This window comes from Diplotaxodon limnothrissa, linkage group LG15 (genome assembly GCF_057381915.1).
Source record: "Diplotaxodon limnothrissa isolate DT_005_m linkage group LG15, D_limnothrissa_male_GT1.1, whole genome shotgun sequence".
In the NCBI taxonomy this organism is placed as follows: domain Eukaryota; kingdom Metazoa; phylum Chordata; class Actinopteri; order Cichliformes; family Cichlidae; genus Diplotaxodon; species Diplotaxodon limnothrissa.
The window spans coordinates 29,673,575-29,934,346 of NC_140610.1; the positions used below are offsets into that span (position 1 = coordinate 29,673,575).

At 41.7% G+C, this 260,772-nt stretch overlaps 1 protein-coding gene across 1 annotated transcript; it reads right to left on the reverse strand.

Moving 5' to 3' along the window:
* Positions 1 to 38,339: 38,339 nt before the first annotated feature.
* On the reverse strand, positions 38,340 to 166,119 carry tnfrsf21 (tumor necrosis factor receptor superfamily, member 21). The gene is made up of 6 exons (XM_085372812.1): positions 166,111 to 166,119; positions 164,890 to 165,580; positions 155,884 to 156,450; positions 113,203 to 113,468; positions 57,404 to 57,656; positions 38,340 to 38,569 (listed from the first exon to the last, which is right to left on the reverse strand). Exons 1-6 carry the CDS (start codon positions 166,117 to 166,119, stop codon positions 38,340 to 38,342), a joined length of 2,016 nt encoding a protein of 671 aa, XP_085228938.1.
* Positions 166,120 to 260,772: the final 94,653 nt, after the last annotated feature.

The window sequence follows — 260,772 nt, forward strand, 5'->3', positions numbered from 1 at the left end:
TTTTGCAGCCGTTTGAGCTAAGATTTTAAAATTATTCACATAATGAAAACCTATACTTTGTTTCAGGCGAGTTTCCCATTCAAATGCATGTAACAGTGAGAAACGCATTGTCTTGGCGAAATAAAGCGTTTTCGTACAACTTCATATAAATCGCTGTAACTTTTGATAGAAGACTCAGACAAACATGTTTATTGCTTTATCTTATAGAACTCAATATCCCCGTGCTGGGCAAACAGGTTTTGCAGCCGTTTGAGCTAAGATTTTAAAATTATTCACATAATGAAAACCTATACTTTGTTTCAGGCAAGTTTCCCATTCAAATGCATGTAACAGTGAGAAACGCATTGTCTTGGCGAAATAAAGCGTTTTCGTACAACTTCATATAAATCGCTGTAACTTTTGATAGAAGACTCAGACAAACATGTTTATGGCTTTATCTTATAGAACTCAATATCCCCGTGCTGGGCAAACAGGTATTTGCAGCCGTTTGAGCTAAGATTTTAAAATTATTCACATAATGAAAACCTATACTTTGTTTCAGGCGAGTTTCCCATTCAAATGCATGTAACAGTGAGAAACGCATTGTCTTGGCGAAATAAAGCGTTTTCGTACAACTTTATATAAATCGCTGTAACTTTTGATAGAAGACTCAGAAACACATGTTTATGGCTTTATCTGATAGAACTCAATATCCCCGTGCTGGGCAAACAGGTTTTGCAGCCGTTTGAGCTAAGATTTTAAAATTATTCACATAATGAAAACCTATACTTTGTTTCAGGCGAGTTTCCCATTCAAATGCATGTAACAGTGAGAAACGCATTGTCTTGGCGAAATAAAGCGTTTTCGTACAACTTCATATAAATCGCTGTAACTTTTGATAGAAGACTCAGAAACACATGTTTATGGCTTTATCTTATAGAACTCAATATCCCCGTGCTGGGCAAACAGGTTTTGCAGCCGTTTGAGCTAAGATTTTAAAATTATTCACATAATGAAAACCTATACTTTGTTTCAGGCGAGTTTCCCATTCAAATGCATGTAACAGTGAGAAACGCATTGTCTTGGCGAAATAAAGCGTTTTTGTACAACTTCATATAAATCGCTGTAACTTTTGATAGAAGACTCAGACAAACATGTTTATGGCTTTATCTTATAGAACTCAATATCCCCGTGCTGGGCAAACAGGTTTTGCAGCCGTTTGAGCTAAGATTTTAAAATTATTCACATAATGAAAACCTATACTTTGTTTCAGGCGAGTTTCCCATTCAAATGCATGTAATAGTGAGAAACGCATTGTCTTGGCGAAATAAAGCGCTTTTGAACAACTTTATATAAATCGCTGTAACTTTTGATAGAAGACTCAGACAAACATGTTTATGGCTTTATCTTATAGAACTCAATATCCCCGTGCTGGGAAAACAGAACAGGTTTTGCAGCCGTTTGAGCTAAGATTTTAAAATTATTCACATAATGAAAACCTATACTTTGTTTCAGGCGAGTTTCCCATTCAAATGCATGTAACAGTGAGAAACGCATTGTCTAGGCGAAAGAAAGCGTTTTCGTACAACTTCATATAAATCGCTGTAACTTTTGATAGAAGACTCAGACAAACATGTTTATGGCTTTATCTTATAGAACTCAATATCCCCGTGCTGGGCAAACAGGTTTTGCAGCCGATTGAGCTAAGATTTTAAAATTATTCACATAATGAAAACCTATACTTTGTCTCGGGTGAGTTTCCCATTCAAATGCATGTAACAGTGAGAAACACACTGTCTTGGCGAAAGAAAGCATTTTTGAACAACTTCATATAAATCGCTGTAACTTTTGATAGAAGACTCAGACAAACATGTTTATAGCTTTATCTTATAGAACTCAATATCCCCGTGCTGGGCAAACAGGTTTTGCAGCCGATTGAGCTAAGATTTTAAAATTATTCACATAATGAAAACCTATACTTTGTTTCAGGCGAGTTTCCCATTCAAATGCATGTAACAGTGAGAAACGCATTGTCTAGGCAAAAGAAAGCGTTTTTGTACAACTTCATATAAATCGCTGTAACTTTTGATAGAAGACTCAGACAAACATGTTTATGGCTTTATCTTATAGAACTCAATATCCCCGTGCTGGGCAAACAGGTTTTGCAGCCGTTTGAGCTAAGATTTTAAAATTATTCACATAATGAAAACCTATACTTTGTTTCAGGCGAGTTTCCCATTCAAATGCATGTAACAGTGAGAAACACACTGTCTTGGCAAAAGAAAGCGTTTTTGAACAACTTCATATAAATCGCTGTAACTTTTGAAAAAAGACTCAGACAAACATGTTTATGGCTTTATCTTATAGAACTCAATATCCCTGTGCTGGGCAAACAGGTTTTGCAGCCGATTGAGCTAAGATTTTAAAATTATTCACATAATGAAAACCTATACTTTGTTTCAGGCGAGTTTCCCATTCAAATGCATGTAATAGTGAGAAACGCATTGTCTTGGCGAAATAAAGCGCTTTTGAACAACTTTATATAAATCGCTGTAACTTTTGATAGAAGACTCAGACAAACATGTTTATGGCTTTATCTTATAGAACTCAATATCCCCGTGCTGGGCAAACAGGTTTTGCAGCCGTTTGAGCTAAGATTTTAAAATTATTCACATAATGAAAACCTATACTTTGTTTCAGGCGAGTTTCCCATTCAAATGCATGTAACAGTGAGAAACGCATTGTCTTGGCGAAATAAAGCGTTTTCGTACAACTTCATATAAATCGCTGTAACTTTTGATAGAAGACTCAGACAAACATGTTTATTGCTTTATCTTATAGAACTCAATATCCCCGTGCTGGGCAAACAGGTTTTGCAGCCGTTTGAGCTAAGATTTTAAAATTATTCACATAATGAAAACCTATACTTTGTTTCAGGCAAGTTTCCCATTCAAATGCATGTAACAGTGAGAAACGCATTGTCTTGGCGAAATAAAGCGTTTTCGTACAACTTCATATAAATCGCTGTAACTTTTGATAGAAGACTCAGACAAACATGTTTATGGCTTTATCTTATAGAACTCAATATCCCCGTGCTGGGCAAACAGGTATTTGCAGCCGTTTGAGCTAAGATTTTAAAATTATTCACATAATGAAAACCTATACTTTGTTTCAGGCGAGTTTCCCATTCAAATGCATGTAACAGTGAGAAACGCATTGTCTTGGCGAAATAAAGCGCTTTTGAACAACTTCATATAAATCGCTGTAACTTTTGATAGAAGACTCAGAAACACATGTTTATGGCTTTATCTTATAGAACTCAATATCCCCGTGCTGGGCAAACAGGTTTTGCAGCCGTTTGAGCTAAGATTTTAAAATTATTCACATAATGAAAACCTATACTTTGTTTCAGGCGAGTTTCCCATTCAAATGCATGTAACAGTGAGAAACGCATTGTCTTGGCGAAATAAAGCGCTTTTGAACAACTTTATATAAATCGCTGTAACTTTTGATAGAAGACTCAGACAAACATGTTTATGGCTTTATCTTATAGAACTCAATATCCCCGTGCTGGGCAAACAGGTTTTGCAGCCGTTTGAGCTAAGATTTTAAAATTATTCACATAATGAAAACCTATACTTTGTTTCAGGCGAGTTTCCCATTCAAATGCATGTAACAGTGAGAAACGCATTGTCTTGGCGAAATAAAGCGTTTTCGTACAACTTTATATAAATCGCTGTAACTTTTGATAGAAGACTCAGAAACACATGTTTATGGCTTTATCTGATAGAACTCAATATCCCCGTGCTGGGCAAACAGGTTTTGCAGCCGTTTGAGCTAAGATTTTAAAATTATTCACATAATGAAAACCTATACTTTGTTTCAGGCGAGTTTCCCATTCAAATGCATGTAACAGTGAGAAACGCATTGTCTTGGCGAAATAAAGCGTTTTTGTACAACTTCATATAAATCGCTGTAACTTTTGATAGAAGACTCAGACAAACATGTTTATGGCTTTATCTTATAGAACTCAATATCCCCGTGCTGGGCAAACAGGTTTTGCAGCCGTTTGAGCTAAGATTTTAAAATTATTCACATAATGAAAACCTATACTTTGTTTCAGGCGAGTTTCCCATTCAAATGCATGTAATAGTGAGAAACGCATTGTCTTGGCGAAATAAAGCGCTTTTGAACAACTTTATATAAATCGCTGTAACTTTTGATAGAAGACTCAGACAAACATGTTTATGGCTTTATCTTATAGAACTCAATATCCCCGTGCTGGGCAAACAGGTTTTGCAGCCGATTGAGCTAAGATTTTAAAATTATTCACATAATGAAAACCTATACTTTGTTTCAGGCAAGTTTCCCATTCAAATGCATGTAACAGTGAGAAACGCATTGTCTTGGCGAAATAAAGCGTTTTCGTACAACTTCATATAAATCGCTGTAACTTTTGATAGAAGACTCAGACAAACATGTTTATGGCTTTATCTTATAGAACTCAATATCCCCGTGCTGGGCAAACAGGTATTTGCAGCCGTTTGAGCTAAGATTTTAAAATTATTCACATAATGAAAACCTATACTTTGTTTCAGGCGAGTTTCCCATTCAAATGCATGTAACAGTGAGAAACGCATTGTCTTGGCGAAATAAAGCGCTTTTGAACAACTTCATATAAATCGCTGTAACTTTTGATAGAAGACTCAGAAACACATGTTTATGGCTTTATCTTATAGAACTCAATATCCCCGTGCTGGGCAAACAGGTTTTGCAGCCGTTTGAGCTAAGATTTTAAAATTATTCACATAATGAAAACCTATACTTTGTTTCAGGCGAGTTTCCCATTCAAATGCATGTAACAGTGAGAAACGCATTGTCTTGGCGAAATAAAGCGCTTTTGAACAACTTTATATAAATCGCTGTAACTTTTGATAGAAGACTCAGACAAACATGTTTATGGCTTTATCTTATAGAACTCAATATCCCCGTGCTGGGCAAACAGGTTTTGCAGCCGTTTGAGCTAAGATTTTAAAATTATTCACATAATGAAAACCTATACTTTGTTTCAGGCGAGTTTCCCATTCAAATGCATGTAACAGTGAGAAACGCATTGTCTTGGCGAAATAAAGCGTTTTCGTACAACTTTATATAAATCGCTGTAACTTTTGATAGAAGACTCAGAAACACATGTTTATGGCTTTATCTGATAGAACTCAATATCCCCGTGCTGGGCAAACAGGTTTTGCAGCCGTTTGAGCTAAGATTTTAAAATTATTCACATAATGAAAACCTATACTTTGTTTCAGGCGAGTTTCCCATTCAAATGCATGTAACAGTGAGAAACGCATTGTCTTGGCGAAATAAAGCGTTTTCGTACAACTTCATATAAATCGCTGTAACTTTTGATAGAAGACTCAGACAAACATGTTTATGGCTTTATCTTATAGAACTCAATATCCCCGTGCTGGGCAAACAGGTTTTGCAGCCGTTTGAGCTAAGATTTTAAAATTATTCACATAATGAAAACCTATACTTTGTTTCAGGCGAGTTTCCCATTCAAATGCATGTAACAGTGAGAAACGCATTGTCTTGGCGAAATAAAGCGTTTTTGTACAACTTCATATAAATCGCTGTAACTTTTGATAGAAGACTCAGACAAACATGTTTATGGCTTTATCTTATAGAACTCAATATCCCCGTGCTGGGCAAACAGGTTTTGCAGCCGTTTGAGCTAAGATTTTAAAATTATTCACATAATGAAAACCTATACTTTGTTTCAGGCGAGTTTCCCATTCAAATGCATGTAATAGTGAGAAACGCATTGTCTTGGCGAAATAAAGCGCTTTTGAACAACTTTATATAAATCGCTGTAACTTTTGATAGAAGACTCAGACAAACATGTTTATGGCTTTATCTTATAGAACTCAATATCCCCGTGCTGGGCAAACAGGTTTTGCAGCCGATTGAGCTAAGATTTTAAAATTATTCACATAATGAAAACCTATACTTTGTTTCAGGCGAGTTTCCCATTCAAATGCATGTAACAGTGAGAAACGCATTGTCTAGGCGAAAGAAAGCGTTTTCGTACAACTTCATATAAATCGCTGTAACTTTTGATAGAAGACTCAGACAAACATGTTTATGGCTTTATCTTATAGAACTCAATATCCCCGTGCTGGGCAAACAGGTTTTGCAGCCGATTGAGCTAAGATTTTAAAATTATTCACATAATGAAAACCTATACTTTGTCTCGGGTGAGTTTCCCATTCAAATGCATGTAACAGTGAGAAACACACTGTCTTGGCGAAAGAAAGCATTTTTGAACAACTTCATATAAATCGCTGTAACTTTTGATAGAAGACTCAGACAAACATGTTTATAGCTTTATCTTATAGAACTCAATATCCCCGTGCTGGGCAAACAGGTTTTGCAGCCGATTGAGCTAAGATTTTAAAATTATTCACATAATGAAAACCTATACTTTGTTTCAGGCGAGTTTCCCATTCAAATGCATGTAACAGTGAGAAACGCATTGTCTAGGCGAAAGAAAGCGTTTTCGTACAACTTCATATAAATCGCTGTAACTTTTGATAGAAGACTCAGACAAACATGTTTATGGCTTTATCTTATAGAACTCAATATCCCCGTGCTGGGCAAACAGGTTTTGCAGCCGTTTGAGCTAAGATTTTAAAATTATTCACATAATGAAAACCTATACTTTGTTTCAGGCGAGTTTCCCATTCAAATGCATGTAACAGTGAGAAACACACTGTCTTGGCAAAAGAAAGCGTTTTTGAACAACTTCATATAAATCGCTGTAACTTTTGAAAAAAGACTCAGACAAACATGTTTATGGCTTTATCTTATAGAACTCAATATCCCTGTGCTGGGCAAACAGGTTTTGCAGCCGATTGAGCTAAGATTTTAAAATTATTCACATAATGAAAACCTATACTTTGTTTCAGGCGAGTTTCCCATTCAAATGCATGTAACAGTGAGAAACGCATTGTCTTGGCGAAATAAAGCGTTTTTGTACAACTTCATATAAATCGCTGTAACTTTTGATAGAAGACTCAGACAAACATGTTTATGGCTTTATCTTATAGAACTCAATATCCCCGTGCTGGGCAAACAGGTTTTGCAGCCGTTTGAGCTAAGATTTTAAAATTATTCACATAATGAAAACCTATACTTTGTTTCAGGCGAGTTTCCCATTCAAATGCATGTAATAGTGAGAAACGCATTGTCTTGGCGAAATAAAGCGCTTTTGAACAACTTTATATAAATCGCTGTAACTTTTGATAGAAGACTCAGACAAACATGTTTATGGCTTTATCTTATAGAACTCAATATCCCCGTGCTGGGAAAACAGAACAGGTTTTGCAGCCGTTTGAGCTAAGATTTTAAAATTATTCACATAATGAAAACCTATACTTTGTTTCAGGCGAGTTTCCCATTCAAATGCATGTAACAGTGAGAAACGCATTGTCTAGGCGAAAGAAAGCGTTTTCGTACAACTTCATATAAATCGCTGTAACTTTTGATAGAAGACTCAGACAAACATGTTTATGGCTTTATCTTATAGAACTCAATATCCCCGTGCTGGGCAAACAGGTTTTGCAGCCGATTGAGCTAAGATTTTAAAATTATTCACATAATGAAAACCTATACTTTGTCTCGGGTGAGTTTCCCATTCAAATGCATGTAACAGTGAGAAACACACTGTCTTGGCGAAAGAAAGCATTTTTGAACAACTTCATATAAATCGCTGTAACTTTTGATAGAAGACTCAGACAAACATGTTTATAGCTTTATCTTATAGAACTCAATATCCCCGTGCTGGGCAAACAGGTTTTGCAGCCGATTGAGCTAAGATTTTAAAATTATTCACATAATGAAAACCTATACTTTGTTTCAGGCGAGTTTCCCATTCAAATGCATGTAACAGTGAGAAACGCATTGTCTAGGCGAAAGAAAGCGTTTTCGTACAACTTCATATAAATCGCTGTAACTTTTGATAGAAGACTCAGACAAACATGTTTATGGCTTTATCTTATAGAACTCAATATCCCCGTGCTGGGCAAACAGGTTTTGCAGCCGTTTGAGCTAAGATTTTAAAATTATTCACATAATGAAAACCTATACTTTGTTTCAGGCGAGTTTCCCATTCAAATGCATGTAACAGTGAGAAACACACTGTCTTGGCAAAAGAAAGCGTTTTTGAACAACTTCATATAAATCGCTGTAACTTTTGAAAAAAGACTCAGACAAACATGTTTATGGCTTTATCTTATAGAACTCAATATCCCTGTGCTGGGCAAACAGGTTTTGCAGCCGATTGAGCTAAGATTTTAAAATTATTCACATAATGAAAACCTATACTTTGTTTCAGGCGAGTTTCCCATTCAAATGCATGTAACAGTGAGAAACGCATTGTCTAGGCGAAAGAAAGCGTTTTCGTACAACTTCATATAAATCGCTGTAACTTTTGATAGAAGACTCAGACAAACATGTTTATGGCTTTATCTTATAGAACTCAATATCCCCGTGCTGGGCAAACAGGTTTTGCAGCCGTTTGAGCTAAGATTTTAAAATTATTCACATAATGAAAACCTATACTTTGTTTCAGGCGAGTTTCCCATTCAAATGCATGTAACAGTGAGAAACGCATTGTCTTGGCGAAATAAAGCGTTTTTGTACAACTTCATATAAATCGCTGTAACTTTTGATAGAAGACTCAGACAAACATGTTTATGGCTTTATCTTATAGAACTCAATATCCCCGTGCTGGGCAAACAGGTTTTGCAGCCGTTTGAGCTAAGATTTTAAAATTATTCACATAATGAAAACCTATACTTTGTTTCAGGCGAGTTTCCCATTCAAATGCATGTAATAGTGAGAAACGCATTGTCTTGGCGAAATAAAGCGCTTTTGAACAACTTTATATAAATCGCTGTAACTTTTGATAGAAGACTCAGACAAACATGTTTATGGCTTTATCTTATAGAACTCAATATCCCCGTGCTGGGAAAACAGAACAGGTTTTGCAGCCGTTTGAGCTAAGATTTTAAAATTATTCACATAATGAAAACCTATACTTTGTTTCAGGCGAGTTTCCCATTCAAATGCATGTAACAGTGAGAAACGCATTGTCTAGGCGAAAGAAAGCGTTTTCGTACAACTTCATATAAATCGCTGTAACTTTTGATAGAAGACTCAGACAAACATGTTTATGGCTTTATCTTATAGAACTCAATATCCCCGTGCTGGGCAAACAGGTTTTGCAGCCGATTGAGCTAAGATTTTAAAATTATTCACATAATGAAAACCTATACTTTGTCTCGGGTGAGTTTCCCATTCAAATGCATGTAACAGTGAGAAACACACTGTCTTGGCGAAAGAAAGCATTTTTGAACAACTTCATATAAATCGCTGTAACTTTTGATAGAAGACTCAGACAAACATGTTTATAGCTTTATCTTATAGAACTCAATATCCCCGTGCTGGGCAAACAGGTTTTGCAGCCGATTGAGCTAAGATTTTAAAATTATTCACATAATGAAAACCTATACTTTGTTTCAGGCGAGTTTCCCATTCAAATGCATGTAACAGTGAGAAACGCATTGTCTAGGCGAAAGAAAGCGTTTTTGTACAACTTCATATAAATCGCTGTAACTTTTGATAGAAGACTCAGACAAACATGTTTATGGCTTTATCTTATAGAACTCAATATCCCCGTGCTGGGCAAACAGGTTTTGCAGCCGTTTGAGCTAAGATTTTAAAATTATTCACATAATGAAAACCTATACTTTGTTTCAGGCGAGTTTCCCATTCAAATGCATGTAACAGTGAGAAACACACTGTCTTGGCAAAAGAAAGCGTTTTTGAACAACTTCATATAAATCGCTGTAACTTTTGAAAAAAGACTCAGACAAACATGTTTATGGCTTTATCTTATAGAACTCAATATCCCTGTGCTGGGCAAACAGGTTTTGCAGCCGTTTGAGCTAAGATTTTAAAATTATTCACATAATGAAAACCTATACTTTGTTTCAGGCGAGTTTCCCATTCAAATGCATGTAACAGTGAGAAACGCATTGTCTTGGCGAAATAAAGCGTTTTCGTACAACTTCATATAAATCGCTGTAACTTTTGATAGAAGACTCAGACAAACATGTTTATGGCTTTATCTTATAGAACTCAATATCCCCGTGCTGGGCAAACAGGTTTTGCAGCCGTTTGAGCTAAGATTTTAAAATTATTCACATAATGAAAACCTATACTTTGTTTCAGGCAAGTTTCCCATTCAAATGCATGTAACAGTGAGAAACGCATTGTCTTGGCGAAATAAAGCGTTTTCGTACAACTTCATATAAATCGCTGTAACTTTTGATAGAAGACTCAGACAAACATGTTTATGGCTTTATCTTATAGAACTCAATATCCCCGTGCTGGGCAAACAGGTATTTGCAGCCGTTTGAGCTAAGATTTTAAAATTATTCACATAATGAAAACCTATACTTTGTTTCAGGCGAGTTTCCCATTCAAATGCATGTAACAGTGAGAAACGCATTGTCTTGGCGAAATAAAGCGCTTTTGAACAACTTCATATAAATCGCTGTAACTTTTGATAGAAGACTCAGAAACACATGTTTATGGCTTTATCTTATAGAACTCAATATCCCCGTGCTGGGCAAACAGGTTTTGCAGCCGTTTGAGCTAAGATTTTAAAATTATTCACATAATGAAAACCTATACTTTGTTTCAGGCGAGTTTCCCATTCAAATGCATGTAACAGTGAGAAACGCATTGTCTTGGCGAAATAAAGCGCTTTTGAACAACTTTATATAAATCGCTGTAACTTTTGATAGAAGACTCAGACAAACATGTTTATGGCTTTATCTTATAGAACTCAATATCCCCGTGCTGGGCAAACAGGTTTTGCAGCCGTTTGAGCTAAGATTTTAAAATTATTCACATAATGAAAACCTATACTTTGTTTCAGGCGAGTTTCCCATTCAAATGCATGTAACAGTGAGAAACGCATTGTCTTGGCGAAATAAAGCGTTTTCGTACAACTTTATATAAATCGCTGTAACTTTTGATAGAAGACTCAGAAACACATGTTTATGGCTTTATCTGATAGAACTCAATATCCCCGTGCTGGGAAAACAGAACAGGTTTTGCAGCCGTTTGAGCTAAGATTTTAAAATTATTCACATAATGAAAACCTATACTTTGTTTCAGGCGAGTTTCCCATTCAAATGCATGTAACAGTGAGAAACGCATTGTCTAGGCGAAAGAAAGCGTTTTCGTACAACTTCATATAAATCGCTGTAACTTTTGATAGAAGACTCAGACAAACATGTTTATGGCTTTATCTTATAGAACTCAATATCCCCGTGCTGGGCAAACAGGTTTTGCAGCCGATTGAGCTAAGATTTTAAAATTATTCACATAATGAAAACCTATATTTTGTCTCGGGTGAGTTTCCCATTCAAATGCATGTAACAGTGAGAAACACACTGTCTTGGCGAAAGAAAGCATTTTTGAACAACTTCATATAAATCGCTGTAACTTTTGATAGAAGACTCAGACAAACATGTTTATAGCTTTATCTTATAGAACTCAATATCCCCGTGCTGGGCAAACAGGTTTTGCAGCCGATTGAGCTAAGATTTTAAAATTATTCACATAATGAAAACCTATACTTTGTTTCAGGCGAGTTTCCCATTCAAATGCATGTAACAGTGAGAAACGCATTGTCTAGGCGAAAGAAAGCGTTTTCGTACAACTTCATATAAATCGCTGTAACTTTTGATAGAAGACTCAGACAAACATGTTTATGGCTTTATCTTATAGAACTCAATATCCCCGTGCTGGGCAAACAGGTTTTGCAGCCGTTTGAGCTAAGATTTTAAAATTATTCACATAATGAAAACCTATACTTTGTTTCAGGCGAGTTTCCCATTCAAATGCATGTAACAGTGAGAAACACACTGTCTTGGCAAAAGAAAGCGTTTTTGAACAACTTCATATAAATCGCTGTAACTTTTGAAAAAAGACTCAGACAAACATGTTTATGGCTTTATCTTATAGAACTCAATATCCCTGTGCTGGGCAAACAGGTTTTGCAGCCGATTGAGCTAAGATTTTAAAATTATTCACATAATGAAAACCTATACTTTGTTTCAGGCGAGTTTCCCATTCAAATGCATGTAACAGTGAGAAACGCATTGTCTAGGCGAAAGAAAGCGTTTTCGTACAACTTCATATAAATCGCTGTAACTTTTGATAGAAGACTCAGACAAACATGTTTATGGCTTTATCTTATAGAACTCAATATCCCCGTGCTGGGCAAACAGGTTTTGCAGCCGTTTGAGCTAAGATTTTAAAATTATTCACATAATGAAAACCTATACTTTGTTTCAGGCGAGTTTCCCATTCAAATGCATGTAACAGTGAGAAACGCATTGTCTTGGCGAAATAAAGCGTTTTTGTACAACTTCATATAAATCGCTGTAACTTTTGATAGAAGACTCAGACAAACATGTTTATGGCTTTATCTTATAGAACTCAATATCCCCGTGCTGGGCAAACAGGTTTTGCAGCCGTTTGAGCTAAGATTTTAAAATTATTCACATAATGAAAACCTATACTTTGTTTCAGGCGAGTTTCCCATTCAAATGCATGTAATAGTGAGAAACGCATTGTCTTGGCGAAATAAAGCGCTTTTGAACAACTTTATATAAATCGCTGTAACTTTTGATAGAAGACTCAGACAAACATGTTTATGGCTTTATCTTATAGAACTCAATATCCCCGTGCTGGGAAAACAGAACAGGTTTTGCAGCCGTTTGAGCTAAGATTTTAAAATTATTCACATAATGAAAACCTATACTTTGTTTCAGGCGAGTTTCCCATTCAAATGCATGTAACAGTGAGAAACGCATTGTCTAGGCGAAAGAAAGCGTTTTCGTACAACTTCATATAAATCGCTGTAACTTTTGATAGAAGACTCAGACAAACATGTTTATGGCTTTATCTTATAGAACTCAATATCCCTGTGCTGGGCAAACAGGTTTTGCAGCCGTTTGAGCTAAGATTTTAAAATTATTCACATAATGAAAACCTATACTTTGTTTCAGGCGAGTTTCCCATTCAAATGCATGTAACAGTGAGAAACGCATTGTCTTGGCGAAATAAAGCGTTTTTGTACAACTTCATATAAATCGCTGTAACTTTTGATAGAAGACTCAGACAAACATGTTTATGGCTTTATCTTATAGAACTCAATATCCCCGTGCTGGGCAAACAGGTTTTGCAGCCGTTTGAGCTAAGATTTTAAAATTATTCACATAATGAAAACCTATACTTTGTTTCAGGCGAGTTTCCCATTCAAATGCATGTAATAGTGAGAAACGCATTGTCTTGGCGAAATAAAGCGCTTTTGAACAACTTTATATAAATCGCTGTAACTTTTGATAGAAGACTCAGACAAACATGTTTATGGCTTTATCTTATAGAACTCAATATCCCCGTGCTGGGAAAACAGAACAGGTTTTGCAGCCGTTTGAGCTAAGATTTTAAAATTATTCACATAATGAAAACCTATACTTTGTTTCAGGCGAGTTTCCCATTCAAATGCATGTAACAGTGAGAAACGCATTGTCTAGGCGAAAGAAAGCGTTTTCGTACAACTTCATATAAATCGCTGTAACTTTTGATAGAAGACTCAGACAAACATGTTTATGGCTTTATCTTATAGAACTCAATATCCCCGTGCTGGGCAAACAGGTTTTGCAGCCGATTGAGCTAAGATTTTAAAATTATTCACATAATGAAAACCTATACTTTGTCTCGGGTGAGTTTCCCATTCAAATGCATGTAACAGTGAGAAACACACTGTCTTGGCGAAAGAAAGCATTTTTGAACAACTTCATATAAATCGCTGTAACTTTTGATAGAAGACTCAGACAAACATGTTTATAGCTTTATCTTATAGAACTCAATATCCCCGTGCTGGGCAAACAGGTTTTGCAGCCGATTGAGCTAAGATTTTAAAATTATTCACATAATGAAAACCTATACTTTGTTTCAGGCGAGTTTCCCATTCAAATGCATGTAACAGTGAGAAACGCATTGTCTAGGCGAAAGAAAGCGTTTTTGTACAACTTCATATAAATCGCTGTAACTTTTGATAGAAGACTCAGACAAACATGTTTATGGCTTTATCTTATAGAACTCAATATCCCCGTGCTGGGCAAACAGGTTTTGCAGCCGTTTGAGCTAAGATTTTAAAATTATTCACATAATGAAAACCTATACTTTGTTTCAGGCGAGTTTCCCATTCAAATGCATGTAACAGTGAGAAACACACTGTCTTGGCAAAAGAAAGCGTTTTTGAACAACTTCATATAAATCGCTGTAACTTTTGAAAAAAGACTCAGACAAACATGTTTATGGCTTTATCTTATAGAACTCAATATCCCTGTGCTGGGCAAACAGGTTTTGCAGCCGTTTGAGCTAAGATTTTAAAATTATTCACATAATGAAAACCTATACTTTGTTTCAGGCGAGTTTCCCATTCAAATGCATGTAACAGTGAGAAACGCATTGTCTTGGCGAAATAAAGCGTTTTCGTACAACTTCATATAAATCGCTGTAACTTTTGATAGAAGACTCAGACAAACATGTTTATGGCTTTATCTTATAGAACTCAATATCCCCGTGCTGGGCAAACAGGTTTTGCAGCCGTTTGAGCTAAGATTTTAAAATTATTCACATAATGAAAACCTATACTTTGTTTCAGGCAAGTTTCCCATTCAAATGCATGTAACAGTGAGAAACGCATTGTCTTGGCGAAATAAAGCGTTTTCGTACAACTTCATATAAATCGCTGTAACTTTTGATAGAAGACTCAGACAAACATGTTTATGGCTTTATCTTATAGAACTCAATATCCCCGTGCTGGGCAAACAGGTATTTGCAGCCGTTTGAGCTAAGATTTTAAAATTATTCACATAATGAAAACCTATACTTTGTTTCAGGCGAGTTTCCCATTCAAATGCATGTAACAGTGAGAAACGCATTGTCTTGGCGAAATAAAGCGCTTTTGAACAACTTCATATAAATCGCTGTAACTTTTGATAGAAGACTCAGAAACACATGTTTATGGCTTTATCTTATAGAACTCAATATCCCCGTGCTGGGCAAACAGGTTTTGCAGCCGTTTGAGCTAAGATTTTAAAATTATTCACATAATGAAAACCTATACTTTGTTTCAGGCGAGTTTCCCATTCAAATGCATGTAACAGTGAGAAACGCATTGTCTTGGCGAAATAAAGCGCTTTTGAACAACTTTATATAAATCGCTGTAACTTTTGATAGAAGACTCAGACAAACATGTTTATGGCTTTATCTTATAGAACTCAATATCCCCGTGCTGGGCAAACAGGTTTTGCAGCCGTTTGAGCTAAGATTTTAAAATTATTCACATAATGAAAACCTATACTTTGTTTCAGGCGAGTTTCCCATTCAAATGCATGTAACAGTGAGAAACGCATTGTCTTGGCGAAATAAAGCGTTTTCGTACAACTTTATATAAATCGCTGTAACTTTTGATAGAAGACTCAGAAACACATGTTTATGGCTTTATCTGATAGAACTCAATATCCCCGTGCTGGGCAAACAGGTTTTGCAGCCGTTTGAGCTAAGATTTTAAAATTATTCACATAATGAAAACCTATACTTTGTTTCAGGCGAGTTTCCCATTCAAATGCATGTAACAGTGAGAAACGCATTGTCTTGGCGAAATAAAGCGTTTTCGTACAACTTCATATAAATCGCTGTAACTTTTGATAGAAGACTCAGACAAACATGTTTATGGCTTTATCTTATAGAACTCAATATCCCCGTGCTGGGCAAACAGGTTTTGCAGCCGTTTGAGCTAAGATTTTAAAATTATTCACATAATGAAAACCTATACTTTGTTTCAGGCGAGTTTCCCATTCAAATGCATGTAACAGTGAGAAACGCATTGTCTTGGCGAAATAAAGCGTTTTTGTACAACTTCATATAAATCGCTGTAACTTTTGATAGAAGACTCAGACAAACATGTTTATGGCTTTATCTTATAGAACTCAATATCCCCGTGCTGGGCAAACAGGTTTTGCAGCCGTTTGAGCTAAGATTTAAAAATTATTCACATAATGAAAACCTATACTTTGTTTCAGGCGAGTTTCCCATTCAAATGCATGTAATAGTGAGAAACGCATTGTCTTGGCGAAATAAAGCGCTTTTGAACAACTTTATATAAATCGCTGTAACTTTTGATAGAAGACTCAGACAAACATGTTTATGGCTTTATCTTATAGAACTCAATATCCCCGTGCTGGGAAAACAGAACAGGTTTTGCAGCCGTTTGAGCTAAGATTTTAAAATTATTCACATAATGAAAACCTATACTTTGTTTCAGGCGAGTTTCCCATTCAAATGCATGTAACAGTGAGAAACGCATTGTCTAGGCGAAAGAAAGCGTTTTCGTACAACTTCATATAAATCGCTGTAACTTTTGATAGAAGACTCAGACAAACATGTTTATGGCTTTATCTTATAGAACTCAATATCCCCGTGCTGGGCAAACAGGTTTTGCAGCCGATTGAGCTAAGATTTTAAAATTATTCACATAATGAAAACCTATACTTTGTCTCGGGTGAGTTTCCCATTCAAATGCATGTAACAGTGAGAAACACACTGTCTTGGCGAAAGAAAGCATTTTTGAACAACTTCATATAAATCGCTGTAACTTTTGATAGAAGACTCAGACAAACATGTTTATAGCTTTATCTTATAGAACTCAATATCCCCGTGCTGGGCAAACAGGTTTTGCAGCCGATTGAGCTAAGATTTTAAAATTATTCACATAATGAAAACCTATACTTTGTTTCAGGCGAGTTTCCCATTCAAATGCATGTAACAGTGAGAAACGCATTGTCTAGGCGAAAGAAAGCGTTTTCGTACAACTTCATATAAATCGCTGTAACTTTTGATAGAAGACTCAGACAAACATGTTTATGGCTTTATCTTATAGAACTCAATATCCCCGTGCTGGGCAAACAGGTTTTGCAGCCGTTTGAGCTAAGATTTTAAAATTATTCACATAATGAAAACCTATACTTTGTTTCAGGCGAGTTTCCCATTCAAATGCATGTAACAGTGAGAAACACACTGTCTTGGCAAAAGAAAGCGTTTTTGAACAACTTCATATAAATCGCTGTAACTTTTGAAAAAAGACTCAGACAAACATGTTTATGGCTTTATCTTATAGAACTCAATATCCCTGTGCTGGGCAAACAGGTTTTGCAGCCGATTGAGCTAAGATTTTAAAATTATTCACATAATGAAAACCTATACTTTGTTTCAGGCGAGTTTCCCATTCAAATGCATGTAACAGTGAGAAACGCATTGTCTAGGCGAAAGAAAGCGTTTTCGTACAACTTCATATAAATCGCTGTAACTTTTGATAGAAGACTCAGACAAACATGTTTATGGCTTTATCTTATAGAACTCAATATCCCCGTGCTGGGCAAACAGGTTTTGCAGCCGTTTGAGCTAAGATTTTAAAATTATTCACATAATGAAAACCTATACTTTGTTTCAGGCGAGTTTCCCATTCAAATGCATGTAACAGTGAGAAACGCATTGTCTTGGCGAAATAAAGCGTTTTTGTACAACTTCATATAAATCGCTGTAACTTTTGATAGAAGACTCAGACAAACATGTTTATGGCTTTATCTTATAGAACTCAATATCCCCGTGCTGGGCAAACAGGTTTTGCAGCCGTTTGAGCTAAGATTTTAAAATTATTCACATAATGAAAACCTATACTTTGTTTCAGGCGAGTTTCCCATTCAAATGCATGTAATAGTGAGAAACGCATTGTCTTGGCGAAATAAAGCGCTTTTGAACAACTTTATATAAATCGCTGTAACTTTTGATAGAAGACTCAGACAAACATGTTTATGGCTTTATCTTATAGAACTCAATATCCCCGTGCTGGGAAAACAGAACAGGTTTTGCAGCCGTTTGAGCTAAGATTTTAAAATTATTCACATAATGAAAACCTATACTTTGTTTCAGGCGAGTTTCCCATTCAAATGCATGTAACAGTGAGAAACGCATTGTCTAGGCGAAAGAAAGCGTTTTCGTACAACTTCATATAAATCGCTGTAACTTTTGATAGAAGACTCAGACAAACATGTTTATGGCTTTATCTTATAGAACTCAATATCCCCGTGCTGGGCAAACAGGTTTTGCAGCCGATTGAGCTAAGATTTTAAAATTATTCACATAATGAAAACCTATACTTTGTCTCGGGTGAGTTTCCCATTCAAATGCATGTAACAGTGAGAAACACACTGTCTTGGCGAAAGAAAGCATTTTTGAACAACTTCATATAAATCGCTGTAACTTTTGATAGAAGACTCAGACAAACATGTTTATAGCTTTATCTTATAGAACTCAATATCCCCGTGCTGGGCAAACAGGTTTTGCAGCCGATTGAGCTAAGATTTTAAAATTATTCACATAATGAAAACCTATACTTTGTTTCAGGCGAGTTTCCCATTCAAATGCATGTAACAGTGAGAAACGCATTGTCTAGGCGAAAGAAAGCGTTTTTGTACAACTTCATATAAATCGCTGTAACTTTTGATAGAAGACTCAGACAAACATGTTTATGGCTTTATCTTATAGAACTCAATATCCCCGTGCTGGGCAAACAGGTTTTGCAGCCGTTTGAGCTAAGATTTTAAAATTATTCACATAATGAAAACCTATACTTTGTTTCAGGCGAGTTTCCCATTCAAATGCATGTAACAGTGAGAAACACACTGTCTTGGCAAAAGAAAGCGTTTTTGAACAACTTCATATAAATCGCTGTAACTTTTGAAAAAAGACTCAGACAAACATGTTTATGGCTTTATCTTATAGAACTCAATATCCCCGTGCTGGGCAAACAGGTTTTGCAGCCGATTGAGCTAAGATTTTAAAATTATTCACATAATGAAAACCTATACTTTGTTTCAGGCGAGTTTCCCATTCAAATGCATGTAATAGTGAGAAACGCATTGTCTTGGCGAAATAAAGCGCTTTTGAACAACTTTATATAAATCGCTGTAACTTTTGATAGAAGACTCAGACAAACATGTTTATGGCTTTATCTTATAGAACTCAATATCCCCGTGCTGGGCAAACAGGTTTTGCAGCCGTTTGAGCTAAGATTTTAAAATTATTCACATAATGAAAACCTATACTTTGTTTCAGGCGAGTTTCCCATTCAAATGCATGTAACAGTGAGAAACGCATTGTCTTGGCGAAATAAAGCGTTTTCGTACAACTTCATATAAATCGCTGTAACTTTTGATAGAAGACTCAGACAAACATGTTTATGGCTTTATCTTATAGAACTCAATATCCCCGTGCTGGGCAAACAGGTTTTGCAGCCGTTTGAGCTAAGATTTTAAAATTATTCACATAATGAAAACCTATACTTTGTTTCAGGCGAGTTTCCCATTCAAATGCATGTAACAGTGAGAAACGCATTGTCTTGGCGAAATAAAGCGTTTTCGTACAACTTCATATAAATCGCTGTAACTTTTGATAGAAGACTCAGACAAACATGTTTATGGCTTTATCTTATAGAACTCAATATCCCCGTGCTGGGAAAACAGAACAGGTTTTGCAGCCGTTTGAGCTAAGATTTTAAAATTATTCACATAATGAAAACCTATACTTTGTTTCAGGCGAGTTTCCCATTCAAATGCATGTAACAGTGAGAAACGCATTGTCTAGGCGAAAGAAAGCGTTTTCGTACAACTTCATATAAATCGCTGTAACTTTTGATAGAAGACTCAGACAAACATGTTTATGGCTTTATCTTATAGAACTCAATATCCCCGTGCTGGGCAAACAGGTTTTGCAGCCGATTGAGCTAAGATTTTAAAATTATTCACATAATGAAAACCTATACTTTGTCTCGGGTGAGTTTCCCATTCAAATGCATGTAACAGTGAGAAACACACTGTCTTGGCGAAAGAAAGCATTTTTGAACAACTTCATATAAATCGCTGTAACTTTTGATAGAAGACTCAGACAAACATGTTTATAGCTTTATCTTATAGAACTCAATATCCCCGTGCTGGGCAAACAGGTTTTGCAGCCGATTGAGCTAAGATTTTAAAATTATTCACATAATGAAAACCTATACTTTGTTTCAGGCGAGTTTCCCATTCAAATGCATGTAACAGTGAGAAACGCATTGTCTAGGCGAAAGAAAGCGTTTTCGTACAACTTCATATAAATCGCTGTAACTTTTGATAGAAGACTCAGACAAACATGTTTATGGCTTTATCTTATAGAACTCAATATCCCTGTGCTGGGCAAACAGGTTTTGCAGCCGATTGAGCTAAGATTTTAAAATTATTCACATAATGAAAACCTATACTTTGTTTCAGGCGAGTTTCCCATTCAAATGCATGTAACAGTGAGAAACGCATTGTCTAGGCGAAAGAAAGCGTTTTCGTACAACTTCATATAAATCGCTGTAACTTTTGATAGAAGACTCAGACAAACATGTTTATGGCTTTATCTTATAGAACTCAATATCCCCGTGCTGGGCAAACAGGTCTTGCAGCCGTTTGAGCTAAGATTTTAAAATTATTCACATAATGAAAACCTATACTTTGTCTCAGTCGAGTTTCCCATTCAAATGCATGTAACAGTGAGAAACACACTGTCTTGGCGAAAGAAAGCATTTTCGTACAACTTCATATAAATCGCTGTAACTTTTGATAGAAGACTCAGACAAACATGTTTATGGCTTTATCTTATAGAACTCAATATCCCCGTGCTGGGCAAACAGGTTTTGCAGCCGTTTGAGCTAAGATTTTAAAATTATTCACATAATGAAAACCTATACTTTGTTTCAGGCGAGTTTCCCATTCAAATGCATGTAACAGTGAGAAACGCATTGTCTTGGCGAAATAAAGCGTTTTTGTACAACTTCATATAAATCGCTGTAACTTTTGATAGAAGACTCAGACAAACATGTTTATGGCTTTATCTTATAGAACTCAATATCCCCGTGCTGGGCAAACAGGTTTTGCAGCCGTTTGAGCTAAGATTTTAAAATTATTCACATAATGAAAACCTATACTTTGTTTCAGGCGAGTTTCCCATTCAAATGCATGTAACAGTGAGAAACGCATTGTCTTGGCGAAATAAAGCGTTTTCGTACAACTTCATATAAATCGCTGTAACTTTTGATAGAAGACTCAGACAAACATGTTGATGGCTTTATCTTATAGAACTCAATATCCCCGTGCTGGGCAAACAGGTTTTGCAGCCGTTTGAGCTAAGATTTTAAAATTATTCACATAATGAAAACCTATACTTTGTTTCAGGCGAGTTTCCCATTCAAATGCATGTAATAGTGAGAAACGCATTGTCTTGGCGAAATAAAGCGCTTTTGAACAACTTTATATAAATCGCTGTAACATTTGATAGAAGACTCAGAAACACATGTTTATGGCTTTATCTGATAGAACTCAATATCCCCGTGCTGGGCAAACAGGTTTTGCAGCCGTTTGAGCTAAGATTTTAAAATTATTCACATAATGAAAACCTATACTTTGTTTCAGGCGAGTTTCCCATTCAAATGCATGTAATAGTGAGAAACGCATTGTCTTGGCGAAATAAAGCGCTTTTGAACAACTTTATATAAATCGCTGTAACTTTTGATAGAAGACTCAGAAACACATGTTTATGGCTTTATCTGATAGAACTCAATATCCCCGTGCTGGGCAAACAGGTTTTGCAGCCGTTTGAGCTAAGATTTTAAAATTATTCACATAATGAAAACCTATACTTTGTTTCAGGCGAGTTTCCCATTCAAATGCATGTAACAGTGAGAAACGCATTGTCTTGGCGAAATAAAGCGTTTTCGTACAACTTCATATAAATCGCTGTAACTTTTGATAGAAGACTCAGACAAACATGTTTATGGCTTTATCTTATAGAACTCAATATCCCCGTGCTGGGCAAACAGGTTTTGCAGCCGTTTGAGCTAAGATTTTAAAATTATTCACATAATGAAAACCTATACTTTGTTTCAGGCGAGTTTCCCATTCAAATGCATGTAACAGTGAGAAACGCATTGTCTTGGCGAAATAAAGCGCTTTTGAACAACTTTATATAAATCGCTGTAACTTTTGATAGAAGACTCAGACAAACATGTTTATGGCTTTATCTTATAGAACTCAATATCCCCGTGCTGGGCAAACAGGTTTTGCAGCCGTTTGAGCTAAGATTTTAAAATTATTCACATAATGAAAACCTATACTTTGTTTCAGGCGAGTTTCCCATTCAAATGCATGTAACAGTGAGAAACGCATTGTCTTGGCGAAATAAAGCGTTTTCGTACAACTTTATATAAATCGCTGTAACTTTTGATAGAAGACTCAGAAACACATGTTTATGGCTTTATCTGATAGAACTCAATATCCCCGTGCTGGGCAAACAGGTTTTGCAGCCGTTTGAGCTAAGATTTTAAAATTATTCACATAATGAAAACCTATACTTTGTTTCAGGCGAGTTTCCCATTCAAATGCATGTAACAGTGAGAAACGCATTGTCTTGGCGAAATAAAGCGTTTTCGTACAACTTCATATAAATCGCTGTAACTTTTGATAGAAGACTCAGACAAACATGTTTATGGCTTTATCTTATAGAACTCAATATCCCCGTGCTGGGCAAACAGGTTTTGCAGCCGTTTGAGCTAAGATTTTAAAATTATTCACATAATGAAAACCTATACTTTGTTTCAGGCGAGTTTCCCATTCAAATGCATGTAACAGTGAGAAACGCATTGTCTTGGCGAAATAAAGCGTTTTTGTACAACTTCATATAAATCGCTGTAACTTTTGATAGAAGACTCAGACAAACATGTTTATGGCTTTATCTTATAGAACTCAATATCCCCGTGCTGGGCAAACAGGTTTTGCAGCCGTTTGAGCTAAGATTTAAAAATTATTCACATAATGAAAACCTATACTTTGTTTCAGGCGAGTTTCCCATTCAAATGCATGTAATAGTGAGAAACGCATTGTCTTGGCGAAATAAAGCGCTTTTGAACAACTTTATATAAATCGCTGTAACTTTTGATAGAAGACTCAGACAAACATGTTTATGGCTTTATCTTATAGAACTCAATATCCCCGTGCTGGGAAAACAGAACAGGTTTTGCAGCCGTTTGAGCTAAGATTTTAAAATTATTCACATAATGAAAACCTATACTTTGTTTCAGGCGAGTTTCCCATTCAAATGCATGTAACAGTGAGAAACGCATTGTCTAGGCGAAAGAAAGCGTTTTCGTACAACTTCATATAAATCGCTGTAACTTTTGATAGAAGACTCAGACAAACATGTTTATGGCTTTATCTTATAGAACTCAATATCCCCGTGCTGGGCAAACAGGTTTTGCAGCCGATTGAGCTAAGATTTTAAAATTATTCACATAATGAAAACCTATACTTTGTCTCGGGTGAGTTTCCCATTCAAATGCATGTAACAGTGAGAAACACACTGTCTTGGCGAAAGAAAGCATTTTTGAACAACTTCATATAAATCGCTGTAACTTTTGATAGAAGACTCAGACAAACATGTTTATAGCTTTATCTTATAGAACTCAATATCCCCGTGCTGGGCAAACAGGTTTTGCAGCCGATTGAGCTAAGATTTTAAAATTATTCACATAATGAAAACCTATACTTTGTTTCAGGCGAGTTTCCCATTCAAATGCATGTAACAGTGAGAAACGCATTGTCTAGGCGAAAGAAAGCGTTTTCGTACAACTTCATATAAATCGCTGTAACTTTTGATAGAAGACTCAGACAAACATGTTTATGGCTTTATCTTATAGAACTCAATATCCCCGTGCTGGGCAAACAGGTTTTGCAGCCGTTTGAGCTAAGATTTTAAAATTATTCACATAATGAAAACCTATACTTTGTTTCAGGCGAGTTTCCCATTCAAATGCATGTAACAGTGAGAAACACACTGTCTTGGCAAAAGAAAGCGTTTTTGAACAACTTCATATAAATCGCTGTAACTTTTGAAAAAAGACTCAGACAAACATGTTTATGGCTTTATCTTATAGAACTCAATATCCCTGTGCTGGGCAAACAGGTTTTGCAGCCGATTGAGCTAAGATTTTAAAATTATTCACATAATGAAAACCTATACTTTGTTTCAGGCGAGTTTCCCATTCAAATGCATGTAACAGTGAGAAACGCATTGTCTAGGCGAAAGAAAGCGTTTTCGTACAACTTCATATAAATCGCTGTAACTTTTGATAGAAGACTCAGACAAACATGTTTATGGCTTTATCTTATAGAACTCAATATCCCCGTGCTGGGCAAACAGGTTTTGCAGCCGTTTGAGCTAAGATTTTAAAATTATTCACATAATGAAAACCTATGCTTTGTTTCAGGCGAGTTTCCCATTCAAATGCATGTAACAGTGAGAAACGCATTGTCTTGGCGAAATAAAGCGTTTTTGTACAACTTCATATAAATCGCTGTAACTTTTGATAGAAGACTCAGACAAACATGTTTATGGCTTTATCTTATAGAACTCAATATCCCCGTGCTGGGCAAACAGGTTTTGCAGCCGTTTGAGCTAAGATTTTAAAATTATTCACATAATGAAAACCTATACTTTGTTTCAGGCGAGTTTCCCATTCAAATGCATGTAATAGTGAGAAACGCATTGTCTTGGCGAAATAAAGCGCTTTTGAACAACTTTATATAAATCGCTGTAACTTTTGATAGAAGACTCAGACAAACATGTTTATGGCTTTATCTTATAGAACTCAATATCCCCGTGCTGGGAAAACAGAACAGGTTTTGCAGCCGTTTGAGCTAAGATTTTAAAATTATTCACATAATGAAAACCTATACTTTGTTTCAGGCGAGTTTCCCATTCAAATGCATGTAACAGTGAGAAACGCATTGTCTAGGCGAAATAAAGCGTTTTCGTACAACTTCATATAAATCGCTGTAACTTTTGATAGAAGACTCAGACAAACATGTTTATGGCTTTATCTTATAGAACTCAATATCCCCGTGCTGGGCAAACAGGTTTTGCAGCCGATTGAGCTAAGATTTTAAAATTATTCACATAATGAAAACCTATACTTTGTCTCGGGTGAGTTTCCCATTCAAATGCATGTAACAGTGAGAAACACACTGTCTTGGCGAAAGAAAGCATTTTTGAACAACTTCATATAAATCGCTGTAACTTTTGATAGAAGACTCAGACAAACATGTTTATAGCTTTATCTTATAGAACTCAATATCCCCGTGCTGGGCAAACAGGTTTTGCAGCCGATTGAGCTAAGATTTTAAAATTATTCACATAATGAAAACCTATACTTTGTTTCAGGCGAGTTTCCCATTCAAATGCATGTAACAGTGAGAAACGCATTGTCTAGGCGAAAGAAAGCGTTTTTGTACAACTTCATATAAATCGCTGTAACTTTTGATAGAAGACTCAGACAAACATGTTTATGGCTTTATCTTATAGAACTCAATATCCCCGTGCTGGGCAAACAGGTTTTGCAGCCGTTTGAGCTAAGATTTTAAAATTATTCACATAATGAAAACCTATACTTTGTTTCAGGCGAGTTTCCCATTCAAATGCATGTAACAGTGAGAAACACACTGTCTTGGCAAAAGAAAGCGTTTTTGAACAACTTCATATAAATCGCTGTAACTTTTGAAAAAAGACTCAGACAAACATGTTTATGGCTTTATCTTATAGAACTCAATATCCCTGTGCTGGGCAAACAGGTTTTGCAGCCGATTGAGCTAAGATTTTAAAATTATTCACATAATGAAAACCTATACTTTGTTTCAGGCGAGTTTCCCATTCAAATGCATGTAATAGTGAGAAACGCATTGTCTTGGCGAAATAAAGCGCTTTTGAACAACTTTATATAAATCGCTGTAACTTTTGATAGAAGACTCAGACAAACATGTTTATGGCTTTATCTTATAGAACTCAATATCCCCGTGCTGGGCAAACAGGTTTTGCAGCCGTTTGAGCTAAGATTTTAAAATTATTCACATAATGAAAACCTATACTTTGTTTCAGGCGAGTTTCCCATTCAAATGCATGTAACAGTGAGAAACGCATTGTCTTGGCGAAATAAAGCGTTTTCGTACAACTTCATATAAATCGCTGTAACTTTTGATAGAAGACTCAGACAAACATGTTTATGGCTTTATCTTATAGAACTCAATATCCCCGTGCTGGGCAAACAGGTTTTGCAGCCGTTTGAGCTAAGATTTTAAAATTATTCACATAATGAAAACCTATACTTTGTTTCAGGCGAGTTTCCCATTCAAATGCATGTAACAGTGAGAAACGCATTGTCTTGGCGAAATAAAGCGTTTTCGTACAACTTCATATAAATCGCTGTAACTTTTGATAGAAGACTCAGACAAACATGTTTATGGCTTTATCTTATAGAACTCAATATCCCCGTGCTGGGAAAACAGAACAGGTTTTGCAGCCGTTTGAGCTAAGATTTTAAAATTATTCACATAATGAAAACCTATACTTTGTTTCAGGCGAGTTTCCCATTCAAATGCATGTAACAGTGAGAAACGCATTGTCTAGGCGAAAGAAAGCGTTTTCGTACAACTTCATATAAATCGCTGTAACTTTTGATAGAAGACTCAGACAAACATGTTTATGGCTTTATCTTATAGAACTCAATATCCCCGTGCTGGGCAAACAGGTTTTGCAGCCGATTGAGCTAAGATTTTAAAATTATTCACATAATGAAAACCTATACTTTGTCTCGGGTGAGTTTCCCATTCAAATGCATGTAACAGTGAGAAACACACTGTCTTGGCGAAAGAAAGCATTTTTGAACAACTTCATATAAATCGCTGTAACTTTTGATAGAAGACTCAGACAAACATGTTTATAGCTTTATCTTATAGAACTCAATATCCCCGTGCTGGGCAAACAGGTTTTGCAGCCGATTGAGCTAAGATTTTAAAATTATTCACATAATGAAAACCTATACTTTGTTTCAGGCGAGTTTCCCATTCAAATGCATGTAACAGTGAGAAACGCATTGTCTAGGCGAAAGAAAGCGTTTTCGTACAACTTCATATAAATCGCTGTAACTTTTGATAGAAGACTCAGACAAACATGTTTATGGCTTTATCTTATAGAACTCAATATCCCTGTGCTGGGCAAACAGGTTTTGCAGCCGATTGAGCTAAGATTTTAAAATTATTCACATAATGAAAACCTATACTTTGTTTCAGGCGAGTTTCCCATTCAAATGCATGTAACAGTGAGAAACGCATTGTCTAGGCGAAAGAAAGCGTTTTCGTACAACTTCATATAAATCGCTGTAACTTTTGATAGAAGACTCAGACAAACATGTTTATGGCTTTATCTTATAGAACTCAATATCCCCGTGCTGGGCAAACAGGTCTTGCAGCCGTTTGAGCTAAGATTTTAAAATTATTCACATAATGAAAACCTATACTTTGTCTCAGTCGAGTTTCCCATTCAAATGCATGTAACAGTGAGAAACACACTGTCTTGGCGAAAGAAAGCATTTTCGTACAACTTCATATAAATCGCTGTAACTTTTGATAGAAGACTCAGACAAACATGTTTATGGCTTTATCTTATAGAACTCAATATCCCCGTGCTGGGCAAACAGGTTTTGCAGCCGTTTGAGCTAAGATTTTAAAATTATTCACATAATGAAAACCTATACTTTGTTTCAGGCGAGTTTCCCATTCAAATGCATGTAACAGTGAGAAACGCATTGTCTTGGCGAAATAAAGCGTTTTTGTACAACTTCATATAAATCGCTGTAACTTTTGATAGAAGACTCAGACAAACATGTTTATGGCTTTATCTTATAGAACTCAATATCCCCGTGCTGGGCAAACAGGTTTTGCAGCCGTTTGAGCTAAGATTTTAAAATTATTCACATAATGAAAACCTATACTTTGTTTCAGGCGAGTTTCCCATTCAAATGCATGTAACAGTGAGAAACGCATTGTCTTGGCGAAATAAAGCGTTTTCGTACAACTTCATATAAATCGCTGTAACTTTTGATAGAAGACTCAGACAAACATGTTGATGGCTTTATCTTATAGAACTCAATATCCCCGTGCTGGGCAAACAGGTTTTGCAGCCGTTTGAGCTAAGATTTTAAAATTATTCACATAATGAAAACCTATACTTTGTTTCAGGCGAGTTTCCCATTCAAATGCATGTAATAGTGAGAAACGCATTGTCTTGGCGAAATAAAGCGCTTTTGAACAACTTTATATAAATCGCTGTAACATTTGATAGAAGACTCAGAAACACATGTTTATGGCTTTATCTGATAGAACTCAATATCCCCGTGCTGGGCAAACAGGTTTTGCAGCCGTTTGAGCTAAGATTTTAAAATTATTCACATAATGAAAACCTATACTTTGTTTCAGGCGAGTTTCCCATTCAAATGCATGTAATAGTGAGAAACGCATTGTCTTGGCGAAATAAAGCGCTTTTGAACAACTTTATATAAATCGCTGTAACTTTTGATAGAAGACTCAGAAACACATGTTTATGGCTTTATCTGATAGAACTCAATATCCCCGTGCTGGGCAAACAGGTTTTGCAGCCGTTTGAGCTAAGATTTTAAAATTATTCACATAATGAAAACCTATACTTTGTTTCAGGCGAGTTTCCCATTCAAATGCATGTAACAGTGAGAAACGCATTGTCTTGGCGAAATAAAGCGTTTTCGTACAACTTCATATAAATCGCTGTAACTTTTGATAGAAGACTCAGACAAACATGTTTATGGCTTTATCTTATAGAACTCAATATCCCCGTGCTGGGCAAACAGGTTTTGCAGCCGTTTGAGCTAAGATTTTAAAATTATTCACATAATGAAAACCTATACTTTGTTTCAGGCGAGTTTCCCATTCAAATGCATGTAACAGTGAGAAACGCATTGTCTTGGCGAAATAAAGCGTTTTGTACAACTTCATATAAATCGCTGTAACTTTTGATAGAAGACTCAGACAAACATGTTTATGGCTTTATCTTATAGAACTCAATATCCCCGTGCTGGGCAAACAGGTTTTGCAGCCGTTTGAGCTAAGATTTTAAAATTATTCACATAATGAAAACCTATACTTTGTTTCAGGCAAGTTTCCCATTCAAATGCATGTAATAGTGAGAAACGCATTGTCTTGGCGAAATAAAGCGCTTTTGAACAACTTTATATAAATCGCTGTAACTTTTGATAGAAGACTCAGACAAACATGTTTATGGCTTTATCTTATAGAACTCAATATCCCCGTGCTGGGAAAACAGAACAGGTTTTGCAGCCGTTTGAGCTAAGATTTTAAAATTATTCACATAATGAAAACCTATACTTTGTTTCAGGCGAGTTTCCCATTCAAATGCATGTAACAGTGAGAAACGCATTGTCTAGGCGAAAGAAAGCGTTTTCGTACAACTTCATATAAATCGCTGTAACTTTTGATAGAAGACTCAGACAAACATGTTTATGGCTTTATCTTATAGAACTCAATATCCCCGTTCTGGGCAAACAGGTCTTGCAGCCGTTTGAGCTAAGATTTTAAAATTATTCACATAATGAAAACCTATACTTTGTCTCAGTCGAGTTTCCCATTCAAATGCATGTAACAGTGAGAAACACACTGTCTTGGCGAAAGAAAGCATTTTCGAACAACTTCATATAAATCGCTGTAACTTTTGATAGAAGACTCAGACAAACATGTTTATGGCTTTATCTTATAGAACTCAATATCCCCGTGCTGGGAAAACAGAACAGGTTTTGCAGCCGTTTGAGCTAAGATTTTAAAATTATTCACATAATGAAAACCTATACTTTGTCTCGGGTGAGTTTCCCATTCAAATGCATGTAACAGTGAGAAACACACTGTCTTGGCGAAAGAAAGCATTTTTGAACAACTTCATATAAATCGCTGTAACTTTTGATAGAAGACTCAGACAAACATGTTTATAGCTTTATCTTATAGAACTCAATATCCCCGTGCTGGGCAAACAGGTTTTGCAGCCGATTGAGCTAAGATTTTAAAATTATTCACATAATGAAAACCTATACTTTGTTTCAGGCGAGTTTCCCATTCAAATGCATGTAACAGTGAGAAACGCATTGTCTAGGCGAAAGAAAGCGTTTTCGTACAACTTCATATAAATCGCTGTAACTTTTGATAGAAGACTCAGACAAACATGTTTATGGCTTTATCTTATAGAACTCAATATCCCTGTGCTGGGCAAACAGGTTTTGCAGCCGATTGAGCTAAGATTTTAAAATTATTCACATAATGAAAACCTATACTTTGTTTCAGGCGAGTTTCCCATTCAAATGCATGTAACAGTGAGAAACGCATTGTCTAGGCGAAAGAAAGCGTTTTCGTACAACTTCATATAAATCGCTGTAACTTTTGATAGAAGACTCAGACAAACATGTTTATGGCTTTATCTTATAGAACTCAATATCCCCGTGCTGGGCAAACAGGTCTTGCAGCCGTTTGAGCTAAGATTTTAAAATTATTCACATAATGAAAACCTATACTTTGTCTCAGTCGAGTTTCCCATTCAAATGCATGTAACAGTGAGAAACACACTGTCTTGGCGAAAGAAAGCATTTTCGTACAACTTCATATAAATCGCTGTAACTTTTGATAGAAGACTCAGACAAACATGTTTATGGCTTTATCTTATAGAACTCAATATCCCCGTGCTGGGCAAACAGGTTTTGCAGCCGTTTGAGCTAAGATTTTAAAATTATTCACATAATGAAAACCTATACTTTGTTTCAGGCGAGTTTCCCATTCAAATGCATGTAACAGTGAGAAACGCATTGTCTTGGCGAAATAAAGCGTTTTTGTACAACTTCATATAAATCGCTGTAACTTTTGATAGAAGACTCAGACAAACATGTTTATGGCTTTATCTTATAGAACTCAATATCCCCGTGCTGGGCAAACAGGTTTTGCAGCCGTTTGAGCTAAGATTTTAAAATTATTCACATAATGAAAACCTATACTTTGTTTCAGGCGAGTTTCCCATTCAAATGCATGTAACAGTGAGAAACGCATTGTCTTGGCGAAATAAAGCGTTTTCGTACAACTTCATATAAATCGCTGTAACTTTTGATAGAAGACTCAGACAAACATGTTTATGGCTTTATCTTATAGAACTCAATATCCCCGTGCTGGGCAAACAGGTTTTGCAGCCGTTTGAGCTAAGATTTTAAAATTATTCACATAATGAAAACCTATACTTTGTTTCAGGCGAGTTTCCCATTCAAATGCATGTAATAGTGAGAAACGCATTGTCTTGGCGAAATAAAGCGCTTTTGAACAACTTTATATAAATCGCTGTAACATTTGATAGAAGACTCAGAAACACATGTTTATGGCTTTATCTGATAGAACTCAATATCCCCGTGCTGGGCAAACAGGTTTTGCAGCCGTTTGAGCTAAGATTTTAAAATTATTCACATAATGAAAACCTATACTTTGTTTCAGGCGAGTTTCCCATTCAAATGCATGTAATAGTGAGAAACGCATTGTCTTGGCGAAATAAAGCGCTTTTGAACAACTTTATATAAATCGCTGTAACTTTTGATAGAAGACTCAGAAACACATGTTTATGGCTTTATCTGATAGAACTCAATATCCCCGTGCTGGGCAAACAGGTTTTGCAGCCGTTTGAGCTAAGATTTTAAAATTATTCACATAATGAAAACCTATACTTTGTTTCAGGCGAGTTTCCCATTCAAATGCATGTAACAGTGAGAAACGCATTGTCTTGGCGAAATAAAGCGTTTTCGTACAACTTCATATAAATCGCTGTAACTTTTGATAGAAGACTCAGACAAACATGTTTATGGCTTTATCTTATAGAACTCAATATCCCCGTGCTGGGCAAACAGGTTTTGCAGCCGTTTGAGCTAAGATTTTAAAATTATTCACATAATGAAAACCTATACTTTGTTTCAGGCGAGTTTCCCATTCAAATGCATGTAACAGTGAGAAACGCATTGTCTTGGCGAAATAAAGCGTTTTGTACAACTTCATATAAATCGCTGTAACTTTTGATAGAAGACTCAGACAAACATGTTTATGGCTTTATCTTATAGAACTCAATATCCCCGTGCTGGGCAAACAGGTTTTGCAGCCGTTTGAGCTAAGATTTTAAAATTATTCACATAATGAAAACCTATACTTTGTTTCAGGCAAGTTTCCCATTCAAATGCATGTAACAGTGAGAAACGCATTGTCTAGGCGAAAGAAAGCGTTTTCGTACAACTTCATATAAATCGCTGTAACTTTTGATAGAAGACTCAGACAAACATGTTTATGGCTTTATCTTATAGAACTCAATATCCCCGTGCTGGGCAAACAGGTCTTGCAGCCGTTTGAGCTAAGATTTTAAAATTATTCACATAATGAAAACCTATACTTTGTCTCAGTCGAGTTTCCCATTCAAATGCATGTAACAGTGAGAAACACACTGTCTTGGCGAAAGAAAGCATTTTCGTACAACTTCATATAAATCGCTGTAACTTTTGATAGAAGACTCAGACAAACATGTTTATGGCTTTATCTTATAGAACTCAATATCCCCGTGCTGGGCAAACAGGTTTTGCAGCCGATTGAGCTAAGATTTTAAAATTATTCACATAATGAAAACCTATACTTTGTTTCAGGCGAGTTTCCCATTCAAATGCATGTAACAGTGAGAAACGCATTGTCTAGGCGAAAGAAAGCGTTTTCGTACAACTTCATATAAATCGCTGTAACTTTTGATAGAAGACTCAGACAAACATGTTTATGGCTTTATCTTATAGAACTCAATATCCCCGTGCTGGGCAAACAGGTCTTGCAGCCGTTTGAGCTAAGATTTAAAAATTATTCACATAATGAAAACCTATACTTTGTCTCGGGCGAGTTTCCTATTCAAATGCATGTAACAGTGAGAAAGAAACAACTTCAACTTGGCGAAAGATGGCTTTATGGCTTTATCTTATAGAAAACCCATAAAACGCAATGAAGTTGTAGAAAAACGCTTTATTTCGCCAAGACAATGCGTTTCTCACTGTTACATGCATTTGAATTGGAAACTCGCCTGAAAAAAAGCATAGGTTTTCATTACGTGAATAATTTTAACATCTTAGCTCACACAGCTGCAAAACCTGTTTGCCCAGCACGGGGATATTGAATTCTATAAGATGAAGCCATAAACATGTGTGTTTGAGTCGTCTATCAAAAGTTACACCTATTTATATCTTATTTAAGATTTGCTGTGCAAAGTCTCCTCGTGACAATCCTTTGGAAGCCCAGTAGCACAGCTCTCTGTGCTGAAGGTGATCTCCGATCCTCCTGAAGACTCTCTCCAGGCCTCAGCTTCCATCTTGTGGACAATCCTCTGAGTCACTCCTTCTCGTCATGGCACCTCACGACAGCTACAAATTGAAAAATGACACTCCTCTCGCCACACGGCTTTCGCCATGTGTCAACTCCCCAATGAGACATGTACAAGAATGTTGCAAAGTCTCCCTAAAACAATCTCCAGGGTTTTTCCCTTGGAGCAGCTTCACTCCAAGCTGTAACCCTGTGTAAAAACATTAGTCAGCACTTAAATGTTCAGCTTGTTTAACTCCCAGCTCCTGTATCCTAGAAGACAAAGTCTTAAAGTTAAAACAACTTCACATTTGCAACCAACTGTAGATCATAAGAGTAATAAAGTATTCAGCGTCACAGAGACAAGTATCATTGCAAGTTTATTCTAAACTCATTAAACTCCTACTTTTTCCCATAATTTGTTCCAAATTATTTAACATCTCAATGTTATTCCACATTGTAATCAGTGACTTTCCTTAAGTTTGTCACTCACCATGAGCCCAATAGTTCAATTGTCACTTGTCTGTCTGTGCTGAATCCTTTACAAGCACTCTTAAAGAAAAACAAACATTAGCCAAACACACGGTTCATCCTGGTTGTCAGGTGTCGGCCATCCAGATTCCAGAGGAGCTGTGAAAAGTCATAAAGTTAACACTCGCTGTGGAAAAAGTAACAATGGTCTCATCACAGTATGTCTCAAACTGCATTAATTTCTCCCCTGTAACATTCACATTTTCTCTAACATTCTCTCAACAACACAGTGTAATTTCATCATCAACATATAGGCTGTAACTACAGTTTTCTTCATACGAAATCTCAGTAATCCTGTGGTAGAAAAACCACAGGATCCTGTGGTAGAAAAACATCATTAAGTTGTGTCCTGCTGTAAATCACATGATTAACCATCTGCTGTAAAAAGAAATGTAAATGTTAGCGCTGCGCAGGTGTATACACTCTTTCTCACAGTATTCTCTGTGAGCAACACAAGGTAGTGAATGGTACCTGGTAAATTCACAGACACAGAAAAAATTAAACTAAAAAGGTTAAATTTTCCGAGTTCACATAGTCATGTGACCCAAGTTTCCTCCTGTGGTCTCCTTCTGCTCCTGCAACAGAGACACACACAGAGATACAGCCACACCTTTGTCAGGTGGGGGTTAACTTCACACAATGGTGTTAAATCAGTCAGTCAGTTCCCCATTTATTTAAAAATTCTTACTCATTCACTCAGTGATTCCTTCTTTTGCTGATTGTGGAAATTATCGTCGCATTCAAACAAAGATCATCAAACAAAACTTTCAGTGCACCATGAAAGTAACAAAATAAAAGACAGAAAATAAAGGAAAGCAAAGGAAAGAAAGGCCTTGTTTAAGTCATGACACGTGTTCTTCATGCCAGAGGGATAAATCGTAACAACCCAATTGGCAGGCTGAACTTAGTAACAAAAGACAAATCAACAGCCACTTTAATCTCAAACATTCATCCAATCACACACAAAATACAGCATAACCCTGTTGTCTTAGCACATAATAAGTTTCTTCTCATGTTACTAAATGTGTGCCATGTTAAAACTTCTACACAGCAAAATCTCCAGTGTTAAATTAACACTGGAGTGTCTATATGGGTCCACACTTCTGAGTGTTAAATACAACACTGTTGAGTGTTAAATGAACACTTTTGACAGTGTTATATGTTTAAAAGTAACCTAGTCAGTTTTGAAGATTAACAATGGCTAACACTGAGCAGTGCTGATTTTCTAACACTGGAAAATAACTCAAAATGTTAGAAATATAATGAAAACCTATACTATAGCTCAAACAGCTGCAAAACCTATTTCCCAGACACGGGGATATTGAATTGTATAAGATAAAGCCATAAATATGTGTGTCTGAGTCTTCTATCAAAAGTTACAGCTGAAGTTGTACAAAAACGCTTAATGTCGTAAAGACAGTGTATTTCTCACTGTTACATGCATTTGAATGGGGAACTCGCCCGAAACAAAGTATAGGTTTTCATCTTCTGAATAACTTGAAAATCTTAGCTCAAACAGCTTTAAAACCTGTTTGCTAAACACGGGGATATTGAATTCTATAAGATAAAGCCATAAATATGTGTATGTTAGTCTTCTATCAAAAGTTATAGCTAGCTTCATGAAGTTGTAAAAAAACGCTTTATTTCGCCAAGACAGTTGCATTCATTTGAATGGAGTTCTGAACAAAGTATAGTTTTTCAGTTTCTGAATATCTCAATAATCTTAGCTCAAACAGCTGCAAAACCTTTTTGCACAACATGGGGATGTTTAATACTATAAGATTAAGACATCAATGTGATTTTCTGAGTTTTCTTTCAATAGTTACAGCTATCTGTATGAAGTTGTACAGAAACTGTTTACAGTAGCCCCTCGCCACGCCGTTCACCTTTGGTGGTCTCGCTGTTTCGCGACCTTTTTTTTGGTGAATTTTGCCTTCTTATTATTTTTTTTTCTTACAGAGCATTGTGTTCTGCATTCTAATTTGCTGTAGGCCATTGTCAGTCAATGTCATGCTGTGTTTCCTGTACAGTAAAAAATGCACTCAGCTTGATAAATGTATATAAATCTTTCATCAGTAGCAGAGTGACTCTCAAGTTCTGTACTGTTTCTCAAGTTTTCTCCCCGACAAACACAACAAGTAAAGTTGTGTTTGTCTCATACTGATAATGTTCCACTTTAAGCAGCAGTCCTGCAATATAATGTAAACACTGAAATTTACACAACACCTAGTCATTTAAATGGACACAATTACATGTAAATTTATGACAAATCTTTTAGCTTTAATTTGTGGATTTTAAGCAGTTACATAGTAATAAACTTACTGGTTACATGTGTGAAATTTGATGATCAGCCACTCAATCTGCATGTACATCAGAAAATAAAAAGCTCACATCGTACAGTTATCTAGGATAAGGGCAATGGGCACGTCTAGGATTTGGGTTTGATTAACATGCACCACTTACCATGTTTTACAGTACCTACTTGCAGCACATGTATGGCAAAGCTTTAAAAAATGTATTCAAATTAATTTCTAAAATAAAATCCAGTAGTTTCTGCAAATATGTCAATTTAGCATGTGAATAAAATAAAACCAAGCCATGGCCTTGCATCACCAGTGATATGGTGGATGTTCAGATGTTGAGAAAGCTCACAGAGTCCTAGAACACAACCTTAAGTCTTTTTCATTCAGTCAGTATTTTTCATCTTTACCCTGGATTCGCATATCTCTGCCCTAGTAATGCCAGCCAGTGAGAGATCAGGCGTGCACCAAATGTTGATGTGTTTTGTTGAGTGGAACGTTGAGGGAACAGAAATTGCATTTTTTTTCTGTTACATCATGTAAAAGAGCCAACTAGACAGACTTCAAGTAGATTATGGAGTATGTATACGCTACATCCTGGTGAGCACATCTGTCTGAATGCTGGTGAAAGAAAAATGGAAACATTGTGACACAAATATAATAACCAATAAAATCAAATGTTAGTTATAAAACATTAAAGACAAATAAAGTACAACATCTCTCTCTTAATGGAAAATAGGATTAGTGCATCATTATGACATTTTCTCATCAACTAAATGATACAGGTAGCAAAATACTACCGCATGAAAAAGAAAAAAAATCTGTTGTATTTTATCATTTTTACTCTAGCAGTGAAACACTCAGGCAACTCTGTCTGATTGAAAACCACACTGACATGAACTCCAGAATGTATCAAGAACACTTTATCAACACTACATTTGTTGAGGCAACTAGGGGTAGCTAGTTGAGGTCTGCATGAGTGTACTAGTCCAAGTATTTTTCCTGCCCATGAATTCAAAGGTGGCTGAACCTTTGCAGACATGGTTTCAGTTCCAGAGAAGCAGACTGCGGCCGGTCAACGCAGTTAAGCTTCCCGTTTAGTTCAGCTTTTTTTTTTTTCTCAAAAAGAGTTTTTGCAGAACCATATATCAGAACATTAGACAAAGTTTAGAAGGTCATTTTTTGAGCTATGGTTTTGGTTGCAGAAAAGCAGGACAACCATCTAAGTAATGCTGCTCCCTGCTGGTGGTTACAGTAAGAGGGAGGGAGGAACAAAGCTTTGGAAAGTTCAGGCACATGACTTACAGTTAAACCTACACCTGGGCAAAAATATTCTTTACAAGAACCCTAAAATTAAAGAATAATACCAGCATCATTTGAAGTTATAGCTTATTTACCTTTACCATGTTCATTGCTAAATGTAGCGTGTAACACTTGATCCATGTTAAAGGCATGAGAAGCCTGAACAACAGGGACAAACTACAACCCCCCCCACCACCACCACCAGACATGAAGGCATGAAGACCATTTCAGATAAAGAAAGTGCTACGTGTGATTTTCTATGGAGTCCATTTACGTCTACGCTACTTTTCAACCCAGTATTCCTCTAAATTAGGAGGCTGTTAGGCTGTTGAGCCATTCTCTCTGTTAGATTGAGTTCATCGTGGTATAGGCTGGGTTGTTTTAAAGGAATCAGAATCAGAATCAGAATACTTTATTGATCCCTGGGGGAAATTATTTTTTGTACTTGTGTGTATTAGAAGAACAAGAAAAGGAATAAAGTAAAGATTTTAAAGAGTCACTGGAGGTAGCAGACACAGACCATGTTCAAATGAAGTGGCATGATGACAGCTTTTTAGATGAAATGCCACCCAAGACTTAACTGGAACACAACATTGTATTCATCCCTCGTACTTCTTTTTATTCTTGTGCCAACTCCAGTCTGTGCTGTTTCCTGATCTTTCCTCTGCTACAAGAGGTCAGGGAGATGGCTGTACACAGAGTCCAGCAGCTTCTGGCTGGCCTCCTGACTCTTCACTCCTGCAATCTCAAAGAGCCTGTCCAGTTTGTCCTCAGCGGCTGGGATCTGTTCGATGATATGCAACTCCTCTGGGTTGAGGATGTGCAGCATGTCGTCAAAGATGGGCTGCAGGTCACATGGGTCCAGACGCACCTGTCGGAGCACTGTGTCTTTCTTCTCTGAAAGACAAAAAAGAGACAAAGATTACCCTAAGCAATGTTCCCTCTAATTTTTCATGTGTCTGAGCGAACACACAAACTCCCTGAGCGATCCCTTGGACCACTGTGAGCAACAGCAGACGTGTGCACTGTGGTCACGCCAGCATCGAATCCATCCAAGTTACATGGTTTATTAAAATACTCAAATTACAGCATTTACATTTTACATGTTAGACTACTTTTAATTAACTGATTTAGCCCACTTAAAATGAAAATTAAAAAACAATCTTGTTCATGACCCGTTTAGTATGTTAACACTATTGGAAGTAAAAATAACTTGAACTCCAATTTTGGAAACAACTGCCTTTCTTTTTTCTTTTTTAAATAAAGCTCTGACTTGTATTATGAGTATGAGTCTGTGGTCTGGCAGAGAGTCCTGTAAGTCTCTGTCTGTAAAATACAGTATATAATGACCAATGTTGGGCAATTAATTATATAGTTACTTCTTCAAAAAAGTTACTGAGTTATGCAAACAAAAAAAAAAAAAGTTTTTTGCCGATTGCCCATTATTTACCGAATAATGCAGCCAAGATGTTTTTTTAAATAAGCATTTCAAACTATTTACATAACAATCAAGTGTTCTGCATCAAATAATAATAATTTCTGTCCACTATGAGATAAAGGAGAACAACAGCCTGATACCTGTAGGCCTGACAACAGGAGATGTATCACTCCTGTAACACCTGTAACATTTAGCAGTTGCCTCATTGTTCTGACACACACAACAAAACGCTCACTATACTGTACCCCAAAGTGTAAAACATGACATTTCCTGTTCCCACTAGGTGGCGCTGTCCCTGATGTCAAATATGGCAGTTGAAATATGTTCAGGGGTGGAGCCTTATCATATGTGTTCACTTTGGTCAAGGTCAGAAAATGTATGACAAAATGAGAGGCAATAAGATTTTCATGGCGAGTCATCGAAATTCGCCATGGCGCCACGGCCTCATAGTATTGTGAAAACTCAAAAGCTCCGCAATTTAACATGGCACAAGGGTGTAGTTGACACTGACCAAATATGAAGGTTATGAAATCAAACCCCAAGGAGGAGTTCGCAAAAGTTCGAGGCATGGAAATGGCAAAATTAGAGCCAAAATGTCACCTTCTCTTCCAAATGGCGGACTTCCTGTTGGGTTTGCGTCAATGGGCCCACTGACTTTTTTGTTCGTCTTGGCATGATACACATGTGTGCCAAATTTCATACATGTAGCTCAAACGATGTGGTCGTAGGGCTGCATTTAACAAGGCATAGGTGGCGCTCTAGAGCCATTTCCCAGTGCTCATATGTAAAACCATTAAAATACAAAATTTTTCACCAGACCTGGCATGTGTGCAAAATTTCATGAGTTTTTGAGCATGTTTAGGCCCTCAAAAAGGCCCTTGTTTCGCCTGAATAATAATAATAATAATAATTAAAGCTGCAAGCAGCGTTATGAGGGCCCTCGCACCCCCGGCGCGTCGAGTCACGCCCAACACCTAAAACCAGCACCTCCGATCTGATGTCACATTGATGGAATTCATGCATTTAACCACCAGCTAACATTTCAACTCATTCATTCGTGATTAGTTAGTTCTTCCACTAGGTGGCGCTCTAACCATTATGTACAAATGGCATAACAAACACTTCCTAGCTCGAGTCTCATCACGCCTGCGACCTTTGGGAGAGTTTGGACATTTTGATTTTGAGTGATAGCAGATTACTGCTTTTTGGCGAGTGATTGAAGCTCCACGTGCCGCCATGACCACCCCGTTTCCCTGAATGTAAAAAGCTTCGCAATTTAACATCACAAAGGTGTTTAGATTCCACACACAGAAGATTGCATAAACCTGATGAAATCCCTTGGAGGAGTTCGTCAAAGAAAGGTGCTTGAAAAGAGGGGAAAATGTTGCCAAAATTACACATTAACTTTAAAATGGCTGACTTCCTGTTGGATTTGGGATATTGCTCCAAGAGACTTTTTTGTACATCTTAAGATCTTCCATAAGCTTACCAGGTTTCAGACTCATACATAAAACACAGAGCTGGGGCTGTGGTTTTGAAATTTTGTAGGGGGCGCTGTGGAGCCATTTTGGGATATTCAATGAAAATGATCACATAACAACAAAGCCTTAAGCACATTGGAGGTGTGTGCCAAATTTCAAGCCTCTATAAACTTGCCAAGACCCTCAAAAGCCACTTCATCTTTCATGTTGAACAGCGTTGCCACCAGGGTGCGCCGTTCAGTTTAAACTCACAATTTTTGCACTGAAGCATCACGAGGGACTGATGGTGATATTCACCGCTTTTGAGGTGGCCAAGATAAACCTGTGAAAATCAGTACAACAAAATTAAAGCCATGACATTTCCTGTTGCCACTAGGTGGCGCTGTCCGTATTTCCGACAATGGGCACATCAATCTGTTCAGGGCGGGTCTGACATCATGCCTGTAAAGTCTGGTACTGATCAGACTGGATTTCATTGAGTTATACTAATTTGTTTCTTCATGGCGTGACATCAAAGTTCGCCATGCTGCTGGGGTCACACCCTTTCGCGAAAACTCACAGTTTTCACTGTAACCTAAGACCAACTCCTTAAGGCTTTCCTGGAGAAATTTGAGGCTGCAGATGTCACCCATCACTATACTGTACCCCAAAGTGTAAAACATGACATTTCCTGTTCCCACTAGGTGGCGCTGTCCTTGATGTCAAATATGGCAGTTGAAATATGTTCAGGGGTGGAGCCTTATCATATGTGTGCTCTTTGGTCCAGATCGGAACATGTATGACAGAATGAGAGGCAATAAGATTTTCATGGCGAGTCATCGAAATTCGCCATGGCGCCACGGCCTCATAGTATTGTGAAAACTCAAAAGCTCCGCAATTTAACATGGCACAAGGGTGTAGTTGACACTGTCCAAATTTGAAGTTTATAGGACCAAATCCCAAGGAGGAGTTCGTTAAAGTACAAGGCATGGAAACGGTAAAATCAGACCCAAAATGTCACCTTCAATCCAAAATGGCGGACTTCCTGTTGGGTTTAGGACATTGCCATAATAGACTTTTTTGTTCGACTCTGAACGTTATATAGGTGTACCGACTTTCAAACGTGTAGGTCATACCCATACCGGGGGCTCGCGTTTTTCATTTTTCTAGGTGGCGCTACTGAGCTAATTTTCCCTGGCCATGTCTGAGAACATTAAAATACGTAAATTTTCACCAGACCTGACGCGTGTGCAAAATTTCATGAGTTTTCGAGCATGTTTAGGCCCTCAAACGGCCAATTCATTTGCCGAAATAATAATAATAATAATAATTAAAGCTGCAAGCAGCGTTATGAGGGCCCTCGCACCCCCGGCGTGTCGAGCCACGCCCAACACCTAAAACCAGCACGTCCAATGTGATGTCACATTGATGGAATTCATGCATTTAACCACCAGCTAACATTTCATCTCATTGAACCATGATTATAGTCGTCCCACTAGGTGGCGCTCTAACTATTACCGACAAATGGCATAACAAACATTTCCGAGCTCGAGTCTCATCACACCTGCGACGTTTGGGAGAGATTGGATATTGTGTTTTTGAGTGACAGCAGATTACTGCTTTTTGGCGAGTGATTGAAACTCTAAGTGCCGCCATGACCACCCCGTTTCCTTGAACGTAAAAAGCTTCGCAATTTAACATCACAAAGGTCTTTAGATTCCACAAACTGCAGATCGGTCCAATCTGATGAAATCCCTTGGAGGAGTTCGTCAAAGAACGATGCCTGAAAAGAGGGGAAAATGTTGCCAAAATTGCACATTAATTTTAAAATGGCTGACTTCCTGTTGGATTTGGGATATTGCTCCAAGAGACTTTTTTGTACATCTTGATATCTCCTATAAGCTTACCAGGTTTCAGACTCATACATAAAACACAGAGCAGGGGCTGTGATTTTGAAATTTTGTAGGGGGCGCTGTGGAGCCATTTTGGGATATTCAATGAAAATGATCACATAACAACAAAGCCTTAACCACATTGGAGGTGTGCGCCAAATTTCAAGACTTTTTAAACTTTCCAAGCCCCTCAAAAGCCACTTCATCTTTCATGGTGAACCGCGTTGCCACCAGGGTGCGGCGTTCAGTTTAAAGTCACAATTTTTGCACTGAAGCATCACAAGGGACTGATGGTGATATTCACCGCTTTTGAGGTGGCCAAGATGAACCTGTGAAAATCAGTACAACAAAATTAAAGCCATGACATTTCCTGTTGCCACTAGGTGGCGCTGTCCGTATTCCCGACAATGGGCACATCAATCTGTTCAGGGCGGGTCTGACATCATGCCTGTAAAGTCTGGTACTGATCAGACTGGATTTCATTGAGTTATACTAATTTCTTTCTTCATGGCGTGACATCAAAGTTCGCCATGCCGCTGGGGTCACACCCTTTTGCGAAAAGTCACAGTTTTCACTGTAACCCAAGACCAACTCCTTAAGGCTTTCCTGGAGAAATTTGAGGCTGCAGATGTCACCCATCACAATACTGTACCCCAAAGTGTAAAACATGACATTTCCTGTTCCCACTAGGTGGCGCTGTCCCTGATGTAAAATATGGCAGTTGTAATATGTTCAGGGGTGGAGCCTTATCATATGTGTTCACTTTGGTCAAGGTCAGAAAATCTATGACAGAATGAGAGGCAATAAGATTTTCATGGCGAGTCATCGAAATTCGCCGTGGCGCCACGGCCTCATAGTATTGTGAAAACTCAAAAGCTCCGCAATTTAACATGGCACAAGGGTGTAGTTGACACTGTCCAAATTTGAAGGTTATGAAATGAAACCCCAAGGAGGAGTTCGCAAAAGTTCGAGGCATGGAAATGGCAAAATTAGAGCCAAAATGTCACCTTCTCTTCCAAATGGCGGACTTCCTGTTGGGTTTGCGTCAATGGGCCCACAGACTTTTTTGTTCGTCTTGGCATGATACACATGTGTGCCAAATTTCATACATGTAGCTCAAACCATGTGGTCGTAGGGCTGCATTTAACAAGGCATAGGTGGCGCTGTAGAGCCATTTCCCAGTGCTCATATGTAAAACCATTAAAATACAAAATTTTTCACCAGACCTGGCATGTGTGCAAAATTTCATGAGTTTTTGAGCATGTTTAGGCCCTCAAAAAGGCCCTTGTTTGGGGTGAATAATAATAATAATAATAATAATAATTAAAGCTGCAAGCAGCGTTATGAGGGCCCTCGCACCCCCGGCGTGTCGAGCCATGCCCAACACCTGAAACCAGCACGTCCGATCTGATGTCACATTGATGGAATTCATGCATTTAACCACCAGCTAACATTTCAACTCATTCATTCATGATTAGTTAGTCGTTCCACTAGGTGGCGCTCTAACCATTATGTACAAATGGCATAACAAACATTTCCGAGCTCGAGTCTCATCACGCCTATGAGCTTTGGGAGAGATTGGACATTGTGTTTTTGAGTGACAGCAGATTACTGCTTTTTGGCGAGTGATTCAAACTCTAAGTGCCGCCATAACCACCCCGTTTCACTGAACGTAAAAAGCTTCGCAATTTAATATCACAAAGGTCTTTAGATTCCACACACTGGAGATTGGTTCAATATGATGAAATCCCTTGGAGGAGTTCGTCAAAGAACGGTGCCTGGAAAGAGGGGAAAATGTCACAAAAATTACACATTAATTTTAAAATGGCTGACTTCCTGTTGGATTTGGGATATTGCACCAAGAGACTTTTTTGTACATCTTGATATCTCCTATAAGCTTACCAGGTTTCAGAATCATACATAGAACACAGAGCAGGGGCTGTGGTTTTGAAATTTTGTAGGGGGCGCTGTGGAGCAATTTCGCGCTATTCAATGAAAATGATCACATGCCAACAAAGCCTTCATCCATTTGGAGGTGTGTGCCAAATTTCAAGCCTCTATAAACTTGCCAAGACCCTCAAAAGCCACTTCATCTTTCATGTTGAACAGCGTTGCCACCAGGGTGCGCCGTTCAGTTTAAAGTCACAATTTTTGCACTGAAGCATCACGAGGGACTGATGGTGATATTCACCGCTTTTGAGGTGGCCAAGATGAACCTGTGAAAATCAGTACAACAAAATTAAAGCCATGACATTTCCTGTTGCCACTAGGTGGCGCTGTCCGTATTTCCGACAATGGGCACATCAATCTGTTCAGGGCGGGTCTGAGATCATGCCTGTAAAGTCTGGTACTAATCAGACTGGATTTCATGGAGTTATACTAATTTGTTTCTTCATGGCGTGACATCAAAGTTCGCCACGCCGCTGGGGTCACACCCTTTTGCGAAAAGTCACAGTTTTCACTGTAACCCAAGACCAACTCCTTAAGGCTTTCCTGGAGAAATTTGAGGCTGCAGATGTCACCCATCACTATACTGTACCCCAAAGTGTAAAACATGACATTTCCTGTTCCCACTAGGTGGCGCTGTCCTTGATGTCAAATATGGCAGTTGAAATATGTTCAGGGGTGGAGCCTTATCATATGTGTGCTCTTTGGTCCAGATCGGAACATGTATGACAGAATGAGAGGCAATAAGATTTTCATGGCGAGTCATCATAATTCGCCATGGCGCCACGGCCTCATACTATTGTGAAAACTCAAAAGCTCCGCAATTTAACATGGCACAAGGGTGTAGTTGACACTGTCCAAATTTGAAGTTTATAGGACCAAATCCCAAGGAGGAGTTCGTTAAAGTACAAGGCATGGAAACGGTAAAATCAGACCCAAAATGTCACCTTCAATCCAAAATGGCGGACTTCCTGTTGGGTTTAGGACATTGCCATAATAGACTTTTTTGTTCGACTCTGAACGTTATATAGGTGTACCGACTTTCAAACATGTAGGTCATACCCATACCGGGGGCTCGCGTTTTTCATTTTTCTAGGTGGCGCTACTGAGCTAATTTTCCCTGGCCATGTCTGAGAACATTAAAATACGTAAATTTTCACCAGACCTGACGCGTGTGCAAAATTTCATGAGTTTTCGAGCATGTTTAGGCCCTCAAAAGGCCGATTCATTTGCCGGAATAATAATAATAATAATAATAATAATAATAATAATAATAAACGGAGCAATTACAATAGGGCCTTCGCACTATCAGTGCTCGGGCCCTAATAATAATAATAATAATAATAATAATAAGAAACGGAGCAGATACAATAGGGCCTTCGCACTCTCAGTGCTCGGGCCCTAATAATAATAAACAGAGCAATTACAATAGGGCCTTCGCACTGTCAGTGCTCGGGCCCTAATAATGATAATAATTAAAGCTGCAAGCAGCGTTATGAGGGCCCTCGCACCCCCGGCGCGTCGAGCCACGCCCAACACCTAAAACCAGCACCTCCGATCTGATGTCACATTGATGGAATTCATGCATTTAACCACCAGCTAACATTTCATCTCATTCAGTCATCATTATAGTCGTCCCACTAGGTGGCGCTCTAACCATTACTGACAAATGGCATAACAAACATTTCCAAGCTCGAGTCTCATCACGCCTGCGACCTTTGGGAGAATTTGGACATTTAGATTTTGAGTGACAGCAGATTACTGCTTTTTGGCGAGTGATTGAAACTCCACGTGCCGCCATGACAACCCCGTTTCCCTGAACGTAAAAACCTTCGCAATTTAACATCACAAAGGTCTTTAGATTCCACACACTGGAGATTGGTTCAATATGATGAAATCCCTTGGAGGAGTTCGTCAAAGAACGGTGCCTGGAAAGAGTGGAAAATATCACAAAAATTACACATTAATTTTAAAATGGCTGACTTCCTGTTAGATTTGGGATATTGCTCCAAGAGACTTTTTTGTACATCTTGATATCTCCTATAAGCTTACCAGGTTTCAGACTCATAGATAAAACACAGAGCTGGGGCTGATGTTTTGAAATATTGTAGGGGGCGCTGTGGAGCCATTTTGCGCTATTCAATGAAAATGATCACATAACAACAAAGCCTTAAGCACAATGGAGGTGTGCGCCAAATTTCAAGCCTCTATAAACTTTCCAAGACCCTCAAAAGCCACTTCATTTTTCACGGTGAACAGCGTTGCCACCAGGGTGCACCGTTCAGTTTAAAGTCACAATTTTTGCACTAAAGCATCATCAAGGACTGATGGTGATATTCACCGCTTTTGAGGTGGCCACGATGAACCTGTGAAAATCAGTACAACAAAATTAAAGCCATGACATTTCCTGTTGCCACTAGGTGGCGCTGTCCGTATTTCCGACAATGGGCACATCAATCTGTTCAGGGCGGGTCTGACATCATGCCTGTAAAGTCTGGTACTGATCAGACTGGATTTCATTGAGTTATACTAATTTGTTTCTTCATGGCGTGACATCAAAGTTCGCCATGCTGCTGGGGTCACACCCTTTCGCGAAAACTCACAGTTTTCACTGTAACCCAAGACCAACTCCTTAAGGCTTTCCTGGAGAAATTTGAGGCTGCAGATGTCACCCATCACTATACTGTACCCCAAAGTGTAAAACATGACATTTCCTGTTCCCACTAGGTGGCGCTGTCCTTGATGTCAAATATGGCAGTTGAAATATGTTCAGGGGTAGAGCCTTATCATATGTGTTCACTTTGGTCAAGGTCAGAAAATGTATGACAAAATGAGAGGCAATAAGATTTTCATGGCGAGTCATCGAAATTCGCCATGGCGCCACGGCCTCATAGTATTGTGAAAACTCAAACGCTCCGCAATTTAACATGGCACAAGGGTGTAGTTGACACTGTCCAAATTTGAAGTTTATAGGACCAAATCCCAAGGAGGAGTTCGTTAAAGTTCGAGGCATGGAAATGGCAAAATTAGAGCCAAAATGTCACCTTCTCTTCCAAATGGCGGACTTCCTGTTGGGTTTGCGTCAATGGGCCCACTGACTTTTTTGTTCGTCTTGGCATGATACACATGTGTGCCAAATTTCATACATGTAGCTCAAACGATGTGGTCGTAGGGCTGCATTTAACAAGGCATAGGTGGCGCTGTAGAGCCATTTCCCAGTGCTCATATGTAAAACCATTAAAATACAAAATTTTTCACCAAACCTGGCATGTGTGCAAAATTTCATGAGTTTTTGAGCATGTTTAGGCCCTCAAAAAGGCCCTTGTTTGGGGTGAATAATAATAATAATAATAATAATAATAATAATAATAATAATAAGAAACGGAGCAGATACAATAGGGCCTTCGCACTCTCGGTGCTCGGGCCCTAATAATAAACAGAGCAATTACAATAGGGCCTTCGCACTGTCAGTGCTCGGGCCCTAATTAAAGCTGCAAGCAGCGTTATGAGGGCCCTCGCACCCCCGGCGCGTCGAGCCACGCCCAACACCTAAAACCAGCACGTCCGATCTGATGTCACATTGATGGAATTCATGCATTTAACCACCAGCTAACATTTCAACTCATTCATTCATGATTTGTTAGTCGTTCCACTAGGTGGCGCTCTAACCCTTATGCACAAATGGCATAACAAACATTTCCGAGCTCGAGTCTCATCACGCCTATGAGCTTTGGGAGAGTTTGGACATTTTGATTTTGAGTGACAGCAGATTACTGCTTTTTGGCGAGTGATTGAAACTCCACGTGCCGCCATGACCACCCCGTTTCCCTGAATGTAAAAAGCTTCGCAATTTAACATCACAAAGGTCTTTAGATTCCACACACAGGAGATCGCATCAATCTGATGAAATCCCTTGGAGGAGTTCGTCAAAGAACGGTGCCTGGAAAGAGGGGAAAATGTTGCCAAAATTGCACATTAATTTTAAAATGGCTGACTTCCTGTTGGATTTTGGATATTGCTCCAAGAGACTTTTTTGTACATCTTGATATCTCCTATAAGCTTACCAGGTTTAAGACTCATACATAAAACACAGAGCAGGGGCTGATATTTTGAAATTTTGTAGGGGGCGCTGTGGAGCCATTTCGCGCTATTCAATAAAAATGATCACATGACAACAAAGCCTTAAGCACATTGGAGGTGTGGGCCAAATTTCAAGACTTTTTAAACTTTCCAAGCCCCTCAAAAGCCACTTCATTTTTCATGGTGAACAGCGTTGCTACCAGGGTGCACCGTTCAGTATAAAGTCACAATTTTCGCACTGCAGCATCATGAAGGACTGACGGTGACATTCACCGCTTTTGAGGTATCCACAATGAACCTGTGAAAATCAGTACAACAAAGTGTAAGACATGACATTTCCTGTTGCCACTAGGTGGCGCTCTTCATATTCCTGACAATGGGCACATCAATTTGTTCAGGGCGGGTCTGACATCATGCCTGTAAAGTCTGGTACTAATCAGACTGGATTTCATGGAGTTATACTAATTTGTTTCTTCATGGCGAGACATCAAAGTTCGCCATGCTGCTGAGGTCACACCCTTTCGTGAAAAGTCACAGTTTTCACTGTACCCCAAGACCAACTCCTTACGCCTTTCCTGGAGAAATTTGAGGCTGCAGATGTCACCCATCACAATACTGTACCCCAAAGTGTAAAACATGACATTTCCTGTTCCCACTAGGTGGCGCTGTCCTTGATGTCAAATATGGCAGTTGAAATATGTTTAGGGGTGGAGCCTTATCATATGTGTTCACTTTGGTCAAGGTCAGAAAATGTATGACAAAATGAGAGGCAATAAGATTTTCATGGCGAGTCATCGAAATTCGCCATGGCGCCACGGCCTCATAGTATTGTGAAAACTCAAAAGCTCCGCAATTTAACATGGCACAAGGGTGTAGTTGACACTGTCCAAATTTGAAGCTTATACGCCCAAATTCCAAGGAGGAGTTCGAAAAAGTTCGAGGCATGGAAATGGCAAAATCAGAGCCAAAATGTCACCTTCACTTCTAAATGGCGGACTTCCTGTTGGGTTTGCATCAATGGGCCCACAGACTTTTTTGTTCGACTCGGCATGATACACATGTGTGCCAAATTTCATACATGTAGCTGAAACGATGTGGTCGTAGGGCTGCATTTAGCAAGGCATAGGTGGCGCTGTAGAGCCATTTCCCAGTGCTCATATGTAAAACCATTAAAATACAAAATTTTTCACCAGACCTGGCATGTGTGCAAAATTTCATGAGTTTTTGAGCATGTTTAGGCCCTCAAAAAGGCCCTTGTTTCGCCTGAATAATAATAATAATAATAATAATAAGAAACGGAGCAGATACAATAGGGCCTTCGCACTCTCGGTGCTCGGGCCCTAATAATAATAATAATAAACAGAGCAATTACAATAGGGCCTTCGCACTGTCAGTGCTCGGGCCCTAATAAGAAACGGAGCAGATACAATAGGGCCTTCGCACTCTCGGTGCTCGGGCCCTAATAATAATAATAAGAAACGGAGCAGATACAATAGGGCCTTCGCACTCTCGGTGCTCGGGCCCTAATTAAAGCTGCAAGCAGCGTTATGAGGGCCCTCGCACCCCCGGCGCGTCGAACCACGCCCAACACCTAAAACCAGCACCTCCGATCTGATGTCACATTGATGGAATTCATGCATTTAACCACCAGTTAACATTTCATTTGGTTCAACCATGAGTATAGTCGTCCCACTAGGTGGCGCTCTAACCATTATTGACAAATAGCATAACAAACATTTCCAAGCTCGAGTCTCATCACACCTGCGACCTTTGGGAGAGATTGGACATTGTGTTTTTTAGTGACAGCAGATTACTGCTTTTTGCGAGTGATTGAAACTCTACGTGCCGCCATGACCACCCCGTTTCCCTGAACGGAAAAAGCTTCGCAATTTAACATCACAAAGGTCTTTAGATTCTACACACTGAAGAATGCTTCAATATGATGAAATCCCTTGGAGGAGTTCGTCAAAGTATGAGGCCTGAAAAGGGGGGAAAATGTCATCAAAATTACACATTAATTTTAAAATGGCTGACTTCCTGTTGGATTTGGGATATTGCTCCAAGAGACTTTGTTGTACATCTTGATATCTTACACAAGCTTACCAAGTGTCAGACTCATAGATGAAACACAGAGCAGGGGCTGATGTTTTGAAATATTGTAGGGGGCGCTGTGGAGCCATTTTGCGCTATTCAAGGAAAATGGTTACATAACAACAATGCCTTCATGCATTTGGAGGTGTGTGCCAAATTTCAAGCCTCTATAAACTTTCCAAGCCCCTCAAAAGCCACTTCATCTTTCATGATGAACCGCGTTGCCACCAGGGTGCGCCGTTCAGTTTAAAGTCACAATTTTTGCACTGAAGCATCACGAGGGACTGATGGTGATATTCACCGCTTTTGAGGTGGCCACGATCAACCTGTGAAAATCAGTACAACAAAGTTAAAGCCATGACATTTCCTGTTGCCACTAGGTGGCGCTGTCCGTATTTCCGACAATGGGCACATCAATCTGTTCAGGACGGGTCTGACATCATGCCTGTAAAGTCTGGTACTGATCAGACTGGATTTCATTGAGTTATACTAATTTGTTTCTTCATGGCGTGACATCAAAGTTCGCCATGCTGCTGGGGTCACACCCTTTCTCGAAAACTCACAGTTTTCACTGTAACCCAAGACCAACTCCTTAAGGCTTTCCTGGAGAAATTTGAGGCTGCAGATGTCACCCATCACTATACTGTACCCCAAAGTGTAAAACATGACATTTCCTGTTCCCACTAGGTGGCGCTGTCCTTGATGTCAAATATGGCAGTTGAAATATGTTCAGGGGTGGAGCCTTATCATATGTGTTCACTTTGGTCAAGGTCAGAAAATGTATGACAAAATGAGAGGCAATAAGATTTTGATGGCGAGTCATCGAAATTCGCCATGGCGCCACGGCCTCATAGTATTGTGAAAACTCAAAAGCTCCGCAATTTAACATGGCACAAGGGTGTAGTTGACACTGTCCAAATTTGAAGGTTATGAAATGAAACCCCAAGGAGGAGTTCGCAAAAGTTCGAGGCATGGAAATGGCAAAATTAGAGCCAAAATGTCACCTTCTCTTCCAAATGGCGGACTTCCTGTTGGGTTTGCGTCAATGGGCCCACAGACTTTTTTGTTCGTCTTGGCATGATACACATGTGTGCCAAATTTCATACATGTAGCTCAAACGATGTGGTCGTAGGGCTGCATTTAACAAGGCATAGGTGGCGCTCTAGAGCCATTTCCCAGTGCTCATATGTAAAACCATTAAAATACAAAATTTTTCACCAGACCTGGCATGTGTGCAAAATTTCATGAGTTTTTGAGCATGTTTAGGCCCTCAAAAAGGCCCTTGTTTGGGGTGAATAATAATAATAATAATTAAAGCTGCAAGCAGCGTTATGAGGGCCCTCGCACCCCCGGCGCGTCGAGCCACGCCCAACACCTAAAACCAGCACGTCCGATCTGATGTCACATTGATGGAATTCATGCATTTAACCACCAGCTAACATTTCAACTCATTCATTCATGATTAGTTAGTCGTTCCACTAGGTGGCGCTCTAACCATTATGTACAAATGGCATAACAAACACTTCCGAGCTCGAGTCTAATCACACCTGAGACGTTTGGGAGAGATTGGACTTTGTGTTTTTGAGTGACAGCAGATTACTGCTTTTTGGCGAGTGATTGAAACTCTAAGTGCCGCCATAACCACCCCGTTTCCCTGGACGTAAAAAGCTTCGCAATTTAACATCACAAAGGTCTTTAGATTCCACACACTGGAGAATGGTTCAATATGATGAAATCCCTTGGAGGAGTTCGTCAAAGTATGAAGCCTGAAAAGAGGGGAAAATGTCGCCAAAATTGCACATTAATTTTAAAATGGCTGACTTCCTGTTGGATTTGGGATATTGCTCCAAGAGACTTTTTTGTACATCTTGATATCTCCTATAAGCCTACCAGGTTTCAGATTCATACATAAACCACAGAGCAGGGGCTGATATTTTGAAATATTGTAGGGGGCGCTGTGGAGCCATTTTGCGCTATTCAATGAAAGTGATGACATGACAACAAAGTCTTCATCACATTGGAGGTGTGTGCCAAATTTCAAGCCTCTATAGACTTGCCAAGACCCTCAAAAGCCACTTCATCTTTCATGTTGAACAGCGTTGCCACCAGGGTGCGCCGTTCAGTTTAAACTCACAATTTTTGCACTGAAGCATCACGAGGGACTGATGGTGATATTCACCGCTTTTGAGGTGGCCACGATGAACCTGTGAAAATCAGTACAACAAAATTAAAGCCATGACATTTCCTGTTGCCACTAGGTGGCGCTGTCCGTATTTCCGACAATGGGCACATCAATCTGTTCAGGGCGGGTCTGACATCATGCCTGTAAAGTCTGGTACTGATCAGACTGGATTTCATTGAGTTATACTAATTTGTTTCTTCATGGCGTGACATCAAAGTTCGCCATGCTGCTGGGGTCACACCCTTTGGCGAAAAGTCACAGTTTTCACTGTAACCCAAGACCAACTCCTTAAGGCTTTCCTGGAGAAATTTGAGGCTGCAGATGTCACCCTTCACTATACTGTACCCCAAAGTGTAAAACATGACATTTCCTGTTCCCACTAGGTGGCGCTGTCCTTGATGTCAAATATGGCAGTTGAAATATGTTCAGGGGTGGAGCCTTATCATATGTGTGCTCTTTGGTCCAGATCGGAACATGTATGACAGAATGAGAGGCAATAAGATTTTCATGGCGAGTCATCGAAATTCGCCATGGCGCCACGGCCTCATAGTATTGTGAAAACTCAAAAGCTCCGCAATTTAACATGGCACAAGGGTGTAGTTGACACTGTCCAAATTTGAAGCTTATACGACCAAATCCCAAGGAGGAGTTCGTTAAAGTACAAGGCATGGAAACGGTAAAATCAGAGCCAAAATGTCACCTTCACGTCCAAATGGCGGACTTCCTGTTGGGTTTGCGTCAATGGGCCCACTGACTTTTTTGTTCGTCTTGGCATGATACACATGTGTGCCAAATTTCATACATGTAGCCCAAACGATGTGGTCGTAGGGCTGCATTTAACAAGGCATAGGTGGCGCTCTAGAGCCATTTCCCAGTGCTCATATGTAAAACCATTAAAAAACAAAATTTTTCACCAGACCTGGCATGTGTGCAAAATTTCATGAGTTTTTGAGCATGTTTAGGCCCTCAAAAAGGCCCTTGTTTTGCCTGAATAATAATAATAATAATAATAATAATAATAATAATAATAATAATAATAATAAGAAACGGAGCAGATACAATAGGGCCTTCGCACTCTCGGTGCTCGGGCCCTAATTAAAGCTGCAAGCAGCGTTATGAGGGCCCTCGCACCCTGGCGTGTCGAGCCACGCCCAACACCTAAAACCAGCACGTCCGATGTGATGTCACATTGATGGAATTCATGCATTTAACCACCAGCTAACATTTCATCTCATTGAACCATGAATATAGTCGTCCCACTAGGTGGCGCTCTAACTATTACCGACAAATGGCATAACAAACATTTCCGAGCTCGAGTCTCATCACACCTGCGACGTTTGGGAGAGATTGGATATTGTGTTTTTGAGTGACAGCAGATTACTGCTTTTTGGTGAGTGATTGAAACTCTAAGTGCCGCCATGACCACCCCGTTTCCCTGAACGTAAAAAGCTTCGCAATTTAACATCACAAAGGTCTTTAGATTCCACAAACTTCAGATCGGTCCAATCTGATGAAATCCCTTGGAGGAGTTCGTCAAAGTATGAAGCCTGAAAAGAGGGGAAAATGTCGCCAAAATTACACATTAATTTTAAAATGGCTGACTTCCTGTTGGATTTGGGATATTGCTCCAAGAGACTTTTTTGTACATCTTGATATCTCCTATAAGCCTACCAGGTTTCAGATTCATACATAAAACACAGAGCTGGGGCTGTGGTTTTGAAATTTTGTAGGGGGCGCTGTGGAGCCATTTTGGGATATTCAATGAAAATGATCACATGACAACAAAGCCTTCGTCACATTGGAGGTGTGTGCCAAATTTCAAGCCTCTATACACTTGCCAAGACCCTCAAAAGCCACTTCATCTTTCATGGTGAACAGCGTTGCCACCAGGGTGCGCCGTTCAGTTTAAAGTCACAATTTTTGCACTGAAGCATCGCGAGGGACTGATGGTGATATTCACCGCTTTTCAGGTGGCCACGATGAACCTGTGAAAATCAGTACAACAAAATGAAAGCCATGACATTTCCTGTTCCCACTAGGTGGCGCTGTCCGTATTTCCGACAATGGGCACATCAATCTGTTCAGGGCGGGTGTGACATCATGCCTGTAAAGTCTGGTACTAATCAGACTGGATTTCATTGAGTTATACTAATTTGTTTCTTCATGGCGTGACATCAAAGTTCGCCATGCTGCTGGGGTCACACCCTTTCGCGAAAAGTCACAGTTTTCACTGTAACCCAAGACCAACTCCTTAAGGCTTTCCTGGAGAAATTTGAGGCTGCAGATGTCACCCATCACAATACTGTACCCCAAAGTGTAAAACATGACATTTCCTGTTCCCACTAGGTGGCGCTGTCCTTGATGTCAAATATGGCAGTTGAAATATGTTCAGGGGTGGAGCCTTATCATATGTGTTCACTTTGGTCAAGGTCAGAAAATGTATGACAAAATGAGAGGCAATAAGATTTTCATGGCGAGTCATCGAAATTCGCCATGGCGCCACGGCCTCATAGTATTGTGAAAACTCAAAAGCTCCGCAATTTAACATGGCACAAGGGTGTAGTTGACACTGTCCAAATTTGAAGCTTATAGGACCAAATGCCAAGGAGGAGTTCGTTAAAGTTCGAGGCATCGAAACGGTAAAATCAGAGCCAAAATGTCACATTCAATCCAAAATGGCGGACTTCCTGTTGGGTTTGCGTCAATGGGCCCACTGACTTTTTTGTTCGTCTTGGCATGATACACATGTGTGCCAAATTTCATACATGTAGCTGAAACGATGTGGTCGTAGGGCTGCATTTAACAAGGCATAGGTGGCGCTGTAGAGCCATTTCCCAGTGCTCATATGTAAAACCATTAAAATACAAAATTTTTCACCAGACCTGGCATGTGTGCAAAATTTCATGAGTTTTTGAGCATGTTTAGGCCCTCAAAAAGGCCCTTGTTTTGCCTGAATAATAATAATAAGAAGAAACAGAGCAGATACAATAGGGCCTTCGCACAGTCAGTGCTCGGGCCCTAATAATAAACAGAGCAATTACAATAGGGCCTTCGCACTGTCAGTGCTCGGGCCCTAATAATAATAATAATAATAAACAGAGCAATTACAATAGGGCCTTCGCACTGTCAGTGCTCGGGCCCTAATAATAAACAGAGCAATTACAATAGGGCCTTCGCACTGTCAGTGCTCGGGCCCTAATAATAAACAGAGCAATTACAATAGGGCCTTCGCACTGTCAGTGCTCGGGCCCTAATAAGAAACGGAGCAGATACAATAGGGCCTTCGCACTCTCAGTGCTCGGGCCCTAATAATAATAAGAAGAAACGGAGCAGATACAATAGGGCCTTCGCACTGTCAGTGCTCGGGCCCTAATAAGAAACGGAGCAGATACAATAGGGCCTTCGCACTCTCAGTGCTCGGGCCCTAATAATAAGAAACGGAGCAGATACAATAGGGCCTTCACACTCTCGGTGCTCGGGCCCTAATAATAATAAGAAACGGAGCAGATACAATAGGGCCTTCGCACTCTCTGTGCTCGGGCCCTAATAATAATAATAAGAAACAGAGCAGATACAATAGGGCCTTCGCACTCTCGGTGCTCGGGCCCTAATAATAATAAGAAACGGAGCAGATACAATAGGGCCTTCGCACTCTCGGTGCTCGGGCCCTAATAATAATAAGAAACGGAGCAGATACAATAGGGCCTTCGCACTCTCAGTGCTCGGGCCCTAATAAGAAACGGAGCAGATACAATAGGGCCTTCGCACTCTCGGTGCTCGGGCCCTAATAATAATAATAAACAGAGCAATTACAATAGGGCCTTCGCACTATCAGTGCTCGGGCCCTAATAATAAACAGAGCAATTACAATAGGGCCTTCGCACTGTCAGTGCTCGGGCCCTAATAATAATAAGAAGAAGAAGAAACGGAGCAGATACAATAGGGCCTTCGCACTCTCGGTGCGCGGGCCCTAAAAACGGAGCAGATACAAAAGGGCCTTCGCACTCTCAGTGCTCGGGCCCTGATAGCTCGTGGTGTCTACAAATGGTATAGATTCTAGAAGTGTGATGGTTTGCCCATTTTTGCCGATCCCAGCAAGTTCTGCCCACAATCAGATTTCTCATAAAACCTCATAATTCCATTCTGGGATCCCATATCAGCTCAAACCGGATGGAAGGCATACTAGACAAAAATTTGATACTTATTGGCAAAACTACATTTTTTCAGTGAGGATCTGCTTGTTTACTGATGGAGGGGTCGAAGCTGAACTGATCAAGTGAAGTTTTTGACCATGCAAGATGACAGCAGACAGGTTCAGTAGGCAAAATACAACCCGAGATTTGTTTTGGTGAGACTGTTGTGGTCTGTGGGTGGTTTTCCTTTTTGTGATTACACACTGTCACATTACAAAGCGCCGGCAGGTCATGTGGGACCATCTGTCCTTCTAGTTTAGTTGAATATGAGGTGCAAGTGGATACTTCTGGAGGATGCACCAGCAAATGCACCGAGAAGTGCCACTAACCAAGGGAAGCTGGGAACTGCAAAGGCGTTCCTAGACCACCAAGAACCGCAAAAGCACCAAATGAATTGAACCATCCTTGGGACTTAATTGGAATAGATCTGTTTGTGGTCATGTCTCACCTTTGGTAATAAAGGAGCCATTCCTACTCAGGGCGGAGTCTTTGCTGGAGGTAGAGTCGCAGCGAAGCAGGGGCTCCGATTCATCAGGGAAGAAGCCTTTGGTGCGGTCCACTGGTGACTGCTCCAAACCCATGCCACTGACCCGGCCCATGCTACTGTTGCTGGCAATGCTAATAGGAGACTCTGTGGGCTTCTGGATTGGACTGTGTCTATTGCTTACATTCCCTGAGGTCATCAGCTGGTTGATGTCAAACTGCAAATATGAAGGAGGAGTGGAAAGTGAGGAAAAGAAGAGGAAGATGATGAGAAGGGGAATTGACAAGAGGAAAAAAACATTTTAGGAGATTGGTGGAAATGGCTCTTAATGACAATATGATTGATGATATATGGCACAAAGGTCCAGAAGATAATGACCTTTAGTTGAATCGCTGAAAGTGCAGAGACATATTATATTTATGTAAAGTAGATGTTAAGTTTGACATGCAGGCTTTTACAAAGAAACTTTGAATGCACTTGCCGGAGAAACTCACGGTAAGATGCAATGTGATAACACCAAAAAGTTCCTGGCTACGACTGACTCCCATTAACAAGATCTGAACATTTGGGTAATACTAGTGAGCTCTCTCTCTCTCTCTCTCTCTCTCTCTCTCTCTCTCTCTCTCTCTCTCTCTCTCCCCTCCCCCCCCCATGACACATGATGTTAACGAAACAAATGAAGCATCAAGGTAAAAGGAATATATACTGGCCTGAAGTTTCTCACTAAATTTTCTGAAAAATTAAAACACAACTGCATAGGTCCCTGGCCAGCCAATCACCCGTGAGTCCTGGAACGCTTTGATTTCGACAGAGGAAGGCAGGGCCACATGAGGCCGGGGGCCGTAACATCCCTCCCCTTAAATTACCAACTATGTTGGGCAAAAGCAGATATTAGGAACTGTAACAAAAACAAAGAACAAACACCACAAAACATGTTTACAACCAAAACAGACCATCAGCCAAAACATTTTCAGACCCCTTTTTGTGGTGAATACTTAAGTTGTATTCCTGCAGCAACAGAGCCCAGCGCATAAGGCGCTGCTTATGATTAAACATGCGAGCAAAGGACACAAGTGGGTTGTGGTCAGTGTACATAACAAGAGGTAACATGCTAGACCCCAGGTATACGTGAAAGTGCTGAAGAGCCAACAACAAAGTCAGGGTCTCCTTTTCAATGGTGGAGTAGTTTAACTGATTTTTATTAAACTTGCGGGAAAAGTAACAAACGGAGTGGTCCAAACCCTGCAAGTCTTCTTGCAACAGCACTGCCCCAGCCCCGACAGCCATGGCATCAACCTGAAGTTTGAATGGTCGCGTCAAATCAGGTGCAGCTCACACAGGAGTGTGGCAGAGGAGGGCTTTTGCACTTTCAAAAGCATCTTGACACTCACTTGACCATAGAAACTGAACCTTTAGACTGAGTAGGTCAGTCAGTGGCTTGACTACAGAGGAGAAATTTTTACAAAAGTTTCTGTAGTAGCCCACCATCCCTAGAAACCTACACAACTCACGGCTGGTGCTAGGTGTGGGGAACTCTTTAATCACTGCCACTTTTGGTAAATGGCCTGGTAAATGGTAAATGGCCTGTATTTATATAGCGCTTTACTAGTCCCTAAGGACCCCAAAGCGCTTTACATATCCAGTCATCCACCCATTCACACACACATTCACACACTGGTGATGGCAAGCTACATTGTAGCCACAGCCACCCTGGGGCGCACTGACAGAGGCGAGGCTGCCGGACAGTGGCGCCACCGGGCCCTCTGACCACCACCAGTAGGCAATGGGTGAAGTGTCTTGCCCAAGGACACAACGACCGAGACTGTCCAAGCCGGGGCTCGAACCGGCAACCTTCCGATAACAAGGCGACCTCCCAACTCTTGAGCCACGATCGCCCCACTTTTGCATCAATGGGCCGGACCTGTCCACGTCCCACCTCCCTGCCCAAGTACGTCACTGTAGCTTTGGTAAACTCACACTTAGCTAAGTTGAGAGTTAGAGTAGCTTGAGCCAAATGGTGAAATACCTGGCGTAGAGTTTCCAAATGATCTTTCCATGTTTCAGTATAAATTACTAGATCATCTAGGTAGGCACTGCAGTTGGACAGGCCACGGAGGACTTTATTTACCAGCCTCTGGAAGGTGGCAGGAGCGTTACACATGCCGAATGCCATAGGTACATACAGTGGGGCAAAAAAGTATTTAGTCAGCCACCGATTGTGCAAATTCCCTCACCTAAAATGATGACAGAGGTCAGTAATTTGCACCAGAGGTACACTTCAACTGTGAGAGACAGAATGTGAAAAAAAAATCCATGAATCCACATGGTAGGATTTGTAAAGAATTTATTCGTAAATCAGGGTGGAAAATAAGTATTTGGTCAATAACAAAAATACAACTCAATACTTTGTAACATAACCTTTGTTGGCAATAACAGAGGTCAAACGTTTACTATAGGTCTTTACCAGGTTTGCACACACAGTAGCTGGTATTTTGGCCCATTCCTCCATGCAGATCTTCTCGAGAGCAGTGATGTTTTGGGGCTGTCGCCGAGCAACACGGACTTTCAACTCCCGCCACAGATTTTCTATGGGGTTGAGGTCTGGAGACTGGCTAGGCCACTCCAGGACTTTCAAATGCTTCTTACGGAGCCACTCCTTTGTTGCCCGGGTGGTGTGTTTTGGATCATTGTCATGTTGGAAGACCCAGCCTGGTTTCATCTTCAAAGTTCTCACTGATGGAAGGAGGTTTTGGCTCAAAATCTCACAATACATGGCCCCATTCATTCTGTCCTTAACACGGATCAGTCGTCCTGTCCCCTTGGCAGAAAAACAGCCCCATAGCATGATGTTTCCACCCCCATGCTTCACAGTAGGTATGGTGTTCTTGGGATGCAAGAAGTATTCTTCTTCCTCCAAACACCACGAGTTGAGTTTATACCAAAAAGTTCTACTTTGGTTTCATCTGACCACATGACATTCTCCCAATCCTCTGCTGTATCATCCATGTGCTCTCTGGCAAACTTCAGACGGGCCTGGACATGCACTGGCTTCAGCAGCGGAACACGTCTGGCACTGCGGGATTTGATTCCCTGCCGTTGTAGTATGTTACTGATGGTGACCTTTGTTACTTTGGTCCCAGCTCTCTGCAGGTCATTCACCAGGTCCCCCCGTGTGGTTCTGGGATCTTTGCTCACCGTTCTCATGATCATTTTGACCCCACGGGATGAGATCTTGCGTGGAGCCCCAGATCGAGGGAGATTATCAGTGGTGTTGTATGTCTTCCATTTTCTGATGATTGCTCCCACAGTTGATTTTTTTCACACCAAGCTGCTTGCCTATTGTAGATTCACTCTTCCCAGTCTGGTGCAGGTCTACAATACTTTTCCTGGTGTCCTTCGAAAGCTCTTTGGTCTTGGCCATGGCGGAGTTTGGAGTCTGACTGTTTGAGGCTGTGGACAGGTGTCTTTTATACAGATGATGAGTTCAAACAGGTGCCATTCATACAGGTAACGAGTGGGGGACAGAAAAGCTTCTTACAGAAGATGTTAGAGGTCTGTGAGAGCCAGAGATTTTCCTTGTTTGAGGTGACCAAATACTTATTTTCCACCCTAATTTACGAATAAATTCTTTACAAATCCTACCATGTGGATTCATGGATTTTTTTTTTCCACATTCTGTCTCTCACAGTTGAAGTGTACCTCTGGTGCAAATTACTGACCTCTGTCATCATTTTAAGTGGGGGAACTTGCACAATCGGTGGCTGACTAAATACTTTTTTGCCCCACTGTAGGTACATAGGTACTGTAGAAAATCATCAGGTGTTACAAAGGCAGAGATGTTAGAGGCATGCTCAGTTAAAGGGACCTGCCAGTAACCTTTAAGAAGATCTAATTTAGTGCCATACTGAGCAGTCCCAATACTGTCCACACAATCCTCAATTCTTTGGAGAGGATGTGAGTCAGTCACAGAATTCACCTTCCATAAGTCTGTAATGAAATGGGGCGAGCCATCTGGCTTAGACTCCACTATACAAGGTGAGCTCCAGGGGCTTTGACTGCAACATGGCTTCGCTAAGCCATGTTGCAGCAGATAGTCAGCGTCCTGTTTCATGAGCTTATGGGGGCTGGCTCGACAAGGATGCTGCTTAATAGGTTTAGCTCCCTGGACATCGATATCATGCTCTAGCACTGTAGTGTGAGTTGGCACACTACACAATAAACAGGTGTATTCACTAATCAAGACAGTTATGTCATCTTGCTGCTCAGAAGACAGATGTTCGAGCAAGCTCGGTAATGCTTTCAGCATTTCTGAGTTAGACAGACGGGGTCTAGAACAGGTGGGATAACTTAGTTTTAAACCATCAACCTCGTCCACCCCTCCTTCCTCTAGGTGGCTTGAGGCTACAACAAGCACAGGCGATAGCCGGCCCTGGTGTCGATCGAGGATGGTATAATTTCAACATGCTTATGTGGCAGACGCGTGTTTTGCACCTGTGGTCGGGAGTGCAAATTACATAATCAGTCTCCCCTCTCTTTTCACAGACTTCAAAGGGGCTGCTATACCTAGCAGACAAGGCTGAGCCCAGAACAGGCAACAGCACAAGAACCTGGTCACCCACCTGAAAGGTTCTTTTAACAGAAGCCTTATCGTAATGGCGTTTCATTTTCCCCTGTGAAACAGCAAGGTGCTGTTTAGCCAGAGCATTGGCTTGGTTCAAACGCTCACGGAAGTGTTTTACATACCTCCTTACATTTACCTTGGAAACCCTGTGTGGGCTCAAAAATAACTCTTTCAGAGCTTTGAGGGATCCGCGTGGCCTATGGCCAAATACCAGCTCAGAAGGACTAAAACCAAGTGACTCCTAAATAGCGTCACGGGCAGCAAATAACACAAATGGAACTCCCTCATCTCAGCTCTTTTCAGACCGTAAGCAGTATTTGCGCAGCATCGCCTTTAAGGTCTGATGCCACCGCTCTAATGCACCTTGCGATTCAGGATGATAAGCAGAGGACACAACATGTTTGACACCTAGAGTGCTAGCCACTTGTTTGAATAACTTAGATTGAAAGTTTGAGCCCTGGTCAGTCTGTATGACCTTTGGCAGGCCAAACACTGAAAAGAATGTTGTCAACGCCTTAACAACTGATTTCGCTGTAACCTTATGTAACGGGACAGCCTCTGGGAAACAGGTAGCTACACACATGATCGTGAGAAGGTATTGCTTTCCTGATTTTGTTCTAGGTAGTGGACCCACACAATCGACTATGACATGGTCAAATGGCTGATCCACTACAGGAATGGGACACAACGGAGCTGGGGGTATTACTTGATTAGGTTTACATGCAATCTGACACATATGACAACTGCGGCAAAATTTAGAAACATCACGCTTCATACCAGGCCAAAAGAAATGCTTTAATAGTAGCTGGTATGTTTTTGTGATGCCCAAGTGTCCTGACCACTGGCATTCATGGGCAAGAGCCTGGATTTTCTGCCGGTACACAGCGAGCACGACAACCTGCTTAACATTACTCCATTCTGCACCTTCTGCACCTGGTGGAGACCACTGACGCATTAGAACATCATGTTCTACAAAATAGGCTTGTTGCTCTTTATTGACTTGCTCAGCACTTACCGTATGTTTGAAACAGCTCTGCAGCGTTTTATCAGCTAATTGAGCTGCTGACAGCTGGTCTTTGGTCAAGGGCAGCGAAGAGATCTTTGGAAATGGATCGGGCTCCTCAGGTTTCACTGAGTCTGGCGGTGACAGAAGATTGTTTCTTTTAGTTTGTACATCATTCTCCTCGGAAAATGAGGACATCAACACCGAATCAGAGAGAGCAACATCAGTATCTTTACGAGCTTGTGCTCGAGTAATTGCACAGGCTGGATACAGCCCAGGGTGCATGGAAACATCAGAGGTTTTCTGATTTAGGGGGTTGTCTAAAACCTCAAGACGAGGGAGCATTAACCCTCCTGCAATATCATTGCCCAACAACATGGCCACACCCTCTATTGGCAAGGATGGGCAAACAGCAACAGGGAAAAATCCTGTAACAAGTTTTGATTTTATAAAAACTCTGTGAACTGGTCTTGGGAGCGTAACCCATCTCTATCCCCAGTAGAACAGAATTAAAACCACATTCACTTTCAGCAGAAAAAGGTAAAACACAATCCTCTAACAAAACTAACTCTCGCAGAGCATCATGGTCACTCACTTTTGAAGCAACGCACCATTTATCAAAGAGAATACCCTTTTCTCTAGCAAACTCTACATAAGTTTGGGTCAGCAATTTCTTCTGCTGGCGAAACCTCTGGCTTCGGGGACTAACTCATATGCCTGCGAAACAGCTGTTTTAACTCACGCATAGTCTAAACTGTCCTTTAAAGAAAGCGAAGCCACCACCTCTTGGGCTTTTCCAGACAGTTTGCACTGTAACAAAAGAGGCCAAATATCACTAGGCCACTGCAACGCACCAGCGATATGCTCAAATGCTGCAATGTGTCAACCTCAGTTTCTCTAAAAGTGGGCACTAAAGAAATGCACTTACTGATATCAAAAGCAGAAGCAGACGAGGAGGTGGAACCGGAATTGTCAGCAGAGGTAGACGAGGCTTGTGGCTGAGACTCCAGCTCAATCTTTGTCTGCCTCTATCTCCAGCCTTCGTATTTCAAGCTCTAGCTGAGCCTGCCTGTTCTGGGCCTTCTCCTCAGCCTCCAATTGGAGACGTGCCAGCCGCACTTTCAGCCAAGCTCCTTCTCTGCCTTCTGAACTCCCAGAGGAGAGTGGATCATAGCGAGGAAGTGTGCGTGGCGTTTTCCCCCGCTCATTCCCCTCGCCATCCCCACAAGAACCATTCTTGTGTGTGTGAATGGGTGGATGACTGGATATGTAAAGCGCTTTGGGGTCCTTAAGGACTAGTAAAGCGCTATATAAATACAGGCCATTTACCATTCTTGTGGCCCTCCTCAACTATGGTAGCTTGGTGTGGCACACCAGGGACCACAGGCACGCATGTGCTTTACCTCCATGCGTGAGATCAGTATGTGCAGCAGCTTAAGCTGTACAATATTTCAGGAAATAGTTTATTTCACCTTTTGACATTGTTAGTTCCACACGAGGTAGATGTTTACTACTGCAGACTAAACTTACATTTCTGTCACCTACAAGACACTTGCCTTTAATGTTACTATTACTCTCACAACCATACATAACCATAAAGTGGTGTACAATTCTGAATTTGTCAACCCTTTTTGCCAAAAATAGAAGAGGGCACTTCTCACGAGTAGCACGTGGGGAAGAAGTGTAAGCTGAGGGATGACTTAACAGATGTGCCACTCGTTGAGAGAAAGGTTTGGTTTGTTGATGATTTGAGTTTTACGACAGCAGAGGGACAGACTAAAACAGGTTTTACTGTAGCAGACAGTGAGAGAGAGTTATCTATGCAGGACAACTAACATGTTTCATATTTGCTTAAGCAGCAGAGATTCTAGCTTTAACGGAAGCGTGTGAAGCTGCAGAGAGACAATATACCCTGATAGGCAGTATGCATTTGCTACATTACATTTCTTTGTAGTGCAGTGAGTGAGACGAGGTGTGACAACCTCTACAGGGAAACCTGTAGCCAAGCCAAACTCTTGCAAAATCTGCTGGAGGCAGTGTTATTGTCCAGTAGACTTGCCGTTTGTAAATGTGCAGCACATATGTGAGGGAAAGATCCAGTTGCATTAGGGAAAGTTTTTGCAGCTTTAGGAGAACATGGTGTTAATATTTTAGCAGTACAACATTGGCAGACATGCAGGCCCACTCACCTACAGCAGGAAAACAGTTGTGATTTACAGAAGGAGCGAGCTTGCAGGTTGGTGTTTATTATCTGTGTGATAAACCAATACTGCCTTAGAATTTGTATAAGACTGCTGCTATTTTGAGCCATGGGCTATACCATGTCTCAACAGGAGGGAGATGAGCAGTAGTTTATACTCACTCTAGGATTATTAAATACTTTTTAAAAAATTGCAGGTAGAGAGAACTAATAGAACAGTAAAGTTAAGACTTAGGAAGACGGGCAGGACATGGTTAGACTGTATAGAATTCGTTAAGATGTACATGAGGATTACTCCAACAGAGAACGGTCTGACTCTTTGAGATTACATATGTTAGAGCATTTAGAGTTCTAGTCTTCTGTAGTGATGATAGAAAAGCAGAAGAGAGAGCATATTAGCAGATTAGATGCTTGAAATGTTTAAAAGTAAAGAAGTCATGAGAACAAATGATCTGCCAGATGATTCTGTTTCTCTGCAGGAGCAGAGTCTGAAGTCTGGAGATTGGATGTTGATAAGGCCATGGAGAGGAAGTGCTGATCCAGTCTGTGATGGAAAGGTCCCTATTAGGTGCTGCTGATGACGACTACAGCAGTGAAGATTGCTGGAAGAAACACTTGGATATATCAAGCACACTGCAAGAAGGTGACACACATCCAGGCCAGCTCGGAGTAAGTGGCAGGAAGACCGGGTACAAAGGGGCGGGGAAAGCCTCCACGGCCCTTCGTCTCAATCTGGTGATGAAACCAACTGAGCCACAGGTACTCATCAGAATGGCTGGGAATGTGCTGTGCATCTTCTTGAGCCTGTGGGCCCAGAGGGGGATGAGTGGTAAGACAGACCTGCTAGTCTGTCTCAAAGTATCTGACTTGCTGCAGGACATTGAACAGCTAAACGAACTGGAAACAGGCCAATTGCCTATGTGTATGAAGGACAATGGATTAGTCCAAGTTGGAGATTTACCATGGAACATGGTAACATCACCTATTCTTTTGTCTTCTGCAAGAAGGATGTAAACAGAGAAACCTTTTGTCTACATTTACATCATGAACACTTGAGGTTTTGAGCCAAGAAGATCAAAACAGCTTGATCCAATTTCCTTTACAAATCGTTTTCTGTGGTGACAACAGGACAGGAGAAGAGTTGTAAATGCAGATAATTCACCAGTTGACTCTAACCCCCACAGGATGCCTACAGTGAGAAGATTTGGGGGGGGGGGGGGGGGGGGGGGGTGATAGGAGTCAATAAAGAAGGGTGTTGACCAGGCTACAGCTTTGAAGTTAGCTGAGAGCCACATGGACAAACAATAAAGTCAACTGATGCGTTTGAATGCCTATGTCTGTATACAGTTGGATTGTAGTGACATATGATTTTTGAGAATGATGATTCTTCTTCTTTGACTTTTGACATTCAGTTGTTTACTTGCAGAAATACATAATGAATCGCACGACAGGAGTAGATGCACCACAAGGCTGGATAGCTTGGTTAATGTCTGGTCCTTGGTGGCATCTTCTTTTGAAAATATTAATTCCTGTTTTTGGACTGTTGATATTGATTTGCTTATGTATAGGATGCATTTTACCGTGTATAAGATCAATGCTAACTAAAATGATTCCAATACATTTGTTAATTATGTACTTTTATAACAACATGACATGACTGAAATTACTGACATGACAGAAGCGTGTGTATAAATGACGCCAGCGCTGAAAATGTCAAGCATGAGGTGCATGGCTTAGAATATACTACATAGGAATAATTTGAAGCATAAAAATAACATAACAGGAGGGAATGTTAGAGTGAATTGTTAAATGTTTGTCATTTTTATGTTTACCATTTGTACATTGTTTTAAGGAATTCTTTCTGTCCTTCCCTCCCCAGATTCTTAAGATTCTGGGAGGGGGGCGGTAGTGTTTTTTATCACAGGAACATCCTTGTGAAGGTCTGTTTGATGTTGGTAAACTTCCTCCCCTTTGTATGGCTTCACTGTGTTATCAACCACAAAACCAGGTACTTTTAGTACATTCATGCTACATGCTCGCACTACGTGCTTTGCTCGCCTTTTTACCGCTCTGTTGAGCCCGTCACACTCAGCAGGTCGAGCTCGAGCTAAGACAGCCGAGTCAGATGAAGACACCAACAATCACGTTACTCATTGACAGACAGAAATCAGGCTGTTTCTGCGGTTTTCGGCCGCGGGGCCGGCCCTGCTGCTGGGCTACTGACGATTAGCTGTGGCGTTCGTGGGTGCGTGTGGGAGACAGCGAGGAGGCCGCGCACGGAATCAAGGATCAGAGGATGGCCCTCTGCTCGGACGAGACTTTTCAGGAACTATTACAAAGAATCCACGACATGGAAATGAAAATCAGACGCCTTGAGGAGAACGCCAAAAGCGAAAGCAATAAAACTCTGCCTGTGGCTTACGGCAAGCAACAACCGGGCGGACCAATACCATCAACACAGAGTGGGACCCCTCCGAGTGGAGGACGTTTGTCGGGAGGGACTCCCCATTCATCAGACCTTCTTAGACGGGAGACTCCCAGGAAGAAGATAAAGGAACATCGAAAGACACTCCAACAAGAAACAACTTCGATTATTCCTCTAAAAAATAGATTTGCGCCTCTCAGCTCATTACCGTCCAGCCCGCAAAGACTGTCAGCTGCAGAGCGAGGTCACCGGAATGTAAATAAAGATAAAACAACCCGCACGAAATGGGCAAAGAGAACAGAGAACAGCAAGCGAGGGAGAGCACTTGCTATTATTCATGACGGATCAATCAAAGGAATTGAACAGCTATGCATCAATACTAGTGTCTTTAATTGTCCACAAATGACAGTAAAAGAAATTTCTGAGAGGATTCCATCAATTATTGAGAATAACCCAGAGCTAGAAAAAGTTGTTGTTCATGCTGGAGCTGCTGACATCCTTTTGAAAAAATCCGAAATTTTAAAGAAAGACTTTTTGGATTTACTTCAGAACTTTGACAACCACAAGGTGCAACTCCACGTATCTGGACCGATTCCAGCAACGCCCTACGGTGAAGAATATAGCAAGATGAAATCGTTCAGCAGGTTTGTTAAAACTGTCTGTGCTGAAAGGTCAATTCGATATCTAAATAATTTTAAGATTTTTTGTGGAAGGAAGCACCTGTTTACAAGAAATGAACGTAACATTAATAAGAAAGGTCAGAGGCTTTATCTTCTGAACTTGTCTCACGTGAACTCATTGCCCTGTTCTCAAATTGAGATAAAGACGTCAGTATCAGCTGAGACACACAGTGGACGCCAACCAGCTGTATCACACAGAGACCATGACGTACTTGCACCTTTCAGTGATAAGCCTGCCAGAGACGTATCAGCCAACCCAAAAACAACGGCACCTGACGACTCTCGAAAGAAACACAGAGTTTCAGCAACGCTGTGCAGAAACACATCAGTTGACATAGCTCAAACAGCTGAGTTACTATGCCAGCCCCCAACAACTTCACTTCCAGCAGAGATTACAGCAACTCCAGCCAAATATGCAGTTTCAACTCCGTGCAGAAACTCACCAGCTGATGCCTGTACACCTTCATCATCCTCATCCTCATCAGTGATCATATCACCATTTAAGTCGTTTCCCGAACCCCTTCAAACCCAAATAAACAGAGGGATTCATCTGACACCAAAAGTGGGACCACACCCACCTACTAATTATAAACAATGTGGCTCTCCACTCCACCTAACTGAGTCTGATATCTGATACCGACCGGATGCCGTTACCGGATTGCATCATTTCCACCAAAATGTGTCCGGTCACTCTCATTCATATATTAAAAGCAAAATACCAGTTATTATAGGCAACAGATCCTTACACATTAAAAGTACTTATAATCAAACAGTACAGAATCTGAATATAATACTGTGCAACAATAATCTCTCAATCACTAAAAGAAATATTAAAGCAGCTGCACTAAATATTAGATCTCTATCAGGGAAGTCTCTCCTAATTAATGATTACATCATTTCACATGATATACATGTTCTCTTTCTTTCAGAAACTTGGTTAGATGGAAATTCAGAACAAGCTGTATTAATAGAGACTTGCCCAACTGATTATCACTTCATTAGTGAGACCAGAAAAAAAAAAAAAAAAAGAGGTGGTGGTCTTGCTGTAATCTTTCACCAATCACTAAACTTTAAAAAGGTATCGCTAGGTGAGTTCAGCACCTTTGAATATTTAGCTACTGAAATAAATGAACCAAACAAAGTTTTATTTTTAAACATATATAGACCACCAAAATCTAATACAAACTTTTTTAATGATTTCAATGACCTTTGCTCTGCAATATGTCTAGACTATGACCAGATAGCAATTGTGGGAGATTTTAACATTCATACTGACAAGCTTCAAGATAGCGGAACAAAAGCATTAAATTATGTCCTCCATAACTTTGATCTAATCCAGCACTTTAGTGAGCCAACGCATAATCGAAGACACACTCTGGACCTACTTATTAGCGAAGATCTAAATATCTCTAACATTGCCGTTACTGATATTGCATTATCTGATCATTTCTGCATTTCATTTGATAGCAACATCTTAGCCAATATACCTAATCAGAGTAAGATCACTGTTAAAAACGCTTCTTTGGAGAAAACTCAGCTGAATATTTTAAACTGATGTACACTTCCACCTTGTTTAAATCACCAACATCCACCAACACACATTCAGTAAACAAACTGACAGATGATTTTCTATCCAAAATCTTAGACATGATGGATAAGATTGCACCATTCAAGGTTAAAACTGTCTCTAGTAAAAAGAAGTCTCTGTGGAGAAGTGATCCACTGGTATGTAATGAAAAAAGAGAGTGCTGGCATGCTGAGAGAAAATGGCAGAAAACTCGACTCCAGGTTCACTGCGAGATATATAAAGAGAGGCTGAATAAGTATCAGCTAGCTCTGAAGGATGCAAGGGAGTCATTTTTCTCTGAGATTATTCATAGAAACAACAACAATGCTAGGACATTATTTGCTACAGTCGAGAGATTAACCACTCCTCCAGTGGAAATAGCCCCTGAATTAAGCTCCACCAGGGCCTGTAATGAATTTGCCAGCTTCTTTATTGAAAAGATCTTGAAAATCAGAAGATCGATTGACACATTAGTTTCAACCCCAATACCGACGTTAAGCCCAATTACCACTTATGCAGAGAAAATGACTCACTTTCAAACAATAAATCAATCAAGCCTCGATAAAATTATTGAGAATCTAAGCTCTGCCACCTGCTGCTTGGATATATTACCGACAGGTTTTCTTAAAAAGGTCCTCCCAGCCATCAGGGAAGATCTGGTCCAAATAGTTAACGCATCCCTCAGTAGTAATATACCTATAGCTTACAGCATTTAATTTAGCTAGTTTAGGAAGATTTCACTTTTCTAATAGTTTCACAGGCTAATATTTTTTAAATAGACCACCACAAACAACATGTATCCCTTTAGAAATAAAGTGTGATACTTCTAAAAGTACATATTCACACTAGCGCTGTATATCAACCCCAATGTGGCTTTAATGCAACTAGTCTTATAGTTATCTACTAGTCTGCAACAGTTAGATTACACATAGATGATTTAACTACTTTAGGGGCATTTCACTTTTCTAAAAGTTTCACAGGCCAATAGTTTTAAATAGAGCACCGCAAACAACATGTATTCTTTTAGAAATAAACTGTGATACTTCTAAAAAACACATATTCACACCTAGTCACACTCTGTAACAGTTAGACAGAGGGGGTGCAGTTAGGCTCCCAACAGTCTGTAAAAAGGTATGAAGCAACAAAAGAGGCTCCCTTATCAAGAGCACCCCAGCCCAAAGGTGTTTCTTCACAAACAGTTAATTCCCACACTCTGTAACAGTTAGACAGAGGGGGTTGCAGTTAGGCTCCCAACAGTCTGCAAAAGAAGTCATGAAGCAAACAAAAGAGGCTCCCTTATCAAGAGTATCCCAGCACCCATCTCAACTGTAGTTCCATACATTCCACATTTTTTAATTACAAACAAACGGTTAATTCCATTATCTTATCTTATCATGTCAGAGGCCAACAGAAACCTTGTCCAACAGAGTCTCCAAAGGCTTTCCACCTTTCTTCCTTACAACGTACTCTTTTATCTCTACATCGCAGAGGTCAACTGAAAGTAGCCCCACCTATATAAAAACACCCCATCAGACACACAGTATTTTCCTCAGCACTTCACAACTGCCACAAGGTATATCGTTTTAACTTTTTATTTTTTCACCTGAATGTGCGTTGGAGCCGACTTTGCTACCCGCACAGAGCGTTTCTGACAGCCGGGCGCTGCTTATACAATAGAGAAAAGCAACAATACAGAGTGTTTCTCTGCTCCAAGAAATCTGAGGGCCTTTCACAAGGTAAGCATGTCTGTTATACCCAGGGCATAAATGTCTGTATGTCAGTGCTGATTATTCAAACCCTTTTTAAAATGTGACACATATGTTGTCCGAAAATATTTCCTCTAAATTTGCAAAGTTACTGATTTAAAAAATATATATTTTCGAACTTTTAGTTGCATGTCAAACATATTATAGACTCTTTAGCATATTTATATAGCTAAATTCACAATGGTATAACCGTGCTAAATAAAAGAGGCCCAAGCACCAATGCACTCTAATCCACTCCGCTAAACTGAATGTTGATAAGTACATGAAGCGTACCTCTACCTCTACAGCTGAAAACAGTTTGTATCCGTACTCTGAGGGTCTGCTGAATTGTTTTTAATACGGCACTTTTTGACGAACAGCAGATGATGAAATCCTCTTTATTGTAGAAACTGTCCCTAAGCTATTGTTGCTCATACTTACTGAGGTCGCTAGCTACTTCCTTACTATGTCAGTAAACTTTTTTGAAAAGGAAGCTGTTGTAGATTTAAAGAAACATCTTAATTGAAGCAAAGGCAAAAAAAACTGGAATGAATTTTATGTGACTTCATATTAAAGCCAACAACAAGTGAAAATCCAAAAACGGCTCCAATCCTTTGTATTAATGATCTCCCCCCTCTCTCTGTGTGTGTGTGTGTGTGTGTGTGTGTGTGTGTGTGTGTGTGTGTGTGTGTGTGTGTGTGTGTGTGTGTGTGTGTCCTCACAGAAGGAAGGTCACAGCAGGCGCTTTTCTCAAACGCATTACCAATCAGTTTTTTACAAGAAGTGTAGCTCATACAATGGTATAAATGTATTCTTTGCGATACTTTATAAATATGAAACTAAAGATTTTGAGTTCGTGCACATTGTGAAGCAAGAATCTAAATATTTGTGTCACAATGATTTCTATAAAAGTGTGTTGTTTATGGGGATAATGCAACAAATCTTTTGTGCGTCCTATTAATGATCAATGATAATTGAAGAGGAACCCAGGCTCAGGACATTTTCATGACAAGTGACAGCGCAGACAACTACTAATGAGAGAACATGTTTTATCATCATAAACACGGTGATATGAAGCATCGTTAAAGTGTCACTTCAGTAATGTTGACTCATGTTTTTAATAGAGATGGCACGATACCACTTTTTTATGTCCGATACGATACCGATATCATAAATTTGGATATCTGCCGATACCGATATGAATCCGATATAGTCTTTTTTAATCAACAAAACTGTTTTTTTAAATATCTTGCTGCTAGTCTCAAGTTCATACTCAAGTTTAAAACAACAACTACACTAAAGCTATTCTGTTATACCTGTATGGAAAAATTTTTTTTCATAGTTCAGCAATACTGATCAATCTAATAAATTTAAACCTACACCATCCTCCCTATTCTGGTATTTTAAAGAGTACTTAGCGTAAATATTAAGCAACCTAACTAATAGGGTTCCAACTCCCAGCAACAAAAATAAATAAATAAAAAATAGGGAACCACCCCTCACGCTCCACCTCATGATGCTTAATCGATGTAATCAACCTTAATTTGATGCAGTGTGAAAAAAAATGCACAGAAATAAATTATTTTTCAAGAAATATTAAATAGATTCAACATCTTTCTTCAACAAAATTGCAGACTGCACAGATGGTACCTTCCCAAAGGAAAAAGTACTATAGCTTACTAGGGTATATATATTAGACTTAATAGTCACTATATACAGTAATTGACTTCTATTCATTTTAGATCAAATTAAAACTTTGGGTGTCAGATAATTATTTATTAAAAGCTAGACATTTTAAATGAGAATAAGAAAGAAAAGTATGTCTTTGTGCCCCCTTTTCCCTGTTAATGCCCTATCGGCCCCCCTGGCTAAACTTTGCTAGATCCGCCCCTGCACAGTGACCAGCGTCAGCTACGTAGAAAAAGATCCTGGTGTAGAAAGTAATATTAAATAAATTCTAACAACAGCTTATCAAGCTTAAACGTGCTGCTGTTGTTCAGCCGCTGGGTTCCTCTTTCTGGTGCAAAGTGGGCCAAAAACAAACAAAAGAGACGGACTCGCAACAGAAAAGCCGATCAACTGATCATTAAGCAGTTTCATGATTGAAGTAGCAGCAAGAAGAGGCAGTCGCTTGTTAAGCTTAACGTAGGAATGCTTTACATTCAGAGATGGACTTACACACTTGCTTTACTTCTCTCGGGGATAACTTTGTCGGAGATGAAATGCCGGGTTGCTAGCGAAGCTCCACATGCTATCCAGACCACCAACAGGTCCTGCATGCCACAGCCACTCTATCACGTGATGCATACTGCTCCGACGTGCTAACGTTCTGAGGTGAGTTACGGCGTGTTGCAAGTTTTGTGAGGTGCTTTCGTGATATTTAATGGATCGGATTACATTTTTTATTTTTCTCCGATATCCGATCCAGTAATTTAGGTCAGTATCGGACCGATACCGATACGTAATATCGGATCGGTCCATCTCTAGTTTTTAATAATGACTTTAAAACACTAAACTCTAATTTCTGTGGTTTATTTTAAGTTTACAGAATATAACATGTGGTAAGACGACGAGTTTTACTTCTCACTGTCCGTGTTATGTGTATCTATTTATCATGTATGCTACTTTGCTCTGTGGACTGTAAAATGTTTCATTGTGTTCATGAAATAAACCAGACTTTCACTGTCTGCATCTTTTACTGTTTTTCTGCTTTTGTTCACTCCAAGTTTGACAAAACCTACAGATATCCAGAGTTAACTCACTAACAATGTGGAGCAGTCACAGTGTATTTAGCTGCTTTTTCCCTGAACACAACCAACCAACGCCTGTAGTCCTCACTTGGTCATTTGAACGCTGAAGGAGATTTCTTCCATAGACACCTTATACTAGTGTTTCCTGCACTACTATGTTCTATATAAATCCAGATTCCTTTTATAGTTTGCAGTGAAATTTGTTAAACCATTGCTTAATGGGACAGAAGTACAATTCACTCTTTACTAACACATTTGTAGATAAGTTTATTGCTGAACAACACAGCTAGCAGTCTCACTGTCACGGCTGGCGGAGTGAGCCGTGTGGAGTGGAGGAAAAGGAGGACCCAAAATGCAGCAAACTGATGATACGAGTGAAGTTTATTTACATGGTGGCAGTGGCAAAAGCAGGCAATGAAGCATGAGTAATGACAAACCTAAACTGGGAGAAACTAAAGAGCAAACCTGAAGTCTACAAAACGGAGAGCGGAGCAGAGAGACGCAGACTAAGGAACAGGATACCAAGAAACACAGACGAGCCGACAACGAACACAGACCGACACCCACTATATATACACACACACACACACACACACACACACACACACACACACGGTAATCGGGTAATCGCACACAGGAGGGAAGAACAGCTGATCTGAATACACATGATGACTGGAGGACACAAGCTGAACACAATGACAACAGACACAGACTTTCAGAACAAAACAGGAAATCTAGAACCCGAACCGGACACAAGGGGGGAAGACACAGAATAACTAGAACAGAGGGAAATAATCACAAAACACAAAACGCTGGGTCAACGACCCAGGACCATGACACTCACACACTCTTTAGGTTTTTCAAGTTATGTGTGTAAGGGTTTAGTCTATCAAACCTTACCCTTTTTTCCCCAGTATCACAACAGTATGACTCCCAAAGTACGGCTCAGTAAACAACCAATGATTCTAAAGCCAGAACAGAAAGATACAGTTGGAAGATGAATGATTGCGTTTTTATGATGTAAAACGACCCCCTCTTCTTCTTCTCTGTGTTGGTGTTGTTGTTGTTCGTGTGTGTGTGTGTGTGTGTGTGCGTGCGTGCGTGCGTGCGTGCGTGCGTGCGCCTTAGAAGTCAAATAATACATTAGCCATACTTAAAAAAAACATCTGAATTTCATTTAGAACTGAGATTCTAAGTTGTAAGCAGAAATCTTATGCACAGCCAGAAACATGTTTCCCCACTTTCACAATGCTGAGGTGTCAAATCCACAACCCCCAACAAATGGTTTGTTACACGCGGGTGTGAAGGGCAAGCTTTACTTACACAGCCTCACACACAGTTGATTTTTAAAGTTTTTGGGTACAGGGGTTTAGCCACAGATGCAACATCCACTTTTGATAAAGATCACTCCACCTGTTTATTTCTTAAGAAATTAAGCATCTTTATTAAGCTCTTATTTATAAATGTCTACACAATAATAGACACCATGTGCTCTGTGACATTTTAGTCTTCTACTTCCATCGGTTTGCATTTTAAACTCCCAGCCTTTCAGTTTGTTATGAACGACTTATATTTCTAACATTTTGTGATATAAAAGTGAACCATGCGACTTTTTTTATTTTCTGTTTGATGGAATGACTTAAGACACGAGTTATTTAAACAATTCTAAATGACAGTGTGATGGCCATAGTACTTTATGTGGGCCAAAAGTGTTAAGGATAATGTTTATCAATGTAAAATTGCAAAGAACTTGTGGATAGAATATAACATTTTGTAAACGGTTACCTCAGAAGCTGTACTGGTAGATCTATGTATGTAAGGTAAAACTATCCACAGTACTACCACTTAAGTAACTAAACACATAAAGTCACCCTTACCAATAATCCGCTGCTCCTTGAAAAAGTAGCACAAACAGACAACAGACTGAGCAATGATAAGTAGAGCTACCCGAGGCCGATACTCAAGCAGAAGAAAATTAAAAGTTGTTGTTTTTGTGGCTCGAAAAATTAAAGAAAGTATGTTTAATAATTCAACAAGACCCGCACCTTCAACACATGTACATTCAAATTTTGGAACAGGCTCAACATTGCTGCTGTTCAATAGTTTTTATCTATTCGAAAAAGTCATTTTACGGCTTTAATGTTTCCAGCTGATAAGGAGAATGAGTGCATTTCAAATGAGCGTCCAAAGGCTTTAAACATCTGCTTTGTCTGTAACGACAGTATCAAACTACAGAGCATTGTTTTTACTAAAATTCAACATTTCCAGATGAAAATTTGGCTGCTTTTTGTTTTTTTCACTGTAACACCCACCTCAATGCCATTTTTAGGATATTCTTGGTGATCCCACCTTTTTCATATTCATGCTTTTGGCACTGAGGGTATCTGATACGCATGTTGTCACTGTGTTTTTGTACTACCAGCTGTGAGGGCTCTGCTTTTGCTTTGAGCAGTCTGTTTTTTGATCGGGGGCGATCGTGGCTCAAGAGTTGGGAGTTCGCCTTGTAATCGGAAGGTTGCCGGTTCGAGCCCCGGCTCAGACAGTCTCGGTCGTTGTGTCCTTGGGCAAGACACTTCACCCGTTGCCTACTGGTGGTGGTCAGAGGGCCCGGTGGCGCCAGTGTCCGGCAGCCTCGCCTCTGTCAGTGCGCCCCAGGGTGGCTGTGGCTACAATGTAGCTTGCCATCACCAGTGTGTGAATGTGTGTGTGAATGGGTGGATGACTGGATATGTAAAGCGCTTTGGGGTCCTTAGGGACTAGAAAAGCGCTATATAAATACAGGCCATTTACCATTTTTATTTTGTCTCGTGACTGTGTGTTTGTTTGTTTTTCAAACGAGATCCTCGTCAGTTTGATTTTGTTACCACAAACTTTGTGTGAAGTTCACAACAGAGGTAAAGAGATTTAAACACCCCAGTTTAAGGAGGCAGGCAGGGGTTGGACCACCTGCACAGGACAGGTGAAGCAGAGAGTGTCCGGGGAGATGTGCAACAGAAGCAGAGGGAACATTTTACTAGATGATAAATGGCAGATTTAGGTGATTAAGGATTTGTTGACAAGATTAAAAGACATGTCCATCAGAGTTCAACAAGATTACAGTTTGATTAAATAAAAAGTTTTTAAACTACACAAGGGTCATTTTCTCCTCTGATAGTAAGCATATTAAACATGTCAAGAAAGAAAGAGTATAATGAAAAATAGTAAATGTGTGTCTAATTAAACTCTTCCTGTGAACCTTATATCATCCTTTAATATGTTTGGTGTTACGAACTTGAAGAAGCACAGAAAAGATCATCACACATTAATCTAATCAGTTTTCAGCCTTCATTCATATTGAAAAGTTGAAATCTTCCCTGCTAAACCCAAGTGCAGCGTTTAACACCGTTGGCCATAACATTTTATTACAGCTATTATTAAATGGAGAGTCCTCTTCACACACTGAGGTTAATTATGAAGCTCCACAGGCTTCTGTATTGTGCCCTCGTCCGCAGAACTTTCCTCCTCCTCCGCAGGGTGGCGCAGGGCCTCATTCCTTCAAACCTTTTTTTTTTTTTTAGCTCAAAAACAGAGAGAAGTATGGCCTCTACAGCCCTGCGCCACCCTGCGGAGGAGGAGGAAAGTTCTGCGGACGAGGGCACAATCACAATATTACCTGACACGCCCGGTTACTATCGCCCCTTGGAAAAGCAGCAGCAAGCGGACGAGCTTGACGGTTGGGCATCTTCTTTGTTCATCGATACCGTGAAAACCGCGGTGTATCATCTTGTCAACCTAGTAATCAACAAGTACCTCACTGACAAATGCAACAGTTGTATGTCCGATCAACCCCGCCAGAAACAGCATGAGTGTGCGCGAGTGTTGGAGGATGACTTTTACGCTGAAAATTATTACAGCATCAGAAAAAGACTCCTCACCCCTCGTTTCATTCCATCCATTCAACGGCTGCTGATTGCTCGCCACATCAAAATGGACGACGTCAAAGTCTGCATGGTGGCAGAAACGCTCTTGCACGAACTGAAATCGGAAAGGAAAGTCTTTGACGCCATCACCGAGGCATACACCAAACTGGTAGGATTGGACATGGTGAAAATCAGACAGCTACGGTTGGTCGCAGAGTGTTACAAAGGTGGCTGCTAATTTTTTCTCTGAAAGACTGATTTTTTCATTCTTAGAACGTGTAACCAGCATTTTACCAAACAATGTATTCTACATTTAGTACATTAAAAAAAAATGTACCTACGTAATCGGTGATGAATTGTGAAGTTACAATTCTTTTCTGAAAAAGCATTTTTATTTTATAAATAAATGTTGATGTTGTGCTATGGGATTGTATGTTTCAATTTTACTTATAATGTACCAAATCACTACAACAGGCGGCTCAAGACGATGCCATCCAGAGTAAGGATCTTGTTAGCCACAGTCTTTCTAAGATTTTTACACCCCGTTACAATAACCTCAGTTCTATCTGAACTTAGAAGCAGAAAATTAAAGCTCATTATAGGGAGTGCAGAATTATTAGGCAAGTTGTATTTTTGAGGAATAATTTTATTATTGAACAACAACCATGTTCTCAATGAACCCAAAAGACTCATTAATATCAAAGCTGAATGTTTTTGGAAGTAGTTTTTAGTTTGTTTTTACTTTTAGCTATTTTAGGGGGATATCTGTGTGTGCAGGTGACTATTACTGTGCATAATTATTAGGCAACTTAACAAAAAACAAATATATACCCATTTCAATTATTTATTTTTACCAGTGACACCAATATAACATCTCCACATTCACAAATATACATTTCTGACAGTCAAAAACAAAACAAAACAAAACAAAAAAAATCGGCGACCAATATAGCCACCTTTCTTTGCAAGGACACTCAAAAGCCTGCCATCCATGGATTCTGTCAGTGTTTTGATCTTTTTACCATCAACATTGCGTGCAGCAGCAACCACAGCCTCCCAGACACTGTTCAGAGAGGTGTACTGTTTTCTCTCCTTGTAAATCTCACATTTGATGATGGACCACAGGTTCTCAATGGGGTTCAGATCAGGTGAACAAGGTGGCCATGTCATTAGTTTTTCTTCTTTTATACCCTTTCTTGCCAGCCACGCTGTGGAGTACTTGGACGCGTGTGATGGAGCATTGTCCTGCATGAAAATCATATTTTTCTCTTTAAGGATGCAGACTTCTTCCTGTACCACTGCTTGAAGAAGGTGTCTTCCAGAGACTGGCAGTAGGACTGGGAGTTGAGCTTGACTCCATCCTCAACCCGAAAAGGCCCCACAAGCTCATCTTTGATGATACCAGCCCAAACCAGTACTCCACCTCCACCTTGCTGGCGTCTGAGTCGGACTGGAGCTCTCTGCCCTTTACCAATCCAGCCACGGGCCCATCCATCTGGCCCATCAAGACTCACTCTCATTTCATCAGTCCATAAAACCTTAGAAAAATCAGTCTTGAGATATTTCTTGGCCCAGTCTTGACGTTTCAGCTTGTGTGTCTTGTTCAGTGGTGGTCGTCTTTCAGCCTTTCTTACCTTGGCCATGTCTCTGAGGATTGCACACCTTGTGCTTTTGGGCACTCCAGTGATGTTGCAGCTCTGAAATATGGCCAAGCTGGTGGCAAGTGGCATCTTGGCAGCTGCACGCTTGACTTTTCTCAGTTCATGGGCAGTTATTTTGCGCCTTGGTTTTTCCACACGCTTCTTGTGACCCTGTTGACTATTTTGAATGAAACGCTTGATTGTTTGATGATCACGCTTCAGAAGCTTTGCAATTTTGAGACTGCTGCATCCCTCTGCAAGATATCTCACTATTTTTGACTTTTCTGAGCCTGTCAAGTCCTTCTTTTGACCCATTTTGCCAAAGGAAAGGACGTTGCCTAATAATTATGCACACCTGATATAGGGTGTTGATGTCATTAGACCACACCCCTTCTCATTACAGAGATGCACATCACCTAATATGCTTAATTGGTAGTAGGCTTTCGAGCCTATACAGGTTGGAGTAAGACAACATGCATGAAGAGAATGATGTGGACAAAATACTCATTTGCCTAATAATTCTGCACTCCCTGTAGATCAGTCAGGTCCTCCAGCTCTCGTTTATTGACCGTCCCTAGAACCAGAACTAAACATGGAGAAGCAGCTTTTAGTTTCTATGCTCCCCACATCTGGAACTATGGGCAGAAATCTGTGCCATCAGAAACTGAATTTGAATAAGTTAAATTTGAATTGCTCAGATTGAATCTGAATTGTAACTTGAATAAATGCTTTTGAAAACTGAATTTGAATTAGTCTAATTTGAAATTGAATTTATGGTTTGAAAATGATCATCACTAAATTGAAATTGCATTTTATATTTTGAAAATGAATTCATTTGCTTTGAAACTGCATTTTATCCTTTAAAAATTCAGCTCTCGAATAATTTCAGTTTCACTTCTCACCATTCAGTTTCAGTTCTACAATTCAATTTCAGTTCCAAAATTCAGTTTTTTGGAACTTACATCCGGTTCCGGTTCAAGCGCAGATTAATAGAACTACGTTTTACTAGCGGACCAAAAGTGTTACTGACGGGAATCTACAGCGTCTTGAGCTGAATTAAGACTTCAGAAGTCATTCGTCATGTCGAATGACCAGCGGATAAACTCTCAGGTTGGTAATAAATGTATTACATGTATAAGAACAAGCGTCATGTTAACAAATGATAGCCGTAAGGTAACTTTTATGCTTATTGTAGCTGTTAGCTAAAAACGCTAATTTAGCGTAGTTTGCCCTGAATTCAGCTTTGACAAACAAATATGATCGACTGTTTCTAGTAGAATTCCAGAGTTGTCATCTTGGACCCTCTCAGAGCACCCCCTCTGTATGCTTGCAGAGACCCCTGCAGTAGGGAAACATGCAAAACAGTGCCCAAACTTTTGTATTTTAGCTTTATTTATGTCTTACACAGCATCCCAACTCTTTAGCTAACTTAATAACTTTAGCTAAAGTGAATAGTTAGTCTAATTCATTAGTGCAGCATTACTGGATCACCTCTGTTTGAAGTGATATAATGTGATATACAACTATCACTGAAACAGCAAACTTTGTAAATAAGCAAACAACACTTCTCATTCTTTAAACGTTTGGCCACAGCTGTAGATTACACTATCAGTGCTTGTTCACTCTTGACAAGAATTACATTTCAAAATTTACTTTGTGCATTTACAGGTAAACAATATCTAATATTGAAAAGGGTGAAGAGCCTGAGGCCGGTGACAGTCCAGTTCTACTCTAAGTACATCCTTACAGTGGCTCACAGGACAAGGCCACATTCCTGTCCTGCCAGAAGAGAAGAGAAACTTCAGTCTTCATGCAGTTCAACCACACCTGTCATATTCCATACGGCAGGGGTCTCAAACTCCAGTCCTCAAGGGCCAGTGTCATGCAACTTTTCCATGCCCTCGAGGACTGGAGTTTGAGACCCCTGCCGTATGGTGTTCATGCTGTTTTCTACCACACAGTTACAGCATGTCTGACTGCCTGTTCAGCATATGCAAAAATATATGAGTTTAAGCATGTGATGACTAAGGCCTTCCATTATGGTGTTTGTCATCACATGTCACAGACATCTGGATGATCATTTGGAATAAACAAAATACTAAAAACTTGTTACTTCATCTTTTATCATTATTATTATTATTATTATTATTATTATTATTATACATTGTTAGGCATTAGGTTTATTTGTAGTAGTTCTTTCCAACGTCTTTCCCTCTTCCATGTTACTGTGGCAGCTTGTCAGCATCTATTTGGGGTTGGGAGTGGAACAGAAAGTAAGGAAATCCAAAGTGCCATTAAAACCAGGAGAGGTTCTTATATTTCAGAAGAAGGGATTAATTCAAAAGAAATGACCTCAATGCCATATTTTATTTAGGAACCCTAGAGAGCACTTTGCAAAATAACACATTCTTATAATTTCACCCTCAGATGAGCCAAGCTACGACTGTCAGGGAAGGTGATGTAGGTACAGAGCATATGAGAGTGGTTAAGTTTGTCTCTTGTCTCGATGAAGGCACAAGAGGGATCAATGGCAAGGCGTAGAGATTCAGTATCTTCAGTCTTCAGTGGACACTCCATTTCTGGCACAAAACACCTGTAAAAGATGGTCGATTTAGGAGGTGACCCGACAACTTCAGCCTGTCAAACATAGTAATGGAGCAGTATTCAAAGGAGCTTGCAAAGAAAAGCGTCTGGACTTCTTTAAGTGGAGTAGTATGTTTAAAAAAAAAAAAAAATCTAATTAAGCATGCACTCAGTACCCCAGGAATTATTATGGTAGTTAAACACAGTGATAGTTGTATATCACATTATATCACTTCAAACAGAGGTGACCCAGTAATGCTGCACTAATGAATTAGACTAACTATTCACTTTAGCTAAAGTTATTAAGTTAGCCAAAGAGTTGGGATGCTGTGTAAGACATAAATAAAGCTAAAATACAAAAGTTTGGGCACTGTTTTGCATGTTTCCCTACTGCAGGGGTCTCTGCAAGCATACAGAGGGGGTGCTCTGAGAGGGTCCAAGATGACAACTCTGGAATTCTACTAGAAACAGTCGATCATATTTGTTTGTCAAAGCTGAATTCAGGGCAAACTACGCTAAATTAGCGTTTTTAGCTAACAGCTACAATAAGCATAACAGTTACCTTACGGCTATCATTTGTTAACATGACGCTTGTTCTTATGCATGTAATACATTTAATACCAACCTGAGAGTTTATCCGCTGGTCATTCGACATGACGAATGACTTCTGAAGTCTTAATTCAGCTCAAGACGCTGTAGATTCCCGTCAGTAACACTTTCGGTCCGCTAGTAAAACGTAGTTCTATTAATCTGCGCTTGAACCGGAACCGGATGTAAGTTCCAAAAAACTGAATTTTGGAACTGAAATTGAATTGTAGAACTGAAACTGAATGGTGAGAAGTGAAACTGAAATTATTCGAGAGCTGAATTTTTAAAGGATAAAATGCAGTTTCAAAGCAAATGAATTCATTTTCAAAATATAAAATGCAATTTCAATTTAGTGATGATCATTTTCAAACCATAAATTCAATTTCAAATTAGACTAATTCAAATTCAGTTTTCAAAAGCATTTATTCAAGTTACAATTCAGATTCAATCTGAGCATTTCAAATTCAAATTTAACTTATTCAAATTCAGTTTCTGATGGCACAGATTTCTGCCCATATGGAACACATTATCGGGAGAATGCAAAGCTGCAGAGACACTGAACTCTTTTAAGTCTAAAATTAAAACTCACTTATTTAGACTTGCTTATGAGTAACTGATCCTATTATGGCTCTCTACTTGTTTGTTTTAATTTTTTCATATAAATTCTTGTTTTGATTATTGTTTTATTGTAAATGCTTTTTTGTAAATGTTTTCTTGTATTTTACTTTTATAGTGTTTTATGTTTTATTTTTTGTGTTTTATTTTAATCATGTAAAGCACCTTGAATTGCCTTGTGCTGAAAGTGTGCTATACAAATAAAATTGCCTTGCCTAGGGTGAATCATCTAGGGCAGCGGTCCCCAACCTTTTTTGTGCCACGGACCGGTTTATGCCCGACAATATTTTCATGGACCGGCCTTTAAGGTGTCGCGGATAAATACAACAAAATAAAACTAGTACCGGTACCGAAAAAAAGAAAATTTATTCATAACACACGTGAAAAGACCAAGGAAAACCAAGTAAACGATAAAAATGATAACAAAATAACGCTGAAAACCGATAAAAACCCTGAAAACTATACATTTCACACCTGAGCCTCAACTCTCGCGGCCCGGTACCAAACGACTCACGGACCGGTACCGGTCCGAGGCCCGGGGGTTGGGGACCGCTGATCTAGGGTGTGGGGGAGACTACCCTCTTTATGACCAAGGATGTTCCTTCTGCTTTTATATTATAGGACCCTTTGATCAACAACACACACACACACACACACACACACACACACACATTATTACTTAAATACAGAAGTTCACACATATACATACAATGCCTTGTCTGGGCGTGGCTTTGTTCTGACGTGTTTTGTGTGAACTGTGTCTCAATAAAAAGGGCAGCAAGGGAGATCGTCATCGAGCTCATTTTCGTGGTGGACACTGCTACACTAGCAGGGCTAGGGGCCAGGACTCTACTCTTCTGGTTTTTGGGGGATGTTGCTAACTCCAGGTCAGATAACAGGCAACCCACGCGCAGTAGATGTGCACGGTGTGAGGACTCGCAGCAAGCTATCAAATATGGCGCATTTCTCGGCTTTTAACAAAATGCTATACGTCGCCAGGTGTTTCATTAGATTCGAGGAGTTACCTCCTTTGCACAGTATCGCCTTAAAGCACTTGTTGCAGGCTGCTGAGTTTGCATCTTTTGCTGTGAAGTACAGCCAGACTTTGACCGCTTCGCTTTGGGCAATTTTAATCTGTAGCTCTGCTCTAAAAGAACGTACATACCTGGGCCCGCCTACTACGCTCGCAAAGGTAAAATGATTGGCTGGAATCCAAAGTGTATGACATCTCAGGGGGAAAAAAAGCACCGAAATAAAGCACCGAAATGTGCGCTGCTTTTTGGTCTGGTTACTATTGTTTATGTCAGAACTGGTGCCATAATGGCACCGGATACCGGTACCCATCCCTATGCGTAACACGTAATGACACAGTCGAACAATAAACACATACTGCCCATACATCAAATATACCAGGGGCAATTATGAATACACCACAGTTGTAGGGTTGAAATTGTTCTAACTGGTATATTATGAAGTGCTACATGATCACTAGCAACACAGCTATATTAGCATAACATTCAGTGGCTTGCAAAAGTATTCGGCCCCCTTGAGTCACAGATTCTCGATTGGATTTAGATCTGGACTTTGACTGGGCCATTCTAACACATGGATATGTTTTGTTTTAAACCATTCCATTGTTGCCCTGGCTTTATGTTTAGGGTCGTTGTCCTGCCGGAAAGTGAACCTCCGCCCCAGTCTCAAGTCTTTTGCAGACTCCAAGAGGTTTTCTTTCAAGACTGCCCTGTATTTGGCTCCATCCATCTTCCCATCAACTCTGACCAGCTTCCCTGTCCCTGCTGAAGAGAAGCCCCCCCCAGAGCATGATGCTGCCACCACCATATTTGAAAGTGGGGATGGTGTGTTCAGAGTAGAGATGGCACGATACCACTTTTTTATGTCCGATACCGATACCGATATCATAAATTTGGATATCTGCCGATACCGATATGAATCCGATATAGTGTTTTTTAATCAACAAAACTGTTTTTTAAAATATCTTGCTGCATTTTGCAAGTCTGCAAGTTCATACTCAAGTTTAAAACAACAACTACACTAAAGCTATTCTGTTATACCTGTATACAAAAAAAATATTTCATAGTTCAGCAATACTGATCAATCTAATAAACTTAAACCTACACCATCCTCCCTATTCTGGTATTTTAAAGAGTACTTAGCGTAAATATTAAGCAACCTAACTAATAGGGTTCCAACTCCCAGCAACAACAAAAATAAAAAAATAAAAAAATAGGGAACCACCCCTCACGCTCCACCTCATGATGCTTAATCGACGTAATCAACCTTAATTTGATGCAGTGTGAAAAAAAATGCACAGAAATCAATTATTTTTCAAGAAATATTAAATAGATTCAACATCTTTCTTCAACAAAATTGCAGACTGCACAGATGGTACCTTCCCAAAGGAAAAAGTACTATAGCTTACTAGGGTATATATATTAGACTTAATAGTCACTATATACAGTAATTGACTTCTATTCATTTTACATCAAATTAAAACTTTGTGTGTCAGATAATTATTTATTAAAAGCTAGACATTTTAAATGAGAATAAGAAAGAAAAGTATGTCTTTGTGCCCCCTTTTCCCAGTTAATGCCCTATCGGCCCCCCTGGCTAAACTTTGCTAGATCCGCCCCTGCACAGTTACCAGCGTCAGCTACGTAGAAAAAGATCCTGGTGTAGAAAGTAATATTAAATAAATTCTAACAACAGCTTATCAAGCTTAAACGTGCTGCTGTTGTTCAGCCGCTGGTTTCCTCTTTCTGGTGCAAAGTGGGCCAAAAACAAAGACGGACTCACGACAGAAAAGCCGATCAGCTGATCATTTAAGCAGTTTCACGATTGAAGTAGCAGCCGGAGAGCGAGAGGCAGTCGCTCGTTAAGCTTAACGCAGGAATGCTTTACAAACATTCAGAGATGGACTTACACACTTGCTTTACTTCTCTCGGGGATAACTTTGTCAGAGATGAAATGCCAGGTTGCTAGCGAAGCTCCAAATGCTATCCAGACCACAGGTCCCGCATGCCACAGCCGCTCTATCACGTGATGCATACTGCTCCGACATGCTAACGTTCTGAGGTGAGTTAGGGCGTGTTGCAAGTTTTGTGAGGTGCTTTCGTGATATTTAATGGATCGGATTACATTTTTTATTTTTCTCCAATATCCGATCCAGTCATTTAGGTCAGTATCGGACCGATACCGATACGTAATATCGGATCGGTCCATCTCTAGTTCAGAGTGATTTGCAGTGTTAGTTTTCTGCCACACATAGCGTTTTGCATTTTGGTCTCATCTGACCAGAGCACCTTCTTCCACATGTTTGCTGTGTTCCCCACATGGCTTGTGGCAAACTGCAAACGGGACTTCTTATGGTTTTCTGTTAACAATGGCTTTCTTCTTGCCACTCTTCCATAAAGGCCAACTTTGTGCAGTGCACAACTAATAGTTGTCCTATGGACAGATTCCCCCACCTGAACTGTAGATCTCTGCAGCTCGTCCAGAGTCACCATGGGCCTCTTGGCTGCATTTCTGATCAGCACTCTTCTTGTTCGGCCTGTGAGTTTAGGTGGACGGCCTTGTCTTGGTAGGTTTACAGTTGTGCCATACTCCTTCCATTTCTGAATGATCGCTTAAACAGTGCTCGGTGGGATGTTCAAGGCTTGGGAAATCTTTTTGTAGCCTGCTTTAGATTTCTCAATAACTTTATCCCTGACCTGTCTGGTGTGTTCTTTGGACTTCATGGTGTTGTTGCTCCCAACATTCTCTTAGACAACCTAAGAGAGCAGCTGTATTTGTACTGACATTAGATTACACACAGGTGCACTCTATTTAGTCATTAGCACTCATCAAGCAATGTCTATGGGCAACTGACTGCACTCAGATTAAAGGGGGCAGAATACTTTTCAGTTATTTTTTTGTAAAAAATGTTTGGAATCATGTATGATTTTCGTTCCACTTCTCAAGTGTTCACCACTTTGTATTGGTCTTTCACACGGAATTCCAATAAAATTGATTCATGTTTGTGGCTGTAATGTGACAAAATGTAGAAAAGTTCAAGGGGCTGAATACTTTTGCAAGCCACTGTATACTGCAACAACATGGGATTAGAGCAGCTGTGAGAGAATTCAACATTACTAAATCAATGCACCTTCTGTACCGGAAGTGGAGCAGGCAAGAAGAATGAGTTGAGTAAAGTTTGACTTATCTGACTGTTTTCTTTTGCTTAATGCGCCTTATAATCCAATGCGCATTATGTATGAAAACAGACCCGCTCATCGACAGTGTGTCTTATAATCCAGTGCACTTTATAGTCCGAAAAATATGGTAATCAAGAGTAAAGAGGATTCATGAGTCAACAAAGCTCTGAGCTGATCTGGCATCACTGGAGTAAGAGGGCAGGGAACCTACATCTAACAGACAGCAGATAGGTCAAGATGGCTCTGGATTAGGAAGGCAAGTTGTGCCCTGATTGGTCACCTGGGAAAGAGTGTCTGATGTTGCAAGCACAATCTGATGACTAGGAGTTTTTCTGGTGACTAAATTATTAGTTATTAAACCATGTAACTGTTAAATTTTTCAGATTTTGCCCAAAGGATTTGTTCCCTTTCAGTCAAAAGGCTATGAGTTCACAATACAAAATCTGAGTAAAACCAGGCTCATGCTCAGTGCTCCAATTCAGCCTAAAGGCAGTTGATGAAATGTCAGTTAAAATTAATTTGCAGGCCCATGTTTGTTGGACACAGATTTGTTAATAATACATTGAATGGTTGGTGTAATTAACTGTTACTCTTGAGCTGAATCCAGATTTGAATTTGAATCCAAGAACTGCTTTAAGCATTCTTTACCAATGGTATCGGGTTAATTTAGCCTTGTCAGAGGTATGGAGTCCCTGATTGTTATCTTACCCCTAATATCTTGTCACTGGAAATAATATTCTGATTATTACTTAGTGATGAAAGACAAATTTAGAATTAGATGGTGCATTTATTTATTTTTATTTTTTTACAAGAACAAGGCTCTGAGTGTTTAGTGCTGACCTTGGTGAGCATGGTAAAGAACACTAATTTGATACACATCACTGGGAGTTTAGAAGAGAAGGATGAAGGAAAAGGAAGAGAAAAGTAAATGGTGATGAAGGATCCGGCATGTTCTCTATGTGTCCCCATTTGACTACAGCAGGAGCTGTACAGGCTGTTCACTGAGGCTGGACACATGTGCTGTTTACTGAGATTCATCTTATTTCATGAATACCAACGAGAGATGAGAAAGAAACCCACAAGGTGACATAAAAGTTGCTCCCTATAGAATCAGTTCATAAAAATTTAATTGGACAGGCAGTTTTCAGTTCTTTCCAGCTGCCATGCGGTACTGAGCATAAAAAATTGTTAGCAATTTGTGGTCAGGTACTACTTATGAGCTGTAGTCATCAACCCTTGCTTTGAATTTGGATAACTACTGTATAGGAAATTCTTTTACTTATGTATTAATAATATTATTTTATTGTATAATGCCTTGGTGCCACTGGATTTTAACATGTCTGACACCCATACAGTAAGACAAATGGTGGGGGTGTAGTAAGGAAGTGAGAAGGGTCTGGCTGCAGCCACTGTGGAGCTCCACAATAACTGGATACACGTGACCTCCACAGTAACCGGATACACGTGACCTCCACAGTAACCGGATACACGTGACCTCCACAGTAGCCATGTTGCCACTTTTTTTGCATTACAACAACATTCCTTCTTATTTAATTTTTTTTTCATTGTGCTCCATGGCAGAGAAACGCATAGATATGCTTTTTCCTGGGCCTGGTTTAAGTAAGAGAGCTGGATTAACGGCTTCTGTGGGCGAGAAGAAGAAAAAAAAAACATATTTTGCATTAGAATATGATTTATTGTTGGCGTCAGAGATGCAAAATAACGAATACTTCAATACTGTACATAAGTAGAATTTTCTGGTATCTTTACTTTATTGCTGTACTTTTTTGTGCCTACTGTATACTTCTTTATACTTCTACTTCTCACATTTTAGCACGCGTATCTGTACTTTGTAATCCGTACATTTGTAAATCAGCCCCCGCACGCGTGCTTTGGACGCAAGATTACTTCAAAATTTTGTACATAAATTATTACTTATGTACAAAATGTATTATTTTAGACCCTGTACTTCTTACTTCCACTTGACTAAAAAGTCGAGTCAATGCTTCTACTTTTATTTGATTATTTTTAAACAGAGGTACCTAAACTGTAGTAAGGAACGTGTGTACTTGTGACACCTTAGGTTAGCGTCAACACTGTAAATTTCGTCACAAACAGATTTATATATTTATCAATACTTCTATTCGTTATTCTATTCTGTACAGCTTTTTTATTGCCCAGATTTTAGTTAGCCCCTGTTCAATTGACTTTTACATGTCAATAGAAACATATCTCACAAATTAAAGTGTCTTGTAAAATATTTGGGGGGTTTTTTCAAGAATTTTCTTCCCAAATCTATTACATGCCAACTGTAAATTGTTATTTCTGCTAAAACCTTAACTTAAATGTGTATATGGTGTTTATCTGTTTTTCTCTCTATTTTAGATGCACATATCAATGTGGAATTCGGGCTTAAAGCCAGAATTGCAGGAATGCAACACGTGTTGCAGAGGACTCTTTCACTGCCCTCTGTGCCCCACTTTCAGCCCTACTGTCAGGGCAAAGATTGAGGAGCATCTAAGTGTGCATATAAAAAATGCTTTGCATTTCAACGGTATGTTTGTATTAAATATACTTTCTAGTTATAAATATGCACTTTTTTAAGCACTTCTGCAGTATCTTTGTTGACTTAAAAGTTGCTGTTGATATTGTACAGTTCAGTGCATTCATCTGCAACAAAAATAGTGTTTTTATAAAATATATTTTTATTTACTTTTCACCACTTTTCTTGACATAACTTTTGTGATCCATACCATTTTGCTTTCATTATTGAGGTTGGCTTGGATGTTTTTGTTAACATGTACAATCTGATTATTAGATAAATTGATTGCATTCTATACAACTACATTTAAATTACATCTGTTTGTTTGTTTTCTTCTCTTACAGATAAAATGATATGCCAGTGCAGGCTGCCTTGTAAGACAACAGGACACTTTCACTGCCCTGTCTGTAAGATTACAATCATACGACGTGGGGATATGGCAAGGCATTTATTGTCTTGTCAGCATTCTTCAATGCCAAGTCAGCCATCATTATCAGGACTGCTCCCCGCTGAACTCTCCGAGGAGACCCGTATTCCTCCGGCAGTACGCTTCGAGGAGCCCCGTCTCCCCCCCAAGGTTTTGTCTTCGGTATCTGAACCATTTTCTGAATCTTTGTTAGAACATTCATATGCTCTACCCTCTGTGCTCAATAAAATTGCAGCTGATGGAAAGTCCATGAAAATGACATGCCCTCACTGTGGCCTTATTCTTCGTACCAAAAACTACAAGGCTCACATGATGAGGAAGCACTCCAACCAATCAATAGATGTTTGCCTGGCCAGTCATCTGCAGTGTTTGTGTAGATGAAACTACAGGGTTATTTGCTGTGCAGAGAACTGGCCATGGGTTTTCTGTGCCAGTTCACGTTCAGAGGAAAACATGGGGGATGTCTCACAATATCAGATGTGAGCTGGAGGAATGTCAGCAATACCAGTTGCTAGCCCAGCGGAGCGGACTAGGCTTCAGTTTATGTGAGCACCTTCGCTCACTAGATTACTGCCGAGAAACTGTAAAGGAGGTTTTTCTTCAAGAGCACATCATGATGGAAATGGTGGACCTTCAATTTTTTGGAGAGGCCAAAGCTGCTACATGCATAAAGAGACAGAAAGCTGCCCAGATGGCACATGCTCCACTTTGTGTGAGGGTGGATTTTGGTGGATCCTCAACAAAGATCTGTTTGTCTGTAATTGAGCCGGAAATACACAGTTTCTGCCGTCTTGGCAGAATATTTGTGACTTACAATGCTCTGAAGAACACCTGGCATTGTGTTTGTACAAAGCCAAGAATATCATGTCCTCATAAAAACATAGCTAAATGGCATCTCTTCCAGATACAGAGAGACATCTTCAAATCAACTGTACCACTATCATCAAGCACCCCATCACAGACGACTCAGGAGAGTTCTTCCTTTGAGGACAATGCTGCCGTCGAAAGGAGTATACGCTATATTTTTAAAGAGAAAAAAATTCCTGGATCTCTTCCAGAAAATGTCATCTCACAGAAAATGGATCATCAGAAACAGCTCTTTCCATGTGAAACGTTGTGCCAGGTGTGCCCAGAGCACCCAAAACTTGATGAGGCTGTTCTAGTTACCAATAAAGCGAGGATTGTCAGCATGATGGGAGTGATTGAGAGTAAGTTTTAATGAATAAGATTAAACATCAGTGTGAAATAATTAGTTATAATTGTTCCTATACTAATGTTTTGACATGTAAGGAAGAGGACTCCCTTACTGCATTTATTTATATTGTATTGTCTGTATAGCACTTTAGAGCACACCTTTCACTTTATTAAAAGCACCTTATCAAGCACTTTATGAGCATTGCACTTTAAGCATGGATTTGCACACAAGAAGTTTAAATATTTATTGACTATTTATTGGGAATTTTAAAATCAGTTGGTAGCCTTGTTTCAGATCCTGCACAGCTGCTCCTCATCAAGGAATGTGGTGGTTGTCTGTCAGGAGAGAAGAATGGTGATTGAGATTGTGATTAAGGTTTACCAATAAGGAAAACTAATGCAAATGTGTGTGTGAAATCTAGGGATAAAAGTGGTGCAAATAAGTGTTTGTAAGTTAATGATTACTCACCTTTCTTGCCTGTGTCCTCTTCAAGGTGTTTGGGCAAATGTTTCCCCGGGGGTCCAGACACCATTTAAAGGTTCCGGGAGAGACCATTGGTAAAGAGAGTGTGGTGAATCTTTTTGTGCTTGGGTTTCTGGGTTTTTATAATATTGGGTTTGGTGTAACATTAAAGTGTGAAGTATTTATTAATATGTAAATGTGAAAATGTATTTATGTATTTATTTATTCTTATTGATATATTGTATACTGTGGTGGAAGGTTGGGATTTAAGAATTTACCTGAGAGTGGAATAATGGTTAAGTGTGTGACAGCTGAACATACACTGAACAAAAATATAAACGCAACACTTTTGTTTTTGCTCCCATTCCCCATGGGATGGACGTAGAGACCTAAAATTCATTCCAGATACACAATATAACCATCCCTCCCAAACAGTGGTCACAAATCAGTCCAAATGTGTGGTAGTGGGCACATCTGCTATATTGAGATAATCCATCCCACCTCACAGGTGTGCCACATCAGGATGCTGATCTGACATCATGAGTAGTGCACAGGTGTACCTCAGACTGCCCACAACAAAAGGCCACCCTGGAATGTGTGCAGTTTTGTCTCAGCAAAATGCCACAGATGCCACAAGCAATGAGGGAGCGTGCAATTGGCATGCTGACAGCAGGAATGTCAACCAGATCTGTCGCCCGTGCATTGAATGTTCATTTCTCAACCATAAGCCGTCTCCACAGGCATTTCAGAGAATATGGCAGCACATCCAACCGGCCTCACAACCGCAGACCTCGTGTAACCACACCAGCCCAGGACCTCCACATCCAGCAGGTTCACCTCCAAGATCGTCTGAGACCAGCCACCCAGACAGCTGCTGGAACAATTGGTTTGCACAACCAAACAATTTCTGCACAAACTGTCAGAAACCGTCTCAGGGACGCTCAACTGCATGCCCGTCGTCCTCATCGGGGTCTTGACCTGACTCCAGCTCGTCGCCGTAACAGACTTGTGTGGGCAAATGCTCACATTCGATGGCATCTGGCACGTTGGAGAGGTGTGCGCTTCACGGATGAATCATGGTTCACATTGTTCAGGGCAGATGGCAGCTGAGAATGTCCCAGTTCTTGCATGGCCAGCATACTCACCGGACATGTCACCCATTGAGCATGTTCGGGATGTGCTTGACCGGCGTATACGACAGCGTGTACCAGTTCCCACGAATATCCAACAACCTCGCACAGCCATTGAAGTGGAGTGGACCAACATTCCACAGGCCACAATTGACAATCTGATAGACTCCATGCGACGATGTGTTGCACTGCATGAGGCAAATGGTGGTCACACCAGATACTGACCGGTTCTGGGTCCCCAGACCCCCAATAGCGCAAAAAACTGCACATTCCAGGGTGGCCTTTTGTTGTGGGCAGTCTGAGGTACACCTGTGCACTACTCATGATGTCAGATCAGCATCCTGATGTGGCACACCTGTGAGGTGGGATGGATTATCTCAATATAGCAGATGTGCCCACTACCACACATTTGGACTGATTTGTGACCACTGTTTGGGAGGGATGGTTATATTGTGTATCTGGAATGAATTTTAGGTCTCTACGTCCATCCCATGGGGAATGGGAGCAAAAACAAAAGTGTTGCGTTTATATTTTTGTTCAGTGTATTTAAGGCTGCCAGTTGTCATTAGAGGATGGATTTTTGTGCTGTGAAGAAGCTCGACAAGTTAATTGTTTTAAGGAGAGCCATATAGCAAATAAATACTTTGTTCCACTACACTTTCCTTGGTCTGTCTCACTGTGTTTCCAGCCGCTAAGGGCTGCCCTGTTACAAGTGGTGTCAGGAGTGTGTCACTCATGCCACAGTGAGAAGATGATGACAAGAGGTGGAAGAAAGCCAGGCCAAGAGGAGCAGCCTGATGAAGGAGTTGGAGCTTCATCTGAGCTAGAGGCCATGGCAGCAACAAGCCCTGAGAACAAATTGGAGGAGTTGACAGGGTTGGTGAAATCTCTTATGCGGTCTCAAGCAGCCAGAGACCAAAAGTGGGAGAAGGATTTGTCACGTCAGGAGCAAAGGTGGAAAGGCATGCAGCATCAATTTCAGCAAATCCAGCTACAAGTTAACGCTGTAACTGATAAGCCTGACCCACCAGAGGCACCAGCGCCCCCTACAACATCTGAAGAACAAGAACTTGGATTCAATGGTGAAGACATTCCAGTGGCCAGTGGGTCCAGGTCTTTAATTGAACCAAAACTTTTTCCTCTGTCACCAGAAGATGACATTGAACATTTTCTGACTACGTTTGAAAGAATGGCAAACGTGTGTCGATGGCCCAGAGATGAGTGGGCTATTCGTCTGGTTCCCCTGTTGACAGGTAGAGCCCGCACAGCCTACATTCCTATGGATTTAACAGACTCGGAGAATTATGATAAGGTGAAAGAGGCAATTCTGGTAAAATATGAGATCACTGCTGACACCTACAGATGCCGCTTCAGATCTTCGAAAGTTGAACCAGGTGAGACACCACGTGAACTTTATGTAAGATTGAAAGACCTGTTTTCAAGATGGATTAAACCTGAAAAATCAACTGTAGAAGAAATATCTGAGCAGATAATTCTGGAGCAGTTTTTGAGAATGGTTAATCCAGAGCTGGAGATTTGGATACGTGAGCATGACCCGAAGACTGCAAAGGAAGCAGCTAGCCTCGCAGAGGTTTTCACTTCAGCCAGAAAAGGAAGCAAGAGCACCTACTTCAGCCGGGAGACCCACTACGCCCAACCAAGTAAGTCCATTGGGGGTGAACAGGGTTCTGGTCAAGTTCAGGCTAGAAATCTTTCTAGTTCTAGGCAGCTCCCTTCCCATAGACCTCACAATGTGAAGAAATCCTTTAAGTCTTCAGTTCAGGATATTAAATGTTATCACTGTCATAACTTTGGCCATACACAACAATTTTGCCCTGCACTTAAGTCAAAACCATCTCTTTTATGTGCAGTTCCAAGACCAGCCACAGAGCCAGTAGGAAAGAAAGCTTGTACTGTCCCTGTTTTAATTAATGGGCGTAAAGAGGAAGCTTTGCTTGACTCTGGGTGCTTCCAAACTCTTGTACACTCTAGCATAATTTCAGGAGAAAAGCTAAGTGGGGTTGGGGCTACAATAAGTTGTGTGCATGGAGACGAACACAGGTACCCCACTGCTGAGGTTTACCTGACAGTAGGAGGTCAAACCTACTTGTTAGTGGTAGCTGTTGTTCCCAGTTTGCCATATTCAGTGATACTTGGTAATGACATCCCCACTCTTTTTGATCTAATACATCAGTCGGATTATGACCCTCAAGTGAGTGCTGAGAAAGACATTCAAGGCTTAGGTGATGAATCTGGAAGCTCACTTCCTCTAGATATGACAGTTGAGCCATTTAAATCCTGTCATGTAGTCACAAGAGCACAAAGTGCAAAGGAAATGATGCAAGAACTACCCTTTTTTGAGGAGTCTCTCGAAACGGAGCCAGGGAAGATTAGGAAGTCTAGGGCTCAGAAAAGACAAGAAAAGTTCAAAGGCTCAGGGGGAAAAGGTACAGCATTGTTCCCTAAGCCAAATAACCAACTTGAGTTTGATGTTCCCTCAGATTTAGGTGCACTCCAAAGAAGCGACCCTACTCTAAAACCCTGGTTTGAGAAGGTAACCGAGGTAGAGGGGGCTAGTCAAGGTCAGGTAAGCTGTCTTGCAGACACTGTTTACTTGATTAAAGGAGGCATCTTGTACCAGAGAAAGGGGAAGTGCGAAGCTGTGGCACTCCCACAACAGTTCAGAGACAAAGTTATGGATTTGGGTCATTCAATTCCATGGGCAGGTCATATGGCTTTTCACAAAACACTGAATAGGATCAGCAGCCGTTTTGTTTGGCCAGGGATGTATGTCCAGGTTTCTGAGTTTTGCCGTTCCTGTGAAAAATGTCAGTTGACCTCAGGTAAAGGAGTAGCACGAGCCCAGTTGCAACCGCTGCCAATTATTGAAACACCGTTTGAGAGGCTAGGCATGGATATCGTGGGCCCTTTAGAGAGGAGCTCCACAGGTCATCGCTACATATTAGTCATATGTGACTATGCAACACGGTTTCCTGAGGCCTTCCCACTCAGATCAATTAAAGCTCGTCACATTGCTAATTGTCTTCTGCAGCTTTTCTCTAGGGTAGGCATACCAAGAGAAATTCTGACGGATTGTGGAACGAACTTTCTATCAAAGTTTTTGCAGCAGGTTTATAAGCTGTTAGGGATAAAGGGACTTAAGACCACCCCGTATCACCCCCAAACGGACGGGCTAGTGGAGAGATACAACCAGACTCTCAAAAGTATGCTGCGCAAGTTTGTCTCTGACACAGGTGCTGACTGGGATCAATGGCTGCCATACCTTCTGTTCGCCTACCGGGAGGTCCCGCAGGTTTCCACTGGCTTCTCGCCTTTTGAACTTTTATACGGTTGCCAAGTGAGAGGCCCCCTGGATCTGCTTAAGGACTGCTGGGAGGAATCCAAAGCAGAGGGCGAAAACATCGCAGCCTACGTCATCACCATGAGAGAGAGGTTGGAGATAATGGCATCATTGATGCAAGACAACATGAAAGCTGCACAAAAACATCAAAAGACTTGGTATGATCAGAAGGCCAGGGATAGGGTCTTCCTTCCAGGTCAGAAAGTACTGTTATTGCTTCCCACTAGCGATAACAAGTTGCTGACAAAATGGCATGGACCATACGAGATCGTCAGACAAGTGAGTAAAGTCACTTATGAGCTGAATATGCCAGAAAGAGTTAAAAAATATCAGACATTTCACGTGAACTTGTTGAAGGAATTCCACAGCCGACAAGAGCCGGTCTATCAGTTACTGGTGCGTTCAGTTAAGGATGAGGAGGTGACTGAGAAGTTCTTTCCAACTAACATTCAAGTTTGTGCTTCAGTTGACCTTTCTCATTTGTCTCCTACTGAGCAGGCTGATATAAAACCACTCGTGGACCCACAGCTCTTTCGAGAAACACCAGGTTTCACATCACTGGTTCAGCATAAGATACGGGTGAAGGAGGATGCACCCGTTCGACAAAAGAGCTACAGAATTCCAGAACGGTTGGTGCCAGTGCTGCAGAAAGAAATAAAACTGATGTTGGACCTGGGAATCATTGAGGTGTCAAGTAGTGAGTGGTGCAGCCCGATTGTTTTGGTACCAAAGAAAGATGACACCCTGAGATTCTGTATTGATTTCAGATATTTGAATGCAGTATCCAAGTTTGATCCCTACCCAATGCCCAGGGTGGATGACCTGCTGGAGAGAGTTGGATCAGCAACGTACATTACAACACTTGATTTGTGTAAAGGATACTGGCAAGTGGCTTTGGCACCAGAAGCAAGAGAGCTGACAGCCTTCAAAACTCCGTTTGGTATGTACCAATTTAAAGTCATGCCATTTGGTCTTCAAGGTGCACCAGCGACATTCCAACGATTAATGGACCATGTACTGAGAGATGTGTCAGCATTCTCTGCAGCATATCTGGATGACGTGGTGGTGTACAGCCAGTCCTGGGAAGAGCATGTCATTCACCTACAGAAGGTGCTACACTCCATCAGAATGGCTGGACTGACTATCAATCCCAAGAAGTGCTCCATAGCCAAGAGAGAAGTGGAGTACTTGGGCTTTGTAGTTGGCTCTGGGAAGATAAAGCCGCAGGTTGGAAAGATTGAAGCAATTCAGTCCTTCCCAGTTTCGACAACTAAAAGGAAGGTGAGAGGTTTTCTGGGTCTAGTAGGCTGGTACCGGAAATTCATACATTCTTTTGCAGAGCGATCCACTGTACTTAATAACCTCACAAAAGGCTCAGCCCCTAACAAAGTGCGTTGGACGGAAGACTGTGAGCGAGCATTCAGAGACCTCAAGGAAGCAGTTTCCACACATCCAGTTCTACACAGTCCAGACTTCAACAAGCCATTCATCTTGCAAACTGATGCTTCGGGAGTTGGCCTTGGTGCTGTCCTTCAGCAAGAGGTGGATGGTGAAAGAAGGCCTGTGGTGTTTCTGAGTCGGAAACTACTCGACAGGGAGACGAGGTACTCGACGGTGGAGAAAGAGTGCTTGGCCATGAAATGGGCTATTGAGGCCTTGAGGTATTATCTTCTGGGACGTCACTTCACTCTGGAGACTGATCATCGTGCCCTCCAGTGGTTGAACCGCATGAGGGATGCCTTATGACTTTACGGTCCAGTATAGGCCGGGGAAGTCAAATGTGGTTGCTGATTGTTTATCTAGGATGACAGAGGACTGAAGCACTTCGCGCTTAAGAGAGGGAGGAGGAAATGTAAGGAAGAGGACTCCCCCGCTGAAGTTGACGGTAAGTGACGGAGGGAACGGTAAGTGACGGAAGTGATGTTGTAGGTGACGTCAGACGCCGGAGATTTTGGCGGAGAAAAAGCAAATGGTAGCATAGAGTTTAACAAAGGTTTTCCAAGCTTCAGTATTACCAAATATACTAATCAATTGTCATATAACTAACAACATCTGTTTTATCATCTCTAACACCCTGGAGGACAACGGGGAGAGTTTAGACGCTCTCCAAGATTACATCGACCGCTGTTTTCAAGATTTAGTAATGCATAAGGCCCAGAGTGCATCTTCCCCAGCCAAAATCGAGACGCCGTCATCGAAGAGAAGTCGCCCGGCAGACTCCCCCGGTACAACATCGCCTGCCGGCAAAGACATCGCAGAAATCCTGGAGTCAATCGACAAGCGATTGTCCAGTTTCGATGCGAGGCTGTCCCTGGTGGAGATTTTACACCGGGAATTTAAATCTCTGAGAGAATCCCTGGAATTCAGCCAGCAGCAGGTGGAAACGCTTGCCGCTGAAAATGCCACGCTACGGGAGTCGGTTAAATCTCTCACCGATAACGTGACCCAGCTAAACATTGAAAATAAAAAAATAAAAGAGTCCGTTATCGATCTACAAGCCCGTAGCATGAGAGATAATCTTGTGTTTTCTGGTATTCCAGAAACTGCCGGAGAGGACGCAGAGGCAACGGTGAAAAACTTCATTAAAATCCACCTGAAGCTGCCGGAGGACACCGTAAAGAACATCGACTTCGATAGAGTACATCGCTTGGGGGGCGCGCGGTCGCGGACCGGGAGACCACGGCCTATTGTGGCCAAATTCAGTCAATTCAAACAGAAGGAATAGGTGAAGAGTCGCGGCAGAGAGCTGAAAGGAACGGACTTCAGCGTGAACGACCAGTTCCCCAAAGAGATCCTGGAACGACGCAAGGTCCTGTTCCCAGTTCGACGTAGCTTCATCCAGAAAGGCTCCCGTGCTGTCATCGCCGTGGACCGGCTCTACGTGGACGGACAGCTTTACCGCGACCTCGGCACCACACCGTGGTTATATTAACTGCACTCCAGATAAGAACCCGCTACACTCTTTTCTTATTCACTCACACTTTCTCCTTTAACATGAGTTTAAGCTAGTAATATCAATATGATGTCATAGCAGATATAACACCGTCACCCTCCGTCATTGCTTTAATTGGAATGTTTCCGTTTCGTTTCTTTTTTTTTTGTTGTCGCTCACAGTTCATGTGGTTTCTTTCTTTCTCTTGTCTTTCACTGCTGTGGTCACCTACTTCCCCACTCACCTACAAACAACACCCTCAATTTCTCCATATTTTCACAACACGATCACGCAAACACATCAGCTCAACGGCAGCACATTCACAACAGCCTCACAGCACGCACAGACTTGCAGGACACATAAGCAAGCCACGCTTGTTCATATTAGTGTATATTCACACACATAGTCAGACTTATGGAGTCTCTCACCACACTTCTTTTTCTCTTTCTATTTACAAACAAGGGATGTTTCCATATTCTCTCCACCTGTCTAAACGAAACACCCAGCATACATCATTAGACATACACGCACAATTAAGGGCATGCTGAGGTTTGTCACATGGAATGTAAATGGAGCTGGCACCAGAGGAAAGAGGTTAAAAATATTTAACCAGCTTAAAAAACTACAAGCAGATATTGTTTTATTACAAGAAACTCACAAACCTGTCACAGGTTTAAATGAACTTAAAACACCTGAGTTTCCTAACGTGTTTGCAGCCGGTTATAATTCTAGACAACGGGGAGTAGCAATTTTAATACATAAAAATGTTAATTTTACAGTACTCGATACAGTTATAGATCCAGAGGGTAGATTTCTAATTATTAAACTATCAATATTGAACAAAAAACTATGTATTGTTAGTATATATGGTCCAAATGTTGATGAACCCTCATTCTTCCACGGTTTTTTTAGTGCACTCTCTGAACACCTTGATTGCACACTCATTCTTGGCGGTGACCTCAACCTTGGACTAAATGAAGAAATGGATAGGCTCAACACAACAGGAACTCAGCGTAATTGGCAGTCCACAAATATAATCAAACAGTATATGAACGACTTTGGTCTTTGCGATGCATGGCGCTCTCTTCACCCCACCAGTAAGGAATATACTTTTTTCTCGCATGTTCATCACTCTTACTCTCGTCTGGATTATTTTTTGGTCAGCAGCTCACTGCTGTGTGACATTTCAGACACTGAGATTCATCCTATAGCTGTCAGCGATCATGCTCCTGTATCTTTAACACTAATGCACAAGAATAATACTACGCCAAGTAAAAACTGGAGATTTAATATATCACTACTTAAAGATGAAGACTTTATTAAATACTTTAAAAAGGAATGGACTTCATATTTAGACTTTAATGACACTCCCGGAATATCTGCTTCTGTTCTATGGGAAGCAGGGAAAGCTGTGATGAGAGGTAAAATAATTTCTTTCTCATCACACAAAAAGAAAGAAGAAAACAAAAATATTCAGGAATTAGAAAAAAACATCAAATCACTAGAAGAAGCCTACGCGTCCCACCAAGATCAGGAAACATTGAACAAAATATGCAAAACAAAACTAGAATTAAATGAAACTATTAATAAAAAAACACAATTCCTTATACAAAGACTTCGCTTGCAGAATTTTGAACACAGTAACAAATCAGGTCGATTTCTAGCTAACCAGCTAAAAATAAATAAAGAAAAAACAACTATATGTGCTGCTAAAGATTTATCGGGGAACACAATATATGATCCTGGAAGAATAAACAACATTTTTAGGGATTTCTATGAAACTTTATACTCACCACAAATAAACCCATCTAAAAATGAAATTGATCTGTTTCTTGACAACGTAACTCTTCCAAAATTACTAGACAGTCAAGCAATGGAACTGGATTCGCCACTGACGCCAAGTGAACTCCAGGAAGCCCTGATAAGTATGCCCAATAATAAGGCTCCAGGTCCAGACGGCTTCCCTGCAGAATTCTACAAAGAATTCTGGACAATTTTGGCACCAGTATTCCACAGCATGTTGCAGGAAATCGAGGAAAAGGGCAGACTACCACCAAATATGAATTCTGCCAACATTAGTCTCCTGCTAAAACCAGGCAAAGACCCTTTATTTCCCTCAAGCTATCGTCCAATTTCTCTTTTAAATGTAGACCTTAAAATAATCTGCAAAGTTCTCTCAAAGAGATTAGAGAAAATGACCCCCCTCTTAATTCATCCTGACCAAACTGGTTTCATAAAAGGTCGGCACTCCTCAACAAACACTCGTAGATTACTTAATTTAATAGACTACTCATACGATAAAAACATCGAAACCATAATATTATCTCTAGATGCAGAAAAAGCATTTGACAGAGTTAATTGGAAATTTTTATTCGCAACTTTACACAAATTTGGTTTTGGAAACTCTTTCATAAACTGGATAAGAATATTATACAATTCCCCAACGGCTCGTATCAGAACAAATGACCAGACATCCTCCAGCTTCTGTCTCCTGAGGGGCACCAGACAGGGATGCCCACTCTCCCCTTCACTTTTTGCAATTTTTATCGAACCTCTAGCAGCAGCATTTAGACAGGCTACAACAATTAAGGGCATAAAATGTAAGAACATAGAACATAAAATCAGTCTCTATGCGGATGATGTGTTGCTTTTTCTGCAAAACACACAAACCAACCTCTCTGAGGTAATTACTTTAATAAACTGGTTTTCAAGAGTTTCAGATTATTCAATTAACTGGCCAAAATCTACAGTTCTCCCCATTAACTGCTCCTTCCATAATTCTTCCTCTGCCCCACTGCAATCCGGAAATATTAAATATTTAGGTATTAATGTCTCTCCTAAGCTTTCAGACTTAACTAAACTAAACCACATCCCACTTCTAAAGAAAGTAGAAGGCGATCTGACTAGATGGAAATCTTTACCCATATCACTCATGGGAAGGGTCGCCACTATAAAAATGATGATCTTGCCAAAAATAAATTACTTATTTTTGATGATCCCTAACAAACCATCACAAGATTGGTTCAGATCTCTGGATTCATATATTTCCAAATTCCTTTGGAAAGATAAACCCCCGCGTATTAGCTTAAAAACGCTACAAAGAACCAAGGATAGAGGAGGATTAGATCTGCCTAATTTTCACCAATACTTCTTAGCCAACAGGCTTCAGTTCATCTCAGAATGGTTAAAACATACCTTCTTAGTTGAGCCCTGGCTAGATGTTGAACAGGCACTATGCAAGGATCTAGAGATTTCAGACCTACCATTTATTAGCTCAAACATCAAAAGACATGAATGCTTTAAAAGTATCAACATCAGCTTTTCTCTAACAGCATGGTGGGAGTTTCTAAAAATAACGGAGTCTTCATTAATCCCATGCAAACGTACACCTATCTGGAATAACCCTGACATATTACAAAACAATAATATGATTAATTTCCCAGAATGGAGTTGTAAAGGAATTAAATACTTAGAACATATATTAGAGGGAACAGAATTTATTCCATTTGACAGACTAGTTGAACAATATGGGATCAACAAGACAAGGTTTTTAGAATATCAACAAATTAAATCCATAATAAAAAAGAAATTTAACCTCAGTCAAGTTGAATTACAAACACCACTAAGTGCGGCACATTTTCTTACTCTTAAATCCCCCAAATTATTATCTAAAATATACAGAACACTCTCTAAATTAGATGAATCAATATCCCTTCCTACTGCAAAGTGGGAAGCAGATTTATCAGTCAACCTAGACCAAAACTTCTGGTCTCAGATTTGCTTAAAAACTTTTAAATTAATTAAAAATCCCAGTCTGCAATTAATACAATACAAAATACTTCATAGAGTGCACTATACAGGTCATCGGATGTTCAAGATGGGCTTTACATCTTCCAACAACTGCTCACACTGTCAAGGCAATACACCAGACAATTACATCCACGCTCTTTGGTTCTGTCCACCAGTGCAAAAGTTTTGGCGCGAGATATGTGAATACTTATCAAAGTGTCTGAAATGTAACATTCCAACTTCCCCCTTAGTGTGTCTACTGGGCAGCTTAGATAATGTCACTTCAGAAAAGAATATAGCCCATATGATCTTCACTGCCCTATGCATAGCCAAGAAAACAGTCCTCATGAACTGGAAAAATAAAAATAATCTTAATTCTAACCAATACAGAAATTATCTATTAGATTACATTAGTCTTGACACAGCCTCTGCCACCACATTAGATCAATTGCTCTGGGCCCCTTTTATCAGCTCCATCACCTAGTGGGGGTGGGGGGTCATAGTTTGGTCCCGCCTTCACTGTTGTGATTGGTGAGGGGGTAGGGACAGGCTTAGGGCGTCGGGGGGTTCCCCGGAGGCATCTTCCTTGGGGGGCTCAACCCGGGGTAGCGGTCACGTCCGGTTGGGGGCTCTGTTGGCTCTCAGGTGACTGTTTCCTCGCGGCTGCGTGCAGCGGGGCTAGGGGAGGGTCTGTGCTGACGGACGTGGGTTACTGACCTGGCAACCTGGCTGCCCCTGGGTGGGTCCGGGATGGGCGTGAGGTTCTGGGGGCGCTCCGTCTCTGGGCTGGGGCCCGGGCCGGGCCTCGGGGGCTTGGGTCCTGGTTGGTGTGTTGCCGGGGTTGTGGGCGGGTGGGTGCATGGGGGCCCGGCCCTGGAGCAGGGTGCCGCCGGTGCGTCGAGCCGCCTGGGGGGCTCTTCAACTGGTGGGGGGGATGGTCACATCTTGCAGGAGCTTTCTTCTCTTCAGGAACTCTCTGCAGGAGGGGGAGATACAGGAGAGGTGGAGGAAGATCTCAGCCTGGGCGTTTACCGTCTTATGTAGTCTGGAAGATGTGTGGATGGTGGGGTGGGTGGACTGTCCAGGGCTCTGTGGAGCCGGAGGGCGCTACTGCACTGGGCCCCGGTCTGATGGGCCTGGGCCCCCCTTCCCTGGCGGGTCGCGAAGGGTGGGAGTGCCTACTGGGGTCAGCGGGGGAGCTGGCCCCAGGGAGGGGTTACCTGCCCCTCCCTTCCTTCCCTCCCCATCTCCAGCTGCCTCCCTCTTCCCGCTCCTCCACAACCACCCACACATGCAGGACCTTGGAGTGGGGGTATGTCACCAGGGTGCAGAGGAGGCTACCCCCCCCCCCCCCCTGTCCCCTTCTGGCTGCCTCTGCCTCAATTTTATCCCACAACTTAGACATTCACATTATTCACACTCTCATTACACATACATATAGGATCTTGGGGGTGGGCACAATCACGGAGTCCAAATTACCATCAGGGTGTATACCTCACCCCTGACGTCGTTGCCCACCTCTCAATTTTAAATACACTTAGTCATTGAGGGCTAGCAGGAGGGACTATGCGCTTACCTGCTGCTCCTTGGCAGGTAGCTCCATGCCCTCCTGGGTTTTAATTGCACCTTAGAACACATATGCATCAACACTACAATGAGCGGGTGGAGGGAGGTTTGGAGTCTTCTCCCACCCCCATTCTCTGCGGCCTGCTGGAGCAGGAGGGCTAGTAGGAGGAGTTGGCCGTCCGACTGCGGTCTGGGGTGTGGGGCCTCCCTGCTGCTGCGGAGTCGGGGTGGTCTGCCTCTCCCCACCGCAGGGAAAAGGGTAACACCACCTGGGTCTGGGTGCAATTCCCCCCTCCAGGGGCAAGGGTACCTAGACCCGGTTTGTAGAGTACGCTTGGGGAGTGTGATTGTGTGTACAGCGTCTCTTTATGTCTGTCTCCACGTTGGTTGAGTGTGGAGTGAGTGCATATGAGAGCATGAGGGTGGGAATGGATGTTTGTGTCTGTGTGTGCCTGTATGTCTGTGTCTATATGTCAGGTTGGGTATCAGACGCCACCTCTCTGGGGACATCTCAGGCCCTCCAAGGTTTGGAGGCCTATCTCCACCCACCACCACTTCCCCTGCCGGTGGCGGACTCCCTCAGGTGTCGGTGTGTTGGTGGTTCTTTGTGTCTGGGGGTGGGCGTCCGGGTACACACCGGCTCACTCCTTGGCGGCCGCTTGTCGGGGCCTGGGGCCTGGGGCTCGCTCGGGCCCCTTTGGAGGTGGGGTGCCCCCGGCCTCTCGGCCTGGGGCTCGGTCACTCAGGCACAGCTGGGGGCCGGCGGAGCTCACGGGCGCGTCACTGCAACTCCCCCTGACTTCTGCTCCGCGGCTGCTGGGCGAGCCCTCATCTGGGACTCTCCTCAGCTCTTACTGGAACAGTGGCGCGGCTGCCCCTCTGTTGGTCTTCCATGGTCTCTTGTGTTCTGGGGGCCTCTGGATGTCTAGAGTTTTGATCTCCTCCATACCCGCTTCACACCCTGGAGGACGGGGCTGTGGCCCCCCCACACTCCCTAGCAGATCATTACATGGAGAAACCTTTGGAATGCAAGCATGCTGATCCACACAGGTATGCACACATGGGTATTCACAGACGCGGACTAAAGCTTTCTTGGCTGCTGCCTCAAAGCACACTGTGCGCTGTCTATCTTGCGTGCTGCACAATATCGTTTATTATTTAGTAAATATTGATATCTATGACTAGCTAGTTTATTGTGATGGTGCTTTGTTTTCTCTATTATTATGTTGCTCTTTGTTGTTTGCTGTCTCCTCTGTTTGTTTTTTTTTGTTTGTTTGTTTTTTTTTTCTCTCCATACAGGTGACCCAGGAGTTCTTTTTTTTTTTTCTCTCTCTTCCCCCCTCTTCTCACCGTCTCTTCTCCCCTTTGGTTTTCTTTCTTTCTCTCCCCCTCTTTCTCTCATTCATTCCCCCTGTCCTATTTATTAAAAAATAAAATAAAAAAAATAAAATGACAAAGGATGAACTGAAGCTCTGCCATCACGTAATGTCGCATACTGCTGTTTCTGATGTCATTTAAAAAAAAAAAAAAAAAAAAAAAAGGAAGAGGACTCCCTTACTGCATTTATTTATATTGTATTGTCTGTATAGCACTTTAGAGCACACCTTTCACTTTATTAAAAGCACCTTATCAAGTACTTTATGAGCATTGCACTTTAAGCATGGATTTGCACACAAGAAGTTTAAATATTTATTGACTATTTATTGGGAATTTTAAAATCAGTTGGTAGCCTTGTTTCAGATCCTGCACAGCTGCTCCTCATCAAGGAATGTGGTGGTTGTCTGTCAGGAGAGAAGAATGGTGATTGAGATTGTGATTAAGGTTTACCAATAAGGAAAACTAATGCATGTGTGTGTGAAATCTAGGGATAAAAGTGGTGCAAATAAGTGTTTGTAAGTTAATGATTACTCACCTTTCTTGCCTGTGTCCTCTTCAAGGTGTTTGGGCAAATGTTTCCCCGGGGGTCCAGACACCATTTAAAGGTTCCGGGAGAGACCATTGGTAAAGAGAGTGTGGTGAATCTTTTTGTGCTTGGGTTTCTGGGTTTTTATAATATTGGGTTTGGTGTAACATTAAAGTGTGAAGTATTTATTAATATGTAAATGTGAAAATGTATTTATGTATTTATTTATTCTTATTGATATATTGTATACTGTGGTGGAAGGTTGGGATTTAAGAATTTACCTGAGAGTGGAATAATGGTTAAGTCTGTGACAGCTGAACATATTTAAGGCTGCCAGTTGTCATTAGAGGATGGATTTTTGTGCTGTGAAGAAGCTCGACAAGTTAATTGTTTTAAGGAGAGCCATATAGCAAATAAATACTTTGTTCCACTACACTTGCCTTGGTCTGTCTCACTGTGTTTCCAGCCGCTAAGGGCTGCCCTGTTACATGACATTAATGTGATTTGTCTTTAACAGATGTTTCAACACACCATAGATTGTGTCCTCAGTGCCAGATGGTCTACAGATACCAGGAGTGGACAGATGGGCTTCACAACTTTGACAACCACGTTGTTTTGTCTCTTGAACTCTGCCTTCTTTTGAGAGAAAATCTGCAGGTGAGGATCACAAAAATAAAATATACTCATCTGAAGATGGGAAAAATGTGTTTGTGTCATTATATGTTGGTGCCCAAATTTAAATATCTGTGTAATCATTAGGGATGGGTATCGTTTAGGTTTTATCCGATACCGGTGCCAAATCGGTACTTTTGAAACGGTGCCGGTGCTCAAACGGTGCTCAAACCGGTGCTTAAAGAATGGAGAACACAAAATTGGTCCAAAAACCTCATGTTCAGCTGGTTTTTGTAAAAAGATAACAATGTTAGCCTTTTCTGCAGCTATGGGGCATATATGGTATCACTCTTGGCTGGAAGCAGTGCTTAAACAATGGAAAAAACACAAACTTTATCCAAAAACCTCTCGTTTAACTGTTTCCCTCTTTTTCTTTGGTCATTTTAGCCTTTTTGGCCAGGGTGAAGGGAGCATCTGCCATCAAACAAGAAGACAGCCGCATGTAGCTATGATGATGATGTTTGCTAGTTCACCTTACATGCATTAATGTAATAACGTGGTTAGCCTCACGCTACTCACGCAGAGAAGAACGGTTGCTGCTGCCATCATCATCCATCATCATTTCTGCTACACTGGCAAGGCTAGGGGTCAGGACTCTCCTCTTCGTGTTTTTGGGGATGTTGCTAACTCCGCGTCTGATAACAGGCACCACACCCGCAGTAGATGCACTCTGTGTGAGGTCTCGCAGCAAGCTATCAAATACAGCGCATTTCTTGGCTTTAAAAAAAAAAAAACGCTATGCGTCGCCAGGTGTTTCATCGGATTTGAGGTGTTACCTCCTTTGACAGTATCACAGTATCAGCTTAAAGCACTTGTTGCAGGCTGCTGAGTTTGCATATTTTGCTGTGAAGTACAGCCAGACTTTTGACCGCTTCGCCTAGGGCATTTTTAATCTGTAGCTCTGCTCTAAAAGAACGTACGTACCTGGACCCGCCTACTATCCTCAGAAACGTAAAATGATTGGCTAGAAGTGTATCACAGCTCAGGACCTTCTTGCTGTGCCACCGTGCTTAGATATTATTAACATACAAATGCAGTAGTATTCTGGTATATAACCAAAGATCATTAACGCAGAGAGTGTTTGTAGCAAACCAAAGGCTTGGAAAGATTAATGATTTATTATCCATTTTCCTAACAAAATATAAAGAAATACATACTTATAGAACTTTAATAAACATAAAAAAGGCATGTCTCAAGACCTTTTCACTATCCTCTCCAAACAGCAACGGTGCAAAGGAAGATGCAACACTAGGTGCTTGGATAACATAAGATGTTCAACACATCACTGAAGAAACATTTTTCTCAAAGCCAAATGTACCCCAGATGATGTCTAAGCTACAGCACGCTAGCAGGCTATTCTTTCAAAGCTTTGTAAATACTCTGATAAATAACATCTAACATGTTTTGAATCACATAATACAGCATCCGACTTTAAATACTAAGTACTGTCATGTATTTTAGACACAGGCTACAAATGTCACCAAAAAAGAATAAATAACTGAAAAGCTCCAATGAACTGCTGCCTACTCTGTAGTTTACACAGTGTTCATCTTGCCCTCAAAGAGACTAAAATCTCATCCAAAGCTTTTTAGATGTCAACTCTATCTCTCCAAGTGAAGTAACCCAGAGGGATCAGCTTCAGAGGGACATATTGGAAAGATGTTCTCCAAAATTAGCTGTCAGTAGAAGAGACATTCAGAGAACAGAGCTGACGATGTGATGTGAACAGAGGTGGGTAGTAATGAGTTACATTTACTCCGTTACATTTACTTGAGTAAGTTTTTGAAAAACATTTATTTTTAAAGTATATCTCCAAAAGTTGATTCTGTTCATCTGGACGTAGCGTTTTGTGGGAGAAACGTTTTCTCACTCATCCCAATAACTTCTTCAGTCTCAGCTGACTGCAGTTTTCCCCAATCTTATAAACAGTACATTTGCATAATGACTGAAACAAGCCCAGAGAAGGAACAATGAGCTGGGAGGTCAGTTCCTTAATCTTAATTATGCAAATTCTCATGACCATAGAGATGGCACGATACCACTTTTTTATGTCCGATACCGATATCATAAATTTGGATATCTGCCGATACCGATATGAATCCGATATAGTGTTTTTTAATCAATAAAACTGTTTTTTAAATATCTTGCTGCATTTTGTATAAGTTCATACTCAAGTTTAAAAAACAACAACACTAAAGCTATTCTGTTATACCTGTATGCAAAAAAAAATATTTCATAGTTCAGCAATACTGATCAATCTAATAAACATAAACCTACACCATCCTCCCTATTCTGGTATTTTAAAGAGTACTTAGGTTGCTTAATATTTACGCTAACTTCCAGCAAAAAAAATAAAAAATAAAAAATAGGGAACCACTCCTCACGCGCCACCTCATGATGCTTAATCGACATAATCAACCTTAATTTGATGCAGTGTGAAAAGAAAATACACAGAAATCAATTATTTTTCAAGAAATATTAAATAGATTCAACATCTTTCTTTAACAGAACTGCAGACTGCACAGATGGTACCTTCCCAAAGGAAAAAGTACTATAGCTTACTAGGGTATATATTAGACATAATAGTTACTATATACAGTAATGGACTTCTATTCATTTTAGATCAAATTAAAACTTTGGGTGTCAGATAATTATTTAATAAAAGCTAGACTTTTTAAATGAGAATAAGAAAGAAAAGTATTTCTTTGTGCCCCCCTTTTCCCTGTTAATGCCTTACCTGCCCCCCTGGCTAAACTTTGCTAGATCCGCCCCTGCACAGTTACCAGCCGTCAGCTACGTAGAAAAGGATCCTGGTGTAGAAAGTAATATTAAATAAATTCTAACAACAGCTTAAAACAAACAAGAGAGACGGAGTCGCGACAGAAAAGCCGATCAGCTGATCATTAAGCAGTTTCATGATTGAAGTAGCAGCAGGAGAGGGAGGGACAGAGAAGACGCAGTCGCTCCATAAATCGGTTGTTAAGCTTAACGTGGGAATGCTTTACAAACATTCAGAAATGGACTTACACACTTGCTTTACTTCTCTCGGGGATAACTTTGTCGGAGATGAAATGCCGGCTCCAAATGCTGAACCAGACCACCGACAGGTCTCGCACACCACAGCCGCTCTATCACGTGATGCATACTGCTCCGACGTGCTAAGGTTATGAGGCGAGTTACGGCGTGTCGCAAGTTTTGTGAGGTGCTTTTGTGATATTTAATGGATTGGATTACATTTTTTATTTCTCTCCGATATCTGATCCAGTAATTTAGGTCAGTATCGGACCGATACCGATACGTAATATCGGATTGGTCCATCTCTACCATTGATCAACAACCACTGACCAAAACCCACTGATCAAAGACCACTGATCAATGGCCATGAGTACCATTCACAGAGAGTTGAGGAATGGCTGCAATCACAGCATTGTAAGATGGCGAAAGATGTACCCTTAGGCCCCCTCCTCGATTCAAAAATGGTCTTTCCCTTTTCACGTAAATGGCCTCCTTGACTCCGCGCTCAAACCAGCGTTCCTCACTGTCCAAGATATGTACATCCTCATCCTTGAAAGAGTGTCCGCTGGCCTGTAGGTGTAAATAGACTGCAGAGTCCTGGCCTGACGAGGTAGCTCTTCTGTGTTGTGCCATCCTCTTAGCCAGAGGTTGTTTGGTTTCCCCGATGTATAAATCCTGGCAATCCTCTTGGCACTTAACAGCGTACACTATGTTACTCTGTTTGTGTCAGGGGACCCCATCGTTGGGGTTGACCAATTTTTGGCGCAGCGTTTTTAAAAGCCACAGAGACCTGGTGTTTAGAAAAAATGCGTCTCAACTGTTTATAAGATTGGGGAAAACTGCAGTCAGCTGAGACTGAAGAAGTCACTTGGATGAGTGACGAAACGTTTCTCCCACAAAATGTTTCTCCCACAAAACGCTACGTCCAGATGAACAATTTCAACTTTTGGAGAGGTACTTTTACTCGGCAATATTTGGCAAAATTTGACTCATTACTTTGTTTTAAATAATCAGTTTAATAATTAATAATAATAATGGATACTTTATTGATCCCCATGGGGAAATTACTTGTTTTTCTCTGCATTTGACCCATTCACTCAGTGAAGCAGTGGGCAGCCCACTAAGCAGGCGCCCGGGGAGCAGTGTGTAGGGACGGTACCTTGCTCAGGGATACCTCAGGGTAGCCGTTAAGTGGATTCGAACCGCCGACCTTCCGATCATGGGGCGACCACTTTACCTACTGAGCTATCCCTGCCCCAATTACATAATACTGCTAATAATGGGTCATTCTGCCAGTGGAGTTTCTTGTAACTCCTTTACCAATCAGATGCAGTCACATGAGCAGTTTGAAACTGTGGCGGACAGAGCGGCCCAAGTGTTTTAAAGTAGCGTGTAGATACATGGAAAGAAGAAACACATGAAAACATGGCAGAGTCAACTGTCTCCGCTAGAACTGAAGAGGATGAACACCAAGGGTGTTCATCCTCTTCAGTTGGATGAACACCATCCAACTGAAGAGTTGGATTGTTTTGTATCAAAACAATACAAAGATTGTTTCACTTAAAAGCAGTACAAAAGAACAGCTATATTTTCAGTGTTGGTTTCTACAGTGTGAGCCAAAGCAAACAGACTTTTCAGCGTGAAAAAACTCAACTCATGTAACCTGTGGAAACGTGTCGCAGTAAGTTTACTCTAAATATATTTTTAGCTTTGGTTAGTTTGATATCAGTCTTATGTTACATGTTATGTTCTAATGTTTTCTCTGAGGCTGCTGTGCCATTTAGAGCAAAAATGAATATAAAGTTTACAGCATATCTCGTCACTGGAAATGGTTTGCACTGTTTATATATTTATATTATTTACTGTAGATATTGGTTAAAAAGGCTTTATGTTGTGAAAAACTGAAATCTGGAAATTAGAATTGTACATATACATATATTCTATTTGAAAATACTAACATTTGTATATTTATTTATTTATGTTTGTCTGATAGCATTTATTTAAAAAATACATTTTCACCAATTACTTTTTTACTCTTATTTGGGCAATTTTTTTGACAACTACTTTTCACTTTTACTTGAGTAATAATATTTTACTATTTTATTTTACTTAAGTACAATTTTTGGATACTCAACCCACCTCTGGATGTGAAGATGTGAAGACAGCAACATTACAGATATCCTCAGTGAAAACAGGGCAGGGGGGCAGTAGACTGTCTGTCCTCGACATTAATTAGGCCTACCTGTGGGTTGTCCTCCATTACACAGCGGATCTTTTCCACCACATCAATGCGGCGCTGCCGGTGCAGGGCGTTGATCAGCTTGGCCAGGTTGGCATCGCTGTCCCGGATCGTCCAGTGCTGCAGCGCAGCATACGCCCTCTCATGATCAGAAGAGTAGCCGTTGGAGAAGGCAGCCACCTCACGCTCTGTGACATTAGCCAGCGACTGATAGATGTCAATCCACTGCGTGCCCACCTGGGCTGCCACGAGCTTCAAGATATCCACTCCTAAAACACCAAAAGATGGAGAAAAAACAGTTAGAGAACACATGTGATCATTTGTTCAGGAACTAATGGGTTATTCAAAGAGAAAAACCTTATTAGTTAGTGGGGAGAGGTAAATTGATTGCACTAATCACCAATCTTTTTTTTTTCGTAAGATTTATTTTCATTTTTAAATTTGAAAAACAAACAAAAAAAAAACCAAAAACAAAAAGCTCACAATTATGACACAAAGCAAATATCTACAACTCACTACAACATGGCAAGTTATTGTGACTACAGGAACACTCTTAAGTGTATATTCTTGTTTTCATGCCATTCAAGGATAATTCCAAAAATCTGAAAACCAAACACAAAAAGTAATAACATAATAATAATAATAATAACATAACAATATTGGTAATTACAAGAAAGAATTAGGAGACAGTATGCAAGACAAAAGAGAACAAATAAAATCAGCAAAACAAAAAGTATAGAACACATTATACGAACTTTTCCCACCCTCCCCCCATCCCTCTAACCTTGTATGGCTCTCAATCTCCTTACATTCCTATATCTAGACAGTTTATATTCACACTTATTTATAGAAACTCTTGTGTTCAGGAATCAACGCACTTCACGGTAAAACCACATCAATCAGGAAGTCAAGCCAGGAAAGCTGAACCGGGGATCAATTTAAAACAGACCCAGGGGGGTTCAGGATCAGAAAGACTTTATTTATCCCCAAGGGGCAATTAAGAATTTTGAGTCACCACTATAATCTGTCAAGTCCAGAGACGGTAGTACTGCCAACAAGGGGCCCCAGATTTTTTCAAAGGTTTCATACTTCCCTTTTACACTACGATATCTTCTCAGGTGTGCAGTAGGACACTATGTCTGTGAAGGTTCTCAGTCATCCAGGTCATCGTAGTCAAAGGAGGACACTAGCTCATTAATCCAGTGTCTCAGTGTTGGAGGATTTTCAGATTTCCAATATAGCAGAATACATCTTTTCAACGCTGTACTCGCAAGTAAAATAAAATATTTCTTCTAGTAATTCACATTAATAGAAGCTGTGTCACCTAGAATCCATAGTTTTGGGTACAGTTCAATTGGGATTCCCATTACCCTTGAGATTATTACAATGGCGCGTCTCCAAAATTGTTCTATCACTGGGCAATTCCACAGCATGTATATCTGGAGGGAATAATTACTCAATTTTATGTAGTCTGTAAGGGGTGTAATATATCCTATGAAATATGTTAAATTGCATTTGCCTGTGTCTTATAGAGATTAACATGGTCTGTGCCTGTTCCAATAAGTGGTGCCATTCTACCTCTTCATAAACATAGCCCAGGTCTGTTTCCCATTTTCTTTTTATGGATGCTTTGTTGTGATCAGGTAACTTTTCACTGATAATAGCATATATAGAAGATGCTATTCCTTTTATTGACTTGCACGGTTTGGTGCAAAGATGGGTTTCAAGAGAGGTTTGTTTTGGTATCTCGGGGAATGCCCCTTTGGATTTCTCTTTGAAGAAACTTTGTCTTGGAAGTTTAAATTTTTCTTTTAGTTGTTGAAAGTCAATAAATGTATCATTATTTTATAAGTCAGCAACACTATTGAACGCTGTTCAATACTGAAGAAATTTAAACTTCTTAAAATTATGCAAAATTGCAGAATATTGCAGAATATTTTTAAGGTTTAACGGGGCGATCGTGGCTCAAGAGTTGGGAGTTCGCCTTGTAATCGGAAGGTTGCTGGTTCGAGCCCCGGCTTGGACAGTCTTGGTCGTTGTGTCCTTGGGCAAGACACTTCACCCGTTGCCTACTGGTGGTGGTCAGAGGGCCCGGTGGCGCCAGTGTCCGGCAGCCTCGCCTCTGTCAGTGCGCCCCAGGGTGGCTGTGGCTACAATGTAGCTTGCCATCACCAGTGTGTGAATGTATGTGTGAATGGGTGGATGACTGGATGTGTAAAGCGCTTTGGGGTCCTTAGGGACTAGTAAAGCGCTATATAAATACAGGCCATTTACCATTTACCAGGCCAAGGTTATCTGCTATGAAAAGCCAGACCAGGAAAATCTCCTTCATGTTTTTCTGTGTTTTATTCTCAGTTACTTTCACACAAAGGCATCTGCTGTGATTTTCACAATTCTGATGAAATCTCATGTGTATCAGTACTGATAAATGATCAGAATTATAATATTTCTGACTGTCTGAGGCTAAATTGAATCAAATCAGGACTTTGAGAACCGGAATCGAATGGATTATAGAAATCAGCGATGATACCCAGCCCTACTGAGCAGCCTAGGCCTGAGAGAAGTGGATGTAGCTGCGGGTAATAAGAAAAGATGAAAAGAACTATTGATAACTTTTTTGTTAAGTTAAGGCCTGATCTGCCTGAAATTCATAGCCAGTGCTCTGACACGGTGCCATCAATCTTTGAATGCTGAAAAAGCACAGTGTATCCAGGAAACACATATGATGCAATAAATGCACTGCCCAAGTGTCCCCTCTCCCCACTGCCTTTCAGCAACAGACAGCAGCAAACAGGTCGTCAGAGGAGGCCAAGATGATGATTAAGTTTAACATTTTCTACAATATTGACAAAGCACTTTAAGCACAAGTTTGTTAGTTAATAATTTAGAAATGAATATTGTCTGTATGGACTCCCCCCCCAAAGAAAGTGCACATGTAAAACTGCGGTGTTAAGCGATGCGGTTGAAAAATTTGAGTGCACATAACTTTTGTGCCGGTATGCCTACATTTCTGAAGTTAGGCATACCGGTGCGCCCATGTCAAAAAGTTAGTCTAGAGCCCTGACAGCTGTCTGCCGGCAGAGCCCGCAGGCACGTCACTGCAACCCCCTCTGGCCTCTGCTCTGTGGCTGCTGGGTGACCTCTCATTCAGGGCTCTCCTCAGCTCTTCCTAAGAGGGTGGTTCGGTTGACCCCCTGCTGATCCTCCTTGGGTCCTCGTATTCTGGGGCCTCTGGATGTCTGGGAATGATCTCCTCCATACCTGCTTCATGCCCTGGGGGACGGGGCTATGGCTATGGCTATGGCTTCCCACACTTCCTAGCAGATTGTTACATGGAGAAACCTTTTGAATACAAGCGTGCTGATCCGAGGTGTACACACGGGTGTTCAAAGACACAAACTACACCTGTCTTGGCTGCTACCTCAAAGCACATTGTGCGCTGTCGATCACATGTATAATAACATGTAATATTCAGTATCTACTGTTAGCTAGTTTTGTGATTGTGATGGTGTTGTATTTATTATGTTGCTCTTTTTTGTTTGTTTTCTCTTCTGTTTTTTCTTATCTCAATACAGGTGATCCAGGTGTTTTGTTTGTTTTTTTCTTTTTCTTCCCCCTTTACTCGCCATTTCTTCTCCCCTCTATTTTTCGTTCTCTCCCTCTCTTTCTGTCATTCTTTCTCCCTGTCCTATCCTCCAGTCATGTCTGTTTGACGGGACGTCTGTAACAACCGAAAATCCAATCAGATAAATACATAATTATAATAAAGGTCAATCAAATGGACCAATATGGCAAGGCCATGATGATCCAATTGGTAAAGTAAATCCGCTTGGCATCTTTCTTGGCCTACAGACAACAATTTTGATGGCTAAAGATCCAAACGGGACAGGCAAAAAAAAAAGAAAAAAAAAGTGCCTGACATCACATTATTTGTTATGATATTGTCACGGCTAGCAGGGCAAGCCGTGTGAGTTTTAATAGATGACCCAAGATGCAGGCAGCTTCAGATGCGAGTGAGCTTTGTTAAAAAGGATGGACATACAAACTGGAATATAGCAGGCACAAAACAAAACCTAAGAGAACCTAAACTGGGAAAACTAACAAAACTAACCTGAAACCAGAACAGAGACAACAGAGGTAGACTTGGGGAAGCAACACAGAATGAAGCAGGGAGGTGACGGAGGGAGATAACGCAGACAAACCAGCAACAGGCAGGAGAACACACAGGGCTTAAATACTCACAGGCGTAATCGTGGGATGGGAGACAGGAGGAGAACACACCTGGGAGAAATCAAGGCTGACGAGACACAGACGTAAGGCTGAGAACACTCACACGAGATAGAGACCTTCAGAATAAAACAGGAAACTCACAGACACAGAACCAGACAAGACACTGAACTTAACAGACAGATTCACAAGCAGACACTGTGACACCATGCACAGACAGAGGGAACACAGCAGTGGGAGCAGGCAGGCACAGAACAGAAACCTAACAAATGGCAAACCTTAACAAAAGACATAACCAGAATAAGCAAGAACATAGAATAATATAAGGAAACACAAAACACTGAGTCGTCAGACTCAGGAACATGGCAGATATTATACCGGGTAAACTTCTCTCCAAAGCCCATAGCCTCCAACATTTGAAATAGAAAGTTTGGCTCAATCCTGTCAAATGCTTTATTTGCATCCATAGAAATTATTAGCAGGGGGTTTTGATTTTTTTGAGCAGTATTCAATATATGGCGCAAACGTCGTACATTATCTGCTCCATGCCTGTTTTTCATGAAGCCTGTTTGGTCAGTGTGTATTATCTTAGGCATGTCTTCCAATCCAATGTTGTGATTTCCAATCTGTCAGGCTCAGGAGAGACTCGGAGGCAGACTGTCACTTAAGTTCACAATTTATTTACACACAGACACCAGGTGCGGATATATACAGGTGAGGGGGCACAGGAAGAGGGTCTCCGGGGAACACAGGCACGGCAAGGGGGCGGGCTATGTACACAATCCTTCACTGAAGCTCAGGTAGCTCGGACTCCGGCTTTTAGCTCACCAAACGGTGGTCCTCAGGCTGGCGAGAAATGAGTGTTACACAATAATCCAGTGAAGAAGCACTCTCAGCAGCCGCCTTAAGAAGTGAATGAGATGAGACGATTGTTTGCAGGTGTCCGAGCTAGGGGCTGGAGCCGTCATGACTCCGCCCCGGTAAAGCGCAGTGCGCAGGAGGGGAGAGAGAGAGACGCAGCACAACAAAAACACTTGTAGCCATACAGAGTCAGCCGAGAAGGCACAGGGTCATGACACAATCAGTCTGGTAATTTATTATTTTCTAAAGCTTCTATAATCATATTCGTGACTGGGGTCAGTAATTTATTTGAGAAAACCTTATAATAATCGACTAAGAATCCGTCTGGTCCAGGGGTCTTATTATTTTGTAAACAGTTGACGCAGAGTACCTCCATCTCAGATATATCTGCATCAAGCAGTTCTTTGTCCTCATTATGTGATTTGGGAAGGGTTACTCGGCATTTAGTAAGGCTGTTGTGTTTTTTTAGATGTTTTAATGCGACGAATCTCTTTGCAGCAGTACTGTCAGCCCCTTGCTCAGTTTTATAGAAATCTCATAGAATCGTTTAAACTCTGCATTTATGGGTGCTGATTCGTCAGCCTATAACAGCTGTAGTTTTTAGAGACACAGAAATGGCTGTGACAGATTTAGTCATCAACGAATACCAACTAATACATCAACCAGTCACAGCTGCACTGACAGCTGTCATTCCTGAAGCAATCTCCCATGAATCATAAGTGTGTATCAGTAAATTCTCTCAAATAGCCTTAGGCGTCACATTGTACTTCACAATCTCCTTCAGACACACACTGCTGCCTCTTCAGACTCTCTCTGCTCTACTTTCACTGACTCTTATGTGACTTTTCAGTGAAACTTAAACACTGCTTCATCTGTTTGTAGGGTAAATATACAGTAACTCCCTTGTTTTGTTTGACATGTGTGTTTGTTTTGTGTCTGTGTGTGTGCACTTGTACAGGTTTTTACCAGATGTAGTTTTAATGTCACACCTTCCAGTTACAACCTAGTTAAATGTGAAATGAATACCACAGAATGTCCATAAGGTGCAGTTGCAGTCTGGCAGTGGGAGCAGTGTGACAGTTCAACTGTTTAGGAGGGAAATGGCGAGAGGAAAGAAACTGTGCCCATGTCGGGTGGTCCTGGTCTGCAGGCTTCTATACCGTCTGCCAGAGGGCAGCAGGTCAAAAAGTCTGTGTCCAGGATGTGAGGGGTCTGTGAAGATTTTCCCTGCGCATTTCCTGGTTCTTGAGAGGTACGGGTCCTGGATGGAGGGCAGGGGGCCCCGATGAACATTTCTGCTGCCCGTACAATCCACTGCAGTCTGCGATTGTCCTGTTTAGTGGTTGCTCCATACCAGACTGCGATGGAGGAGGACAGGACAGACTCAATGACTGTAGTGTAGAACTAGAAGACTAGCAGCTCCTGTGGAAGACTGTACTTCCCCAGTTGTCTCAGGAAGTACATCCTCTGCTGGGTCTTTTTGAGGATGGAGTTGATGTTGGTCTCCCACTTCAGGTCCTGGGAGATGGTGGTACCCAGGAACTTGAAGATCTCCACAGTCGACACCGGGCTGTCTGATATAGTGAGGGAGAGCATTGTTGAGGGATGTCTCCTGTAGTCTACTGTCATCTCTACCCATATGGAAAAGATATAGTAAAAACTTATATGATTTACTCATGAAAGTGGCCACTTTCTCATTACTTTCATATATTGTTTTAGTAAGTATCCAAAACATACAAGTTTGATTATATAATTTTTCAAGGGATCTTATATCTGTTTTCACTCTTGTATGCTTTTCATACAAGTTTCACACAAGATAGATACAAACTTTATAAGATTTATACAGTGGGGCAAAAAAGTATTTAGTCAGCCACCGATTGTGCAAGTTTCCCCACCTAAAATGATGGCAGAGGTCAGTAATTTGCACCAGAGGTACACTTCAACTGTGAGAGACAGAATGTGAAAAAAAATCCATGAATTCACATGGTAGGATTTGTAAAGAATTTATTCGTAAATTAGGGTGGAAAATAAATATTTGGTCACCTCAAACAAGGAAAATCTCTGGCTCTCACAGACCTGTAACGTCTTCTGTAAGAAGCTTTTCTGTCCCCCACTCGTTACCTGTATGAATGGCACCTGTTTGAACTCATCATCTGTATAAAAGACACTTGTCCACACCCTCAAACAGTCAGACTCCAAACTCCGCCATGGCCAAGACCAAAGAGCTTTCGAAGGACACCAGGAAAAGTATTGTAGACCTGCACCAGACTGGGAAGAGTGAATCTACAATAGGCAAGCAGCTTGGTGTGAAAAAATCAACTGTGGGAGCAATCATCAGAAAATGGAAGACATACAAGACCACTGATAATCTCCCTCGATCTGGGGCTCCACGTAAGATCTCATCCCGTGGGGTCAAAATGATCATGAGAACGGTGAGCAAAGATCCCAGAACCACACGGGGGGACCTGGTGAATGACCTGCAGAGAGCTGGGACCAAAGTAACAAAGGTCACCATCAGTAACACACTACAACGGCAGGGAATCAAATCCCGCAGTGCCAGACGTGTTCCGCTGCTGAAGCCAGTGCATGTCCAGGCCCATCTGAAGTTTGCCAGAGAGCACATGGATGATACAGCAGAGGATTGGGAGAATGTCATGTGGTCAGGTGAAACCAATGTAGAACTTTTTGGTATAAACTCAACTCGTCGTGTTTGGAGGAAGAAGAATACTGAGTTGCATCCCAAGAACACCATACCTACTGTGAAGCATGGGGGTGGAAACATCATGCTATGGGGCTTTTTTTCTGCCAAGGGGACAGGACGACTGATCCGTGTTAAGGACAGAATGAATGGGGCCATGTATCGTGAGATTTTGAGCCAAAACCTCCTTCCATCAGTGAGAACTTTGAAGATGAAACGAGGCTGGGTCTTCCAACATGACAATGATCCAAAACACACCGCCTGGGCAACAAAGGAGTGGCTCCGTAAGAAGCATTTGAAAGTCCTGGAGTGGCCTAGCCAGTCTCCAGACCTCAACCCCATAGAAAATCTTTGGCGGGAGTTGAAAGTCCGTGTTGCTCGGCGACAGCCCCAAAACATCACTGCTCTCGAGAAGATCTGCATGGAGGAATGGGCCAAAATACCAGCTACTGTGTGTGCAAACCTGGTAAAGACCTATAGTAAACGTTTGACCTCTGTTATTGCCAACAAAGGTTATGTTACAAAGTATTGAGTTGTATTTTTGTTATTGGCCAAATACTTGTTTTCCACCCTGATTTACGAATAAATTCTTTACAAATCCTACCATGTGGATTCATGGATTTTTTTTTCACATTCTGTTACTCACAGTTGAAGTGTACCTCTGGTGCAAATTACTGACCTCTGTCATCATTTTAGGTGGGGGAACTTGCACAATCGGTGGCTGACTAAATACTTTTTTGCCCCACTGTATATATCTTTTCCATATGGGTACAGTCTTAAGCTTGTTCAGCTCCACATTGTGCTGACTGCACCAGATTACCAGCCGCTCAACTTCCTGCCGGTATGCAGGCTCATCACCATCCTGAATGAGGCCAATGATGGTGGTGTCATCTGCAAACTTTAGGAGTTTAACAGCCGAGTTCTTGGAGGTGCAGTCTTTAGTGTAGAGGGAGAACAACAGTGGTGAGAGGACACAACCTTGAGGGGCACTAATACTGAGGGACTGAGTTTTAGAGGTGATCTCCCCCAGCCTCACTCCTGACAGCCTCCTGTCTGTCAGGAAGCTGGTGATCCACTGACAGGTAGCTGGTGACATGCTGAGCTGGGAGAGTTTGGAGGAGAAAAGTTCAGGCACATTGGTGCAGGATGTAATGCAGCCCCATGTTCACTGTTTTCCCGGTAGGCAAACTGCAGGGGGTCCAACTGGTGTCCTTCAAATGAGCTAACACCAGTCGTTCAAAGGATTTCATGACCACAGACGTCAAGACAACAGGTCTGTAATCTTTCAGTCCTGTAATGGTGGGTTTCTTGGGGACCGGGATGATGGTGGAGCATTTGAAGCAGCTTGTTGAGTCTGGATTGAGGAGGGTGAGGGGGGAGAGGTGGCCAATATATTCTTCTGCAGTAGAATATATTTAACCCATTGGCCAGGTCTTTGTTTGCTTCAACAGTGGGTGGGGGGCGTCTGTAGCTGGTGATTTCCCGCAGGCCCTACCACACTGATGCAGGGTCGGTGGCTGAGAGCTGTTCATTGAGCTTCTGGGAGTAGATCCTTTTAGCTACTTTGATTTTGTGGTGGCAGATTTCTTTTCTCATGTATTAATCACATATTTAATCATATCACATTAGTTATAGTAATATCACTTTCTCACTTTACTATAGTAAGAGCACTCCTGTCACCAGCTTGCATGCATGTGAAATGTTAACACAGTGAGGCCATTGTAATGGGAGACGTTGAACAGATAGTGGGACTCCTCCTTATCAGGGATGTAAATCCTTAGGTAATGGCCAAGCAGAAAACAAGGTCATAATTCTCTCTATGAAGAGGGGCCAACATATAAGAGTTTGTGGAATGTTCTTTGTCTGTGTCTCTGTATTTAAGATGTAAGGGCGGTGGCCAAAATTCAGAGATGGTCCTAGGGTTTCACTGGGATGCTCTCTCCACATTGGAATGTGTTTATTAAACCCACTTCAAATCAAGCTCACTGGGTGTGTTGCAGGTTATTGTTAAATTTTCCATAACAATCTCCTTGATCAGTGTGTTCCTGGCCTGCTTGTACAGGGCCCCATTACCACTTCTGTAGGCGTCCTCCCTAGCCTTATGAAGATGTTGGAGTTTAGTCAAAAGTCAAAGTCAAAGTCAACTTTATTTGTCAATTCTGCCACATGTACAGGACATACAGAGAATAGAAATTTCGTTACTCTCAAACCCTAGATGAAATAGCAATGAACATTTAAATATAAGAGAATGATTAAAAAATGCAAATAAAATAATTAAAAAGTAAAAATTTAAATAAATACAATACAAATGAACAAGAAAGCTATACAATATACAATATACAGTATTCAGGTAAGGGTAAATGACATTGAGTGTAAACCAGGCAGAGTAGTGCAAATAGGCAAATAGTGCAAATGGAGATTTAGTAATGTACAGTAAGAGATAGTATAACAACAAAGTCTTATGAGGTAGTGGCAGTCCAATGCTCCACAAAGTGACTGGTAACTGGTGCAGGCCAGTGAGTGAGTCAGAGTGTGTGTGTGTGTGTGTGTGACAGAGTTCAGTGAGACCATGGAGGAGAAGAGGGGAGAGGGGGCAGAATCGGGAGGGAGTTAAGCTTCCTGACAGCCTGATGGATGAAGCTGTCCTTCAGTCTGCTGGTCCTGGCCTGGAGACTCCGCAGTCTCCTCCCTGACGGCAGCAGCTTGAAGAAGCTTTGCATTGGGTGCGTGGGATCAGCCGCTATGCAAAGGGCTTTTTTAGTGAGACGGGTGCTGTAAATGTCCTGGAGGGAGGGGAGAGAGACACCAATGATCCTCTCTGCAGCTCTCACTATGCGTTGGAGGGTTCTATGACAGGACGCATTGCAGGCTCCAAACCACACAGTGATGCAGCTCGACAGGATGCTCTCGATGGTGCCTCTGTAGAAAGTGTACATGATGGGGGCTGGTGCTCCTGCTCTTCTTAGTTTGCGGAGAAAGAAGAGACGCTGCTGTGATTTCTTGGCCAGTGCTGTGGTGTTGTACGTCCAGGAGAGATCCTCTGTGATGTGCACACCCAAGAACTTGGTGCTGCTCACTCTCTCCACAGACGCTCCGTCAATGGTCAGAGGAGCATGTTGGGTGTGCATTCTCCTGAAGTCCACAACAATCTCCTTCGTCTTCTCCACATTCAGAGAGAGATTGTTGTCAACACACCACGTGGCCAGGCGTCTCACCTCACTTCTGTAGTCGGTCTCATCCCTGTTGCTAATGAGACCCACGACTGTTGTGTCGTCCGCAAACTTGATGAAGAGGTTGGAGCTATATGATGGAGTGCAGTCATGGGTCAGCAGAGTGAAGAGGAGGGGGCTCAGCACACATCCCTGCGGGGCCCCCGTGTTTAAAATTATGGTGCTGGATGTATTACTGCCGACCCGTACTGCTTGAGGTCTTCCGGTGAGGAAATCCAACAGCCAGTTGCACAGTGAGGTGTTGAGCCCCAGCTGGACCAGTTTTTGAGTGAGCTGTTGGGGGATTATAGTGTTGAATGCTGAACTGAAATCTATGAACAGCATTCGAACATATGAGTCTTTTTTGTCCAGGTGTGTGAGTGCTGAGTGGAGTGCAGTGGAGATGGCATCATCGGTTGAGCGGTTGGGCCGATACGCAAACTGGAAGGGATCCAGGGAGGGGGGCAGGACAGTCTTGATGTGTTTCATGACTAGTCGTTCGAAGCACTTCATCAGGATGGGAGTAAGTGCAACAGGACGGTAGTCATTAAAGCAGGAGGGAGATGACTTTTTTGGAACCGGAATGATTGTGGTGGCTTTAAAACATGTGGGGACGACAGCCTGGATGAGTGATATGTTGAAGATGTCTGTGAAGACATCAGTGAGTTCCACTGCACAGTCTCTCAGTACACGACCAAGAATGTTGTCAGGACCCGGAGCTTTTCGTGCATTGATCCTGCTGAGGGATCTCCTCACGCTGTCCGGGGACAGAGTCATCACCTGGTCACCAGGAGGGGGTGGGGTCTTCTGTGCAGTGGTGTTGTTTTGGACTTCAAAGCGAGCAAAGAAAGTATTCAGCTCGTTCAGCAGGGGGATAGTGCTATCACAGGTCTGTGGTGGGGGCTTGTAATCTGTGATGGTCTGAATGCCCCGCCACAGGCTCCGTGAGTCTCTGCTGTCTTTGAAGTGATGAGATATTTTCCTGGAGTACTGTCTCTTAGCCTCTCTGATGCCACGGGAAAGGTTGGCCCTAGCTGTCCTCAGGCTCGCCTCGTCTCCATCTCTGAAGGCAACATTCCGAGCTTTCAGCAGCCTGTAGACCTCTCCTGTCATCCATGGTTTTTGATTTGCCCGGACAGTTATGGTTTTCGTGACTGTTACATCCTCAATACACTTGTTGATGTAGGCAGTAACAGTCTCTGCGTACTCCTGGAGGTCAGTGGTGTTGTTATAGGTGGCAGCCTGCTTAAACATGTCCCAGTCTGTGGTGTTAAAGCAGTCCTGTAAAGCCTCTGAAGACCCTTCTGGCCACACTTGTATCCGCTTACGAACCGGTTTGGTGGTTTTAACGAGCGGTCTGTAAGCAGGCATTAGCATGACAGTGATATGGTCTGAGGCGCCGAGGTGGGGGAGGGGAAAAGCTTTGTAGGCTCCTCTCTGGGTGGTGTAAACAAAGTCCAGTGTGTTATTTCCCCTTGTTGGAAAGTATATGTGTTGTTGTATTTTTGGAAACACGCACTTTAAGTCTGCATGATTGAAATCCCCAGCCAGGATGAGAAAAGCATCAGGATGGGCTGTCTGTTGCTCACTGATGTGCTGGTACAGTTCATTCAGTGCCTCACTCCTGTTGTTGACATTGGAGGAGGGAGGGATGTACACAGCGCACAGTAGTATGGCTGTATATTCCCTCGGTAGATAGAATGGCCGGCACTTAATAACCATAAACTCCAGCACTGGTGAGCAGTGTTTGCAGACCGCAGCAGCATCGCGACACCAGGCATCATTGATGTAAACACAAAGTCCTCCCCCGCGGGTCTTACCTCCCGCGACGATGACTCTGTCAGCACGGTAGCATGTTAGCTGGTCGAGCTGAATGGCGCGGTCCGGGACACTGTCGCTAAGCCATGTTTCCGTGAACACAAAAGCACAGCAGTCCTTTACGTTCCTTTGAGATGAACGTAGCAGTCGGATGTCGTCCAGTTTATTTTCTAGCGAGCGTACGTTGGCCAAAACGATAGAGGGGATGGCGGGTTTGTGTGGGCTAGCCGCTAGCCTAGCTCGGATGCCACCGCGCTTACCCCTCTTCTGCTTCCTCTCACACCGCTTGAGGCGCATCCATTGTGGGCGAAGTGCAGGAGTGGGGGTCGGTGATTGAGTAGGCCTTCGGAGCAGACCCAGATCTTTCAGCTTCTCGATGTCCACAGAGTTTAACTTAAAAAGTTTGTTTCTGCCGATGTCGAGAAGAAGTGTTCGGGCATATCCTCGCTTGCACACAGATAGACGCGACAAAGACTTACAAAAACACTGCAACTTACAGGACGAAAAACACGAAAAAGTAGTTTGTTTGGGAGAGAGAGAAGCCGCTGCGTGTGCACGCGCCGCCATGTTGAAAGGAACATAGGAGTTTAGGAGTGAACCATGGTTTATTGTTGTTGTACGTGCAAAAGGTCTTGGTTGGCACACACATAGCTTCAAAAGCAGTCCAATCAGTGCAGTCAAAACAGTCCTGCAGTTCCTGCTTTGCTGCGTTAGTCCACTTCTTCACAGTTTTGACTACAGGCTTGGCACGTTTGAGTTGTTACCTATAAACTGGAATAAGATGGACCAGGCAGTGATCAGAATCTCCCAAAGCTGCCCGGAGGACAGAGCAATAGGCATCTTTTAAAGTGGTGTAACAGTGATTCAGTGTGATGTTGTCCCTGGTGGGGCAGTCTATATGCTGTCTGTATTTAGGAAGTTCATGGTTTAGGCTTGCTCTGTTAAAACCCTCTAAGACAATTGTAAAGGAATCCGGGAATTTCCTTTCCAGGGTGGTAATCTGGTCAGCAAGCTCGCACAGTGCGTTGTTTGCGTTAGCCTGAGGAGGGATGTAAACTCCGACCAGCATGAATTAAGAAATCTCCCGCAGTGAATAAAAAGGTTTGCAGTTGATGAAAAAAAGTTTCCAGGTTTGGGCTGCAGTATTTCTGTAACACTGTGACATCAGTACTCCAACCTTTGTTAATGCAGAAGCAGACTCCGCCACCCTTTTTTTCCCTTGAAAGCTCCATTCCGCGGTACGCCCGGTGAAGTTGGAAACCTGGCAGATATAAGACAGCGTCTGGGATTCACTCAATGAGCCAGGATTCATTGAAGCAGAGGGAAGCATAGCGTGCAAAGTCCTTGTTAGTCCGGTCTAAAAGCAGTAATTCATCGACTTTGTTTGGAAGAGAGCAGAGATTCGCAAGATGCATTTGGGGAGTGCCGTGTGGAATCTTCGCCGACGTAGTTTCACCAGCATGAGTCCCCCGTCTGTGTCTCTTCTGGGAGCCACAGGGAGCCACTGCGCCTCTGACTAAAATCTCCAAATAACTTTACGGGTTTATGAAAAATGGATAAGAACTATTTTGAGACGACTGCCTGATGTTTAGCAGTTGATCTCTGGAGAAAGTGATGTTGTCTGAGTGACCAAAAGTGCAGAAAATAAACAAAAAAAAGAAAAGTGCGAGAGAGCGCAGTACAGAGGCTGCCACCCGTGGCGCTATTTTGCTCAGTTTATACAGTGGGGCAAAAGAGTGTTTAGTCAGCCACCGATTGTGCAAGTTCCCCCACTTAAAATGATGACAGAGGTCAGTAATTTGCACCAGAGGTACACTTCAACTGTGAGTAACAGAATGTGAAAAAAAAATCCATGAATCCACATGGTAGGATTTGTAAAGAATTTATTCGTAAATTAGGGTGGAAAATAAGTATTTGGTCACCTCAAACAAGGAAAATCTCTGGCTCTCACAGACCTGTAACGTCTTCTGTAAGAAGCTTTTCTGTCCCCCACTCGTTACCTGTATGAATGGCACCTGTTTGAACTCATCATCTGTATAAAAGACACCTGTCCACAGCCTCAAACAGTCAGACTCCAAACTCCGCCATGGCCAAGACCAAAGAGCTTTCGAAGGACACCAGGAAAAGTATTGTAGACCTGCACCAGACTGGGAAGAGTGAATCTACAATAGGCAAGCAGCTTGGTGTGAAAAAATCAACTGTGGGAGCAATCATCAGAAAATGGAAGACATACAAGACCACTGATAATCTCCCTCGATCTGGGGCTCCACGCAAGATCTCATCCCGTGGGGTCAAAATGATCATGAGAGCGGTGAGCAAAGATCCCAGAACCACACGGGGGGACCTGGTGAATGACCTGCAGAGAGCTGGGACCAAAGTAACAAAGGTCACCATCAGTAACACACTACAACGGCAGGGAATCAAATCCCACGGTGCCAGACGTGTTCCGCTGCTGAAGCCAGTGCATGTCCAGGCCCGTCTGAAGTTTGCCAGAGAGCACATGGATGATACAGCAGAGGATTGGGAGAATGTCATGTGGTCAGATGAAACCAAAGTAGAACTTTTTGGTATAAACTCAACTCGTCGTGTTTGGAGGAAGAAGAATACTGAGTTGCATCCCAAGAACACCATACCTACTGTGAAGCATGGGGGTGGAAACATCATGCTATGGGGCTGTTTTTCTGCCAAGGGGACAGGACGACTGATCCGTGTTAAGGACAGAATGAATGGGGCCATGTATCGTGAGATTTTGAGCCAAAACCTCCTTCCATCAGTGAGAACTTTGAAGATGAAATGAGGCTGGGTCTTCCAACATGACAATGATCCAAAACACACCGCCCGGGCAACAAAGGAGTGGCTCCGTAAGAAAGTCCTGGAGTGGCCTAGCCAGTCTCCAGACCTCAACCCCATAGAAAATCTGTGGCGGGAGTTGAAAGTCCGTGTTGCTCGGCGACAGCCCCAAAACATCACTGCTCTCGAGAAGATCTGCATGGAGGAATGGGCCAAAATACCAGCTACTGTGTGTGCAAACCTGGTAAAGACCTATAGTAAACGTTTGACCTCTGTTATTGCCAACAAAGGTTATGTTACAAAGTATTGAGTTGTATTTTTGTTATTGACCAAATACTTATTTTCCACCCTGATTTACGAATAAATTCTTTACAAATCCTACCATGTGGATTCATGGATTTTTTTTTCACATTCTGTCTCTCACAGTTGAAGTGAACCTCTGGTGCAAATTACTGACCTCTGTCATCATTTTAGGTGGGGGAACTTGCACAATCGGTGGCTGACTAAATACTTTTTTGCCCCACTGTATAGTTTACACAGACAATTTTATTTCTTATATGAATGTTATTTATTTTTACTGTCAAAAACAGGATGTGTCAAGTGATAACAATAACAAGTATATTGGATTAAAACATTCACAGCAGGTGGGATATCCGGTCTTTAAGTGATGACCTGATGAACCCTGCTTCCAGGTCCAAACTACTCTGCATTTGTTAAGGCTGTTGTGTTTTTTACGTTTTAATGCTTTGTATTTTGTTCTATTTAATCTGAACAAGCCCCTAAAAACAGTCAGTGATAACTGTCGGCCTATCTCGGTTTTCATTACCACTGTTCATTTTAAAGCTCAGTTTTTTAACCCACATGCTGTAACTACATGCCCATGTAGCAGTATATTAATGACTAACCTCGTATTGTGGATGGATTATCTCAGTTGTTCTCCTGACTGAAGTTTGATTCGTTTACAGCATTCTGCCATGTGATTAAATTTGTCCATAACCTTCGGGAACTCTTGCATCAAATTTTATCGAGTGGAAAAAAGTTAGCATCCATCCTCCAACTTCACTGTGTTTATGTTATGCTAACATAGCTGTGTAGCTAGCCACCATGCAGCACATCATTATATACCAGCTAGCCCAACTTCAGTAACCCTACATACACCACTGCTGTTTAGTTTTCTGTCTTCATTTATGTCTGAAGTGATAGCAGAGCTGTAAATATAAATTTTTGCTATGGTTGCTGTGCTGGTTAAGCTGCCAGATTTTTGGATTCACGACCCTCCTTCATGGTTCGTGCACATCGAAGTTCAGGTTGCTCTTTGTGGCATTTCAGCCGACGACATGAAATAGCATCATGTGTATGGGCTCAAAATGTGGTCATAAATATTTTGTACTTGTAAAAAAGATTTGTATGTGTAAAAAAGATTTGTACTTGTAAAAAAGATTTGTATGTGTAAAAAAGATTTGTATGTGTAAAAAGATTTGTGTGTGCGTAAAAAAGATTTGTATGTGTAAAAAAGATTTGTGTGTGCATAAAAAAGATTTGTGTGTGCGTAAAAAAGATTTGTATGTGTAAAAGAGATTTGTGTGTGCGTAAAAAAGATTTGTATGTGTAAAAAAGATTTGTGTGTGCGTAAAAAAGATTTGTGTGTGGACTTAGAAAAAAAACCCCTGCAAGTTACAAGTACGGATTTTGACCCTATTTTTCTTCCTTTCATCTGATTGGTCAATGTCATGTCAATCACAAATGTAACAATCCAATCAGAGAACAGATGGGTTTGGCTGTCGGAGGGGCGCTTTTTTTGAACTGCAGGTCTTTGAAGGGAATAAATGCCCTTTTACATGCCAACCCAGCGTTTTCCTTCATCACCACGAAGGAAAACAGTCTGTGGTCATCCGAGTTTGGTGATTTTTGTGTCACAGGAGTACGTGTTTAATACAGGGACTTCCACAGCCTTTTCAACAGCGCTGCGGACCGCGGGGCGGGGGCGGGCAGTGTTTTGGAAATGACAGTCTTCATTACAAAGCTTTCTTCGTTATGAATTAGCATACATGTTTTTATTGAACATTTGAAGAACCAGCAAAAAAAACTCTTGTAGAGGACATAAAGTCAGAGATAGAAAAGACAAGGAGCAGGTGCATCTAGTACAGGTAGAGCTGCTGCAAAAACCCACAGAGCTCAGCAGCCAGCAACAAATTCTGGATCCTTTGCTTTTAGTTAGCAGTTAGCATTAGCAGCACATCCTGCGTCCGATGTGAAAGGACTTTTATGCTGCGCACTGTGACTCACACCAATGGTCCTGGGTCAGCCCTGACTTTGTGTTAAACTAATCCTAAAGTAATAATGGTATTTCTAACCACTGATATACCACAACTTTTTCCTTTCAACAGCTACTGAAAGTTAGGGGACCTAGCTGCTATCGGATATTTATATAGCGATCCTCCAGCTTCAAACTGTATCACCCTTCAAGGACCTGCAGTTCAAAAAAGCGCCCCTCCGACAGCCAAACCCATCTGTTCTCTGATTGGATTGTTACATTTGTGATTGACATGACATTGACCAATCAGATGAAAGGAAGAAAAATAGGGTCAAAATCCGTACTTGTAACTTGCAGGGGTTTTTTTTCTAAGTCCACACACAAATCTTTTTTACGCACACACAAATCTCTTTTACACATACAAATCTTTTTTACGCACACACAAATCTCTTTTACACATACAAATCTTTTTTACGCACACACAAATCTTTTTTATGCACACACAAATCTTTTTACACATACAAATCTTTTTTATGCACACACAAATCTTTTTACACATACAAATCTTTTTTACGCACACACAAATCTCTTTTACACATACAAATCTTTTTTACGCACACACAAATCTTTTTTACGCACACACAAATCTTTTTACACATACAAATCTTTTTTACGCACACACAAATTCTTTTTACACATACAAATCTTTTTTACACATACAAATCTTTTTTACAAGTACAAAATATTTATGACCACATTTTGAGCCCATACACATGATGCTATTTCATGTCGTCGGCTGAAATGCCACAAAGAGCAACCTGAACTTCGATGTGCACGAACCATGAAGGAGGGTCGTGAATCCAAAAATCTGGCAGCTTAACCAGCACAGCAACCATAGCAAAAATTTATATTTACAGCTCTGCTATCACTTCAGACATAAATGAAGACAGAAAACTAAACAGCAGTGGTGTATGTAGGGTTACTGAAGTTGGGCTAGCTGGTATATAATGATGTGCTGCATGGTGGCTAGCTACACAGCTATGTTAGCATAACATAAACACAGTGAAGTTGGAGGATGGATGCTAACTTTTTTCCACTCGATAAAATTTGATGCAAGAGTTCCCGAAGGTTATGGACAAATTTAATCACATGGCAGCCAAACCCATCTGTTCTCTGATTGGATTGTTACATTTGTGATTGACATGACATTGACCAATCAGATGAAAGGAAGAAAAACAGGGTCAAAATCCGTACTTGTAACTTGCAGGGGTTTTTTTTCTAAGTCCACACACAAATCTTTTTTACGCACACACAAATCTCTTTTACACATACAAATCTTTTTCACGCACACACAAATCTTTTTTTACGCACACACAAATCTTTTTTACACATACAAATCTTTTTTACGCACACACAAATTCTTTTTACACATACAAATCTTTTTTACGCACACACAAATCTTTTTTACACATACAAATCTTTTTTACACATACAAATCTTTTTTACAAGTACAAAATATTTATGACCACATTTTGAGCCCATACATGTGGTGTCTTCGCTGGATCTGCTGTCCACCAACCGTGTGATGACCCTCCCCCGATATACCCCCACCCAAGGGAAATACAGCACTTGCAAGGCGCTGCTGCTTCTGCACTACTCCCTCTCCGATGCAGAACGGGCCAAGAAAATCCTCTCTCTTAGGCCTGGGTGATGGTACTGCTCTCGAGCTCATGTCCTTGCTTGGAATGGATTCCTCTTCACTCTTCACCCGTCTTCCTCCAACAGTTGCTGGTGCGAGCTGGCCTCGCCAACCCCCCGCTACTGGCCACAAAGGATTACTGCTCACTCACAGAAGAAGCAGATTACATTCTCCTGGCTACCAGGAGCTTTGGCGTCCAGGCGATAGTTCCCGACCCACCAACAGCATCTCCCCTGCCCCCACCGATCCTCCTTGGGGTCTCCAACTCATCAATGGTGGCTGGGATGGCGGCACGGCAGCACCGCGGAAAAGGGCTGTGTTTTATCAGCCGCATGATAGCGCCGTGCTGTCTTTGCAGTTTTAAGGCCCAGGGAAACTAGCCTGCCGGCACTCTGGGTTCCCAAGGGAGCTGGAGTCAACCAAAAAATGTGTGCCCGAGCGTAAGTCCTCTATGAGGAGTAGCCTTTCCTTATCACCAGTGACCGCTACAGAGCGCTTGCAGGCTCGTTTCCCTGGGCCTTAAAATGGTAAAGGCATGCTGATGCTGCAGAGGTTTAAAAATGATGTGCCGGGAGTTCGCTGTTCAGAAATTTGAAGTTTACACAGCTACATTATCACCTGAAATTATGTTAAAAAAAAAAATTTTGCGTTGAGTAATAAGAGTAATATTAAAACTAAGTAGCTGCGGCCATTGTTGGAAACCTGAATTGGCTGGACCGTGCTATGAATTCTGGGATATGGTTTTTCAATTTTGTTGTCCGGGTGGAAAATCGGGAGAAATTCGGGAGAATGGTGGCTCAGGGAGATTTTCGGGAGGGGCAATGAAAAAGGGTTGGCATGTATGGTCACACCTTACAGTTAAAATAAACAACATTTCTTTATATAATTGCATTAATTGCAAATTATTGCAGAAACCAACTGGACACCCAGAGGTATGACATGCAAAACCCTCAACATCTGCATGACTGTTTTTGGTCGCAAGGTACACCAGTCGCCTGGTATGAGACAATTGATCTCCAAAGACAGAGCGCAACCACTCTCAGGCAGATTCTCAAAAGTTTCCAAATAATTGCAGTCTTACATGAGTACAGATAGATTACAGACACACTGCAACCATGAGGTCTGCTATTTGCAGTCAGTTCAACAAACATAATCATTCTGATTTTCTCAAGGTAAATACTAGTAATATTGTTTGCTTTGCACCAGGCTGTCAGAGAAACAATAACTGCATTCAGGTAGTTTTCTGCATTTTATTTATTTATTTAAATTAAGGACAGTAGGAAGAGGAGGTCTATAAATGAAATGTTTTGAGTTGATTTTGTTCTACATCTATCTACAAGTTGTTATAGTTGTCCCTTTGTATCCATTTGATTAAAAATTACAGTTGATTAGCTATTAAAATGCCATCTGTTGTTTTATTATGTAAAGATGCAAGAACACTCAAGCCAAAAAGCAGGTATACACAGACATGTGAAGTCTATACACGTTTGCAGAGAAAAATTTTACTCTAATTTTCCATCTGAAATCTTGAACCCTTTCCTTACCCAAACGTATGAAGCTAAATCTAAGCTGAAATCGGAGCCCTAACTCTAAACTAACCCAATAAAGAAGTGACCAGATCAGTTTCATTTGACCTCATTTTACAAGCTTTCCCCAGTCCAAAAGGCTTTACAACTCATGACTGAAAGAGTGCACACATGGAAACATATATAAATACATACACACACTCAATCCCCTATTACACTCTAGATTAATACACTCACACGAATGCTGGAGTCACCCAGAGGACCTTGTGTGCCAGCCTTCTGGGCTGGGAGACTGTCGACTCTCATCCACATCGCTGGCCATAAAACACAACAACAGACAAGAAATCCCCCTGCTCTGCACGCCTCACTGCCAAAGCTAGCTGGACACATTTAAATGACCTACATAGGGCTCGTGATTTACTATTTCAGTTGGCAGATGAGTTTACATGTACTCTATATTTTGGATAGAGGATTTTATCTTGTCTACCTGAGCCCTCAGAGGATTTTATGCAATTTTCTTCATTCACAACCATTTATACAAACACTTTTTTCTATGCGTTTTCGACCTTGGTGCTCTTCTATCTAGCATTCACACACATTCACAGTCTAATGGACTCATCAGACAGAAATTTGGGGTTAGTATTTTGCCCAAAGATATTTGGTATGCAGACTGGAGGAGCCAGGGATCAAACTAGCAACTTTCCAATGAGCAGATGACCTGCTCTACCTCCTGAGCTACAGCCAGTGCACTTTGCAAAAGGCATGATTGCTTTCTTTGTCCCATAATTATCATGACCTTGGTGGAAAAATTTGTGAATTTGTATTCTGATACCACAGAGTTAAAGTTTAATGTCATCACTGATGACTTCACAGGGTTAAGTAAGTATTTTACTTTTGCATGAATGGATGGAAGGTTGGAAGGGGTTGTTTTACCTATTTCTCTTCCTCCATTGGTCAAAAGCACTGATTAACAGTTGTGAGAGATTTGCTTTAAATGTTGTGTTCTAAATCACTGAAAGTTCAAAACTGTTGTATGCATAATTACAAAATCTTACTAATGTATAAATCTTTGCTATTGAGTCAGATTTTTAAAAAAAAATGAGTTACTGTTAAAACCAACTTGATAATAACTGATAACTGACAATAGAAGTACAGTGGTCTCTCATTTGTCACGAGAGTTACGTTCCAAAAATAACTCGGGATAGGTGAAATCTCCTCAGTAGCCAACTTCATTTTTTACAATTATTATAGATGTTTTAAGGCTGTAAAACCCCTCACTACACACTATACGCTTTTCTCAGATAGGCATGAACATTTTCATACTTTTCTCTCTTGTTTAAACACTTTCAAAGTTCAAACCTTCATAGAAAAATAAGTCCAATATTATAAAATCAAGCCAAAGGCAAGGTAGTGCAAACAGTTTCATCACAACATTGTTATGTTTGTTAGGGAGAAACCTTACAAACATACAGCACAGCACTTCAGAGTTACACTTCTAGCGATCGAAAATTTATGTAAATTTGACAAGCTGAACGCATTCTGTACTGTTCAGGAGACATGGCATGAGATGAACCATGTTATAGTGAATGACAACTGTAGTGTTTAAGGACCCTGGAACAGGAAATACAACAAGATTAAAATATCATCGTTTCTCCATTTTATCCTGTTGGATATGTGTATAAAATTTAATGAATAATTCATAGAGGTCACAGTGAAACTGACCTTTAAACAACAAATTCTATTCAATTTATCCTTGAGTTCCAAGTTAACTTCAGTGCCAACTCAGAAGAAATTAACTCAAGACACTGCTCTTATCATGAGCTAAACCTTGGTCATTTTATCCTAAAGTCTGAATGGGTGTTTGTGCTGACTATAATTCAACTCCCTCCAGGCATTCTGTAATGTCTGTTTAACAAAATATAAAAAACATATACAGACATATACAACATGTACAGAGCTCTGTACAGGGTTGCCTGACCTGATCTGAAAAGGGGAATCAAAAAAGCCAAGTCAGACCACAAAAAAAGCATGGTGTTCCACATGTCCAGCAACAACACACATGTGACGTGTAGCAGGGTATACAAGACATCATAAACCACAAGGCTGCACTGCGAAGACAGAAAATATGAGTGTCCAGCTGGCAGAGGAAATAAACGGCTTCTTTCCCCACTTTGAAACACCACAACAGCAGCACTCATCTACTTCAGCTCTGCTCCCATCCTTACCTATTTCCTGCACCGCTCTCCAGTCACTGTAACAGAACATGATGTCACACATGTGTTCCTAGCAGTGAACCCCAGGAAGGCTGCCAGTCCAGATGGAGTACCTGGCAAGGTGCTAAGAGCATGTACCCACCAGACCCTTCAACCTTTCACTGGATCAGGCAACCATCCCATCCTGTCTAAAGTCAGCCACAATCATCCCAGTGCCGATGAAGTCTCCCATCACTAGCCTGAACGATTACTGCCCTGTGGCCCTCACACCCAGGGTACACACAATCATGAAATGTTTCGAGAAACTAGTCCTTCAACACATCAAGGACTACCTCCTCCCAGATTTTGGCCCCTACCAGTTTGCATACCGCGTGAACAGATCCACAGAAAACACCATCACCATAGACCTCCACTCTGTGCTGGGCCACCTAGAACAGCGGCAAAGCTATGTCCAAATGCTCTTTGTGGACTACAGCTCAGCTTTCATTACAATCATCCTGGACATCCTCATCACTAAACTGGTCACTCTTGGCCTCCCCCCTCTCACACGTGCCTGGATAAAGGACTTTCTTACAAACTGGCCCAGACTGTAAGACTCATGCTCACTGTGCACCTGCTCCCCAAAGGCCTGTGTGCTGATCCCCCTCCTGTATTCTCTCAATACCGCAAATGCAGTTCGACCCACAACATCATCAAATTTGCTGATGACACTACGGTAGTCGGACTCATCTGAAATGGGGGACAAGGCAGTCTACAGAGAGGAAGTCCTGAAGTTGGCAGCATGGTGTTCACAGTTGATATATTTCTTTGTCTAAATACTGTTCATATATACATAGTACTGCAGAATTGTGCACCCCCCCCCACACACACACACACACACGTTTGCACTGCGTAGGAGATGCTCCGTATTTCACTGTACATCTGTATAGTGACAATAAAGGCGTTCTGTTCTATTTTATTCTATTCTACAGGGTGCACCATTTATATGGCTACACCGTGAATGGTGTATGGGAATGGGAATGGTTGGTGATATTAAAGTCCTGTTTGTGGAACATTAGCATATGTGAGGGGGCAAACTCCTCAAGATGGGTGGTGACCATGGTGGCCATTTAGAAGTCGACCATCTTGGATACAACTTTCGCTTTTTCAATAGGAAGAGGGCCATGTGACATCAAACTTATTGGTAATGTCACAAGAAAAACAACGGTGTGCTTGGTTTCAACGTAACCTTATTCTTTCATGAGTTATTTATAAGTTTCTCTTTGTTCACAGCCATTGACATATCGAAGAGGTTAACACGTGAGGAGCGGATTGAAATTGTGTTGATATCTGGTGAACGCAGTAACCGGGTCATTGCAGCAGATTTCAATGCAAGACACCCTACAAGACCACCTATCTCCCATGCTACAGTTAGCAAACTGCTTGCTAAGTTCAGTGTTGGATTTGCCAAAATGTGGGCGCAAGAAAAACTGTCACTAATGAAGAAACATCAGTGGCTGTCCTAGCTTCATTCAGCAAGAGCCCACAGCGTAGCACTCACGGCATGTCACTGGAGAGTGGCATTAGTCGAACATCCCTTCGGTGGATATTAGCTACTCACAAATGGCACTCTTACAAACTCCAGCTACTGCAGCATCTCAACGAGGATGACCCAGATCGGCGCACAGAATTTGCAGAATGGGCACAACAAAAATTGGAACAGGACCCTCAGTTCACGCAAGAAGATTTTGTTCAGTGATGAGGCAAACTTTTATGTGAATGGTGAAGTTAACAAACAAAACCACCACTATTGGTCTGACACTAACCCACATTGGATGGATCCCTCCAAGACTGTTGGAATAACAAAAGTGATGGTTTGGTGTGGTATATGGGGTACAACGATAGTGGGTCCATTCTTCATCAATGGAAACCTCAAGGCCACTGGATATTTGAAATTGCTACATGATGATGTGTTTCCCTCTTTATGCACTGAAACTGGCACGTTCGCTGAGTTTTTCCAGCAAGATGGTGCACCACCACATTATGGGTGCCAGGTCCGAGCATTCCTAGATGAATAGTTTCCTGGAAAGTGGATTGGTCATTGTGGGCCAGTTAAATGGCCCCCAAGGTCTCCAAATCTGACCCCCTTAGACTTTTATCTTTGGGTTCATCTGAAGGCAATTATCTATGGTGTGAAGATACGAGCTGTGCAGCACCTGAAACTACGTATGCTGGATGCCTGTGCTGGCATTTCTCCTGCGGTGTTGCTATCAGTGTGTGAAGAGTGGGAGAAGAGGGTTGCATTGACAATCCAACACAATGGACAGCACATTGAACACATTTTATAAGTGGTCAGAAACTTGTAAATAACTCATTAAAGAATAAAGTTACCGTATTTTCACGACCATAAGACGCACTGTACTAAAAGGCGCCGTCTCAGTTATGTGTGCCATTACTGTATTTAACACACACATAAGGCGCACTGGATTATAGGGCGCATACAAGTACCGTATGCGTATTTAAAAATAAAGCGGGAGCAAACCTGAGTTCGGTACCTTACTCACATTTCTATTACCGGTAATCGTCATCATCAACAACACACAAGCATACAAGTGTGCATATTTAAAAATAAAGCAGGAGCAAAACTGAGTTTGGTACTCACATTTTTATTACCGGTAATCGTCATCATCAACAACACACAAGCATACAAGTGTGCGTATTTAAAAAATAAAGCAGGAGCAAAACAAAGTTTGGTACTCACATTTTTATCATCAATCAAACCCATCGAAGTCCTCATCCTCTGTGTCTGAATTGAACAGCTGCGCTAAATCTCCATCAAACATGCCAGGTTCACTTTCTTCCCTGTCAGAGTCACTTTCCGTGCTGTGCGGCTCCTTGGAAATTATGCCGGCTTTTGCGAAAGCTCGAACAACAGTGCCAGCAGACATGTTAGCCCAAGCATCTACAATCCATTGGCAAATTGTGGCGTAACTCGCCCGGCGCTGCCTTCCACTCTTGGTGAAACTGTGGTCTCCATTGGTCATCCATCGCTCCCAGGCCACTCGCAGCCTTACTTTGAATGGGCGGTTCACACCGATGTCCAGCGGTTGGAGTTCCTTTGTCAGGCCTCCCGGAATGACAGCAAGCTCACAGTTCATTTGTTTCACTAGTTTTTTCACATCGGCTGTGAGATGGGCACGCATAGAGTCACAGATTAAGAGCGATGGTGATGCGTGGAAAAAACCACCTGGTCTCCTTACATACACCTCCCTCAGCCAGTCTTTCATCATTTCCTCATCCATCCAGCCCTTTTCATTTGCCTTAATGATGATTCCTGCTGGAAACTTCTCTTTGGGCAAAGTCTTTCGCTTAAAAATCACCATAGGCGGCAGTTTCTGTCCATTAGCATGGCAGCCAAGCACAACAGTAAAAGAAGACTTTTCATACCCCGTTGTGCGTATCGCTAACGTGCTGGTCCCCTTCTTCTCCACAGTGTGACTCAGCGGGATGTCAAAAGTGAGCGGGACCTCGTCCATGTTTGTGATGTGGCTGGGCTGGATGTGTTTGCTGCAGTAGGAGCGGAAGATGGCCAGCTTTTCCTTATAATCCGCTGGAAGTTGCTGCGCTACCGTAGTCCTGGTCCGGATGGAAAAATGGCAACGTTTCATAAAACGAAAGCACCAAGACGGGCCTCCTTGGAAATGTTCAATGTTCATCTCTTCAGCTAGTGAAACTGCTTTTAGCCGAATGGTGACCGTCGAAACGCTTCTCCCACTCGTTCTTTGCTCGATGATCCACCGCTCGAGTCTTTCCTCCAACTCGGGCCACCTCGCCTTATGTCCACGGAAACTTAGCTGCGTTTTCTTGACCTGCCGGAGCTTGTTTTCTAGCTTCCTCCATTTGCGAACCATCGATTCGTTAATCTTAAATTCTCTCGCCACTGCTCGATTTCCATGTTCCTCCGCGTAGCTGATGGCCTTCAGTTTAAACTGTGCTTCGTAAGCGTGTCTCTTTGCCATTTTCAGGGTTGTTAAAACAACGATGTCCTGCATAACGCACATACCTGTTCTTTTATACAGGTACCGTATGTGCGATAAAGTCAATGCCCACACTTCACCCTTTAGCGTTCTCATGGTGTTCTCTACTACGTCCTCATTACAACACACAGGGCGCACTGCGCTATAGGGCGCGCCGTACTTTTTGAAGAAAATCTAAGACTTTTAAGTGCGCCTTATGGTTGTGAAAATACGGTACGTTGAAACCAAGCACACCATTGTTTTTCTTGTGACATTACCAATAGGTTTGATGTGTCACATGTAGGGCTGGGCGATATATCGAGTTTTTAAAAAATATCGATATATTTTTATACGAGATATAAGACGTGACAATATCCTTTATATCGATATAGTCTATGTTACGTTATAATTATACTTGTGGAGCCACAAGTTTGCCTCTCTTTCGTCCACTTTTGTCTCTACGCAACGTTACTCGGCCTCGCCTCTCCTTCACTGAATACAGCTCCCCCTCCCCAATAGCTTCACCTGCAGGCAGCGACCAGATGGACACGGCAAATCTCCGTTAGCGAGTTGTGGGGCTGGACGGCATCAACGTGTGTCACTACCCGATCCGTACTGGAAACCCGATCGGTACCCCGCATGCGCGAAAGGGGTCTACTTCCGGTCGAAGCATTTTACGATAGTTACAGGTCAGAGTATCTGTTAAGATGTTAAGAATAACAATCTTTCTTAAAATGTTTCCGATAATGAAACATTTAACATAATGTAGACAAAAACAAAAAAATAAAAAGATAGTGACAGATCGGGATCCTTACTGCGCATGTACATAGCCGGACCGTACAAATCGGGTCTACCCGATCCGTACCGCGCATGTGCAGGGGTTTTCTTCTTCTTCTGTTCGTTTAATGGCAGTTTACTCCCCAGTGTACGAGGATACCGCCACCTGCTGACTGAGCGAATGAACCCTATTGTAAACTGAATTAGCGTCATTACAAACGTGTGTTAAATTTGATTTAGTGATAATCGAGTGTGTTTATGCTTGTCTGTGTGGAGAGGATTGTTGGAAAAGTGATGATAATGTCCGCTATCACTGTCAATTGCCAGTAAACACTTCATCTGGCTGCTGAATCTTCACGTGACATATTATAAAAAGTCTGTAATTATTAACTCTGTCATTAGGCACCATTCTTCTTATTTTAGGGCGCTGTTGTTCAATCGGGGAACGCTCTCTGTTGAGGAGAAAAGCAAAAATTTGTTGCGGATACGGATTATCCATTGTTTCAATGTCCCGGTAGTCGAAAAGGAGGCAGAGCTGTTGAGAAATGCTAGGTGCTAACTGGGCGCTAACCGTATCATTCAAATATATTGAATGTCGCAATGTTGGCAAAGAGAGGAAGTGACGTAAGATTTGCACATGCGGGGTACGGATCGGGTTTCCGGTACGGATCGAGTAGTGACAACGTGTTAGCGAGCTAACCGCGCTAACGAGCTAACCACGCTAACGACATGCTGCCCACAATGGCTGCACGGCCTAAAATCCTTTCATTTTCTCAAAAGTTGACAGCGTGCCTTATGTATGAATTCTGGTTGTGCTTACTGACTGCGAACCGATTTTAGGTGGTACACAGAGCAGCTGTGAAATCTGTCTTTGTTATTATGCTCAGCGTCTGTTAGTTTACATTTTGACTGCACAATTATAAGCTTTTTGTTATGCACAAAAACAACATTGTTTTCTTTTATTTATGGAGCATGATTATTTAATAAATGCTGATAATTTATTTTTGAGTAATTTCTTCATGTAAATCTATGCTGTATGTAAATAAAAATGCGTGTGTGACATCTGGGACACAGTGTGACTAAGAACTTTCTTTTTGTTCTTAACTTATGGCTTTAAAAAATATCGAGATATATATCTTATATTGCCACCCAGCTAAAAAATATCGAGATATGAATTTTGGGTCATATCGCCCAGCCCTAGTCACATGGCCCTCTTCCTATTGAAAAAACAAAAGTTGTATCCAAGATGGCCGACTTCTAAATGGCCACAAACAGGACTTTAATATCACGAACCATTCCCATTTTATTACGGTGTAACCATATAAATGGCCCACCCTGTATTCTATTTTATAACCGTGACACTGACTTTTTGACCAAGAAAATCAAATCAGTTCATCCTTGAGTTTACCTGAATGTTTGTTTAGAGTAATATCTTCTAGGTGTTCCCAGAACGTCGCATTCACAATAAATCCTCCGACAAGAGAGCCATAGAAACAACATAAAAGTATATTCTTGACTTGTGCATGATTTTGGACATAATGAATATCTTGACCTGATTGCAATGCTAGTGACACCACTTCTGAGACTTATTAGCATAAACGCATAATCTAAGCAGTTAACACTTACAATTTTAGAATTCAAGAATATTAGAGTTCTCAGTAATATGGGCATGCAGTAAGCCCCAATTACTGATAATATTGCTACAGAACATCGTCCAGGAAACTCCTTAAAACCCAACTGAGAATTGGGAAATTGGGGAAAACAAACACTAGATCCAACAGGTGGTCTCACCTCTGTACCGTAGCATGATGGGAAGCAGGGTGCTTTGCGCGTCAACGTCTTTACAAATACCATTTTGTTGAATTAATCACATCAGATAGTCCTCTCACGTTCATTCCAATTTAGGAACACAAAACAATAAATGAGTGAATTGTTTATGTGGCTGTGTGGGAGTGCAACAGGAACTGTGTACCTCTAACCAGGCAACAAACCCCTCAAACTCTACTCCACAATCAATCCCAGGCTGAACAGAGAGCAGGCTACCCCAGCCCACCCTGTTACAGCACAAAGTATATTCTAACACGACTCCCCACTGGGCTTGGATGTGGAACCTGGCATTATTAACGGTGTGGATGTTTAATGAGGAAGGATGGTGGGTAGTTAGAATGTTGTTTTCCTTCATGTTTTCCTCAACAGTGTGCAACTTACTTTGGAAATATAGGTTGTAAATAATATGGCTGGTAACCACACTAAGTGCAGCCTGCCTTTATTTGATGTCATCTTACAGGAACACAATGTGTTTTTCCATCTTTGTAAGCCATCACTAAAAACTGCATACACAAAATGTCACAGCTGTTTTGGACTGATTGGAAAGAGCAGTTTTGATAATGCAACAAACCTTGTATGAGAAACATAATCACATCACTTCACATTATTACATACTCAAACACAAGCGATTAAAGGAACACATATCAGTTTCATTATGCAGTGTCAAAAAGCACTTTTCGGTCCAAAGAGTTCTAGGGACTCCCCTAGGTTACGTGATCACTGTCGAATTTTCCAAGAACTATATCTTCTGTATGCATTTGCATCACAAACAGAAACGCTAAAGTCATGTATTAGCCAACTGCTGGTTGGCACAACAACATCTACAACCACAACAAATAGATGGATGTCTTGACAATCTGTTGACAATAGAGAAAAAGCAGTTGCAAAGGCAGGGTTTCAACCATGAAAGCTGTTAGCCAGGCAACTGCAACCTGTCCAAGTGGTAAGAACGGAATTGCAGTTTTACGTTGTAGCACTATCCACTTGCTGAAATGCTATGATGCTATACCTGGCACAGATGGAACAGTGAAGCTGTATTGAAACAGCTCTTTCCAGACCAAACTGAGAACTAACACAAAGATTTCTCTTTGAAACATCAACATTACACTGTAATTTTTATAAAGTGGGAACTTCACTGTCTTTCCTGTCATGCTCAGGTCAAATCTTACCAATTTACAAATTAAAAAATGTCCCATTGGCTCGAGGCCTTATGACATCCTCCACACTATGCACTTGAACATATAAAAGTGATGAGCACCTCTTTCGTTGAATTTTGAGTGTTTTAATCAACTTTGTTACATCTGTGGTGTTCCCGACCATCATAGAAAATGAATGGGAATCCACCCCTCAACCCCTTTGGCCTCTGACCCCCTGAATGACAAAATAAAAGACCCACTTTACGATCTACTGAACCACCCACTGAATGGCCAACTGAATGACCACTGAACAACCGACTGAACGACCCAGTGACCCAGCCTCTGAATTTTTTAATTTTTAATTTGAGAACTGTTAAAACAGACCGTTCAATGGTGACCAGAACACTAAAGTAAGGGGGTTTGGAGTGCACACAACAGGAGGGCTATTAGTCATTATATTTAAAGCTAACAGATGCTTACATATCTAGCAACATTGTAGCCTTTGGCTCAGTGACACACAGCAATTGATCAGTTGGCAACCCCCTGGCAACATCTGGTAACTAGAGAAAAAAATTTATCTTCTAACTAGTTAGTGAGTAGGACTAGGCGATATGGCCCAAAATTCATATCTTGATATTCTTTATCTGGATGTATATCTCGAAGAAGATATATATTGAAGAAGGGATTTTTTGCCATAAAGTAAGAACAAAAAGAGTTCTTAGTCAAAGCTGTGTCTCAGATCTCAAACAGGCACTTTTATTAACATACAACGTAGATGTACATGAAATTACTCAGAAATAAATTATCAGCATTTATTAAATAATAATGCTGCATATATAAAATAAAAAATGTTGTTTTTGTGCATAACAAAAAGCTCACAATTGTGCATTCAAAATGTAAACTAAAAAGACGCTGAGCATAATAACAAAGACTGACAGATTTTGCAGCTGCTCTGTTCCCATGTTCTACTGCATGACTGACAGCCTCAAGTTTGAAATCCACTTCGTAACCATGTCTCTTAACAGGTGCCATTTGTAGTCCTTATACACACACGATAATAATCCGCGCAATATTACGTTGAAGCACAGCACGTATTACTCCGCGAGGCTCCTGACTATGGTAGCCATATTGCTTTGACAATGCATTAAGTAGTGCAGCTTCGTAGCTTGCCAAAGTCGTAATAAAACCTTTTTTGACAGATTTCTGAGCGCCGTGTACCACATAAAATCAGTTTTCGGTCAGTAAGCATAACCAGAATTCATACATAAGGCTCACTGTCCATTTTTGAGAAAATGAAAGGATTTTAGTGTAAGCTTACAGCCGAAAAATACGGTACACGAGTTTTGTAAGGTGGTTTGTTTCGGTGCAGGAGGCTGTGAGACTTCGCGGTCCAGGATACAGGACGCAGTTTCACACACTCTTCATTTTGCACTTCATGGCGCTGTTGTAAATAGTGAAAATACCAGTAGTGCTCCAACCTTTAGTCGGGACGCTTTCTCAACATTCTCTACAGAATACACTGCTGCTCATCTGACACTCCAAATAATACTAATAATAATTAGTGCTGCCAGCGTTAATCTTGTTAAAATGACATTAAGGCCATAACTGCATTAACACAGTTAATGAGTTATCGCGGATCACCCCTTGCGTGGGGCTGGACTTTGTCAACGCATTAACGACCTAACCGCGCTAATATGGATCTCTAAATTACTAATTTTCAAATGTTTTCTTTTTACCGACCAGCTCCTCTTGTATAGTTGCAGTGTCCATCTTGTTATTGCCTGCAGGTGAAGCGATGGGGGAGGGGTAGTTGTGTTCAGTGAAGGAGAGAGGCGAGGCAGAGTAGCGTTGCTTAGAGACAAAAGTGGACGAAAGAGAGGCAAACTTGCGGGTCCACGAGTATAATCATAATGCAACATAGACTATATCGATATAAACAATATTGTCACATCTCATATAAAAATATATCGATATATACAGTGGGGCAAAAAAGTATTTAGTCAGCCACCGATTGTGCAAGTTTCCCCACCTAAAATGATGGCAGAGGTCAGTAATTTGCACCAGAGGTACACTTCAACTGTGAGAGACAGAATGTGAAAAAAAATCCATGAATTCACATGGTAGGATTTGTAAAGAATTTATTCGTAAATTAGGGTGGAAAATAAATATTTGGTCACCTCAAACAAGGAAAATCTCTGGCTCTCACAGACCTGTAACGTCTTCTGTAAGAAGCTTTTCTGTCCCCCACTCGTTACCTGTATGAATGGCACCTGTTTGAACTCATCATCTGTATAAAAGACACTTGTCCACACCCTCAAACAGTCAGACTCCAAACGCCGCCATGGCCAAGACCAAAGAGCTTTCGAAGGACACCAGGAAAAGTATTGTAGACCTGCACCAGACTGGGAAGAGTGAATCTACAATAGGCAAGCAGCTTGGTGTGAAAAAATCAACTGTGGGAGCAATCATCAGAAAATGGAAGACATACAAGACCACTGATAATCTCCCTCGATCTGGGGCTCCACGTAAGATCTCATCCCGTGGGGTCAAAATGATCATGAGAACGGTGAGCAAAGATCCCAGAACCACACGGGGGGACCTGGTGAATGACCTGCAGAGAGCTGGGACCAAAGTAACAAAGGTCACCATCAGTAACACACTACAACGGCAGGGAATCAAATCCCGCAGTGCCAGACGTGTTCCGCTGCTGAAGCCAGTGCATGTCCAGGCCCATCTGAAGTTTGCCAGAGAGCACATGGATGATACAGCAGAGGATTGGGAGAATGTCATGTGGTCAGGTGAAACCAATGTAGAACTTTTTGGTATAAACTCAACTCGTCGTGTTTGGAGGAAGAAGAATACTGAGTTGCATCCCAAGAACACCATACCTACTGTGAAGCATGGGGGTGGAAACATCATGCTATGGGGCTTTTTTTCTGCCAAGGGGACAGGACGACTGATCCGTGTTAAGGACAGAATGAATGGGGCCATGTATCGTGAGATTTTGAGCCAAAACCTCCTTCCATCAGTGAGAACTTTGAAGATGAAACGAGGCTGGGTCTTCCAACATGACAATGATCCAAAACACACCGCCTGGGCAACAAAGGAGTGGCTCCGTAAGAAGCATTTGAAAGTCCTGGAGTGGCCTAGCCAGTCTCCAGACCTCAACCCCATAGAAAATCTTTGGCGGGAGTTGAAAGTCCGTGTTGCTCGGCGACAGCCCCAAAACATCACTGCTCTCGAGAAGATCTGCATGGAGGAATGGGCCAAAATACCAGCTACTGTGTGTGCAAACCTGGTAAAGACCTATAGTAAACGTTTGACCTCTGTTATTGCCAACAAAGGTTATGTTACAAAGTATTGAGTTGTATTTTTGTTATTACTATAAATTACTGACCTCTGTCATCATTTTAGGTGGGGGAACTTGCACAATCGGTGGCTGACTAAACAGTTTTTTGCCCCACTGTATGTGTACACGTGCAACCCCCAAATAGCCACTTTTCTCTGCTTTTTACTCTCTGGAACCTTACAACAAAACAGCTTCTTAATACTTCCAAGGTGTGTGGCTGGCTTTGCTTCAAGGTTGTAACACCCCTTTACTGGGGCCGTTAAAGCATTTGTGCAAGAAAGGGAAACGTCAAAGCACAGATCACACACATACAGTGTTTGGCATTTGGTCAGGGCTGGCAAGGAAGTAGTGAAATGTGCTACTTCTCCACAGCAGGGGTTGAATGGGGCTCTCAAGGGCTGCAGCCTAGATTTGTGTTATTGGGATCTGAGAAATATATTTATTTTCTGAAACAAAGGCCAGCAATTAAAATGAAACTAAGGTCAGTGAATATGCTGTGTTATTCCAACATCAAGTCACCTAGAAGTGTCTGAAATGACCTTTCAGATTGTGGTTTGAATTTAAGTAGTGATTAGCTAAGTGTGCAGAAGTCAAAATGAAGGCTTATGGTCTAACTTCTAGTACACATTCTACGCGGCAGTGTTTGTGAACACCTAAGAATATGAATGCCTGTAAGGCATAGCCCAAAGATTCATTCATTCATTGTATTAACTCATTCACTGCCATTGACGTCTATAGCCGTCAATTGCAGTGAATGAGTCAATGGGTTTAACTCATTCACTGCCAATGGCTGGCAGTGAATGAGTTAATTATTCCATTAAGACACAAATGACAGACTGAGATCAAGGAACTAAGATCCAACCAAGAAGATACATTTTGATTAACAGTTCCATGGATTTTATGCTTGATTCCTCTCTATTTGAAATGATCTGGAAAAGAGAGGTACATAAAGACTTGGCATTTTGGCTCAGTCACAGAGTCCTAGAGATCAGTCAGTGATCCACTGGGAACCACTGATTACCAGCTTCCAATAGCTGCTCTTAGTTGCTGTGAAGTTTCTAAAACCCAGTTCATGCAGGCCTAGAGATCAGTTGGCAACTATCTGGTAACAACTGGTTAGGAAAAATGCTGATTCTGCAACTGGTTGGTGAGTAGTTGCTGGCAGTCTCTAGCATGGCATTCAGAGTTGCAATGAAAAGCAGGTTGCTGCAGTGAATAGTAGTTTGCATGGAAAACACAAATTTGTCTGCAAATACTTGCAAACTACTTGCCAAGTTGTAGTGAAAGAGTGAGAAATGTGAAAAAAACTAGAAATGTTATCCTCCCAAGTAAAAGCTTTGCTGTTTCACTACCACTTGGTAGAAAATTTCACTGGGCGACAGCCAGCGGCCTCCAGCCAACACTCGCCAATAGGGCTGGGGGATATATCGAGTTTTTAAATGGGACGATCGTGGCTCAAGAGTTGGCAGTTCGTCTTGAAATCGGAAGGTTGCCGGTGCGAGCCCCGGCTCCGACAATCTCGTTCATTATGTCGTTGGGCAAGACACTTGACCCGTTTCCTACTGGTGGTGATCAGAGGGCCCGGTGGCGCCAGTGTCCGGCAGCCTCGTTCTGTCAGTGCGCCCCAGGGCAGCTGAGGCTACAATGTAGCAAGCATTGTGCAGGTTAAAATGAATGAGCTCATATTAGGCAACTTAAATAAACTGCTACAACCTACTCTTTCTAGAGTCTACGCCCTCTTCCTCCATCAATGCATTTCCCAATAATTGCCACGTACATACTGAACTGCTAACTGATTTGCTGAGATGAGGGTTGTCCCACCTGTCCCTAAAAAGTTATTAAACTATTAAAATTAGGAAGGATATTAACCTGTTGTTGTGCTGGGAATAAAACCTTTACAACTGCTATTTTGTGACTTTTGAGGTTATTTTTACCAGACTTGACTGGTGATCCTGTACAAGAAGTTATGTCCCATTGGATAGTGTAACAGAATATATAATTTCAGAATATGTGGGGCCATCATGGCTCAAGAGTTGGCAGTTCGTCTTGTAATCAGAAGGTTGCCGGTTTGAGCCCCGGCTCCGACAGTCTTGGTCGTTGTGTCCATGGGCTAGACACTTCACCCGTTTCCTATTGGTGGTGGTCAGAGGGCCCGGTGGTGCCAGTGTCCGGCAGCCTCGCCTCCAGCCAACACTCGCCAATAGGGCTGGGGGATATATCGAGTTTGTAAATTGGGCGATTGTGGCTCAAGAGTTGGCAGTTTGTCTTGAAATCGGAAGGTTGCCAGTGGGCCTCTGTCAGTGCGCCCCAGCGCAGCTGTGGCTACAATGTAGCTTGCCATCACCAGTGTGTGAATGTGTGGATGACTGAATGTGTAAAGCGCTTTGGAGTCCTTAGGGACGAGTAAAGCGCTATACAAATACAGGCCATTTGCCATTTAAATACAGTGGGGCAAAAAAGTATTTAGTCAGCCACCGATTGTGCAAGTTCCCCCACCTAAAATGATGACAGAGGTCAGTAATTTGCACCAGAGGTACACTTCAACTGTGAGTAACAGAATGTGAAAAAAAAATCCATGAATCCACATGGTAGGATTTGTAAAGAATTTATTCGTAAATCAGGGTGGAAAATAAGTATTTGGCCAATAACAAAAATACAACTCAATACTTTGTAACATAACCTTTGTTGGCAATAACAGAGGTCAAACGTTTACTATAGGTCTTTACCAGGTTTGCACACACAGTAGCTGGTATTTTGGCCCATTCCTCCATGCAGATCTTCTCGAGAGCAGTGATGTTTTGGGGCTGTCGCCGAGCAACACGGACTTTCAACTCCCGCCAAAGATTTTCTATGGGGTTGAGGTCTGGAGACTGGCTAGGCCACTCCAGGACTTTCAAATGCTTCTTACGGAGCCACTCCTTTGTTGCCCAGGCGGTGTGTTTTGGATCATTGTCATGTTGGAAGACCCAGCCTCGTTTCATCTTCAAAGTTCTCACTGATGGAAGGAGGTTTTGGCTCAAAATCTCACGATACATGGCCCCATTCATTCTGTCCTTAACACGGATCAGTCGTCCTGTCCCCTTGGCAGAAAAAAAGCCCCATAGCATGATGTTTCCACCCCCATGCTTCACAGTAGGTATGGTGTTCTTGGGATGCAACTCAGTATTCTTCTTCCTCCAAACACGACGAGTTGAGTTTATACCAAAAAGTTCTACATTGGTTTCACCTGACCACATGACATTCTCCCAATCCTCTGCTGTATCATCCATGTGCTCTCTGGCAAACTTCAGATGGGCCTGGACATGCACTGGCTTCAGCAGCGGAACACGTCTGGCACTGCGGGATTTGATTCCCTGCCGTTGTAGTGTGTTACTGATGGTGACCTTTGTTACTTTGGTCCCAGCTCTCTGCAGGTCATTCACCAGGTCCCCCCGTGTGGTTCTGGGATCTTTGCTCACCGTTCTCATGATCATTTTGACCCCACGGGATGAGATCTTACGTGGAGCCCCAGATCGAGGGAGATTATCAGTGGTCTTGTATGTCTTCCATTTTCTGATGATTGCTCCCACAGTTGATTTTTTCACACCAAGCTGCTTGCCTATTGTAGATTCACTCTTCCCAGTCTGGTGCAGGTCTACAATACTTTTCCTGGTGTCCTTCGAAAGCTCTTTGGTCTTGGCCATGGCGGCGTTTGGAGTCTGACTGTTTGAGGGTGTGGACAAGTGTCTTTTATACAGATGATGAGTTCAAACAGGTGCCATTCATACAGGTAACGAGTGGGGGACAGAAAAGCTTCTTACAGAAGACGTTACAGGTCTGTGAGAGCCAGAGATTTTCCTTGTTTGAGGTGACCAAATATTTATTTTCCACCCTAATTTACGAATAAATTCTTTACAAATCCTACCATGTGAATTCATGGATTTTTTTTCACATTCTGTCTCTCACAGTTGAAGTGTACCTCTGGTGCAAATTACTGACCTCTGCCATCATTTTAGGTGGGGAAACTTGCACAATCGGTGGCTGACTAAATACTTTTTTGCCCCACTGTATATATCGATATATTTTTATATGAGATGTGACAATATTGTTTATATCGATATAGTCTATGTTGCATTATGATTATACTCGTGGACCCGCAAGTTTGCCTCTCTTTCGTCCACTTTTGTCTCTAAGCAACGCTACTCTGCCTCGCCTCTCTCCTTCACTGAACACAACTACCCCTCCCCCATCGCTTCACCTGCAGGCAATAACAAGATGGACACTGCAACTATACAAGAGGAGCTGGTCGGTAAAAAGAAAACATTTGAAAATTAGTAATTTAGAGATCCATATTAGCGCGGTTAGGTCGTTAATGCGTTGACAAAGTCCAGCCCCACGCAAGGGGTGATCCGCGATAACTCATTAACTGTGTTAATGCAGTTATGGCCTTAATGTCATTTTAACAAGATTAACGCTGGCAGCACTAATTATTATTAGTATTATTTGGAGTGTCAGATGAGCAGCAGTGTATTCTGTAGAGAATGTTGAGAAAGCGTCCCGACTAAAGGTTGGAGCACTACTGGTATTTTCACTATTTACAACAGCGCCATGAAGTGCAAAATGAAGAGTGTGTGAAACTGCGTCCTGTATCCTGGACCGCGAAGTCTCACAGCCTCCTGCACCGAAACAAACCACCTTACAAAACTCGTGTACCGTATTTTTCGGCTGTAAGCTTACACTAAAATCCTTTCATTTTCTCAAAAATGGACAGTGAGCCTTATGTATGAATTCTGGTTATGCTTACTGACCGAAAACTGATTTTATGTGGTACACGGCGCTCAGAAATCTGTCAAAAAAGGTTTTATTACGACTTTGGCAAGCTACGAAGCTGCACTACTTAATTGTCAAAGCAATATGGCTGCCATAGTCAGGAGCCTCGCGGAGTAATACGTGCTGTGCTTCAACGTAATATTGCGCGGATTATTATCGTGTGGGTATAAGGACTACAAATGGCACCTGTTAAGAGACATGGTTACGAAGTGGATTTCAAACTCAAGGCTGTCAGTCATGCAGTAGAACATGGGAACAGAGCAGCTGCAAAATCTGTCAGTCTTTGTTATTATGCTCAGCGTCTTTTTAGTTTACATTTTGAATGCACAATTGTGAGCTTTTTGTTATGCACAAAAACAACATTTTTTATTTTATATATGGAGCATTATTATTTAATAAATGCTGATAATTTATTTCTGAGTAATTTCATGTACATCTACGTTGTATGTTAATAAAAGTGCCTGTTTGAGATCTGAGACACAGCTTTGACTAAGAACTCTTTTTGTTCTTACTTTATGGCAAAAAATCCCTTCTTCAATATATATCTTCTTCGAGACATACATCCAGCTAAAGAATATCAAGATATGAATTTTGGGCCATATCGCCTAGTCCTACTCACTAACTAGTTAGAAGATAAATTTTTTTCTCTAGTTGCCAGATGTTGCCAGGGGGTTGCCAACTGATCAGTTGCTGTGTGTCACTGAGCCAAAGGCTACAATGTTGCTAGATATGTAAGCATCTGTTAGCTTAAAATATAATGACTAATAGCCCTCCTGTTGTGTGCACTCCAAACTCCCTTACTTTAGTGTTCTGGTCACCATTGAACGGTCTGTTTTAACATTCTGTCTCTCACAGTTGAAGTGTACCTCTGGTGCAAATTACTGACCTCTGTCATCATTTTAGGTGGGGGAACTTGCACAATCGGTGGCTGACTAAATACTTTTTTGCCCCACTGTATATCTTCACCTAAATGCATACACATGGGCAGTGGATTACTCATCTAATCAGGAGAACACAAACATAATGCACAAAAACACAGAATCATTTAAACAGATTCATTTGAAACCCAGACTTTATTCACTTTAATGTGTTTAATGAGTTTCATCAAGTAGTTTTTTTTTTCCAAATGATTTGCCCATAGTCGTGCATTTAGGAACTGTATCCTCGGGGGACACCTGTTGTTGTAGATTATGACATCAATCTATTCTAGCAGGTGCTGTTTATCTGTCAGCATTCTTTTAAGAACACTAACATGTACTCACATTGCCATGTCAAGGCAATGTTTGTTTTGTCCGGTTTAAGCACCAGTAGGGTTTTTGGTTACAAGATCCAGGAATGAGAAACATGGCGGTAACACAGTCCAGATCATTTCCTGTTAAACATAATCTGATCTTAGACCCATTTGAAATAAAACATAACAACATGAGGCACAATTAACTGGGGGTTTTTTTGTTTCTTCATTTTCTTTTGTCACTTGGCAGAATCAGGACAAGCTGTAAACACAAAACTATTATTACCATATAAAGTTAACATGACAAACTTCAGCAATTAACTGCTTATTTGCACATTCAACAGAGACAAAACAAGCTCCAAAACAGGAGCTCATAATTTAACTTCTTTTACATTAAAGTAGACCTGCATGATCCATAGTACCCATAATAATCCTTATTTATATCAAACTGGGACTCCCAGCCACTCAGGTGGCCTTTTCACTCCTCCCGCTTAAACCCAAAAAGCAAGGTTAGCAGCTGGGTGGGGCTTCCTGCACTCATAATGAACTATAGAAAACAGTTTTTAAAGTATACTGAATCTTGATTTGCTGTGAGATTACATCAATCTTTGAAACTTTGGCCATTATTTAAATATTTTGTTTCCAACTTCGCCAGGCGGTTGCCGTTATGGTTATTTTAGGTCCACCCACTATAAATAAGCACAGAGGATTTGCTACAATTGTAAAGTTAAGTCTACTGTTGCTATTACTCATTTGTTCAATGTATGAACTTCTAAAAGAAAGAGCTATTTTTATATTTTAAAAAATCAAGAGTATTAAAAAGAAGTAACTGTATAAGTCAAAAATGCTTTGACTCAACTCAAGACCATCACATTTACCATGTTGGTAAAGCTGGGAGTTGTAAAGTTGAATGATAATTGATAGCTTCATAAAATGTACTTGTGTTTCTCTAACTGCCTACCTTTCCTTTCTATAACAGGCATCTTAAGTATCAGGGCTGCTAGGCAACAGCAGGGAAAGCCCAATGTGGTTAGCCAGCAACAGTATAACACTTCCTGTGTCAAACCTTAGCCCCTCCAAACAACACACACACACAACTCCCAGCACTATCTCACGTTCCCTCTTCATTTCCTTTTCTCCATATATCTCTTTGTCACTCTGTAAGAGACCAGATTGACCTACTAATGTTCCTTGCCAACCAAACAACAACTCTGATGCAGCTGAAACCAGATTATTCCAGTTCTCTGTGGTCAGTCAATGAGGGAGCAGAGAGAGGGTAGCGGATGTCTCAGCTTGATCAAAGAACACACACACAGACAAGGTTACATGCACACATACACAGATTTCTACTTGAGACTTGAGTGTCTCTGTCAGGATATGTTCCCTGAGTCTGGGTCTCTTGTCCTAAGTCAGTGTGAAATCAAGATCTGTGCTGTAGGGTTGAATGTTTTCTACTTGTAGAAAACATTCAACCCTACATCTCAATCTGTAGCTACAGAGAGTGGCAATAAGAAACTGTGGAGGGGAGGGTGGAATCGGTACGGGGATCTACGCAGTTCACAAGCAGAACTCACGCACGCTATAACGTTAGCCTGAGATATGCACTGAGTAACTAAGAGTCTGCAGCCTCCTGTGAGCTGCAGATGTAGAGCATTTAGTAGAAACAATGCTGAGTTTACAAAAAACACAATGGCCATGGTAAGACCCTGTCATGTTAGTAGTTTCTTCAGTCACTTGATTAAAGGTTAGGAGTAGATTAACTTTGAAGCCCCAAATTCACAAGCGTTATAAAAATAGCTTTGTCCCCGTTGCTGTCACTGAATTAAATAAGAACTGTTTTTGATTCGAAATATCAAAACTACTATATATGTGCCACAGTGAGCTTTATATATTTACTAGGTATGTGTGTTTTTAAAGGGATGCCAAATGCTGTCATTTTTCTGTAAAGCAAATTTACCTTGCCTTTGGGTATAAATAAAGTTACCTTGACCTTGACCTTGACATCAAATGATTAATTCTCCCTTTATTCATCCATGTCGCTGAATTTTAACTGAATGACCCTAACTCCTAACCCTAACCCCTCGAACTGAGAGAAAATGATAGAGATAGATTTTTATGTTCCACAACTTCAGCACCAAACCCCAAGTTATCAAAATAATTGAATGTGTGCAATTTTAAAGTCTTAGAGACTCTTCTGAAGATCTAACTGTGTTTCTACCTCAGTTGAAAAGCAGTTTCCAACACCAAAAGATCCAGTAGGTTTACCTTGTCCGTTGGCATAGTAGATCCACTTCTCTCGGACTTGAGTTAGTGGTGCAGGGGGTTTCTTTTGAATTGCCTTCTCCATGATGCTGCTCGGGTCCTGCATTGGGCCCTTCTTCAACACCTGAGAGCTCTGCTTCACACTACACACTACGATCACCACCAGCACCAGCAGCAGCAGCAGTACAATCATCCAGGGCAGGTGCTCGTTTATGTCAAAGTGATTATGGGCGCTTGGTCTTGGGAATCCCCTGCGAGTTGGCCTGTAGGAGCTGGAGGCCCCACCTGCGCTATCTTGTCCATTAATCTTTCTTATGCTTGTTTCAACCTTGACTATTTCTTCAGTCCCCAGATCTTCCATTGCCCTCTTGTTAGGCCCTGGGTTTGGTTCAGAATTCAGTTGCCCCCTCTGCAACTCATGGTCCATTGGTTCCTCATGAGCTGGGAGAACTGGAGTCCAATTTGGTTGGGTGAGAGTGCCAGGATGGCTTCGGAGGGGCTCTTCTGCTCGCTGGCTTTTTCCACCCTGGGGTTCCTTCAGCTGAATGGCTGCTGACTGGCTGTGGGTACCTGTGTTGAGAGGCAGAGAGGTTGATGGAGACACAGAACAAGCAAGAAGAGAGATAAGAAAGACAAGGAAAGCAAAGATAGTAGATAGTATAGAAGTAGCAGATGAGAGACAACAGTGACACAGAGAAAGAGGGAATTAAACTCAGTCACTTGGGAGTTCTGTCTAACTAAGACAAAAAAAAAAAAACAGACGGTATCACAGGCGGAGGATCCTAACACCTTAATCCATCCAAGCAATCTGGCACAGACACGCTTTGTTGACTTACTTCATCACTGAGTGGGCTGTGTACACCTTTTTGACATTGTTATTACAATCTGAGTATTCATGAAAACGAAAAGAGTGTTTAGATGATGTTCACAGGGGTCAAAATCTCCTTTGTTTTCCAGGCAGTGGCCATTATAGTCATTGTTGAGCATACTAATACTAATACTTTGCAGAAATTGCAGACCAGTGTAAATGACTGACAGATGTCAAAATCTATATACATATTAGAGATGGCACGATACCACTTTTTTATGTCCGATACCGAAATCATAAATTTGGATATCGGCCGATACCGATATGAATATTAGTGTGTTTTTTTATTCAATAAAACTGTTTTTTTAAATATATTGCTGCATTTTGTATAAGTTCATACTCAAGTTTCAATAAACAACAACACTAAAGCTATTCTGTTATACCTGTATGTAAAAAATACACTGCACCCAAAATATTTCATAGTTCAGCAATACTGATCAATCTAATAAACTTAAACCTTCTCCATCCTTCCTATTCTGGTATTTTACAGAGTACTCTTTAGCTCCTCCCCTTTGTGAGTGTGGACACTTCATCTCTTTGCTCTTGAATGCTTTGCTTCTTATATTGATTTTTATTGATTTTTATGCTGATTTTTTCCCTTTTTTCCGTGTGAGCTTACCTGCGATTACTTCTGGACACTTGTAGATCATTAGGACTTGAGTGTTCTTAACAGAAACAGCAACATTTTATGGTTACCTTGTCCTCAGCGCTCCGTGTGTCTGTGGCCTAGACACAGCTGAAGCCTGATTACAGCGTCTGGGCACCGAGCAGCCTCAATAGCCTGGAAAGGTGCTAACCGCTAGGCTAACTAGCAACAAGATGCCTTCCCTCTCCACAGATGACTACCACAGCCTCCTGCAGAAGATTGCAGTACTGGAGACAAAAATTCATCGCTTAGAAGTAAACGTGGAGGTAAATGGACTGTGTGGAAATGAAACAACCTTGCCTTTGATTCAAAACAATGGCGATGAGCAAGCTAGTACACAGCTAAGGAGCACAGATAACATGACCAAGAAAGTAGACTCTGTGCATTATTATAAATCCTCAAGTGATAATCCCCCCTTGGACTGTCTTGGTGCAAAACCAAGACATAAATCATGTCTCCTGGAAGGGGGAGGACGTATCACAGGCAGGGCACAGCGAGCTGAAATCTCTGAAACCGACTGGCCTTCACTTCCTACGAGACAGAGAAGCTCTTCTACCCCTATATACGGGAGGAAACAGGACTGGACAACCGTGAATAGGAAGGTTAACAACAAACCTCCAAAACAACTGAATGTGAAACTGCAGAACAGATTTGCTCCACTATCAAAGGACCCTGGATCTATATCGGACAACCATCCATCTAAAAGCAGCGAAATAAGGTCTGAAAATCTGTTGAAAAGTGAAAGGCCACAGGGAAAGCTAAAGGCTAGGCCTGAAACTCTGATTGTGGGTGACTCTGCCGTAAAGGATGTACAAAGGATGTGCGGTAAGAACACTAAAGTCCTCTGCTTTCCTAACGATATGGTCAACAACCTGAAGGAGAGAATTCTTCAAATTGCAGATGAATATCCAACTGTGACAAACATTGTTCTGCATACAGGGTCAAACGATGTGTCCAAACAACAGTCGGAGGTTCTGAAACGGGACTTTACTGGATTATTAAGTACTGTAAACTCTCTGAATGCAGCTGTATTCATCAGTGGACCTGTACCGCCGGTCAGAGGAGGAGACGAGAGATTCAGCAGGTTGTTTACACTGAATAAATGGCTTATATCAGCATGTGCTGACCACTCAGTGCACTTTATCGACAACTTTAATATTTTTTGGGAACGCAGGCATCTGTTCAAAGCAAATGGATTTTATTTTAACAAGTCAGGGGTGAAACTGTTCACCTCCAACTTGTTTTATTCCATACGTCATCCATCCGTGCTTGGTGCCAAGGCTGAGATAAACGAGGAGTTATCTCATAAAGAGGAACAAACATTACTCCAAGAACAGACAAAGCCCAGCAGAAACCTTGAGGAGGAGCTCCATTTGCCCCCACCCGGGAAGAGCCTCAGAAAGGAGAGACATCCATGGCATCTGAGGAAGAGCCTCAGAAAGGAGAGACATCTAAGGCAAGAAGAGGGGTCCCTATTTGCCTCCAACTCTCTCAACAACACCAACGACCAGGACAAGGGACCACGACCTTCCCCAGTCCCCCAAACCCCTGACAGGCCATCACCCTCCTCCCCCTCCCTTTCTCCCTCCTCCCCACACCTGAAATTCACTGAGGAGATGATGGAGCGGGTCAATGCTGGGCTCAGATCTACCCCCCGTCCCAATCCCTTTTTGTCCCCCATAAACCCCCCACCAGAGCGGCCAAAGGTTCGCCATCGAGCCCCACCCTCAACAGAGCAATCGAAGTCACATTGCCCAGCCTCGCCCCCCTTAGTTCCTCTTCATGCCCTGTCTCCGCAGTCTGATGCGTGATGTGTGAAGGGTCCGGGCTGTGAGGATTATGGCAGTGATGACTTTTCCCAGGAGAAGCTGGGACCCTGTTTACTAGAAGGTTTTAAAATTTCTGTACTTTTAGGTGACAGGAGACATGTGGCCTGGTCAAAACACAGAGAGCTGCACTCTAAAAGATCTTTAAACATAGTAAACATACCTTGTGTGCCACAGACTGCTCCCAAACACGAGGGGACAAGTAATACCTCTAAAACACTTAAGTTGGCTTTATTAAACATTAGATCTCTAGCTGGGAAAACATTTTTAATTAATGATTTAATCACTGAGCACAGCCTTGATTTTATGTTTTTAACTGAAACTTGGTTGGACCAAAGTAACAGTGGAGCTGTTCTCATCGAGACGACCCCTCCTAACTACAGTTTTATCAGTGAGGTCAGGGCGAGCAGGAGAGGAGGAGGGGTTGCTGTCTTATTTAATGAATCATTTCAATGTAAGCAGCTATCTCCTGGAAGTTTTCAGTCTTTTGAATATGTGGCTTTACAGCTGAAGGCCCCATCCAAAGTTGTGTTTCTTAATGTTTACAGGCCTCCCAAATACTGCACAGACTTTTTTAATGACCTCAGTGAACTGCTGTCTGTGATCTGTGTTGATTTCGACTGTGTAATTATTGCTGGGGATTTTAACATTCATGTGGACAACCCTCAGGACAAAGGGACTAAAGACCTGAGTAACACTCTGGGCAACTTTGGGCTGACTCAGCATGTAACAGAGGCCACACATAATAGAGGACACACTCTTGACCTACTGATCTCCAAAGGCCTGAGCATTTCAAAGGTTACTGTGTCTGATGTGGGCCTGTCTGATCATTACTGTGTTTTCTTTGAAAGTAAAATCTCAGCCCACACAAATATATCAACAACAGTGATCACAAAACGGTGTATAACTGAACACAGTAGTGCAATTTTTAACCAGGTCTTCCCATTAACACCTGACCTGCCCAGAGGGTCAGTCAATGAGCTCGTCAATAGCTTCAATGCTAACATGTTAAATGTAATGGACACTATTGCTCCCATTAAGGTGAAGGTTATCTCTGGAAGGAAAAAGTCTCCATGGAGAAACTCCACACTGGTGAAAAAAGAAAAAAGAGAGTGTAGGAAAGCTGAGCGCAGATGGAGAAAAACAAACCTCCAGGTTCATTATGACATTTATAAAGAGAAACTTCACAATTATAATTTACAACTGAGGAATGCAAGGAGGTCCTACTTCTCTGACATCATCACTAAAAACAGCCATAATGCTCGGGTCTTATTTTCTACAGTTGACAGGCTAACAAACCCTCCTGTGTCAGTGGCAGCTGAACTTCATTCGACCATGGCCTGCAATGACTTTGCCAAATTCTTCACAGAAAAAATCCAAAAAATTAGACAAGCAATTGGTACATCAACAGCAGATCCAGGATATGTACTGTGTCCACCAAAAAACTGTTTAAACACCATGAAACAGTTTCAACCTATTAACAGCAAAGACCTGGAGGACATCTTAGGTAAACTGAACTCCTCCTCCTGCTGTTTAGATGTCCTGCCAACAAGTTTTTTCAAAAAGGTCTCAAAGACTTTAGAGTCAGACCTGTTACAGATCGTCAACTTTTCTTTATTATCAGGTGTGTTTCCAGAATCACTAAAAACTGCTGTAATCAAACCTATACTGAAAAAGGACAATCTTGACAAGACACAAATGAACAACTACAGGCCAATCTCAAATCTCCCGTTTTTAAGTAAGATCATTGAAAAAGCAGTTTCTCAACAGCTCAGTTACTTCTTAAAACAGAATAATTGCTACGATGCCTTCCAATCAGGTTTTAGACAGAACCACAGCACTGAAACCGCTCTGACCAAAGTGTTTAATGACATATGTCTGAATACAGACAGTGGAAAAATGTCAGTCCTAGTTTTACTGGATCTCAGTGCAGCATTTGATACAGTTGACCACAACATATTACTCAAACGACTGGAGAACTGGACAGGTCTTTCAGGAACTGTACTAAACTGGTTCAAAACATACGTAGAAAACAGGAAATACTTTGTATCAATAGGTAACTTCACATCTGAGCAGACAAGTATCACATGTGGAGTTCCCCAAGGTTCCATCTTGGGACCCCTTCTGTTTAACATCTACATGCTCCCACTGGCACAGATTATAAACAACAACAAAATAAAATATCACAGCTATGCAGATGACACACAAATATATATCACAATGTCACCAGGAGACCGAGGCCCTGTACAGGCTCTTGGTAAATGCATTGAGGAAATCAATGACTGGTTGTGCCACAATTTTCTCCAGCTAAACAAAAACAAAACTGAGGTAATAGTCTTTGGCGCCAAAGAAAAACGATTACAGGTCACCAGAGAACTTCAATCTATACATCTAAAAACCACAAACCAGGCGAGAAATTTGGGTGTAGTGATGGATGCAGACCTAAACTTAGAAAAACACATTAAGACAATAACAAAGTCAGCTTACTATCACCTCAAGAATATATCAAGGATAAAAGATCTGATGTCTCAACAGGACCTGGAAAAACTAGTCCATGCATTCATCTTTAGTAGGCTTGATTACTGTAACAGCATCTTTACAGGTCTACCTAAAAAATCAGTCAGACAACTACAGCTCATTCAGAACTCTGCTGCTCGAGTCCTCACTAAGACCAAAAAAGTGGACCACATCAGTCCAGCTCTGAGGTCCTTACACTGGCTGCCTGTCCGTCAGAGGATAGACTTTAAAGTTCTGATGCTGGCCTATAAAGCTCTGAATGGTTTAGGACCAAAATATATCAATGACCTCCTGACCCAGTATGAACCATCCAGATCCCTCAGGTCATCTGGATCCGGTCTTTTATCAGTTCCCAGAGTCAGAACCAGACACGGAGAAGCTGCATTCAGCTTTTATGCTCCTTATATCTGGAACAAACTCCCAGAAAGCCTCAGATCAGCTGAAACACTCAGTTTATTTAAATCCAGGTTGAAGACTCACCTGTTCTCAGCTGCATTTGAATAAAGCACCAAATCCACACTTTAAGCTTAAATTTCAAAACTTACATTTAACTACTGATTTTATCTACTGTTCTGATTTTATCTGTTTTGATTTTATATACTGTTTTGTTTGTTTGTTTGTTAATTAGTTAGTTAGTTTATTTGCTTGTTTTAATCAATTTTAAATCATGCTTTTTATTTGTTCTTGTTTCTAATGTCTCTGTAAAGCACTTTGAATCACCTTGTTGTTGAATTGTGCTATACAAATAAACTTGCCTTGCCTTGCCTTGCCTACTTAGCAGAAACATTGAGCAACCTAACTAATAGGGTTGCAAACTCCCAGCAAAAAAAATAGGGAACCACCCCCACCCTCCACCTCAAGATGCTTAATCGACGTAATCAACTTTAATTTGATGCAGTGTGGGAAAAAAATGCACAGAAATCAATTCTTTTTCAAGAATAATTAAATAGATTCAACATCTTTCTTCAACAGAATTGCAGACTGCACAGATGGTACCTTCCCAAAGGAAAAAGTAGTATAGCTTACTAGGGTATATTAGACTTAACAGTTACTATATACAGTAATGGACTTCTATATATTTTACATAAGATTAAAACTTTGGGTGTAAGATTCAGATAATTATTTATTAAAAGCTAGACATTTTAAATGAGAATAAGAAAGAAAAGTATGTCTTTGTGCCCCCTTTTCCCTGTTCATGCCCTATCGGCCCCCCTGGCTAAACTTTGCTAGATCCGCCCCTGCACAGTTACCAGCCGTCAGCTGCATAGAAAAGGATCCTGGTCTAGAAAGTAATATTAAATAAATTCTAACAACAGTTAATCAAGCTTAAACGTGCTGCTGTTGTTCAGCCGCTGGTTTCCTCTTTCTGGTGCAAAGTGGGCCACAAACAAGCAAGAGAGACGGACTCGCGACAGAAAAGCCGATCAGCTGATCATTAAGCAGTTTCACGATTGAAGTAGCAGCAAGAAGAGGCAGTCGCTCCATATATCGGTTGTTAATCTTAACGTGGGAATGCTTTACAAACATTCAGAGATGAACTTACACACTTGCTTTTCTTCTCTCTGGGATGACTTCATCAGAGATGAAATGCTGGTTTGAGGCTACAAATACACGTAGCCGCTCTATCACTTGAGCACACTGCTCCGTGCTACGGTTATGAGCCGAGTTACGCCGTGTGGCAAGTTTTGTGAGGTACTTTTTTTGATATTTAATGGATTGGATTACATTTTTTATTTCTCTCCGATATCCGATCCAGTAATTTACGTCAGTATCGGACCGATACCGATACGTAATATCGGATCGGTCCGTCTCTAATACATATGCCCACATTTGGGGAGAACAAGGAGAAGCTGTACACAACACACACAAAAAATGACCAGAGAGCTTAATCTGAGCATCTGCAATTAGCATAGCTTGGTGCACAAACAGAAATTTTTTTTAATTTTGTTCTTACATTAGGTGCAGGAGTGGGTTTCAAGTGAAGAAAATGAAATAATAATATCCAAGACAGAAGCCTGAAAAGGCACAGCTTTCCAAAGGGACTGCACAGAAGTGATGATGAGGTGCTGAATATTGTTTCAGTCGTACTTAGTGTGAACACAACTGACTTGGGTGACTACAGTATGTTTGCATCCCTCAAGAGGTAAATCATCCGTCAAAATGTAACTACAAACTTTCCCCTAATATCCTTCTCCTCCTTCTGCTTTGCAAATAAAGCTGTGCTCCATCTTGTTATCGTAGAGCAGATGAGCTCTAAATTGCTCATTCCACAGTCTGTTCATTAATTAAGAAGTGAGGGACATTGTAATCAGCCTGGGTGGAGGAACAGTGCTAAATCAAAAAAAGAGAGGGAACTAGTCAGACAGAACAACTTAAAAACTGCTTTCAGTCTGTTGAAATGGTAGAACAATTAGCAATGTGTTTGACATAAAAGTGGAGCAGTGCTTTGTGGACACTGGAACAAACCAATGATCAATCAATATCAGTGCATTATTTACCACTATTGATTATCAGTGTGTCAGCCAGTACCACCCTGCTGCTCACAGAAGCAACTGGCTTCTGTTTATGCAAGACAAATCCTCAAAATCAGTGTGATATTTTGGCTGGCACTAACACACTGCATCATTATAACATGGCGTGAGCGTCGTACACTAACTAAAGCTACGTAATGGTAAAGTGTTGGTGAAAAAAAACTAGGTGGTGGCTTATAACTTTAATTACAACCGAATGTCTATGAGGTGGCACAAACGCGCTTTATTGACTTTCCAGCTGTTTATTAACTCATTCACTGCCAGCCATTGGCAGTGAATGAGTTAAACCCATTGACTCATTCACTGCAATTGACGGCTATAGACGTCAATGGCAGTATTATTATGATTAGCACTTTTTTAGCTATTGGTAGCTAATATTGTTTGCTGTTGATAATGTAAGCAAGCATAAAAGAGGCCTTTAGGCAAGGCAATAATGGAGGAGACAATAAATGCCACCTTTGAAATTTCGCAGGGAAATTCACATGGAAAATGTTTGAAAAATGCAACTTTTATTAGGTCAACTTTTATAAATGTAAAGAAACATTAAAATAAAAAACAGTTAAAGTTGAAAACTATATAAATTCAAATAGAAGATTATTAAACAGAATTCCCATCCCTCACCTTTTTGTGCAGGTCCAGCCAGGGGTGCTGGAAAGATTGAAGAAATAATGGGTTCCTGTACAAGTCCTGAGCCACCTGAAGCGGTGGTGGAGGCAGAGGATGGAGCTGTAGAAAGGGGTCCACAGATATTATCTTTCTCTCTAGTCCCTGGTGAGAGCAGCACCAGCCCCTGAACCTGGCAGCCTGTGTGATTTCTGCACTGTGTTGCACTTGATTTCACATCTGAAAAAGTTCCCTCAGAGCACTGCTTACAGACCACGTCCTTTTTCTCACTGCCCTGCTTTTTCACCCTCTTGCCTGGGGGGCACAAAGAGTGGGGCTTACACACAGCAGCACCATCCCCTGACAGGAATGTATTGGGTGGGCATGTGCAGATTCGATCCTGGGTGGCTGTGCAAGGCGTTTTCTCAATAAAGCCAGCTGGGCAAGGACTCCTGCAGCGATGGCATTGCTGAACTCCATTCTCTCCCCGTGTGAAGGTGCCTTTGGGACAGGGGCTGCATTCCCTCACAGAAGTTGGAGAGCAGTGGATGGAGACATAGGTGCCAGCCGGGCACTTATCACAGACCAGCTGGGTGCCCGTGTCTTGGTCGGTGTGCTGATAGTGCCGTTGAGAAAAAATGGGCTGGTCATCTGTGCTGGATGTGGTCAAAACCCGAGCTGAGATATCAACCACAACTGTACATAAGAGCTGAGGGGAAAAGAGAAGGCAGCTATTAGGCGAAAGACTAAAAATGTTTTGAAAAATGTTCTGGTGTAGAAATTTATGCAACAGGACAGATTGTCAACCCCTGAATGATGCTGCATTCATTATACTGCAGTAAGTGTTTAAAGCAAAAACCAAACACTATCTGAATTCTTAAGACTGGGATCCACAATGTCAGTTTCACACATTAGGCGGTTTTGTCAGTACTGTCCACTGAAAGATGGAGTATGAAGTAACTTAATTTTACAAGAACCACCCACATTAAGGCTGTAGCTCAGGTGGCAGAGCAGGTCAACCACTACCCAGAAGGTCGGTGGTTTGATCCCAGACTGCTCTAGTCTGTGCAAAATGCCAAATAATTCTTGGGCAAGATACTAATAATAATGGATTGGATTTATATAGCACTTTTCAAGGCACCCAAAGCGCTTTACAATGGCACTATTCATTCACTCTCACATTCACACATTGGTGGAGGCAAGCTACAGTTGTAGCCTCAGCTGACCTGGCAGACTGACAGAAGCCATATCGCGCCATCGGCCCCTCTGGCAAACACCAGTAGGCGGTAGGGTAAAGTGTCTTGCCCAAGGACACAACGACCAGGACAGAGAGCCCGGGGATCGAGCCGGCAACCTTCCGGTTACAGATGCGCTTCCCAACCCCCTGAGCCACGGTCGCCCCATGTTGCTCTCCGATGCATCCATCTGAGTGTGAATGTGTATAAATGTAAGATATTTAGCACTTAAGAGCTTAGAAGATGTGATTGGGTGAATGAATTAGTTGTATAAAGCACTTTGAGTGCACAGACAAAGTAGAAAAGCGCTATTTAAGAACCAGTCCATTTAACTAATATCCTGTTATGGTACTTATTTCCTTTACCATCTACTATTTTTTATGCTGTCCATGGCTTTTTTATAAATTTTTGCCCTGACTGAAGCATTCCAATTTAATATGAAAACTTCAATGCAAAAATGTATGACAGCTAACATGTAGTTTATGAAAATTTGCCTCTTGAGCATGTGGCTCTAACAAAACCAAAACCAACAGGTTGCCAGCGACGTTGTGGATGGTAAGAGGTTAACCATCTGAGGTCTAAATTGTCATCAGTGATGGTCCCAACCCTAGCCCTAAAACCTAAACTTAAACCTGCTTTGGAATTAAGCAAAAAAAATTTAGAAGAAAGAAACATACATTTTTATGTGTGTCAGTTAAAATGATTACTTGTCCCGTGATAACAAGACTTGGGAGAAGCACAGAAGGTCCAGGCCCTCTCAGTCAAACAATGACACAACTCCTATGCCTAAAATACTACATGTACTTTAATATTAGGTTTTTTACAGAGTCACAAATTAGAACTAAATAGAGAAATCATATTATACTTATTCATTAATTTATTAATACATTATAGTAAGTCTGTGAACATTCTCTGGTTTATCATTGCCTTTTTTGGTACTCAACATCCCTCACCAGACAGAAAAGACATGACCACATGGATACACTCATACCTCCATCTGGTATCGCTAATATCACTTAGTCACTACACTGACTCATCATGCTCGTCACAACTTTAGTGTCAAATGGTGTGCATTCATTTCCACAGTTAAGAATTTAACTGATGTATCATGGGGAACTTTGTTCTTTTTTCTTCCCAAAGGCTTCCCTCTCACTGCTGCTGGGAACCTCAGCTCAGCGGGTTTAGGGGAATAACCCACACATGTCTAGGGTTACACATTTACACAGGCCCAAGCTGAGTCATGTCAGAGTGATGTTATCAGAAAATGCTACAGACCATACATGGCTTTACCATTTTATACTTTTAAACAACCAGTTGCAGTCTTTTACACTTATTTACTTCAAAACAACCAATCATAAGATTTTTAGGGACGCTATAACATTAACCTCTTACTCATGTGAAGTCTAAGTAATACCACTGTAAAGGCAATTTGTTTCCCCAATCTGATCATGTTTATTTATTTTATTGTAAATACAACAGCCTCCAAAAGCGATACTCCCTGTGTAATCACATTTAGGAAAATTAGTAGTATTAACCCTGCAGATCGTTCATCTGCTATTTATGACCTTCCATTCATTCACAGCTTCTTATCCCCTGGTGAACTTGTTTCATACTACAGGGAGTGCAGAATTATTAGGCAAATGAGTATTTTGTCCACATCATCCTCTTCATGCATGTTGTCTTACTCCAAGCTGTATAGGCTCGAAAGCCTACTACCAATTAAGCATATTAGGTGATGTGCATCTCTGTAATGAGAAGGGGTGTGGTCTAATGACATCAACACCCTATATCAGGTGTGCATAATTATTAGGCAACGTCCTTTCCTTTGGCAAAATGGGTCAAAAGAAGGACTTGACAGGCTCAGAAAAGTCAAAAATAGTGAGATATCTTGCAGAGGGATGCAGCAGTCTCAAAATTGCAAAGCTTCTGAAGCGTGATCATCGAACAATCAAGCGTTTCATTCAAAATAGTCAACAGGGTCGCATGAAGCGTGTGGAAAAACCAAGGCGCAAAATAACTGCCCATGAACTGAGAAAAGTCAAGCGTGCAGCTGCCAAGATGCCACTTGCCACCAGTTTGGCCATATTTCAGAGCTGCAACATCACTGGAGTGCCCAAAAGCACAAGGTGTGCAATACTCAGAGACATGGCCAAGGTAAGAAAGGCTGAAAGACGACCACCACTGAACAAGACACACAAGCTGAAACGTCAAGACTGGGCCAAGAAATATCTCAAGACTGATTTTTCTAAGGTTTTATGGACTGATGAAATGAGAGTGAGTCTTGATGGGCCAGATGGATGGGCCCGTGGCTGGATTGGTAAAGGGCAGAGAGCTCCAGTCCGACTCAGACGCCAGCAAGGTGGAGGTGGAGTACTGGTTTGGGCTGGTATCATCAAAGATGAGCTTGTGGGGCCTTTTCGGGTTGAGGATGGAGTCAAGCTCAACTCCCAGTCCTACTGCCAGTCTCTGGAAGACACCTTCTTCAAGCAGTGGTACAGGAAGAAGTCTGCATCCTTCAAGAAAAACATGATTTTCATGCAGGACAATGCTCCATCACACGCGTCCAAGTACTCCACAGTGAGTAAGAAAGGGTATAAAAGAAGAAAAACTAATGACATGGCCACCTTGTTCACCTGACCTGAACCCCATTGAGAACCTGTGGTCCTTCATCAAATGTGAGATTTACAAGGAGGGAAAACAGTACACCTCTCTGAACAGTGTCTGGGAGGCTGTGGTTGCTGCTGCACGCAATGTTGATGGTGAACAGATCAAAACACTGACAGAATCCATGGATGGCAGGCTTTTGAGTGTCCTTGCAAAGAAAGGTGGCTATATTGGTCGCTGATTTGTTTTTGTTTTGTTTTTGAATGTCAGAAATGTATATTTGTGAATGTGGAGATGTTATATTGGTTTCACTGGTAAAAATAAATAATTGAAATGGGTATATATTAGAGCTGGGCGATATGAGATTTTTTCATATCACGATATGTTTTTTTCATTTCAGGCGATAACGATATCTATCACGATATAAGCCAAATAACTATATTTGTAAGATTTAAATGTGCCGTTGCTCACAAGTAAAATGTGAAATAATCAGCAGCTTGTTTTTATTTAAATATTTATTTCCCATAATAAGTTCAACAGGGTAGATGTACCTAAGGAACATGAGACTTTTTCAGATAAATAAAGGCAAATATTGCAAACTACACAAAAGGCAGCCACTAAAGCGTTTACGTTTCAAAATAGAACAAACAAAACAGACTAAATTGTCAATTCCACTTAGAAACAAAATATTAATTCTAAAAATAAATCTTAGATTGTTTTACAGAAGAACAGACAAAACTGACTAACTTTTGTCAATATCAAATAAACTGAGAACTAAAAGGAAATTCTCAATCTCTCCTTGTTGTATAGCTGAGCTTTTCAAACAGTTTTAACAGTTACTTTAGTCTGACAAAAGCCGAATGACGAATTAGCGCTTCCAGTCAGAGACTGAGGCTACGTCCACACGTACACGGGTATTTTTGAAAACGGAGATTTTCCGTTTACGTTTTAAAAAATAATCCCGTACACACATAAAGGCAGAAATGAAGGAAAACGCTGCTATGAACATCCCAAAGCAGCAGGTGGCGCTAGATTCCTAACCGTACCGAAATGTTGGCCAATCAGAAGTCTAGAAGCCTCGGTGGGAAAAAATAAACAAAGCTGGGGCATAGAAGCAGAACCGAGTCGTATGTGTGGAGGGACAGTAACTGTGTGTATATGTAAGCATTTAAACACTGCAGAGAGTAGAATTAACAGTAACAGTATTGTAGAAATTCATTTCACCGAAACAATAACGTGGCGCACAGTGTGACGCATGCACCAGTTTATTGTATTTCCAGACTTGCTTTCGGCACAATTTACAGTGCACGCTACTCTATTTTTTGTCAGACTTGAAATAGCCGAAATACCTTCACACTACGGAACTTCTTTGGCTCTTCCGTTTGACAATCTCTCCGGCATTGGAACCATCATCTGTTTTCTCTTCGGTCACGCTCGGTTGATTTTTCTAGTCGGCACACTCATTTCCTCCATTACGCGCTGGCTCCATTACCCGCTGGCTGCTTCCCAAACAAACACACGTGCGGCTTAGCACTTGTGCTGTACGTAACAAGTCACGCGACGTGACGCTGCGGCTGTGATTGGTTTGGCTCTGCGCTACTTAATTTGGATTTTTTTTTTTTTTTTTTGAGGACAAGAGCAGCGAGGTCTATCGCGATAGCTTAATTTCTCTATCGAGTAAAAGTTATATCGCGATACATATCATTATCGTTCTATCGCCCAGCTCTAGTATATATTTGTTGATCACCATCAACGGCGCTGCTGTGGAGAGAGTGAGCAGCTTCCGGTTCCTTGGCGTACACCTGGCTGAGGATCTTACGTGGTCAGTACACACAAACAAAACAGTGAAGAAGGCGCAGCAGCGCCTCTTCTTTCTCAGGAGACTGAAAAGATTCGGCATGAGCCCCCGCATCCTCAGGACCTTCTATCGCTGTGCCATTGAGAGCATCCTCACTGGATGCATCACCACCTGGTATGGCAACAGCACCGCCTACAACTGCAAAGCTCTCCAGCGAGTAGTGCGGTGCTCTGAACGGATAATTGGAGGTGAGCTTCCCTCCCTCCAAGACATCTACAGGAAGCGGTGCCTGAGGAAAGCGGGGAGGATCATCAAGGACTCCAGTCACCCCAGCCATAAACTGTTCAGACTACTTCCATCAGGAAGGAGGTTCTGCAGCATCCGGTCCCGTACCAGCAGACTGAGAGACAGCTTTTTCCATCAGGCCATCAGACTGCTGAACACGTCATAGACACCTCAGCTTCACTACTGGAACTTCAACATTATGCACTCCACACTGTATATAAATGCCACTTGTTTTGCACATATTCAACTCTGTATATTTTATATATTTTATTATTATTATTATTATTATTATTATTATTTTATTTTATTTTTTTACTATTTAATTTGTAAAAATGTGTATACACACACACACACACACACACACACACACACACACACACGTAGGAAAATATTTAGTATACACATCCAGAAATGCATACACTATTATATATTGTACATATATTTATTAGTTTCAGGTTGGCCATTCTTGTATTTTGCTCGTTTGTGTTGTTGTGTTTGCACATCTCTGTTGCTTGTGGGGCTCGCACACAAGAATTTCACTCGCATGTGCTGTGCCAGTGTGCCTGCACATGTGATGTGACAATAAAAAGTGATGTGATGTGATGTTTTTTGTTAAGTTGCCTAATAATTATGCACAGTAATAGTCACCTGCACACACAGATATCCCCCTAAAATAGCTAAAACTAAAAACAAACTAAAAACTACTTCCAAAAACATTCAGCTTTGATATTAATGAGTTTTTTTGGGTTAATTGAGAACATGGTTGTTGTTCAATAATAAAATTATTCCTCAAAAATACAACTTGCCTAATAATTCTGCACTCCCTATATAATGTCAACCTCCATAACCTTCTTAACATATTTGCTCCACTTAAACACCGAACTGGCTCATTTTCCCGTTCAGCACCATGGTTTACTCTTAACCTGCGCCATCTCAAAGCTAAAGGACACCAACTGGAACGTCTGTTCAAGAAAACCGGACTTACCCTACACAAAGAAACGTATAACGATCATATTTTGTTTTATAAGGACTGCATTGCTTCAGCCAAATCCGAATACTATTCTGGTTTATTCAGTTCTAGTGAAGGTAACTCCAGGTCTCTCTTTTCATTGTTACGTAAAATTACAAAACCTCCTGGCTCATTCCCCTCTCATATGGACTCTGCTGACTTTTGCAACTCTATTATATCTTTTTTTCACTCATAAAATCACTGATATCCACCAACACCTTAACTCTGTGGGAGCTTCTAACTGTGAAGTAGACTTTCTGTTTTCCTCACTGTCTTACTGTCAGTCATTTTCAAGTTTTACTCTTCCCTCCATAGTTGATGTATCAAATCTTATTCAAAAATCTAAATCATCCACTTGTCAGTTTGACCCTCTTCCCACTGTGTTAGCTGAAGCTTGTCTTCCCTCATTGGCTCCTCTCATAACTAGTATTATCCACTCTTCCCTTAACACTGGAATTGTTCCTTCATCCTGCTTGTGTCATTCCAATTCTCAAAAAGCCTGGTGCAGATCCCAATAATTTTGATAATCTTCGCCCTATATCAAACCTGCTCTTACAATCAGAACTGCTCCCAACAAACAACAGGACTGAGCAGCTCCCTCTGCAGCTGGATCCTTAGCTACCTGTCTGACAGACGCCAAGTGGTCAGACTGGGCAGCATCACCTCATCCCCCATCACACTGAACACTGGTGCTCCACAGGGGTGTGTACTGAGCCCTCTCCTATACTCACTCTACACCTACGACTGCACAGCCACTAACAACTCCAACATCATTGTGAAGTTTGCGGACGACACTACAGTGGTGGGTCTTATCACCAATGGTGATGAGACGGCTTACAGGGAGGAGGTCAGCGCCCTGACCCACTGGTGTCAAGACAACCATCTCACCCTCAACGTCGCAAAGACAAAGGAGTTGATAGTGGACTTCCGGAGGTGCAGAGGAGTACACACCCCCATCACCATCAACGGCGCTGCTGTGGAGAGAGTGAGCAGCTTCCGGTTCCTTGGTGTACATCTGGCTGAGGATCTTACGTGGTCAGTACACACAAACAAAACAGTGAAGAAGGCGCAGCAGCACCTCTTCTTTCTCAGGAGACTGAAAAGATTTGGCATGAACCCCCGCATCCTCAGGACCTTCTATCACTGTGCCATTGAGAGCATCCTCACTGGATGCATCACCACCTGGTATGGCAACAGCACCGCCTACAACTGCAAAGCTCTCCAGAGAGTAGTGCAGTGCTCTGAACGGATAATTGGAGGTGAGCTTCCCTCCCTCCAAGACATCTACAGGAAGCGGTGCCTGAGGAAAGCGGGGAGGATCATCAAGGACTCCAGTCACCCCAGCCATAAACTGTTCAGACTGCTTCCATCAGGAAGGAGGTTCTGCAGCATCCGGTCCCGTACCAGCAGACTGAGAGACAGCTTCTTCCACCAGGCCATCAGACTGCTGAACACGTCATAGACACCTCACCTTCACTACTGGAACTTTAACATTATGCACTCCATACTGTACAGTAATGCCACTGTTTTGCACATGTCTCAACCAACTCTGTATATATTTATATATTTTATTTATTGTTTACTCTATTTAATTTATAAAATATGTGTACACACACACACACACACACGTAGAAAAATATTTAGTATACACATCCAGAAATGCATATACTATTATATATTGTACATATATTTATTAGTTTCAGATGTAGCCATTCTTGTATTTTGCTTGTTTACATTATTGTATTTGCACAACTCTGTTGCTTGTGAAGCTCGCACACAAGAATTTCACTCACATGTACTGTACCAATGTACCTGCACATGTGATGTGACAATAAAAAGTGATTTGATTTGATTTTGATTTGACATAGATGTTTACATCTGCGCTGTAACTGCAATAAGTTAATTAACCGATTTGCACTACAACCTGGTTTGCCTCTTATCTGTAGTTATTTTTATTTAATTTAATAACTGTACAGTATTCTGTTTATAGTGACCACTGTCCTTAATGTAAATATGTAAGAAAAATTGTGTATGTTTCTGTTCCGTGTCCTGTGTACTGTTTGTTTGTATATGTGTCTTTTTGGCTGCTGTTACAACCAAATTTCCCCTTGTGGGTCAATTAAAGGATTATTCTATTCTATTCTATTCTAAACCTGCCCTTTATTTTAAAAATCCTTGAGAAAGTTGTTGCCTCCCAGCTTCACTCATACCTCAATGACCATAATCTCTAAAAACAATTTCATCCTAGTTTCTGCCCCAATCATAGTACAGAAACGGCTTTGTTAAGGATTACTAATGACCTTCTGATGGCAGCTGATTCTGGTCTTTTAACCATTCTCATCCTTCTCGATCTTAGTGCGGCATTTGACACCGTTTCTCATAAGATCCTCCTGAGCAAAGATAACTCTAATTCTTTGCTTTGGAAGCAGGGGGTCAGAGTGATACCAATGTGGTAGGAATGGGTGGGTATAAACGGACCACACATGTATGTTTTGGTCATTGGAAATTACTTATATGAATATGTGAAGGAACTTACCACAGACTACTTGCAATTAAACAGTCAATGGAAGCCAAACTCTTTCTATGATTAGTGCTAAAAAGGATAAAGCTTTCCATTCTTTCAGGACTCTGTTGCCCTTTGCCACACCACTCCTTTGCTTCTTTGTGTTCGTTCCAAGAACCTCATCCATAAACATTAGAGCATGTTCTCGAGGCGCTACTCATAACTCACTTGCGTCACTCATGTCAATGCATTCACTCACATCAGTGTTCAAAGTGAAAACACACGCAGCAGTAAATGGAGACATTCTGCTTGTTACAGAACACAATGGATATTTCCCCACCACGGGGCTACTGTTTGTTTATAGAATTTGATTACTGACACAGTAAGCATTTGGAGATTACCACAAGTGATGGTATTAATCAAGAGGATTCTGAAATTTTCTATCCCATTCCCCTACCATTGGTGCTGATGTTGTTATGCTGGAAGAAAAAATAAAAAATTTACCATTTGATATATATCCCTGTGCACCTCTAAGGTACAGTAAGGGATCATGAGCAACACCACCTGACTTGGACCGCTTTTCATCCCATTAAGCTAGCTGTTCAACATTAAGCTAGCTCACATATTTTGTTTGCCTACTGTTCTCGATAGCTTTTCTTCACAAATAAAATCATACAGCATGAAACTAAATAGGAAAATATTATTACTTAATTTAGTTTTTTTTAACACGAAGATCTCCACTTATGTTCACTGATTATCCTTGTTATATGTAAAAGAGATGACTGTACTTTCTCGTCATGCTGGACTATAAAGCATATACTCCTTATACATGTTTCCCCATTAATTTCATAGAATATGGTAAGTAGTCTGTGACCCTGTAAGCCTGACACAGCCGCAGATGGTAGCGACTTCCAGGTCTTAAAAGTAAATTCAACACAGAAGTGCCTGAAACTTGTAGTCTTTTTAAAGGCAACAAGGGGGCAGCAAGTGTGATTGCAAAAAATCGTCCAGTTCTATAGGAATGTAAGGGAAGATGGCCCTCTTCCCAGAACCTGATTGAACCTGAACATCTCTGTAGAGATCCGAAAATGGCTTTTGTTTGATATTATACACTGAACAAAAATATAAACGCAACACTTTTGTTTTTGCTCCCATTCCCCATGGGATGGACATAGAGACCTAAAATTCATTCCAGATACACAATATAACCATCCCTCCCAAACAGTGGTCACAAATCAGTCCAAATGTGTGGTAGTGGGCACATCTGCTATATTGAGATAATCCATCCCACCTCACAGGTGTGCCACATCAGGATGCTGATCTGACATCATGAGTAGTGCACAGGTGTACCTCAGACTGCCCACAACAAAAGGCCACCCTGGAATGTGCAGTTTTGAAGTGAAAATGAATTTAATACAATTTGGAATAAGGCTGTAACATTGCAAAATGTGGAACAAGTGAGGTGCTCTGAATACTTTCTTGCTTAACCATCAACTGAATTCATACCTATTTAATTCTATTATATGCCCTTGTGATTTATGGGAGCTTGGTAACGTTGAACAATTCTTAAAGGTGTGGAGATTCAGTAATAAGGACCAGATGTTACAGTCCCTGATAATGCATTGCTTTAAATGGAGAAAATCTTGAGGGATGACTGTTATGAGGAAAGGCAGCCCAGACACTTCACCAGTTTGGGACACATCGTCAGTAGTGGACCTTGGATTCATCGGGTGTTTCGGCCATTATCACTAGACACCCTCATCCAAAGAGGCCCTGCCAGGGTTGATCAGGCCCTGGAGTGTGTGTTAAGCAGAACACTGCTTAACACACACTTAACAGAACATTTGGACCTTTAAACAAAAAACAGAACATCTCCTGGTAAAGGGAAGGATTTTATTGTATTCTATTTCTCTCATGGTAAAGCTGTTCAGGGAGCAGACTGACCTCATGACCCTTTTCTGTCTGCATCTATGCTTTTAAGCCAATGAAGGTAATTACTGCAACGGCTGTTAGTCAGCATGTTGGGGAAGTGGTGAGTAAGCTAATGGCCGCACATGGTCCCATTTGGCTGTGTGCCCTCTGCTTTTTTTAATCCTCCCTCTTTCTGCATTTTAGATACAAGACAAACTGGCAACAAAGACACACAGGAGCAGAAGAGGAAGCAAAGTGCAGTAATGGTACTTTGTCAGGACAGACAGACGCTGTCTGAAGATCCACAATAAAACCTCAGCAGATTTAGTGTGTGAATCAATTTCTGTCTTTCCTCTGCCAGCACTCCTCCTTTTACAACAGCCTTCTCTCTCTCTCTGTCCACACTGTTGATCAACTACATCATTTGCCTGGTGCACAGACCTTCAATCAGAGTCAGACACAAACGGATTGGAAAAGACCTGGGCTATCATATGTATGTTCTGTTCCATCTCTGTAGTCCTGCCTCTGCAAACATTACTGTTGTCTGGCAGTCTCCACAAGTTACTCAACCTAATAGGCATTAACAACATACAGGGAAACCCTCACCAGCTTCCAGCCTGACCCGTTGACCTAAATCTTCATTTATAGCTACTTCACATATTCATAAAGTAGAGGTAAACCAACTTTACAATCTGAAATCCAGTTTACTACTCATAACCAGGAGCAGTCGCAGGGCTTCTTTGAAGCCAGTTGGAACAGTGGGGAACTTGGATGCATATGCACTGCTCCAAAAAATGTAAGCAAACTGTGAATCCATTTCACCTAATTCACTGCAATAGTCTCGAACTTGCTAAATAACTACCTGTTGGGGGTGTGTCTTGCTGTTTCGCCTCCCATGCACCTGTGGCCATTTACATTTGCACCAAAGCAGGTGAAATAAATTCATTTTGACTGTTTTTCAGAGAAGAGCATAAAAAACTTAAGATGCTGTGTGATCTGATTCCCCTCTTCAGTCACACACTTGTGTGAAAAAACATCTAAATGTTTTTTTATAACGTCCTCCCTGCCCCCATAGAAGCATTGTACAGCTTTGACTCTGATGATCTCAACTTTGAGAATACACATTAATAAAAATAGAGATACAAGTTCTCAAAGTTGAGCTGAAAGATTTTAAACGTTTGGCCCCCTCCTCTGAATACATTGTTCACCATGTTACAGTCACTCCCTAAGTTTCCGTGAACAGAACTCATGGCCACTTGATTAATGCTCATGACAATTTGTATATTAACAATCGTGAAATTGTGGCTTGTGACTCATTGTTAGGTAATAGTGCACATGGTGCATGTTATTATGCAGCACTATTATGCAGCGCTATTATGCAGCGGTACTGTTTATAAGGTTGGGGAAACCTGCAGTCAGCTGAGCCTGAAGGAGTCACTTGGGTGAGTGACAAAATGTTTCTCTCACTGACAACGTTACTTCCAAATGAACAGAATCAACTTTCTGAGACATTCAGGATCTATTTATGTTTAGCTGGTGCTAGCTGAACTTGAAGGTTAAAGTTTTGCTGGTAGAAACTGTAGAGGGAATCCCAGTGGATATTTGGCTGATGTCTCTGTGACTCACAGAGTGAAGCACAGAGCAGAGGATAGAGCGAAAGATCTGAGGGTGGAGTCTTTAGCCAGGAAGCTTGTATTTACATCACAGAGGCATCAGTGTGACACCACTGCACTACCACTGCAGAGCAGGATCGCACTGAGCACTCCCACCCGCCACACACACACACACACACACACACACACACACACACACACACACACACACACACAGTCACTTCCAGAAAACACAACCGACTTTGTGACTCCCTAAGCAGAAAACCTGTAATTCTACTTCCAACTCCAGCTACTGCATAGACGCCTGGGTCCAACTCTGCTCCCAAGTAGAGCCGATAGGTCAGACCATTTTCAACATACTTACCGATTCCATAGCTTAGCAGTATTACATAGACACTACATTTGATTTTTTGAGTAGCTAAACCACAGTATTTTCCTATCAATAAAGTCAATTTAACATTTTAACTGACTTACGCTCTCAAACAAAAAAAGAAATCATGGGGAAAAAATGTGTTTAGAGGTTTGGAACACATGAGCATGTCAATTACAGGTCATGCTAACAATTCTATTGCCTCTATTTTAAATGTTTTTCCTATTTAAGCTCTAGGTTTCAGCCATCAAGCAACATGTCAGTGCAATACTGAACCACTGCAATTACCCCTTAAGGTAGTTTTGCCCTTTTTCATAGAGTCTGTATTATGAAGATCCACACACAGCCACATAGGTCCCAACAACACATCTCACTTTTAAAAGATTCTGACACCCCATTATATCTTGGGAAATAATAAGGCAACTAAGTGCAACTTCCAACTCAAGCAATAACATTTTTAAAAAGTAAGAGTAGGAAGCAGCAATAAATAAAATGTGAGGCAGAGAACATATTTCTTTAAGTTAAGCTAAAGCATTTTGATAGTGAACTCTTTCTGTTCCAGTGGAATGTGGATGATTCAGAAATCCATGAGTAATGGTATTATGCTTCCAAGTGCAGCTAATTACAGTAGTATAATAACACATCGCTAGTATTAGCTTCTTAGCAGTTAATTAGATAGAGGGTACTCACACATCTTTAACAGTGAAGGCTAACATTTTTTCAAAACAAAGCTATTCAGTAAGCTTTTCACCTCTCTGAATATTTTTATGGCTACCATCAGATAGGATTTTAGAGCTTGCAGTTCTTATTGTATACTAGTGCTGACTAGCTAGCTTGTTGAGTTGAAAAGCAGCAGCCACTTGTCACTCAAATTGGTCACCTCTGAAATTTTATTATACAGCTGTGTAAAAATTTGGCTCTAGAGACAAAAAGCTTTTACACTCAGGATGCAATAATCTGTAAGAATATTGTTTTGCAGGCAGCACGGTGGCACGGTGGTTAGCACTGTTGTCGCACAGCAAGAAGGTCCTGAGTTCAATTCCAACATCAGGCCGGGGTCTTTCTGTGTGGAGTTTGCATGTTCTCCCCGTGTTTGCGTGGGTTCCCTCCGGGTACTCCGGCTTCCTCCCACCGTCCAAAGACATGCAGCTTGTGGGGATAGGTTAATTAGATAATCCAAATTGTCAATAGGTGTGAATGTGCGAATGAATGTGAGTGCGAATGGTTGTTTGTCCCTGTGTGTTGGCCCTGCGACAGACTGGCGACCTGTCCAGGGTGTACCCCGCCTCTCGCCCTATAACAGCTGGGATAGGCTCCAGCGACCCTGAAAAGGATAAGCGAATGGATGGAATATTGTTTTTCACGATGACCTTTTCTTATTACAGCTGTTCAGTGCAAATTCATACCACAAATTTGCAGCAACTATTTTTTTTTTCAGATCAATCATGATTTTTTGATGATCTCCCACATGTAAATAAACAGATCTGACCGATCAGATTCATTTGACAACAAGCATGCTTGTAGCTTAAAACTTGGCCAGTCGGCTCTGAAATTATTTCTCTGTCTCCACAGATGTGGTCCTAGTTCTGCTAAGACTTCTGCAATGAAATCTTCAAATATGTATAAAAGCGGCTGTGATACAGCGTCGGCTTCCCGGATCAAACCATGATATTCTCTCTGTTGCTGCCTTCTTCTGAGAATATAATGAACCACAAATCTCTTTCCTTAATTTTCTTCTTTAGAAACATCAGGAACACTTCACTGCTTTTTGCTCCTCCCCTTTTGTGAGTGTGGACGCTTCATCTCTTTGCTCTTAAATGCTTTGCTTCTTTTATTGATTTTTATTGATTTTTATGCTGATTTTTTCCCTTTTTTCCGTATGAGCTTACCCGCGATAGCTTCTGGACACTTATAGATCATTAGGACTAAAGTGTTCTTAACAGAAACAGCAACATTTTTATAGTTACCTTATCCTCAGCGCTCCGTGTGTCTGTGGCCTAGACACAGCTGAAGCCTGATTACAGCGTCTGGGCACCGAACAGCCTCAATAGCCTGGAAAGGTGCTAACCGCTAGGCTAACTAGCAACAAGATGCCTTCCCTCTCCACAGATGACTACCACAGCCTCCTGCAGAAGATTGCAGTACTGGGCCCTATTTCAGGAAGCTGGTTTAGAAAACTCAGAGTGAAAAACGATACTCAGGGTTGAGTAACCCCGAACTGTCCAACTCGGAATATTCGGTTTCAGAAAGGCTGATAACAATTAGTTCAATCAACGCGGAGTTGCTTTAACCCCAAGTTAAGCGCGCGCACGAGGATACATAAAGCCCTGATTAGTGGAGCACAGATTAAGCGAGTCACCATGGAGACGGAGGGAAAGAAGGCGCGGTCAATGTATCTTACAGCGCTTGAGGCCGAAATTCTGATGGCAGCATATGCCGATAACATGCAAATTCCGCGGAAAAAAAGTAACACAGCCTCAGCTGCAAAACAAAGGGAGCATGCATGGCAAAACAAAGCCGACAGAGTCAATGCGTGAGTGTTAATTTAAACATTGATCTAGGGATTTCCACCCATTTAACACGTTATTTTATTATATTTTATTTTATTTTTTATTTTATACATTTGATTTTGTGATGTGATTTGAGCGCAGGTGCAACCCAACAGGCCCCAAACGTTCCTGGCAGCAAGTAAAAATGAAATATAAAAATATAGTCCAAACAGGTAAGGTGTAATTGTATTATGAGCCATAGTGCTTGGTCTGTTTGTATGAGGTGCCGTAAGGGACATTATTACTGAAACGCTCTCACACACACAACTGAAACGCTCTCACACACACTACTGAAACGCTCTCACACACACTACTGAAACGCTCTCACACACACTACTGAAATTTTAGCTCTCACACACACTACTGAAACGCTCTCACACACACTACTGAAATTTTAGCTCTCACACACACTACTGAAATTTTAGCTCTCACACACACAACTGAAACGCTCTCACACACACTACTGAAACGCTCTCACACACACTACTGAAATTTTAGCTCTCACACACACTACTGAAATTTTAGCTCTCACACACACTACTGAAACGCTCTCACACACACTACTGAAACGCTCTCACACACACTACTGAAACACTCTCACACACACTACTGAAACGCTCTCACACACACTACTGAAATTTTAGCTCTCACGCACACTACTGAAACGCTCTCACACACACAACTGAAACGCTCTCACACACACAACTGAAACGCTCTCACACACACCACTGAAACCAGAGGCATTTCTGCTGAACAGGAAGTTGTTTCCTGACAAGGAAACTGATGGAAAAAGTGGTATATTTCAAAACACTACAAGGATTTCTACTCAGCAATCTGCTAGTACAGCAGTCCCCAACCTTTTTTGCGCCACGTAAACGATATAAAAATGAAAAAACGATAAATACCATGAAAACCATAAATAGAAATGTGTTCGAATTTTTGTGGAGGAATAAAACCCATTACATAGAAAGATCTCAGCTTGTGAAGGGATACAATAAAGGTGGTATCAAAACTCCAGAATTGGAATTTATGGTTGGCACCCTTAGAATTAAATGGTTAAAATCTTGTCTGTCACAGCCAGACTCTACTTAGCTCCACATCCCATGATTCTTGTTTAATAAAATAGTATACAGGATTAGACTTTATTTTGAAATGTGATTTTGCGGCAAATAAAATCCCCATAAAGATATCAAACTTTCCAAAACAGACGTTGCATTTTTGGGAAAATGAGATTTACCCACAACTTCTCCCCATAATTCAACCTTATGGAATAATAGGGTAATAACACTTAATCAAAAATCAATTTTCAAGAGTGACTGGTTTGAACAAAAATATTATATTCATAACAGATTTGTTGGATGATAACGGTGTCATTCTAAGTTACACAGACTTTTCAGAAAAATATTGTCTAAACTGTTCTCAAAGAGAATATAACAAATTTTGTGAACTGGTCCCACTGCCTCTGCTTCATTTGATTAAAATTTTTATGATATACAATAATTTCTCATCAGTGCTCCCAAATTTATTGCTAGGGCAATGTCAGCTGTTTGATAAAAATGCAATAAGAAATTTGTTAGTAGTTTCTTCAAAGACAAAATATTTCATAGTTACAACAGAATGGTTACATGGCATGGTTCTAATTTAGTTATTTCATATACACTGGATAAAGCATACTAAAAATTTATGAAATAGCCTATTCTACCTAAAGTTAAAGAAACACACTTTAAACAAAACTAATACTGTGGCAGAATTTCTAAAAAAAGAGATTTGGCTTTGAGGTGGATCAGTGTTCTTTTTGTACTGATGAAAATGAAACCCTAGAACATCTTTTTTTTTCCTATGCCCTATCACACAATGTATTTGGTGCAACTTAAAAAATTGGATTTCCCTAAATATTAATGATGTGCCACTGTTTGAATTACATCATAATTTTTTTTATATGGATCATCTAGCATTGGATGTCTCAGACATTATTAACACACAGCAAATCCAGCATGTCCAAATTAACACTGTCGGATTTGATTTCAACACTATTAAAGTGTCTATATGGGTCCACACCAGAGAGTGTTAATTTAACTCTGATTTAGTGTTAAACACCAAATCTGTCTGGAGTTGATAATTTAACACTTGGTGTTAAGAGTTTATATATTAACTCTCAAAGAGTATTTTAGTTTAACTACGTAAGAGTTATCTTCTAATTCATTCTAAAAAGCGGGAATTTTACTGTTCTGAACGTCTAGAAATTTCTTTTGGAAATAAACATTTACTAAAAAGATGCAATGGTTTTTGAAAAACATTTATTCTGAACTGTGCACCACAATTTCAAAACATTTCTGAAAGATGTAACAGTATACATGTTCTCACTTTCATTAGAATTTTGTTTATCAAAAGGTCTGACATAGTAAATGCAAATAACAGCATTCTCATCACTTATTTCTTCAATACAATATGCATGTCCTTCATTCATCCCTTTGTGGAACTTCAACGCACTTCTGCTCTCCCCCATATTCCATCTTCACAAGCATATCCTGTGCGGAGATTGAATAAAAATTAGTTGACACTAATTAATGGCACAAATAATCCAGTAAACAATTGCAGCACAGTAAAAAAAAAAAAAAAAAGGAATCCTCTTTGAGCCATTACTTGTGTAAAGTATTTTCCCAAAAGACAAAGACACAGGCAACAGGTAATACTGAACTAAATGTAAAACCTCAACCTTTTTCATTTTTACCTAAACCGTGTGCACAAAACTCTGGAGGGATCTATGCTAACGTAGAATCGAGTCAGGACGCCTGCTACTGCTGTTTGCTCGTGTTTTTTTTTTGTTTTTTTTTATGGGCGATCGTTTTCAGGCTTCAAGTAGCACCATTATACCAACATTTCACATTCCAGACATTGTTTTAGGTGTATTTGACCAAAAGTTTGACTGAAAATTCACATGCAAGCTTTTTTTCAAGGCTGTGGTATTTGCCCGCAAACAATACCTTTCAGCTAGCTAAGACAGAATATTATGCTATCACCGAGCAACATGGCTAATGTCTTTCACACAGCTTTGTCTCAACTCCAAAGAGCCACAGAAGTAAAAGCTCATAATAATAATTGAAACAATCTTTGAAAAAATGACTTACCAAGCATGGCAAACAACTCAAATATGTAGAGCAAAATGTTCTGAAACGGCTTCACTTCAGCTTCGATTGGAGCCGTGCTGGGGGCGGAGTCTGTGAATTTACACTATTGGTGTCATAGCCCCTGTAGGAGTTCAGAGTTAAGAGGTCAAGAGTTAATGTTTCCATTGTAACACCTCCAGATTTGACAGAGAAACACTCATTTTTAACACTCGATTTTAACTACTATCATTTTACACCTCAGAGTTACATTAAAAGAATGTGACTCTGCTTAGAGTAAAATTAACTATACTTTTGCAAGAAGACTATTAACACCAAAACATTTAACACTTTTGAATTTGCTGTGCATCATCATACTTTTGAGTAAATATCCAGAGCGTTCTCACTCCCGAGGCGTAACATGTCGACGTTTTGTCACGTCCCGCGGCGTTCCTGAGGAACGCGAAAGGACACCTTCGGAGTTCTTATGGTACGCGGCAGGTTATGGCTGGAATCCAGTGCAATGACGCTCCCGCGGGAGTAGACGTTCCAGCCCTGTATTCCAGCCCTAAACCTAACCTTATCCCTAGCCCTGACCATAACCTTATTCCTGACCTTAACCAGGACTTTAATGATGTTAAATAGCGTGTTTCTAAGCGATTTGAAGAATAAGAGCGAACATGTGTAGGTTCAGTCCAGACGGTTCTCATATTTCCTCTTTTTCCGAGGTCGTCATTTAGGAACGTGGTGGGTAGCCGAAAACGTAATATGGTGACGATTTGTCACCTAGCGTAAAATGTTACGCTTTGGGAGTGAGAACGGGTTGAAATATCATATCCATTGTGCTAAATGGAGGAATGCTAAGCCTTCTCTCCCTGGTTTTATTGATGATTTTAAGATATTTTTCTTTGCTAAAAAAGACAAAAAGCACATATGCCAAAAAAATAACCAGGATAATGTACGTCTCCCGCTATTCTAGATTTTGACTTATGCTGAGGCTAATATATTGTTAAGTAATGCAGCTGTCTCACTAAGGTCCAGAATCGATTTGTTCCACAATTCGATTCAATTCAATTCGATTTGATTATGGGGAATTTTGACAGTCAGAAATATTATAATTCAGATCAGTACATTTACATATTTTTGTATTTAAAAAAAGGAAGCTGACACACGCAAGACTTTATCAAAGGTGTGAGCATCACAGCAGATGCCTTTGTGTCAAAGTAGCTGAAGATAAAACACATAAAAACATGAAGGTGGTTTTCCTGGCCTGGGATTTTATAAAAAATATTCTGCAGTACATCAAAAACGAAAGAAAACCATTAATCAACATATGAACATTACCTCTGACGTTACAGCGGTTTTATTAGAGACACGGCTAATGTTTTGCATTTTGCATAATTTTAAAAAGTTTAAATTTATTCAGTATTGAACGGCAGAAATTAGGTTTTCTTTTCGGAAGTATGTAAAATGAAAAAAAAAAAAAAAACAGCGGCCGACTGCGCTGTAAACAACAGTAGACTTGTGCATAACAAGCAAGCGAATAATACAGAAAACAGATTTTTAGACGGGAAACTGTTCTTGAAGTACAGAGAGAGAGAAAGAGAGGGCTGTGCATGACGTGCGATTTTATCGTGGTGGAAGCAAAACAGTGAGGGAATTCATGACGATGTTTATGTGAAGCGCAGTTTGGATCTTCTTTTGCTGCTGGTTCAGTCAATATTGTTTGGAGAGAGATAAAACTAACAGCTTTAGAATCGGCGCAAAAACGGCGTGAAAACAAAGCGCGGACCTGCCGACAGATCAGAGTCAGCGAGCTGTCGGCTTTCAGCCCCGACCGTGTCCGTGCTGTCGGGTGAGAAAGGCGACATCTCACTGATTCTGATCCGCGGGTCCGCACTGTGTGTTTACGTCTTTGTGCAGAAGCCGTGTACCTGCTCTCATTTACTGTCTTAGCTGTTTGGTGGTTGTTGAAATTTTGTGAGGTTTCACCAGAGATTCTGGCATTTCGGGTAAAATAAATTTATATTAAAAAATCGATTCGACGGAAGAAGGTAAGTGACGGAAGTGACGGACAAGGTAAGCGACCCATGTTGTAGGTGACGTCAGACGCCGGAGATTTTGGCGGAGAAAAAGCAAATGGTAGCATAGAGTTTAACAAAGGTTTTTCAAGCTTCAGTATTACCAAATATACTAATCAACTGTCATATAACTAACAACATCTGTTTTATCATCTCTAACACCCTGGAGGACAACAGGGAGAGTTTAGACGCTCTCCAAGATTACATCGACCGCTGTTTTCAAGATTTAGTAATGAATAAGGCCCAGAGTGCATCTTCCCCGGCCAAAATTGAGACGCCGTCATCGAAGAGATGTCGCCCGGCAGACTCCCCCGGTACAACATCGCCTGCCGGCAAAGACATCGCAGACATCCTGGAGTCAATCGACAAGCGATTGTCCAGTTTCGATGCGAGGCTGTCCCTGGTGGAGATTTTACACCGGGAATTTAAATCTCTGAGAGAATCCCTGGAATTCAGCCAGCAGCAGGTGGAAACGCTTGCCGCTGAAAATGCCACGCTACGGGAGTCGGTCAAATCTCTCACCGATAACGTGACCCAGCTAAACATTGAAAATAAAAAAATAAAAGAGTCCGTTATCGATCTACAAGCCCGTAGCATGAGAGATAATCTTGTGTTTTCTGGTATTCCAGAAACTGCCGGAGAGGACGCAGAGGCAACGGTGAAAAGCTTCATTAAAATCCACCTGAAGCTGCCGGAGGACACCGTAAAGAACATCAACTTCGATAGAGTACATCGCTTGGGGGGCGTGCGGTCGCAGACCGGGAGACCACGGCCTATTGTGGCCAAATTCGGTCAATTCAAACAGAAGGAACAGGTGAAGAGTCGCGGCAGAGAGCTGAAAGGAACGGACTTCAGCGTGAACGACCAGTTCCCCAAAGAGATCCTGGAACGACGCAAGGTCCTGTTCCCAGTTCGACGTAGCTTCATCCAGAAAGGCTCCCGTGCTGTCATCGCCGTGGACCGGCTCTACGTGGACGGACAGCTCTACCGCGACCCCGGCACCACACCGTGGTTATATTGACTGCACTCCAGATAAGAACCCGCTACACTCTTTTCTTATTCATTCACACTTTCTCTTTTAACATGGGTTTAACCTAGTAATATCAATATGATGTCATAGCAGATATAACACCGTCACCCTCCGTCATTGCTTTAATTGGAATGTTTCCGTTTCGTTTCTTTTTTGTTGTTGTTGCTCACAGTTCATGTGGTTTCTTTCTTTCTCTTGTCTTTCACTGCTGTGATCACCTACTTCCCCACTCACCTACAAACAACACCCTCTATTTCTCCATATTTTCACACCACGATCACGCAAACACATCAGCTCAACGGCAGCACATTCACAACAGCCTCACAGCACGCACAGACTTGCAGGACACATAAGCAAGCCACGCTTGTTCATATTAGTGAATATTCACACACATAGTCAGACTTATGGAGCCTCTCACCACACTTCTTTTTCTCTTTCTATTTACAAACAAGGGATGTTTCCACATTCTCTCCACCTGTCTAAACGAAACACCCAGCATACTTCATTAGACATACACACACAATTATGGGCATGCTGAGGTTTGTCACATGGAATGTAAATGGAGCTGGCTCCAGAGGAAAGAGGTTAAAGATATTTAACCAGCTTAAAAAACTACAGGCAGATGTTGTTTTATTACAAGAAACTCACAGACCTGTCACAGGTTTAAACGAACTTAAAACACCTGAGTTTCCTAACGTGTTTGCAGTTATAATTCTAGACAACGGGGAGTAGCAATTTTAATACATAAAAATGTTAATTTTACAGTACTCGATACAGTTATAGATCCAGAGGGTAGATTTCTAATTATTAAACTATCAATATTGAACAAAAAACTATGTATTGTAAGTATATACGGTCCAAATGTTGATGAACCCTCATTCTTCCACGGATTTTTTAGTGCACTCTCTGAACACCTTGATTGCACACTCATTCTTGGCGGTGACCTCAACCTTGGACTAAATGAAGACATGGATAGGCTCAACACAACAGGAACTCAGCGCAATTGGCAGTCCACAAATATAATCAAACAGTATATGAGCGACTTTGGTCTTTGCGATGCATGGCGCTCTCTTCACCCCACCAGTAAGGAATATACTTTTTTCTCGCATGTTCATCACTCTTACTCTCGTCTGGATTATTTTTTGGTCAGCAGCTCACTGCTGTGTGACATTTCAGACACTGAGATTCATCCTATAGCTGTCAGCGATCATGCTCCTGTATCTTTAACACTAATGCACAAGAATAACACTACGCCAAGAAAAAACTGGAGATTTAATATATCACTACTTAAAGATGAAGACTTTATTAAATATTTTAAAAAGGAATGGACTTCATATTTAGACTTTAATGACACTCCCGGAATATCTGCTTCTGTTCTATGGGAAGCAGGGAAAGCTGTGATGAGAGGTAAAATAATTTCTTTCTCATCACACAAAAAGAAAGAAGAAAACAAAAATATACAGGAATTAGAAAAAAACATCAAATCACTAGAAGAAGCCTACGCGTGCGACCAAGATCAGGAAACATTGAACAAAATATGCAAAACAAAACTAGAATTAAATGAAATTATTAATAAAAAAACACAATTCCTTATACAAAGACTTCGCTTGCAGAATTTTGAACACAGTAACAAATCAGGTCGATTTCTAGCTAACCAGCTAAAAATAAATAAAGAAAAAACAACTATATGTGCTGCTAAAGATTTATCGGGGAACATAATATATGATCCTGGAAGAATAAACAACATTTTTAGGGATTTCTATGAAACTTTATACTCACCACAAATAAACCCATCTAAAAATGAAATTGATCTGTTTCTTGACAACGTAACTCTTCCAAAATTACTAGATAGTCAAGCAATGGAACTGGATTCGCCACTGACGCCAAGTGAACTCCAGGAAGCCCTGATAAGTATTCCCAATAATAAGGCTCCAGGTCCAGACGGCTTCCCTGCAGAATTCTACAAAGAATTCTGGATAATTTTGGCACCAGTATTCCACGGCATGTTGCAGGAAATCGAGGAAAATGGCAGACTACCACCAAATATGAATTCTGCCAACATTAGTCTCCTGCTAAAACCAGGCAAAGACCCTTTATTTCCCTCAAGCTATCGTCCAATTTCTCTTTTAAATGTAGACCTTAAAATAATCTGCAAAGCTCTCTCAAAGAGATTAGAGAAAATGACCCCCCTCTTAATTCATCCTGACCAAACTGGTTTCATAAAAGGTCGGCACTCCTCAACAAACACTCGTAGATTACTTAATTTAATAGACTACTCATACGATAAAAACATCGAAACCATAATATTATCTCTAGATGCAGAAAAAGCATTTGACAGAGTTAACTGGAAATTTTTATTCGCAACTTTACACAAATTTGGTTTTGGAAACTCTTTCATAAACTGGATAAGAATACTATACAATTCCCCAAAAGCTCGTATCAGAACAAATGACCAGACATCCTCCAGCTTCTATCTCCTGAGGGGCACCAGACAGGGATGCCCACTCTCCCCTTCACTTTTTGCAATTTTTATCGAACCTCTAGCAGCAGCATTTAGACAGGCTACAACAATTAAGGGCATAAAATGTAAGAACATAGAACATAAAATCAGTCTCTATGCGGATGATGTGTTGCTTTTTCTGCAAAACACACAAACCAACCTCTCTGAGGTAATTACTTTAATAAACTGGTTTTCAAGAGTTTCATATTATTCAATTAACTGGCCAAAATCTACAGTTCTCACCATTAACTGCTCCTTCCATAATTCTTCCTCTGCCCCACTGCAATCCGGAAATATTAAATATTTAGGTATTAATGTCTCTCCTAAGCTTTCAGACTTAACTAAATTAAACCACATCCCACTTCTAAAGAAAGTAGAAGGCGATCTGACTAGATGGAAATCTTTACCCATATCACTCATGGGAAGGGTCGCCACTATAAAAATGATGATCTTGCCAAAAATAAATTACTTATTTTTGATGATCCCTAACAAACCATCACAAGATTGGTTCAGATCTCTGGATTCATATATTTCCAAATTCCTTTGGAAAGATAAACCCCCGCGTATCAGCTTAAAAACGCTACAAAGAACCAAGGATAGAGGAGGATTAGATCTGCCTAATTTTCACCAATACTTCTTAGCCAACAGGCTTCAGTTCATCTCAGAATGGTTAAAACATACCTTCTTAGTTGAGCCCTGGCTAGATGTTGAACAGGCACTATGCAAGGATCTAGAGATTTCAGACCTACCATTTATTAGCTCAAACATCAAAAGACATGAATGCTTTAAAAGTATCAACATCAGCTTTTCTCTGACAGCATGGTGGGAGTTTCTAAAAATAACGGAGTCTTCATTAATCCCATGCAAACGTACACCTATCTGGAATAACCCTGACATATTACAAAACAATAATATGATTAATTTCCCAGAATGGAGTTGTAAAGGAATTAAATACTTAGAACATATATTAGAGGGAACAGAATTTATTCCATTTGACAGACTAGTTGCACAATATGGGATCAACAAGACAAGATTTTTAGAATATCAACAAATTAAATCCATAGTAAAAAAGAAATTTAACCTCAGTCAAGTTGAATTACAAACACCACTAAGTGCGGCACATTTTCTTACTCTTAAATCCCCCAAATTATTATCTAAAATATACAGAACACTTTCTAAATTAGATGAATCAATATCCCTTCCTATTGCAAAGTGGGAAGCAGATTTATCAGTCAGCTTAGACCAAAACTTCTGGTCTCAGATTTGCTTAAAAACCTTTAAATTAATTAAAAATCCCAGTCTGCAATTAATACAATACAAAATACTACATAGAGTGCACTATACAGGTCATCGGATGTTCAAGATGGGCTTTACATCTTCCAACAACTGCTCACACTGTCAAGGCAATACACCAGACAATTACATCCACGCTCTTTGGTTCTGTCCACCAGTGCAAAAGTTTTGGCGCGAGATATGTGAAGACTTATCAAAGTGTCTGAAATGTAACATTCCAACCTCCCCCTTAGTGTGTTTACTGGGCAGCTTAGATAATGTCACTTCAGAAAAGAATATAGCCCATATGATTTTCACTGCCCTATGCATAGCCAAGAAAACAGTCCTCATGAACTGGAAAAATAAAAATAATCTTAATTCTAACCAATATAGAAATTATCTATTAGATTACATTAGTCTTGATACAGCCTCTGCCACCACATCAGATCAATTGCTCTGGACTCCTTTTATCAGCTCCATCACCTAGTGGGGGTGGGGGGTCATAATTTGGTCCCACTTTCACTGTTGTGATTGGTGTGGGGGTAGGGACAGGCTTAGGGCGTCGGGGGGTTCCCCGGAGGCATCTTCCTTGGGGGGCTCAACCCGGGGTAGCGGTCATGTCCGGTTGGGGGCTCTGTTGGCTCTCAGGTGACTGTTTCCTCGCAGCTGCGTGCAGCGGGGCTAGGGGAGGGTCTGCGCTGACGGACGTGGGTTACTGACCTGGTAGCCTGGCTGGGCCTGGGTGGGTCCGGGATGGGCGTGAGGTTCTGGGGGCGCTCCGTCTCTGGGCTGGGGCCCGGGCCGGGCCTCGGGGGCTTGGATCCTGGTTGGTGTGTTGCCGGGGTTGTGGGCGGGTGGGTGCATGGGGGCCCGGCCCTGGAGCAGGGTGCCGCCGGTGCGTCGAACCACCTGGGGGGCTCTTCAACTGGTGGGGGAGATGGTCACATCTTGCAGGAGCTTTCCTCTCTTCAGGAACTCTCTCTGCATGAGGGGGAGATACAGGAGAGGTGGAGGAAGATCTCAGCCTGGGCGTTTACTGTCTTATGTAGTCTGGAAGATGAGTGGATGGTGGGGTGGGTGCAGTTTTCTCTGTGGTGGGGTTGGGTGGACTGTCCCGGGCTGTGTGGGGCCGGGAGGCGCTGCTGCACTGGGCCCCGGCCTGGATGGGCCTGGGCCCCCTTTCCCTGGCGGGTCGCGGAGTGTGGGAGTGCCTACTGGGGTCAGCGGGGGAGCTGGCCCCAGGGAGGGGTTACCTGCCCCTCCCTTCCTTCCCTCCCCATCTCCAGCTGCCTCTCTCTTCCCGCTCCACCACAACCACCCACACATGCAGGGCCTTGGAGTAGGGGTATGTCACCAGGGTGCAGAGGAGGCTACCCCCCCCCCCCCCCCCCCCCTCTGTCCCCTGCTGGCTGCCTCTGCCTCAATTTTATCCCACAACTTAGACATTCACATTATTCACACTCTCATTACACATACATATAGGATCTTGGGGGTGGGCACAATCACGGAGTCCAAATTACCATCAGGGTGTACACCTCACCCCTGGCGTCGTTGCCCACCTCTCAATTTTAAATACACTTAGACATTGAGGGCTATCAGGAGGGACTATGCGCTTACCTGCTGCTCCTTGGCAGGTAGCTCCGTGCCCTCCTGGGTTTTAATTGCACCTTAGAACACACATGCATCAACACTACAATGAGCGGGTGGAGGGAGGTTTGGAGTCTTCTCCCACCCCCATTCTCTGCGGCCTGCTGGAGCGGGAGGGCTAGGTGGAGTTGGCCGTCCGACTGCGGTCTGGGGTGTGGGGCCTCCCTGCTGCTACGGAGTCGGGGTGGTCTGCCTCTCCCCACCGCAGGGAAAAGGGTAACACCACCTGGGTCTGGGTGCAGTTCCCCCCTCCAGGGGCAAGGGTACCTAGACCCGGTTTGTAGAGTACGCTTGGGGAGTGTGATCGTGTGTACAGCGTCTCTTTATGTCTGTCTCCACGTTGGTTGAGTGTGGAGTGAGTGCATATGAGAGCATGAGGGGGGGAATGGATGTTTGTGTCTGTGTGTGCCTGTATGTCTGTGTCTATATGTCAGGTTGGGTATCAGACGCCACCTCTCTGGGGACACCTCAGGCCCTCCAAGGTTTGGAGGCCTATCTCCACCTACCACCACTTCCCCTGCCGGTGGCGGACTCCCTCAGGTGTCGGTGCGTTGGTGGTTCTTTGTGTCTGGGGGTGGGCGTCCAGGTACACACCGGCTCACTCCTTGGCGGCCGCTTATCGGGGCCTGGAGCCTGGGGCTCGCTCGGGCCCCTTCGGGGGTGGGGTGCCCCCGGCCTCTCGGCCTGGGGCTCGGTCACTCAGGCACAGCTGGCGGCCGGCGGAGCTCACGGACGCGTCACTGCAACTCCCCCTGGCTTCTGCTCCGCGGCTGCTGAGTGAACCCTCATCTGGGACTCTCCTCAGCTCTTACTGGAACAGTGGCGCGGCTGCCCCTCTGTTGGTCTTCCATGGTTTCTTGTGTTCTGGGGGCCTCTGGATGTCTGGAGTTTTGATCTCCTCCATACCTGCTTCACACCCTGGAGGACGGGGCTGTGGCCCCCCCACACTCCCTAGCAGATCGTTACATGGAGAAACCTTTGGAATACAAGCGCGCTGATCCACACAGGTATGCACACGGGTGTTCACTGCTCGTAGACCCAAATTACACCTTTCTTGGCTGCTACTTCGAAGCACATCTGTCCTGCGTGCTGCACAACAACATTGAATATTTAGTATTTACTGCTGTTTACACTTAGCTAGCTGTTTACACTTAATGCGATGGTGTTGTGTTTAGTATGTTGCTTTGTTTCTTTTTTTTTGTTGTCTTTTTTTGCTTGTTTTCTATTCTTCTCTCAACAGGTGATCCAGGAGATTTTTATTTTTTTTTCTCCCCCCCCTTTCTCACTGTCCCTCTCCCCTTCTGTTTTTCCTTTCCTTCCTCTTTCTTTCTCCCTTTCCTATCTCTCACTCATGTCTGTCCCGTCTGTAACATCTGGAAATAAAATATAATAAATAATAAAAACAAAGATCGACCAAATGGACCAATACGGCAATGCCACGATGATCCATTTGGCAAAGTAAATCCATTGGGTATCCTTGTTGGTCTTCAGACAACAATTCTGATGGCTAAAGAACCAAATGGGACAGGCGGAAAAAAAAAAAAAGAAAAAAAGAATCGATTCAGGATTTTAATGAATCGATTTCACGTTATCCAAGCCAGAATCGATTTTAATCAATAAATCGATTATAAAAACCCACCCCTAACTAACAGGTTGCTGAGTAGACATCTGTGTAGTGGTTTGTTTGAAATCTAACACTTTTTCCTTCAGTTTCCTTGTCAAGAATTAACTTCCTGTTTAACTGAAATGCCTTCCTGTTCAACTGAAATGCCTTCCTGTTTAACTGAAACGCCTTCCTGTTCAACTGAAACACCTTCCTGTTTAACTGAAATGCCTTCCTGTTCAACTGAAATGCCTTCCTGTTCAACTGAAACACCTTCCTGTTCAACTGAAATGCCTTCCTGTTCAACTGAAATGCCTTCCTGTTCAACTGAAATGACTTGGTTTGTCAGTAGTGTGTGTGAGAGCGTTTCAGTAGTGTGTGTGAGAGCTAAAATTTCAGTAGTGTGTGTGAGAGCGTTTCAGTTGTGTGTGTGAGAGCGTTTCAGTTGTGTGTGTGTGTGAGAGCTAAAATTTCAGTAGTGTGTGTGAGAGCGTTTCAGTTGTGTGTGTGAGAGCTAAAATTTCAGTAGTGTGTGTGAGAGCGTTTCAGTAGTGTGTGTGAGAGCGTTTCAGTAGTGTGTGTGAGAGCGTTTCAGTTGTGTGTGTGAGAGCGTTTCAGTTGTGTGTGTGAGAGCTAAAATTTCAGTAGTGTGTGTGAGAGCGTTTCAGTAGTGTGTGTGAGAGCGTTTCAGTTGTGTGTGTGAGAGCGTTTCAGTTGTGTGTGTGAGAGCGTTTCAGTTGTGTGTGTGAGAGCTAAAATTTCAGTAGTGTGTGTGAGAGCGTTTCAGTAGTGTGTGTGAGAGCGTTTCAGTTGTGTGTGAGAGAGCTAAAATTTCAGTAGTGTGTGTGAGAGCGTTTCAGTAGTGTGTGTGAGAGCGTTTCAGTTGTGTGTGTGAGAGCGTTTCAGTTGTGTGTGTGAGAGCGTTTCAGTAGTGTGTGTGAGAGCTAAAATTTCAGTAGTGTGTGTGAGAGCGTTTCAGTAGTGTGTGTGAGAGCGTTTCAGTAGTGTGTGTGAGAGCTAAAATTTCAGTAGTGTGTGTGAGAGCGTTTCAGTAGTGTGTGTGAGAGCGTTTCAGTTGTGTGTGTGAGAGCGTTTCAGTTGTGTGTGTGAGAGCTAAAATTTCAGTAGTGTGTGTGAGAGCGTTTCAGTAGTGTGTGTGAGAGCGTTTCAGTTGTGTGTGTGAGAGCATTTCAGTTGTGTGTGTGAGAGCGTTTCAGTTGTGTGTGTGAGAGCTAAAATTTCAGTAGTGTGTGTGAGAGCGTTTCAGTTGTGTGTGTGAGAGCGTTTCAGTTGTGTGTGTGAGAGCGTTTCAGTTGTGTGTGTGAGAGCTAAAATTTCAGTAGTGTGTGTGAGAGCGTTTCAGTAGTGTGTGTGAGAGCGTTTCAGTAGTGTGTGTGAGAGCGTTTCAGTTGTGTGTGTGAGAGCGTTTCAGCAGTGTGTGTGAGAGCTAAAATTTCAGTAGTGTGTGTGAGAGCGTTTCAATAGTGTGTGTGAGAGCGTTTCAGTTGTGTGTGTGAGAGCTAAAATTTCAGTAGTGTGTGTGAGAGCGTTTCAGTAGTGTGTGTGAGAGCGTTTCAGTAGTGTGTGTGAGAGCTAAAATTTCAGTAGTGTGTGTGAGAGCATTTCAGTAGTGTGTGTGAGAGCGTTTCAGTAGTGTGTGTGAGAGCGTTTCAGTTGTGTGTGTGAATGCGTTTCAGTTGTATGTGTGAGAGCATTTCAGTAGTGTGCGTGAGAGCGTTTCAGTAGTGTGCGTGAGAGCGTTTCAGTAGTGTGTGTGAGAGCGTTTCAGTTGTGTGTGTGAGAGCGTTTCAGTAATAATGTCCCTTACGGCACCTCATATGTTTGTCCTATGTAAATCAATTGCAGTTAGAGGCTACATTAATTTCCCCTCTGTAAGCACTTACTGAAATTATCTGAGCACATTACAAGTACATATTTGCTTACTCTGTATGCTCAAATGTGACCCGTTATAGCCAACAGAAAAAAAAGCGGAGGCCCGAAAAACAGGTGGGGGTCCTCCACCACCACCACTCACAGAGGCTGAGCAGTTGGCTTCCACATTTGTGATAATGTTGGCAGCATCACATATGTTCTTCACAGTGCAGAGAACACAAATTAGCATCCATTACTATAATGAAATAATTTGTTAGTTTGAAATGCTACAGGGAACTATGTACCTGTACATTAATGCTGTGGAAAGACTACCTGTTCATTTACTGAAGGAGCAATGATTGGAATGTGAGTGCCATCTGTACAGCCAATCACGCCTGGGAACCCTGAAAATAAATGTAAAATTTAAGTAGTAGTTCAAGTATCACCACATCATGAATTAAGTTTCGTTCATCCTGATACCTGCAATTTTGTGGCATCCCTCTTTGATAAATCTTGTGGGTCTATGACCGGGGAACACCACAAACGAAGTGCAATACAAATAATATGTACAGAACTGAGAGAATGTCCGCGATGTGTCACATGAGCAATATTAGGCCTGAGGATGTTATTCAAATAAATTATAGATTGTGCTGAAAAACGGTAACGTTCACACAGGAAATCATCAGGAAATGATAAAATGTCCAAACGCGCTCTAATCACTCTCTCCCGGCGGAGAGCTCTGCGGAGAATTTGGGCTTCACCATCTACTGGCTCTTCAAGGAAGGGACACGCCATGTCTGACACTTCCTACAGTCAGGTTTCCGACAAAGAGGCGGAGAAGGTCAGGGTTAGTTGAAGTAAACCTGCTAGGGAGCAGGTTAGCTTCACGGAGTGTGTCGTCATAGTAACTCACTCAGAATTAATCTAAACTCGCTTTGTGAAACTGAAAACCCAGAGTTTTCGTTAACTCAGGGTATACTTACTGAGAGTTTGCACTAAACCGGCTTCCTGAAATAGGGCCCTAGAGACAAAAATTCATCGCTTAGAAGTAAACGTGGAGGTAAATGGACTGTGTGGAAATGAAACAACCTTGCCTTTGATTCAAAACAATGGCGATGAGCAAGCTAGTACACAGCTAAGGAGCACAGATAACATGACCAAGAAAGTAGACTCTGTGCATTATTATAAATCCTCAAGTGATAATCCCCCCTTGGACTGTCTTGGTGCAAAACCAAGACATAAATCATGTCTCCTGGAAGGGGGAGGACGTATCACGGGCAGAGCACAGCGAGCTGAAATCTCTGAAACCGACGGGCCTTCACTTCCTACGAGACAGAGAAGCTCTTCTACCCCTGTATACGAGAGGAAACAGGACTGGACAACCGTGAATAGGAAGGTTAACAACAAACCTCCAAAACAACTGAATGTGAAACTGCAGAACAGATTTGCTCCACTATCAAAGGACCCTGGATCTATATCGGACAACCATCCATCTAAAAGCAGCAAAGTAAGGTCCGAAAATCTGTTGAAAAGTAAAAGACCACAGGGAAAGCTAAAGGCTAGGCCTGAAACTCTGATTGTGGGTGACTCTGCCGTAAAGATGTACAAAGGATGTGCGGTAAGAACACTAAAGTCCTCTGCTTTCCTAAGGATATGGTCAACAACCTGAAGGAGAGAATTCTTCAAATTGCAGATGAATATCCAACTGTGACAAACATTGTTCTGCATACAGGGTCAAACGATGTGTCCAAACAACAGTCGGAGGTTCTGAAACGGGACTTTACTGGATTACTAAATACTGTAAACTCTCTGAATGCAGCTGTATTCATCAGTGGACCTGTACCACCCGTCAGAGGAGGAGACGAGAGATTCAGCAGGTTGTTTACACTGAATAAATGGCTTATATCAGCATGTACTGACCACTCTCATCAACAACTTTATTTTTTGGGAACGCAGGCATCTGTTTAAAGCAAATGGATTTAATTTTAACAAGTCAGGGGTGAAACTGTTCACCTCCAACTTGTTTTATTCCATACGTCATCCATCTGTGCTTGGTGCCAAGGCTGAGATAAACGAGGAGTTATCTCATAAAGAGGAACAAACAGTACTCCAAGAACAGACAAAGCCCAGCAGAAACCTTGAGGAGGAGCTCCATCTGCCCCCACCCGGGAAGAGCCTCAGAAAGGAGAGACATCTGAGGCAAGAAGAGGGGTCCCTATTTGCCTCCAACTCTCTCAACAACACCAACGACCAGGACCAGGACCAGGGACCACGATCTTCCCCAGTCCCCCAAACCCCTGACAGGCCATCACCCCCATCACCCTCCTCCCCCTCCCTTTCTCCCTCCTCCCCACACCTGAAATTCACTGAGGAGATGATGGAGTGGGTCAATGCTGGGCTCAGATCTACCCCCCGGCCCAATCCCTTTTTGTCCCCCATAAACCCCCCACCAGAGCGGCCAAAGGTTCGCCATCGAGCCCCACCGTCAACAGAGCAATCGAAGTCACATTGCTCAGCCTCGCCCCCCTTAGTTCCTCCTTACCACCTTCATGCTCTGTCTCCGAAGTCTGATGTGTGATGTGTGGAGGGTCCGGGCTGCGAGGATTATGGCAGTGGTGACTTTTCCCAGGAGAAGCTGGGACCCTGTTTACTAGAAGGTTTTAAAATCTCTGTACTTTTAGGTGACAGAAGGAGACATGTGGCCTGGTCAAAACACAGAGAGCTGCACTCTAAAAGATCTTTAAACATAGTAAACATACCTTGTGTGCCACAGACTGTTCCCAAACACGAGGGACAAGTAATACCTCTAAAACACTTAAGTTGGCTTTATTAAACGTTAGATCTGTAGCTGGGAAAACATTTTTAATTAATGATTTAATCACTGAGCACAGCCTTGATTTTATGTTTTTAACTGAAACTTGGTTGGACCAAAGTAACAGTGGAGCTGTTCTCATCGAGACGACCCCTCCTAACTACAGTTTTATCAGTGAGGCCAGGGTGAGCAGGAGAGGAGGGGGGATCGCTGTCTTATTTAATGAATCATTTCAATGTAAGCAGCTATCTCCTGGAAGTTTTCAGTCTTTTGAATATGTGGCTTTACAGCTGAAGGCCCCATCCAAAGTTGTGTTTCTTAATGTTTACAGGCCTCCCAAATACTGCACAGACTTTTTTAATGACCTCAGTGAACTGCTGTCTGTGATCTGTGTTGATTTCGACTGTGTAATTATTGTTGGGGATTTTAACATCCATGTGGACAACCCTCAGGACAAAGGGACTAAAGACCTGAGTAACACTCTGGGCAACTTTGGGCTGACTCAGCATGTAACAGAGGCCACACATAATAGAGGACACACTCTTGACCTACTGATATCCAAGGACCTGAGCATTTCAAAGGTTACTGTGTCTGATGTGGGCGTGTCTGATCATTACTGTGTTTTCTTTGAAAGTAAAATCTCAGCCCACATAAATATATCAACAACAGTGATCACAAAACGGTGTATAACTGAACACAGTAGTGCAATTTTTAACCAGGTCTTCCCATTAACACCTGACCTGTCCAGAGGGTCAGTCAATGAGCTCATCAATAGCTTCAATGCTAAAATGTTAAATGTAATGGACACTATTGCTCCCATTAAGGTGAAGGTTATCTCTGGAAGGAAAAAGTCTCCATGGAGAAACTCCACACTGGTAAAAAATGAAAAAAGAGAGTGTAGGAAAGCTGAGCGCAGATGGAGAAAAACAAACCTCCAGGTTCATTATGACATCTATAAAGAGAAACTTCACAATTATAATTTACAACTGAGGAGTGCAAGGAGGTCCTACTTCTCTGACATCATCACTAAAAACAGCCATAATGCTCGGGTCTTATTTTCTACAGTTGACAGGCTAACAAACCCTCCTGTGTCAGTGGCAGCTGAACTTCATTTGACCATGGCCTGCAATGACTTTGCCAAATTCTTCACAGAAAAAATCCAAAAAATTAGACAAGCAATTGGTACATCAACAGCAGATCCAGAATATGTACTGTGTCCACCGAAAAACTGTTTAAACACCATGAAACAGTTTCACCCTATTAACAGCAAAGACCTGGAGGACATCTTAGGTCAACTGAACTCCTCCTCCTGCTGTTTAGATGTCCTGCCAACAAGTTTTTTCAAAAAGGTCTCAAAGACTTTGGAGTCAGACCTGTTACAGATCGCCAACTTTTCTTTAATTAATATCAGGCGTGTTTCCAGAACCACTAAAAACTGCTGTAATAAAACCTATACTGAAAAAGGACAATCTTGACAAGACACAAATGAACAACTACAGGCCGATCTCAAATCTCCCATTTTTAAGTAAGATCATTGAAAAAGCAGTTTCTCAACAGCTCAATTACTTCTTAAAACAGAATAACTGCTATGATGCCTTCCAGTCAGGTTTTAGACAGAATCACAGCACTGAAACCGCTCTGACCAAAGTGTTTAATGACATATGTCTGAATACAGACAGTGGAAAAATGTCAGTCCTAGTTTTACTGGATCTCAGTGCAGCATTTGATACAGTTGACCACAACATATTACTCAAACGACTGGAGAACTGGGCAGGTCTTTCAGGAACTGTACTAAACTGGTTCAAAACATACTTAGAAAACAGGAAATACTTTGTATCAATAGGTAACTTCACATCTGAGCAGACAAGTATCACATGTGGAGTTCCCTAAGGTTCCATCTTGGGACCCCTTCTGTTTAACATTTACATGCTCCCACTGGCACAGATTATAAAGAACAACAAAATAAACTACCACAGCTATGCAGATGACACACAAATATATATCACAATGTCACCAGGAGACCAAGGCCCTGTACAGGCTCTTGGTAAATGCATTGAGGAAATTAATGACTGGCTGTGCCACAATTTTCTCCAGCTAAACAAAAACAAAACTGAGGTAATAGTCTTTGGCGCCAAAGAAAAACGATTACAGGTCACCAGAGAACTTCAATCTATACACCTAAAAACCACAAACCAGGCGAGAAATTTGGGTGTAGTGATGGATGCAGACCTAAACTTAGAAAAACACATTAAGACAATAACAAAGTCAGCTTACTATCACCTCAAGAATATTTCAAGGATAAAAGATCTGATGTCCCAACAGGACCTGGAAAAACTAGTCCATGCATTCATCTTTAGTAGGCTTGACTACTGTAACAGCATCTTTACAGGTCTACCTAAAAAAAATCAGTCAGACAACTACAGCTCATTCAGAACTCTGCTGCTCGCGTCCTCACTAAGACCAAAAAAGTGGACCACATCAGTCCAGCTCTGAGGTCTTTACACTGGCTGCCTGTCCGTCAGAGGATGGACTTTAAAGTTCTGATGCTGGTCTATAAAGCTCTGAATGGTTTAGGACCAAAATACATCAGTGACCTCCTGACCCAGTATGAACCTTCCAGATCCCTCAGGTCGTCTGGATCCGGTCTTTTATCAGTTCCCAGAGTCAGAACCAGACACGGAGAAGCTGCATTCAGCTTTTATGCTCCTTATATCTGGAACAAACTCCCAGAAAGCCTCAGATCAGCTGAAACACTCAGTTTATTTAAATCCAGGTTGAAGACTCACCTATTCTCAGCTGCATTTGAATAAAGCACCAAATCCACACTTTTAAGCTTAAATTTCAAAACTTACATTTAACTACTGATTTTATCTATTGTTCTGATTTTATCTGTTTTGATTTTATATACTGTTTTGTTTGTTTGTTAATTAGTTTGTTTGTTTGCTTGTTTTAATCAATTTTAAATCATGCTTTTTATTTGTTTTTGTTTCTAATGTCTCTGTAAAGCACTTTGAATCACCTTGTTGTTGAATTGTGCTATACAAATAAACTTGCCTTGCCTTAACATGCTCAACAAAGATGAATTTTTCCAAAAACACAAGGCTTTTGGTGTGGTGTTTGATCTGTTACACAAGACGTTTGCATCTGAAAGGTGATGTTCTTGATATGTAAAGCCCTCAAGACAATTGTTTGTACCAGGCTAATCACTGTTAATCACTGTTCTAAAAAGCCAGGCATTTTAGCATAGGAGTCTATAGGGACTGACTCACTTCCTCGCCAGTAGAGAAACTGCATTTTTTGTCCCTGCGATAGTTACATTTTTTATCCCTAGAAATTGACAGTTGGTTACTTTTAGTAACCAGTGGTTCCTAACTTAGGTTTATTGAAAAAACAATCCCATATAAGGTTTCCATTAACCGTGAGTGCTGCACTAGTTCAAGTTCAAAGATTTACTGGATACTAGAAGTGCTTTGTGAGTAAATGCTTTTGTGGATGCTGAGGCAAAACTGTTGAGTCATAGCTATTCATTCTAATGTATTTCCCAAAATCAATACAGTACTGGACTTTGCAATGCTCTATGCAAGACTTTAAATTAAGGCTTAAATATTTATGCTGAAATAAATATGGCAAATTCCAAATTACACAAATTCCAAATGAACCCACTGACCTGAAATATGTGCAAAATGGACTGGTTCTTATATAGCGCTTTTCTACTCTGTCTGAGCACTCAATACAACTAATTCATTCACTTTTTCTAAGCTGTAAGTGCTCACTATCTAACACTCATACTCCAATGGATGCATCGGAGGGCAACATGGGGTTAGTATCTTGCTCAAGAATTGAACTCCCAACCTTCCAGTTAATAGCTGACCTGCTCTACCACCTGAGCTACAGCCACCCCAGACAGACAGAAGCACATTTAAATGCTTTTACACATCCCACCAATGGTCAAAAACATGCAGGTAAAATATGCAACGTGTGACCGCTTTCACCCCGTCAGAGGCATAGTGACTGTCTTCGAGACTTGTGATCTGAAGCTACTGCAGCTGTGCTACACAACGTGAACACATCCTGTGACAAGACTTATGATTAGTGCTTACAAGGATTACCACAGAACAGGAAGTGGACTGTCGGTGAGAAGTTTTCCATGCATCAACCTCGCATTTTTTTTTACATAATAGAAATACATGACTCATTTTAATAAATGACTTCATTAACTGCACACAGTCGGTCATGACAGAAACAATCAGTTACTGTTTAGGATGTTGTGCGTGTTTTGTGTGTGTGTGCTTGAAACTGTTATGTAACAAGGTGCGTGCATACACTACATGGGTAGGATGTTTGTGGCAGACAACATTAGACTGTAACTACTATCCAAATTTAAGTAATGCACATAAGCAAACATGCATGGATAGACACACACTAGCAAACAAACAGTGAGCACAAACACACATGCTTGCACCTGCACATGGTCTTATTAACCAGCGAACACACACACACATTTACCCAGCACCTGTTGCTGCATATCCTCGTGTCACTGCTCACTGGGAGAAAGAGACTCTGTTTGGATTCAGTCGCGCTGAACATATCACTCACAATAGGCAGCAATGATTATTCCTGTAGATGCTTATTGAGTTTATTGCTAATGAGTGAATAATGGCAGGACTGCCTGATGAGCTCATTGTGTTTGTTTTCAAGTGTTGCAAGAATATTTGGGGTTTTTTAGAGTGTTTGAGGTTAAACAGTACTGAAATATGCCATTAGCTGGGGTCGCCATTCAGCAGTACCGATGATTTTATGTCATTAGCACTAATCAGTAAGCACTAATCTAATAATTTAAATAAAAAATTGATGGATGCAGTCAATAAATTAAGTGATGTAGTTTTTTTATGTTGCTATTGATTGACTGTAGTCTGTCTTATTAAATTAATAAAATGGGTTACTCTTTTAGACATTCAAATAGTGCCAAATCACAGCAACACTTGCCTCAAAGCGTTTTATATTGTAGGGTAAAGACTCCCAACAATCATACAATCCCCTATGAGCAAGCACTTTTCAACAGTGGGAAAGAAAAACTCCCTTTTAACAGGAAGAAACCGCCGACAGAACTAGGCAAGCTCAGGGAAAGATGGCCATCTGTCATTTCATATTTTAACACTTAGACCCCCGGAGAGCAGTCATTTTGGTTTTCTACCTTAGACCCCCGCGGAGTCATCATTTTGCGTTTCTACCTTTAAAAGCCAGAGAGCAGTCAGTCAAATGCTGGAGTCATTCATATGTATATTAGGTCGTTACCTAGGAATTCTGGAGGGAGGGGAGTGGGGGTGAGTGATTGAGGGGGTGGGGGAGCTGCTAAAAGCGGTGAGCTTCCTTTTGTGTTTCATCTTGATGCATTCTCAATCATCCAGGGAAACAAATCTCCAAAAGTCACCAACTTGGAGTGTTTCAGTTTGCCATCTTAGGGAGAAATCAACACACATGGGTGTATGTCCTTTGTTGCTGAGATTTATTGATAAAAACAGTACAAAAAAACAACCATTTGTACACATATTTACAAATGGCCTGCTGAGTGGTGCATGGAGCATGTTCATTGGTTCATGGACCTCCCTGAACTAATGGCATTTATTGCAATTGTCATCTTGCGGGGGGTTACCAGGGTTCCATCTCTAAATGACTGCTGGTCAGCAAACCTGGGAAACCCACAGATAATTGGAATTATGGCACGAAACCGCTTCCAAAACATCATGCAACACCTACGCTTTGATGACAAGTCCACTCGCTGTGATCGAGCAAAGACTGACAAGTTTGCTGCAATTTCCAGTGTGTGGGGATCATTTGTCACCAACTGTGAGTGGAGTGTTTCAGTTTGCCATCTTAGGGAGAAATCAACACATGTCCTTTGTATGTCCTTTGTTGCTGACATTTATTGATGAAAACAGTACAAAAAACCAACCATTTGTACACATATTTACAAATAATGATAAAAAGTGAGTGAGTACATTTCAACATTTTCAGCAATCACTCACAATCCTGGCACTGCCACGGTATCTGTCGTCTGCATTTACCACATGTGTACCTGTAGCAGTGAACACATCGCACAGTGGCCTGATTTTTTTTGCATCTGTGTTTGACCTGACACGTGGCCCTTTTTCCAGGGCTCGGTGTGGAGTGGCATACCTGAGTGGTGAATTCATTGCGATCTGTCTGTCTAGTGGATTGAGGAATTTCCCTGCGAATCTTGTTGACTGTGCCGAGGATGGTGGTTTTCCGTCCAAGAAGTTTTTGCGCAAGTGAAAGCGATGTGAAGAAATTGTCCGTGGTAACATTTCTGCCCTTGTCTAGGAATGGTTCCATCAGCCTCATTACTACATTTTCAGAAAGTCTCTCCCCAGTGGGACGACTGGGGTCCTTGCCAAGATATGGGAAGACATTGCAAATGTACTTGGATTTTAGGTCGCAAGCCACCCAAAACTTGATCCCAAACTTGTCAGGTTTACTTGCAATATACTGCAGGAAACAGCACCGAGTCTTTGATGGGAAAAGCTGTTCATCAATGGTGATATGTAGACCAGGGTTGTAGCACGTGATGCAGTTGGTGACAAATGATCCCCACACACTGGAAATTGCAGCAAACTTGTCAGTCTTTGCTCGATCACAGCGGGTGGACTTGTCATCAAAGCGTAGGTGTTGCATGATGTTTTGGAAGCGGTTTCGTGCCATAATTCCAATTATCTGTGGGTTTCCCAGGTTTGCTGACCAGCAGTCATTTACAGATGGAAGCCTGCAAACCCCCCGCAAGATCACAATTGCAATAAATGCCATTAGTTCAGGGAGGTCCATGAACCAATGAACATGCTCCGTTTGCTGTGCATGTTGAATAGTCCATTCTTGAATGCTACAAAGCATGTCAAGAGTGACGAAACACAGGAAGCTCTGAAGGCGACTCGAGATACTTCTCCTGGCCTTAGCCGTTGGCTCTCCATCTGCAGCGTACGGTTCTATTGGGGTGAAAGGGAGACGGGTCCCCACATGTTCTTCACGCCACACTGTGCCATCTTTCGCTGTCTCAGTCCCCAAACAAGCTCTCTTTTTCGGTGGAGAAGCAGTCTCCTCATCTGCAGTGTGAACAAATTCAAATTGTGAGCAAAATGGGAAGGTCAAACAAAATCACAAATGCATGCATAGATACTAATTATAATTCCAGTATCTCCTCCTCTGTATCAGAATAATGTCTGAAATATCTTACTTACTAACTACATCCACTTACTTGTTTGAAATGAAAAAGGAAATAACATGAAATGAAACTAACCGGAAGACTGATCAGACAGCTCTGAGTCCGAATCCGGCTGAACTGCTAGGTCTTCTCCATCCGAGTCACAAGGGTCGACTTCCGTCAGGATCATTTCCAACGCCTGCTGAGTAGTGAGTCTTCTCTGCATTTTCTTTCCTTGGAGAGGAGGTCCGTACACCAGAGGATTCTTCAGGGCGATGAATTTTCTTTCCTTGGAGAGGATTCTTCAATGAAGATTCTTCAATGAAGGATTAGGCTAAGTGCAGTGCATGTTCATTGGTTCATGGACCTCCCTGAACTAATGGCATTTATTGCAATTGTCATCTTGCGGGGGGTTTACAGGGTTCCATCGGTAAATGACTGCTGGTCAGCAAACCTGGGAAACCCACAGATAATTGGAACTATGGCACGAAACCGCTTCCAAGACATCATGCAACACCTACGCTTTGATGACAAGTCCACCCGCAGTGATCGAGCAAAGACTGATAAGTTCGCTGCAATTTCCAGTGTGTGGGGATCATTTGTCACCAACTGCATCACGTGCTACAACCCTGGTCTACATATCACCGTTGATGAACAGCTTTTCCCATCAAAGACTCGGTGCTGTTTCCTGCAGTATATTGCAAGTAAACCTGACAAGTTTGGGATCAAGTTTTGGGTGGCTTGCGACCTAAAATCCAAGTACACAGATGCAAAAAAAATCAGGCCACTGTGCGATGTGTTCACTGCTACAGGTACACATGTGGTAAATGCAGACGACAGATACCGTGGCAGTGCCAGGATTGTGAGTGATTGCTGAAAATGTTGAAATGTACTCACTCACTTTTTATCATTATTTGTAAATATGTGTACAAATGGTTGGTTTTTTGTACTGTTTTCATCAATAAATGTCAGCAACAAAGGACATACAAAGGACATGTGTTGATTTCTCCCTAAGATGGCAAACTGAAACACTCCACTCCCCCACCCCCTCAATCACTCACCCCCACTCCCCTCCCTCCAGAATTCCTAGGTAACGACCTAATATACATATGAATGACTAGCCAATTTAGCTTCCACTTCCACCATTTGACTGCTCTCCGGGTTTTATAGGTAGAAAGGTAGAAGCCTGGGGATGCTATTAATGCCAATTGAAGTATGGATTTTTTAGTTGGCATACACAAACAGAATTTGTTCTCGTTTCTCAATCTATCCCTAACCCTACTAAAGCTGAACCCTAAAGGCCACCTAGTGAAAAAATGTCACAGAATCCCGAAATTTTGGATGCAAATTTGTTGGGTAACATATAGAAACATCAGCAGCATTGAGTGTTTAGAAAAATTTGTCCTCGAAAAATGCACTGTGAAAAAATGTAAAGTGATGATGAGCCGGTCCTGAAAAAGAAAAAAACAGAGATTCATGGTTCATCCAATTCTCACAAGAAGGCAGCACCAGGGAGAAGTTCATGGTTTGATCCATGAGTTAAAGCTATAACACTTTTGTGCATATTTTAGGATGTCAGTGGGTCAGTTTAAGCTTTTCGTGACAGAGTTGGGACCACAACAGGTTCTAACTGATTCTATCTGATCTCGGGTCTGATGTAAAATAGTAATATTTAACTATTTATATATCGTTGTATGTTCAGTACCAATGTACGTTTGAACTACGAGCGCACCAAATGTTCTCATTGGTCAGATCTGTTTTTTGCGTCCAAACAATCTGAAAAATCAAGTATGATCCAAAAACATTAATTCCACAAATTCATCCTGTGAAAACACGCAGTCTGTACTGCATTAAAAAAAGGTGAGTGTGAATAATATTCACACACGACTTGTTTACACAACTCTTCTCTGGGAGCTGGTGGATGGCCACTAGTTAATTTAGAAAATGCTTCAAAATAACTGCTCAAGGAAGTTAATTAGTTGTCATGATATTATTAATGGCTGGATTCCATTTAACATCACCGCAGAACAAAATGGAAAATTACATAATTAAAAGTGTTTATTTATTTTTTTGTATGTCACTGCCATCTTTGCTAATGTCTGACTTTTCACATGCCATGCCTCTCTCTTAAACTGTCTCTGGTATCATACAAGGTGAATTTCTTGTGATATCATTCACTATTGGACAATGATTTATAATCTCATGTTTTGAAGCATCAGGCTGAGTGTTTTCACAGTTTTCACATCCTGGTCTTTTGAAACTAGATGTGATGAGAAAGGGGCGTGTCATAAATGCACAATTTACTGAGCCCATAAGTTAAGTAGGAAAGTGTTTCCATGGATAAAGGCAGAAAGCCATTTTCCTATAGACTTCTATAAGATTCCATTGCAAGTTTTTTGCTAAGCATCAAACCTTGGTGGCCAATAAACAGAAAACGTGTTTAAGGCACTTTGCATTGGCTTTACTTTTTATACATTTTAGAGATTTTACTTTTACATTGGCTGTGGTCTTATTTTAAAATATGTTGTAAAGAAGAAAAAAAAGCATAAAAGCTTAAAAGTGAAACCCAAAACCTGAGCATGTTTATTAATGACCAAACCCAGGATTTGAAGTTGTATCTGTACTTTACATCATCCATTGCAGACTAGTCTAATGCAATACATTGTAAAACATGCCATTACCCTAGCAGTTGTCTGTCTGTTTTCCAACAGGCAACATGACATGACACAGGCAACTGGCAAATTCAAAGCAACAACTAAAGTTTCATGCAACAACTCGAACTAAACCTGATCTCACTTTTGTTGGGACACTTTTTTTAAAAAAATGCATAAATAGATATATAATAGACAGAATGCAGCTGACAGTGTTTGTAGCCTAACACGTGTAAGGTCCACACAAATCAGTTCTTATGGAGATAATTAGATGACACCATTAACATCACACAGACAGACCCTTGCAAAGAGGTGTAGCCATGCAGTAGTGTTAAGTATAAATTGTGTGTTAGTCCTGCCAGCATGCTCCAAACCTTTTATATTGCATTGCAGTAGATCATAGCAGATGGTACTTTTTAATTGCTTGTTTGAAACTCCTAGTGGAGATGTTAAATTGTTATTACCCCTTAGTCACATGCATTAACCACTGCAGTAAAGCAGGGGTTTAAAGCTTTAAATCGTTTGAAAATAAAAATCAAATATAATATATAATCATGGCAAAAGCTTTTTTTTTCAAATAAATTATTTTTTTAAACGCTAGAAATACACCAAGCACGAAGCTATGAACTCCATAAAATTGCCCTGATGAAATAAGTATGATGTCTACTGAGGGAAACACTTCACTCTTTTTTAGCACATGTCAACATGACTGGGAGGAGACAAAGGCACAGTCTCATCTGCCCGAAGGCTGGAATGATGACACTAACTATATTAAAATGCATGAAAACATCAGCTCACCCATCCCTAAAACTTGAGTGATGGCCATAATAATAATAATAATAATAATAATAATAATAATAATAATACTTTGACTTTTTAAAATGAAAATCAAGTGGAATTGTAAAACATTTGTAAAACAACCATTACTTTTTTTTTACAGTTTTAAATTATTTAATTATTTGTTTGTGTGTTTAAATATCTAGAGCCATATTCTTTATCAGCTGTGACAAAAACCTATCAGTTTAAACTCCGCTGACTGACGTTTTAATTGTTCGCAGTGCAACAGGGCTAAACAACAGACTGTTGAGTGGCATTTCTTTCTCCATCTTTCCACTGACTGAGACTCGTGACACAGTTTTCAAACGTTGAACTGAAAAAATAATAAATGAGTGAAAAAATAACGAAATAAATTCTTCACGTGTCAACTCTTAAAGAAATTTGGATAATTCATTTTAAGTTGAATCAGAGCAGGGGGCAAAAAAACAGGCACTGGCCCTTTAAATGAAGAACCTGCTAGAGCAGTACTTAGAAAGAAAGAAAAACATGCACGGAGGTGAATTGAAATGGGATGTACTCACCACTGCGGATACACACATGGCAGGCATGGTCCTCATTTAGAGTATACAGATGAAGGTCGAGCAGAGGTCCAAGGTGACGGCCTGAGAAAGACTTCTCATCTATAGATGTTAGTCATCATCATCATCATCGTCCTCCTCAGTTTACCGGAGGAGAGAAGCTGAGCCCGGCTCTGAGCAGCGACAGTCTCCACTGCAGTGTTTTATAGTCTGTGTCTCCAGGTGAACCGGTTTTAGATGCGAGGTGAGGGTCTGCTTCACAGACAACGCTGTGGTAATTCCCATAGCGATGATGGATGGGGGCATACACCGGGACCGCCGCCTCGCCCTGTCCTGGCTTGTCAGCGTGCAGTGCGGCTCTCCGTCCGCTCTTGCAGTCCTCCACAGACACTGCTGACGTAAAGCGAGAGGCGGGACTTAGCGAAGGGCTGTCCGCCAATCCCAGTCACGAATGAGTCGTGCACGTGTATTGAACCCCGCTTCTGGTTAGGAAAACAGGGGTTGCAGTGGAAGACATTTGAAACACCCGGGGTTTAGCCCTAAAGGGTAGTATGCATGTGGGATTTTTTTTTTTTTTTTTTTAGAAATGACTGAAAGATTAATAGGCTCTGTTTTGAGTTTGGTTCAAAAAAGAATGACTTCTTATAGGGAAAAATATATATCACATGTGCAGGACACCTTAAACTAGTTTTTTAATTAAGCAGCAAGGCAGAACAAAATCGGGGCTGTATCAAGACACGAGGACTAAACCCCAATTCAACCAGACCCAAAACTGATCCGGAATTAAAACAGGACTACAACAGTTCAAAATCAGGACTACTTAGGATTTAACCAAGACAGAATCAGAATCAGAACTAGATGATAGTAGCACTAAAAATCATCATAGACCTGCACTACACTTGTTTTTTTAATTCTACCAAAGTACACTATTTAGATTGAGAAAAGTTTGTATAATTATTTAGCCTTGTTGTGCATACAAGCCTGCATAACTTAATAAATATAGAATTTGAAAAATAGCAAACCTAAAAAGAAACACTAGGTACGAGATACATGAGGACCTATGATACGGTGATACTTTTGGTAAAGAACCATTTGACTAACATGTATGTCTCACCTGCTCTGTTCTGTCCTCATTCTCCATCTCCCTCTCTGTTACTCTCTCTCCCTCTTTGTGCTGACAATCATCAAATATACAGTTGAAACCACATATTTATGTACTCTTCAGATCAAAACACAAACACTTTTTTAATTGTAACATCAAATCAGACTAAATGTTTATTTTTTTAGATTGATAAATATAAAAAACATATTTGTTAACTTTAAGAGTAAAGAGAGAAACTATCTGTATTTCTTAATTGCAAATAGCACCAAATTGTATTCAAAATTGAGCCACACTTATGGAGCTCCACAGTTCTTTTCCTGGTGTTTTGGTTGAAATCTCTTGATTTCCCCATGTCAAAGAAACAGGCTCTGTGTTTTGCCTTATATGCATCCACAGCTGTGCCACCAATTTACTCACATGGACTCTACTAACCTATCAGAAGCTTCTTCAGCTCAGAATGGAATCGTCTGGAGTTTTCTTATTAATTAACAAACTTAGTGTATATGTACTCCTAAATTTGATCAAAGTGATAAAAAATAGACAGCTCTGTCTCTCTTTATTCTGACATTTAACTAATTCAAAAGATATTTCGATATTTATCTAAAACAAAAGTTTACTCTAAATTGATGTTGTACAGTAAAAATGTTTTATGTTTTCTCCCTAAAGTGTATGTAAATATCTGGTTACAAATGTGAATATCCTGCTGTGTACTGAAATCCCTCTTGTTTTGCATAGAAATATACTGAACAACATCCAAAGCATAATATATAAAATAACATTTACCTGAGTTTTTTCTTTGAAAGAACCGTCTAATGTCCATTCTTATATTTCAGTACATAACTGAAACCGATTTAGTCGGAGAGGGTAAGAACTGAAAATATGAAAAAGTGGTATTGTGCCATCTCTAGTAGCTATCCACCACATAGCACACCATTACATTCCAGCTAGCCCACCCAACTTCAGTAATCCTTCAAATGTTGCTGCAGTTTGATTTTCTGTCTTCATTTATGTCCAAAGTGATATCAGAGCTCTACCTTTTCATTTTTCCGAAATCTCTGTCAGAACTTGACGAATGTTTCTAATGTAAGGTTTAAATGTAGTTTTACTGCATCTTTACATTTGCTGATGACAATTTGTGTGATACACACTAGAGATGGCACGATACCACTTTTTTATGTCCGATACCGATATCATAAATTTGGATATCTGCCGATACCGATATGAATCCGATATAGTGTGTTTTAATCAACAAAACTGTTTTTTTAAATATCTTGCTGCATTTTGTATAAGTTCATACTCAAGTTTAAAACAACAACTACACTAAAGCTATTCTGTTATACCTGTATGCAAAAAAAAAAAATTTCATAGTTCAGCAATACTGATCAATCTAATAAACTTAAACCTACACCATCCTCCCTATTCTGGTATTTTAAAGAGTACTTAGCGTAAATATTAAGCAACCTAACTAATAGGGTTGCAAATTCCCAGCAACAACAAAAATAAATAAATAAAAAATAGGGAACCACCCTCCACCTCATGATGCTTAATCGACGTAATCAACCTTAATTTGATGCAGTGTGAAAAAAAATGCACAGAAATCAATTATTTTTCAAGAAATATTAAATAGATTCAACATCCTTCTTCAACAAAATTGCACACTGCACAGATGGTACCTTCCCAAAGGAAAAAGTACTATAGCTTACATATTAGTACTATAGCTTATATATTAGTTAGGTATATATATATTAGACTTAATGGTTACTATATACAGTAATGGACTTCTATTCATTTTACATCAAATTAAAACTTTGGGTGTCAGATAATTATTTATTAAAAGCTAGACATTTTAAATGAGAATAAGAAAGAAAAGTATGTCTTTGTGCCCCCTTTTCCCTGTTAATGCCCTATCGGCCCCCCTGGCTAAACTTTGCTAGATCCGCCCCTGTACAGTTACCAGCCGTCAGCTACGTAGAAAAAGATCCTGGTGTAGAAAGTAATATTAAATAAATTCTAACAACAGCATATCAAGCTTAAACGTGCTGCTGTTGTTCAGCTGCTGGATTCCTCTTTCTGGTGCAAAGTGGACCAAAAACAAACAAGAGAGACGGACTCGCGACAGAAAAGCCGATCAGCTGATCATTAAACAGTTTCATGATTGAAGTAGCAGCAAGAAGAGGCAGTCGCTCCATATATTGTTTGTTAAGCTTAACGCAGGAATGCTTTACAAACATTCAGAGATGGACTTACACACTTGCTTTACTTCTCTCGGGGATAACTTTGTCGGAGATGAAATGCCGGGTTGCTAGCGAAGCTCCACATGCTATCCAGACCACGACAGGTCCCGCATGCCACAGCCGCACGTGATGCATACTGCTCCGACGTGCTAACGTTCTGAGGTGAGTTACGGCGTGTTGCAAGTTTTGTGAGGTGCTTTCGTGATATTTAATGGATCGGATTACATTTTTTATTTTTCTCCGATATCCGATCCAGTAATTTAGGTCAGTATCGGACCGATACCGATACGTAATATCGGATCGGTCCATCTCTAATACACACCACACATTCAGCTTTTTACACATAGCTCCAGAGGCCTTAGTCATTTGTCTCATTTGTTCCTAATTGTAACTCTACCATCTGAATCTTGCAATAGAAACCAAGACTTGTCAGACCAGGCGATATTTTTGTTCTATTTTCTGGTTTACATTATACTAGATGGTTACTCCATTTCTCCCAAAACAGCACTGGGGTATTCTGAATGTATTTTGCTATTTTTAGAAATTGCTTAGTCTTGGAGCCCAGCATATGAATCATTTATCAGCCTTTTCAGTTCTGCATTCTCTCGTTTTCCGCCCATATATAAAACAGGTCCGCAACTCCAAACCATAGTAAAGGGACCTCTGGTTAATACGACGGGTTCTGTTTCGGGTTCGTAGCCGAAAAGTACACTGAACAAAAATATAAACGCAACACTTTTGTTTTTGCTCCCATTCCCCATGGGATGGACGTAGAGACCTAAAATTCATTCCAGATACACAATATAACCATCCCTCCCAAACAGTGGTCACAAATCAGTCCAAATGTGTGGTAGTGGGCACATCTGCTATATTGAGATAATCCATCCCACCTCACAGGTGTGCCACATCAGGATGCTGATCTGACATCATGAGTAGTGCACAGGTGTACCTCAGACTGCCCACAACAAAAGGCCACCCTGGAATGTGCAGTTTTTTTGCGCTATTGGGGGTCTGGGGACCCAGAACCGGTCAGTATCTGGTGTGACCACCATTTGCCTCATGCAGTGCAACACATCGTCGCATGGAGTCTATCAGATTGTCAATTGTGGCCTGTGGAATGTTGGTCCACTCCACTTCAATGGCTGTGCGAGGTTGTTGGATATTCGTGGGAACTGGTACACGCTGTCGTATACGCCGGTCAAGCACATCCCGAACATGCTCAATGGGTGACATGTCCGGTGAGTATGCTGGCCATGCAAGAACTGGGACATTCTCAGCTGCCATCTGCCCTGAACAATGTGAACCATGATTCATCCGTGAAGCGCACACCTCTCCAACGTGCCAGATGCCATCGAATGTGAGCATTTGCCCACACAAGTCTGTTACGGCGACGAGCTGGAGTCAGGTCAAGACCCCGATGAGGACGACGGGCATGCAGTTGAGCGTCCCTGAGACGGTTTCTGACAGTTTGTGCAGAAATTGTTTGGTTGTGCAAACCAATTGTTCCAGCAGCTGTCTGGGTGGCTGGTCTCAGACGATCTTGGAGGTGAACCTGCTGGATGTGGAGGTCCTGGGCTGGTGTGGTTACACGAGGTCTGCGGTTGTGAGGCCGGTTGGATGTGCTGCCATATTCTCTGAAATGCCTGTGGAGACGGCTTATGGTTGAGAAATGAACATTCAATGCACGGGCGACAGATCTGGTTGACATTCCTGCTGTCAGCATGCCAATTGCACGCTCCCTCATTGCTTGTGGCATCTGTGGCATTTTGCTGAGACAAAACTGCACATTCCAGGGTGGCCTTTTGTTGTGGGCAGTCTGAGGTACACCTGTGCACTACTCATGATGTCAGATCAGCATCCTGATGTGGCACACCTGTGAGGTGGGATGGATTATCTCAATATAGCAGATGTGCCCACTACCACACATTTGGACTGATTTGTGACCACTGTTTGGGAGGGATGGTTATATTGTGTATCTGGAATGAATTTTAGGTCTCTACGTCCATCCCATGGGGAATGGGAGCAAAAACAAAAGTGTTGCGTTTATATTTTTGTTCAGTGTAGCTTTGCTTTGTTGTCTGGGTCAACTTTGCTAACGAGAGACAGAGAGAGGTGTTGAAAGGCTGCTCCAACGGAACTTATTGTTTCGGAGGAAAACATGAACACAGTATACAGTCGAGTCTTAATAGCTTAATTACAACTGGGCTCGTCAGGCACTCGTTTTGTCTGCAGTGGTTATTATTATATTTACATACTTAAATCTCCCGTTTTAGGTCGGTCATTTTTTTGAATAATAATAAAAAAAAAAATTTCTTCACGTCATTATGCGGGCGCAAGTAGAGATGACATGGGCTGCGACACAAGCATTAGAACCTAGGGCATAACCTAATACACATACAGGTGCCATTCATACAGGTAACGAGTGGGGGACAGAAAAGCTTCTTACAGAAGACGTTACAGGTCTGTGAGAGCCAGAGATTTTCCTTGTTTGAGGTGACCAAATACTTATTTTCCACCCTGATTTATGAATAAATTCTTTACAAATCCTACCATGTGGATTCATGGATTTTTTTTTCACATTCTGTCTCTCACAGTTGAAGTGTACCTCTGGTGCAAATTACTGACCTCTGTCATCATTTTAGGTGGGGGAACCTGCACAATCGGTGGCTGACTAAATACTTTTTTGCCCCACTGTATATGTATATACACACACCCAGCACGCCCCTGCGGGCGGTTTAACCTTCAAGCTCGGGTCCTCTACCAGAGGCCTGGGAGGTTGAGGGTCCTGCGCAGCAGGGCCGTGCAGAGAGGTTTAAAGGGGCGGGTGCTCAAAGTTAAAAAGGGGCACATTGAACCAGGCTGAATAACAACAACATACATTCATCAAGAATCTAATATGGGAAGGGCAGGGCTGTGTTGATCTGAGACTGTAGACATTAAAAAGTCCATAGGAGAGATGGTAGCAGATTAAACAAGTGTCATGAGATAATAACAAAATGCAAAGATTGGTGACAGCGCTTGGAACCATAAGGACACAAAAAACTGTGAGAAATAATTTAGGCTCTGCCTGTGAATCACTCTTTGCTTCTCTTCTTCCTTCCATCCCATCTTTTCATATATCACTCTCCACTTGCTGTCTATCTGAGAACAAGGCACAACTTGCTATTGCAATAAACTATAATCTAATTATCCACACCTAACAACTCTTGCACTTAATCTAAAATAAAATGATGACAGAAAAATGTTATAGCACTGCCTTTAGTAGCCTCACACAGCTCCTACTGTTTCTTCCTCATGTCCTTACCAGCCATGTCTGGACAATGTTATATCATGAGTAATATTTTTTTTTTAATCCATCTAAATAAAACAAACACATGCACGCACACACAGGGACATTTTAGACCTTCTTCAGAATACTGTATATACTATGGGCATCATGGTGCTGATCCAGAATCCTTACATTATTATTTATTACTAGAGTTACAATAATAAAGCAATGAGGAGGGGGAAGTAATAAATATGAAATAATGTCATTATGATGATTCCATTTGTTTCACTATCCACTCTGTGCAGGGGCAAAGCTTATTACATTTTTAAACTGTAGAGATACAATAATTTTACTGCTGTAAATTCCAAATTTTGTCTTATTTAAAATATAAATCTAATATAATCTGCTTCTTAATGTATGTTCTTTAAAATACAGCGTGTGTTTTTTAAAATATTATAATAATGCATAATTATGTGGACATGCATATTAGATCGTTTTTTAGTGAAATATAATCCCTCCAGAAAGGCAGGAAAAGCCCGGAAACTTACTTTAAAACTAAATATGTTTCTAAATACTTTAAAACTAAATGTTTCTAAATACTTTAAAACTAAATATGTTCCCTAAAACGGTGACAGAGCTACAGACCCATGACAGCCTTACACAGGTAGCCAGCAGCTGTGACCAGCACTACTTGTGCAGTTAATAAAAGGACAGGTAATGTTTGTCGCGCTGTTGCACACACAGCACGCTCGTTTGTTTCAGTTCGTCAGTTGCCACAAGACAACTTACCAACGTGTACGTAATAAGCTAATACTCCTGGGTGCTACACACTACAGTGTGCGCTGCACACCTACTTACTGGTTTTGTCGCATCAGTCTGTGTCTCTGAGTTAACTTGTGTTTCTCCTACAAGCAAAACTGTGATTAATAGTTAAATATTATTGTTGAGGGGCACAGACAGGACTCCGCACGCCCACACACATAAAAAATAAATAAATAAATAAAAAAAAATTAAAAGTTGCCTCAACAAAAGGGCACTTTGGGCACCCATCAGGAAAGGATGAGCACCCGCCCTCAAGCCCCTCTAGCCCCCCCCCCTCTGCACGTGCCTGCTGCGCAGTATCTTAGCTGTTCCCAGGACTGCGCTCTTCTGGACAGAGATCTCCGATGTTGTTCCCGGGATCTGCTGGAGCCACTCACCTAGCTTGGGAGTCACCGCACCTAGTGCTCCGATTACCATGGGGACCACTGTTACCTTCACCCTCCACATTCTCTCGAGCTCTTCTCTGAGCCCTTGGTATTTCTCCAGCTTCTCATGTTCCTTCTTCCTGATATTGCTGTCATTCGGAACCGCTACATCGATCACTACGGCCGTCTTCTTCTGTTTGTCTACCACCACTATGTCCGGTTGGTTAGCCACCACCATTTTGTCCGTCTGTATCTGGAAGTCCCACAGGATCTTAGCTCGGTCATTCTCCACCACCCTTGGGGGCATCTCCCATTTTGACCTTGGGACTTCCAGGTTATACTCGGCACAGATGTTCCTGTACACTATGCCAGCCACTTGGTTATGGCGTTCCATGTATGCCTTGCCTGCTAGCATCCATGTGTGTGTATATATATATATATACATATATATATATATATATATATATATATATATATATATATATATATACATATATACACAACACCCAGCACGCCCCTGCGGGCGGTTTATCCTTCAAGCTCGGGTCCTCTACCAGAGGCCTGGGAGCTTGAGGGTCCTGCGCAGTATCTTAGCTGTTCCCAGGACTGCGCTCTTCTGGCCACTGGTACGTATTGCATGGAACGCCACTTGGTTATGGTGTTCCATGTATGCCTCACTGAGCACTCGGTCAGTTGGGGCCATCTTCCCAATGTATTCTTGGATGTTCGTTGTCTCATCCTGGACTGTGGTGCTGACACTCACCAGTCCCCGGCCCCCTTCCTTCCGCTTAGCGTACAGCCTCAGGGTGCTGGACTTGGGGTGAAACCCTCCATGCATGGTAAGGAGCTTTCTTGTCTTTATGTCAGTGGCTTCTATCTCCTCCTTTGGCCAGCCTATTACCCCAGCAGGGTACCTGATCACGTGTTGATGGCCCGGATCTTGTTCTTACCATTCAGCTGACTCCTCAGGACTTGCCTGAATCTCTGCAGGTACTTGGTGGTTGCAGCTTTTCTAGCGGCCCCTTCATGGTTCCCATTCGCCTGCGGGATCCCCAGGTACTTGTAACTGTCCTCTATGTCTGCAATGTTGCCAATTTTTATATATATATATATATATATATATATATATATATTCAACAAAGTAACTGTATTCTGAATACCACCTTTTTAAACAGTAACTGTAGAGGAATAGAGTTACTCATATTTTGTATTTTAAATACATAACACCGGTACATGTATTCCATTATTATGTGTTCCATGTATTCCATTGAGGACTATAAATACCTTGGAGTACACATTGACAATAAACTGGACTGGGCTAAAAGCACCACAGCACTTTACCGCAAGGGCCAGAGTCGTCTCTATTTTTTGAGGCGACTGAGGTCCTTCAACATCTGCCAGAAAATGCTCAGGATTTTCTATGATTCTGTTGTGGCCAGTGCAATCGTCTATGCTGTTGCATGCTGGGGGAGCAGGCTGAGGGTAGCAGATGCCAACAGACTTAATAAACTAATCCATAAGGCCAGTAATGTTGTGGGGATGGAGCTGGACTCCCTCAAGGTGGTGTCGGAGAGGCGGATGCTGTCCAAGATAAAGACAATATTGGATAACACCTCCCACTCACTCCATGGCATGCTGGTCAGTCACAGGAGCACGTTCAGTGAGAGACTGAGATTACCGAAAAGCACCACTGAACGACACAGGAAATCTTTCCTGCCTGTGGCCATCTCCCTGTACAACGCATCCACTTAACACACTGGTTACTGCTACAACTACACGTTTCTTTTCCAGCTATTTATTAATGAGTGACTTATGTATATAATGTGCGCTGCTTTTCGGTCTGGTTACTACCGTTTATGTCAGATGGCACCGGATACCGGTACCATCATGGCACCGGATACCAGTACCCATCCCTAGTCCTGGGTTCCACTGGTTTAATCTTTCATTGTGGTATCCGGCTCCAAGAGAGGGACAGCAACTGTCCCATGTGTGTCAGTGGAGCAAACATGGCTCCTTGAGCTAGCCACTCAGTCATCTGTTCTCAACCCCTCACCCACCCATTTACCGTCCTGCTGTCGAGCTACCCAGACACAATACGCCCAGCTCTGTGGCCTGTCAGGCAAGCTGTTAGTGAGCAGTCTGCATACGCACGCAAACTGGCACACTTATAGCCACAGACTTTTCTGGAAATAGCAGCCGATATGAGAGCGGAGCTCCATCTGCCCTGCACGTGGAGAGGAAGACAGTGGACAGGGAGGAAAGGGGGGGGGGATAAAGGGATGAAACATGCCGCTTTGCTTTTTGCTGGTGGGGGAAGAAGAGAGTGTAAGTGGGTCAGTGACTCACTCGGAATGAAGGGAAAATCAATGTAAAATCAAGATTTTGATTCAATCCTTCTTATATAGGACCTCAGCCTGGAAGCGATTAATGCGAAGACACGAATGAGCAAAGCCGGAGAGCATGTTACACATAGCGCTTGCCTTGACCTACGCAGCTGCTCAGTCATGCTGCAATGCAGAGCTAACATTCAGTGGGCCAAACAGCCTGTGTTGCCACAGGGCCACACATATTCTCAAACAGCAGTTACTAGGTGAAGCTGCCTTATATAGAAGTGAAGTTATAAACAGGCCACTACGGTGGTGAGGAGATTCATGTGTGTGTGTGTGTGTGTGTGTGTGTGTGTGCGTGTGTGCGTGTGTGTGTGTGAGAGAGAGAGAGACTGTGTATAGGTGTGCAAAGCCGTTACCAGATGCACGTGTTTGTTTGTTTGTTTGTTAAATCACATATGCTTCAACAGCAGACACACACAAGCATCTACTATAGCCGCAAGCACACACAGCCTGGCAAACATTTTAATCATGGCTGTCGTAATTCCTTTTAAAGGGTAGTTCCGCTTTATTACAACTTGGGTCTATTATTTTGGTAGTTAGAGCAACATCTGTAAAAAGAAGTGAGGCAGGGCGAGGAACACGAGCAGTCAGACGACCACACAGGTCGCAAACACACCCTGTGGTTAGACATGCTTATTCCTAAATGAAAACAAAGGCATAAAGCAAAGTTGTGGAATTAAACACACACACACCCAAACAAAGGTGGTGCTGACTCGATCATCTGACTATCTCTGTTTCTGGCTTTGATGTGGGTTTGTTTCTAGAACCCAGCAACAACTTTCGTAAAGACAGTTTTATAAAGTATGAGAGAAATGAAGGCCGAGCTGCCAATTATCTTTCAAACTTGGCTTTTACAGTATGCACTGTGGCTAGAGTTCCCCATTAGATAGCGCTGTAAAGCATGGGTTTTGTTCCTTGTTTATTCACCTGAATGTTTCAGTTTTACACTGATGCATTTCCAGATTTTTCCTCTTTAAGGGTCACAAAGTCATCTGATTATGAGGGACAGGGACATTTAAGCCAGATTTGAGCAGAAATCTGACTCAGAGGAATAAAGGTTAACACATTTATTTACAAAGTGGCAAAACAAAAGCAAGGTGTGACAGCAAGAGGATTCCCAGTTAGTCATTCTGAGGCTCCAGTTCAGACAGGCATCGAATTAAGGTCTTCCTTCTTCTTAAACAGGGAGCAGAAAATCACATCAATACCAACAGGTGAGTTCATCAACCCAGGTGTGCAGGACTGAAGGGCGGGAAGCAAAAGAAGGACCCGCCCCTGAAACACAAGGTGTGGTTCATTCACATTCACATGCACGGACACATGCACAGAGAGACAGAGAGAATGGCTGAGCACGCTTTTAGTTTTTTCTGGTTTCCCAAAAGACACTGTGTTTTCAAAACTGGACGTAAAATCCTTGAAAGCAAATTATTTCTTGTCAGATGTTATCGATTGCAAATGTTTCAGGACACTGATGAAAATATTTCATTGGAATCACATGCAGAAAAGTCTATTATTCACAAGACCTCATGCATCCGGCAAAACACTATAGTGAAAATGCAGAAGTCCGTAACAAACTGAGCACCTTTAAATCATGTGACTGAATGAAGTTTTGTTGTCAGTGAATAAGTCATCTTCGCCAAAATTACAAATTTGACACTGTTTCAACTAAAGTATTCAAAAGATTTCCATGTTGTGCCAGAATGACTTGTCCTGTTTCCTAAAAGTCTTGTCCCACCTGTTTTCACTGATACTGTGTGCACTACTACACTTGTTTCAGAGAAAAGTTTCACTCTCTTGTTACAAAGTCCAATTTCTCTCCACAGCCACTCCTCTTGTTCATCTGTCCAAATAAAGCCAAAACAGCTTCGGGGATGATCTAAGCACACAGAGAGTCCAGTTGGCAAAAGTCACACAAAACTTATGAATTCAGATTAAGCAGGTTCATTGAGCGATCCAACGAAGACTAGCGCAAGTCCGCCATCTTAAGTAGTGCCGCAATCCGCCTGAATCAGCAACAGGTGTGGTGATGAGAGCAGGTTTGTGGGCCAGCAGTGGGAGCCCACAATGAGTGCCGCTGCGGCGAAAAGGGAAAGAGGGAGAGAGAGAGAGAGAGAGAGAGAAAGCAAAACAAAAAAGCATATTGCCTGACGGAGTCAGCCGGCGAGACACGGGGACCACGACAGAAGGGTTTTAATATGGATGCCTAAATTTCCCCTTAATACGCTCATTTTTAGACAGTGATGACAGTTTTGTTTTCATCCTACTCGTCAGTGAGGGTTTAAGGATATGTCTGAGCAATACTTTGTACTTAGGCCAGAAATAGTCGTCTGTATTGTGTTTGTTATAATCACACAGCTTATTCATTACAGATGGGTTACAGTGGAGCAAAGCAGACAGTATAGAGCAGGGCTGCCCAATCCCAGTCCTCGAGAGCTACTATCCTGCAGCTTTTAGATGCATCCCTACTCCAACACAGCTGAATCAAATGGTTTGATTACCTCTTCAGCATGCCATCATGTTTGGCAAAGGCCTGATAACAAGCCATTCATTTGATTCGGGTGTGTGGGAACAAGGATGCATCTAAAAGCTGCAGGACGGTAGCTCTCGAGGACCGGGATTGGGCACCCCTGGTATAGAGTTATATAATTTGTCTTGCTCACTCCGCAAGTCATTACTTAGATCATAAAAACATATTTTTTGAATATGTATATTAATATTTAAAGTTACAGCATGTAAAATCTCACCACTAGATTTCAGTAGATTGCAGTCAACCGAATTCTCATTCCCTACCCCTCCCAATTCAAGTGCTAACCCTAGCTCCAGTGGCTGCTGTAGGACAAATAATTCTGAGAGTGAGTGTAGGGTGTCAGTCCACTGTTTACCTCAGCTGTCCGATACAAGTGATGTGTCAGTGAAGCTCACTTTTGTCTATTGACAGCGATGCTGGGGTGCTTTGTTGCTTCAACTTTAAGCACTGTTTTGTCTTTTTTTGCCTGTTGGCTGTTGTTAGCCTTAGTTAGCTAGGATTAGTGAAACTTTTGAAGCAGATTTAAAATTGTTAGACTTGAACACTTAGTGAATAAACTCTCATGCAATGTGAGAATGTTATCGAAGACATCATGAAAAGAGATTATGAAAATATGCAAATGTTAAATGGTCATATGTAGCATGAAAAAGCTATTTAATTATGTATTATTATTATTAATCCCTAGCTCTTTTCCAAAGCACATCTTTGTTTTGTTTTCATCTACTCACCCCCAACCAGTTGTAGCAGATGGCCGCCTCTCCCTGAAACTGGTTCTGCCAGAGGTTTCTTGCTGTTAAAGGGGACTTTTTCCTTCCTACTGTTGCCAAAGTGCATTCAATAAAATTGAACGTTCTCTTTTGGGGTTTATATAACCTAAAAAATGACTTGCTGTACCTTTAATTTACCTATCACCAGCTGCATTTTTGTATCTTGGTGGGACATCATTGTGTGGTGCCTGTCCATCATCTGTGTTACAGACAACTGTTTGTTCTTTCTGTCCCTGTACTTTTATTTAAAGGTCTGACTGAAAACTAAATGTTTTCAGTGACTTGTTTTTGATGCCCCACTCCTTCTCAGACTACATGTTTGTGGTGTTTTTTTCACTGTATTGTGTAAGTGGTGTCTGCCAGAGACCATATTTTGGAGTTTTAGGTCCTGAACAATTGAGTCTCCTGGTAACAGACTACACAGAAGGCATAATACATCTAAATGGAGAGTCCTCTGCATATACTTAACATCCACAGGAAGTACACTGCTGCACCACTGTGTTCACCAAGCTAGTTTACTGCTAAATGACAACTTAAACAAATGACAACTTCCCCTCCATCTGCAGAGCAGTCAGTAGCTGTAGACAGAAACATGCGTGTTAGTCAGTGGGCAGGACAGATTTTCCATCCTGATTAAAGGAGGTTACTTCAAATGTCTGGTTTTTCTAAGTCCTTATCAGCAAACAATACTTGTGAGGATTCTGTAAGATGTTAAACATAAGGGAATATTTTAATCTCAATGACAGTGAATAATTAGCTCCATATTTTCAGCCTCATGTTGTGTTCTTTGCTGTTGGGGACACAGTAGTTGTGTTATGGTCCCTGGATCTGGTTTTCAGTTTTGGATTATTGTTTTTTGTGATTGAGTTTGCCCACGTCTCTGCCAATCAACATTCAGCCAGGATACAGGTCATCTGCAGTTGGGATTCTTAAGGAGGGCGTTGGAGCACATCTGCAGTGCATCAGTACTGCTGTCCATACATTGTCTGAAGGGAAACCCTTACACAGACGGACGTGTTTGCAGGACCATAAATTACATTTGAGCAAGTGCAAGAATGGAGGAGCTCTGTCCAAATAAGCTTCAGAGGGAAAGAGACAGAGAGGAAAGACACAAAAAAAATAACCTAACCTGCCAGGACCATGACACAACATGCAACAGAAAAAACGCAACACGTCATCAAGGAGGTTCCAATATGCAGATATTTGTTCAACTTTCTGGAAGTATAAATAGTCCTCTACAGCATATTCCTGCTTGTCACAGTAGGGAAACCGCTTCTGCTGATGACAGATCTTTGAGCTTTGCTTTCTGCTTTCCTTTGGAGGGATCATCCACTGTGTGTTACCCTCTTTAATCCAAATCCCACACCTGGACAGAGATAAATCCTGGTCTGTTTACTGAAATGACCTACCAACTTTTGGACTTTGAAAGAAAACTGAATAGAAAAAGACAATAAATGTAAGAGTGAATTGTTGCCTGTGTAACATGTTTTACACCATCACAGCGCACAAGTGGTGAGTTTAACATTTTTTTCAGTGGGATCCTGGTGATTTAATAGGATTTCACAGATAGCAGCCCCAGTGTCTGGCTGCAGTTCAACAAGTTCAATTAGAATAAGCAGCTCTCACTGTCGATTCTGTTGCCATTGATGTCTGACCCTGACACTCAGAAAAACCATGAGAAAGATTTGTAATGGAGGTAGGTAAAAAAGTTGTCTAAACCTACCCCGGCCTGTATGAAAAGGTAAATGCCCCCAAAACGTAATAACTGGTTGTGGCTATGAGTCTTTAACGTGACGGTGGAGGAATTTTGGCGCACTTTTCTTTGCTAAATTGCATGAATTCAGACAAATTGGAATGCAAAAGCATCACAATTAAATTCAAGTCCAGACTCTGACTAGGTTATTCCAGAACCTTTATTTTATTTTGGGGATTTTTTTAGCCATTCATAGGTGGACTGGTGTTTGTTTGTTTCTTTTTATCATCGTCCTGCTGCACAATCGAAGTGAACTGATGGCCAGACATTCTCCTTCAGGATTTTCTGGTAGAGTGCAGAGCTTATGTTTCCATCAGTTATCACAAGTGGCTAAAGTAATGGTAAATGGACTTGTTCTTATATAGCGCTTTTCTACTCTATCTGAGCACTCAAAGCACTTTACAGGAAGGGTCAGAGCAGACTCTACCTGCTGAGGCGGCTGAGGTCATTTGGAGTCCAGGGAGCGCTTTTAAAGACCTTCTATGACTCTGTGGTGGCATCTGTCATTTTTTACAGTGTTGTATGTTGGAGCAGCGGTTTATCGGCAGCTGAGGGGAAAAGGTTGGATCAACTCATCAGGAAGGCCAGCTCTGTTCTGGGATGCACCCTGGACCCAGTGCAGGTGGTGGGAGACAGAAGGACTCTGGCCAAAATAACATCTCTGATGGACAGAGTCTCCCACCCCATGCATGTAAATGTTGCTGAACTGCAGAGCTCCTTCAGTGACAGACTGCTGCATCCTAGATGCATGAAGGAGCGTTTCCGCAGGGCCTTCCTCCCTGCAGCTGTCAGACTGTACAATCAGAACTGCTCCCAACAAACATAGATGTTTACATCTGTGCTGTAACTGCAATAAGTTAATTAACCGATTCGCACTACAACCTGCTTTGCCTCTTATCTGTAGTTATTTTTATTTAATTTAATAACTGTACAGTACTCTCTGTATATAGTAACCACTGTCCTTAATGTAAATATGTAAGAAAAATTGTGTATGTTTCTGTTCCGTGTCCTGTGTACTGTTTGTTTGTATATGTGTCTTTTTGGCTGCTGTTACAACCAAATTTCCCCTTGTGGGACAATTAAAGGATTATTCTATTCTATTCCATTCTATTCTATTCTAAAGCACTTTATACAACTAATTCATTCACGCTGTTATATTCTGGTCTCATTCACGACAGACTCCAGAATATCTATTTCCTACCCAACGGGGTAGTAAAGTTTATTAACAAGCCATGCGACTCTTATTGGTCCTCTGCCATGTACAACAGCAACATACAGCCTAACAATCTGGCCCAACACTCCTTACATGTGTGATACTCTAAAACGTCTGTGCAGCAACACAATCCATTGTGGAACAAATCATCTTGCAAACAATAATTCACATTATTACATCCCTTTTTCTTTTTTCTTTTTTTTTTGGAAAAACAAGTCCTTTTTTGTTTTGATTTGTCCTTCTTCTTACTGAGGGAGAAAACAATATGAAACACTCAAAGAGTACAAAAGCATTCCACTATTCAAACATGTACATTTCTGCAAGCTGTAGTGAACATCAATTTCCACAGAATACACAACTCTTCCCTTCAAACACTAAAGGCTGTCAAGTCCTCATTATGTAACATAGTCCTTGTACCGAAGTGGTGGAACCACATTGCGGCCTGACCTTGTCCTGACACCCCCTGAAACCTCGTCAGTCTTGATTTGCTCACGAGTGTCTGACTGAGCTGTCACTGAGCTGCTCAGTGCCCCAGTGTCTGTCATGGCATTTTCTTGATCTATCACGCCTGCATGTCTCAGGTGCCTCCAATTCCTCCTCAGGACACTTCCAGAGTCCAACTGAACCTCACAGGACCTCGGGTCAACAGTCCCAATCACCACTCCCCTGCTCCAAGTGGAATGGCGGTCAAAAGGCTGAACTCTGACGCTGTCCCCCAGCTTCAAAGAGTCCGTGTCTCATGCTGATCGGTCATAGCACACTTTTTGGCGCTTCCAACTCCCGCAGGGCTGGAATGACTTTTGGCCTTAGCAGGCTTGTCCTGGTTGGCAAAAGCATCTGTGTCCTCCTGCTGAGCAGCCTCTGAGCTGGGCTGGTCTCCAGGCCTTGTGATGGTGTGTTGCGATGGTCCAGAATCTCAAGATACAGGCCCTGCCCCACCATTTTTGCCTTTAGCAGCAGCCTCTTTGTGGTCTTCACTGCTGATTCAGCCTTCCCATTACTCTGAGGGTAACCTGGTGAAGATGTTTTGTGCTGGAAATCCCACAGTCGACTAAATCTCAGAAACTCGCCAGACGTATATGATGGGTCTGTCTAGCACAGGCCCACCGCTGGAACGAAACAATTTAACTACACAGCAAAAGCATTGAACACCAGGTAGGAAAAGTTCTTTGTGTAACTCATGCATGAGGGAGAGGACTGGACGAGCGCCATTCCATTGCTTGACCCCGGTTGCTCTCGTCTACTCCCTCGTAACACTGCTCCTTTATTGAGGTTACATGAATATGCATAGGTTCATTAACATATGGTACATATGTGAACAAAGAGTACCGTCCAGCAGTTCATCTAAACAAAAGGCACTTAGACTAAAACAGATATAGATGTGTTTGCTATACCATATATCAGTAAGACAAGATATAACCTCTTGCCATGACCCTAGGATCTGAGTGTGTCTGCCAGAACACTTTGGAATGCACACAAAGTCTTTGCAGACTACTAAGGATCAGACATCCTATCACTACACAATCGATTATACACCTCTAAGCATATATGATTAAATATTTCTAAGCATAAATGACAATCAACAATATAAATCTAACAGTGTACTGTGGTCCATTATCTGAAACAACAATGTCCGGGATGCCCTGTCTGGCAAAGTGAGCCTTCAACTTTCTAATCACTGTGGTGGACTTAGTGTCCGGGAGATAGTCAATTTCCCAGAAGTTTAAATAGTAGTCCACTGTGATAAGGTAGTCCTTGTTGTCAAACATAAACAGGTCTGAGCCCACCTTAGCCCATGATCTCATGTGGGACCAAAGTCTCTTTCTGCTGTCTGTAGTCAACTGATCTGCAGATGTCACACTTACTCACATAAGTCTTAATTTGTTTGTTCATGCCTGGCCAATACATACACTCTCTGGCTCTCCTTAGACAACCTTCTACACCTAGGTGTGTCAAGTGTAGTCTAGCTATGATCTCCTGTCTCATGGTAGTCGGGACAACAACACGTTCACCTCTAAACACAAGTCCATCCTGACTACTCAGTTCATCCTGGAATGAGAAGTATGGTCTGATGTCATCGTCAATGTCTCTTTTGTCAGTCGGCCAACCTCTGTGAATTGTATCTATGAGAATCTGTAGTGCTTTGTCCTCTTGTGTAGCAGTCCTTATGCTGTGTAGTCTGTCAGGTGAGATGGGTGCATGAGTGACCATGTTAATGCTCTCTATTTCCTCCTCTATGGAGCCTTGTGGTGAGCACTCTGGAAGATATGCCCTACTCAACGTGTCTGCTAATAACATGTCTTTGCCTGGCACATACATCACATCAAAGTCATATTTCTGAATGCGCATAAGCATCCTTTGCAACCGTTTGGGTGCACTCAACAGCGGTTTTCTTACAATGGTCTCTAATGGTTTGTGATCACTGTTCACTGTGTACTACCACTTTACGACCATATATGTACTGATGAAACTTCTCCATACTGAAAACTACAGCCAAAAGCTCCTTTTCCATCTGGGCATAACCTTGCTCTGTATGTGTAAGTGCTCTACTCACAAAGGCCATAGGCTTACCCTTCTGCATGAGTGCTGCACCTAACTCTTTGTCAGAAGCGTCGCATTGTACTGTCAGCTGGGCAGTAGTATTTCAGGACTGGAGCCTCTGCTATAGTCTCTTTCAGTCTCTGGAATGCGTCTTCATGTCGAGTCGTCCTGTTCTACTCACTGTCTTTGTGTGTCAGTTGTCTCAGTATGTAGCAGTGGTCAGACAGATGTGGGCAAAACTTTGATAAGTAGTTCACCATACCTAACAGTCTCTGTATTGCCTTCACGCCTGTAGGTCTGGGCATTTGTTCTATAGCCCTAACCTTCTCTGGGTCTATTTTCAGACCGTTGCATGTCAGCTGATGTCCAATGTACGTAGTCTCCTTCTGTTTAAGTTTAAACTTGTCTGTGTTTAACTTAATGTTTTTCTGCCTGCAACGAGTCAAAAACTGTCTCAGCTTCTCCTCATGGTCACGTACTGCATCTGTGTCCCCCTGACCCGTGATCAGCACATCATCTGCAATGATGTACAGTGGGGCAAAAAAGTATTTAGCCAGCCACCGATTGTGCAAGTTCCCCCACCTAAAATGATGACAGAGGTCAGTAATTTGCACCAGAGGTACACTTCAACTGTGAGTAACAGAATGTGAAAAAAAAAATCCATGAATCCTCATGGTAGGATTTGTAAAGAATTTATTCGTAAATCAGGGTGGAAAATAAGTATTTGGTCAATAACAAAAATACAACTCAATACTTTGTAACATAACCTTTGTTGGCAATAACAGAGGTCAAACGTTTACTATAGGTCTTTACCAGGTTTGCACACACAGTAGCTGGTATTTTGGCCCATTCCTCCATGCAGATCTTCTCGAGAGCAGTGATGTTTTGGGGCTGTCGCCGAGCAACACGGACTTTCAACTCCCGCCACAGATTTTCTATGGGGTTGAGGTCTGGAGACTGGCTAGGCCTCTCCAGGACTTTCAAATGCTTCTTACGGAGCCACTCCTTTGTTGCCCGGGCGGTGTGTTTTGGATCATTGTCATGTTGGAAGACCCAGCCTCGTTTCATCTTCAAAGTTCTCACTGATGGAAGGAGGTTTTGGCTCAAAATCTCACGATACATGGCCCCATTCATTCTGTCCTTAACACGGATCAGTCGTCCTGTCCCCTTGGCAGAAAAACAGTCCCATAGCATGATGTTTCCACCCCCATGCTTCACAGTAGGTATAGTGTTCTTGGGATGCAACTCCGTATTCTTCTTCCTCCAAACACGACGAGTTGAGTTTATACCAAAAAGTTCTACTTTGGTTTCATCTGACCACATGACATTCTCCCAATCCTCTGCTGTATCATCCATGTGCTCTCTGGCAAACTTCAGACGGGCCTGGACATGCACTGGCTTCAGCAGCGGAACATGTCTGGCACTGCGGGATTTGATTCCCTGCCATTGTAGTGTGTTACTGATGGTGACCTTTGTTACTTTGGTCCCAGCTCTCTGCAGGTCATTCACCAGGTCCCCCCGTGTGGTTCTGGGATCTTTGCTCACCGTTCTCATGATCATTTTGACCCCACGGGATGAGATCTTGCGTGGAGCCCCAGATCGAGGGAGATTATCAGTGGTCTTGTATGTCTTCCATTTTCTGATGATTGCTCCCACAGTTGATTTTTTCACACCAAGCTGCTTGCCTATTGTAGATTCACTCTTCCCAGTCTGGTGCAGGTCTACAATACTTTTCCTGGTGTCCTTCGAAAGCTCTTTGGTCTTGGCCATGGCGGAGTTTGGAGTCTGACTGTTTGCGGCTGTGGACAGGTGTCTTTTATACAGATGATGAGTTCAAACAGGTGCCATTCATACAGGTAACGAGTGGGGGACAGAAAAGCTTCTTACAGAAGACGTTACAGGTCTGTGAGAGCCAGAGATTTTCCTTGTTTGAGGTGACCATATACTTATTTTCCACCCTAATTTACGAATAAATTCTTTACAAATCCTACCATGTGAATTCATGGATTTTTTTTTTCACATTCTGTCTCTCACAGTTGAAGTGTACCTCTGGTGCAAATTACTGACCTCTGTCATCATTTTAAGTGGGGGAACTTGCACAATCGGTGGCTGACTAAATACTTTTTTGCCCCACTGTAGATCCTTGCCAGTACATCCAAAGCTTGTGTGAGCTTTCCTCTGGAACACTTCCGGAGCTGGACTTATCCCCATTGGCATCCTCAGCCATCTGTAGCGTCCAAACAGAGTCGAAAATGTTGTCAGGTAGCTCGACTCCTCTTCAAGTTTCACGTACCAGAATCCACTCTTTGCGTCGCAGACAGAGAACACTTTAGCCTTTGACAGATCTGGCAAAATGTCCTCAATGGTGGGCAATGGGAAGTGGCTCCGTTGTAGGGCTTTGTTTAAGGGTTTTGGATCTATGCACACCCTTAAGTCCTCACTCTGCTTTTGGACCACAACCATCCCACTGATCCAGTCTGTGCTGCATTCTACTGGTGCAATGATCCCTCTGCGCTGAAGATCTTGAACTCTTTTTTTAACGGCTTTATCATTGCAATAGGGACACGCTGTTTTCGTAACTGCACTGGTTTCACAGTTTCATCCACCTCGAGCCTTAACTCTCCCTCCAAACAGCCATCTCCTGTGAAGACATCGGCATACTCTGCTTTAATCTGATCCATGTTCCACTCATTGGCTGTTGGGTGCGCTGAAGTAACGATGTTGTCTGTCTGTGAAGGTCCTTGGCTCAGGCGATTAGAGGATCATCAGGGGGTCCTTTTGTCCCTCTGTGGGGGGACACTCCCACTAGGTTTATATCTGGGACTCCCCACCATTTGACCTAAGAACTGAAGAAGCTTCTCGGATGAGAGGTGAAACGTCTTCAAGCAACTTAAAGAAGTCCAGACGCTTTTCTTTGCAAGCTCCTTTGACTAACGATGCTGTCCAGTTTCAAGAGGTTTTCATAGTGCACTTATAAAAGAGTTATAAAAGTTTTCATAGTGCACTTATAAAAGAGTTTCATCGCTTCGCTGGCTCTCTTGCCCATCAGTGGTACTTTACAGTCTTTGTCAACCACTTGAAACTCCAACCGATACCGTTTCTGATTTCTCGGGTTACATAGCTTAACTTTGCATTTTCCCAACGGCTTTATCTTACTTTTGTTGTACATAATCAAGACTGTCTGTGTGTCCTCCAACTGTGTGTTCGGGCTTAGCATGTGGATTGGCATTACATTCCAACTGGCACCACAGTCAATCTGAAAAATCTCTTTGCTCATCAGCATGCCTGCAAAGAGTTGAGTGCCTCTCACTTTGTCAGCGTTCTTTGTAGTTGAATCATATGTGTCTGCCTCTGTAACACAGAGAATGTCCTCATACTCATCACTCTCACATGCTGTCACGTTGTGTACATTCGTCCTTCTTTTCTGCTCTGAATGTGCCGTGCATTTAACTGCAAAGTGGTTTTCTCTGCCACACTTTTTACATTTCTTCCTGTATGCTGGACATTTTTCTTTCTTTTTTTCATGTGTTCTGCCACAAAACTTACAGTGCACTGCGTCGCCGATCCGTTTCTGGCGCACAGCTCCACGCGCAGCATGCACCTCCTCCACTGCAGCTCCCAAAATGGTTTTGCTGTTTTCCCGCGACAGCTCTGCGGCTCTGCAGTGCCGTATGCTTGCATCCAGTGTCATGTTTTTCTCACGCAGCAGTCTCTCCCTCAAACTCGGGTTGTTAAGTCCACATACAATCCTGTCACGAATCAGTGAGTCCCTTATTACTCCAAAATTGCACGTTTTTGTCAGCAGCCTTAACTCCGTCACATAGCTATCGATTGTCTCACTGGCGCCTTGGTTTCTCGTGAACAACCGATAACGCTCCACAGTTTCATTAACTACAGGATTGCAATGATTATCAAACTTCTCAATAATGTCCTTAATTGTCCACCGATCTCTCACCGTGTCGCCCATTATCATGTCTAGCAGCTCCCTGCCGCTCTCACCAACGAGATAACTAAACAGGCTTACTTTTTTCTGTTCGCCTTCTGAGTCCATGGTCAGCTCCACATAGAGCATAAACTCGTCCCTCCAGGTCTTCCATGTCCGTGATAGGTTACTGGAGTCCAGTACCAGCGTCGGCGGCGCTTTAAGGCCCTCCATGCCTCGCGGCGGTGCTAACTCGATTAGCCGCTAGTTGCTCACCGCTCCGACAGGCGTCTCCCGGAGGTCCGTGCAGCTTACTCTGCTGCCTGCTCGCTGTCCGCTCTGCTGCCACCATGTTATATCCTGGTCTTATTCACGACAGACTCCAGAATATCTATTTCCTACCCAACGGGATAGTAAGGTTTATTAACAAGCCATGCGACTCTGATTGGTCCTCTGCCATGTACAACAACATACAGCCTAACAATCTGGCCCAACACTCCTTACTTGTGTGACACTCTAAAACGTTCGTGCAGCAACAAAATCCATTGTGGAACAAACCATCTTGCAAACAATAATTCACATTATTACACACGCCACCCCCTTAAAGCAGCCATAGACATCCAACTACCACCACCATGTTTGACTGTTGGTATGATGTCGATCGTGGCCCAAGAGTTGGCAGTTCATCAGGTTGCCGGTTTGAGCCCCGGCTCCGACAGACTCAGTTGTTGTGTCCTTGGGCAAGACACTTCACCCGTTGCCTACTGGTGGTGGTCGGAGGGTCCGGTGCCGCCACGGTCCGGCAGCCTCGCTTCTGTCAGTCTGCCCCAGGGCAGCTGTGGCTACAACCGTAGCTGCCTCCACCAGTGTATGAATGTGAGAGTGAATGAATAATGGCATTGTAAAGTGCTTTGGGTGCCTTGAAAAGCGCTATATAAATCCAATCCATTATTATTAACTTTTGTCTTGTTAAACCTAATTTTCCTAAAAGTTTTGAGAACCATCAAAATACACCAGATTTGTGTTCCTTTTGATCACAGTGGCTTTCACCCTGGAACTCTCGCATGGATGCCATTTTTGTCAACTTTTTTTTTCCTGTTGTTGAATCATGAACTCTGACCTGAACTGAGACAAGTGATTCTTGTCTGAGACAAGTGATTCTTGAAAGTTCTTGAAATGTTGTTCTGGTTTCTTTTATGACCTCCTGGATTAGTCTAAGCGCTCTCTGAGTAATTTTGGTAGCCCAGCTGCTCCTGAGAATGTTCACCGCTGTTCTAGGTTTTCTCCATTTGTGGATAATTCTCTGACCGTGATGCACTGGAATCCCAAACCCTTAGAAATGCTTTGTAAGCTATTCCAGACTGATATGACTGTTTCGCATGTGTTCTTCAGTAGATTGTGGCTTAAGGCGCTGCTTTTGGAGATCCTTTAGTCAACTTCACTTCGTCAGGCAAGCTCAATTTAAGTGATTCAGCGGGTCTCTGCTTGGATCCTGTTTGACCAACTGATGACCAAACTGACAGACCTGATAGACCCATTTGCCTTTGGATTAAGGGTTTCCTGTCTGGTTGCTTTTAGGGTGAGAATAGACCTCCTCATCACTTCGGCAAACACCATAGCAAAGCAGTTTCCCTGTACATGTTTAATAACAATAACGTTTTTTTTAAACGGCAAATTCAGCTAAAGGATGTACCGAGGACTTCCGGTAATGACAGCACCGTGAGCAGAAGCGTGCTTCGCATGCTCAGTTGTTTTTTCATTAGATACTCTTTGTAAATCCACAAAAGAACTTCAGTTTTGACACAGTTTGTCTGGTGAATATATGAGAAAGTTAAAATGCCTAATTTCCGAGCAAGGACAAACAAAAAAACTACAAATGAGACACAAGACGAAAGCGGCGTGGAGGACGGGCAGACGGACGCCATGCACGGACACGAACAAGAAAAGCAACTCACATACTGAAATGGGTGGCATTGTGTCAGTATTTGGAGCTGTTCAAGCTGATATACATAATTGTGGAGGGCGAACTGACGAGGCTGAAAAAAGAGTCTTCAACGAAATACTGAGAACACAATATAACGAAATGACAAGCGAAAAAGCAACTGCAAATTTATTGAGATTAAAGCAACAATTCTATGATCAAGGTGAAACACCCGGCAAGCTCCTGGCTTGGTGTATAAAACAGCAGGAATCTGAAAAGGCAATTACAAACCTTGAAATTTCAAATGGAAACATTACAGTAGACCCATTAGAGATAAACAGTGCATTTAAAATGTTTTATGAAACAATATATAATTATGAATACAACAATGCAACTTGAATGCAATTCTAGTCGAAGTCAAAGAAAATGTTGACAGGCAAATGAATATACAAGAAATTATTGATGCTATAAACTCTCCAAATGCTGGCAAAACAGCTGGCCAAGACGGACAGCCAATTGACCTTTACAGATACTTTAAAGATAGATTAGCACAGCCCCTCTTAGATATGTATATAGAATGCTTTAATACTGGTAATCTTACTGCCATATTGAGGGAGTCCTTGATAATACTGCATCCTAAACCTGGAAGTCCTGGCTGGACTGGGTAACCTCTCTTGGTGGCGCTGTCACTTGGTGTTCGCTCGCTCTGTGGTAGAGTATCACTTCCTGTTCCTGCTCAAACACAGTGGTGTTTCTGAGTAGCTTATCTGCTTAGCAATTTAATTAAAAACTTTTAAATACATTCTTTTTTCATAGTATAATCTTCACGTGCTTCATCCGAAGCACACTTTCTGTGTACTCACTACCTAATTTATAGCTAAAGTATTCACTCACTGTCGCTGTACTGTTTCGCTAGCTTAGCTTAGCTCGTAGCCGACTCGTTAGCACCATGGCTACTTCACCTGTCCCTCCTGCACTTTCTTGCTCATTGTGTCAGATGTTTAGTTACTCCTCGGCCTCCTTTAGCAGTAATATCTCTAACAAATGTAGCATATTTGCAGCTCTGGAGGCCAGGATTACTGAATTGGAGACTCGGCTTCGCACCCTTCATCCACCTGTAGCTAGCCAGGCCCCTGTAGCTGGTGCAGCCGAAGATAGCCTAGGCCCCGCTAGCTGTTCCCCGGCAGACCCCCTGCAGCTGGGTAAAGAGGGCGGCTGGGTGACAGTGAGGAGGAAGCATAGTCCTAAACAGAAGCCCCAGGTACACTACCAACCTGTTCATGTGTCTAACCGTTTTTCCCCACTCAGCGACACACCCGCTGGGGGTCAAACTCTGGTAATTGGTGATTCTGTTCTCAGACATGTGAAGCTAGAGACACCGGCAACCATAGTCAATTGTCTTCCAGGGGCCAGAGCAGGCGACATTGAAGGAAATTTAAAACTGCTGGCTAAGGGTAAACGTAAATTCAGTAAAATCATAATTCGTGGCAGTAATGACACCCGGTTACGCCAATCGGAGGTCACTAAAATCAATATTGAAGCGGTGTGCAACTTTGCCAAAATAATGTCGGACTCTGTAGTTTTCTCTGGTCCCCTCCCCAATCATACCAGGAGTGACATGTTTAGCCTCATGCTCTCCTTAAATTGCTGGCTGTCTGAGTGGTGTCCCAGAAATGATGTGGGCTTCATAGATAATTGGCAAACCTTCTGGAGGAAACCTGGACTTGTTAGGAAAGACGGCATCCACCCCACTTTGGATGGAGCAACTCTCATTTCTAGAAATATGGACAAATTTATTAAACCCCCCAAAATATGACTATCCAGAGTTGGGACCAGGAAGCAGAGTTGCAGTCTTACACGCCTCTCTGCAGCTTCTCTCCTCCTGCTATCCCCCCAAAAACCCATCTCCATAGAGACTGTGTCAGCTCCCAAAAAGACAAAAAACAAACTAAAAACCAGCAATAAACAACTTAAACATAAACAATCACAAAGAAAGAACAATACAATATCCACATCTGAACCAAAGAGTAAAACAGTGAAATGTGAATTATTAAATATTAGGTCTCTCTCCTCCAAGTCTCTGTTAGTACATGACTTAATAATTGATCAACAAATCAATTTACTCTGCCTTACAGAAACCTGGTTGCAGCAGGATGATTATGTTGGTTTAAATGAATCAACACCCCCGAGTCATTCTAACTACCAGAAATCTCGAAGCACAGGCCGAGGTGGTGGTGTGGCAGCAATTTTTCACACCAGCCTATTAATTGACGAAAGACCAAGACAGACTTTTAATTCATTTGAAAGCCTGATGCTTAGCCTTGTCCACCCCAGCTGTAAAACTCAGAAACCAGTTTTACTTGTTATTATCTATCGTCCACCTGGGCCTTACACAGAGTTTCTGTCTGATTTCTCAGACTTTTTATCTGATTTAGTTCTCAGCTCAAATAAAATAATTATTGTGGGTGATTTTAACATCCATGTAGATGCTAAAAATGACAGCCTCAACATGGCATTTAATCTGTTATTAGACTCAATTGGCTTCTCTCAAAATGTAAAAGAACCCACCAACCACTTTAATCACACTCTAGATCAGACCTTCCCAGTGTGGGGCCCGCCCCCCCCCCCCCCCCCCCCCCCCCCCCTAGGGGGAGCCATTGCAGGGGGGGCGCGGCATGAAAAGGGAACCAAAAAAAACAAAAAAAAACAACACTTGGACACTGCTAGCACGGGGGCGCCCACACAAACGCAAAGCAGGAGATGAAGCATTGCTGAATATGTTTCCAAACCAACTTCATTCTAAGCCAAAGACTAGAAAATATGGTGAAGCATATCTGCCCTTTGGCTTCACCTACACAAGTGCCGAGGTAAGTCTCCCCTGCAGAATTGGTTTTCCCTACATCGGGAGCACACGCTGGGCTCTCCAAATAACAGACAAACAGTATCCCACATTCTTGATTTTTAGTTCACAAACACTTGTAATGACTAACTACTCCTGACATTTTGGAGATGTTAGCTCTTTATACAGTAAAGTTACAGTGGGATACAAATAATATTAGGCTGATCCTGCCACGATTTGTTCCCCCTGTCTAAATCACGGACAAATAGTATCCCACAGCTGTTTATGTTTTTAAACCCATTTTGGACAGAGGCATTTTTTTGAAAAATTTATTGATAGCAATGTTGAATATTATTACACAGGGAAAAAACAACTACATGTAAAATAATTACACCGTGACGCCTCTGCCTTTCTAAATGGATGGACAGTAACTGCATGTTTATATGTAAGCGTGTAAAACCTGAAGATAGAGACAAAATACTGTTAATCTGACTATTTGCCATTCTGCAATTCATCTCCTGTAAGCAATAATGTGGCGCACAACGTGACGTGAAAAAAGGCACATACGTTTGACGTTGCATGGAGAACTCTGTATTCCTTGTCCACACGTAAACGCAAAAAAAGAGTTTTAAAAAATCTCAGTTTTCGGTGATTTGAAACGCCGTTTACGTGTGGATGAAACACCTGCGTTTTCAAAAATACCCGTGTAGGTGCAGACGTAGCGTGAAAGAGTTAGTAGTTTATTTTCTTACTACCTGCAGATTACTTGTATTTGCTCAATTGTTTACTAAATGTTTGACGTGTGAAATAAACCTCAATTGAGCAAAATATGGGTGTGTGTTGTTGGAGGATGTGTTAGTGCTTGCGTGTGTGCGCGCGCGCGAAGGGGGGGGGGGCGCGAACATTTTTCTGTAAAACAAAGGGGGGCCCAGCGAAAAAAGCTTGGGAACCACTGCTCTAGATCTTGTTTTAACATATAGAAACTGAACATTTAACAATGTTTCCTAAAAACCCTCTCCTGTCTGATCATTTCTTGATAACATTTACATTTACAATAATTGATTACACAGCAGTGGAGAGTAGACTTTATCAAAGTAGATGTCTTTCTGAAAGCGCTGTAACTAAGTTTAAGAATATAATCCACCCACTGTTATCATCTTCAATGCCCTGTATCAGCATAGAGCAGAGCAGCTATCTTTTTTTTTTTTTATGTATTTATTTATGCAAGTTTCAAAATTTTTTACACATTCACTGTCGTGATCCTGGGTCGTTGACCCAGCGTTTTGTGTTTCTTTTTGGGTTCATCTTGTGTTTGGTGTTTATTCTGATTCTGTATTAATTCTTTGGGTTGGTTGTCGTGTTTATTATCCCTACCTGTGTCTCCCCTCTGTGCTCCGTTCAGGTCCCTGTGTTTTTGTTGCAAAACAGTCTGGGTGTTTCCGGTTTTACTTTGTAGGTCTGCCTCTCATCATGTCCATTAGTGTCAGCTGTGTCCACCCCTGCATGTCATCTCCTCATTACCTAGTGTGTATTTATAGTGTGTGTTGGCTTCTGTTCATCGTCGGATCGTCTGTGTTTCTCGGTGTAACTACGTCTCTCTGCATTCTCCGCTCCCCGTTTCATGCTTAGGTTTGTTATTTAGTTTTCCCAGTCTAGGTTTTTTCAGTCATTCGTCTTGTCTCACTACCTGTTCAGTCGCTCCACTTCTGCAAATAAAACTTCATTCTCATCACCAGTCAACTGCCTGCATTTTGGGTCCTTTTCCTCCTACACCACACGGCTCACGCCGGCAGCCGTGACATTCACAAACAGCGGGACAGAAGAACACAGACAATAAAGACAATAACAACCAAGAAAAACAACCAAACAAAACAAAAACAAAACAAAACAGAGCAACAAACCACACAACAGGGTACACGGCCAGCACTTATTAAAAACAGCAGAGAAGCAAACAAAGCAACTGGTATACATGTCAAACAACTCACAATCTAGTGAGTCCAATCCACAAGATCAAATCCAAAGATCGCTAGGAGGAGCTGATAACAATCATGCAAAAACAGTTATGGGCAACAGCTAAGAATGAAAGCAGTTAAAACGACGTGGTCAGGACCCAGGGCGTGGACTGTCCTTCTTAATGTGGTCTATAAAGGGCCCCCATATCTTCCTGAACTTCTCCATGGAATCAGACTGTGGAATATACGAGGCACAGGTACACGCACACGCAGGTTGTTATTGCCAAGTTCCACATTTATTCACACGTTTCACAGGTTTATGCTTTTCACATAGACTGACAGCTCGTTCCCAGCTGACGTGTGTCGTTTTTTCATCCCGCCACCGCTCTCCGTCTCACTATAAAACAGGGGAGGGAAAACCATCGTCAGTCCATAATCACCATCAGCTGTTCTTACCGGCGTCTCCCGTACCGCCCCGTTGAGCCCACTGCACCACTCCTCCCCTGCACCCGCGCCCGGGGCCCCGCCTCCGCCACACACCCCCACCGCCTGACTGAGGCCGGGGAGCCGTCCGGCCGAGCCAACTCCCCCCCCCCCCCCCCCCCCCCCCCCCGCGAGCGAGAGAGGAAATCGGCCACCGCCATCTGCGCCCCCGGCCTATGGACCACCTTGAACTTAAACGGCTGCAGAGCCAGATACCACCGGGTGATCCGAGCGTTGGCATCCTTCATGCGGTGGAGCCACTGCAGCGGGGCGTGGTCTGAACAGAGGGTGAAAGAGCGCCCCAGGAGGTAATAGCGAAGGAAGTCGACCGCCCACCGGATAGCCAAGCACTCCTTCTCCACGGTACTGTACCGTCTCTCGCGCTCCGCCAGCTTCCGGCTGATGTAAAGGACGGGACGGTCAGCCCCCCTCACCTGCTGGGACAAAACGGCCCCCAGCCCCCTGTCCGAGGCGTCAGTCTGCAGGACAAAAGGGAGGGAGAAGTTAGGCGTGTGAAGCAGTGGCTCCCCACAGAGAGCCTTTTTCACCTGCACAAACGCCGCCTGGCACGGCCCCGTCCACTGGACCAGATCCGGGGCACCCTTCCGAGTGAGATCGGTCAGGGGGCTGGTCAGCTGCGCAAACCCCGGCACAAAGCGGTGATAGTAACCCGCCAGCCCCAGGAACCGTCTCACCTCCTTTTTCGTCCCGGGGCGCGGGCAGGATGCGATGGCCGCCGTCTTCTCCACCTGACGCACCTGCCCGCCCCCCAGGTGGTACCCCAGATACTGCACCTCCCTCCGTCCAACCGCGCACTTCTTCGGGTTGGCCGTGAGCCCCGCCCCCCTCAGGGACTCCAGGACCGCAGCCACCCGCTGCACATGCTCTGCCCAGGTGTCGCTGTGGATGATCACGTCATCCAAGTAGGCAGCAGCATACGCAGCGTGCGGGCGCAGCACCCGGTCCATGAGGCGCTGGAAGGTGGCAGGGGCCCCAAACAAGCCGAACGGAAGCGTAACGAATTGGTACAAACCGAACGGAGTGGAGAAGGCTGTTTTCTCCTTGGACTCGGCAGACAAGGGAATCTGCCAGTAGCCCCTGGTTAAATCCAGTGTCGTGAAAAAACGGGCCGTGCCCAGCCGATCCAGGTGCTCGTCGACCCGGGGCATGGGATAAGCATCAAAACGTGACACTTCATTCACCTTGCGATAGTCGACACAGAACCGTATAGACCCATCCTTCTTCACCACCAGAACGATGGGGCTACACCAGGCGCTGTGCGACTCTTCTATCACTCCCATTCTCAGCATTTCAGCCAATTCCCTCTGCACGATTTGCCGTTTATGCTCAGGAAGCCTGTAGGGCCGTGAACGCACCGTCACGCCAGGCTGCGTTACAAAATGATGCTCAATGAGAGACGTCCGGCCGGGCAGGGGGGAGAACACGTCAGCAAAATGCTGTTGTAACGCGACAACGTCCGCTCTCTGGGCCTGTGTGAGATGGTCATCACAAGGGAGGGAGGCGGGGATGATGGACTTTGGCACCTCCGGCCCCAACTCATCTCTCTCCTTAACCAGGCTTACCAGAGAAGCGGTTTCAACCTCTCTCCACGCTTTAAGGAGATTGAGGTGATAAATCTGCGTGGCCCCTCCCCTGTCCGACCGAGCGACCTCATAGTCAACGTCCCCGACTCGCCGTGTGACCACAAAGGGTCCTTGCCACTTGGCGAGCAACTTCGAGCTGGAAGAAGGGAGTAATACAAGCACTTTGTCTCCCGGTGAAAATTGCCTGAGTCTAGCCCCTCTGTCATACAGGCGTTGCTGACGCTGCTGAGCCTGGAGCAAATTCTCCCGTGACAACCTCCCCAAAGTGTGGAGTTTTGCTCTCAGGTCCAACACGTACTGAATCTCATTCTTGGCGGGGCTCGGACCGTCCTCCCAGCTTTCTTTAATCAGGTCGAGCACCCCACGTGGCCTCCTGCCGAACAGCAGTTCAAAGGGAGAAAATCCCGTGGAGGCCTGGGGCACCTCCCGCACTGCGAATAACAGAGGGTCTAGCCAGTGATCCCAATTGCGTTCATCCTCGTTAATGAACTTACGAATCATGGACTTCAAAGTCTTATTCAGCCGCTCCACCAGCCCGTCGGTCTGAGGGTGGTAGACGCTGGTCCGAATAGATTTAATGCCCAGTAATTCGTACAGTTCCCGCAGTGTACGAGACATAAACGACGTGCCCTGGTCAGTCAGTATCTCTTTCGGGATTCCGACTCGGGAGATGACCTGAAACAGTGCCTGCGCCACACTCTTTGCAGAGATGGTGCGCAGCGGGACTGCTTCCGGGTACCGCGTTGCATAATCCACCAGGACTAACACAAAGCGGTTGCCGCGTGCACTCCGGTGAAACGGCCCGATGAGGTCCATGCCAATGCGCTCAAATGGGACCTCTATGAGTGGAAGCAGACGCAAAGGCGCTTTCGGTATGGCCGGCAGGTTAACGAGCTGGCACTCCGGGCAGGACGCGCACCAGCGGCACACATCCGCTCGGATGCCCGGCCAATAGAACCGGGCCGTTATTCACTCCAGAGTTTTTTCGTAGCCCATATGCCCTGCCATGGGGTTATAATGAGCCGCCTGGAAAATCGTTTCCCGATGGCCCTGCGGCACTAACAACTGTGCGAGTGTCTCCTCCGTCCGAGTGTCATGACTCACTCGATACAACCAGTCATTCAATAGAATGAAGCGCGGGTAGGTCCGCGCGGCCTCAGGGCGCACCACGTAACCATCTATCGCCATGACCTGGTCGAAGGCTGAGCGTAGGGTGTCATCACAAGACTGCTCCAGTGGGAAATCACCCATGGGGGGAACCACCAGAGCCGGCGGGGCCTCCCGTGAAGGACCCGCTGGCTCTCCCTCCCCGGAGTCAGCGTCGGACGACCCCGCGTCACCACTGAACGCCGCGCAAACACTACACACTGCCCCTGGTCGTGATCGCACCCCCGCGTACTGATCTAACAGGCGATGAAACCCCGGCCAATTCGTGCCCAGAATCAGGGGGTGCGACAGGCGCGGGCTAACCGCCGCCGTTAATCTATGCGTTTTTCCCCTATATTTTAACAGCAGCGGCACTACGGGATACCTGTGAACATCACCATGAACACACCTCACCTCCACCCATTCCGCCTCCAACAATGCCCCGGGGCGAACCAAGCCTTGGTGGACGAGCGTCTGCGTGCAGCCCATGTCCACCAACGCATGGCGTATACCCCTTCGAGTCCTTACCGGAATGCTGTATGTCCCTCCTGGGCCGGGAGAGGGCGCTGGGGTACCGGCAACACGGAACACCTGCCCCACTTCCATAAGTGGACAGTCCCTCCTCAGGTGTCCCAGTTGCCCGCACTTCCAGCACTCCTGCCCCGGCGTCTGTGCGGCTCTCCGTGGCTCAGGGGCGGTACCGCTCGTCTCGGCTCCCCGGGACGGCACAAATGTAGCAAAGGGATTCGTGGGGCTCAGCGCCGGCGCCCGCTCTGCCTGCCCTGGCGCAGGTACCCGGCGCCTCGGGGCCGGTACTGGGGCCTGTCTACTCGGCCTCCGGCCGCCGTCCCCGGGCTCCCCTGCTCTCACGGCAAGGTGGTCCTCCGCCAACGTCACCACCACCTCCAGACTCGCGGGCCGGTGGCACCGGACCCATCTCGCCGTTTCCGCCAGCAGCCCCTCCACGAACTGCTCCAGCACCACCTTGTCCACCAGCAGCGTCTCGCCCTCTGACGATCCCGGCTGCAGCCAGCGCACCGCTGCATCGCGTAGCTGTCGGGCCCAGGCGAACGGTTGATCTGCCGCGGCCAGCCGGCAGGCTCGGAACCGCCGGCGATGATCTTCGGCGGTGAGCCCCAGCCGGTCCACCACCGCTCGGCTCACGTCCCGGAAACAGCTCCTCGAAGCCGGCGGCAGACTCAGGGCCGCCGTTTGGGCCTCCCCAGACAGCAGGGGGAGCAGCCGCGGAGCCCACTCCTCCTGCGGCCATTGGCAAGCCTCTGCCGTGGCACGGAAAGTTTCGAAGAAAACCTGGGGGTCGTCCCCCTCCCCCATCCGGGGCACCGGGCGGTGTGTTTTGGATCATTGTCATGTTGGAAGACCCAGCCTCGTTTCATCTTCAAAGTTCTCACTGATGGAAGGAGGTTTTGGCTCAAAATCTCACGATACATGGCCCCATTCATTCTGTCCTTAACAAGGATCAGTCGTTCTGTCCCCTTGGCAGAAAAACAGCCCCATAGCATGATGTTTCCACCCCCATGCTTCACAGTAGGTATGGTGTTCTTGGGATGCAACTCAGTATTCTTCTTCCTCCAAACACGACGGGTTGAGTTTATACCAAAAAGTTCTACTTTGGTTTCATCTGACCACATGACATTCTCCCAATCCTCTGCTGTATCATCCATGTGCTCTCTGGCAAACTTCAGACGGGCCTGGACATGCACTGGCTTCAGCAGCGGAACACGTCTGGCACTGCGGGATTTGATTCCCTGCCGTTGTAGTGTGTTACTGATGGTGACCTTTGTTACTTTGGTCCCAGCTCTCTGCAGGTCATTCACCAGGTCCCCCCGTGTGGTTCTGGGATCTTTGCTCACCATTCTCATGATCATTTTGACCCTACAGGATGAGATCTTGCGTGGAGCCCCAGATCGAGGGAGATTATCAGTGGTCTTGTATGTCTTCCATTTTCTGATGATTGCTCCCACAGTTGATTTTTTCACACCAAGCTGCTTGCCTATTGTAGATTCACTCTTCCCAGTCTGGTGCAGGTCTACAATACTTTTCCTGGTGTCCTTCGAAAGCTCTTTGGTCTTGGCCATGGCGGAGTTTGGAGTCTGACTGTTTGCGGCTGTGGACAGGTGTCTTTTATACAGATGATGAGTTCAAACAGGTGCCATTCATACAGGTAACGAGTGGGGGACAGAAAAGCTTCTTACAGAAGACGTTACAGGTCTGTGAGAGCCAGAGATTTTCCTTCTTTGAGGTGACCAAATACTTATTTTCCACCCTAATTTACGAATAAATTCTTTACAAATCCTACCATGTGAGTTCATGGATTTTTTTTTTCACATTCTGTCTCTCACAGTTGAAGTGTACCTCTGGTGCAAATTACTGACCTCTGTCATCATTTTAAGTGGGGGAACTTGCACAATCGGTGGCTGACTAAATACTTTTTTGCCCCACTGTAGATCGTCAGAGATAACCAAACCAGTGTCCCTTGTCCAAGCCTCTTTAATATGGCAAGAGGGGGCTGCCGAAGAAAAAAGATTGACAAGCCGAGAAATTAAGTGTTTTGAGGTGGGAGGTTCGTTCATCATATTGTAAAAGACATGCTGTATGGGGATGGTATCTAAATTTGAGAATGCTTGCTTGACATAATTCCTAATTTGTAAGTACCGAAAAAAATGACTTGTAGGGAGATTGTACTTTGTCTGAAGCCTAACCGTTATTATGGTGCATGGTAGGTGATATGTTTAAAAGCTGGGTAGGACATTCTGTGACAAACCACTGGTTTGTATTTATGGGAGGGGGTGTTACGGCCCTAGCTGGGCCTCCTGATACTGCCCTTGTGTGGGTGTGGTGTTTTTCTCCGCCTCCTCCTCTCTTGCTCCACCCCTCTGTCTCTCTCGTGCTCTTCTCTCTCCCCAGGACACAGCTGCTGCTCGTTGGACTCATTTACCACCTGGGCCGAGTCAGCAATCACCTCTCTGAGGTCATATAAGCTGGGGATGAGCTGTGAGCAGGGTGGGGTGTTTCTCTGGTGTCTTCTGCTTTGTGTTCTTGGTGTGTAGTTAGCCTGCCTGAAGGGTGGAGTTGTGGAAACAGGATAGCTGCTTTACGTGAGTAGTGTGGGCTTGTGGGCCTTGGCAGCAGTAAAGCCAGCTGCTGTTAGTGACAGGGTGAGCTTGTGGGCCCCTGGAAGTGCCTCCTCGTGGTGTGGAGTTTTTGTTTGGTTGTTGTGTTCTTTGTTGTTGCAACCTTTTTTTCCCGTTTCCAAGTGTTATTGGTAAAACGGCGTTGCCGGCTCTTTAGGTTAAGATTGTCTATAATAAAGACCATTTTATTTACTAAGAACACCTGTTTTCCTTTCATTCTGTTCTGGACTCATTTGTTACTGGTCCCCTCACTCGCATGCCTAGACCCCTTCGGGGGGAACGTAACAGATAATCAGTAGAAAACGCTGCTTGTTTCTGGCTCAGATCTTGCCCTTCGGACGGGTGTTGTAGTTCCTTCCCAAATGCGCCGATCACAGCTGCGGACTCCTGCATCTCCGGAACACACACCGGCCGCGTTCCAACCACTGGCGTCTCCGGAACACACCCTGGCCGAGCCCCAAACACCCATGTCGAGGCAAGGTCTCCTCTCTGTTCAAACACTGATGGTCCGGGATTTAAATGTATATCCCCAGCTAATAGTAATAATATACAGTCAACAAAGTTTGCAGCACACGCCCCTTGTGATGGTGTTTTGAGGATTGCGAAGTATTCTTCACTTTCTCATTTTTACTCCTTCTCATCGGAGTAAAGATGGAATACAACGCCAAATATCCATGACCAAACAAATGTCATTTTATCTGGTTATCAGTGGTTGGGCCCATTGAACCTTCAAACGTTGATGTAGCCATGTCCTCTGCTGATTTTAACCATGATCCACTGGGAAAAAATTACAGCAGACAGCAAAATAAAAACATACCGGCCTTTTGTTGAACTAGCGACTTCTTGCGGACTGGTTTTCTTTGCTTAAAATCACCCCTGGAGGGTCCTAGAAAAATGCATACACTATTGGGCTTAGAGCCACAAATCGACCACGCCAAAAAAGTGCTATAAAAAATTTATATATTAATATTTTATTCCACTTTAAATTAGCCAATCTTTTAGACCTACTTCTCCTTGAAATATTCATGTCAAGTCTTAATTACATTTCGCGGATTTTAACCCTTTATATCCCGGTTTCGTCACATGAGCGCACTGCTTTTTTTGCCCCAAAAAACAAAAAACTTGAATATTTTCCAAAAAAAACATTTGAGGTAATATTCAATTGTTATTATAATTAGGCCTTTAGATGGACTAAAGATTGGCACCAACATTCATTTCGATCGCCTTTTTTTTTTTTTCAGGACCAGAAAATGGTCTCCAGGCGGCAAATGCTACTCTAGGCCGAAAGAAGTGCATCTTGCCGGGGTAAGTCGCGACGATGACCGGGGCATGTTGCGTCGGACTCCTTTTTCCAGCACACACGTCCGATACCACGTGACAACAAATACGTCATTTCCTGTTGACTAAAAAAAAAAATGCACCCTCTCACAGCCCTAGGGACCGAAAATGGTCCCGCCCGATCAGCGGGCGAAGCTGCTGCTGCACGCCGGAAATGAGGCTTCATTTCCCGCAGGTCTGTCTAAGCAGCCCGCTGTTTTCCAGCCCGGGGTCAAATGTGGAGCAAGGGCGCCACCCGGTGGACAAATAAAAAAATTACAACTCTAAGGCCCCTACTGCAAAATGAAAATGAAACTTAAACATCGACGATCCCTTTGACCGTAATTAATTTGCAGTGAAAAATAGCGTTTATAATGGGTTTCAATGGGGCACAAATCGACCACTAAGCCCAATAGTGTAAGTTTATTTGTAGCTTAGCCACTGAAGCTAATTGAAGGAAGTCAGACTTGAATTTTGAAATAAAATCATATCAAACTTTTTTTGGAGAATTTGGCTATAGTCCATTCAACACTGTGCAAATGGCATGTAATCAAAATTTGAAAAAAGCCACAAATCGACCTAAGACCCTCCAGGGGTTTTAAAATCATCCTGAGAAGTGCTGAAAGTTTGCTGTAATATGTAAATCAGAGCATAAAATAGCGATAAAGAGAATGTCAGAATAAAGAGCGTTAAGGTGGAGCCCAACAACCCACTCTCCGATTGTCCGACACGCTCAGTCGCCATTTTGCTATCTCTTAAGGTCATCTTAGCATTGAGAAAATCTTACATCGCAACTGTACGAGCTAGCTACGTGTTTTGTAAACCGCTGTGCTCTTCACAAATAAAGCTTGAAGCAGCTCAGACTATTAGAACCAGCACTGGGCCCTGTTTCGTTTATACAGAGTTAGAGCAGTGGCTGCAACCTACAGCCTTTAAACTAGCGATTAAAATGCTGACAGTAAACTCGTCAGTCCAGATGTTACCACATTACTTTGTGATACTTAGAGTTAAAACAACTGAGACAGGCTGATTAAAATAACAGCTGTTAGTTCTCTCATTCCTTATATCAAGACTGAAGATCACACTACTGATTTCAGTTCATTTAATATGTGAGTGCACAGATTCATTCTCAACTGGACGTAAATGATGATCAAAGGTTGTATATATGATGAATTCATCAAATCCCAGCCTCTAACACAGTGCGCTGAATCTTAGCTTTGAATGTCCAGTATATTCTAATCAGTGCAATTTAAGCATTCACTGAACCTACAGTATCTACACCTGTGTGGCAAATGTGTGGTAAAGATACAGATAATGAAATGTAATTATTAATACAATATACATCATGAAAAATGAAAGCTGAAATTGATTCAGTTTATTACTTTTCTCTGTATGCTCTGTGATTATAAAGGCCTTAAATTCTGTGATATATACAGTTAATGATTTTCACAGAGGTCTTAAAGTGCTTAAATCACTGCGGCTAGTCTGGTGGTTTATATTTTCACATGTTTTTGTGTCTGTAGGGCTGTTTGATGACGATTTGAACTCCTCTGGGAGATGAGGACACACCCACATCTGTTCCATACTAGAGATGGCACGATACCACTTTTTTATGTCCGATACCGATATCATAAATTTGGATATCTGCCGATACCGATATGAATCCGATATAGTGTTTTTTTTTAATCAATAAAACTGTTTTCTTTAATGTCTTGCTGCATTTTGTATAAGTTCATACTCAAGTTTAAAAAACAACAACACTAAAGCTATTCTGTTATACCTGTATGCAAAAAAAATATTTCATAGTTCAGCAATACTGATCAATCTAATAAACATAAACCTACACCATCCTCCCTATTCTGGTATTTTAAAGAGTACTTAGCGTAAATATTAAGCAACCTAACTCCCAGCAAAAAAGAAAAATAGAGAACAACTCCTTATGCTCCACCTCAAGATGCTTAATCGACATAATCAACCTTAATTTGATGCAGCGTGAAAAGAAAATACACAGAAATCAATTATTTTTCAAGAAATATTAAATAGATTCAACATCTTTCTTTAACAGAATTGCAGACTGCACAGATGGTGCCTTCCCAAAGGAAAATGTACTATAGCTTACTAGGGTATATATATTAGACTTAATAGTTACTATATACAGTAATGGACTTCTATTCATTTTATATCAAATTAAAACTTTGGGTGTCAGATAATTATTTAATAAAAGCTAGACATTTTAAATGAGAATAAGAAAGAAAGTATTTCTTTGTGCCCCCCTTTTCCCTGTTAATGCCCTACCTGCCCCCCTGGCTAAACTTTGCTAGATCCGCCCCTGCACAGTTACCAGCCGTCAGCTACATAGAAAAGGATCCTGGTGTAGAAAGTAATATTAAATAAATTCTAACAACAGCTTATCAAGCTTAAACGTGCTGCTGTTGTTTATCTGCTGGTTCTCTCTTTCTGGTGCAAAGTGGGCCAAAAACAAACAAGAGAGATGGAGTCGCGACAGAAAAAAGATCATTAAGCAGTTTCATAATTGAAGTAGCAGCAGGAGAGGGAGAGAGAGAGAGAAGAGGCAGTCGCTCCATAAATCAGTTGTTAAGCTTAACGTGGGAATGCTTTACAAACACACACACTTGCTTTACTTCTCTCGGGGATAACTTTTTCGGAGATGAAATGCTGGGTTGGTAGCGAAGCTCCAAATGCTGAACCAGACCACCGACAGGTCTCGCACGCCACAGCTGCTCTATCACGTGATGCATACTGCTCTGTAGTGATGCGCGAATCATGAATGAATCGTTCAATACTCGAGAATCACTTTACTCAGCGGTCCCCAACCTTTTTTGCGCCACGAACCAGTTTATGCCCAACAATATTTTCACGGAACGGCCTTTAAGGTGTCACGGATAAATACAACAAAATAAAACTAGTACCGGTACCGAAAAAAGAAGATTTATTCATAACACACTTGAAAAGACCCAGGAAAACCGAGTTAACGATAAAAACAATAACAACCCTGAAAACCATACATTTCACACCTGAGCCTCAACTCTTGCGGCCCGGTACCAAACGACTCACGGACAGGTACTGGTCCGAGGCCCATAGCTGGACTGGGCATCGGGCATACCGGGCATTTGCCTGGTGGGCCGCTGGCGATTTTTTGTTTTTATGGGCTGATCGATTTTTTTTTTTTTTTTTGGAAGGGTATAAATAATGAAAGGTGTTGGATTGGCCAATTGGTCATGATCGACTCTGGGCTGGACCAATTACAGCCGAGGAGGTCGGTTGCACCCTCCCCCTTGTTTAGCAATCTTATAGATGAACTAAAGAAAATGGAGAACAAAAAAAGGAAAGGAGGTGCAGAAAAAATTAGGGCCAAAAAGAAACAAGCCCTTCAGGCAGACGCTGCCAAATGTGCAAAAATAACTGAATTGTTTGGCGGTAGCTATGGCATAGCTTCCACAGATTTAGCAACCTCAGCAAGTGGTGGAGGCCAGCAGGTGGATAAGGGAAAGGGGAGGCAAGAGGAGGAGAGACCCGAGGCGGCCGCTGGTCATAGTGGCAGAGGAACTGAACTTCAGGTAAGAAGTTATGACCTGCTGTCTATCTGTGTCAGATATAAACCAAGTTTAGGTGGAGTTTATTTTCGTTGTGCTGACTTTTTACAGTCACTTAGAATAACTGGTACTGCGTACTAGCTAGCATGACGGAGTTTATATACTGCTGGTCGGGTGCTATGAAGTTACTGATAGTAAATTTTATTTTATGCTTAAGGTTAGTTTCTCAAACTCCTCAAAATCTTAACAAATTGTGCCAATCCTTACATGTTGCACCAGGCTGATTTATCATCAAAAGTGGAGAAGTCTGTGACAGAGGAGACAGAAGAGCAGCAGAGAGAGATGGAGCAAGAGAGAGAAATAAAAGAGCAGGAGAGAGAGATGGAGAGATGACTTTATGTCATCCATGAGGGATGCATTTGACATATGTTTCACATATTATAGCCCAACAAGTTACTTATAGCAATTTAAATACGAGGAATCATTTTTTGGCAAATACCGGAAATCACTTTTTGGCACAACACCGGCTATTGCAGTTAATAATACAACAGCTTCTTGGCATTTTTTGTGTTTCTTTTTATCGCTGTGTAACTGAGTTCAATTGAAAGCCTGCATGCGCTAGTACCTCTTGCCACAAGTTCCCAGAATCCTTTGCGGTTTTACCCCTGAATGACGTCACATTTTTGGTGGGCCGGTCTTTAGTCAAAATGCCCGGGCCGATTTTTTGTCCCTGTCACTACCCGATCCGTACCGGAAACCCGATCGGTACCCCGCATGCGCGAAAGGTTTCTACTTCCAGTCGTAGTGTTTTACGATAGTTACAGGTCAGAGTATCTGTTAAGATGTTAAGAATAACAAATCGGGTCTACCCGATCCGTACTGCGCATGTGCAGATGTTTTCTTCTTCTTCTGTTCGTTTAATGGCAGTGTACTCCCCAGTGTACGAGGATACCGCCACCTGCTGACCGAGCGAATAAACCCTATTATAAACTGAATTAGCGTCATTACAAACGTGTGTTAAATTTGATTTAGCGATAGTCGAGTGTCTTTATGCTTGTCTGTGAGGAGAGGATTGTTGGAATAGTGATGATGATGTGCGCTATCACTGTCAATTGTCAGTAAACACTTCATCTGGCTGATGAATCTACACGTGAGATATTACAAAGTCTGCATTATTAACTCTGTAATTAGGCGCCATTCTTCTTATTTTACGGCGCTGTTGCTCAATCGGGGGACGCTCTCTGTTGAGGAGAAAAGCATGAATTTCTTTGTATACGGATTATCCATTGTTTAAATGTCCCGGGCAGTCGAAAAGGAGGCAGAGCTGTTGAGAAATGCTAGGAGCTAACTGGGCGCTAACCGCATCATTCAAATATATTGAATGTCGCAAAGAGAGGAAGTGACGTAAGATTTGCGCATGCGGGGTACCGATCGGGTTTCCGGTACGGATCGGGTAGTGACAGTCCCAGTCCAGCCCTGCCGAGGCCCGGGGGTTGGGCACCGCTGAGTTTACTGACTCATGAATCATGATTCACAAGCCCAACTGACTCACTGACTCATCCCTGTTGCTGTTAGCAGCAATGTATCTAGCTTATAATTAAAATTGTGGAGAAAAACACAACATCCAGTATCTTAACAAAAAAAATTCTGCTCTGAACTGGAAGAAAAAACCCTGAGTAGAAGCTCACATCAAGAAAATAGCTCCTCGGTTCACTGTAGCATCACTCTGCTAACATGCTAACAGCACATTTGAGCTACTCACCCCCTCCCTTCCTGTGCTGAATCGTAAGCATAAGCGAATCACTCAGGACTCGCTCACCCCCTCCCGCCTGTACTGAATCATAGAGCGAACGAATCACTCACTAACCCCCTCCCGTGTTGAATCGTATGGTATGACAGTGTGAATGGTGCAAATCCAATATTTTCAAATCCGATCTGGGTCACTTTCGTATGTGGTACTGAATCCGATACATATCCGATGTTTTAGAAAGCGACTGCTGTTTGAACGGTCAAGTCGCATTAAATCCATCTTTTACGTCACTGACACAAGACAGACGCCAATTATCAGCACCGGAAAAGCGCCCGATAACACATCGCGAACGCTTCCTGGCCATCCAGTGTAGATGTCAGTGAAACTGTTGGGAAGACAACGTTGGAGAAACGTGAACATTTTATTTGTACTGTATAATCTGCAGATTCTGACAGAAATCTGCAACTATCCTTTGAAGCACCGCTCCTCTAAAACAGCAATAAGGATAATTATTAGGTTATCTACATTATTATGTAAATAAGAAAATAACTTAAAGCAAAAATTGGGAAACGTAAAGTCCGAAGTCTTTATATTAAGGGCCATCAGTCAAACAATATTGTTTGCTCTGAGTCTAAACAGAGCGCGTTGTGTGTGACATCTTCTTTTGCGCATGCGGGCCGCTTTGAGCGTTCACACTAGAGAGCGTTTGCAGTCGCATTTTATTTGTAGTGTGAACAAGCAGACAAGAAAATCGGATTTGATCAAAAAATCGGAATTGAGCATTAAGACCTGCAGTGTGAACGTAGCCTTACCCCCTCCCTCCTGTGCTGAATCGTAAGCGTAAGCCAATCACTCAATCACTCACCCCCTCCCTCCTGGCTCACAGCTTCTTCTTCTTTTTGGTTGGCAACCAATGTTAAGGCGCATTACCGCCCCCTGGCTCACATTTCAGTGGACATTTAGATGAGAAAATATATATTTAACATCTAAGGAAAATACTAATAAAATAAAAATAAACCAAATAAATGTTTATTAAGCAATTTTGATAGGAAATTGCTTAATTTTAGAAATGTTTTTGCTCTTTTTTTGCTCTATAAAATAGTTGTTTTTTTATAGAATCATTCATCTTAGCAGTAGGATTTACATGAAAAGAGAAACAAATTAAGTTTGAGTGAAAATGTAAATTTTTTGCACTCTCTGGTCCACTGACTCAGTGAATCAACAATAAACAGTGACTCAAAAAACCCGATTCACTTTCGTGAATGACTCATTAAAACTCGATTCAGTAAAAAGAATCAAATTTACCATCACTACTGCTCCAACGTGCTAAGGTTATGAGGCGAGTTACGGCGTGTCGCAAGTTTTGTGAGGTGCTTTCGTGATATTTAATGGATCGGATTACATTTCTTATTTCTCTCCGATATCCGACCCAGTAATTTAGGTCAGTAACGGACTGATACGTAATATCGGATTGGTCCATCTCTATTCCATACTGCAGCCATAGATGGTGTTACAGCTCTGAGTCAGCTTTGGGCCATCAGATGCACACACTGGAAAACCAGCACCTGGACGTCATGCAGGAGAGACAGCCTCATTGATGATGGACTCTGCATCCTCTACTGTATCTCTTTCTCCTTTAACACACAATTAAAATCTCTCCAAAAGAGTTTAAACTTACTGAGGAAGTCTGTAACTTGTACACATTTGTACTTTTACTTGTTTTATGAGTTTTTTTTAAGAAGAGTAAAGATATTCACATAAAGTTTTTATTCTTCTGTATTTATTCTTTTGTATCATGTACAACGTCATACTGAACTTTACAGATGTGGTGAATTGGAGAAGAAAAAAAAACGGTTAACTCATCTAGAGGAGTTCATGTTGAAAAAATGTTGTAACAAAGGCTTAATTTCAACATTCTATAACAGGATTGTCACTGCCTTTCCAGAAACATCAGCTTCTAAGTTAGAATCTTGGTGAAATTACTTAAATATCAACATTTCTGAGGATACATGGAAGTCAGTTTGTTTAAAATTACAAAAACAATCGATTAATAGCAACCTAAAGCTATTACAATACAACTGGATCCTGCAAACTTATGTAACACTGGTGAAATTGAACAATTAAAACATCAGAATTCCAGATACATGTTTTAAATGTGGAGAAGCCTGTGGGACATTTTTTGTTACTACTGCTGCATATTACTGTGAAAACAAATCTTTGTATGCTGTTGCAAAAACAATAAAAATATTGTTAAAAAAAAAAAAGGATGCACCCAGTAAAAGGCCAGACACGCTGCCTATGGTCAATACTGTGATATAATGTGGCATTTGAAATGTTAGTTCCTTCAGCAAGTGGCAGTGGATTTTTTAATGAGCACAGTAAGTCATTTGTTAGTGTGAAGTGATACAGAAACAGCATTTAAATAAAAAAATAAACTCCTTTGATGACTTAAATCGACAACATGACAGTCTTCCTACACTGTAATAAACACACTGCAGACTAAACGAGGAGTTTAGCATTTAGTACAAAACAATGTGTCAGGGTAACTGCAAGACCAAACTTGTCACTTGAGATTCTGTGTTCCCGTTTTCCTGTTAACTGTCATCAGCAGCTTTCCTTCATCTCCTGCTCTGCTCTCCTGCTCAGGATCTCCTGCAATGGCAAATTGCAGGAGATACTGAAGGACCCGTCCCATCCTGGCAACAAACTGTTCCAACTTCTGCAATCTGGTAGAAGGTTCCGCATCTTCCGGGCAAGGACAGAGAGACTCAAGAGGAGCTTCTATCCCCAAGCCATCCGTGCCCTAAACACACACACCCGCCCGCTCACATCATCTCACATTATCTCACATCATCTATAATTGACTGAGACAGGACTCTCTTCCAGACACTAAACCAAGGAACAATGTACATTTCAAATTCCTTTAATTTTAAACATGTTTATATTGTCTATCCTGTAAAATAGTCAGATGTCTATTCATATTAATGTACAGAATTCACCTGCTTGCTGCTACTACTGCACATTCACCCAATGTATATACTATATATATATATATATATATATATATATATATATATATATATATATATATATAATGTTCTTCCTCTACAGCCCCCCCCCCAATTTTTGCACATGTCGAGGAGTGTGTCAGGCTACATTTCACTGTGTGTTATACTTGTATAACTATGCATGTGACAAATAAAGAACCTTGAACCTTGAAAATTCCAGTAGCCTGACAATTGCCTGACATCTACTGGACAGAAATTGTCATTGCAATTCAAATATCCCGACTATCATTTTCAAAAGTGCAATTTTACAATTTATTATTATTATTATTATTATTATTATTATTATTATTATTATTATTATTATCTGTCCCATTTGGTTCTCTAGCAATCGGAATTTTGGTCTGAAGGCCAAGAAAAATGCCTAACTACTACTTACTACTGACATGACTGGGGGATAGGAAAAGGAGAAATCAGAATCAGAATCAGAAACTTTATTGTCATTGTCATGAGAACAACGAAATTAAGAATGGTCCCCGATCATTGCATCATCCCTAGCAATATCAAAATATAAATAAAACAATAAAATTCAATAAATAAAATAGATAGAATACTTAAAATACTAATAAGATATAACAGTAAAACATTCACATACATTCCCACACACATGCTTCAGACCGTGCATAGATTAACACAAGAGTGGCGTGATGGACATTTTTTTTGTAGTATTCCGATGTGTTATTGCAGTTGGATAACAGCTGTGTTTGAGTCTATTAGTCCTTGCTCTGATTGCCCTGTACCGTCTGCCTGAGGGCAACAGTTCGAACAGGGAGTGGCCAGGATGTGAGGTGTCTTTTATGATGTTTTGGGCCTTTTTAAAACAGTGGGCGTTGTGTAGAACTTCCAGTGTGGGGAGAGGGCAGCCAGTGATCTTTTGGGCGGTGTTAATGATCCCTTGGAGTGCTTTCCTCTGAGCCCCTGTGCAGCTAGTGTACCAGATGCATATGCAGTAAGTTAGAACACTCTCAATGGTGGCTCTGTAGAAGGACACCAGCAGTCTCTGTGTGATGTTATTCCTCCTGAGAATTCTCAGGAAGTACAGTCTCTGTTGGGCCTTTTTCAGCAGCTCGGAGGTGTTCACACTCCAGGAAAGGTTCTCCTCTATATTGACTCCCAGGAAGCGGAAGCTTGCCACCCTTTCTACACAGTCCCCATTTATGAATAGTGGTTGGATCTCTGCCTTTTTCCTTCTGAAGTCTATTATGAGTTCTTTGGTTTTTGAAGTGTTGAGGAGGAGGTTATTGGCCTTACACCATGACGTCAGCTGCTCCACCTCGTCTCTGTACGTAGACTCGTCTCCCTTGGAAATGAGCCCCACCACTGTGGTGTCATCTGCAAATTTCACAAAGATGTTGCTGTGGTGGCGAGGAGTGCAGTCGTGTGTGTAGAGAGAGTAGAGCAGTGGACTGAGCACACAGCCCTGGGGTGAGCCAGTGCTGAGACTCAGGGCTGAGGATGTGTGATGGCCAACTCTGACTCTCTGTCTACGGCCCGAGAGGAAGCTATTGATCCACATGCAGGTGCTGTATGGAAGCCCCAGGTCTTGTAGCTTGGCCACCAGTTTGTGTGGAAGGATGGTGTTAAAAGCTGAGCAGTAATCCACGAAGAGCATCCGCACATAGCTACAAAGAAAGAAAGAAAGAAAGAAAGAAAGAAAGAAAGAAAGAAAGAAAGACCAAGCCACAGGTGCCAGGCTACCATCAGGGAATGTGGTAGGGGGAGATAGGCTCCCAAATACAGAGTAGTTTGTATCTGATCAGAAGTGCAAAGAGCAATAAGTCCAATGAGAGCAGATTATGATGGTAACTTTAACCAAGAATCAGAAGATCCACTATGAGCAAGACTTGCTGATGATGGGAAGAAAGAACTCACTTTTAACAGGAAGAAACGTCAGGTGGAACCAGGCTGAGCCTTTGGCAGCCTAACTGAGGGACGGTTCAGGCAGAGCCCTTCAGCAAATAGGAATTATTAATCTATAAATGCATTCATTTTCAATATTTACATACCACATACAATTGTTTATACAGTTACAAATATACATGCATTTTAACAGTAAAATATGAGAGGATTTGTCTGAACAGTTACTGTTACCCAGAGCCGTTCAGTAAAATGAATTATCGAGCTTTAACTTCAACTTTCTGCATAAACACAACTAAAACTTTTATTCTCTATTTCTGAATTCAGACTCTGTATCTGCCATTGCTGTAAAAAAAAAAAAAAAAGATTGTCCATTTCAGTGAATCTGCTGTGTTTATATTTTTCCTAATCATGGCTCTTTAGCTAGCCATTACACAGTACGCTATCATATACCAGCTAGCTCAACTTCAGTAACCCTAAATGTTGCTGCTGTTTATTTTGTCTGCCTTTCTTTATGTCAGAACTGATACCAGAGCTGTACATTTAAAGTTTTCAGAAGTCCCTCAGTCAGAACATGGTGTATCATCTTCAGAGAGCTAACTAGAGAACTAAAGAGCTAACTTCATAAATCCTGTTTTTCATAGATGCCTGAATGTTAAACTTTATTATTACATCTGGTAGAGCAGCCACACTGATCATTTTGTTTTTATTTATGAAAGAATGTAGATGGTTTTAATTCTCAGGGATTTGTTTGAATTTTGGGAACTGACGCCAAACTTAAAAGGCGGCTAGAAATGACGTAACTCTTCCATTCAATGGGTCTTGGTTCAGGGTCACCTGATCCAGCCCTAACTATATGCTTTATCAAAAGGGAAAGTTGAACTCTAATCTTGAAAGTAGAGAGGGTGTCTGTCTCCTGAACACAAACTGTGAGCCACCAAGCTGTTCATTTTTTACCACAGAAAAGTACTGCATTAACTGTTCAGCCACTCAGAGATAAATATATATGTATAAATGTGTCTGTAATTCCTGAATAGTTAATGTGGTACTTTTCTTAAAATTGTAAGTCTGCACTTCAGTCTCAGCTTGATAGGCTGATTTCAAATGTGCTGCAGTGGTGTACAGAGGCATCCCCCCTACGGAAAACGTTATGGTCTAAGAATAGTGGAATTATACATTCTAACCACACGGTGGCTCTAATCTCCCAGTAGTGTAGCCAAACTATGTCATGCAACAGGTTTTTAACCTCATTGTTACAGGAGAATGCATTTTTAAGCTGATTTGGCTTTGTTTGTGGCCAACAGCGTGACACCTAGCACCTGCTAGCTGCACTGCACTCATGCTGGGCACTGATCAGCTTCACTACAACAGTTTGGACAAGGTGCCTTTTCTCAGGAATGAGAACTTGTTAACATTTGACACAGGAAACTACAGTAGCGTAGAGCTGCTATCCAGGCAAAAGAAAAATAGAGATATATTATGTTATAACATTAAAAGTTTATTGTTCTAACAATATACTTTCACATTTGAACAATATACAATCATGTTGGTACGATATACTTTTCACATTTGAACAACATAAAATCACTTTACAATATACATAATTATCACGTTATAACAAAAAACCTTTCACGTTCTTACATAGTAAGTAAATAAATATTAAATATTATATTGTACGAATGTGATAATTATGTATATTGTAATAACGTGATTTTATGTTGTTCAAACATGAAAAGTATATTGATGTGGTCAGTTAAGTATCAGAGGGCGTTGTTAGTCAGTTTCTACTGCTTTAGTGTTACTGACATGAATAACAGGTTTCGCATCCATCCGTCTCTCTGCTTTGGTTTTCTTTCTCTCTCCTATGTCAGTTGTTATTGTCTGTGCTTGTGGGCGGGATTCATCCTGGATTTCCACCTCTGGCCCGATAGACCTGCAGTAATCACACACCTGTCTCCGATGATCTCATCAAGGCCACTTCGTCAGGCAATGGCTGGCAGCCAGTCTTTTCTAGAAGGTTGAGCTACTGTCAGTGAAACCCTGGTTGCATTGTTGCTATGTAGCCACACTGTTTCTGCGCTCCCTGGATACTCACCATGTGCTTCTTCTGTTAGGATTCCTGAATTCCCTTCCCTGGTGTGTTGCTGGAAAGAGAGTGTTAGTTGTGAATAACTGGATGTTTGGACTCCCTTTCTTCCTGGAGCAGTAGTCTCCGCTTTTGTGTTTTTGTATTAATAACCTCACTTTAAATAAACTGAACTGAACAGGTGCAGTAGAGGGGCAACAATGAGACAACCCCCAAAACAGAAATGGTTTTACAGGTGGAGGCCACCTGACATTTCTGCCCTCCATCTTTAAAGTGTCAATACCAGCACTAGTATAAGTAGTTCAGAGTAATACTAGATGCTAGATACATTGTTACTTTTTGTTTTTCCAAGTGCAGTATTTAGCCCAATGATTTGTGTTAATTAGTTGTTTTGGAAATGGAAAAATATACCTTCAAATATGCACTATGAGAAGTGTCTGAAGCTTAGTGTGTGGACTGTTATGTCTATATTTTCCTACAGTCCATTTAAAAAACAGAGGAGGATCCAAAGTGCTTTAAAGAGAGGCACATTTCCATTCCAGCTCTGCAAAAAAACAACAGTCTCAAGTTGCACAGAAAAACTGAAAAGTGTGCTCTTATTGTGTTATTGTAGAAAGTAAAAATCACAGTGAGTAAGTACTCGTTAAAATGTGTTGAGAAGCATGCATACATTTATATCTTAAGCTTGATAAAAGTGTTTTCCTATTCTGAGAAAGTGTTTTCCATTAATGTGGAAAATAAAACCAAAATGATAAATTATTTACATCAGTGATCACAAAAGAGGACGGCTATGGCTCTCATAATCCCATTCAACTGCAGCCAACAGTGAGATATGCTGTGTGTGTGTGTGTGTGTGTGTGTGTGTGTGTGTGTGTGTGTGTGTGTGTGTGTGTGTGTGTGTGTGTTGTGCTTCTGCGGTCAGACACATTTGCATAGCATTTGTGTTTTGTGCTGCCTTTTGAAAACTTGTTGACATTTTGCTTAAATGGCTCCAGTCAGGATGAATTTACCCTCAAATACTTCCTCTCCTAACAGTTCATTCTCTGGGATCACAGTAAGCCGCAAAAGCCACTGTCCCACTGCAGCCACAGCTGCGGAGCAACAGCTCGGCTCAGAATGGCAAAGGCAATGACTGCAGAGTAGGGCAAACAGTTTTGTCTTCAGAGTTTAAAAAAGAAAGGTAAAAACAAAATCATATGATCAGAAACTGCAGATATGAAACTAAAGTGTTTCCCATTTCCCAGTCTCTGC

Bases quoted from the DNA above. Each gene is read 5' to 3' on its own strand.
- tnfrsf21 (XM_085372812.1), bottom strand. The intron at 113,469-155,883 runs GTAAACCTACTG...TTGGTGTTTTAG, and splicing joins CTACTATGCCAACGGACAAG to GAGTGGATATCTTGAAGCTC. The intron at 57,657-113,202 runs GTAGGCCTAATT...TCATATTTGCAG, and splicing joins TAATGGAGGACAACCCACAG to TTTGACATCAACCAGCTGAT.